We start from the raw sequence: 282,829 nt of genomic DNA, 5'->3' as shown, positions 1-282,829 counted from the left end.
GTATTCGCGGGGGATTGGGATCGGGTCAGTCGGCGAATAGCATAAATACGCTTATATGTGAAGCTCATTGAAATAAGTAGTGGAAAAAAATCAGGTAAAGAAAAATAAATAATAAAATAAACAAATAAATGTTGATAAATATTAAATGTGCGTTTTCCACACCATAAAATTATATATAAAAACTATATAAATTTATTTATTTATCTATTTATTAAAAAAAATTCAAAGGGAGGGAAAAAATGCATACTTGCGGGCAGGGAGTAGTAATTCAGACATAAGGTGAGATTTTCAACACATGACAAGTTTAGGTCAATTGACAATGGGTTAATGCACACTAGCTAATGTGAGTGAGCGGTAAACTTCAGCAAGACATAAGTGCATCAAAATGATTTGATTGTGTTGTTGAGGTATTTTGACTGAGATTTGGTACCACAAGCAAAAATCAACTAAGGGCCCTTGAACCCAGCATCTTAAGGCAGTTCTTATTGGAAACCCAAGAGATACACCTAAATCCTCAAGTCGCTTGGCAAACGAACGGCAATACAAGATTAAACTGAGAAGAAACAGGAGGCGCTAAACACAGCACCATTACCTAAATACCAGCAAATATCAGGTGCCCTGAATTTGTCTTCCAGTTCAACACTTTGATAAATGATGGCCTAAATGGGCCGGTTATGAAACACTCCGAAGGAGGTCACGTCAACAAGGACCGTGAACAAGATGCGGCTGCGGAGAATTTATAAACATCTTCCTGCGCGCCTTGCTAAAATTAGCTCACGCATTTGAAGCATAAATAGACCTGTGGCTGTTACCTAGACATTTACAGAAAGTATACAGTGCTGTCGCTGACAAATAGAAGCATCTGGCTAACAGCTGTTTCTCTTATTTGACGAGACCTTCAGAATTTACATGCCACAACAATGCCGTGCAGAAAACGTTTTGCCATCCAGTACTAGATTGAACAGGGCACATTTTTAATGAAGCATCATTATATAATTTGTGGAATAACAATAAACATGCAATTGAAATGATAAAGCCCTCCCCTGAATAAATAAACATCACATGTACTAGCATGTTGCTAAATATAGTTTTAAAAAATGCATTCTTGCTTTAAATACATTAATCAAGTAAACAGAAAATTTAAAAAAAATACACACCTCAATCATAAAAAAATTATATTAAGACAGTTTCACAAGAATGTGTCTTTTGAATTAGTGTAGTGTCTTTAGTGTTTTGTTGTTCTGGAGTTTCCAGTCTTTAATTTTTGCTTTGTTATGAAGATCATCCGAATCCTCTGCAGGCTTCAAATCACTGATAGCACAGGTAACTGATAATAAGCTTTGGGATCTGGAGTTGAGCAACAACCTTCAGAGCCCTGGTGCCCAACTTCTGTCTCACAGCCAACCTGCTGAGTTGCTGCAGGCTCATTGGAATGACTGCAGGAAAGAACAGCGACATAAACATGGTAAAAATACTTTGTTAGCTCAACAAAAAAACAATCAACTGTTTGAAATCACATTCATTTTTGTACACCGTTGCTTGTGGATACTGCGTCAAAAACTATCCTTGTGCGCCATCACGTGGCCACTCTACGCCACTACATGATTTCTGATGCATTTCGGTCATACCCTCGTAAGAGCGCAGGAAGGCTTCGGCCGGAGAGCCCGGCGAGGCGTAGTCGACGGGTTTTTTATTGTGTTTATCCTGGGCGTAAATGTTGGCACCGAACTCCACGAGGGTCTCGATCATTTCCACTTGCGCGCTCTTTGCGGCGTGGTGCAGCGCCGTCTGGTGCAACCGGGCAGCGTTCACTTTGGCACCTGCATGCAGTGAGATTTTTAGAAAAATCAGTAAAAGTCATTTATAATCCCTCAAAGTAGATTAATTCAATCTACCCTATGTTGTATTATTATAATCTCGTTGCACACTTGAGTACAATGACAATAAAGGGATTTCTAATTTCTAATAATAAGAATGAAATAATAATAATAATTATTATTATTATTATTACTATTATCATTATTATTATTATTTTAGTTAAATAAATTTGGGATAATTTTCTGTGTTTCAAGTGAAAATTTTAAATTATTACCTTGGAGGTATTTTATTTTCAAATTACATGTGCCATCTAGTGGACATAAAAGGAAATACAGTATAGCGCCCATTGTCAGGATATATTTTTTTATTTTCATAGGTAAAGTAAAAAAAAAAGTTTTATAAATTTATATTTTTAGCCAATTAATTGAAAGAAAATCAACAGATTAATTGCTTAGGAAAATAATCAGTAGTTTCAGCCCTAATTCTAATATTTCCTTTATGACAGGGTGTGAAAAGTGTCCCGTGTGAAGCTCACCAGCATTGAGGAGCTCTTTCACACATTGTGTGTGTTGGTTAGCACAGGCGACATGCAGCGGGGTCCCGTAGTAAAGGTCGTACGCCTCCAGACAGGCACCCTCAGCAATTAACAACTTCACACAGTCTGAGTTTCCTGCAAAGAAAATGTTATTCAATATTGTAAGAGTCGCTTATTATAGTGGAGCCCAAAATTCTCAGACGGCAGTACAGCGGAAGCACTTGCCTCCCATGCAGGCCTCGTGGAGGGGCGAGGCAGTGCGAGAGGTGAGGGCAGGGTTGGCTTTGGCACCTCGTTCCAGCAAGAGCCTCACACACTCCAAACTGCCCGCAGAGCAGGCTTCACACAGTGGTGTGCTGCCATCCACGTTCCTCGCATCCACCTAACATCCATCAGAGGACGTAAGAACGAACATGGCTGCTCTTTTACCTGCTCCACTGAAACTTGCAGTCACCTGCGCTCCGGCGTCCAGAAGCAGCCGGACGCACTGGGCCTGCCCGCGGACGCAGGCCTCATGCAGGGGTGTGATGGAGTCCACCGCCACAATGTTGACAGATGCGCCACATTCAATGAGGTGCTGCAGAAGGGAAGCCTGACCAAGTGCTGCCGCCTTGTGCACCTCAGTTCTCTCAGACCAGCAGCCTGTAGGAAACAGATCCAAATATGAAAGATAAAAATTTGATTGAGCTTTTTTATTTTACTTAAAAAAAACATGACTACTTTCTCACCGATACTATAAGCTTTTCTTGAAAGTATTCCCCCCTTTAATTAACATTAAACAACTTTGCGGTTGAAACGTACTCTTTCGTGTATAATGACTGCAATTGGATCTATGAAAATTAAAAAAAAAAAAAAAATCAAGGGTTTCCTTTAAAGAGCATTTTCGAGCGGCAATTATGTAACCTTTATTATTTATAGTATGTTATTAAATTCACGGTTACTAACATCACGTCATCAAATGAGAAATTCCTGCAACGTAAATCTACACTGACCTATGCAGAAACGTTAGCTTCTCCTTGACACATTTTACCGATATTCCACAAAGCAGGAACAAAACTACAGTGTTCTCTTTTATACCCACTGATGTCTCCGAAGTAATACGGTTGCATGTTTTCCAAGTCCATTATCTGCAAATGCCTGCGGTGAAACACGCCGAAGACATACGCTGTTTGTAAACAAGACGATTCTTCTTCGGTGGTTTTATGGCAAACCAGCAGTTTGAGTGCGTTACTGCAACCTGGCGGTTGGAGTAAACAATGCACCTTCACGCGAGTAAACACACGTGGGGGAAACACGTGTAGGCTGTGGTGGGAAGTGACAAAGTAGATTTTTTTTTTCGCTAAAGTACTTAATTATATTTTCAGGTAATACTTTAATTCCGTATTGTTTTACATTTTCCCCAGGATTATTTTGATGCAATGTATTCAAATCCCGATAGGTGGCAGTGGTGCACATTGAGCGTCTGACTCTGACCTCCCGTATAAAGAAAGAATAAGACGAAAACGTCAACAACAGAAAGGCGCGCGGTGTTGATTCTCTTGTTATCGCGGCGATGGTTCGCGTGTGTTGTGTCCTGGGATGCTCCAACAAGTCACACGACGGCCGCGGCAGGAAACTCGACAACGGGTTGAGATTTTTCTCCTTCCCGACTTGGAAGAAAACCTACGGGCCGCAGATCGGGGAGCCCTCCAAAAGGCGTCGTTCAAATGGGTCGCCGCTGTCAGACGCAAAAACATCACATTTGACAAGATAGCTACCTTCATGTTCGTTTGCTGACGACATTTCCATAAAGGTAATGTAATATCTAATCTACTATTATGGACATTTTAGTAATCCTCTTTAAATAACTATGAGGGAATTGGAGATGAAGGAAATGACCAACGAGGTACTGTCCTGGGGGACAAAAGGCTTGATCGGTATTTATCGCAGGCCAGGGGGCTTGCTGAGGTCAGTGACCTTTCAGGATGTGAAGAGCACTCGAGGTGATAATAGCAGACTGGATGACACCAGAAGGCCACTTCAAAGAGCAACCATATCTGGATGACAATGCATATGTAACAAGGTAAAATTAGATATTCATGTCCTGTGTGGTCATTCCCTAGAAGAAGGGAAGGCAGGGAGAGAGGACACACCTTTCCCTTTTTGGGGAGACTTCTTTGCACATCAGCATGTGACGAGAATAAAATCTCTTTCTAACCAAATTGGCTGTGTCAGAGAAGTTTTTTCCATCACCACAGAAAATAGTGGAAGCTAATTAACATTCGAATATACGAACAAACGGTACTGTCTACAAATGTTTCTCTCTCTCTCGCTCTCTCTTAATTCATTTTAATTTGTAATTACATTTTAATTAATGGCACACTGGTTTATTTAATTAATAAATGACACTTAACGGTGCATTTATTTATCTAATTCCTTATTTAAGGAGTGAATGAAACAATTCACTTATGAATGACAATTATATTTAAACATTTCAATTTCGGCACTTTCAGTCCTCCATAAAGAAGATGTTCATGTTGCGCGTGGCTTTGGTTTGAATCGGTCAATGGTCGGGACAATTCCCAAGAGAAAGGAGCGCATAATGAAACATGTGAAGAGTGCTGTGCTGTTGACTGCTCACATTTTTTAAATCAAATCCGCACAGATTGAAGCATTCGGATCGATATTCCGAACCGAACAAGCGCCTCACCATGCCGAAGACGCAGCGTACCGCCTACGTTGCGGCCTTCAAGCTGAAGGCGATCGACCTGGCAATCGAAAAGGGCAATCGATCGGCTGCGCATGAGCTTGGAATTAACGAATCCATGATCCGACGTTGGAGGAAGCAGCATGGAGAACTTTCCCGCTGCAAGAAGACGACTAAGGCCTTCAGAGGCAAGAAGTGCAGTTTAGTGCCGTTTCCGTTCTTTTTATTTGCCACAGTACTTTTGGAAGTTTTTCTTTTTCCCCGATTAAGATTTTTGTCAAATTTATTGGGTGTGGTTTAAATACCGAAGCGCTCAATGAACAAAATTTTATTTCAACTCATTTAATCCCAGAAATTTTCATTAGAGGAAACCCCTTAATTCCAGCGTTTTTCTTGATTGTAACTGATTTTGCGAGGCCAAAAGAATATTGTGTTCTCGTGCTATAAAAACACAGAGTAATGGTGCAAAAAAAAAAAAAAGGCTAAGACGTATAAATACGTCTTTGGGAGGCGGGGACTGAGTTTTTGAAAACGTATATGTATGTCTCATGGATTGAATGAAAAGGTCTTGAAAGCGGTTGGAAAAGACGCCAAGTATAGCGATAAAATCACTAAGATGGCAACAATCTGTTTTAAACGAGCTCCTCTATTCATAGCCGTGTTTGCTAGCCATGCGCCACAAAAACCACCTAAAAAAATGTTTAAAAAAATTGTCCCGACAAATAAACAAATTCACGGATAAAATCTATTAAATCGCCCAGCCTAACCATCGACGTATTTCGAAGACGTCAAGCTTGCATTGACGGGACACAGCCAATCCATGTTTACGTTTAAATCTTAAATTAAATTTCAAAAAGGCCTAAAACATCTGGTTCCATGTTTTTTTTTTTTTTTTAATGTATGTAATCATGTCACTTGAGAGGAGAAAAAAAACATCTTGAGTCAAGTGTTTTTTTTTTTAACATCCTCAACTCACTAAGTACAGTTCAGCTGAATTTAAATTCTGTTATATTTAAGATTTATTTATTTTTTTAATATATCTTCAGGTACAATTTTAATTTTCATTTCATTTTTGTTTGACCGCAGGGAAGCCAGCATACGAAATGATGGAGAACGACCCAGACCGGGCGCCGTCCTTGCATATGGGCCATGCAGAGAACCAACGCAGCGACGCCCCGCGTTCAGCCGAAAGAAGCAAGGCGGCTCGACGAAGAGAGCACATCCAGGAGCGGGCGGAGTCAACTGTGGAAGAACCGACGCGATGCGAGGAAGCGGTAACGTGGAATGTCAAACAGGAGGAGAAACCCTGTGAAATACTCAATTGGGAGAACACGGAAAGCGGAGATTGCTGTGCGATCGGTACAAATGAAGTCAAGCAAGAAGAGAAGCTGGTGGTCAAGCAGGAAGACGGGCAGACAGAATGCAACTTTTGCATCCAAAGAGCTGCGGAAGTCACTCGCCTGGTTGAGGAGAACGAACGGCTCAGGCGTGAGCTCGACGCGTTCAAGATGCCCGACGGCTTTTTCGGGGACGACGACAACAAAGTGGAATATTACACCGGTATGCCAAATGTGGGCTCTTTCATGGCCTTTTTCGTTTTTTTGTTACCGCTCATGCCAGCCCAGAAGAGCAAACTCAGCCATTTTCAAATCCTCCTGCTGACTTTCATGCGCCTCCGGCTGGATTTGCCCACCCGGCACCTCGCCCACATTTTCAGCATCTCCGCAAGCGCAGTGGAAACGACGTTTCAGGACACCGTTTCGTTTCTGTACACAAATCTCAAGGCTTCCATTACGTGGCCCGATAGAAATACGATGCAAAAGACGATGCCTCGCCACTTTGTCGAGGCCTTCGGTCGCAAAGCCGTTGCCATCGTCGACTGTTTTAAAGTGTTTGCCCGAAAACCGTCGCATCTCAAAGAACACCAAAGCACTCATGCAGTTCAGTATTTGATTGCCGTCACACCAAGCGGATTTGTTGGTTTCCTATCAAAAGGATGCGATGGATTAATGGCCGCCAAAAACATGTTGGAGAAAAGCGGCTTTCTAAGTATGATGTCGCCGGGCGACATCATCTTGGAGAAAGGTTTTGACGCGGACGAAAGCGGCGTCTTGTTTTACGCCGAGGTCGACGGGCCGACTTTCGTCCGAGCCGACTGTCGTCTCGTTGAGAAGAACGCGAGAGGGATAACGCACCTGAGAGCGGACGTTGAAACGGTCCTGGGAAATATGCACCGCAAGTATAAAATCTTAAAAGCGGCTCTGCCCGTGGACATCGTGCAAGTGTGTGACGGTGAAGAAGTCACGTTTTTGGATAAGATGGTCACAGTCTGTTACGCGCTGGAGAACCGTTGCCTAACTGCAGTTTAACAGCGACATTTTACAGCGTTTTGATCACTCAATAAAAATGGGAAACAGATGTGCTTCATATTTTGTTATAATTTAGATGATTGTCATGATTTATTAATTATTTTCTCATGCATATCGTAAAACGGTCAACATTTGTGCATCGCCAGTTCGCCATTTGGATTTAAAACGGGTTGAGGGGCTTCGTTTGAACAAAAGTAGTCCTTTGCTGCCATCTTGTGGCCGCTATAAGCAATCACGGTACATGATAAAGCTTTTTAGGGGGATGTCAATTATTTGTGCTGAAAACTCACAAAACGTGGCGGTTAACTGAACATTAACGGAGTAAATCAAACATCCATGTGGAGCTCGAGTGATATGGGGTGATCACAAAACTGGAGGTAACTTCGAATGCGACGTGCTACGTTCAGCAGATTTATGGCCTCGGAGGCCGAGGTACCAAGAGCCCTCCTCGTGGTGATTCTACAAAGATGCTGAAGGCTCAGAGGGTTTCCTGTAGCCAAACACACAGATGCGATTCATTTATGAATTGTCACTTTCACAGACAAGCCGAGTGAAATGGTGCCGACGCACTTTCGTAAAACCTGAGACGGGCATGGCACAGCGACGCGGGTGGCGAGTAGTCGCCGGGTTTTCGTCCCCATTTGTCGACGGAGTACACGTTGGCTCCGAACTCCACCAGCAGCTCCAACACGTCCGGCGTGTCGAGCCGAGCAGCATGGTGCAAGGCCGTCTCGTGAACCGTGCGCGAATTCACGTTGGCGCCTGCAGGACGTTCACGACATTCGCAAGGGAAATACTTAATGAAAACATGCAGTACGACCCAAATAATTAGAACGTAATGAATTAAACCGCTTGTGCATTGTTGAATTCAATGAATGTACCTTTTTAAATCTTGGACGTGGCATTTGGAAAGGGTGTCTAAACTTTTTTTTTTTATATGCACTTTACAATACTGTCTGACCTGCAAGCAAAAGCTCCCTGACACATTCCACACGTGCTTTTGCACAGGCGACGTGCAGCGGTGGGCCAAAGTGGACATCATACGCCTCCAGCTGGGCACCACTGGCTATCAGGATCTTTACAATCTCAGGATTTCCTGAGGAGCAAAGGTAGCGTTATATTAGATTTTCATCACCAGGAAGCCAGTGTGCTGCGTGATTGCCTTGGATGCAGGCTTCATGGAGGGGGGATGACGTCAAAGCGTTGAGTGACGGGTTGACTTGGGCACCGTATTGCAAGAGCAACTTGATGCAGTCCAAGCAGCCGGAAGAGCAGGCGTTGCAGAGGGGAGTGCTGCCAAGCATAGTCCTCACATTCACCTGAAAGGGAGGAAAAAAAAGAAAGCCATCCATTTTCTAAAATGCTCATCTTCATCAGGCAATTTAGAGTCTCATCAAACTGTACAAAGTAACAAAAACAGACTATTAGGTTGTTATTTACCTGCGTGTAATTTAATTTGCATACTTTGCTAAGCCAAATTCAAATAGTGTCCAATATTAGCAGAACATCTTTGGCACATCGTCTCAGAACAAAACACCGTGCTCATTTTTTGTTGTTGTTGTTGTAAGTAACTACTTTTTGGAGACTAAAATGCATAAGTACAACACCTCCGTCAATCGTGCGAATTTGAATACCAATTCAAAGAAGTGACTCACTGCCATAAAGAACTCAAATAAATCCGAGGCAGACATTCACATCGATTGCATGAGCACAACCTGGGCACCAGCTTCCAGCAGCAGCCGGGCACAGTGCGGGTGAGCTTGAAGGCAGGCTTCGTGCAGCGGCGTGATGTAGTCCGTGGTCACTATGTTGACTGAAGCTCCACTCTCTATCAAATGTATTAGCTGTAAAGCTCTGCCGTGAGATGCGGCTTCGTGGAGGGCCGTCCGGTCCGCCCACAAACCTTATTCAAAAGGGAAATACCACAAAAATTGAGATAAGGAGACGATAACTATTTGTGAAGTACAAGAAACTAGCTTGAAATGCTAGTCAATATGTTTACGATTTAGCATTGCTGGGCAAATTAAAGGCGAGGGCACACACTACCGGAACGTTACACGTCCTTATAAACAGTTGCAGATTTAATGAAGTCAAACTAAAGTGGAAAATATTAACCTAAATCGTGCAAAGCTGAAATTCGCGCCGGTGTCACTGCCATGTTGTTTACCATCAGTCAAGCACTAGTCGGCGTAATTGGAGGAGTGGCGCGTTGAATCATGGGATTTGGGTGCATGTGAAATTCATTTTAAATCTTGACTAAAATTGACGTTTGTTTGTGTTGTCCGGGCCCGTGGATTTAAAAAACACATTAAATTGAGTGTATAAAATAATTTTCATTATTGGAATATTAATTTAACCAAGTAGTGTACTAGTCGACATAACTTTTTTAATTTATAGTGAACGTAATTTAAATCGAGCGGCGCGACATGGTGACGTCATCGTATGGGGGTGAGCGGTAAAAATAAAACGCGAACTATTTGAGGTTCGATGTACGTCTGAATTGACAAACTTTATTCATGTGCCCCACTGGTGTGGTGAAAGCATCATTCCTGCAATTCTAGATCAAATTATGAGCCATTAAAGTATTAGCTGATTTTCATGCTTAACCAACGCTGAGAAATAACGAATCCAAGTCATTTATTGATAAACTTTTTTTTTTTTTTTACTTTTTACCTCGCAGTACAGAAATCAGTGGAGCCCAAGTTGCTCATTTTTGTTGTTTCAAAGAGAAGATGACATCACGGAGCTCTCAATTCAAAACTGTCACAGCACACATTTGGTCCTTCTTAAGCGGTTCTTGCTTCAGTTTGCACAAAACAGGAACATCTTACAAGCTCTTGAGAACAGGTCCAGGTAGTTTTCTGGTTTATGGTAGTGTGTGCCTGCAGTGGGTAATACACGAAAACAAACCTTAAAGCCAAATGTTGTCATGTCTATTTGTTTTCACAACCAAACCAACATGATGTGACTAAATACCTGAAACTATTTCAAATACAATCTAAGACAAGTCAACCCCCCTGCCTACAAACAAAATATGATATACTGGATCTTAGTTTGGCATCTTTGGACTCTTTTGACATAAAACCGCAGGATATCATTGAATTTTAGTAACCACTGTTCAGTGCATCAGCCATCTGAGTGATTATTTTGGAGAAAAAAAATTACAAGCATAGCTCCCTCCTTGAACTTAATCCAACAATACTATTTTCGGAATTCTAGATCAACTTCCCACATATTCCTGCAATGTGAACATTTTATTCCTTTTTTTTTTGGAGTAATTATTCTTTCTACATAACGTGAGATTTCAGTTATGGACATCGTTCGTCTTTGATAATGAGGAGTGTGTTGCCGCGGCGGCGGGCTCTACTCGGCAGCGTCGCCGTAGATGTCCTTCTTCCTGCGCTCCATCTCGGCAAAGTCAAAGTCCGAGCCCGTCATCCTCCGGTAGATGTTCTTGATGTCGTCGCAGGTGGTCTCGAAGTGGGTGGTGGCGTCGTATGAACGGGAGATGAAGATCTACGTGGGGAGAAAAGAGGATTTGGCAAAAAAATATATTATATGCCAGGTGTATTTTCCACATTTTTAATGAGCAGTGTATCAGGGAAGATTCCTTTGCCATCCATGTTGAAATGACTCATCTCATAAAACTTGTGTTTATGGTGTCTAAAGAGATGTGTATTTCGTATGATAATTTAGCGACATCAAACAAATGTATCAAAAGTTTACCTGGCTTTCTTGGCCCAGGTCAGTCGGAGCATACTGGTCACTGACGCTGACAAACTTCTGCTCGATGGGCTCCAGGAGGTCCAGCGCGGGCTTGATCTCTAACTCGGGTTTGTCCGTTTCCACCGTGGTGCTGGCGATGGCGATGTATTTGCCCGCCGCTGCCACGTTGTGAGCAAAGGAGATCATACAAACGTAGATGTCTGGAAGCAGAGAGAGCCAAAAAAAAAAAAAAAAAATAAAAGTTTCAAGGCACCTGCTTGCCTTTGATTATCGATTGATGGCGTGTTCAACTGCGGAAGTACACACCGTGCTTCCTGTTGACCTGGTTCTGAGGGATGATGATCTGGCAAGAGTTGACGTTGCTCGTGTTGAAGATGGGATGACTCAGGATGCAAATGGCCCTGATCACCCGGCCCACTTTTTGAGTATGACTCATTAAGTAGCTGGGGTCACAAATCAGCTGCTTGCACCTGGCGATCTACAGGCAAACACAGAAATGGAAATTCAGGGCAGGATTTGGGAATGTAGTTTTATTTATTTTTTTTTTAAATAAAAATGATGCACTATTAGCCTTTAATTAAAAGCGAAGAGTAGTGAAACTAATTCATGCAAAATGAAAACACTGGTAAGAAACTTATGTTGGAAATGGTCACTCGCAACGCAACATCACAAGATCGACGTGTGTTAACGACTTAAATACACACAAACACACACACACACACAAAAAAAAAAAAAGAAAAACCTGAAGAATGAAGCATGCTTACCTCCCCCTCCGACTTGACTCCAACCACCTTTCCGTTCTCCATCACTATCTCCTCGATGGGCTTGTTCAACATATACGTCCCACCGTGGATGGCGCTCAGCCTGGAATAGTAAACAAGTCACAGCCAAAAATCAACAAATGAGACAAATAATGAACATCTTCTGAATGGAACTTTGTTTTATCATAGCAAGTGTTTTTTTTTTTTATCGTTTCATAATTATTGGTGGCGCTCACACCTGGCAAAGCCTTGTGGCAGCTCTCCCAAGCCATACAAGGGGTAGAGGTATGGACTCTTGCCGTATCTAGCGAGGGACTCGCTGTAGAGCTTTATCCTGTTTATGGTTTCAAGGCAGGGCCCATTCAGGTAACTGAACAGGGGAGACAAGAGTGGCAGTGAGGAAAGTAGTCTTTCAAAAATGATATTCTGCTACTAAAGAATATAGCAAGTTTTATGTTTTCAAAAAGGTGTAACATGAATGCAAGTAGACGTTAATGAGTCGCAAAAATGTGTCGGCGTGTACAACTGCAAAGACTACTGACTCGTCTGTCCGGTAGAGAGCGAGGGAGTGGCCAGTGAAGTCGATGACATCATCACCCAAGTTGAACTTCTGAAAAATAGCCTTCATGGTCGTCTTGTGGGGGTCGATGCCTTCCATGGTTTTGGGGTCGTTTTCGTCAAAGTTGGCGATGTAGACCAGGAATTTCTTGAAGCGTCGTTTCTCGAATAACCCCATCAGACCTTGACAGATTGACATAGCTGAGGCATGAACAGCGAAAAGTGCTGACGACGCCGTCGGCGCTCCGCGGCGACATACTGGAAGACAGAGCCTCCGACTCTGTGGAGGGGACTTTGTAGATTTTGCCAGACTTGTACACATAGCTCCCCTCCACCACTTTGAAATCCAGGTAGCGGGTCACCTGGGTGAGCAGCAGCATCCGGACCAGTTGACCTGAGAAAAGTAGGCATCACTCAGGCTATATTCATATCGGGTCAGATTGATACCTTAGCATGAAAAGCAACCTTATGTATGTTTGCATGCTTGAAGTCCAGTGAACTACATTGAAGTGAAGGAAGGGGCTTCTTTTGAACAAAAGTAGTGCTTTGCCATTTTGTGGCATATCCACACAATTGTGAAACTTTTAAGTTATTCGTGCCAGGGCTCAGTGCCCGGCCAACACTGTATTTGACAATCCAATGTCCAAACAAACATGCAGTGGAGGAAGGCATACCATTAGCCATCAGGAATTTAGGAACCAGGTCCACGTTCCAATCGCGACCTTTTCCCATGGACTCGGGAGGTTTGCCGGAAAGGTTGAAGCGTGCATAGAGCTGGCAGGACACAGAACCAAAAGCAGTTCAATACATTATTCTTGAGGTCTCAAACAAAGTCTTACATAAAAAAATAAAAACATACATCCTCCAAAGGCGTGATGGAGGCACTCTCAGCGCCGTAATAAGAGTTGCGGTCCATGTGCAGCACCTTCTTCCCCTTCACCGACATGATTCCAGATAAGATGCATTCCTGTTAGAGGGGAAAAACAAGAAAAAGACATGATTTACGGGGCCCCTCAGTTTACAGCAGAGTACTGCTCCTATGGTGCTGACGTAACCCGAAATTGCTTTGAGAGCATCTTAAACATGCAAATGAGAAACTCTAAGTCCAACATTTACTGAGCATGTTGAGGTTCTTTTAACATTTGAATGTTTTCAGACTCAAGTATTCTGATTATCCCATTAATTAATCAGATAAAAAAAATATTTTTGAATTATTAAAAACAAAAATGAGGCGCACGTGTTATTTTTCTCCACTAAAGGTTGCCGCCAGCATACCACGTTGTACTATTACATGACTGGGTGCGCATGACTTTAAAAGACGGGGCCGTGGTGAGTGACGTGGGCGTCGGCAAATGAGAGTGGAGAGTTGGTCTGCGCATGGAAAGGAAGACCTTGCTCTGCATTGGGGCTGGCTTGGTGAGCAGCAGCTACATTGCATGACAGGCTAATTTCAGTCAGATTTGGAAAAACAAGATGACAAGTGTTCGAGAATTCTCGGTCCGTGGGGTAGTTTGACAGACACCAGGAAACAGCTTGGAATTGTTTAAAAAAAAAAAAAAAAGCATACTTTTTCCTTGATAACTAAACAAAAAAAGTATTTCTTCTTCGTGCCATTTTGATACCATGACTGGCTTCAGTGGAAACATTTGACACCACAGGATAGGTTCAATTTCACCCATTAGACCAATAAACCGACAGCAAACTGTCCGCGAGGCAGCTGCTCTCCAATAAAAACCACATGACGGCACCGTGAAACTCACGCTCAATGACCTATGTCCCTTTGAATTTACTTTAGTTGTCACTTGCTTGGCATCACAATTAATTCAGCCACACCTGAAGCATTGTCGTGAGGGAGGAAGAGCGGCGTGCTTTCACTTCCTTTCCATAACGCTTCGGACATGCTTAGGAAAGCTAAAATCGCTGAGAGTACTTCCTGACTCGAAGTAGCAAGCAGCAGATTTTTTTGAGAGCCATTTCAAATGATAGCTTGTGGTGTGCTGTTTTTACCGCCCCCCCCTCCAGATTATTCAATGCGTTATCTAATGCAAGTTTCAATAAGATCTTTTGTTGACCACAATCTACACTGCAAACCATGAAAATGGAACCACAATTGTGGCATGTTCAGATCTCAGCCGGCAAACATCCGCGTTGCAATTGGTTCTTATAGGGCTCATCTTCAGACAGAATTTGCCAGAAACTGCAGCTTTCCAACTGAAAGCCGCCCCGCTCAAGACCTCTCCGGTCCCACGGTCATCACGGGATTAGCCCTGTCATGTGTCAGCCATTAACAGCGAAACCAAGCGATTTCATTTGTAGATTATAGCCTACTGTTATTGTAGTTATTTCAACCCTTTGCATAGAAACTGACTCGAGTTTCTGAATGGCAACAATGTGCAGTGCATTATTGCACACATTTACCTGATCATTAATGATTCACGGCGGGCAATTAAACGTGAAATGTCACTCATCTGCTCCATTATGAGTGTAGCACTTGGGTGGCGACTACACGGTTAAATAAAAATACTTTTTGGAATTATATTCTAGTCTATTGGTTGTCATTAATCATTTTGAATGAACTGACACTTGAAACACAAGTGAACACCCAAAATATAATAATCGTTGGGATATGGTGGGCATTCAAATATAAAATAGCAAATCTGCCGCATTTTTGTCATCAGTCTATTTAATTGGCATTTATCAATTTGCATGATTTGTCAGTTCAAAAAAATTAACAACCAAGTAAAATAATAATTAGGAAATAGAGATCAAACTTGAAATTTAACTTAACTGCTGTCAGTCAATTGATACAAACTGACACTTGAAACACAAATTATAATACCTGAACCTAAAAATAATTGGATTGCCTAAATAATTATGTAATTGGGTATTTCACATTACCTCATCTAAGTATACTAATGGAATAGTGATGACGTGTTTACATAAAATATGACAATTTTGTAGCGATATTTAAACTAAAAGTGACACTGGAAAAAATAGGTCATCGCACAAATTTTAAGACTCCTTTAAGACCACAAGCACTAAAGCAGGCAGTATTTTTCTTTCGGTCATGTCAGCCAACAGCGGGGTTATACAATTTGGTTTTACCAACGACTGAGAACTGACGTGAGCCACAATGTATTATTTAAAAAAAATAAATAAATATGAAGAAACCTGCATATTCTGTAGGAAGACCATTTCAGAAATATACAGCACTACAACGAACTTTGCCCGATACTTGCAGATGCACCACAAAAAGTGAACTGTTTTGTTGTTTATCTGCACACCGCGTGTTTAATGAAGCAAAAGGTTCCATGCCATCGAAGAAGTGTTAAGCATTATGAAATTTATCTAACTTTGTGGTTGTGAAAATAGTATTTTTCAGTCTTAAGATTTACTATTGATCTTTCAATTTTGTGACTCGGACTTGAACTCAAAAGATGTGGACTTGACTAGAGCCCAGTTGTTTACAATAGTGACTGTAGTTAAACAGTACTTTAATTCCATTTTAATGGCTGTCATTCATTAATTTTGATTAAATGACCCTCGAAAGATAAGACAAAACACTAATTATAGGTCAATTCTAGTCTAAGAGAATGTGAGCAATTTAACATGAAATGTCACGTTTTATATAGCGGTTAAATGTTCAGATTAAAAACAGCAACATTTAAAGTTAAACACTATGACATTAGCTAACATTTATCAGCCTGAATTATATCTCACCAGAAAAACTACTTGACTCCTAAAAACATTTCGTCATCCGAGGCCTCTTAAACTTGAAATTTCACTTACCTGCTTCCTCTTAAGAACTGCTCAGTAGCCACGTTTTTAAAACAGCCGCCGCCTTTTGTGGTTGTATTCCATTTTATTGGCTGTCATTTATGAATGAACAAACTGTCACTTAAAACAAGTTATATGAACAAGAGAATTTCAAATGGACATTTAGTCGTCGTCGTCGTTACCTTAAATTAGATTGGCTAATGTTAGCACGCCAATAATCTACGATTAATCTTCTCCCGACTAAGTGCTAGGCGTTAGACTGCCAACTAACCGGTTTCTTGTTCCACTTTCAAGTCTTACAACAACGGCCTAATTTAAAACACTTTTAATAGGTTCACGTTCGAGGACATTGATGACGATTGAGTTAGGCAGTTACTAATTTTAAGCTAGTTACTTAGCGCTAGCCGAAGCTAATTAGGCCCAGTTAGCCTTAAGCTAACCGCTGGGTTAACAGGTTGGAAAGCGCTCGCTTCCGAAGCGAAGCGCGCGAACTTGTTGAAGAATTTCCTCACCGTCAGTCCGGTGCCGAGGACAATAACGTCGTAGTCGTCGTTCATTTCGAATAAGCCTTTGAGTTCTGGTAGCAGAGCTCCTTGGTAGGGAAAAAAAGAAAATGGAGATCTGGCTGGGTTGAGTAGGAAGGGGAAGGAGGAGGGGGGGGGGGGGGGGGCTCGACGGCGTCAGGCGACCGCGGGGTGGGGCGTGGTCTGCTGCCTGTCAATCACTTGTTGACGACAAGTTAGCAAAGTTAGCACATGGGCTAATATTAGTCTGGTAAACATAAAGAGTCAGCGCAGGGAGTATAAAGAACTTTTCTGCTTTACAGTTTTAGCTACCTTATGATTTAGAAATGTGGTTTACTACTAAAGATGGAAAAAACAAGAAAAACATTGATGTTTATCCCTCTATTATAGGAGAATTACAATGCCTTTAAGCACATTTTATTAACTGCAATCAAAAACTTGCATTATGTCATTTCTTTTGGCAAGATGCCGTGCCGTCGTGCCAGATGCATCCTGGGAATCTTGGAGCCCGAGTTGCAGTAACGTCCTGGCGGCTTCCGCATGCTGTCCGATGGAAGCCATGTGGAGAGCTTGTGGGAGACCAACAAAATAATAAAAAAATATTTTAAAAAAATAGAACAGACAGCAAGTATCAAGGATAGTTAGACAAAGTACAAAAAAATGTTTGCAAGGAAACATTCTGGCAAATTTTCATCATAATGTTAGCAATTTGCAATATTTTTCATATTAATCATATTGTAATGAGCAGTTGGAGTCTGATAATGGCCAGCACGGTAGCCTCGTGGCTAGAATGTCTACCACATGTTTCTGATGTTTTGGTTTCAGATCACACGCTGGCCTTTCTGTGTGAGGACAAGTGCAATTGGATGCTTGTGGGGAGAGAGTCAAATAACCTGTTCGGCCCTTATTGTCCCGAGCGTGAAGATCTGCTCCCAAATCTAGCAGAGTCTTTATAGTGGAAACGTGACCTTCCTAAATACACACACGGAAACACACACACGGTGCAATATTTGAATATTTGCATCAGAGCAATCGGAGGTTCTCAAAGTATGGTGTGCAGGATCCCACTGGTCGTACGTGAAAGTATCACGACCCAAGAACAGTTCAGTTGTATTTAACTTTGGAGTTCCATTTTAGAGAAGTGAAAATAAGAGCATAAAATATCTCGCTTTTTGGACCAACTACAAATGGGAACAAAACTATAATCCTACCTTGGCAGCGTAATGCAAGGAGGTGAGCTTTAAGCCAGTGGCCCGCTGGTTGACATCAACATGGAGCTCCCTTACTAGGAACCGCAGCGCCTCGTCCTGGCCAGTGACGGAAACCTGGTGCACTGGCTGAACCCCGAGTACGTCAGTTGCAGTCGGAGATGCCTACAGTACAATACATAGGCACACACAAATTGTCTCAAACATAAAAATGTGATATACGCCAATCAGTATATGTCAACTAACAACTTCCTCGTAATGATCCAACCTGGTGTTTTTCCAAAAGAAGCCTGGCCAATGAGATGTGTCCATTCCTCACCGCATCCATGAAAGGTGTGACCCCGCAGCTGTCTTTGTCGTCTGGGGTGTAGTCGCATCTGGACAACACATTAACCTCCAAATGACACTGTGACAGCATTGTGGCCGTTGCATTTCAAGTCAGTGATATTTTGAAATATTTAGTTTCCATTTTTTTAATAAATACATGAAGAATAAAAATCACCAACCAGACACAACATAACAACCACATAAACACATTATATTAATTCCTCTCTGACCATAGCACAATATTGTCAATTTCACTTCTGCAACTGGTAAATGTAACATAAAAACCTCATTAAAGATGCTACAGTCGTAGGATCTTGGATTGCGCTCATCTTACCTCTCAAGCAAGATGCCAACAACCTCCTCACAGCCATGCATGGCTAAACGACAAGCACATAAATCAAATAATGAAATACTTATGCAATCCATCTTGATGAGGTACATGAGAAAAGCTCACCCGCCGTGTGCAGAGGTGTCCTGCGCGTCTTACTTTCACTTCTCCACACCTCCGGAGCGACGTCGAGGAGGTAACAGACCACCAGGGGATCGCCTTCCCTGCAGGCAATGTGGAAGGCGTTCCAGCCATCTTTATTTCTTATGAGCGGGTCCGCGGAATGCGCCATCAGCTCTCTGATCACATCCAGGTTCCTGCGAGTGCAGGCCATCATCAAAGGGGTCCTGGGAGTGAGAATTGTAGAAGACAAGGCTTAGAATTTAGGATCCTTCAAAAGTTACTAAAATACATCATATATTACAAAGAAAATAGTCACAACAGTTCAGTGAACTCTTGAAATATTAGTTATTTGTGTCTTAGTCGTAAACAAGCTGACATGTAGATTTGGTTAAATACACTGCATGTAATCATTTGTTTTAAGTTTGGTTTTACCGTAAACTTCAACTGGGATTGGCAATAAACATCTTAGAAGTATGCACTTCAGCGCTTTTTTTTTTATTTTACAGGATAACCCTAGAATTTTATGTGTTAAAGAAATAGTAACTTATTTACTTGTAGAGCTCCCTGTGAATTTGATTTGTTTTACAATAGCTTCCATAAAATGTGATTAAACTGCCTGATTCTAAGTCATGTGTATTGTCTTATACTAAATCTAGTATTTTTTTAACTAATATTGTATCACAGTATTAATTATATATTAATGTGAATTATGTTTTTAAAATAGAAAACGATTTGCTCCTTCGACAGAGGGTAAAAAAAAAATACTCCTTCGAGCCGGATTCGAACCAGCGACCTAAGGATATCAGCATATGCCCCTACAGTCCTCCGGTCTACCAACTGAGCTATCGAAGGGAGTTGCCAACGATCACTTTATGTTAAACTTTATAGATTCTAAATAAAATACGTAAATCCTAATGCCAAATACACAAATTGCGGTAGAACGGAAGTCTCACCAATCCGCTTTCTTTAAACTATCCACTTTTGCTCCCTCTTGCAGCAAATAGCTGACACATGCTAGCTGGCCCATGGAAGCAGCTTCGTGCAGCGGCCGCTTGTAGTCGTTGTTATAAACTTCAACGTCGGTGCCGACTTCTTTTATGAGAAAGTCTAAAATGTCCAAGTGTCCGTGCCGGGCGGCGTAGTGCGCAAGAGTATCTCCGGACCGACCGAAGTGTTTGTCTCGGGCAGCCTCAATTAGCCCGCATGTCATCATGTGTTTTCTCAGAGAGCTTAACTGTCCATCCTGGGCTAGTTTCACCAGCATTTTCAGGCCGTCCTCGTCCATACTGATTGTAGAGCAGTCAACAAACTATCAAATATATATTTTGAAGGAATACAAAGTCTATTTTGAACAATATGAAGACATTTTGTTACGCTTCACGCATGGGGGCGCCAACCATGAACTGACAGACTGTTTAAACATCGATTCCAGTGATTAGGTTAGGGTTATTTCTAGCGTATGTATTAAGAAATATGTAAGTAACAATAAATTTTATTACGTTACTAGCAAATACAGTCAAACATTTAGGAGGATCAAACGTTTTGCAGAAAAACATAAACCAGACATTTAAACAGGAAGTTGGAAAAGGATAATCGAGGCCCGATGCATTGTGGGTAATGTAGTTGTTCGGACTGTTTCCGGTGTCGCCGCCCAACCCATCCTTTTCGTCATTAAATGCACAAATCGTCGAACTAAAAACCTAAAAAAAAGTACGTAGCGCTCCAACGGCCTAAAAAAATTGCAAAGAATAAAAGTAACGCAGTAGGAAACGTAGTAGGCCTTGAGGTGTTCATCATTTTTTTTTTTATTGTAAGTTATTGTGAAATTATGTAGTTTAAACATTAACACTGCGCACTTCTATTGGGAAAGAAAGAAAAAACGCACGCATTAATTCAATTCCCATGCTTTGCAGATAAAGGTTACATACAATTCACTTAATTGTTACTACTAAGGTAAATATAACTGAACTGTACTTGAAAATTAAATGAAAAAAAGGTATAGAACAGCTTTCTTTTTTTTTTAAAGTTTAAACAGGATGTATGCTGTAAATTTTGTTTGATTGTATTTAACTCAGTGATTTGTACCTTTAGAAAAAGCCCATGCATGTCTCACCAGTGGTACTTTTGCCACATTTTGATACTTAATTTATTTGATATAACAAAGCAAACACGAGTGAAATGCTAGCAGCATGTTTTTATGCCTCAAAATGTGGCTGTATTTCAAGGTTTTAACGCAAACAACACACCAGTCCTGAGAGAAAATAATACTTCAATTAAATAAAGACAGCTAATCCATCTTCTGGCAAAAATGGGAGCAAATAATGAGAATCTTGGCGAATGAGAGTGAGACCAGTTCCATTGAGGGGGAAAGAGGGAGGAATATCTGTAAAGAAAGTGGGACGGGTTTGTGGGACTGGGTAGTTTCATTCCTTGACATGGACCTTGAGCACCATGTAGGACCCCTTTCCTTCTGGCAAGTATCCTTAAACATACATCATAGAGTGAAAATCCTAGTTTATATTGTTGTATGTTTTTGTTTTTGTTTCTGTGTCAGCGAGGGATCAAATGTGCTACCTCAGTAAAATGAAAGAAAAAGTCAGCAAATATTTAGCATGATCCTAGGTTATATGCATGGAATTGTGTATTTTTTGCAAGTTGATGTGTACGTCAACTTGCATGTTTTCATATAAAATGTTATTTTTTTAATTTTTACACAGTCATTGATATATTATATATGTATTGTAAATGCAATCACAATGATTTATTTTTTTGTGTGTAAAGAAAGCTGTTTGGAAAGCTGTAGTTTAAAATGTCTAATTGTCCTTACTGAAAAAAGGTGTAAAGAACAAAGACTAGTTCACATTAATTTAATTATTAATTAATTGTTTAATATGATTTAGATAATAGAGATCTACCCGTGTAAATTATGGGGAAAACAATGCATGAATATGTTCCAAAAGTAATTGTTCCTTTGCTGGCTGGTTCTGGAAGTTTTTTGAAGGAGGGAGTGCTTCACAACGTAACCAGTTCCAGATGTTTTTGGCAGCTTAAAACAATGACAAACAAACCAGATACACATGAAGCAAGAGTAAGCGTCCTGCTGACTGTCAGGAGTTTCATTTGACTCTGCAAAATTCTGTAAAGTCTTTAAAAAAAATAATAATGAAATGAAACATGATCATCAATTGAACATCACGTGATAAAGTCGGATCATTAGCGTTTGTGTTTTATTTGTTTCCTGTCGCAGGGAAGTGGTAGAGCCCTTTAGGAAGAAAAAAAACATCTGGTTTTGGTTTTCCCCTACCAACCAGCTGACCCCTCCCCTGACACTCCAAATGTCAACAATTTCCCCCATAAACCCGCTAATACACACCACACATATTTATTAGATAGATAGATAACTTTGTGTTTTTTTTCTATTTTACAGATTTCTGCACTTGACCTATAACGCAACCATGAACTATGGCTCTTCTGAGAAAGAGTGAGAATAAAATACGTTCTGTTAATATGTTTTGCGAAAACAGTGTTTGGCCGGCAACAAAAACAAACGTAGCAATTATTATTATTAATAAAAATTATTTATAAAATTATTATTATTATTATTATTTAATTCGTTTTGTTTATTTATTTTTATTTTTATTTTTATTTAAATTTTAATTTTAATTTTAATTTTAATTTTAATTTTAATTTTTAATTTTTAATTTTAATTTTAATTTTAATTTTAATTTTAATTTTAATTTTAATTTTAATTTTAATTTTAATTTTAATTTTAATTTTAATTTTTTATTTTTATTTTTATTTTTATTTTTATTTTTATTTTTATTTTTATTTATCATACATAAAACTAAGCAGTGATTGAAGCTGGCTGCTTTCTTCAAGCTGTCTTTTGTCACTCCCATCTGAAGTTTGTAGTAAAACTGACTCATGAAACAAAACAGACATTGTATGAAACAATGTATATTTAGCCAACCAAAATGTTCAACCAAATCATAGACAAACAACATTTTAGCTGCAAAAAACTTTGTTTCTTTGTTGACTTTGTTAGAAATGAAAAAAACCACTATGACTCCTAGAACTCAATTTAACATGAGTTTGAATGTGAATAGTTCATTCTAAACACAGCCACATCCCCAGTTACAAGAGGGGGTGCACACTTATGCAAACATCATTGCTTACCCTCTCAAAGGGGTTTCCAACAACTACAACACAAAACCTGTCATTTCAACAGGGGTGTGTAAACTTTTTATCTCGTCTGTTTTCATCTCCGCAAGTCAATCAGGTTCTGCTGGTGCTGCTGGTGCTGATGCTGTACTTGCTCCTGCACAGCTCGCTACTCGGAGCCTCCAGTCGCCACCAAATGTCAGGTAAATGCAAGTTACTGACACTCTTTTCCCGACAAATATCTAGAAATAGCTGCGCCTTTTCCACAGGTCACTGGACGAAACTCGGTGGTAGCGTTCCAAAAGAAATGGATCACGTCATCCCCGTCGTCATCTGCGCATCTGAGGAGCGAATGGGCGCAACCATGGCAACCATCAACAGCATCCGTAGCAACACGGATGCTAATGTGTTCTTCTATATTGTTACGCTACGGGACGCTGTTACAATGACCAAGTATGAGCTTCTTATCAATATTATTCATATTATCAACTATATTGAAGGATTCTCTACAATATTTTCTTTTGTGATACTATTTTTTTTTTTTTTAATTTACTGTGTTTACATCCTGCACAATTTATCACACTCCTTTCAGACGTTACATCGAAGAAACTCCACTAAAAGGCATTAAATACAAGATCCTGGAGTTTAATCCAATGGTTCTGAAAGGGAAAGTGAAGCCGGACTCCTCCAGACCGGATTTATTACATCCAGTAAGTCTGTTGAAAAAAAATATTTAAGTGCAATGGCAATATGTTGTCTCTTTTGTTTTGCAGCTTAACTTTGTGCGCTTCTACCTACCACTGCTTGAGATGAACCATGAGAGGGTGATATATTTAGACGATGACATCATCGTACAGGGTACAGATGCAAAAAAGAAATTCATTTGACAAAATCATTTTATTTTTATTTTATTTATTATTTTTTAAACGTGCCTACAAAAGGGACTTAATTCATTTGACAAAATAATTGTATTACTTTTTTTTTTTTCTTCTTTTTTGCTCAGGTGACATTCAGGATCTGTTCGAAATCAACCTAAAGCCGCAACACGCCGCTGCTTTCGCCAGCGACTGTGATCTACCCTCCACTCACGAGATGGTGCGCAGCGTGGGCATGCAGGTGGGCGTGGTCAATGCACATCGGAATCAGCATCCGTTTCCGCAAATGAAGCACAACCTTGACATCTACACCGCCCGGTGCCTCAGAAGGGCTCTCAACATCGTCAATGACAATACCCACCCAAACTCACACCTGTTCGACCTGTTGCCCTCTGGCAGGCGCTACAGATGCATCAAATCAAGGACCAATAGACTGAGAAACAGTTTCTTTCCGAGAGCCATCTCCATACTGAACTCTCACACACACACGAGACCACCCTAACCTCGCAAAACAGCATTGTGATGTGTTTCTATATGCCCTATTCAGTACTGAATTCCATTGCACTGTCTTCTTTATTTATCTAATTTATATATTTGTCTGTATTATTGTTGTATTGCACTGGAGAGGGGAGCCCTCTAATCTCGTTGCACACTTGAGTACAATGACAATAAAGGGATTTCTATTCTATTTCTATTCTATTCTATTCTTCCCTTTAAGTGTATAGACAACCTACATGGGCTTCCTGGACTACAGAAAACAACAAGTGAAAGACCTCGGCATCAATCCCAATGATTGCTCCTTCAACCCTGGTGTGTTTGTGGCGGATATGCGTGAATGGAAAAAGCAGAGGATCACCAAGCAGCTGCAGAAGTGCATGGAAGACAATGTCAAGTATGATTAAAAGTCTTCTTTTGTCATTATTGTAACTAGATCAACCTCATTTTATATGCAACACTTCATTTATTTCTCGAAATGAGCCATGAAGACGAATGTCATTTTTAGCAAAAAGTCTAAAAGGTCTCAAGTCAATTTTGATTTGAATATATTTTTTTTTCTTTTCTATCAGGCTAAACACATACAGCAGTGCAATGGCAGGCAGTGTGGCCACTCCACCCATGCTCATTGTTTTTCATGACAAATACACGGCGCTGGATCCGATCTGGCACGTCAGACATCTCGGTAAGATGAACCACATGATTGCGAAATTAACAAGAACCATGAAAAAAAAAATTTGCTTTTGTCGTACGTGTTAAGGTTGGAGTCCAGATTCTGGCTATCCCGAGAGTTTCCTGGAGAAGGCGCAGTTGCTGCACTGGAACGGACCGTTCAAACCGTGGGGCTACGGCGCTGTTCACACGGAACGCTGGGAGAAATGGTTTGTCCCTGATCCGACTGGGAAGTTCTCCTTGATGAGGCCCGAGAGTAATAATTAATTATTATACTATTTATATCTATAAAATATATAATACGAGTCTACTATGTGAATAGAATGATGATTAAATATGAATATTTAAATTTTGTTCAATTTTATTTCTCCTGCTGTAACACCCGGATTTTCCTTCTGGGGATCAATAAAGGATGTCTAATCTTATATTATATCCATTATATTATTATGACACATTCCTGTTTTTGTTTATGATTTAGAAAGCGCCTTTAGTGTTGACTAGTCTGCGTTTGACAATTAGCCCGAAGGAACGACAAATCCACCTGTATTGAAATGTCAAAGGATTTACTGTCTATGGATGAGATCATAATTTTTTTGCGGTCATCTTGAGGACACACTATAGTCAACAAAAAATGAAACATGTTTTTTAGTGCCTATAAAAAATGATCATGAGCAGTATAGTACAATATATTCCAATTTCTTTTCCTCCCCGCTCCCTTTTATTCCATATTTTATTTAGCTTTTTTTAACTAACTAAAATATGGTCAGGCATAGCCCAAAACGGGTTTACAAAAGGGGACCCTGGACCGAGTACAGGACTGGTTGAGGTTGTCATGACGACAGGAACAACAATCCCAATTTGGAGGGTGGCTGGTACGTGTTAGTTGTCATCTTTCAACTGCAATTGCCAATTTCCCCTCGAGGCTCTACAAGTGTTACCAAATCCACTTGCATTCAAACCTCAAAGGACTACTGTTCGGGGATGAGTTCATATTTTACATTCCGGTGGGTGAGGAACACACGTCAACAAAGAAAGCAATGTTAAAAATTGTAACTTATAATGTTAATAGTTTAAGTCAATATTTCTACAACCAGCACAGGAAGCGCCCAGGTCTTAAAATTGAATTGTAATTGTTCTCCAAAGGCTACAATACTTGACGTTTGTGCGGACTCCCATTCACATTACTTTCAATGTGACTGGTTCATTCTGAACACACGCCGTCATAAGAGGCCATATTTTATATTTTAATATTTTATAATATTTTTGTTCAATTCACATATAGGTCAAATTGTGGTTGCAAAAGGTTTGGGAACATTTATCTTTAATTTTTTTTTTACATCATCAAAAAAAGCAAAAGTCTTTTTATATTTGCACCCATAGTCACATCTATGAACAATTTTGAGTCATCAATGAAGCTAATATGCATGTTTTTGGGATGAAAAGTCAAAATCTCAACTCGGAGATGCTAACCAGCCCAGGATTTTTTTCCCAATTCATTATTTTTTTTATTTAAATATTAATCATGCAACCTGGGTGAAAATGGGCCAAATAAATGATCACAGGCCAGGCTATCAAACCACCAGAGGGGGTAAGAGAGCTGGATGTGAAACCTGATCGTCTTCAGTTTGCAGTAAATGGTTTAAATTAGAATAAACTTGAAATTTGCTCAATTAAATACTAAAGCTACATCTTGGTTTTAGTGTGAGTTAAGTTTAGGGTTAGTGTGTTAGTTAAGGTTGAAGCCTAAAAAATGCACAGATATTCTAGAATCACACAACTGGGGTATAAACAATAAATACAACTTTGATGCATTTTAGAAACAACACTTGACATATTCATTTTAAATTGTATTGTATTCCAAATCTAAATAAAAAAAATATATAAATCAGTTATCAGTTCTTGTTCAAAGGAGCCTTAAGCGTTGGCCCAAACATGCTACAAACTTGGTAACCTTTGCGTTAAAAAACGGTTTTATCCCTTACTGGTTTGCCTGTTGAACTAAGGAATATTCCTTAATCGTATTAATAAGTTTGTTTTAACAAAATGGAGACTCTACCAAGAAGAAAATTATTCTTGTAGACTGTAGAAATTCCCTATCTGAACCAAACACATTCGTTAGCCTAGCTAACATACTTTCGCGTTTTAGCCTAGCATACGCTTTAGCTTAGCATAGCTCAAGCGACATGGCCTAGTCCATGACAGAAGCACTTTCATCGAATATTCTTAGTGCCCCAGAGAGGCATTTATTGGCTAACTACACTCAAGCCCCCGATTACTTCATCCTGTGTTGGTGTTTGTGTGTTTGAGTAGCTAGATGAGAGTATCCCAACTCCATCCCTCTTGGAATTTGATGTTTGTTTATTCAACTTTGCCCGCTGACTTTGAACACGTCTTTGGACTGCCGGACGAACGTCATCGTGATGTCAAGTTGGGGTTGTTTTGAAGTGGACGGATGGACAACTCCGGTACGCACTTTATGAGAACCAACCAAAGGACGTCACTACAATGTCAACTTTGGTTCTATGACTTACGCTTGTTATTGAGCACGCGCAAAAGTCAGATAGAGTACATGTTGATGGGTTGATAGAATCAATTGGTTAAATTATAAAAGCCCTAATATGGTTTTCGTGATATGGACCTTCACTGCTAATTCTGAAGGCCCTGGGAAGATTGTGTTGACGTCAACACATAGCAGCAGACATCCTAGTGGTGAAAAAAAAAACGTACTAATGCGATGAAATTTGAAAAAAATAGACTGCTGGGAATACATACTTACATTTTCATAGTACAAATCTTTGAATTTGGGTTGTAAATGTAGGTCAGACGGATTTGCTGGGCCTTGACCTGGTTACTTAAGAAACTGAGAACTTGAGTGAGCAAACTCCAATTTTGTCTTTTTGCGGGAGGGCCAGTCGAAGTTTTATGGCCGCAATAAAACCTGGTGGATTTATATCTTGGTGATTTATATCACAATGAGTAGTGCTTCTTTCTTGATGCTTTATTTCGAACAGCAGTCATTTCTGTAAAAGGTCCGTGACAAAAAATGGAGTCGGCCCACTTTAGGTCTCATGGCTCATTTGGGCTTTCCAGTTTATAATTTTAACTGAAAATGATTATTATATACGTCATTTTGGCATCCATAGCGACATGTAAACTTTAGGGAATGTTGACGTGAAAAGGCTAAGTGTTGCTGTACCCAAAATATTCGGGTGATATTTCCAATTTTGTTTCACTGGCCTGAAGGGGAAAAAAGATGCGTGCTACCAAAGAGAGGATGCCAATTTTCCACTCCAGTGTGAGAAATGGGTTGTGGCTTTATGTAAAAAGGGCTGCGTGTTTTTTTTAATCTGCACGTACGCAGCCCAGCAAATGTGTGCATGGGTGTGGTTTGGTCACATTTATCTTTTGTGTTCCCAAACGTGCACTGAGCAGATTTCGACTCGTGCACCCAGTTAACCTCCGGGCACCGAGTATTTCCAAATCAACCTGCGTTCAAATCACAAAGGAGCTACTGTAAAAAGGATGAACTCATTATTTTTCATTATGTCATCTTAACACATAGGTCAACTACAAAGCAATTTGTTTATTTAAAAGTCAGGGTACTCGCTGGGCTGATCGCAAGCCAATCGCAGCGATCAGTCGTAATACAATTTAATCCTTCAAAATACTACATATTTTATTTAATGCACCCGTTTTTAATTTATTTCTCTTCATCTGTAAAATTACCTTGACAATTATGAAATACACTATGAAAATAATTACAATGTATTTAAACGTTATATAATTAAAATAACAATTATATAATAATTATATATTAGATAATAATTTTATATTTCATAGCATTATATTCTTGAAATTCACTCAATTCACATTTTATTAAAATCTCTTGGTCATATTGCCCCTTCTGGAAAATCCGAGTTATTGGCTGTGTATAAGTCTAGCTACCACCTTGGCCAATAACTTAACATGCTAATGCTAACATGCTAATGCTAACATGCTGATGCTAACATGCTAATGTTATGACTTCAACTCCTGCTCAAGAATGTCTGACGTTTACACCACGCGTCACTTTTGAAACCACATTTTTACATCAACCTTTAAATAAAAAGGGCCTAAGGATAAGGTGAGAGATAAAAATACAGAAAAAAAACTTAGTAGCGATAATCTTAAGCTTTTAACACTTCATTGTTGAAAATGGGAAAATGGAGGGAAAAAAAAAAGATTAGGGACACCACAGACGGTCTTTATTGAGTAAATTGAACACACGCTGTTGTTTAGAATTTTCCACATTGTTAGTTGTATTTTCGTCTCGGAACTTTGCACTTGATGTAACACGCTAATGCTAACAATAGTAAATTTCCCCATTGTGGGACTAATAAAGGACATCTTTATCTTTATCTTTTAATGACCGCGTGGCTTCAAAACGCCACAAATTAGCACCCTTATCTTACGGTAGTTTATATCAACATGTGCTGCGGCCAATTATCTTATTACCACGTGGCCTTTAAATGCGCTGACCCAACTTAAGACTGCAGAAAAACCTTCAAATGACTCGACTGAGTGTGTCTCATCATAATTAAATAATAAAGATTTGATTGTATTTTTAGAATACAGCCCAAAAAAGGCCAGACAACCAAGGCGTTGCCATGGCAACATTGAACTATTCCCAATATAACATATCTCAACGGGAAATTCAAACCGCATTGAATGTTCGACCAGCGAACTGTCGTAACATACCGAACAGGTCACATTTACTTGACCTCAACGGTCAGCCCTCACTTTGTAGCGCAGGACCAGATAAGTGGCGACCCTGATGACCGTGAAGAAAATCCCCAGGACCAGGAAATCCACGTAGAGCTTTGCCTCCTCCACATCCAGCAAGCGCAAGACTTGCATTGGGTCCTTGAAGGTGCATGGTATCTTCTCACACGCCAGATCTGTACGGTTCATCCCGTAGATGGAGAGGATCACTCCCTCGAAGCCGTACCTGAAAGCAACAAGTGCATCATTTTGTACCGTCTGTGGATGGTGGGCTCTACACAGACTGACTGCGAAGGTGTCATTTTCACCCCTTCCGATCAAAAACCGAAGATTCCTGATCTGACATCTCTCTAAAGATTATCCTGGCAGATTATCTTAAGTGTGGGCTGCATACAAGAGATTTTTCCGGGAGGGCCACACATACCGACACATTTCCGAATAAAGTCAGCAAAGGTCCGATTGTCGAATGTCTCTGTCACGATTATCGTGACAGATTATTATGGTGTGGAAAATAGTATTTTTTTTCTCTCCCTTGACCATGTGAGGTACAGACAACAAAATTTGGGCCCAATTTGAGCATTTTTAACAGCCCGATTATTGGATGTCTACAAATATTACCTTGACCGATTTTACAATGATGCGAGGTGTGTTTTAGTTTTGGTGTCTCAATTAACCCATTCAATCCATAAGACGTATATATACACGTTTTTCAAAATTACAGTCCCCGCCTCCCATAGACGTATTTATACGTCTTTTTTTTTTGCATCTTTAGAACACACATCTGTAGGCCTCGTGAAAACGACTGGGATTAAATGAGTTAATTTATATAATAAAATAGTTTTACATATTCAATCGTTCTCATTAGTTATCAAATCCATTCTGAATACAATCTCAAACTGATTTTACCGATACCTGGTACGGCAGCTGCACTGAGGCAGAAAGAGAGTGGACAGTCAAAACAGTGTAGAGGATTATTGGCTGCCACATGAAATATTTCACAAACATCAGAATACAGCTGAAGTTACCTGACGTAGGAGACATAAGAGGTCCACTGTAGGTAATAAGGAATAGTGCGGAAATTCACGAAGAAGCCAGAGAAGAGGACGATCGGGATGGCTGTGATCGGTCCGATGAAGGTGGCAACCTGCGGGTTATTATTCCGGTACATTTGTAAGAAGGAAAAACCTCATTTGAGTTTAAAGACAAACCTACCTGTGGTGACGGGGATGCCGCCCCAATGAGGAGGCCCAAGGACTGCGCAACTAGTGCAACGGACGTGGTCAGGCTTACGAAGAGAATAAAGCGAAGAGCTTCTGCAGGCTGACCTGTCATCCAGTACGCTATACTACAGTACAGGACTGGACAGATCATCTGGAAAAGCAAAATATTCATGTTTTGATGGTCGAAATTGTCCCTGCACAGGTTTTGCTCTCAGGATTTGGCAAATGTATTACAACGGTGGTTCTTTCGTATACGACTAAAGGGTACCCGTATATAACGAGTTCTAGTAGCGCACTTTTGGGTGAAATACTGAAAATAAAAATCACGTAAGCTTACCTGGAATGGTATGTCTGCACATGTTTTGGCAAAGTAGTAGGCATGTAGGCTGTACCAGGAGTTTAAATGCTCCCTCACAAATACTGCCATTTCTAGAGGAACTGTGGGGAACAAAGGCGAATGATAAGAACCGGGTCATTTCCACCTTAAACAGAACAGTCCGTTTATTTCTTACAGGTGAGAACGGTGGGCATCAGGGCGGCGAACATGATGAACAGCATGGAGAAGAAGAGGAATCCGGTGTTGTTGAACGCACTCAGCGCATCGTTTCCGATGTTGAGGTAAAGCAGTCCAATCAGGAGGCCGATCACGATGTGGGAGATCACTCTCAGGTGGGTCAGCATCTTTGCAACGCGGCAAAATGTTCTTTCGAAAATCCGTTGATTTCCTTCGGAAAATGTGCTTTACTTACGGCATCTCTGCAAATGGCTGTGAGGTTTCTTTTAAAGAGGATGAAGAACTGTTTGAAAATACTTGTGGCAAAGTAATGTCTCTCGAGAGGTGGCAGTTCCTGTTGAAATAAAACAGCTGTTCAAAACGTTCCAGACAAAATCCGCCGAACCGTGAATGCACTTTTATAGTGGCTCATTTACGGGTAGTTGCTCGCCGGTGGAAGAATGCCCATCTTCGCCCGCGATCTTCTTGTTCTCATCGCAGCACTGACTGCCTTGCGCGGCTTCAAACAACACCGCCTGCATATCCCCGTGCGTACCCGTCGCCACCTCGATGACTGACGGGATAAGGGATGATGCCGGGCAGGTATTCTTAAGAAAAATTGTAACGCGTTCGGTACTCACTAAAGTCCGCCGGGTTGTGATACTTCGGGCAATGGAGGTTGAGGTTGGTCAAGTGAGGGATGAGGTGGGCGACTGTGCCGCTGTAGATGCATTGGCCTTGACTGAGGATGTACAGCTAAATGAAAAGAGTGGGGGTAAACAAACCTTTCCTCCCAAAAGGGGTACAATGTACCAAATTTCAGCCCAGACCAAGTTAATTAATTGGGAAGTCGTTTTTGGCGTGGAGTGACCTTGGTGATATGCAGACCCAGTCTTATTAGTCCCATCATATCTGCTGCGTTCACTCCCGTACCATCCCACAGATAGAAAAAAATCCTACATCATAAAAAATAAATAAATAAATAAATCCTGTCCTGTCCTGTCCCCGTAAAAGCGACTCCCAACCTGTCCTGCTCCAGTGCAGAATGACTCCCATTCACGTACTGCTCCCAGTTTGGAGGTCACTTACATAAATTTGTCGCCCCCTCTTCCTCTTCCTCCTCATGAACTATTTTATCCTGTGCCATCCCAATCCTGTGCTTAAAGATAAAAGTTGACTCCCGAAAGAAATGTCAGCCTCTAGGTTTGATCTTCACTGATCTGACAAAGATTAATCTCAAATATTACAAATCCCATTATTTCAAATCCATTCTGCTATCGTAGGCACCGGAATTTACCTTGTCAAACATCTGAAAGAGGTTCCCACTGGGCTGATGAATGGTGCAGATGATTGTCCGCCCTCCATTCGCAAGACACTTCAGAAGCGAGATAACCTGGATGGATGTTGCACTGTCCAAACCACTACGATGTGGTTGTGGGTGAAAATAAAACAAATGGAATTGGGATCTTGCTTTAAATGCTGTTGATTTTCCATTTCAGCACGGTATGCATGTATGCTTATATAAAATATGGCCATAATCCAGGATTGACATAAAAATTAGCAGCATCCAGCCTCTTTGTGGACTCAAAATGGAAAGCAGGATTTGATACGGAAATAAAATGAAACTGATATCACGGGATTCTGAGCGTTTTGGTCCTCTTTGTCCCCACATCACCTATAAAACAGGTATATTTTTGTTTATAGAGCACTTCTTGGTCTTCTGCCTTCCTGCCCACTGACCTTCATCAGTCGCAGGAACTCTGGAATCCATTATCTTTGTTCTCATGAGATTGTTTTACTGCCCATTCCGAGGGTCAGAAATGAACTTGGGTTTGCTGCTCCCTTTTCCGAGAACAATTTCCAAAAAGGTTTAAAACTTCATGAGTTGGGCTCATTTAAGGCTTTTAAGACGTTGTAGAATTACTTGGAGGCAGCCACATCACTTTGGAGATGTTCTGATTTTTGGAGTTTTATGGTTTTGGTCAAATTTGGATAGAAATGCGCTAAATTAAAAATGGTTTTGTTTTCCGGTGTGGAGGGCTGTTGGGAGGTCGTCTGATTTGCCGGTCACAGAAAGTTCTCGGGACTGAAATTCCCTATTGAACTATAGGTAACAAAAACTGACTAAACAAAAATCATGAATAAAAATGCTTTTTTTTTAAAAAAAGTATATATATATATATATATATATATATATATATATATATATATATATATATATATATATATATATATATATATATATATGAAGCTACATCTTACGTTTATAAAACTAACAAACTAAATCTAATAACAAAAATCTCTTGTTTTTGTCTTGTTCAAAATCATGTCATTTAAAATATATTTATTTTGGTATTGCCACCAATTTTTCTTGATTTACCTGGTGCATCTAAAAATCCATTTTGGCTTTTGTTTCCCTTTTAGAAGAATGCGAGGAAAATTCCGCCCAAGTGTGAGGTCATACCTGATAGGCTCATCAAAAAACATGACGGGAGGATTGTTGACCAGCTCAAGAGCAATGGCCAGTCTCTTCGACTGGCCACCTGAGAGGTTGTTGGTACGCGTTTTAGCGCAGCCCAGAAGACCTAAAGCAGTCAAGACCTCTGTGACCTGTGACACAGTAATGACATCATAAACCCTCCATAACAGCTGATATTAAATCTATAAATGTATCGACTCAAGGGGGGGTTTACAATCCTCTTTTTGACCGCCATGGATTCATTGAGTTTAAGATTGGCAGCCACCTAAAATGCCAAGAATATAACAAGTTATCAAGGATTTTTTATTTTATTTTTTTTTTTCAAATTAAATGAGTTTACCATCAGGGCCTCCCTTGTCGAGAGGTGAGGCATCAGAACATCACTCTGCATGATGTAGCACGACATCTTCTGGAATTTTTCCAAATCCCTTGGGCGACCGTTCACAAGGACTTTGCCCTTCATGCCCGTCTCCCTGTAATCCAAATTATTGTGTAAGGCGATTTTTTTTTTTACTGGGAATTTTTTGTATTTTCTTTACCTGTATCCCGCCAAGACGTTCATCATGGTGGACTTCCCAGCACCAGAGGGTCCCATGATGCCCGTAAGCTCTTTACTGTTAAATTGTCCATAGAGACTATTTAACAGTGTTTTGAAACCTGATAAGAAACATTTTCTTGGTAGTTATGATGAACATGTTGATTGACTTTTTTCATTTGGGACAATTTTTAACTCTCCCCAAAAATGCTCGGAGTACTTCTGTTGTTGTCAAGGACAATCTCGGATTATTTTGATGCAGATACATATGGGACCGTTTTGGGGAAAATTCTACTTCACTCATTCACTACCATTGACGGCTAAAGACGTCAAAGATTTTTTTTTTTTTTTTTACCGAGTTAATTGATGTGAATTCTTTGGTAATTATGATGGACATTCATGTTTGAAATTAATGTTGGTTTGAAGTTTCTCTTGATTGTGACTATTCTCTTGCGAAATTATGAACATTGTCTTGTAGTTATGATGAACATCCTCTGGTTGTTCTCATGGGACAGTAATTATTTTATCAATCAGAATTGTTTGATTAGGATAGCGTCCTATTCGGTCAGCGTTCCTCAAGAGCCCGCATTACCTGACTTCCTACAACAGGGCCCCTCCTTGATGATATAAGACAGATCGCTGAACTCCAAGTTGACAGCAGCCTGGCGCGGGAGTTGCGTGAGACACTGGGTGTCGGTGTTGTCCACTTTCTTCATGTTAGAGAGTGAGAACAGGTTGATTCGGGGCCGCGCCTGGCCTACTGATTTGGTTTCCTCCATTTGGATGCTGCAGGCGCCCTGATTCTGCACCTTCTGGAACATGCTAGAACAGGCACAGAAGAGACCACAGGTCCAGAATCCACAGTCGTGGACGTCATTTGGATTATTATCGTCACCATATCTTGACGTCACAGGATCAATATGGAGGACAAACCCCAGAATACCTTTTAAAGTAAAGTTCGCCCCAAGTTTTAATGTTGTAAATCCAGGTTATATAGTTTTTTTGCAACGTTACATTGTGATCATTTAAAGGCCTGTAAATGTTCACATTTTTAACCCTTTCACTCTCGAATTATAATATATTTTATGTGCAGTGTATGTTCTTTTCGCAATTTTAGTAAGCTGTCGTATTGTTTTAAATGCTTGTATCTGTTGAACCTTTACTGCACACTAAGTTACCTCGTGTATGAAATGTGCTACATAAAGCTAAAACTCGCCTTATGGCACACTGCCTAAAATAGTTTATGACCACCACATGCAATTGACTATACAAATCCTCACAGTATCAAAATGACTAATGGGCCCATTATTCACTTTGTATGACTCTTATCCTGTTCATTGGATAGCTTTGTAGTTTATATCTAATATGGTTTTCGTGGCGCTTTATGAAACCAGCTGGGATTGTCTCCAAAGGCTAAACCGTAATGATGCAATAAGGCACAATGAAAGATCATGGCAGTTTTAAGGCATCTCAAATGCCTTTTAAGAGCTATTTATTTTATTTCTCTTGCAACTGGTCTCCCATATATTTCATGGTTTACTTTACTTTATTACCTCTATCATGTCTATCCTAGCTTACTTTTGGATCAGAGAAAGCGTCCATTAACTCATCCACTGCCGATGACGGCTATAGAAGCCAAAAAGTGCATTCATTTTACCTGGGCTGTAAAAAAGAATGAATGACGTGTTTATCCGTCAATGGCAATGAATGAGTTAAATGGAGTGGTTGCCAGACAATTGCAGGTACACAGACAAACCTGCACTCATTTTCACACCAATGGACCCCATTTAAAGTCTTGAATGAACCCAACATGCAAGCTCTCGGAATCCAGAAAGAAGTCAGGAGTGCAATTTCGAAATTTGACTGCCAAGACAATTGTGCCAACCACGAGTTCCCCAATCCCAAAACATTCCTTCGTGAAGATGTCTTGTTCTGTCTTGTCTTCTCATCCTAAACTGAATCACCCGAAATCTATTGCTTTCGGTTTACAAATACACACTTTACAGCTTAATTATGCATTTAAAAAAAAAAGGCAATTCAGTTCAGAGAATTTCTCACGGTTATCGTAACCTGCAATGTGTCTTATTGTGCATTACATCGTGTATAATTACGACATTGAACTCCTGTATATAAGCTTTATGATGTAAATAAAAACAACTATGCGCATTTGACACAGATAAAAGTACGTTATACATACTTGTTTTGGAGTGTGTTGAAAATAAAAGGCGCGAAGATCTCCCTTCCTTCTCTTGATGGGAGACGAACCCAAAAGTCTCCAGTCAACGGGGGAGCTTGAACGCAACCAACTATCAATAATTAAGACATGTTACAAAATGCTTACAACGTATCCAAACAAATAAGTCCCTACTTTTTGTGTGCGTGTGCGTGTGCGTGTGCGTGTGTACGTTTCCTATAAATTTGCCCCACCCTCGTCAGGTTACTAGACGTCGCACTCTTTGATCATTCAATGCGAGCACCTTTGTAGATTATAACAAAAGCGCACGTTACTTTAGATTAAAGATGGTGTTTGATGGTTGCATCTTTGTTCGTGTCCGTCACCATCGATCACCCTTGAAATCATTTTGATGAAGGAAAGATGAAAATTTAATTGATCTCGTTTTTTTTTCTTCAAGTCGTCCGATTTTATTGAATGCAACACGTACCGACTTAATCGAAAAACTAGTTATAAAATTATTACACTGGGTCCTTTTTTTGTTTGTTTTGTTTTGTTTTAGAGTACAGTGCAAAATGGCGTCCATTATGGCCTCCATTATTTTTATTTTGTTTATTTTAATGACTCCCATTAGAACCCTACACCAAATCATAATGACACCCATCTGTTCATAATTTGTGAGCCTGGTATTAGCCTCCTGATAAAATTCACAATAATCATAATAGTTTATCACTCGTTAACTTTTTGGGCCTTGACTACTTTTTATTCAAACAATTACAAAATTACTTTGTAACCGTAAAAGTTGGAACATCATAACTAGTTAGTTGATGCTATGAGCTGCATACGTAGAAACAATAAGAAAAAAGTCAGATGCTAATAGCATAAAATCAGATATTATTGAGAAAAATTGAAGATAAAAAAAATATATAGTACATAATATAATATGCATGTGTAATCTTGTAACCTGCACTTCTGTAACCAAAGTCATCAAACTATCCACAGTGTGGGTTTGATGAAATAAAGCACAATTACATAAAAATCTACAAAAAAAAACAACTTCAAAAAACGTGACTGTGGACGGCCAATAAATTCTCGACCATGTTATCCGCTTGCTAAAAATAATGATTTGGATTCCGATTGACTGTACGAATCAAGCGTTCTCTATTGACGACATAATCTTTTACACTTTCATTTCGATCAATTGTAGGCTTAGTTTTGAAAAATGCAATGACTTGTTGCAGAGTATCACGGGGTCGAAGCGCCCTGCAGCCATGTGGAAATGGGAGAAAAGTCATACATGTCAAAATCTTTCCCTCCATACGGGGGGGTGGCCATGGGATTGACCAGAGAATGACAAGGGGACGTCACTACTGGCCACCATGTAGCACCGCCCTTGCGCATGAACCCAAATCCATTTATTTTCTGTCGCATTTGTCATCTTTAGGGTGTGGGTAAATCCAGGCTAACATGTACCCTGCACTGCTTGTCAGCCAATCACAAACAACCATTCATGCACCTGTCGTCTCTTCTGGTGGACGAAAAATCGCAGCCTCCCTTTCAAAATGTGTTGCGGTCGATATTTGAACTTGTACTCTTGTTGACTAAAGCCGCTGTCACTCATTAACTCTTCCAAGTCATACAGCCCTTACAAAAAAACGTGGCTGCAGTCAGCTGATATCTTGTGATCTGACGTTTCACTGAAATTCACCCCATTCAGTAAACAGTTATGGATTAATAGTCTTATCAATTACAGATTCACACTGATAAATGTTAAAGATTCGAAATTTTTGCAGTACTCCAATGTGGGATGTTATGATTGATTTTATTTTGGGTCCCCAAATGACTGAATGTGTATCGCAGAGTACTACAGATAAAATCTGCTTAACTCATTTAATCCCAGAAATTTTCACAAGAGAAAACCGCTCATTTCCAGCGTTTTACTGGATTTTGACTGATTTTGCAAGGCCGACAAAATATTGTGTTCTAATGTTATAAAAACAGGGAGCTCTGATGCAAAAAAAAAAAAAAAAAGCTAAGACGTACAAATACGTCTTTGGGAGGCAGGGACTACGTTTTTGAAAGCGTATATGTATGTTTTATGGATTGAATGAGTTTAAGTACATTAATAAAGTATTAATACATGCAAATCATACACTATACATTTTATGCAGTACAATATAGCTCTTTATTTTACATATCATAGTGGAGAACATGAACATTTATACATTTATACCATTGTGTCATTTTTTTTAAGAATACACAAAAAAAAGTCTTTGGCGACATACACGTATTAACATATAAATATAACTTAAATACATCCATTTATTTTATTTAAATAGCTCATCTGAAGGCATCTATTTACACACAGCATTCACAGTCGACCCCGCCGCCACTTGGACATGTTTCAAAAAATTTGAAATGTGACATTTACAAAAAAAGAAAAAAAAATTACATTTGTGATAAGGCGTTCACAATCCAGATGCTTTCTTCTGTGTGTATTTGCAAAATAGAGTCCCGTGAAAAGGAGGAGGAGGAGGAGGAGGCGGTGGTGTGGGCCCCAGACGTGACGCTGTCGCCAACGTCACAAAAGCCCCCCCCCCCTCAAAAAAAATCCTCTCACAATGATCTGTGACGGTAATCAAACATACGATAAGAGAGAACGCCAATACACACACACGCTGCGCAACAGCTTCCAGAGATTCACCAAAGGCTTGTCGCAGTTCCAAAAGCCATTTTAATAACAATCTATCATGAGACATCGATTTGCTCAAATTCACCAGACAGAGTGGCGTGTTTCACCTTAGCAAGCCTTTGAACAGATTAGACTTAAAACAAGTCAACCGCTGAGTATTACCCTGTGTCCCCATGATGCCAAAGACAACCTTGGGAAATATATCCAGATTAAAAAGTTTGGGGAAACACAAAGGGGGCATGGGGGCCATACTAAAAAAGGGAGGGGGCAGTATTGTTGTAATGTTATGAAGTTAAGTGCATATTTGTAGGTTAAAAAAAAGTTTCAACATTATGAGAATAACATGGCCGTAAATCGAGGCTCCAAATTCCTACACCGGCGAACGCAACAGTTTGAGTTTAAAAAAAACGATACAAGTTTTTCCGGTAATTTTCAGACTCTTCTGAGATCAAAGGCATATTTTGGAGTGAAAAAGTCTTAATGGTGACAAATTGTGTGATCTTGGGAGAATATAAAGTCACGAGAGTGAATCGAAATCCCTAAATCAACAAATGCAGCAGTTTAAGATAAAAAAAAAATGGCTGCCTTATTCTCTCAATATTTTTTTTTTTTTCCGCTCATGACATGATTTCATTTTTCTTCTCAGCGTGACTCCTCGGTCAAAAAAGAATCAAAGGGGCAATAACAAGAATAGGAAAAAGCACATACTGTACAGTAAATCCCTCCGTTTGTCAAGTATTGCCAGGTGATTTTTGAAACATTATATTCAAATTTAAACCTTATGTGAACGTGTGTGGCTGGCGCACTCACGCTCAGCTCGTATTTGTTTTGAAAGTGTAGACTGTGGAAACAAATCCGTCCCTGCTGTTGCCTCATATGACTGCGAAGATTAGGTCAGACTTAATAAAGCGCCATCAACAACAAAGTCCTGACTGGCGGGGGAGAACTTCTAAATCACGTGCACGGGTCTAATAATTCCACATCGTGCTACGTATGGAATATTGCACTCGGAATACAAATTTTTGCAAGCCTTTTTTTGTTTTGATTCATCTGAGATTCACTATGACCAGAATTATTCAGGAAATCCTAATCAGGTTATTCATTTTTTTTTTGTTGTCTTTAATTGAATTTTCCAGATTAATTTTGCGCACTCTTAATTTCTTGCTGTTTACCCACTCATCCACTTTTTTCCAATGCTCACTACCGCCATCTAGGTCACTGGAGTGGCATTACATCTACTGTAACTTCAATTTCCAACAGAAACAAAATCCGCTTGAGCATCCTGCACTAGTACACTATTTGTCGTGGCTGGCAAGACAATTCAGTGCACTAGTAGTCAAACAATGTCGAACTAGTAACATTTTTCCACTTCCTTTTGGTCTAGTCGCAATTAAAGCTGACTAATGTGCTGCACTAGTAACCCTACTAGAAGCCTCTGGAGCCAACTAGTGACTCCAAAATGCTCACTAGTAGTTTATTAGTTCTATTAGTGAAGAGAGAAAACATGCTAGCACAAATTTATGTGATAATAGTTGGTCAAAAATGGCGCTAGCAGTGGAAAAAAATATTACTAATAGGACACGGTTCTTCTAGTAGTGCGTACTGAATTACTAGTGAGGACAAAGAGCATATTAGGACACGGATCCTAAGCTGGATAACGAGGATATCTAATAAATGCTCCACCTTTTTTCAGTTTTCTTTTTATTACAAGTCCACATTCTCGGAAAGAGTGTTCCCTGGATTGACCTACCGCGACTCGGCCTTGGCTGAGATCGACCGAATGCTCTTTGTTATATCTTAAAAGGTGTCCAAATGTGATCTGACTTAACTCTGGCACTGGGTGCAACGTGAAGGATGAATCATGAATTTGGGGTGTTTGATCAGCGAGGCACAGTCCAGAACTGTAGACAAGCTTTCGTCCTTACATGAACAGGATTAAAGAGTCCGACTGAGGTTGCTTAGGTTTTCCGTTTGTGAAAAAAAAGGCAAACGTTGTCAGGGGTGGTGCTAAATTGAACAATTAGCCCGAAAAGTAAAGAGGCACAGCAGTGAACCATGTGATGTGTACTGAAATTGCAGACTAATACATTAACAGATGAACACCCAAAGATATAAATTTTTTTGGGTGAGGGGGGGGGGGCTCATCCATAACTATGGGGGCTCCTGGGATTAATAGGCGACGAGTCTTCTCTCCCGCTCTGGCCGATAAGCTGATAAAGCCTGTGACTGAGGTTCTGTACTTGGCAGGTTCCCAGTACACATCCCACTCGCATCAGCTGGACGTGGTGTGGGTAGTGGTGAGCCCCGCGGAAGCCGGGGTGGGCGTGGCGCCGGGCCCTCGGCGGCCTCCCATAGACCCCCAAACGATCGACAGGCCTGGCCCAGGCCAAGCTGGGGTTGCTTCTTCTCGTTTTAGAGACCTGCTGGTGTCTGAGGGGCCATTTCACCGACGGACTGGCGTTGTTGGTTTGGGTCCCGGGAACTGATGATGGATCCTCTTCGGAGTCCACTAGCTTGTTGAGATGGTCCAAGCTGTGGAGAGAAGGCGAATGAAGTATTTATAGCGCAAGATATTAAAAGGGTTCAACAACCCAACTTTTCCCAAAGTTCTAATAATATTTGGACATACTGTACAGTAGGCTACTTGATCTATATAATTCCTATGAAAATCAATCTCCATGTCATCGCTGTCCAGTAAAAAACACGTATGTCCAATTTTCTACATATATTGTTTTAATTTTCACGTTAATGGGATGTATGTAAAGCAGAAACCTAATTTACGTAAAAATAACAAATCAGAAAAAAAATGGACATAAGTGGTTTTCACAGGATAGCGACGATATTTGGTAATTTTGTAAAAAAATAAATAAATGGAAAAAAAAACATTAGGGTTCTTTTTTGGGAATCATAATGTTTTCACTTCATCTTTATTGGTCAGACAAAAAAAAAACAAATATCTCCACTTTTTATAAATCCAAAACATTACACATTTGTTTAGTTATATGCTAATATTATATATATATTTTTAAAGAAATATCTAATATTGTTTTTCAGACAGAGTTTTGTTGCACCAATTAAAAAAAAAGTTTCTCCAGGTCTTTGCTTTTTTTTTTTTTTGCATCATGATAAAAAAAGTTCAGACAAAAAAAACATGAATATTAAAAAAAATCAAATACATTCCAAAATATTTTTTTTTACATATATTTACAATGCTGTAGCATATTTTAACCAATTTAGAAAGATAATAATAACGAAGTAGTTATGTTTGGATTTTTTTCATAAAATATGGACATACTTGATTTTGTTGATCAAACTAAAAGCAGGTATCTCCAAACTGTTTTTATTTTTTTCTTTAATACATAAAAATACAAAAATAACAAGAATAATAATAATAAAATAAAGAAATAAATAAAATTTGGACGTGATACTCTACTTTTGCCAGAGCAATAAAAATCAATTATCTCTGTATGGTTGGTATTTTTGTTGTTTTCGTAATCTAATTGAATAGGACGGGCAACAAAAAGAAAATAATTCCAGGCAATGCTCTGTTTTTGTTATGTTGTGCTTCCAATGGCTTTAATGAGGATGTTTTTTTTTTCAGTCTTCCAATAAAAGCAATTCCCAGAGATTTCTTGAAAATGAACAGGCTTGACTGGAATATTTTTCTGGGAAATATGACATGCGGGGCTCTTAGGGGCTTTTGTCGATTGCGCATCAGGCTAATTAACCTGTTCCAGTGTTCGGCATTGCGGCGTACAAGATGACATCCAGTTCTGCAAACAAGGCCCAACCATCTGTTTGGTGTTTGACAAACACAGTGGAAGCGTTTCAATTTTTTTCTGTCCCTCTTCTATGTTTGTGCAGCACAGTGGGACCAGTAGATCCAGCAGTGTGCCGTTGCCTGGCAGCCAATGGGAGATGAGGAAAAAAATATCGAAATAGTAAGGAATCCTAAAAAAACAAAAAAAAAAAATGTGTGTTCTCAGAGAAGGAAACCATCCTTGATCGTATTAAAAAGCTGGAAAAAAATCCACTTTGGAAGACGTGAGCAACTTCACGTGCCTGCAGCAACCCTGTGGATTCCACACTGAACTGACAGACTGAACAAATAATTGTGGCATCTTGAGCGCAACATTTCCAAGACAGAGCTGGAGAGCCATAACCGCATCACCGCATGCTACACTTCAAATGGAAAATGGATCTATTCTAAAGCCTTTCATTGCCGATACTTTGGGATACTTCATGTAATATTTCTTCTTTAAGCAGTCATAAAAGCAAAGGAATACATTATGGAAGGAAATGCAGTAATTACAAAAATTATGACAAAATACAGTTATTTCATTATATATATATATATATATATATATATATATATATATATATATATATATATATATATATATATATATTATGTAGTGGGTCAAACTGACCCACTGATAACTGTTAGATCATAGGTTAAATTGACCCGTTATTAGCATTTAACCCTTCTATTGCATTTTGGGTCAAATTGACCTTATTTTGGATTACAGGTCAAATTATATATATATATATATATATATATAGAGAGAGAGAGAGAGAGAGAGAGAGAGAAAGAGCGTGCGAGAGAGAGAGAAAGTGCGAGAGAGAGAGACAGATACAGCGAGAGAGACAGAAAGAGAAAGAGAGAGCGAAAGAGAGAGAGAGAGAGAGTGTGTGAGAGAGAGAGACAGAGAGAGCGAGAGAGACAGAAAGAGAAAGAGAGAGCGAAAGAGAGAGTGCGAGAGAGAGAGAGAGAGCGAAAGCGCCTCCCTCACACATCTAAATTTTACCAGCAGTATTTTGTATAGCAGTTCTTGATTCCAATTGTCTGAATATTAACAAAGGTTCGCATTAATTTGTAATCCCCGACTGCGGGGAAACAGTAGTGAGCTTGTTGTCAGCACGGAACGCCAGAAATAAGGGAGAGGTTATTTATTTTGAAACAAATCGTCTTAATGAGTGGCCTTGCTTTCATAACCACATAGGCGGCGTGAGATTTATTTTGTACAAGTCTTGTGTGTGTATTTTTATGTATATACACTAAAATATTGTAGTTATTTTATCAATTTTGGAAAGTACCAGGCATATATTGGGGGTTGTTTTATAAATCTTACTAATGACGTTTATCGTTATGTTTGGAGGTGTCAGATGTGATATCAAAGGTAATTACTGCACCAGACAGATGTGTTTGTTTAATAGAACACTACCTCAACCATTTATTTTGAATTTTTGTTCATGTGTTTTTTTTCTTCTTTATCATTTTTTTTTTTTTTTTGCATAACGCTGCTTACTGTATGTGTACTTAGCTTTCTGTGTTGAGCGGAAATCTGCTCTTTCAGGATCTTTGCAAAGTGAGGGGATTTAGATCTCAGCCATTAATCCACATTGGAATTCTCCCACCTGTTTTTTCACAGTTTTTTTTTTCCACCTCGATTTTAAGCCTGGGTGCAGTTTGATGGCTCCCACAAAGCCATTCATACGTTTATGCTACAAATTTAGCCCCCCCCCCGCCCAAAAAAAGTTATTTTCTCAACCGGTCAGAACACAAATAAAACTGAAGGGGAATAAACGCACGTGCCGACTGGGTCGATTGCGACACACAATTTCAACAAGTTAGTCTGTGTCATTCATTTATCCTGTTCCTCGGGTAAATATTTAGTCAAGGGTATCCTGTCAGCTCGTGCGAAGCTCGCACTGTTCCAAATGCTGTATGCAAAATATTAATAGTCCCCAAAAATCTTTAGCGTGTCTGTCAACTTTTACACGTCTTCTCTTTTGAAACCGTTGGACTTCAGGAACTTCAACTTGAGGAATTTAACCTGTAAAGCTTGATTTTCATTAAAGCCATATTTAACTTTAGCAGCTTAACCTGCCTTTTCTCTTCCACATTATGCAAAAGTGACATTGCTATTTCTCCTAATGCCCCTCACCCCCCCCCCAAAAGCCTTTTTTTTTTTGCCTCGTGACCTTATCAGTCCAAACTCAGTACAACGTGGACACAAAGAAGCTCAGACGTCCGACCTTAGGCATGCTTAGTATCTGTGCGCTGTGTTAAAAAAAAAAAAAAAAAGGATGAAGCCATCCCTTGTCATGATCAGTCAGCGTTTGAACAGAACAGAATGCGCTTCGTGGGATAATGTGCTATCCTAATGAAAGCCAGGCGAGACATTACGAGAGGTGGGGGAGTGACGGTAATTATATTCGGTGCTAAGGCTTCATAAAAATGATGGCGAACCCGACCTCGATGAATGGAACTATGTGGATGTGAATCATAAAAAATACCAAATATTGACATTTTAAATATGATTAATTTTGTCTATTTTGTATAACTTCAGGAAATGTTCCTTAAAATCAGTGTATATTTTTATTGCTAAACGTCAAAACAGGTCCGAAAAGATAACGAGACACGAGCCATTCCCAAATTCTCCGCTAGGGGGCAGTCACACACTGAATCATCAGCATTCCTTCCTGCAACATCACGCGAAAGTTGCAGTTTCCATTCTGCGTGTGCGCGTGCGTGTGTTCAAACGACGTTACCGATGGAAAAGTACAAGTACATGAGTCGCCCGGGACATGTCAGTAGCACAATAATTCCCTGCTGGTATGCTCCCATGAAGACAAACTGGTTTTCCTTGAATGTTTTTGTTATGTTTTGGGATTATGGGAGATTAAATGACATTAATTAAAACACAATCAAGCAGCATCTATATCAACATTATGTATACAAGCTTGTCACTCTAAAAATCATATAAACCAGTCTCATTTCAGTTCTGGTAAGTGTTGCTTGCATGTACTTCTGTTATCCACCGAACCAGGGCAGACACCACCCTGGATTGGTCGCCGGTCAGTCACATGATTCAGATTAATTTGTAATCACGTTCACATATAATAACGTAGAGTCTTAAATTAACCTAACATGCACGTTTTGGGGGGTTGTGGGAGAAAGGTTGGCATCATAACCCTGGGAGGTGAGGCTTTACACGAGGACGAAACGCAGGTGTCTTTCCCGTCTGCTCTTTTATTATTTTGCTTTTATCACTCCACACGAAATTCGCACATGAACCTCTTGACTGTGCGGTAGCCATTGCAACCACTTACAATGCTGAACTATAACTTAATTTAGTTTTTCAGTTTTAATTTATCACGCTTTTGGATGAAATTAGCAACCCTTTTTTTTTTACCCATTTTTAGCAGATAGAATGTTTTTGGATTTGACCTTGCAGTCCCGGCTATCTGTAAGTACAGTATCTGCTCCATTGCACAAAAGAACGATAAAACATTGACTTTGCGAGCTTGAGGCACGCCAGTTAAAATGTTAAAACAAAATAAGAGGTCAGGACACACAGTAATCGAATATGTGGTCATGAATTTTAGCACCGGTCGGAAAAAAAGCCAAGGATCTATTTGTTGAGGCTAAATTAACAAGCGCTCGGCGCATTAATACAGAAAATGTGATAGGTTGTAAAACGTTTAACCTGAAGGTTTTAAGTGGCGTTTCTCCACCAATGAGAAGCCAAGGAAGTCGGAAAGTCTTCTTACCTGAAGAGTTCCTCCGCCAAAAGCTGTTGGAAGCACACCAGGCAGACGCAATAGATCGTAAACTGGAGAAAGGAGCGCATCTCCGAGCCCAAATTGCCGCTTCACCCGCTCTGGTGAAGACGGAGGCAGAGTGAAGGTAGGTTGGGTGACACCGCACCGGTTGGGTGACGTTTATATCCCCCCAAAAAGAAAAAAAAGTGCGATAAAGTGCAAAAGAAATCAAATTTTAAAAGAAGTTGATGACTGGTTGAACTGTCCAAGGCTTGGTAGGGAAAAGTGCAAATCTTTGAGGGGGAGGGAAAAAAAGATGATTAGTCAAGGGGGAAAAAAAAGTGCATACAACTTCCTAAATGAAATTCAATGTTAGCTCATGTGTAAAATCCCATTCAAAGTCTTACCTTCTCCGAGTATGACTCCGGTGCTGCTGCTGTTGAATTCAAAGTGGTCAAGATCAAGTTCTCTGAGCGCCTTTCGGTGACATTGCAGGTTTAAAAAGGGAGTGGGCGGAGTTGAGTGCCAGGGACGTGCAGAGTGGGTGGGGGCTATGGGTGCCTGTGCACCTGCTCTTTTACCCTCATGATGTCCAACGTGCCCTTTTGTCAAGTTTTGATTTTATTCTATTGTTTGTTTGTATATTCATAAGATTGGTATGTGACCTTTTAACAGTAAAATGTTGCCTAACTCTGCTCTGATGGACGCTTTTCCCATAAGAAGATCTCCGTGAATATTCTGTTTTTCTTAAAACAGAAAGCAAATTTGTTTGCTTTTTTTGATTGACAAAGGAAACTAATTTTACTCACAGTGTTTAACTGATGACTGATTCAAATTATATATATAATTACTAGCTAAATTAATTTAGGTTAATAAAATTCTCACTTATTTATAAATTTTAATTTTAATTTTAATTTTAATTTTAATTTTAATTTTAATTTTAATTTTAATTTTAATTTTAAGTATTTATTTATTTATTTATTTATTATTTATTCATTTATTTATTTATTTTTTTTTATTTAAAGAGCCATTTACTCTTTTTGATCCATTGCATTACAAATAAAGCAATAACACATTAATAAATTGCATTGCCTTTGAATCGTGTTGTTGTTTTTTTGGTACAGTTCCAAACTATCTTACTTGAATGCTGCTTTGGTCTTCCAGTGGATTTGTAATCTATTAGTAATCTTAGTTTCATTAAATAAAATAACATATAAAAGGAATTTTATCTCACCCGAGGTACAGATACTGAATCATATTTTCCTCACGCGTTACCGTACTGTCCTCCCGTAATCATAATACGTGCCGTTGCTATGGAAAGACTTCGATTCACAAGCTAAAACAACCTCCAAATATTATCGTTGTATTATTCCAAACGGGCACGGTGCTTTTAAGGTACCTTGTAAAAATTTTGTAATTCCCTTAAAAGGTTGCGCTAAAATAGTAATTGGGTGCCTTTGGAAATCATGTCTGAGAATGATATCAATGCAGACGTTTTCCATAAAACCGCCCAATATAACCCACATTTCTCCCAAAGTATGTACCCCAGGCTAATCCCCACCCTTATTTATCGTTTACAGCAAGTCGAGTGGTCCAGACACACCTACATTCCCGCCACGTAGCATCACTGATGAACTGGACTTTTTTATTTCGACAGTATCGGCAACAGATGTAAACTCTGAGCACTCCTCCGTCTGGGTTGGGAGGACATTTTCTAAACAAGTAACCAGCGTGACCGAATCCACTTCACAATTTGAGGATTTGCTCAGATCGTGCGGTGCCTTGATTGCGCAACGTGTTCACTCTTTTTTTTTTTTTCCTGGTACTGGGATGACATTCGACTTTGCGTCCACGTGTAAAACAATAACAGACTTGTGAGTGGGGTGTGGGGTGGGGGGGGGGGGGGCATCACGAGGAATTTAAGGGTGCAAAGTTTGTAAACAGACTTTGAGGGAAGTACAAAAAAATGTCAACAAGAAACAGCAGTGTGTGTGATGTCATGTCTGTTTTTAACGAGTTATTTCGTCTGGTATGCGAGCTAATGCGATCGATGAGCCTCATGTGAAGCTGCTTGAGTTGAATAATTCTGAATAATTTTGTCATTTATGTAACATGAGGTCATGATTGTGTACATGCTAGAAGCATGGTGTTGACTCTGTTTTAAATCTTTGCTAGCATCTTGTGGCATCCATTTGCAATTGAACTAATGTGAGTTAGTCTTGGATTTTCACTGTTCGCGAATATGCCCCAAAAATGCCCATTTGGTAAAAAAAAATAAATAATAATAATCAAAGTAATAATTTGGGTGCTGGCAGCTCAGGATTGGCTTTGATTATTTAATGCTTTGTATTATCGCCTTACAGCTTACTCTCTGGAATTCTTTTTATCACCTTGAATATTTTCCAATGCTTCTTCTTCTTGACATGCTAATCCGAGGTTTGGCTGCAATAAAAAGATTTGGATTTATAATCGAAGCTTTCATGTCATCTCAGCTTCCATTCCTGGCGTCGATGTTCGTCATGCTTGCCATTTTAATAAACGTGGAATTGAAGTTTGCTTCAAAGGTTAAAAAATAATATTTCATTTTCCTTGATATTCTCAAGATGTTTCACCTCCCTGAGTTCCCCCCCAGAGGCGATACCTCAATGTTGTAATATTTGTGGTCGTCTCTTCTCAAAAAATCAATTTGGCTATTAACACGATTAAGGAAGGAATTAAGGAAGGAAGGAAGGAAGGAAGGAAATTAGTTAAGCAGATTTTAACATTTTTTTTTCTTATTTTTCTCAAATTAATCCATCTTTTTGAAGTCCTCTGGTGCCCCCTAGAGGAGGTACACCTCACACTTGTGCAGTAGGCCGGTCGTCATGTATCGTTGCAGCTCTGCTTACTTTTTGACTTTAACATGTATTACTGATCTTCACACTGCACTATTTCCTATTGATTGGTGGACGGATTGGTTGACTCGTCTACGTGGAATCGGGTCACTTTTTTTAGACCCGGCTCTGACCCATTTATGTAAGAGTGCCCTTGGCATGGGTGAGTCGGGGCCCGATCACAGAGAGCTTCCCGCCCCTGTTTGATCTCTCAGTCGTGCGCCGGTTCGACTTTTTTTGTGTCCGGCGGCAATTAGCGCACATTAGAAGAAGGGGGGACTTCTGTGGAGCCGACGCACAAAAAGGTTCTGATGGCGCCGCCTCTTGCCGCGCTATGTTTTAAATCTAACTGAAATGGAGAGATCAAAGCGGAACATTTATGCTCTCTCTCTTTTTTTGACTGAGTCATGCTGGGGCAAGCTTTTTAATGTTGCGTAAATAGCACAACGATCTGTTGTCTCAATTCCCCCCCCCCCCCCCAACTTTGTTTATTTAATGAATTTGTGTTATTTTATAAATTTTTAAAGGGCTGGATGGGAGACTCTTTCTATGAATGTTCTGAACTCCCTTTTTGATGCCATTGTCATATTGAGCAGAATAATGCTGGTGTTGCCAACTTCCCATGGTTCTGACTTCATTCGACTGGAAATGTTGAGATTGAATCAACAACGCTAATGAGACTGATGCATGAAACAAGCGGAAAATATATTTAAATAAATAAATAAAACAGTTGTCTGATACATGAATGGACCGGTGCATTTTTTTGGTTCAGTTAGAATTAGCCGTGCACATTTTGACATGACAACTGTTGCAAGGATTTAAACTGGAGGGGACCACTCAGCTTGGAGTGTCATCTGCAGGTTTGACCTGAGATATAAAGTGACTGGAAGACTCACAGAAAGGTAGTGGACAAATTGTTGACATTGACAGGAATGAAAGAAGAAGATAAGGAAGAAAGACATGGAAGGGTATGAATAAGCATGTATGAAATGAAGGAAGGAAGGAATGAAGGAAGGAAGAAAGGGTGGAAAGAAGGAAAGCCGATAGGAAGGAAGGAAGGAAGGACAGATGGACGGACGGATCATAGGAAGGAAGGATGGAAGGAAGGAAAGAAGGACGAAAGGATGGAAGGAAGGAAGGACGGCAAGCAGGCAGACAGAAAAGAAGGAAGGAATGACGGATGGACGGAAGGTAGGAAGGAAGGACGGATGGACGGAAGGTAGGAAGGAAGGAAAGAAGGACGAAAGGATGGAAGGAAGGAAGGAAGAAAGGACGGCAGGCAGGAAGGAAGGAAAGAAGGAAGGAAGGAAGGAATGACAGATGGAAGGAAGGTAGGAAGGAAGGAAGGAAGGACGGATGGACGGAAGGTAGGAAGGAAGGAAAGAAGGATGAAAAGATGGAAGGAAGGAAGGACGGCAGGCAGGAAGGAAGGAAAGAAGGAAGGAAGGAAGGAATGACAGATGGAAGGAAGGTAGGAAGGAAGGAAGGAAGGACGGATGGACGGAAGGTAGGAAGGAAGGAAAGAAGGACGAAAAGATGGAAGGAAGGAAGGACGGCAGGCAGGAAGGAAGGAATGACGGATGGACGGAAGGTAGGAAGGAAGGAAGGAAGGACGGATGGACGGAAGGTAGGAAGGAAGGAAAGAAGGATGAAAAGATGGAAGGAAGGAAGGACGGCAGGCAGGCAGGCAGGAAGGAAGGAAGGAAGATACAAACAAAGGACAGACAGATGGATGGATGTACAGACGGAAGGACGATAATAGAATGCACAAAAGGAAAGGACAGTCGGTTACGAGTAAGGACGGTAGGATGAAAAAATGGTACACAAGGCAAGAAGGATGCAGCAAGTAAGGTAGGAGGATGGAAGGCAAAAAAAAAGGGAGAGCGCATCAATGGTAAGGAAGGAAACAAACCAAGGAAGAAAATGACTCCACAAAAAAAATTAACAAAATTCGACCTGGCGTACAATTTGTTGTTCACCGTCTCAATCGTCTATGTTGGTAAATATCATCAACCACCTTTACTGGAATCATTTGAGAGCGATTATGCAATATTTGCACAATCCAATTTTTATCTGCGTGTTGAACTGGAATCAGTGTTGTAATACAGTGAGGGGGATTTTTCAAGTGAGATAAATAGCCGCTTAGTTCTGAAGTATCCCGTCTCTGCTCTGCATACAAACAAATCGCTGATCTGAAGTGGCTGCGCCGAAGGGGCCGCGTATACAAACGCGCAACACCTGCGGCTTCGAGTGGGACTTGGGCTTTTTCCGTCTGTTTTTGTTAAGAAAAGCACGCATGTGAGGGCTGCAAACGAAGGCTTGTCCCGTGAGCGTGTTTTGCTTCCTCACCGCACCTGCAGACACTGACACGTTTACTACTGTTTGCAAAGAAGATGGCGAGCGCTGTCATTTTAGGTCATTAGCCTCATAAATATCAAATTCCTTTTGCATTCTGCAGTGAAAATTTGCAGATGCGTGAAAGGGGCCAAACGAACAAGTATACTTTGTCGAGAGTTATGTAATATGGCTCGCATTCATTCCGTTATGTTTTTTCCGAAAATGGATTTGTCAAAATGATCGCTCTTGTTGTTGTTGTTTATCATATCGTATTTGTTAAGTCTGGGATTCTTTTTTTGAATTTTTCTTTTTTTTTAACACAGTACAATGCACATTTTCACTTTTCATGGCTAGTAAATTGAATTCAGTTGTATTTAACTTTAGTACAGCAACTTTTGTATTTACTCTTCTAAATGGTTTGTTTATAAATCATATAATAAAAATAATTTGTAGTTAATTATTTATATTAATATAAATATGATTCAGTTATATTTAACTTTTTAGTTAATTTTTTTACATTTAATCTTAAAAAAAATAAGAACTGTTTGTTTTTAGATGCTAATAAATGTTGCTTTTTTTTAAATTTACCTTTTACATGCAATACATTGAATCATTGTTTGGATAATTTTATAAACAAATTATTTTATTTTCTTATATTTTAGCACATTGTTAATGTGCAAATTATGTAGAAAGGTGCAGTGACTTACAAAATATATTTTTTAGGAAAAAAATATTTTTAATGAACGCTTAGGCCTACTACACTACAATATTTTTAACACTTGCCCCAAGGTTTTTTTTTTAATGTGGTGTCGGTGTAAAACGTTAGTGAAACACTTGGTTAAATTATTTATTGTACATAATAAAATAAAAATAAATTGGAATATACATTTTTAATGCATTTTATGAAAAAAAAAATTCAATGAATTTTTAAAAAAAATAATATAAGTAAAAATTACTATAAATGCCCAGGTCCTCATGGTGGTTTTAGAACTTTCGAGACACTTGAGCACAAAGATTTGCTCACAAGCTTCAGGGATTTCATCTTGTTTGTTAAACTAAAAATTGCTGCCCCCTAGTGAACATTGTTACTTCAACAGTCCTCGAAACTAAACTGCCATCTTCCCATCAGGCTGACTCCTAAAATAAAAAAATAAATGCTTTTGCATTGTAATAAAAAATCCGTTATGTGAAGTCATGACTAGTTTTGTTTTGTTTTGATTTTAATCCGTGTGATGCGATGAGTTTATTTAGTGACGGTGTGAATGTGAGTTCAAATGTTTCGCAGGCGCCACATGGTTACATTTCCCAGCCTTTCTACTCTTTTTGGTGTTACTTAAAGGGGAAGTCAACCCCAGTAAAAAAAAAAAATGGAATAAAATGTTCTGTGCACCTACTCGTCTAAAAATGGCATTCTGATCAACATTGCGTTTGCGGAATATGAGTTAAGCAGCAAAATGTCATGCCATGTTTCAACAAATTGGCCCGCTTATTTTTGGGTTGACTTCCCCTTTAATACACCAATCTGCCTAAACAAGATACAAGTAACTATCTTATCGATATAAACATTTAAAATTTAAGAATATTAACTTCTTTAAGACTTAATGTGAATATTTTTTCCTGAAAGTTAAATACAACTGAATTGCACTGAGGCCGTAATTTTGTCGCTTACCACAAGAGGGAGCCCATATTTTGAGATGATATAATAATGTAGCCAAACCTCCCAAATAATGCCAAACTCGAACAAGATGTGTATTAAAAAAATAATAATAATAATAATAAAATAAAATAAAAAAAAAAAATTAAAAAAAAATATATATATATATATATATATAATAAAAAATATATATATAAAAAAGTAATTTTCAGACCATTTATGAAATATGAATCATTTTCTCCTGGTTGTCACAAATTAATACTTCCAGATTCATATTTCAAAAACAAAGCCGGAGATTCCTTCCCCAGCATGTTTACGGTACAAACAGACATTGTCACATTTCAAGTTTACTGTACACACACACCGACTAAATATTACGCCGCTCTCGTTTCATCATTCAGCGTAAAGTGCATTTAGTCACGAGGCGCCAATGTATGTATTTGGTTTATGCAATATGCGTCACCTCGGGTTGAAATGCGATGCACGGTGTACTCGAGCCCTCTGAACCACATCCCGTCTATTTGTTAGTGCGCAGGAAGTCGCAAGTTTGTTGCATCCTGCAGAGCACAGCACTGTGGCCCGAGTTGGAGCACTCAACGTTTGAAGGATTATTTCTATTTATATGTCGGAATAGATGACACTCAACTGTATTTCTACACTGACATGGTTGCATATTGATTTTTAAGTCAGGCCAAGATGCTGAAGTGAAACTACAGCACCTAGAATTAAAAAAAAAAAAATCTGCAGTTTTTCACATGCACATTAAAATGCAAACGTTTAGTGACATTGTAAAACAATAAATTGTAATGAGAGTCAATGGGATTTGAACTATTCTCATGTTACATTCGAGCAAATTATAAACTCCATTACTCACGGTTTCAATTGATATTTTGTGAATTAGCTTGCATCTGCTTTTACATCCATACATGGTTATACATTTCTAAAATATTGCACAATATTTTGTTTATTTCTTCTTTTTTTTTTAAATGTTATTTTATAAGTGATTTTTATTTGGAGTGACATATTTCTATTTTAATTATTTTTTTTAATGAATTATTTTTGTTTTATACAGCATTTACACATTTTTCACTCCCTTTAAATGTGATATGTGAATCAATAAAATAAAGTTATTATTATGATTAGCTGTAATATAAATCAACATGATAAATCTCTTTTGTTATGACTTAGAATCAAGAGGATTTTTTTATTTGTTCAACACACACACACAAATAACACCATAAATACATGACAGTTAAGTACTAATCAATTTCCAATCAATTTAAATTCCAGGGAAGCTGACTCTCGCTTAAGTGTAAATGGAAATCACGTTAAAAGTTGTAGATCCAATGACATTATTCCCGAATATTTTTTTTTTATAAAGCAGGGACGTGAAGAATTCAAATTGGTGTGCAGTAAACTCGACCTGGGGGAGTCTTTGCTGCTCTCATCTTTCTCACCCTTTTTATGTCTCTGGCAATTACTCAAGTGCGGCTCAAGGTTGAGATAAAGTGCAAATATCACAAACCCAGTCTGACCTCCCTGAAAATAGAATTCACCGCCACTATCTCCCGATAGCGTCCTTTTCGCTCAACTGTCAGGCAACTTGTGTGAGAAACTCTTTGGAGAGCGTGAAGAAAATGAAAAAAATGCACCATGTCATGCGTGAGCCTGTTTTAACAAGAGGGTGATAAGGACTTTGGGTCACAGGTGATAACGCAGGAAGTGTTGGAATTCTCGTGAGCGTGCGGCGGCACTAACAGCCGAGGACGCGCCACGCGGATGTGGACCATCGGGCCTTCCGCTCGTTCCATTGACATGTTATCCGCCGAGCTACGACAACATGACATGATCGGGGTCAAGGTTTCCTCTCCTATCTTACTTTGCATAATTCAGGTCTTCATTGCGAACGGGTCAGTGTGTTGTCATGGGAAAAAAAATACCAAACAAAAGGATTTGGCGCCATCATGTGGTCTCTTGGGGCCAAAGAACTAAGTTGAAGTGAGTTGAGGGGCAAAAGTAGTGCTTTGCTGCCCTTCTGTGGCTCTGTGAACTTCAGCTTCAATTTCTGTGTGTCAGGTCTGCATGCTAATTGACAAGTGCAATTTGGCAGCTTGGTGATGAATTTTCCCACAAGGGAAAAATATAATCCATGCCACTTCAAGTTGTCATGGTAACAAAATCTTTACTTGACGCGGTGATAAGCTCTTCGAAACAAAACAACTTGTAAAAGATAAAAACAACTGTAAATGTACTGCAATTGATCATTTGGATATTTTGAAAAAATAATGACACATAAATGGTATTATGGCACCTTAAAACTGCTTTTCATTTCTGACAAATTTACATGAAGTGCCTTTTCGAAAAGGTTCATAAAGCTAATATGTAGCCACCTAGCATTGGGACCACAATCAAATCCATTTTGTCTTTTTAGGGAGCTCGTCAGCTTGCCATTGGCCGGGAATAATAGGCTCATTTGCATGAGACAGGACCGCCCCCTCAAAACCGGCTAGTTTCAGCAATACTAAATCAGATTTATGGACAGTACCGATTGATTTTATTGATCAAGCGTTCCAAAGGCGTGTTAAATAGATGGGAACTGTTTTAAAATGGTGTGTGTGGAGGGGCAGTGGGGCACATAAAAGGTTTTTTTTTTAAATAAATTGTGAACATTGTTAGCGAAAGCGGCCCCTCCCTGGAAGTGTGCACTGCGCAGACTCGCGGCTCTTGGCTGTCAGGGCAAGGCAGACTTGACAGTATGGCGGCGGGGTACAGCTGGAAGGATGCTACCGTTGCCAGCGGTGTGTCCGTCGCCGGCAGGACGTAAATGGACTGTTGACGGCGCCGAGAGAAGAGGAATAAACGCGAGAGGCTCGTCGCCGTGAACACCCGCCATGGCCAGGCTCGCCGACTACTTTGTGGTGGTCGGTTACGACCTCGACAAGCGAGGTGGGTGCTGCTGTTAGCCGCCTAGCATCTACGGCCTATTATTAGCTTCGGGGGGGAAGAGTAGGCGGGGATGGGCCGGGCCGCCAATCACAGCTCACCGGCTTCGGCGGCTGTCGTTCGGCCTCTCGCGACAACTTTACACCGAGGATTCACTGGCAGCTCGGGATTAGGGTGCTCAGGTTCGAGCCAGCTAGACAGTGTCGCTTCGGCATTTTTGGAAGTGACACGTTTAAAATTCGCCTCTCAACGCCTAGCTGTTAGCAATGAACACAATTCTAAGGTGAAGCTCTTTGCTAATGTTGACAGTAAAGTTCACGCTAAGGAGGAGCTAATGTTAGCCGGGCACTGGTGTCGGTTCGGCTGCGACCCAAAACGAATTTATTCACCTGTTTTAATGCATCTGCATCGTGCCAACGTGTTGCATTTTACCCATTAATTGAATTGGCACTGTTTTGTTGGCGGGGCTCCAAGCACCCTGTCCCTCTAGAAAAAGCTCCCCCAGATTTGTGCAAACTGCAAATCGATGTTTTTCCTCTTGGCTGCGTGGCTGATTGTTGTGTGTTTTGTGTGGATTAACCCAGATGGATTTGCACCCCCCCCCCCCCCTCAGCACCACCATCCTGCCTGCTCCCTTGTGTTGTTGGGGACCTTGTTTGGACCGTTATCTGAACCCCCCCTCCCCCCTCCCCTTCACCCTGAGCTCTGGCCTAGATCTGTGCAGTATAATGGCTCGTTTAATCATGAAATATTCAACCCGCCTATCCACTGGAAGCATGCAGCTTGCAACGTGGTTACACACCATTGCGCCTTTCATTTATTCCCAGTAGGCAAATTGCAATTGCTGTACTCAAAAGCTGCATGTCGATCTTGAGAGTGCAGTTTTCCGCTCGCCTGGCTGCACCTATTTAGAATCTCGCGTTCGAGCCGTGAAGTTAAGTTCGGTTGCAGGATGTCATTACGTGGACAATGCGAACGCTGCAGAAACTCCCCTTCCTGTTCCCGGCGAGCCCGAAACGCAACGGCGAACAGTGAATCAGGCCATTTAAAATCATCTGGAAGCCAGACATGCTCAGGTTTTAATGAATCACAACAGCCTGCGCGTTGGTAAGCCAAACAGTTCCAGTGCCAGGATGACCGGTGATTGATTGCTGCTGTCGAGGCTCCTTTGTGAGGTTGATGCGGAAGAAAGCGTGGGGGTAAACATCTCAACGTGACGCAGAGAAAGATTTGGATTGCTGTTGGCAGTGGTTGAAGTTAACAGCTGATCAAAGCGTCAATAGTGATATGTGATGGAAAGATGAGTCAAAAGTGTAATAAAATGTCTAATAGGAAAGTAGTAGTTTTTTTTTAAACCAGCATCCTTGCACTTGGGTGCATTAGAAAAATAATGAGTAAGAGATTTATTTTTAGATATCATCTTTCAAGAAGTGTTCTACATGATACTGAAGTGTTTTAGAATATTGAATTAGAGTTTACATGATTAATATCGGCAAATATTTAAAAAGATTTGAGGAGGAGTGTCTACTTGAATAATTAAAATAAATTCTTCATCTCAGGACAGAGGCCATACTGCTCATTTATGGATGTAAAATAATGCATTTTAAAATACTTGGGAATACATTTTATTGTATTACAATAAATACAAAAAAAAATCAGATAAAAATATTGCCTATATGAGGCCTGCCTTCCGTCAAATGAGAAAATACATTACGCTAACATATTTACTTTCGTATTTACAAGCGTGCCAATGGAATGTTGGCTTGTTGTCCTATTTGATGTGGTTAAGTTCTCTCGTTCCCCACGTGTGTCGAAATAGCATCAAACCTAGAACGAAGCAGTCCTCGATCATAAGAATACCAGGAATTCCGCGTTTCCTCTGGAGTCTAAATATTTCACGCATCCTGCCTGCCTCTGCGTGCGTGCATGTGCGCTTTATGTGTGTGTGTGTGTGTGTGTGTCACCCGCCTGGAGGAATGTTTTGCAGGCCCGGGCAAAGTGACAGGTAGTCTGGGAGGGGTCTTACGTCATTGCTGCTCACGCGACCGACTCGCACCAAAATCTTCACCGTGGGGCTGATTTTTGTGCCGAGATGGTGCCTGCGTGGAGGCGAGTGTCCCGTCCTTGCCGGGGTGTGGTTCTCATCGCAGGAGGGGTCCCTGGAGGAACAGCATTGTGTTTTGACGGCGGAGGCTGCAGCCAATCGCGCGTGAGGTCCGAGACCCAAACAGGAAATGGGGAGAAAACCTCAGAGACGTTTTGGTTTAAATGGAAGAATCCACATTGTCCCCGTTTTAGCACGTTTATGTTCACTTATTTCTGTGGGGAGGATGTTGATAAGAAATATATAAATAATGTATGTGCACAGCTACCTTACAGTACGTGATAGAGCGACTAGAACAGGTGTGGGTAAAGCATGATCCGCGGGTCACTTACGGGCCACTCGGCAATTTAATCCGGCCACCCGTTGTGTTTTTTCTTTTTTCATTCATTTAAATGCTTTTTTTTTTTTTTTTTTAATTGGTTCATTCAAAATACATAGAAAAATAAGCAGTTTTCCAAGCACATCTGAAAATATGTTTTAAAATTTAAATGAACAATTGGTTAACTACAATTAATGATACATTATTCAAAAATGGTCACAAAATTTCCACACTAACAGTGCGACCTATAGCGTATGTTTTGGAAAAAAAAAAAAAAAAGAGAAATCTATTCAAACAGCTGAACTTTATTTTGATAGGTGTGTGCCAGCTCGAGTTTGAATGCGATTGGCTAATTTTGAACAGTGCACTTTTAAAACCATGTGCACACTTCTACAACGTAGTAATTCAACTTAATAACTTAGTTATTTATTTTTTTTAATTGAACAGGGGTGTGTAGACTTTTTGCTCGTCCATTTTGGAATTAAAATGCGGCCTGTGAGCACTCCTGATGGTTCCATGCAGTTCTGCACATTTTGTTTGACACTTGAATGGACTGAATTGAGATTTCACGCAAATAGCCCCCCCCTCCTAAATTGTATGAAGTTGGAAAAAAAAAAAAAAAGCCGACAGCCGTGCTTAAGTGGTAAGAGTAGGACTGTATGAATTATGTAATATATCTCAAGTCATGTTCCTCATTGAAATATGCTGTAATGTTAAATTAAGCTTGATCGCAATGGGATGTCCTTCTAACCGGAACACATTTCCTCCATTTTGGATGCTGGGGGGTTACAACTCTGTGATGTCCAATTTTTTTTTTTTTTTTTTATTTATTACATTTTTAATTTTTAATATTTTTAGGAGGGAGATTCTGTGTCTGAAGTCACTGTATTATTATTATTTTTTTAATATTTTTTTATTTTTAAAATTTTTTTTTTTAGGTTCGCTCTTTGCTTTTCCCCTCGATGCCGATTTGGGGGTCGTTGTTCCATTATTGATAGGTTACAGTGAACTTTGCAGCACGATGACTAATTTAGGTCATGCTCACAAGCGTGAAATAACATGCAAAGATCTACAACATGGGGTGAATTCGGAGGGGAACAGGCCAGAATGTTTTCATTTTTTTGGGGGGGGGGGGGGTTTGTGATTGTGATATATCAGTAATACAGAATTTAAATGCTTGTCAGGAACCGGGTAGCGTAATTGGACATGTTATTTTTAACTTGCCTTCACAATATAAATAACAAGTCCCAATTCGCTTGCTTAAAATGCTGATTTATTCACCTGTTGGCCATTAATTTTCGTAATATCGCGTTAATAGTATCATTTCCCAAGCGTCGTGCGAGGCCCCGTGTGTAAAAGGAGGCGTCTGACGCTGCCAACAGTGCCTGCCTGTGGGCAGCCACTTCCTCCAGTGCCTCCAGAGCAGGGTTGCAGCCTTTCAAGCCCTCCTGAAATAACCCCCACAATCTGCCTTTCATAGGGGGGGGGTGCAAGAGGGACTGTGGTCCACTCGACGTTTGTGTGTGTTGGCTGCTCACCCGTCGGCTACTCGAATGGCTTTGTGTTTGGTCGGTTACTGTGGTAACGTTAACCCAGTTTAGGGCTGCGGGTTTGCGATGAGTGCTCGCTGCATACTGACCAGCCAGGCCTGGATATTTATGATAAAGCGTTTTTTTTTTTTTTTTTTGTATTGGTGCATCATGATTTCTTGCATTAATTCAATTGGTATAGTGTGTGTATACTTCCTTTACGATACTTTTCGAACTCGTGATAAAACAATGAAAACCAGCATAATTAAGCTTGAATGATATTAGTTGTTCTTCGCAGAGGATAAAAAATTCATGCCTGTGACTATTGGTTTTGTCTGCCCGCTTATGTTGCTATCATTTTTGTTGCGATAAATCATGCTAGTTAGGTTAGCTAGCCTATGGCGTTAGCCATTATGTTGTAGATTATTAATGACACGTGTTATAAGCTATCATTTTAAATGGAATCATGTTGCGTCACCGCAATTCATTAAAATAAATATTCCTATCGTGGATAATTGTTTTTTTATTTACTGAGAGATCTGTTAATTTGATAAGGTGAACACTTTTTTTTTGTTTGTAAACATCACATTGCACCTCCATTTTCAGTGTGCGTTATAAGCAAACCGTCTGCTCGTTTCAAAGCTTGTTTTCAACGTCGTTGACGAAGCCCCCCGGGCCCAACGCTTGCCCTCATTCCTACAACGAGGGGGCCGAGTTTGTTTTCCGGGGGCGATCATTACACACACAGGAAACTCTTGCACGACGTCTTCACTGAAGAACCTGCGGCTTGTAAGACCTTCTGACGCATATTATGCAAATTAGCAGCAAAGCTTGTGTTGGCGCATGTGTGGGTAGAGCAAAGAAAACAATTTGTTTGGATTTTGAAAACATACGCCAGATTTCGGGGTTCCAAGCAATCAAAAATTGTGGATTGTGAAAGTGTTTGTTTTAGTTCACATTTTTATCACATTTAATGGAATTTAACCGAAAAACGTAAACGCAATTTATAAAAGCGTAATTTGTGATCAGGATTTTTTTTAAATTTAGCTTTATATACGATTTGGTTTTAACAGGGTGCTAATTTAATTTAGCTTTATATATAAATGCATTTTCTCCTCGTTAGATTTGGTCCGTCTTCTTAGCACTGACGATGTTTTGTACTCCATAGTTGTGAGGAGCGTAAAAATACGCTAAACATAGGGTGTAATTCTGCTCGAGGGATGTTGTCGGGGATGCCCCCCCCCACCTCCTCTGGTGTTGATGGCTTCCCTGGAATGTGAAGAATTTCTCCAAGTCCTCATCAGACAAAGGCTGAGTCAGTACTGCCCTGGTTAAGTCTTCTGGCGCTCGAGGGAGCAATCGTTTGAGTCCCCAAGGGACGAATTTGGCGCGTCCAGGGTGGTTTTTTTTTCGATTTGAAGATTGAAAAGGGGGGGTTGTCAGACTATGTTCCGGCCAACCTTATGGTCTTGGTTAAAAATGACCGCCCCTCCCATTTGTTTGAATCCGCCCAGTGCTGTGATGCTCTGGGGAGTCAGCGTAGAGGCATGCAGGGAAAGCAAATTGCCTGGTGAAAAATTTGAGCAATTTTGGAACGCGACGTTACGTTCTTTAGAGGACTTTGGAAATTCGTCCCCGGTTTTTACAAAGAACATTTAATGACTAATTATGGTCAAAGTTCAGAATTGTCATTCTATTATGGACTAAATTGACTTCTCCTCGGGATGTAACGATTTACTCAAGCTCCGATTAAATTTAAATTTTCAGTTTACGATTTGATTTTTTTTTTTTTTTGATTTGTTCATTTAATGACCAAAAGATTTATTTTATTTTAACATCTGCTTTTTGTCCTTGTTACAAAACGTAACTTTTTATATAACTTTGCAAAAAACGTACAAATTTTGACCGTTTAAATAAATTTCTGTCTTTTGAGGGTTTTGTTGGTTCCAGAATTAAACATGAAGAACTAAAAATTTCCATATCGATTCTTTTATTTTGTCTTTACATCTTTCTTGCAGTTCAAATCGCTTTTAAATCGATTTTCGATTAATTGCTGCTTCTATTTTTGTATTACTTATTGTATTTCTGCAGTTTACAGTTTTGGCTTTTTTTTTTTTTTGTTGATTTTCTTCAACTCTGAGATCCTGCAAAATTGGCGCACTAGAATCAAAACAGAAGATCCGGCGTCTGTTCAACTTTAAACGCATCCACCGGATTACGACTTTGTAATTACCGCTGTACTATGTTTCCGTTTTGATCCATAGCCTTCAGCTAATTGGAGCAAAGATACTCTTTCTCAAATTGTCTCAAGACTCATTTAGCTGATTCAGGTTTTCGATTGCTCTGACCCATTTTCCATTCTTAATGTATTTAGTTGCAGGACTTCCGTTCACGTGGTTGGTCCGTGGATTTATTCACTTATCTAGCAGAAGATTAAAGATTGCACATTTAAGATGGCCTCCACATCGAATCTGTCTCCCAGTCCCCCGCTGGGTTGGTTCTAATCTCAAGTAAGTCCTGCGACCGGTTTGAATGAACTGATCCAACCTTGCTCGTTGGTTCGAGTTAGACGCCATTGTGCTGTGTTTAGAATCATCATAATCATTAGTTTCCTTTCTCTTCCTCCACGACGACTTCAATAGATTCTGAAAGGTTATTCAGATGCAATCGTAAGCGTTCGATATTGCGAAGTCCGAGAAAAATGATCGCAATGTGATGCAAGGCTAGTTGGTGTCCTTTGCAGAATTTCGGCTGTGCGGCTGTTTTTTTTTAAAGCTCTTGGTCTGTCTTTTTCTCAAGGACCGGGTTGAATTAAGCCAAAGTTTCCCGTCGTTCCGTTTGAATAAGCGCTTATCTAAATCTTCCTCTGCCATCCATCAGGGAGCACTTCGCAACGTCCTCCGTTAGAATGGAAAGACGCTCTCAGAGAGCCACACTCGTGTTATTAATAATCCGGCCGTGGTAGCTCGCACGCTGATGTCTGTTTCAATCAAACTGTATTTTGTTTTTCCCCATTAGTCTGGAGAATAGTGTCCAGTGCGAAAGCGAGAGAGTGGGGGGGCGGGGCTCGTTTTTTAGGAAGGATGTGCTGAAGTGCTTTTGCACAAAATAACATGTTCGACATTGTCTCATAGATGTTGTCAGATGGAGATTATTTTTATTTTTTATTTTTTTGCTGCTACAACTGCCATCTGTTTGGTTTTTAAATGTCAGCCGTGTTTACACGCAGACGATATCGAGGATGGAGGTTTACCGCTGCGGCACTGCTTGCCACTGTCACACATTAGCAAAAAAAAAAAAAAAGGATGCTTATCAGGTGTCCTAAGCGTTGTCTTTGGTCACCCAAGTATGCCTTCGTGTTTTCCTTTTCGTCTGCTTACTACAAAATGCAAGCCGGACTAGTGATAGGGCCGATACCGATTGTTTGAAGCCGATATTTATTGGTTGAAAAAAAGTAATAAAATGGTGTGAAAATGTTGAAAAATAAAAACTCCAAAACTTGATTTAGTTAAAATTTCTTTAATGTTTATGGAACAAGTTTTTGATCTTAGAAAATCGACAACTTGGTTTTAAAAGTCAGACAAAAAGTTCACGGAGCTCCCAGGCTGAGCTGCATGTTTTCTATTTCAATGAAAACAAACAGGCAGCTTTCTGCTGATTGGCTGCTACAAGGGTCCAATCAGATGATGCTGTGGGCGGGCCAATGTGCTTCTGCAGGCAGGGCCACCAGCACAACAGCGAGAGAGAGAAGTGTGCTGCAGCGAGCCGAAATAAACCAGCATTCAATTTATCGGCCTCGAAGTTAAAAAAATAAAGGCTGCAACATGCCAAATATCGGCCACAATAATCGGCCCGGCCGATAATCGTTCTTTATTTTTACTCGACGTGCCACATGTGTCAAACCTCGAAAACTCGCTACGTGATAGACGGCTCACGGGACGGCCGCCTCTGTCGTCGTTCCAGCACGCCATAATCAGTCAGTTTAAAATGTTGATCTCAAAGTCTCCACAAAGCTGGCATCGGTGTCATCGTATGTCGGATTTGGCCGAGTACTACCGTCCGTTTGAATTATTTTTGCATGGATGTCGCTCAGCTTCCGAGCGGCGACGCCACATTCTTCCTCTTTGGACTTCCAAGCGTTCCACATTTGCTTCCAGTTAGGCTTTCCACCTCATTTTGTGCCCAATTTCACATCCCTGCACGCATCCAACATGCAACCCTCAAGCGAGTCGCCATGGAAACTGCCTATTGTTGTGTCGCTGTGGTTTCGAAGCCCTTGAAAGCAGAAGTTGCGGTCTGGGTTCAAACACGCGCGTTCCAAAGAATGAGCCGCACGATCCTTTGAACTGACTCCTATTGCTCCGCGATCACATGACCCGTCTTTATCCTGTGTCATAGTTTGACGACTATTTGTCCTGTGCACACACACACACACACACAGTCCTGCAGTCGAAACTTTTAACTTGACCAGTTTCATTGATTAATTTTGCGTTCAAAGTGAAGTTGCGAGCGGCGGTTGAGTTACGTCACAATTTGTGGATGCTCGGGCTAACGTTTGCAAAAAGCCGCCATCGATTCTGAGGAGCCTCGCAGCAACAAGACTGACTCTGACTCTGACAAGAGTGAACCGGGCGTCAATAAAGTACAACCGAACTCAGTTTCGCTCCCGCCGGGTTTCGCCGTCCGTCCGGGAAAATACGGTGATGATACCGCCGTTTGTTGTGTATCCTGACCGGAAGTTCACGTGCCACTGAGCACCGAATGCAAAAAGTGCTGCGTGCGTAGCGTTCGCCTCTCGCTCATTGGCTCGCTGGCGTGCTGCCACTGTGTCTCGGCCATTAATGGGAAACGCCACAGCTCCCGTTTACCAGCAGTGTTTGTTTGATTTTTTTTTTTTTTTTTTCGTATTATGTGCACTGCAAGTCCGCTTCCATCAAATGGTCTAAATATAGATTGGATTTTCACCCAACAGTGACCTGAGAATGATCTTGTTGATTTAATTTGACAGTTGACATGAAATGCATATTACCGCCATCAAGAGGATTTCATTGGAGCAGTTCTCTTCCGAACAAGCGGCATGCGAGTGTGCTATCTTAAATTTATAGACTGACCCGCCAAATCCAACCAACGAAGGGCAAACAAAATACAACCGGGCACTTTTTTTTTTTTTATCAGATCAGAACGTGGTGTTCGCTAAATTGGGATCTGCGGGGAAACGACGCAGTTCTCAGTGTTTACATTGCGAGACAATGATTGAGCTGAGCGACGAGGCACACATTTCGCTGTTCCCTGCTATTGTTTCTGTTTTATATCACGAGAGAAAAGGGAAACTGAGCGCTTGCGGGGTCTAAATCGGCGGAAAGTCATTGAGTTTCCTTCCCCTAACTTGTTTGTTGCTAGCGTTCTGAAAAGAAATAAACATCGCGATCGATTATTTTGATCAATCTTTAAATGTCATGCATCTGAGATTGCGTGTTGGTGATTTTGTGTCGACGATTCCGTGACCCTTTCGTTGTTAAGTACGGCTTGTGATTTGACGGTCATTGTTTCTGATAACACTCGCTCGCTTTTTAATAGTTGACTTGGGAGCGAGGATGACTTGAGGAGTGCGTTGTGTGTTTTGGTGGCCGGCCCGCTTTGTGGATTGTCAGTTGCTCTGTTGTAGTTCTCGCTAGCGGGCCCACAGGCGCCGTTGGTTTTTGAAACATCGTAATTTCTTGGAACATTGGGTGGCCTGTTGCACGCTTTTCTGCGCGTTGCATCGGAGGGGGATGAAGTCGATCCTTCACGCGGATGAATGCGGCTACTGTATTTAGACGCATGCCGGGTTTCCGATAGAACTAAGCTGAAAGACCGGCTTGTGGCGGTTACATAAGTTGGCCTGTTTTGTGCCATTGTGCGGCCAAACCAAAGCATGACCTCATTAACCAGGAGGCATAAATGCAAATTTTGCATATTGATACTATGCTCTGATATCCAGTAGCCTCTTGATTTATTAGTAGAATCTGTTCCGAGACCACACAAGACAAATTTCTCCTATTTCAATTTAACATTCCCCATTGAAATTACTTTTATTTTTTTATTTAATTTATGTCGCCATTCTTTAGGGATGCGACTCTATGGGTAGCTCACGACTCGATTCCGATTCAGAGACCCACAATTCTATCCGATTCTGTTTCAGAGCCCCTCGATTCGATTCGGATGGCTACAATTAGATTCGATTCCGATTCAGAGCCCCTCGATTCGATTCGGATGGCTACAGTTGGATTCGATTCCAATCCAGAGCCCCTCGATTCGATTTGGATGGCTACAATTAGATTCGATTCCGATTCAGAGCCCCTCGATTCGATTCGGATGGCCACGATTCGATTGGATTCAGATTCAGAGCCCCTCAATTCGATTCAGATGGCTACAATTAGATTCAATTCCGATTCAGAAACCCTCGATTCGGATGGCTACGATTCGATTGGATTCCGATTCAGAGCCCCTCAATTCGATTCAGATGGCTACAATTAGATTCGATTCCGATTCAGAGACCGTTGATTCAATTCCGATTCGGAGGCCTACGTTTCGATTCGGATGGCTACGATTCGATTTGATTCCAATTCAGAGCCCCTCGTTTCAATTATGATTCAGAGCCCCTACGTTTTGATTCTGATTCGGTGGCCCACAATTCGATTCAGATTCCGATGCATTCCATTTTATAGTCCATGTAAAATACTAGTTTGTTTTTCTCAGGGAAGACAAGGAATTATATTTCACACTTTGACTTTTATTAAAGTGGCAAGGCAACCCGGTTTCCAATCATGTGTCAGCACAAATTCCAAAAAGTGCTAACGCCGGAAGTAAATTTTCCTATAACAGAAGATTTATGAAAAAATCCCCCTACCATTTTTGTTCACAAGTCATACATGTTGCTTTTATTTCAATTCTAATTTAAAAACAGTTGAATTTAAACATTTTGGCCCATGAGTTGATAAATCAAAACAAAGCGATGTCAAATGTTCGCCCGAACAAGGAGTGACCTCTGTATCTCTTCCTCTTCTTTCCTCCGTAGTGGAAGGCGAAGGTGAGGGTCAAGGTCGCATTCTACAGCGGTTTCCTGAGAAAGACTGGGAGGACAGCCCGTTCCCACAAGGCGTAGAGCTGGTGAGTGAACGTCTGAAGACGCACATTCCTCTTGTGGAATACGGCCAGAACAGGAAGGAGACTCAAGTCCGTCAATGTCTGCGGCCACGACAAATCATTTGTATGATAGAGGAAATAATGTAAAGTGAATCATATGATGTCTGCTTAGATGTCATTCCCTAGTTGGTCTAGCATGACAAAGAATTTTTTTTTTTCTAAATTAATGCCCACTTTTCGACAAGTGAGGACGTTTTTTTTTTTTTTTTTTCCTTCACCCCTTTTCCTCTTCACGCAGTTTTGCCAACCCAGCGGTTGGCAGCTGGTCCCCGAGCGTCAGCCCGCCTCCTTCTTCGTCGCAGTTTTGACCGACATCAACTCCGAGCGTCACTACTGCGCCTGCTTCACTTTCTGGGAGGGCCAGGACAACCCTCAGGTGAGATCATGATCAGGAGCGTGTGAGCCAATTTAATATTTTATTTATTGATTTGTTAATATATCCGTTCCCTCTGTGTTTAGTTGCAGAAGACGCGGGTCGGCGACGTGGATGAGGTGGACGAGGAGCCAACTATCATCCAGCCAGGTCAAGTCTTTGCCCCCAAGAGTCTGGTGCTGGTGTCTCGGTTGGACTACACGGATGTTTTCAGGGTAGGATGCCTTTAATCAGATCTGGGGAGAAAAAAAAATCATTTTTTTTTGTCCTGTACTATTTCTTTGAGCAACTTCTGTAACTTCCCCTGAGCAGAACTGCCTGGCGTTGGTCTACACCGTCCACGTAGATGGCCTGACTGTCCCCTTAGAGACGGTCATTGGAAATCTGCTCACATACATCATCCCCATCGCTGGAGGCTCCCAGGTAGCTGCTGACGCTTTTGTTTTACAAATAACTGTTTTTTTTTTGTTTTTTTTTAAGTCAAATATGTCACCATGTTCGATCAATGATGTTGTCCGCTGTGGTTTTTTTATTTTTTTGTTATGCGCTGGAAAGCCCGCATTTGCTTTTCCTTGTAATCGGCGTTATCGTACTTAACAGACATTTCATCTTTTTTTTTTTTTTTTTTGCTGGCAATTGCTCTTATTTTGCAACCTTTTGTGTTTTTCGCAAAAAATTAAAGTTAAAAAAATTAAATAAAAAAACAAAATAAATTTAAAAAAAAATAATTTAACTTCTTTGGTTGGCTATTTTTACTGCACTCTAATTTCAGCTCGAGGAATTTATTGTTTATATCTCTTTTGTTATAACCCATTATTCTGGTATGTTTCAATTATATCAAGGTAAAGTAAAGACAGAAACTCTACTGGACTTTTAAGGCGAAATGCAGATAAACAAATATGTTGCGGACAACAGCATCGATGAACTGATACAATAAATAATGATGGAATTAAAAAAAAAAATCTATAATAAAAAACTGATATGATTACAGCTCATTAACACTCGAACTACAAGAGCAGTCATTTTGACGGTTTCCAAACTTGGATGTGTTATTGCTCTCGTTATTACTTTAACTACGGCGTGACGGGCAATTTGACAGCTCTAGTCAATCCTATGCACGTCGCGCCGGGTTTCCATAGCAACCAGTGGCTGCGTTGAGAAGCGCCGCGAAGCCCGATTCACTTCCTGTTTTTCCAAGTGAAGTGCAATCCGCCGGGTCTCGTAGCTCTTAGTTTCAAAATCATGGTCGTCCAATTGTTTCGACTTTCGGGACCACAAATGGGCGTATGGAGCGTGTCAGAATGACGGCGGCGATCGAATATCAGAATCGGTAAATGTGTCATCTCTCTGCGCCTCCCAACTGTACACTGGTTCCTCTGTGTTACAGATAATTGAGTCCCCAGTTTGTAGTTTAGACAAGTTTCCTCAGGTCCCGGCCTGTGACTGGCTGCTGGCCTGTCTCCAGGTAACGTCGTCGATCGACAAAGCTGCCTCCCAATCAAAGAGCCGGCGCCATGTTGATTCCGTTCAAATCACACACTTTCTCGCTGTCATTTCAAATTGCGTGTGAATAATGGCACTTTATTTATTTCGTGTGTGTGTGTGTGTGTGGTCAAATAGTGTCTGCGGTATGTTGATCATTCTCATGTATGCTGCCTTTCTCATGATTTTGACAAATAGCATTGTGTAATAACACATTCGTGCACCGTATATGTTTCGCGCTCTAACCTTAGCTGGGCCGGTCGTCGTTTAGTTGCTAGGTGACCATATGGGATGGCAGATGGCTTCCTACGGGGTAGTCTGAATGGAAGAATCGCATGTAATCAGTCTTAACGCACCGAATGCATAAACGTAAACATACGGCTGCCTCGACTCCTTACGTGAAGTTGATTCGTGGAAAAGGTCGCTATAGGTGCCTCGAATGTGCGCGCTACTCAAATCATCTCCTTTTGTTTCCACCTTATCATTGAATTAGCTTATCTGCTTTTTTGATTTGCAAGCATCATTGTCATATTCCTCCCGGTTTGAGCTAATTCTCTGACCACGTGGTTGGTTCTACGGGTTACTTTTTGTGTGCTTGTCTCCCTCTCTCTCTCTCTCTCTCTCTCCCTCTCTCTCTCTCTCTCTCTCTTTCTGGTGGGTGCGTGTGTAGCCGGGCCAGGAGGCGAGAGTGGAGAGTTTGGTACGCCGGCTTGTCTTTATTCTCCTGGAAGTCTCCTTTTTCTCCACCATTTTTTATTTCCTGCGCAAATCAGGCCCACATGTGACTCCTTGGCAACGGTCGATATGTGATCATCAGCTGATCATTTGTCATTGCTTTTAATTCTTGTTGCTCGTACATTAAGATGGCAAGATTTATTCAAGTCATTTATTGATCAATTTGGTCTACAAGTCCAGATGGATTTTTTTTTTTTTTTTATCCCCTCCCTGAATTATTTCAGGTAATATCAAAGCCAGATCAGATGAAGAGACTGCTCCATTTTTCATCTGGAATAAAATTGGGCTTTTCTTACGACACAAACGCAGGCCAAACGCATATTGCAGCAGGGATGCTTTTTCCATCGTTTACTTGCCATTCCTAAAAGAAAAAAAAAATTCGATGGAAGCGCAGTTAGTGACTCCGGTTCAATATACACGTGATCAGCTGTTCGATTGCATGATTGCGTTGCTTGCCTGTTAATGTCGAAGCTGTGGCTGCTTCTGCATCGTGGTTTAATTGTTGCTTCTTCAGAAATCGCGCCACTTAATACAAATTCTCCTCCCAACATCATTTACCTTATTCACCCCAAAAAAAAAAAAAATCAGTTTTGATTTTTCTACACACACAAACTGTTGTTATCCAGTTGTTATTAACAACGGGAAACGGCCCGAGCATCACACTTTCCACATCTGCCTTTAAGATGCATCGATACGGTGGCCCCCGGTGTGGATTAACTGTCAGGCTCAGCGTCGGACTCCTGTCCACCGCCATCAGATGGAATGGCTTGTTTGTCACGTAGCTACTAAGCTTCTGGAATTCTCCGTCTCGAATGTGCTGATTCACGCTTCTTCTCTGGAACCTGCGCCACATTGCTCTTTCTAAGAAATGACATGTGGCTTGTTTTTTTTTTTTTTTTCCCCCTAAATCTCCCTTCCCGTGCCCCTCCATCCCCATTTTAAATGGCTCCTGTTTCTTCTTGCCTCACCTTTTGTCTGTAGCGGACCATCACATTAGGCGCCGGAGACCGGCAAGTTATCCAGACTCCCATCAATGACTCCCTACCCGTGAGCGGCAGCAGCGTGGCGCAGCTGTTCAGGCAGCTCGGTAGGCACAATTGTAACACGGCAACACTACAACACCGACATTTCCTGATTTTTATCTCGGGGCTTTGGTACAGCTGCTTGGGATTATCAGGCGCTGTTTCTCCCGCCATTACTGTATTATTTACAGCGCTGCCTTGATTTAAAGCTAAATTGAGTGAAGCGATGATCGCCGGTGCACTGCTGTGTACCAAAGACGCAGAAATACGTTAATTGCGTTAATTACTTGCGTGGTCACGGATTGTATTGTCCAAATAAGCATATGGACAATTTCAAAAGTGCTTTCAGTAACGAAACAACAGTGCAAAAATCATGATGACAAAATGCCCAAAAATAATTATTTCACTTTATCCATCTTCATTCCGAATGACGCTTGTCTCCTGCTCTCCAACAGGGATAGTCAATGTGCTGTACCTGTTCTGCGCTGCCCTGACGGAGCACAAGATCCTGTTCCTGTCTAGCAGTTACCAACGGCTAACAGACGCCTGCCGAGGATTGCTGGCGATCATGTTCCCCCTCAAATACAGGTGCGTCACCACACTTTGCTCGCCGTCGGTCGCGCGGGTCGTGTATCGTATTCCAACGCTGCGCAATATTTGTGTCCCCGCGCAGCTTCACTTACGTTCCCATCCTGCCTGGTAAACTCCTGGAGGTCCTGAGCACTCCCACTCCTTTTATAATCGGCGTCAACTCGTTTTTCCGCTCCGAGACACAAGAACTGGTGGGTCCTCGTCATTTGGAAAATATCATAATCAATCGACCCAAATTAGTCGTCTTTTTACGACCAAGACTAAATTCAGTGTGATTTGAAACATTCTTTTCTTTTTTGTTCTGTACGTTGCAGTTGGACGTCATCATCGCCGACCTGGACGGTGGCACGGTCACCATCCCGGAGTGTGTTCACATCTCGCTGCTGCCCGAGCCGCTCCTCCAGCAGACTCAGACTGCACTCTCCATGGTAAGGGAACATGCGGAACGGTGGGGGAAAACGGACTTGTCAATTCTCGGGCGGATTTTCAGTGATGGTATTTTAAGGGCGAAGGCGAGTCGTCTGTGTCGAAAGTGGGCGTCGGCTGCTTGTGCATTTTTTGAAAGACGCAGAAAAGAAATGGCATCCAGAAAGAACATAAGAAAGATGTCTTATCATTTTGCAAAGTTATTTATTTTTTTTTGCTTGTAGAAGTCAGAATGACTTTCTTAAGCAATGAAGGATAGTGACTATGTTTCACTGCGGTCATGTTACGGCTCATTGTAGCCACAAAAAAAAAAAGTCCTTCTCCCACATGAGGCTATTTCCGATCTCTCCACCTTGTCATTACACGACATTAGGCAATTTGAAAAGGCCACAACTTCATCTGGATCATCAACTCGTACAACAAACGGCCGCGTTTTGTTTTAGGAATTCCCATTTGGATGACATTTTACGTAGCACTCCATTTCTCGTTCTGAATAATAACGTCGCGTGACAATCGGGTGACTCACTTTCACAAACTATGTCCGAGAAAATCTGTGACATTTGAGCTTTGCTCTGTGAAGTATTTTTAGCAAGAAATATTTGTGGACAAGGTTCAGTCATCTTTATTTTTTTAACAAGAGACTCAACCCTGACCCAGAATTTTATAATGACGGGATTATAGTCATGTGACTAACTAGACTAGATAAATGGATGCTAGATTCAATTTGAAAGGATTTACATTTCAGACGATTTCCCTTTGACATTTTATTCCAACTATATGAGCATTAGTGTTAATAAAGTAGCCGATCATATCTCCCTTCAATCGCTCCCATTTTTTTTTTCTTTTCTTTTGAAAATCAACATAATATAAGCAAACGCTAACGTAAGAGGCCTTACATCCCCGACACAAAAACATAATTACGAAACAGGAAATGCGATGCTCATGTCTCTGATAGGCAGCTTAAATTTATTAGCTTGTCGGTAAAGTTTTCTTGGAAAAGATAGAATCTGGTGAGCGGGATGCATGCAGGCGTCATGATGCTATAGATTGTTGGTAGGCAACCCTAAAGCTGGGCTTACCTGCATCCAGGAAGAGAGACGGGGCCCATCATGCTCGGGATCTCCTGGCGCCATTGTTGCGTGAACACAGTCTAAAATATTTGTGACTTCAGACCGAAACGTTGATAATATTAATGTGTGTTTTTTTTTTAAGAGGGATTATTGAAACCCGCTTCCAAGTATTGCTAAAAAAAAAGGCATTGGCATTTTGGTATGTTTTTTAAACTTCAGTTTCAATGTCATGCAAAATTGTTTTTTTTTTTAATTAAAAAAAAAAATTAATTAAAAAAATTCCCTATTAGATATCACCACTGTAATAGATATGTAATAGAACTGTAATAACGAAAATAAAAATCTCTTAATAAAAATGTAATGATTACCATAAATACATTTACTTGATTTGGCATGATCATAAAGGTTCAAGTTCTGTGAATTTCCCAGTTGGTGAAATTGATTGATTGAGATTCTTGTTTGCAGGTTTTAGATCCTGAGCTGGAAATTGCGGATCAGGCCTTCCCACCTCAGTCGTCGCTACCTTCAGCACCCAAGATCCAGGTGAAAATCTGTAATGCTACTGCATGTACTTGTGTGACCTTTGATTTTTTTTTTTGACCAGCAACTTTTTGTCTGGAATTGATGGAGCTCAGTTCTGAATATCGATTATACTGCGTTGACTTGATTCTGTTGTGTGCATGTTGGGACCTAAGATCGATTGTGACGTGTGTGTCTTAGGATAAGGAGATCCGAGCTATCTTCCTGTGGCTGTTTGCTCAGCTTTTCCAGGGTTATCGCTGGTGTTTACATATCATCCGCATTCACCCCGAACCAGTTATCCGTTTTCATAAGGTAATGATGGAGGCCCGTCTATCCAAAATCAGGAATTGTTGCACAAAAATGGACTTTAGAAATGAGGATTTTGTCTTTTTTTTTTTATCCTCAGGCCGCCTTCCTCGGCCAACGAGCGCTGACGGAGGACGACTTCCTCATGAAGGTGTTGGACGGCATGGCGTTTGCAGGGTTCGTGTCGGAGAGGGGGCCTCCCTACAGAGCAACGGATATGTTTGATGATGTGAGTTTGCGAATCCGACCGAATTGATTTCGCTTGAATCCTGATTCATTAAATTTAATTAATTTTATTACCATTAAGCTACTTTTTTTTAAAATAGAGACTTTAGTTTATAAAAAAAAAAAAAAGAAAAGCCAATTATAACATAATTACATGCTCAGTGATCCTCGCAAATTCGTAGTATTTTATTCATTTTTTGGAACCTAGCCACCATTATTCGCTGAAAAACTTACCATCCGCCATCTGGTGGCAACCTGGTGTCAAGGAACCAAGTTGGAGTGTGGTAAGGAGTTTCATCCAGATCAGGGGTGGGGAAAAAATTTTGATTGGCGGGCCACAATGGGTTCTAAAATTTGACAGAGGGGCCGGACCAGGAGCAGTTGAATGGAGTGTTTTGGTCACCTCACCTCATCGGAGAAAAAAAACAAAAAAAACATTTAATTTAAACCACAGTATTTAGAAAATAAAACATAAACAAGGTTTATTCATTTAATTTTTTTTCCAAGTTCGGCGGGCCGGATTAAAACGTTTAATGGGCCACATGTGGCCCCCGGGCCGTAGTTTGCCCACACCTGATCTAGATATTCGTATAATTCTGATTCTGTGTATAGGTAATTACATACGTTAGGTGATGTAAATTCTGAATCAGAATCTTTAAGGGAAATCTCAACTCTTTTTTTGTTCCCGCAGCTGGTAGCCAATGAGGTGGAGAGGATACGACAAGAAGAGGCCTCGCCACACAAAGTCATGAATCACATCAAGGAGTTAGCTGAGCAGCTATTTAAAAATGTATGACTTAAGATAAAATGCCTCTTTTTTTCCCCACAAGATTTGTGCGTAACTGCTCTGTGTTGCTTTCTCTCTCCAGGAGAATCCCTACCCCGCAGTGAGCATGCATAAAGTCCAGGGACTGTCGGAAAACGGCCAGAAAGCCACTCTGAGTCAGAGCCGCTTCCCTGGGCTGGATGAGGTTACGGTACAGCTTTTCATCGACCACGCCACTGCCAAGCTCAAGACGGCGCCGCCGGTCGTAAAGGCGGATGTCAAGAGCATGGTGCCGTCCGGACCCCTGTTGGGTGAGTTGAGTTTCAAATGGATAATGATGTGAACAGGCACCTGACAGTGTTTAGTTGATGGATTTAATTTGATTTATAGCATGCTTTGCTGAAATCAGCTCATTGGATGCACAGTACTCTTAACTCATTCACCATCAGCCGAGTGAAAAAAATGCATCTTTGACGTATTTATCCGTCAATGGCAGTGAATGAGTTAAGACTCTGACTGTTTGCGTCATATTCTCTCAATATATGGCCCTCAGAGGATTTAATTGACTTAAATGGAAAAAAGACTCCCCACCCCCTTCTTTTAAAGTTCTTAGAAGTGTAAGTTATTCATCAGCACTTCCTGCCGCCAACTCCGCCCCCCTCCCCCCCGCCTGTGTCAGCGTGTGTTTAATGGGCTTCATTTTGAAGTGCCACGGTGATAAATGAGCCTCACGTGTGCCCCACTTCCGCAGGAGACATGGTGGACCGGAACAGCAACGTGATGGCCAACAGTGCCCGTCGGCTGGAGGTTGTCCGGAACTGCATCACATACATCTTTGAGAACAAAATGCTGGAGGCCAAGAAGGTACGAATGAGTCATTGGCAAAAGTGAACTTTTTCAGTTTGGGGAATTGTGCGAAGCGGCTTTGCAGTGTGCCTTGTTCTATTTTGATCTAGAAAACTGAAAATCAAGTGAAGTCTTTGTCTTTGTGCCTTCCTTTTGCAGCTGATGCCAGCTGTACTTCGGGCTTTGAAGGGTCGGGCAGCTCGGGTGTGTTTGACCCAGGAGCTCAATCAGCATGTCTTACAGAACCGGGCTGTGCTGGATGACCAGCAGTTTGACTACGTTGTCCGAATGATGAACTGCACCTTACAGGTGTGCGACTAATTTTGTTAAAAGAATATTTATAAATGGCCAGCATTCACCATTACGCATATCGCAAGCATCATATTCTCTTCACCGTAGGACTGCTCGCATATGGATGAACATGGCATAGCGGCGGCCCTTCTCCCGTTGGTCACGGCTTTTTGCAGGGTAACACATTATCGTTATTATTAACTCATTCACTACATGAATAAAAATGGATCTGTGACGTCTTTAGCCGTCAATGGCAGTCAATGCGTTAACTGACCAAAGCCTCACACCATCTCATGTGGATTGTCCCTGTGGTGTCTTTGTCGGCCTGACAGAAATTAGGGGCAGGCATCACTCAGTTTGCGTACAGCTGCGTCCAGGAGCACACGGTGTGGACCAACATGCAGTTCTGGGAGGCCATGTTCTACAGCGACGTCCAGAACCACATAAGGGCACTTTACCTGGAGACAGAGGACGGAGAGCATCACAACCACACTGTGAGTATGATCGTTAATCGCCAATTAACGGCTCGTTCACGATCTTATAATGACGCATCATTCATGCCATTTATTCTCAGGAGCAGCCGGAGGGATCAGCGGGCGGGCGGGAAATCAGCGCCCTGGAGCTGGCGTCGGAGCAGAGCCGCCTGTGGCCGACGCTCGGCAAGGACATGCAGACGGAGCGCATGCAGAAGGAGGAGAGCACCGTGTTCAGTCAGGCCATTCATTACGCCAACAGGATGAGCTACCTGCTGCTGCCGCTGGACACCAGCAAGAACCGCCTGCTCAGGAGCACCGGGCTCGGGGACGTGGAGAGCGTCAGCAACAGCTACGTCACCAACAGGTAGGAATGGCATCAATGCCTTTCACACGTTCATTGCCATTGACGGATATAGACGTCAGAAAGTTGCATTCTTTTCATCTGGGCTGGTCGTGAAGGAGTTAACGATTCACAGTCATACTTGTGGCATGCATTTGTTGTTTTTTTTTTTCTTTTTTTTTTTCCCCCTAACATAAGTTTCTTGTTTATTTTAAGGGTTTTAATCAAATTTTAAATATTGGTATGTAAAATGGACCTGCAATTAAAATTGTAATACTCCCTATTGGAGCTGCACGATATTGGAGAAAACTGACATTGCGATTTTTGGGGGGATTGCGATGTACATTGCGATATTGAAACTAGAAAAAAAAATTCACCAGATGACTCAAATAGCTCTGTTTGGGAAGAATTTGGTTAACTCACCATGACACCTTTGGATTCATATAATAATTCAGATATTTAACGTTGTATTTCCCACTTCATGCACTTCATTATTTTAAGCAAAAAATAAATAAAAGAGCAGGTGCACTCGTCCCTTGACTCCTTTACAAAAACAGAAGAAAATAAAAAACCTCGAAAGCAGCAACGGTTATAAACATCTTTAAACTAAAATATAAAATGCTAAACAATTCAATAATAAATAATAAAACAATCTAAAAATAAAAAAAAAAAACATAAAAAATAATTTACTATAATTATAAATATAAAAACATTTTTGTATTAGCCGAATCATTGCTAATCAACGCCTCTTTGTTTTCGTCTCGCAGTATTGCAGGGAGCATGGCCGAGAGTTACGACACCGAGAGCGGCTTCGAGGATGCCGAGAGCTCCGACGTGGCCAACTCGGTGGTGCGTTTCATCAACCGCTTCGTGGACAAAGTGTGCAATGAGAGCGGCGTGACCAACGAGCACCTGAAGGCACTTCACACCATGATACCGGGTATCATTCTCCCCATTGAATAACTTGTGTTACAAATGTGTCATTTTCCATGCTGATGTTTCTGCCGTTTAATTGCAGATATCGTTCAGATGCACATCGAGACGTTAGACGCAGTCCATCGCGAGAGTAAACGACTGCCGCCGATCCAAAAGGTAACCAATTCCTATTTTTACGCCCCACTGGAGAAAGCCCACGCGGAGCGAGCCCGGCCAGCCCCGCCTACTTCCCTCTCCGCCAATCCCTACCGCTCAGACCCGCGGTGTCACACCAGGTATGTCTGTGACTCACAAAGGGCGACTGAGCAAAGCATGCTTGGGTGATGTTTGCTCGCCCCTGGTGTGCCGTTTTCCGTGTCTTGAGCTAACGTGCGTGCCTTCATTTCGAAGGGTGCCGTCAGTTGGTGTGATGGAGAGGGATGGGGGCGGAGCTCCGTGTTAGCCAAATTTATGTAAAAAAAAAAAAATGGATGTGATCATAATATCGAACATACACTTATTAGTCATTTCTTGCATATTTGTAGCTAAGAATTGACAACAAAAATTGGATGGATAATGCCAGGAGTGGCACAATGCATGATTGCTTTTCTGTCATCCGTTGCCCTCATTCATGTTCTTCCTGCTTCAGCGTCATTAATCGCCCTTGTCTCGCTCCCTCTCTGTTCTCTCCACCCAGCCCAAGCTGCTGAGGCCGACCCTTTTGGCAGGCGAGGAGCTGGTGATGGACGGCATGCGCGTTTACCTCATCCCCGACGGGCGCGAGGAGGCCACGGGGATGATGGGAGGCCCGCCCCTGCTCCCCGCGGAGGGCGCCATCTTCCTCACCACCTACCGGCTCATCTTCAAGGGCACGCCCACCGACCCGCTGGGTGAGGGACGACACTGTACACGTGCGCTGTGCAAATCGGACTCGTTTTGTTCATAGTTACGGTTGCTGTGTGCGTGGCAAATGAGCGGCTTTTTTAAATGTTACTTTCCTGCAGTGGGCGAGCAGGTGGTGACTCGTTCCTTCCCCATCGCGTCATTGACCAAGGAGAAGAGGATTTCTGTCACTTTACCCATGGAGCAGTTTGTTCAGGAGGGGTTGCAGTTACGGTCGTGCACTTTCCAGGTAACGTTGAACCACAGTTCACTTTCCTTCTGAAGGTTCACGTTGAGCCTGAGTTGACTTTTAACACTTGCCCATTTTTAGCTAATGAAGATCGTGTTCGACGACGAGGTGGCGGCTGACCTGGCCGAGGTGTTCAGGAAGCACATGCACAAGCTGCGCTACCCTCAGCACGTGCAGGGAACGTTCGCCTTCACCGTCGGTCAGAGCGGCAAGTTGGTGGTGGAGCACAAGACCAAGGACAAGAACCAGTCACTCAAGTATGTGCTTCTGTTTTGCGTTCTTTGCAAAAGAACGATGGTGTTTTCACTCAAGGACGACGTTTCTGCAAACGGGGCGGAAGGCCCTTGAGCTGCTCACGTCATATAATCAGGCGTATTCATACTGACTAAATCAGCGCTGTATTTTTTTGGGGGCTGTCCTGCATCGTGAATATCAAATTTGAATCAAATATACTCACAATTATGTCATCTCAATTTGTGGGATTTATCACACCCCTTGCTAGCTACAACAAAATTCTAGCGGTTTTAACCCTCTAAGGCAAGTGTGGGCAAAATGCGGCCCGGGGGCCACATGCGGCCCGTTAAACGTTTTAATCCGGCCCGCCGAGCTTGAAAAAAATCAAATGAATAAACCTTGTTAATGTTTGATTTTCTAAATACTCTGGCGTGTCAAACACAGATATTTTGTTGTAATGCTTTTGTTCACTTTCATTTCAAATTAAATGTATTTTTTTTTCTCCAATGAGGTGACCTTACCAAAACACTCCATCCATCGGCTCCTGGTCCGCCCCCTCTGACAAATTTTAGAACCCATTGTGGCCCGCCAATCAAAAAGTTTGCCAACCCTTGCGCTAAAGGAATATTGTCCATCTAATTCCTTTTGCGCTGCTTTATATGATCTATGGATGGATATATTTCAACTTTTATCATTTTGAAATAACTTCAAAATTTTAAATATACATTTTAAATTGCTTCATGTGTTCTTCCACAGATTCTCAGAAATAAAAGCACTTTGCAAATAGTAATTCCTATTAATGATTTATTTATTTTTGTAAAAATCGCCACGTTGTGGAAGGTCTGTGGTTAAACAGTGGTAAAAAGTGGTAGAGAACTGTGAGCCGGTCATGACTCATCGACCGAAACCGAAATTTAAAGACATCTTTCCTTGTCTCAGGACACTTTCCAAAAACTTGGTAAAGAGCGCCAAGCGGACCATCAACCGGCAGTATGTGACGAAGAAGAAATACTCTCCGCCGACCTGGGAGAACAGGAGCAGCTTCCAGTCGGAGCTGGATGAGGATGAAATTTCAGGTATGCCTCAGTTCGATCCTCATTAACTCATTCACTGCCAGCCCAGGTAAAATGAAAGTACGTCTATATCCGTCAATGGTAGCGAATGAGTAATTCAATTTTGTAACCGCCTTGTAATTTCCTATAGAAAGTCTCCATCATTGAAAATGTCTGTAATTTTCTAACCTTTGTTGTTTGGGCATAGTTTCGGAGGAGGTGGAGCAGAGCTCCCTTACGCTGTCCTCCACCATGCGCTCTTCAGACAGACAGACCATGAGCAACGTGGTGGAGCGCGCGTGCTGCCGCGACTACCAGCGCATGGGCCTGGGCACGCTAAGCAACAGCTTGACCCGCTCCAAGAACGAGCCCTTCCGAATCTCCACCGTCAACCGCATGTACACGGTGTGCAGGAGGTATGTGCACCGCAACGCACCGAGGTTTCACGTGCGCACGGAAGTGTTTGAGCAAGTGTGCTTGCGTCGTAGCTATCCCGGCCTGCTCATCGTCCCGCAGAGCATCCCGGATTCCACCATCCAGAGAATCTGCCGCTGCTACCGGCAGAACCGCTTCCCGGTGGTTTGCTGGCGGAACTCCCGGACCAAAGCCGTCCTCCTGCGATCGGCGGGCCTCCATGCAAAAGGCGTGGTGGGCTTTTTTAAATCTCCCAATGCCCCAACTTCAGGTAATTCTTTTAGGAAACGGGATGAATGGCTTGAGTGAGGATTTTTTTTTTCCTCCTTCTTTGCTGCCATAGTTGTCCAAAAAAGATGTTAGCAAATTGCTTTATTCAGTTTTGTGTTTTTGCATGCAGTGCCCTCCCAGGCGGACTCCACCAGTCTGGAGCAGGAGAAATACCTGCACGCCATTATCAGTTCCATGCCCTCTTACAGCGAGAGCAGCGGCAGGAACACGCTCAGCGGCTTCACCTCCACCCACATGAGCGCTTCAGGTAGGTGCGACTCAAAATGAGATTCCATGAGCCACTCACTCCCAGAGCTGACCGTTGGCTTGTCTCCGCAGATTCGTCGGATAAGCTGCGGCAGCCGAAGATCGGCGCTCTGATGAAGCAAGTGATGGGTGCCAAGGAGGACGTGCCCGGAACGTTCAGCAGAGGAGGTAGGCGCGTGCGTTTTTTTGCCGCAAGTTTACTGCCGATCCAGTCTGTTATAACTAAGGCTTGATTTACGCTGTGTGGCTCAAGTGACACAATTTCGATTTTGTATTTATTTTGGCTTTCAAATGATACAATTTGAGTAATCGGAAAAATATTAGCATGTGATATGTATGAGAATGCCGTGAAAAATACACACATCTGACATACAGTGGTGCCTTGACTAAAGATTTTTTTTTTCCGTCATCACCTGTGTCTCAATAAATGGAATAAATGCGAATGCATTTAATTCATTCACGTGTCCCAGAAACATCCAACAACAAATTTTGCCCATCCTTTAAAAAAAACATGGTCGTCTTAAGCATTATAGTTAACATGATTTAATGCTTCAATTCATTGTTACTGCTTCTGTTGTGCCCGTCTTGACCACTGGGGGCAGTATAATGCACTCATTCAGAAACAAATGAGAGTTTCAGAGGACGTTTTGTGGTATTTTCTGTCTATGTGTGTCTCTTGTGTTCAAATATTTGTTGCTCAAGGGGTTTAACACCATTCTCGACATTCCTTATCTCCCAAACTGTTGCTTCTTGTGAAGTGAAGTCAGGTCACTCGTATCGAAAGGCACCACTGTATACGCGTTAAATCGGAATCAGGAACTTGGACCTGCGGTGTGTAAAGAGTTTGAGACTGCACCACAAGGAGGCTCAATGGTCTTTTTTTTTTTTTTTTTTTTACTTTTGTCATTTGACCTCAGCTCTTGGTCAAAGGGCCAAAGTCATCTCCCTCTCTCAGCCCAAAGTGTCTGGCAAGGCCAGGAACTCTACCAGAGGTACAGTAGGGCACGCCCACCACTACCTCCCGTCCAACTAATCAAATCTCTTGAACAGAATCGCCCGTGTGTCTGGCGTCGTCCCTGGTAGTGTTGTGTAACTCTGGACTAATGGTCTCTTCGTTACTTTTTGTGTCAATCAGAGTTCTGCTGCTGTGAATGCGTGTGTGTGTGTGTGTGTGTGTGTGCACGCGCATGCTGCCACTGCAGCTCTACTGTCCAGCGTCCTCGTTGTCGTTTCACTTTTGATTCTTCTGTTTGTCCAACGGCAAGCGCTGCATCAAGCTACATGTAGCAAACTGGTTTTCGGGTAGTTCTCGTTCAACTTCTCCCTTTTTTTAGCAGCATGGCTATTAGGTTGAACGACTGCGTGCCTGACTGAAATCAAAGGGTTCCTGATTCTATGTAAGAGTCTGCTTTCGTGTTGCAATTTTCTTGTTTGCCTGTGCCAGGGAAATGGGGGAGCATCCGAGGCAGCGGGCGTCTTAGCGCCTACAACCCGGACGTGGGGACGCGCCTCGCCGGGAAAGAGTCGCCGCAGCCCAACGGCGGGCCGAGCGAGGCGTTGTTCCTGCGCCAGCACAGGGCCTACCTCTACATCATTGGCGACAAGGCCCAGCTCAAGGTGACAAGTCGTGGTTAAAGACAAGAAAAAGTCCATTTGTACATCCTATACGAAGCAGTTTTGCTTTATTGAAACTCATTATGCGTGTTTTGGATTTCAGGGCGGGAAGCAGGACTCTTTTCAGCAATGGGAGGTGGTGCCCATCGAGGTATGCGACGTGCGGCAGGTGAAGAACAGCTTCAAGAAGCTGATGAAGGCTTGCGTGCCAAGCTCCGCCTCTTCGGATTCCAGCACTAACTTCCTGCGCTGCCTGGAAGAGTCGGAATGGATGGCGCTGGTATGTTCTAGCCTGGAGAACTTGCACGATTGTGACACTGGAACCTCAGAAGTTGGAAACAAATTGAATTTCTGTATTACAAAAATATGAATTTGGCTTGTTTTAAACAGAAATGCTAATGGGGGGAAAAAATTGATTTTGGAAGCGCCACGTTTAGGAGGTTGTGCTGATTTAAAAATGTTTGGCGATACAAATCCCAAGCTTAAAGAATAAAATGTGCGTTTGTGTGCCTGCGTGGGTAGCTGCACAGGGTGCTGCAGGTGTCCGTCCTGGTGGTGGAACTGCTGGACACGGGATCATCCGTCATGGTCAGCCTGGAGGACGGCTGGGACGTCACCACCCAGGTTTGGAAGTTCTGTAAACGAACCCGTCACGACCTTTGCAAGCTCACGCATGAACGACGCGTTGGCTCTTCAGGTGGTGTCCTTGGTGCAGCTGCTGTCCGACCCTTACTACCGGACGTTCGACGGCTTCCGGCTGCTGGTGGAGAAGGAGTGGCTGTCGTTTGGCCACCGGTTCAGCCACCGCGGCGCGCAGACGCTAGGCAGTCAGAGCAGCGGGTTCACACCCGTCTTCCTGCAGTTCCTTGACTGTGTGCATCAAGTGCGTATTTTAGCAAAATGTTTTCATCCATGCTCGGGTGAGCTGGAGCCTATCGGACTTGCTGTGCCCTGCTTTAATCTGTTGTTGCATCCCTCCTTCCTCAGATCCACCTGCAGTTCCCCATGGAGTTCGAGTTCAGCCAGTACTACTTGAAGTTCTTGGCCTATCACTACGTGTCCAACCGTTTCCGAACCTTCCTGCTTGACTCGGACTACGAGCGCATTGAACTCGGTAGCATCTTCAGTCATGGCTAATAGCAGGTTTTCATTGGCTCCTTTCTCGTTTGACTTAAGTTTGACGCTGTTTGCAGGGGTCCTCTATGAGGAAAAAGGTGAGAGGAGAAGTCCTCAGGTGTGCAAGTCCGTGTGGGACTACATCGACCGGCTCAACAAGAAGACGCCCATCTTTTTCAACTACATGTTCGCGCCGGAGGATTATGAGGTTGGCGCACTTCTCTTACCTTTACATATAAGGCCACAGCTATGAAATATTTTTCCATTTGATTATCCTGCCGATTATCGATTGATTGAGTAATTTAGTCAAAATATTTTTGGATACTTTAGGCAAAAAACTCAGTAATGATAAATCGGATTATGACAATAGTCCAAAGTAAACGTTTCATGAAATCATGATCTGCGAATGTGGACTGTGGAATGTGGAAATACAATACAATGTAATTTTGTTCACATTCTGAATAAAAATAAAATCTAGCAACTGATCGAAATGAAGCGTGAGTTTTTTCATTTTTTATTTTTTTTAATTCCTGCCTTTACGATTAGAAAATTGGATTCCACGTCATTGCAATGTCAATTTGAATTTGATTAATTGTTCATCCCTATTTTTCATTATTAAACAAAATGGTGAAACTTTTATTGTTGTCACTTGGAGTTGCCATTGTCATTTTCCAAGTGTATTTTTTTTTTTATAGCTTGCATAGCTTGATGGGTCAAATTTGCCTCGCAAAGAATGTGAGGGTTGCGTGAGAGAAACTGATGCATCATGAGTGGTGTTCATGTTGTGCACAGGTGCTTCGGCCGTACACCTTTATCTCCAACCTGAAAGTGTGGGACTACTACATGGAGGAAACGCTCTCAGAGGGGCCGTCGTACGACTGGGAGCTGCGGGGTCGCCAGGAGAGGACAGCGTCTGAGGAGGCGCCCGACAAGCCCGACAGCGGCGCCCCCAAGTCGCGCCGACGCGCCGTGTGGCCGTGCTACGACAGCCTGAGCAAGACGTTGCCGGACGCCATCACCAAGCTGCTGCAGGACCTGCAGGCGCTGGAGGGCGAGCTCGGCCAGGCGTCGGAGAAGTGGAAGGACACGTGGGATAAGGTCAAGGCTGCTCAGAGGAACGAGACCAAATTGGAGAGCAAGGTGAGAGAAATTTTTTTGTAATTGCCAATTTATTGAGAATGTCGAAACCATTGAATATGAATGTCAATTCATCCATCAACAGTCGTGATAATAGCCCTTGACTTTTCTCCCATATTTTCTTTTTACAGCCTTAATCCAAATTGGATTCAATGGTTTTATTTTCCTCAAAGTTCTGCACACTACCCATCGTGGCAAAGTCCAAAAACGTTTTGGAAATTTCTGCTAATTTATTAAAACTAAATTAAAAGAATTTATTTTTATGTATTATATTATTATTTCTTTTTTATTAAAACTAAATTAATAGATTTTATTTTTGTGTATTATATTATTATTTCTTTTTTTATTAAAAATAAATTAATAGAATTTATTTTTTATTATTATGTATTATTATTTATTTTTTATTAAAAATAAATTAATAGAATTTATTTTTAAAGGCTCTGCCTTGCATCGATATTCAGATTTTTCTTGCTTGTTTTCTTCTTGAAATCATATCAATATGTTTACTCCATTTTCCTGCTCCTCTCTTAGCCGTCATTTTCCAGCTCCCTGCTCATGTCCTCCAACCTGAGCCACCAGCGGCGTTCCCAGGGTGTCTATCTGCAGGAGAGCGGTGTGGGCTCCTCCATCAACTTGGGCCTGGACTGCGAGGCCAGCGCCACCTCCACACCTGTGGCGGGTCGCCCAAACACCAGCACGCTCTACAGCCAGTTCCAGAGTACAGAGAGCGAGAACAGGTGTGTATGCGTATAAATGCTGCAAAAAATGCAGAGCGGTCACATCTCAAATCCTCTTTCCCCAATGAAATGAATGGAAATGCCATTAATCTGTTCCACCGCCCTTAAAACCACTGATATTAATGTGTTTTTAATAAGAAATACAACATTCTGTAGTATTATACTTTATAAAAGCATACTGTAATAATTAAATAGTTAAAAAAAAAAGTTTGTTTAACATGACCTAAATGCCCATTGAAATTGTGGTCCTGAGCAGTTGTGGCTTTACATGTGTTGTTACTGTGTCACGTTAGAAGTTTCGAAGGCATTTTATTCAAGAAAGGCGCTTTGCTGAAGCCATGGAAACCACGGTGGTTTGTGCTGGACAAGACAAAACATCAGGTAGGAATGGAACAAATAATTCAACAATAGAGTTGAGTCATTGCAGTCCTGAGTAAGTCTGTTCTTTTATGGACTCATTTTGCGGTAATGTGCTTTTTTTTTTTTTTTTTCTTCTTCTTTTTCGTGTAACGCAGCTGCGATATTATGAGAGCAGGCAGGACAAAGAGTGCAAAGGCGTCATCGAGTTGGCCGACGTGGAGTCTGTCATTCTGGGGACGCCCACCATGGGAGCGCCCAAAAACATTGAGGAGAAAGCCTTCTTCGATGTGAGTCCCGCCTGCATGTGACGGCAAACCAAGTTTGCTAATTACTGTTGTCAAATGAAAAATAAATAAATATATATATATATAAATATATATATAATAATATTTTTTTAATTGGGAACAAAAGAACAAAATTTATTTTCTAAAATGTTATGGTACATGCATTTTACTGGAAAAATAATCAGGATATTTTAAAATTAAGAAACACTTTTTATTCCGTAGTATATTAAAAAATAATATACTATATATATACACAAACAGTAATAACATCATTAAATAGAATTTAAATAATCAAATTATTTACTGTTTTAATTTAATACATTATGTGGCTCTTTCTGGTGTGCATGTCTTGGCCACTAGGGGGCGTTATTATATACAATATACATATTACTTATCCCTGCTCAGTAATTTCCAGTACTACTAGTACTTTTTAAGACGATAATGAATATATGCTGTGAGTTTTGTTATATATTCAATATTATTTCATTTGTAACCAACTTCCAATTTTTTTGAAGTCTTAAAACTCAAATAAAATATTCAAATCCCGATCTTTGTCCGCCCGTCCTCCACCACCCCCAGCTCAAGACCACCAAACGAGTATACAACTTCTGCGCCCAGGACAGCCACAACGCTCAGCTGTGGATGGACAGTGTTCAGAGCTGCCTGTCAGACGCCTAGACGGGAGGCGACCCAGACTCATGAACTGCAATATCTCAGTGTTTTTGGTAGAAAAGAAGAAAATGGGGAGAGGAAAAAAAAAAACGGCCGCTGTCTGACCACACGGAACCATTCCACGTCCGGCATGAAGATTTCTTCCTGACTCTCCTTACTAACCCTAGTCCCCCTCCTCTAATTCCAGATTTTACTTAGAAAAAAAACTCAGGGGGAGGAATGACGGAGGAGCTGCCGGATCCCGTTTTGGGACCACCCATAACTGTTCATGAAGGATTTTTAATCTTTTTTTTTTTTTTTTTTGTCTATGTCACCACAATCTCAAGAAAGATATACTGTGAAAGCCCATCAGAATCTCCTCGCGAGTGTTTACAAAGTGGACAAAAGCTCCCTTCCCTTTACACTAACCACTATAAACAAACGTGTAAAGGACATCGAAGTGATATTACGGGATGGAAAAGACAGACAGCTGCGTTATGGAACTTACCTCCCCTGACATATTTTGACTGAAACTCCAGAGTTCCCACAAAAGATGCAACACCCTGAAAGCAACTCAGGCAAAATTGAATGCGTTTGGTTGGTGGTCCCACCACATCTCTTGTTTGAACAGTTAAGACGATTTGAGCTTTCCTCAGGATGCGGACTATGTAGTGGCCTTGCTCTGAGGCTCTGGGTTCGAATCCGGGCTTCCTGTGTTGAGTGCATGTTCTTCAGCTTCCCTCCACATTCCAAAAAAAAGACGTATTTTAGGTCAATTGAAGATTGTAAATTGTCCATAGACATGAATGAGAGTGAGAATGTTTGTTTGTCGTTGCCTCATGCACCAAGTCAGCTAGCTGTCTTCGGCTTCAGCTCACCCCACAAATCTAATGAGGATGTGAAGATATTCAAAATGATGATGATGAAAATTGAGAGGGCCTAGGATGGAACCTTGTGGGACATCTTGAGTGAGAAACTGAATTATTGATGGTGTGGTTTATAAGGCCTTATTTTTTAAATGAAATTCAGATCAGCTTTGAAACTTGCAAAAATTGAGTGAAATATTTGTTTAAACGCTATTTAAGTGGCGATATTCCTCAGGATGTGGGCAGCACGATGGCCTCACGTTTCTGGGTTCGAATCCGGACTTCCCATGTTGAGTTAGCAGCTCCCCTCCCATGCTCGGGTGGGTTTTCCTTCCTGCCATATTCTCAAAACATGCATGCGAGGTCCGTCAAAGACTTAAATTTGTGATTTCCCATGAAAATGAAGCACCCTGAAGGCAACGCAGGTGTAAAAAATGAACATATTTGGCTGGCTTTCTGATCAAATCTTGAGTGATACGTAACTGTATGGATTTTAACAAATTCTTTTCGTCACGAGTATAATCCCTGAAACTCATCACCCGTTCGTTCATCTGTGTTGTTCCTTTGCACACACACACTCACACACGCACACACGCGCGTTAAAACATCTTCCCCACTTTGTAATATATACTGCTGTCGTTGTTGAACCTGTCTTTTTTTTTTTTTTATTGTAGATTTTTCATTTTTTGGGGGGGGTGTTTACCCCCTTTTTTGTACATACTACTTCAGATTTGTATGTAACGTTTATAGTAGTAATTTATTTAACTTCTCCCTTTGCAAAATTTCCTCAAGCACCCGTTTTAAAATCTAGGAATTCAATGTGCCATTGGTTTATTTCTGTATTAATGTGACTGTTTTTTTTTTTTTTTACTGTATAAGTAAACCCCCTTTTTTTTTTAAACACAGTTGTCCTTATTCAGTTTCCACCATTGATGCAAAAGTGGAAATGTGTGTTGTGAAAGCCAGTGGGCTACTTTTTTTTTTTTAATGGCTGATTGGATCAAACCGTTGCTAGAATGCAGATGAAATAAATGTCTGACACATGAAGCCCGAGGAGGCCTTTATCCGTCGATATTTGTGATGCGTAAAAGTGTTGCAAGTGGGAAATCACACAAGTCTTTAGTTAGCTCCAGAAATGTGGTTGCTTGGTTATGAATTCCTTCCATGTTGATCATGCAATTGAATCTCTCGGGGTGCTCACACTTGGTTTCTCCGTGAAGTTGAAGTTCATTGATCTAAAAGTTAGAATTTGTTGGCATCTTGGACAAAAGCGGTGCTTTGCTGCCATCTTTGTGCCAAGGAATTATATTCACTTAAATTGAGAAGTTTTGCTTTGCCATCATCTTGTTGCATATACAGGCAATTACAAACCTTTTGGGGAACCACTCAGGCTGGCATTTTTTTCCATTACCACTTGAAACTCGGTTGAGTTATGCAAGTTATATTCCACAAAATTCTATAGCATTAATTCTGCCCATCCCTTGAAAAATGACGCTTTTTTTTCTCTTTAGTGCTAATCGCGTTTTATTTGTGACATTCAGTTAAAAGCAATAACTGCCAAAACATAGGCAAAGTCACGTTTCTAACAACCTTGGCACAAAAGCCCAACGGGACAAAAAAAACAAAAAAACTCAACATATGAATGAAAAATGATTTTGAAAACTTACGGTTCAAACAGTTTAATTCTGAAGATCAAGATCAGGTGGGATTTGAACGTTAAAATGTCATTGATAAAGTATGAGGCTATATGGATCAGCTGATGTACGACATACAGAAAAAAAATACTTTAAGCATATTTTTTTTTAATTAAAAAAAAGTGGGAGTGGGGGGTTTCTGCTCTCTCCCAGGTCTATTGTCTGCTCAACACAAAAGCAAGTTACTAAAATGTGCGCCACAAACTCTCAAGTGGCAGTTTTATCAAAATACCTACTTTGACAGTGCAACCCTGAGGTTTACCATCACATTTGTTTTCATACAAGTGGTGCAGCCCAGTGCGGTCGCAAAATTCTGGACAATTTTTTTTTAAGTTGGAAGGTTTCCATGGGAAATAATGGAAAAAATTCTGAAACCGAAGGGTAGTTTGAAACAGTGAACGTAAATTGAATTCTTTGACTTATTTACTTTTTTCCTCTTTGTGTTGCAAGCCACATTTTGACTTGTGTACTTTGATGCCCTTGCACGTGGGCAAGGAGAGACCTCTATTTTGCATGGATGTCTGCTTTTGACAAAAAGTGTTTATGCTCGGATATGATACATTTCATACCCATGGAACGTCTCCAATTTGGAATATTTCCCCAAATTAAATTCCCATGGAAATTTTCCAAGCCTACAGCCCAGTCATTGACATGGCAATTTACTGATAATAAGGTCGGTAGCGGCCCTGGTCCGGGTGGTGGGGCCCGGGCACAGGAGGGGGCCCCTGCATCCGTGGAGGGGGCGGCCCCCTGGGAGCGGGCCACATTCCGGGACTGAGACCTCCCGGTTGGTTGAACGGAGGGCTGAGGGTGCCCTGGTCTTCGGGGAACTGCTGCATCGAGTTGGGATTGTAGTGATGAGGAGGGGGCGCATTTACCGGGGGTCCGGTGTGTTGCGGTGGAGGTCCCGGGGGCGGGTGGTTCATGTAGGGTGGCATTTGGCCCAGGATGTGCCCCGGCGGTGGGGTGATGGGAGGCGGAGCGGTAGACATGGGGGGCGGGGCCTGGTTGTACACCATGTGGGGCGTCCCAGATCCCTGGGGAGGGTGCTGCATGGGATGGCTGATGGGTGGCGGTGGGGGCGGCGGCCCGAAGTGCGGCTGTGGCGGCGGCGGCGCCATCATGTGGCGGGCGTGTGGTACCACGGGGGGCTGGCCGGGATAGTCCCCGGGGCGGTGGTGGTGGGGGGGCTGGCCCGGGCCTGACGACGAGTCATCGTGGATGGGCACGGTGATGAGGTTGCTGTGTTTGCGCGTGGTCACCGTGGCGATGCGGTATGTCTCAGGGGGCCCGTCGTGAGGTCCGGGGGGTGGCGGCTGCCCATACGGGTCGTGGCCGCCGTGCGGGTGTGGGTTGGGCATGTGCACGTGGTTCTTGGTCATGTGGGGCGGGGGCACGCGGAATCGTTCGGGGACGTCGGATGCCGGGGGCAGGTGCACGGGCTCCTGGCGGGCTGACGACGACTTGGCCGACCTCAAGTGGCGGTGGTTGACGTGGGCCTGGAGGTCCCGCTGAGACAGGTAGGTGCGCTTGCAGCCCGACACCACGCTGCACATGTACAGCGAGCCGCGTTGGCATTGCTCAATGCGCTGCACTGGGTCTGTGCAGCTGTACATGGTCAGACTAAACACAGATCAGAAAAATCATTTAGAACAAATATTTTAAAACATGAAATACATTCAAACATGTTCGAACAAGGTATACCATTAAAACTTGTTTAACAGGATAGTACTGTTTTCGGTTCAATTCATTCACATTTAATTTGGAAGAAATGTTTAATTTTATACAATAGTAAAATATATTAGACTAAATAGTTGAAAATGTTTTAGTGCGTCTTAAGTTCTGCATCCATTCATTGTCTTTTGCGACAATTCTTGATCCTTGGGGTATTTTTGACACATTAAGCCACCTAGAATGACTTTAAATTGTGGGCAAAGTGGACACATCTTGAAATCTCACCCAGGGCACAGCTTCTCTCCTTTCTTCTCATGCAGCAAAGCACATTCGTAGCAGAAGACGTGTTTACAGGGAATCTGGTGGGAGTAATGAAGGTCTAAGTTAACAGCAAACTTTTTTTGCTTTTTGTTAGGAATAATTCCTAAAATGCACGTACCATGCGTCCGTACAGCTGAATAGGAAGCCCACATTTGTCACAGAAGTGAATTGGGACTTCATCCCTTTCGCCGACGAGATGCAACTGTTGCCAGGAGTAAGAAAGGTGAGAATACACTTGACAAATACACTTGCACACTCACAAAACAGCATTTTTAAATTATAAAATACCTTATAATCCCAAAACAGTGGCTGTGGGTACCTCCTCTGACCAGCAAAAACATCTCCCGCTTTACCCCCACAGTCAAACTTCTCTTGCTTGAAGCCAAAGTTATCTATGACACACAAACCAAAAGAATTAACCCAAAAAATACTTTACGTGAGGTGCTTGGTGGTGGTCGAAAAAGCATGTACCGTCTTTATCCGCAGTTTCATTTTTCAGCGGAGGCCTATTGACGGGTCTCTGGACGCGGGGTGGAGGTTTTATCCTCAGGGGCTGCTTGGAGATGAGCTTGATGGGGATGCGCCTGCGAACGTCCGGACCACCCAGGCTCCCCGAGCCATCACTTCCTTGGAGATCGTTGTCTGTGGAGGAAAAACACATCACAATGAGAAAACTTTTTACCTGAGGTATGTGCGTCCAAGCCATAAAAAGGAAGCAGAAATGCTGGAAAAGGGAGAAAAACTGCATGTCATCGTAAATAATCATTTTAAAAATACAGAGTCTAATTTTCTTTTTTACTGTGGGGCCTCTCAGAATCCAGAACTTAAAAAAAAAAAAAAAGACAAATATGGAGAGCCCAGTCTTGACTTATGAAATCATAGTTTACGTTTATTATTAGCGCTTGGAGCATCGATGCTAACTGCGTTAGCATTCCGATAGGCTTCTTACCGCCACAATAAGATCAAGCAGCAGCTCTACAGTTTGAATATTCACTCATTCTTAGTTAAAATCACCGTTATTACCATTATAACCCGGATTAAATGTTTGCGTCGTGGTCTTTTTGTCAACTTTTATCGACTGCTGGGAGGGCTCAGTGGCTAGTTGACGCTAACCTGGCCCATGCTAAACGGAACGTTAGCTTCTGAACGCTAACGACGCGATTCAGCAACTTCAATGCATCTTCGGGGATTAATGTTGTTGCACTCCGAGGCGATTTTTTTCCCCACATAAATTAAATGACAAAATAGCATCGCCTCGCGGTGGGGGGAGTGAAGAAATAACACTTACCGCTTTGGTCCATGATCCGAGTAAGGCGGCGCGGTGCATTGTGGGATTAAAGAGAGAGCGAGGGACGGAGGAAGGAAGAATGGAGGAAGGAAGGAAGGAAGGAAGGAGGCCAAGTCATGACTCATAATAAACGTTTTGACGTAGACAGTACCAGTTTTCTTTGTAAATGAATCCGCGAGTAATCTAGTTGGTTGGGCAAATGCAGTACATTCGTGTAAACGTGCATTCATTCAGCAATGGGAGAAGGAATGCGTAATAATGGCCCCACAAAAAAAAAGAAACTGTACTTTTTCATTTTCATGTATTTAATCTTTTTTTAATGTGATTCTGTTTCCGAACATGTTTTAACATTTTGGAACTATGGACCTATGCTGGGGGGAAAAGGGTAGGACATATATGTATATAAATTATCTGCAGACATAATTGAAATGTAGAATCTGAAGTTCGTATGCTTTGACTCTGTAAAGACAAGGGAAAGGAGATAAATCTATAAAACATGTCTTAATTTTCGAATTGCGTTGTGAAATTTGGCAATACGCTGAATGGGTATAACCGTTTGAAGTTGAAATGCTTCAAATCGCTCAAGACGTGGGTTGATATGTTTAATGTATTCCCTCGATAGTCTTTATGAATTGTTGTACTAAACAATGGTTTTTAAGTCGTCATAATAATAATAATAATTATAATCACTTAAAATAGATTTCGTTCTGATTTCCTGCACTATTCAACATGCGCGCTCCCGCGCGGCACTAGTGCGCGTCCCCGTTACCCCGCGTCGCCATTTTGATTCGAAAAAATATGACTGAGTTTTTCCTGCTTTGCATGCTAAACTTAGCTCCGCGTTTGAATTTCGTCCGAATCAAACGCGCTCCGTCCGAAAGAACAAATACCGGGATCATCGATGCCCGACAAGCGGCCCGCGACCCGGTAACTGCCTCTCGGGTTGGATTTTAAAGCCACGTTTTGGACTTAACGTCGGGGGCTAACTTGAAGCTAACAGACAGCCTCCTGCCTGCTTGTTCGAACGATCGCAGGCTGACCCAGACTCTTTTTCAAAACAAATCACTAGACGCGGCTCATGCAGTGAAGCTAACGCAGCTAATTGTGAGCTGGGGGGGGAGCTAGTGAGTAAGGGATCGAGCTGGGGGGGAGAGAAAAAAAAGTCCTGTAACGGTCTAACGCAGACAAGAAAGAAGAAGAAGCACACGGGGGATATTCAAAGGTAAGTTTATCGGGTGGTTAATTTAACGTGATTACTGATCTCAGTTCAGCTACAAAGTTTAAACTAAAGTTGTGTGTGTGTATGTGTCGGGGAAGGGGTTGCTAACTTCGCTTCGTGTTAACCGTAGCGGCTAATTAGCTTCCGTGCTAACCTCAACGTAAAAGGAGGAACTAAAGCTAAAGCTGGCTAACTTGCGCGAGTAAGTTGCTACTTACAAGCTAACGTTAGCACAGCCAACCAACCGACTAACTTAGCGGAATTGTTCAGTTGGATGACCCCTTAAGGGCAGCGAACGTAACCTCGGCGCCATTGTAAATCGGGTGCCTGTTTAGTGAACGCCGTGTTATTTATTTAAAAAAAAAAAAAGCCCTATTTTGCACCCACATTTTCGTAAAACGGGTGCTATTTTACCGAGCGTTATGTTGTAAAAGAGGCCGTTCGGAGTCGGTGGAGGCCAGCGGCTGCCGAGCCATGTGGTGTTAACGATAAATTCTCGTCAACTCGAGTCACTCGATCCCATTTCACGGCGTTTATGGGTGGAAATATTAAACTGCATATGCAGTAAAATGCTGTTCAAATCGAGAGAGTCTCACTGTGTTCCTTATGCTACCGTTAGGGTTCAAGTAAACAGAAATCCGACCCCCCAGGTCAGTTGCCTTTGAAGCCAAGATTTCCTTTTCTTACAATATTACATATAAATATGCATCTGTGAGGCGTTATAATCTTTTACATTCCTCAATTCCTGGGGAGGGGCCACATTTTTCATAATAAAGTGCACACCAATTGACTATTTCGTTGGCCTAATAGTAGAATTTCCCCAAGTCATTTTTGAGCGTTTAAGAAAAAAATGCCTAAGCAAATGAAACAATACAGTGCAGTTACTTTGCACATAACCTACACGGTTGCACATTTTTTGGGGAGCAAGCACATTTTAAGTTTTATTAATATTGTGACAGTAAAAAAAAAAAATGGGCAGTACTATCAGACTAGCGATATGTAACTATACCACACTATAAAGGTCAAAGCATATTCTAAATAAATGTTCCCATGGTAAATAATGGAAATTGGATTACTAGAGGGGGGGGGGGGCTCGGTTTACGGCAGTGACTAAGTAATCCAAATTTGTACATAGTGCAGACATAAAAAAGCAAAAATACAATTTGGATACATGAGGTGTTATTGATATTGTTCGTAAACTCTTAACAACCCACACATTTAACCGATAAAAATAAGATGCATGAACATGAAAACAATCACAGTCAACCTCTTTTAACACGTCCATTAAGGGTTCAAGTAAACAGAAATCCGACCCACCATTCGGTTATCAGTGGCATTTGTGGCTAAGCTTAAAAAGCAGCTATATTTTTTTTCGTCCAAACTTTTATTTACCGCTCTAGTTTCTGGACAGGATTACCTAGCCTTTCCCCACAATATTACAAATCTGCATCTATGTGGTGTGCTCACAGTCGGATACATTCTTTTCCATGTAATCCACCCCAAAGTGGAACTATAAATAAACATTCGAACAAAATACTATCAATGAACATAACAAAAGACTAAGCAAATTCTATTTTCTCCACACTAAATAATGTAAAATTAATGACTTCAAAGGTCATCTTTGTAGCTAATTTGGAACCTGTGCTAATTCAGTCGTAAAGTTAGTCGCAGTAGGTCGTAAATATAAACCAATCAAATGAACAACGTGAAGTATGGTGGTAATTGAAGGTGCCTTCTTCCAATGTATACATTCGTAAAGACGACATTTGTCAAGACCGTTGTAAACAAAAGACATCCGATATATTAAATTAATAAACTTAACAGGTTTTGTTTTATGTAACATTGTAATAGTTATCGAACCTTCCATTTTTCTCAGCCGCTTATTCTCACTCGGGCCACGTCAAAAAGGCATGCATCTCATTTTTCGAGAAGAAAAGCTCTGCTATTACAATGACAATACTTATCGGTAAACACATTTGACTTAAGCTGGCAGCTGACTGCAAATAATGCTCTGCAAAACGGAGACGCGAACTGAGGCTAGTGAAATGCGTGCCACGACTGTGAGAACAACTTGAAATTTGAGATTTTTGCTCTTTTGAATCCGGCAATACGCACTCGCATAACCATGTCCCGTGTGTTTTACAAAGGAGCAATAGGGCCACGCTGATAAAGAAAAAAAAAAAAATATATATATAGATAGAATTTAAAGGACAAAAGTTGCAATTTACAGGACTACGGTCGTCATTTTACAACATTAAAGTCTCATGGTATGCATAAATGTAAAAAGTGCGTTACAATGAGGACTGCTGATGATGCAAATCTTCAGAGCGACTGCGACCGCTGTTCTCACACTTTTATGTTTAGGTTTGCGTGGGTGTTTGGACAATTAGCTTCGGTTGGCAATTCCGTTGTACGCTTAGAACTTTACTCTCACAGCTTTAGTGGCTTTACGCAGTTTTGACATTCAACCAGGGGGGCAGAAGTTAGTGCAATGTTGTCTAAATCATTTCATCTCGTCCAACTCCACACTTTGTTGTTTATTCACAACAACACGCATCTTTACTATTGTTCCTCTTTTCCTCAACCGTCCCGTGCGCTTTGCCAATTGTTGTTGCTGCGGTTGCCTCTCGCGGGTTCTATTTTGGATGTAAAAGTCAAGCGTCCGCCGTCCCAGCTCGCCATCCACGGGGAGCACTCGCGAGGTTATTATTGCACTTGTGTACTCTGTAAATGTATGCCAGATGGACACGGCTCCTGCTGCTGTTGCATGTGCAGGGGAGGGGAAAATGAGGGCGAGGAGAGCGTTTGAAACCCCTCCATCAGTTTCACCTTCTGCAAGCAACAGTTGGGTCCAGCTTTTGTATTTTGGCTCCACTTTTGAGTTGGGTGAAGTCTGTTTGCCTCCATGGTAACCGCTCGAGGAAAACAAATGCGAAAGTGCGCCACTTTGCACCAGCGCAACTCTGAAAAGTTGTATAATTATAGAGGCCTTTGTCACGCGCTATAGCGTTCGAGCCCAGCAGTTTAAACGCGCCTGTCGGTCCTGAGATGTTTGACTAAAATCAGTCGTCTTGATTCAGGGTGATGAGCTGCTTTACACCAACAGTGACACGCTTCGATTGTCTCCGTAACATCTTTCACACAAAGCCGTTAAACGAATCCACCTTCGTTCTTTTTTTTTTATTGAACCCAGCAGAAGTAATTAAACTAAATTACATCCGGGATGACATCATGTGGTACATAACAATAATCAGGCTTTTGTTTTCAGGCGTGCTAGAAAAGTGAGTGTCACACTTGTGTCTTGCCTTTCTGGCTTTCCCTGGTACACAAGCAGCGTTCCTCCGATAATACCTCCGAAGGCAGGAAATTGGCCGCTTGCTGTCGTCTGCCATTCAGGACTGACATTCCTAACCGGCTGAATAAAAAAATGACATCCTTGAACAGGTCGATGGTTAAAAATTAAAACCAAAAAGCAAACCGCAGGAGGTGCCGTCAGTATTTTTATTTTTTCATGTTTTGGCCTTTTTGAGGCCCGGAATAGTAATATCAAACTGTGTCGCATGCAAACTGTAGTAGTTTTGTTCTCGCATTAACACGCTACTCACAAAAAGTTCTGAATATTTGGCTTACGGGTGAAATTTCATAATGAACCTAAAAAGTAAGAACCCTTTTCATGTGAACTTTAATTGACCTCCAAACTTTTGAATGCACTTGCTCTCGTGTTTGCGCAACTTTTTCGAGCAAGGTGTTGAACGTTAAAATTCACAACGATGGACTATCACATTTACTGGTTGGATTAAAAGTGGTATTTTAAACGGACTGGAAGAGTCATGGCTTTGACGCCTCTTTGTAAAAGTTTGCAGGTCAATTACGTTCTCCCGTAATTATCTTTTTTTATAACCCAGGAGTCGATGAACATTAAATAAGAAGCGTTAAATTGGAAAACGACTAAATTATTTACTAATTGAATTCATAAGATTAAAATAAATTGTGACTCAATGCTACCGTCTTGAACAATGCTTTCCTTCTTTTTTTGTTTGATTGCCCTGTGCAGGTTATGGTGAGCCTCCCAGCATCCCATCTCCTAAAGAGGCCTGCGTTTTAAAAGGAGACCCATGCTGATAAATGCCAGGCCTCGCCACGCTTTCTGTCGTCTGCACGAACACCAATGCCTGCCTGCCCGCGGGGGAGGTCTGATTTAAGATATCCGCATTTCATTCACTGGTATGTACCTCGGTAGCCCCCTCGTAACGGCCCCACGTGGCAGATACAAAATGGGTTTCGCAGATGGGTGATAAAGTCGGAGTACTGTATAAAATCTGTTCAGGTTCTCTCGCTTCATTGAGTTTTTGGGCATCTGGCGTTGTACTTGATCCTTGTACCTGTCCGGTGTGTCTTTCCCCAGGGCTGCGTTCCCCACCCCGGCGGCCACCATGTTTTGGAAGTTCGACCTGCACACCACCTCCCACATCGACCAGCTGCTGGATCGGGAGGACGTGACGCTGCGCGAGCTGATGGAGGAGGACGACGTGCTGCAGGAGTGCAAGGCCCAGAACCGCCGCCTGCTGCTCTTCCTCTCCCAGGACCACTGCATGCAGGATTTGGTCGGCCTCATCACCACAGAGCCACCCGCAGACTTGGAAGAGAGGAGCCGCTTTAAGTGAGTAACGGCGTTCGCTAATGAAGATGAGCGACGTAAATACGGAGGCTGCGTAACTTTAATTACATCAGCACGTGTTGTACTACCACAATAGTCGAAAGTCATTTTTGCTCAGGATATTTTTTTTATTGACTTTTCTTGCAGTCATGATTCAATATAGTGGACATCACTGCGAATTATTTTCTTGTGGCCAATAGACTTTTTTTCTCCACTGTGAAAACATTTGATCCACTATTGCGGATGGATCCAGGATTATGACAAATCCAAATGAACGATAAGAGATTTGCGATTTAGCTTTATATGGTCCCTCCCAGGGATTTGCTTTATTTCTCTTGGTATTAAACAAGTTTTTAAAGTTTACCCCCCCCCCCCCCAGCGTTTGATTGCAGCACGTTTCATAGATATAATTATTGAAAAGAAATATCTTTACAGATAAAATGAAATTAATTTCTCCAAGAAAACTAGTTATACAGGTGAGGCAAGGCCAGCTTGGCAAAATATTTGTGACTTGGAAGCACATATCTCGGGTCAAAGGTTTCCAACATGTTGATAAATCACTGCTTTTGCAACATTTTTAATGGGCACCGCTGCTCGATGCGTTGACTTTGTGAGTGCCATCCACCAGGCTCTTTTATTGTCATATGGAAACCAGGTGAAAATTATTTTGCATGTTACCTGCTTTCTCTTTTTTTGTGTGGGATTTACAAGATCTGCTATGTTAGAAAAGACATTGGCCACTTTTGTAAATGTGCTCCTCTCTTTTCACAGCCAAGTTGTTAGCACACGTAGTCACGAGTAAAGAAACGATTAAAATAGCAGTGGGGGGGAAAAAAATCGATGAACTTATCCTTCTTCCTTGGTGGTCTCTCTAAATGTCCTTTTCCTCTCCAAAGGCTTCCCAACATTGCGTGCGAGCTTCTGACCTCAGACGTATCCATCATAAATGACAAGCTGGGAGGAGAAGAATCTCTCCTGGAGATGCTGTACCACTTCCTGGAGCAGGACCCGCCCCTCAACCCGCTGCTCGCCAGCTTCTTCAGCAAAACCATCGGCAATCTCATTGCCAGGAAAACCGAGGAGGTAGAACTCCGTTTGCGGTGTGCGTAGAAGTGCCATGGATGCTCACCATTTCGGGATTTGGAACCTTCCACTCTCAGGTGATCACCTTTCTCAAGAAGAAGGAAGGCTTCATTGGTCTGGTGCTGAAACACATAGATGCGTCCGCGATGATGGACTTGCTGCTTCGCCTCATCAGTTGTGTGGAGCCTGCCCCCCTGAGGCAGGAGGTCCTCCATGTAAGCTCTCCAATATGAAATTCCCAATCACTTGTATATCGTAAAAAAAAACCATGAATGATTGCTTGAGTTTCCCATTCGATAACCAACATTTTCATGTCCCCTAAGTGGCTGAATGAAGAGAAGCTCGTTCAAAGACTCATAGAGCTTATCCATACTGGTAAAGATGAGGAGGTAAGTCTCTGGAGACCATTTGAACGCTTCCTTGTAGACATTTTCTGACTGCCTGGTTTCCTTCCTAATTTGTCAGAGACAATCAAACGCGTCCCAAACACTTTGTGACATAATTCGCCTTAGCCGAGACCAGGCCAATCAGATGCAGGAGAACATGGAGGCGGACCCGCTATTGGCTGTGCTAGAGTCGTAAGTTGCTGATACTTGCGATTAATTGAAGAACTACTCGTGTATTATTTGTCAACAAAAGAAAATGGCTTCTTCCAGACAAGAAACCGTAGCAGGACTCCTCAAGAACATGTTTGAGGGTGAGAGGAACGAGGCTTCCATCGTGAACGGAACTCAAGTGCTACTTACCTTACTGGAGACCAGGAGGTCTGGGTGAGTGTGCGAGTGACGTGCCAATGAAGCACGATTACACTTGGGCAGTTTGATCAAACAGGCATTCTCAAACGATTTACCTGGAAGTAGAATTGGAAACGCTAACGTCACGACCGCAAAATGGTGGCCGTTCAAGGCTGATCGTACGTTGTCTCTCCTCCTCCCCCAGGTTGGAAGGGCTGATGGATCTGTATTCTCAGGGTTATGAAAGGTCTTACACTGTCAACAGCAGTATTTTAAATGCCATTGAGCCCCATTTAAAGGATTTCCAGCAGCTTCTTCTGGATCCCCCAAAGGTAAACGACACGCAGTTGATTTCCAGTGAGCCCCCGTATATCCGAATACGCTCCAAATGTCGCTGAAATGCAAATGTGCGAGGGTCGTCGCGTTCCTACGGTCCTGCTCTCACTCACGCTTGCACAGTCAATCCTCCAAATAAAAAGCAAGGGGTGCTTCCTTCAAATTGTTTATTTTTCGCGCCCAGTTAAAGTTGACTGTAAAAGTGACACGTTAAACAAAAGGGAAACAAACAACAGTATGTTTGGGCACAGCATGGTGCCACACTGAGGGCACGACTAGCCTGTATTTGTACTAGACAATGAAGCCGTGGTTTAGTGTATATATTAAAGTCCATTACACGGTTTACTAATTTAAACTTTTAGAAACATACACATTTGGTGGACATTTAGGACAACATAACAACACTGCATTTATGCATTGTGAATTGATTTTAAATAACACTTGAACTTGTCAACTTCAATACCCAGCACCATGGAATTTATTATTATTATTATTATTTTTAAATTCATCTCTTTTCCTCTTGTCCCATCAGAAAGGTGCAATACTGACCACCGTTGGCGTTCTAGATCAGCCACTGGGGAACGCCCGCCTTCACGTGGCCCGACTGGTGGCTGCCCTCCTGCAGACCACCTCCCCCAGTATCTGCCAGGAGCTCTGCGACCTCGGCACCATGGACCTACTACTGGTAGAACGCCCCTCGATTCAGACCCAAGCTCACCGCCATACTAAGTCGTGCCTTTGTCTCGCTGCGCAGGATCTGTTCTTCAAATACTCGTGGAATAACTTTTTGCACTTCCAAGTGGAGCTCTGCGTAGCGGCCATCCTGAACCACCCCTCCTCGGAGGAGCGGCCCAACCCGGGTCTCCAGAACCACAACGGGCAACAGGCGGCACCGGCCGCCGAAACTCACGTCGAGGCGGTGGAGTCGGGCGGGACCAGTGACCCACAGACCTCCCTCCACAATACCCTTGTGGCGCATGTAAGTGCAGCTAGATGGCGCCACTGTGCTGGTGGGCTGACGTCCAGCTGATGTTCGCCTTTATCTTTTGCCAAAGTTTCCACATAGTTGTGAGAAAATGTCGTCCACAAACGTGATGATAGTTTCCTTCCCAGTCATTAAAGTGTCTTCTACGCTCTGTGCAGCTATTTGCGACCTCCACTCTATTTAACTTGTTCATCCACAGGTTACACTGCATTATTTTTCGTTTTTTTTTAATTTGATACGGGGTGGGGGCATTACTTATTTGGGTGCATCTGATGGTACAACCTCAAATACAGCAAGTTTTTGTCATTGTTTCCTAGTCAGTGGTCGTAATCAATTTTTGCCACTCGGAAGTACCCATTGTTTACAAACGTTATGATATATTTCACCTTCATTACCTTTTTTTTTTTTGTGTCAAATATATAGCTTTTCCAGAAGTGCCGATTGGTGCAAAAGATCCTTGACGCCTGGGAGGAGAACGATAAAATACAGTGAGTGTTTTCTTTTTTTTTTTTTTTTTTTTAATTTTTTTTATTTATTTATTTTTTTTTACAAATTTGATCAGCCGGGTTAAATATGGATTCTCCAGTTGCAATAATGGGCCTGTAACTTCCGCAGGGGTGAGGGTGGCACAAGGAGAGGCAACATGGGTCACCTCACCCGAATTTCCAACATGGTGGTCCAGAACCTGGAGAAGGGACCGGTACAGGCCCAGATCGCTGACCTCATCAAAGGTAAACGAGGACAGTTGTTGATGCAGCCGCCGTTTAAACTGAACATTTTTCACAAGCGCTCTGTCATTATTAACTGAAGTTTCTTTCGCAGAGCTGCCAGAGGACTGCAGAGGTCGCTGGGAGAGCTTCGTGGACGAGACGCTGCGAGAAACGAACAGAAGGAACACAGTAGAGCTGGTGAGGAATCACCATCTGGTGTGGATTTTTCTCGGTGTCTTCTCCCATCGTAACTTCGAAAGGCCAATTTTTCTTTTTTGTTTTTTTTTTCTTGTAAATTGTTTGTCATTAATTCTCGTAAAACCATTTACAAATTATTAAATTAATTTAATTAATAAAAATTAAAATAAAAAAAAGCAGTCTATAATATGGCCAAATATTTTATAACTTTAAATCATCCCCAAATTATCATATAGCTGTACTTATTTCCATGGATACCTTCTTATTTTTTTCCCTCTTTTGCAGCATTGCAAGAAACTGACTTGTTTGTTTTTGATTTGTTGAAGAAATAGTTTGATGCATGATGCTCTTGGCATGTGCTGTGTGTTCTCCAGGTGAGCACGCACAACATGCACTCGTCCAGCGAGGACGACGACATGGAGAGCCCCTTCCCCAATGACATGTCCCTCCAACAGGTAGGGTCCACACTCCGGGAAAACGCCAACGGCGTAGCAAGCAAACGCAGTGGTGTCACCCTAAAAGGTGTCCCTCTGACCTTCCCAGGCTTTCTCTGACTATCAGATCCAGCAGATGACCGCCAACTTTGTGGATCAGTTTGGCTTCAACGACGAGGAGTTCAGTGAGCACGACGAAAATATCAAGTGAGTTGGAACAGTCCAGCCTCGCGGATATTTTGTCCACTCACGCTGTATTGTAACTTTGTTTTCTTTCGTCCTCCGCCCCCCAGCGCCACATTTGACAGAACTGCTGAAATAAACTTCAATTTAGATTCTGATGACAACAGTGTAAGTATTCAACACGTGGTCTTCAGTCGGGTTCTAAAAGGGTCGAAAATTCCAGTTAAATTTCCATGTGGAGTTAAGATGGGAGAATTTGGGTGGATGCGGTTTGTTAGTTAGAATTCTGTGAATTTAGTTCCCTATTCAGAGCCAACATTTGCCTTGAGTTATCATCTCATGTCGACTCCCAACACAGGCCAGTGCAGCTGCTTTCGAGGCCTGTTGTAAAGAGAGGATACATCAGTTTGATGATGCTGATGAGGAAGAGGACATTTGGGAGGAAAAGGAGATCAACTATGCAACACAAGCTAAATCCAGAACACGGTAAATGTTCTTCTTCAACCCTGCAAAAAAAAAAAAAAAAGACAGTCCCACAAGTTCTCACTCAACATGATGGCTCTTTACCAGGTTTGGCGTGTCCCAAACATCAGAAGGAAGCTCCCGGAGCAGCTTGGAAAATGGCGGACAGGAGCAAGACTGCGGCTCGGAATCTGAGGAGGAGGAAGACTTTGAGCAGAACACATCAGACACAGGTGAGGTGTCGAGATGAAGGCAAAAAAAAAAGGGGGGCGGGGATTATACCACCTAAATTTATATCAACATGATTTTGAATGTGTTGTCTTCCCCTAAAAAATAAATGGCTTATTTAATAATTGAATTAAACCCAAAATCCACTGGCAACTCAGCCTCCTCTGACATAAAAAGCCTCTCTCATCACTTCAACGTAACTTCCTTGAGACCAATTCCTTTTTAAATGAACTTTACCTGACCCAAACCTTGCGGCTTCACAATAGCGTTACAGACTGCACAGAAAAACATTGAAATAGGTGAGGTTGTCAGAGAATAATAGACAAATAGCTGGTCATGTTAAATTTGTCTGAAAGCTGGAAAAAAAAATATTGAGGCAGTGAGTTGTTAGTGCTTCGAGTTAGCCGTTTACTCACTAACTTTCCGAGGGTCAGTGTTTTCCTAAATATGTCTCTTACAAGGTGATCACAAAAATTTAACATCATCTTCCCTCCAGGTCCAGGCTGGACCGCAAATTTCAGGGACTCTGATGGGATCACGGCATCCCAGACTCCATCGGGGTGGGATGCGCTTCCCGCCGGCGGTGGAAACGAGACCCAGGAAACAGGCTGGGCCAATTTCACGGCGTTCCAGCCATTCTCCAGGTATGCCTGGTTGACACGCGTCTCATCAACTTGGAAATATTACAGAGCCATTCTGGAATTTGCTTTTAAAACTGTCAGTTTATTAAATTAAATGAATCACCCAGCGATATTGTTGTTTCCTCCCCTCCAGCACAGAGACGGAGCCCAGGTGCAGCTCCCCCGTGGATGCTGGAGGCAGTGATGCAGACAAACAAGCCAAACAAAACCACGAGAAGGGCGGTGAGTTCAGCTGGCTCGACCAGATTCTATCGCTTCATTACACCCGACTCAACTTCCTTTGCGCGCACGCGCGTGCGAGCAGACGCCGTCGCCTCTCCCTGCGTGGGGCCTTCGGGGGACGAGGTGAAGGCTCCTGCCGCCGCCTCGGACGGCAGCTCGCCCGGAGGCTCCGACGGCGAGGAAATCGCCGCCTCGGCTGCAACTATCGTCTCCAAAGCCGCCGCCGGCTGCAAGCCAGCCGACCTCACAAGGTCCGAAATCCCCTTCTCCATGAAGTACTTGTGTAGAACTATAACTGAAGCACACCACATTGATGTAAATATAGGCTGAACTGCAAATTACTGGGCACTTCTTTGCAACTTGAGCTTAAATACAAGTTTGCGTGTTGACAGAGGACTTTTCCACCGGTACTGTTTCTCCCTGTAGCTCCGAGGCAAAGCGGGTAACTAATAAGGGAGTGTGATGAATTAACTGTGAAGCTTGAACCTGGTTGTGCTTGTGTGTGCGTGCAGCGAGGAGAGTCCTGTGTCCCTGGAGAAGCTCTCTCTGTCAGATCCTCCGGAAGCCTCGGAGCAACAGCCGCCCGCCGAGGAATCGCCCGTAACCGCACAGACTGACAGGAAGTAAGTTCGCACCCCGCCAACGCCCAGTTGCGAAAACTACGGTCACCCCAAAATCCTCAATCGGCTCCCATCGCCTTCCACAGGAATCGATGTAGCAGGTTTTGACAGTGCAATTTTTAAAACTTTTTTTTTTAAATGTGACTCAAGTAAAGGAAGCGTGTTCCAACCCACCCCTGGCTGGTGTGTGTTGGCTAATACAATTAATGCCTCATGTGTAGGTGGTTTGTTTGTGTTGAGTAATTTAATTAGCGGTTATTTATGCAGCACGGATTCATGGTTGCCACAATGCGAGGAGCATTGTATTGATTTGTTTTGGCGCTCTCTGCTTTCCGTGCTTTGACAGCGCCATCTTGTGGCGCTTTTACGTAAGTACAGACCACGTTTGGGGACGGGTAATATTCTTATCCATGCCGGAATGTTAAAAAAAAGGGGGGGCGGGGGGCAGTCAGTAAAGAAATTGGGCTATTTTAAAAGAGCTAATATCAACCAATGTATTGGTCAGGCCCTCATTTAAAGTGGATTTTTTTTTTTTTTTCAATTATCTTAAATTTTGATGGATTCCCCTTGTAATATGAATTGCGCCCCAAATCGCAAAACCACTTACTTGGGCACCCGTATGTTGGGAGTGGCTCGGTTGTAGGCGTGTCATGTTCTGAACTGCGTCCCTGTGCCCCCCAGAGAGGAGACGCCAGCGCCCCAAGAAGTGGCCGTCAACGGGCCGGTGTGAGCGCAGGCAGGAGTGGCCGGGATCCCAACAGCCAGCTGTTAGCCTCCTCCCAGAGTGACTCCTTTCAAAATAAACCTCAGTGCGACTCCAGTGTTTTTAACTGAATCACTCTGCCATGTTATTGGACCTGGACACTGCCAATCGACACCAGTAACGAGGCGGCGGATCATGTACAAAAAAAATAATTATATATATATATATATATAAATATATATATAGCAGAAAAAGGAGGACAAAAACAGAAGAGCGTGTAGATCTTGAAAGCCTTTTTTCCCCTTGTTGCACATGAATACGTGCGGTTTTAATGTAGCAGCAATCTATGATTGAGGGGGGGTAACATCATCATTATTTTTTTATGTCCGAAACGATTTCTCTCTTACTGGTTGAACCTGACATTTTGGCTTTTAACATTGTTGCACCATGTCGGAATAGCACAGGCTACTTTTTACCGTCTTTTTTTTTTAATTTTTTTTTTTTTAAATGCACCTCAATAACAATAAGCTTGTTTTTTTCCTTTTCTTTTTTTTGACAGAGCACTTGTTCAGCCATTTCCTGTCTTTTCTAGCACAATATCAGTGTTTTACCTTCAGCTCTTGCAGGCTGTCTTTCCACTCTATTGCATCGCCGGTTCACTCTTGCTGGAATTTCCCGCCCAAAATTGTTTCTCTTTTTTTTTGTTTTGTTTTGGTTGCCGTTAAAGGAACCTTCTTCGCCAGGTGTCTGAATGTGTCACGCAGGACGAGGAGGAGGGTCAATGAACAGAGATGTAATAGTATTACTGTCTTTAGCTCATTTAGGTCATTTTATAAGCAATCTTAATCATGATGGTAGTCTGTTTCTCTTTCCACTTAGCACACGTGATTTGAGTGGCATCTGGAAGGAGTGACAATGTATTGTTTTTTTTCCCTTTGTTTCTTTTCTTTTTTCTTTCTAATGTTAATTTTATTTGATCCACAAGTTGCAGGATTATGGAAAAAATAAAGAGGGCAGGTGCTGGGTTCAAGCAGAGCACCGGCCTCTTGGTGTACTTACTTAAAAATCACTTGACAGCGATCAGGTTCTATGATTCATTGCTCAAACAAATTAAAAAGTGTCTGGTTGACCACATTAATACCAAAGCGATGGCTGTGTTTGTCTAGTTATTGGGACAGTTTGGGTTTCGGTTAAAACTACTTTTAACAGGAGGAAGTGCTCACTGATCCTGGAGGCAGGCATAGAAGTTGATGTCCTTGGGGAAAAAAATAGACGTAATAAATAAATATGCAAATTTTGAGTAGAGACTTATGTACTGTATTCTCACGAGCAGTACAGCATCTAAGTATAATTTGAAGTCAGTGCAAAGTGACTTTTTTTGTTTATGTTCGGTACCATTAATTCCAAAACCAGAAGTAAAACATTCAGCAAAGTCAGGACATTGTTTAGCAAGCTTCCCAGAAGAAGCTCCGAAGATGAATGCAGTCGATGAATATCTTCATGATAAAATCGGGCACAGGACGATAGCAACATGCAATGTTTGCAAGTCGGAGATGACAGACGCCTGTTAGCTAGTTGTGTGAACTGCGAAGCCAAAGTGGGATACTTTGACAGTTTGGTGAACAACAGTTGGAATATTTCACGTTAGGTATGTATTTAATTGAGAAGACAACATATAAACTATACCACAAAAACGATGGTTATTTAAGCATAGGATTGAATACGTAAACTTCACTTTGAATTCTTTGACACCCGTGAGCGTGTCCGCCATATTTGGTGTGGCAGACGCTGCGCGACCTTATGCGAGAACCAAGTTAATACTCATTCACCGATTTACATACTCTCACACAAATAGATTGGGACCACAAATTGACATTACAAACCAGGTATGCTTTTATTTATTATTATTATTTTTTAATCTGATAAGTAAACCATAGTCCATCCATCCATCTCCCATCCATCTGTTACCTGAGCTGAGCTCAGTGATGCTTCGGCTTCTCCTGGTGGACATGAGCAGAAAGATTTATTTTTTGGGGAAAATGTTCAAATGTTTATCTAACGTTGACGTCAAACAAACAAACAAAAACATAATAATAATAATAAAAATAATAATAGTAATAATCACAATAATAATAATAAAAATGATAAAACAATTGACCCGCTTATTTAACAAACCAAATTTACTGTGCTGCACAAGTGTTTAATAGATTCATACATTTCCAATGCTTGAATCGTGTGCATTTTAAAATTTATTAAATAAATGTATCATGTTTGTACATTTCAAATAATTTAGCTAGTAAGATGTTAGCGCGCCATTAGCTCAATTAGTCGAGTTTTAAAAAGGTTTCCGGTGATGACGTGTAAGTATTTTTATCCCCTTCTAAAACATACGTGTGAAATTCAAAACCTGTAACACCTCAGTACGACAGAGATTTTTTTATTCTTTATATTTAAATTAATAAAAGGGCTATCAATTTGATTCACACGTCGGAAAAAATATGACTTTTTGGACTTTCAACCTTTCAATTTCTGCGCATGCGCAGAATAGCCTTAACATTTTTTGGTTGTTTAGTGGTGGGCGACGAGTAAATACAGTTTTTAAATCACTGTATGTGCATTTTAACAGTTTGTCCTCATAGTTTGTTCATCACTCCTCAGTGTTTTTTATTTTTATCGCTATTTATTGCGTTGCTGCAACCCGGAAGTTAAATCCACCGGAAAAGGAAATTAGCAATTGTTTCTTTGGTGTTTTGTTTGCTAATGTTACTTTGTGGAATTCGAACACATGCGCTAAGTTTGTTAAGCTACATTAACGCAAAATAGTCTATTTTTTTTTTTTTATAGTTTACATGTGCAAAGACGTCCACGATGCAGGAATACTCTCTCTACGTCGTCTGTGCAAAAGTGCCGACGTATTGTGCAAAGGTAACGCATGCTCAACTTTTCCACGTTTTCACCACCTTGCTCCTCTAAAAGTCGATTTTTCTTTAAAGTAGAAATAATGTTCTATTCAGCGTGTCGCTGTGGTGGCTCGATTTGTTTTAATCCAAACATTAGGTGCATTTTTAATTGTAATGCTATTTTCTAATGTAAAATTAGTTTTTGTTACCATTTGCGATATCTTAAAGTACAAATATATGTATTGTAGGTTTAAAATGCATTTAAAGCTCACACTGACCAAAACGTTTGTAAGTTTCTTTCAATTAAAAAATGGACAGCCTATCATAAAAACAAATGTTACATTTAATTATTAGCGGCATAAACATTCAAGAGTATTTAATACTTTGCAGTCATTGGCTGGCAAGCCACGTTTTTTTCTTTATGCAAATCGCACATATGCAAATTAGGGCATATGCAAATGAGCTCACTCAATGTTTACGTTTTTGTTTATTTTTACAGGATGGAGGATGTTTTGGACACCAAACAACTTACAGATTCATAGTTCTGGACATCTGGACTCGTCTGCACTCCAAAGACAGCAACTTTTTTTGGGACAGGTATGTGTTCTGTTTCACGGCAAGGAACTCCATGCTCTGTGCTTAAGGGGATGGCATGCCAAATCACTCCAAAAAATTAATTTTGCCGATTTTCCTTTTAATGAAAGTTGGTGTGCTTGGTAGTGATGGCGTAACATTAAATCTAAAATTTGAGGTCAATTAGAGTAGTTTTTAGGTGCTACAAACCCACGCATATTAATGAGTTTGGCCAAAAGGGGCGTGGCCACCTTACTTTAAGCCCTTTTTTTTCAGGAACGACTTTGTCAATCTTCACAAAACACACATTTTTGGAATGGGAACTTAACAAGGAATTCAAATCTGCAATCATTTAGCAGATCAGTGCATATTTTTTTAACAGCTGAGCGAATTAATATTCGGGTGGCTGTAACTCCAAAATCGATGTTCTGATTGACCTCAAATTTCAGATTTAGTGTTGTGCAATCACTCTCAACAAGTACAGCAAGTTTCATTCAAATCAAAATCGGCTTGGTTTTAAACCCTTTGAGTGATTTGGCATTGAATGACCCCTTGAGGAGGTGAGTGTGATGCCACTTAGTCATTTTTCAGTGCGCCTTGACCTCCGCTTCATCGACTGCACACACACAAGCTCATCATTCAATGCCTTTTGAACATTTGTTTTTTCTAAATTGTTTAAAAATAATTTGTTTTATTAATAAGTTGCCAAAATATCACCAACTTGTTGGTTTTTTAAAATATTTTTTAAATTAAAAAATACAAATATTTTGCGTCCTGAAGAAAAATAATAGTTTTAAAAAAAAAATCCTTAAGCACATGTTCAAAAGCATTGAATGATGTTCTTGTGTTTGCAAGTGTTGTGCAGTACTTGAAGCTTTGGCCTGTTGTGCTGACGTGACATCACACACACTTCCTCAAGCACACATTGTGGCGTCCTCTGCTGCTGCTTCCATGTTGAGCCGGTCGGCCAGTGTTTGTGTTTAACTTCAGTCGAAGTTCATTGCTAAAATGGTGTCAAAAAAGCATGTTTGTGTAGTATATTGTTCAACTGTAATTAGAATGTTTGTTTTATTGCTAACTGCACCGTGACTGAGTTAAAAAAAATAATTTAAAAATTAATTAATTTTCTTCAAAATTGTGGTTATCCAAGATTTGTTTTTGTCATGTTCTCATTTGTTGAATGGATAGCAACTAGACTGTTTGAGATTTTTGTTTGGTCTCTGATCCAAGCAGGCTTCTTGGGTTCAAGCTCAAGGCCAGATGGTGAGCTGTCTCGTCTGGCCTTGAGCATGAACCCAAGAAGCCTGCTTGGATCAGAGACCAAACAAAAATCTCAAACAGTTCAGTTGCTATCCATTCAACAAATGAGAACATGACAAAAACAAATTGTGGATAACAACGGTTTTTTTAAAGAAAATGTAAATACATTTTTCAAATTTTTAATTAAAAAAACATACAAACTCAATCAGGGTGCAGTTAGCAATCCAAACACTCACATTCCAATTACAGCTGAGCAATTTACTGTACAAAAATTTTCTTTTTTCCCAATTTGACACCATTACAGCAATGTTGATGTGTGACTAAAGTTAAACACTGGATGACAGGCTGTCCATGAAAGCAGAGGCAGACGTGAGTGAAGTCCGTCATGTCAGTTCGCTTTAACCTCTGCTTGATGTATGACATATGGTGTAGAATGATGTATTTAAGAAAAAAAACTGCTTCTCTTTAAAATATATTGTTGAACTGTAAATGGAGTCTCCGTGTTTTCTTGCTCACTACACCCTCACTGAGTTTCAAATGACCTCGTTATGGATGCCAAGTGGACTGTTCAGGTTGTGCTGGAAAACGTTTGGCCTCGGCTCCGAGCAGGCTTGTTGGTTTCGTGCTCAAACAGCAGATGGCGAGCTGTCCTTGCTGGCGTTTGAGCATGAACACGAGAAGCCTGCTCGGACCAGAGGCCAAAAGTCTTCCGGCGCGACTTGAGCAGTCCGGTTGCCGTCCAATCACGGCCCGGAAAAAGCATGCGCGTAGCCACACCCACTTTGCAAATCTGGATTTGTCATGCGAAAATTTTTTCCACAACTCCGCCCACCTCTTGAAATGACCAATCAGATCCTTTCATGCAAAACAATTTCCCTAACTCCACCCACTCTGTGAAATTGACAAATCGGTTTGCCGGTATGCAAATAAATTTGCATAGCCACGCCCACTTTTGGCCAAAAATCGCCGATTTTGGGAATAATTTGCATTTCCACACCCCTTTATGCTAATCATAGCATTGTATGCTAATTTCTTTGCTTAACTCCACCCCCGTGCACGACCAACCAATCAGATCCCTTGCTGCTTCCTAATTTGCATAACCACACCCCCTTTCTACCTAACTAACCAATCAGATTGGTGCCTGCTCTGCATTTGCATAATGCCCCACCCACTTTCCTTCACTCCACTGTCCTTGAGAATTAGTTTTTGTTTCATTTATTTTTTTTTTATTAAAGATGTTACAAGAATGTATGACAAGATTTTATTTATTTGCAAAGTACATGGTGAATGGCAAAAAAACAAACAAAAAAATCCACAAAACTATGTACCACAAAAAAAACCCTTACAAGTTGGAGTCAGACAGGTGTCTCCTTGCCGCTGCTTGGTGAAGCCGTCAGCCAGCGGGCCCAACAAAACGACAGCGAGTCCAAAGTCACGGATGCCAGTCACTACCTGGAGAAAGGGGGACATGCGAGTTAGAGAACATTTCATGTGCAGTCAACAGTTGACTAAATTAAACCTACCAGGGATGAAGAGTTTGCATGGATGCACTCACAGGAAGCCAACTCTGAAAGAGAAAAAAAAAAACAAAACATTTTGTTGAAGTTGTCAAGTGCAGTCAGAGCACGCATGTACACACGAGTGGTGCAACCGTCTCAAACTTGTCTTTCACTTCTTGGCAGGCTGCTCCCAAGTTGGCTTCAACACCTTCTTGATGCCGTCCTCCAGCTGACGCCGACAACGACGCAGAGTAAGCAAAGAGCCCAAAGTCAAAAAAACAAGCTTACACAACCAAGTTTTGTTGAAATGACCATTTATTTTGCTTGCAGATTAGAATTCAAGTTGCACACCATGGAAGAGAAAAAAAGTTGCAGACCGAGGACAGTTTGGACCAGTGTGTCGTGACTTCTGGGAAACAAAAAGACATTGTGAGTCAAAACATTTAAACAACTTTGTTTGAGATGAAACGCAAGATCACAAACCTGTCAAAATTCCACTTGAGGCATTTTGTGATGCTGGAACCTTCTGTTTGATGACGAACAGTTGCCAGTTCTGCAAAGAGACAAAATGAGCAGCAGTCACATACAAGCCATCAAAAACCAACCGAGCACTTCCTTGTTTGGCCTCACCTTGATGTCCTCTGTGCTGGGGCCAACTTTGATTTCTGGAGGTAAACGGCCCAACATCCAGCAGAAGTGACCGCAGAAAACCCGCCATCATGTCAAGCTGCTTCTGTCAAACGACAAACAGAAATATTTAATTGACTTTAAGTCACGAGTAGTGGCTCAATCACGTTCTGTAGGGCCAAGATGTGCTTTGGCGCCACCTGGTGGACACAAGCAGGAAGAAAACCAACATGTGAGTATTGGCACAGAATGGCAAACGTACTTTTGTGAAGCGCATCTCAGTGCAGCATTGGGAACTACAAAAGAGAAATTGGTTAAAAAAAAATGTTCATGTCGGCCATTTTGTTTTGCAGCGTGATCAAACCTTCCATGTAGCTCATCTTCATGTTCTGAAACAAATTAAAACATGATATCATATTTGTATGCATTTGAGTGTTTTTATCTCACCAGTGACGAGAGCAGAGCTGAGCAGGACATCTCGGCAATGACCTGGAGCACGAAAAGGGCTGAAAGACACAATGACATAGTTGGCAACATGGCATTTGGTAAGCGCATTTAAATGCAGGTGAAAAAAAAAAAAAAAAAAGAGAGTGACGCCATTTTAGAGTAAATTTGGCCATTCGCTGCAGGATGCAAGCCTGTGGACAAAAATTAAAACTAAAACAGAGCAATTGTTGATTTTCATTTGAATTGTGAACATAAAAACACTGGCAACCTACCTTGTGCCAAACGCGGCTCTTTTGCTGCAATGCAAAAAATAAAAGTGCGTTAGTTTAAAAAGTTAACAGCGTTTACTTACCGCTTTAAATCTCAGGCGTTTGTATCATTTTTGCGTTTGGGATAATTAAACACTTGAGCTGCAAGATAGAAAAGTTATTGCATGCCGAAAACATGAATTAATGGTCAAAGTTCTAATGACGAGGCTAAAAAAAATAAACTTTAAACACTCACTTTGACAAACCTTTCGGTCATCTTGTCGAGGCGTCGACGTAAAGCTGTCAGCTCGGTGGAGAAAGAGAACGCTGGTTTGAAATTGTCGCAGCTTAAATAGATTTTCGCTAACGACGTGGTCACGTGCTTCTTTTTTTTCCTAAAAAGCTTTATTTAAACAAGAACACAAAAAAATGAAAGACGAAACTGACAGAAAAACAAGTGAAAAGAGAGCTAGACGGGATTCGAAACGACGCCGCTCACAGTTGCCTGCACCGTAATACCTGTCTTTAACCATTCGGCTAATTGCGCCACGACACTTCCGGGAATTTTTTCCCTTATATTTAATCCATGTTCATCGTCAGCCACTGAATTTTATATACTTAATCTATAAATCCAAACCAAACGCCCGTACCCGATAAACCAGAATTAGTCGAGTGGTTTTCGACTTTACATTTGGCTTGGATGTACTCGCGTTCGAATCCCGTATTCTGTTTATGTGCATTTATTTGCAACGGTGGTGCAGAGAGCGAGACTCGAACCCGAGTCACCTGAACCGGACGCAAAGTTTTAGACCAGTCAACCAACATGGATGAAAATCCACGCATTTTTTTGGTTGTATTTCTTTCTCATGTAGTTATGTTTCTCTGCAATAATTTTCTAGTCTGGTGTGATCTAAGCCAACAATTTCGGCTACCGCTGACCTAGTTCGTGTCCTGTTCTTTTCCTCATTTCTATGTATGTTGAAAAAGTTAGCCAAGAGCAAGATTCGAACAAAGTCAGCGCGGTAACGGAATCCTTTCCTTACACCATGAGCCAACCAGCCGTGTCGATCCGGCCCCAAAAACATGAAAGTCATGAGTACGCACACTGTTTTCTTATTTTTTTCAAATCAAAATCGGGTGCTGGTTTTCTCCTTCCTCCACATCATCCACTGAACTTCGAATCCAAGGACGGCCATTCTTTTGCATCACAACCAAGTCAACCCTGAATGCAGTTACTCCAGTTATCCACAGGAGGGCAGTATTGCATCACATCGAGTGCTCCGGCTGTTTCCTCGAAATTTATGTCTTGGTTTGCCTGCGCACACTTTTGGGTTTATGCGTAACTCATTGGAACATAAAGAACATGCAAAGATTGGACTGGGTTATGTCAGCTTTATTTGGGGAAACACAATATGACAAAGACATTTCACTTAAGGAATTTTAATTTGTTTTTTTTTAAACAACCATTCTGCTTTAGTATAGTGCAGAACTTAAACTGGGCTCAGAAGTGACCAGCAAAAATCTATGAATAATTTGTGCTCCCCTAACAGCAATCATAACTGCCTTAATAGTTCAAACCGTAAAAATATCACAAACTATGATCCCAAAACATTTGGAAAGAGGTTCGCAAAATGTGAACCATTAATCTTTACTTCCTAAAAGCATGTAGTCATAGAATGTAAATAAGTGAACAGTTTGCACGTCATATTTAATTGTGGGTACCAGTGTGTACCGTGCATGGCTTGTGCGTCAGGTGAAGCGAGGCTAAGAACACCTGAGATTAATGTAAAAATGTACACTCTTGATATTTTTCCCCTGTGCAGTCCCGATGGACTTAGACAGCTGAGAATGGAGATGGTTAAAAGCGAGCAAATGTTGCGCCTCTGCAGTCCCTCAATAATGACACTTGACCTTTTCCATCAGTCTTGTAAACTTGGCTTGACTTCACTTCCTCCGCGTGTCCACCAGGTGGTAGTCAATTGTCTACTGACCTTGATGAGCGTCTTTTTATTTTATTTTATTTTTTATGTCGATGTAATAAACTTAACTTAAACTGAGTGTGGCTGGTCCGTTTTTTAATTTTGTTTTCAGGTTTCCATCTTGGAGAAGTCTGACAGGAATGTTTCGATCTAATAATCGAGTCATATGGGCAACATGTAAAATCGAAGTCAATGTTCCCTTTGTAATCGAAATGTACTTTTGGAAGAGCATGCAGAATAAATGTGTTAAAGTTGAGCATGTGTTACCTGCGCACAAAATGTTCACAGTTAATGTGGACGCAACAGCAGCTTCATTGTGGGAACCTCTGCTCGTACAAACGATCAAAAACTCGTCACGTGGAAGGTAACTAAAATAGCCACGCGTTTAAAGAAACAAAACAAAGTTTACATAAACACGCCGATCAATCCAAACACTTTCTTGTTTTCGTTCCAACGGGCTTTTCACTTCCGGATTATAAATGTCATTTCCCTCCACAAAAAACTTTATTTGCCAGTCTGTCAATAAACATTAACACACGGGAGATAGAAAAAAAGAAACCACCCAATAACAAAACAAATATATCGACCGAGTCTAGTGGCTTCCTATAGTCTCGCCAACAATAATAAGACATTAGGACCGACTTGGGAGAGTCTTCCGTTTTTGGCATTCCACAACAGTACAACACTTTTTCATGACGTGTTTGAACATGCACCTGTTATCAGTTATACACCACCTGTATGTAGTTACAGTGATTCACCGCAAGACGGAAGCATATGTTGTGTTTTGCCCATTTCCCCTCTTAAAGTTCGCATCTTCACTATGACGTGATTTGACCATGCAATCGTCAAGATTTTTTTCAAACGACAAAATCTTTGGTCGTGTTCATCACCTCCTCCTGCACATACATAAAACCAAAAGTTTCTCCCAAGAATATTCTTTTTTACATCGTACAACAATCTGTTACAACTTAACTTGACAAAACAGTTTGGCACGTAGTGACCGTAGTTGTAGTTAAGTCAATTTACCACGGGAGGGCGATATTCCAATGCAATCAGTGTTTGGGACATTATAAGTGAAGTTTTTTTTTTCCAGTGACGAAATATTTGATCGTGTTTATGTCACCTCCTCCTGCAAATACATAAAACCAAAAGTTTCTCCTAAGAAAATTATTTTTTAGATCGTACAATATACTGTTACAATTGAACTAGACGAAACAGTTTTGTATATTATGTGCATTTATTTATCGCCGTACACCTTAAATGAATGTATTATTTTTGCACATTGCAAACATTTTAGCTAGTAAGACGTTAGCACGCAAAAAAAAGATGTTAGCACGCCATTAGCTCAATTCGTCGCGTCGAGAAAAGGTGGCCGGTTATGACGTCACACATGTTTTTTCTTCAAAAACGTACAGAGAATTTCAAAAAGCCACAATACGACAGCAATTTTTTTATTTTTGATTTTTAAATGAAGCCAGGTGCCACCAGTTTGATACCCGCCTGAAATACCAAATTTTCTAATTACATTTTGACTTTCAATGTTCCAATTTTTGCGCATGCGCAGGACAGCCTTGACATTTTTTTTTTCTTTCGGTGGGGGACGAATACATCTTTTAAACTCTGTATGTGCCGTTTTACACTCTGTCATTTTAGTTTGTTAATCGCTTTGTCAATATTTTTTTTATTTTTATTTTAGCGTCGCTGCGACCCGGAAGTTAAATCTACCGGAAAAGGAAATGAGCAATTGTTTGTTTGGGTGGTTCGTTTGCTAATGTTGTTTTGTGGAATTCGAACAAATGCGCTAAGTTTGTTAAGCTACCTCAGCTCAAAATAGTCTCTTTTTTATAGTTTACATGTGCAAAGACGTCCACGATGCAGGAATATATTCTCCACGTCGGCTGTACAAAAGTCCCGACGTATTTTGCAAAGGTAACGCATTCTCATCTTTTCCACGTTTTCACTGCTTGCTCCTCTAAAAATTGACTTTTCTTTAAAAAACAACCATACTATTTGGCGTGCCACACAGGTGAATTGTTTTGTTTTAATCAAAACATTAGGTGCATTTGCAACTGTAATGCTTTTTTTAATGTAAAAATCGTTTCTTTGCGATATCTTAAAATATAAAGATATGTATTGTATGTTTTAAATGCATGTAAATATCACACTGACCTTAACGAGTGCATTCCTGCTTTCGATTAGAAAAATGGACAGCCCGTCATCAAAACAAATGTTACATTTACTTATTAGCGGCATAAACATTTAAGAGTATTTTGATACTTCGCAGCTATTGGCTGGCAAATCACGTTTTTGCCTTTATGCAAATTGACGCATATGCAAATTAGACCATATGCAAATGAGCTGACTCAATGTTTATGTTTTTGTCTATTTTTCATGGATGGAGGATATTTTGGACACCAAAGAACCGACAGATTCAGAGTTCTGGACATCTGGACTCGTCTGCACCTCAAAGACGGCAACTTTTTTTGGGACAGGTATGTGTTCTGTTTCACGGCAAGGAAGTCCATGCTGTGTGCTTAAGGGGATGGCATGCCAAATCACTCCAAAAAATTAATTTTGCCGATTTTCATTTTAATGAAACTTGATGCGCTTGGGAGTGATGGCATAAGATTAAATCTGAAATTTGAGGTCAATTAGAGCAGTTTTTAGGGACTACAAACCTGCGCATATTAATGAGTTTGGCAAAAAGGGGCGTGGTCACCTTACTTTAAGCCGTTCTTTTTCAGGAACGACTTTGTTAGTCTTCACAAAACACATATTTTTGGAATGTGAACTTAACAAGGAATCCAAATCTGCAATCATTTAGCAGATCAGCGCATATTTTTTTAACAGCTGAGCTAATTAATATTCGGGTGGCTGTAACTCCAAAATCGATGTTCTGATTGACCTCAAATTTCAGATTTAGTGTAGTGCAATCACTCTCAACAAGTACAGCAAGTTTCATTCAAATCAAAATCGGCTTGGTTTTAAACCCTTTGAGTGATTTGGCATTGAATGACCCCTTGAGGAGGTGAGTGTGATGCCACTTAGTCATTTTTCAGTGCGCCTTGACCTCCGCTTCATCGACTGCACACACACAAGCTCATCATTCAAAGCTTTTGAACATTTGCTTTTTTTCTAAATTGTTTAAAAAATAATTTCTTTTATTAATGAGTGTCCAAAATAACACTGACTTGTTTTTAAAAAATATTTTTTAAATAAAAAAATATAAATATTTTGGCTGGCTCAGAAAAATAATAGTTTTTTTTTTTTTTTTTTAAGTCCTTAAGCACACGTTCAGAAGCATTGAATGATGTTCTTATTGTGTTTGCAAGTGTTGCACAGTACTTGAAGCTTTGGCCTGTTGTGCTGATGTGACATCACACACACTCTTCCTCAAGCACACATTGTGGCGTCCTCTGCTGCTGCTTCCATGTTGAGCCGGTCGGCCAGTGTTTGTGTTTAACTTTAGTCAAACTTCATTGCTGAAATGGTGTCAAATTGTTAAAAAGAGTGTTTTTGTAGTATATTGTTTAACTGTAATTCGAATGTTTTATTGCTAATTGCACCCAGACTGAATTTTTAAAAAATTAATAGATTTTTTTTTTATTTAAAAATTAAAAACTGTATCGATTTCTTTAAAGTGTTGTTTTGCACAATTTGTTTTTGTCATATTCTCATTTTTTGAATGGATGCAACTGGACTGTTTGAGATTTTGTTTGGTCTCTGATGCGAGCAAAACCCAAACAGTCCTGTTGCCATCCATTCAAAAAATGAGAACATAACAAAAACAAATTGTGGATAACAACGCCTTAAAAAAAAATAATTACAGTTTTTAATTTTTAAATTAAAAAAAAAACTCAGTCAGGTTGGTTTAGCAATCAAAACACTCAGATTCCGATTACAGCTGAGCAATTTATTGGACAAAAACTGCTTTTTTTTTAACAGTTTGACACCATTTCAGCAATGTTGATGTGTGACTAAAGTGAAACACTGGATGACAGGCTGTACATGAAAGCAGCAGCAGAGATCGCCACCATGCGTGCTCGAGTCCGTCATGTCAGTTCGCTTTAACCTCTGCTTGATGTATGACATATGGTGTAAAATGTATTTGACAAAAAAACTGCTTCTCTTTAAAATATATTGGTGAACTGTAAATGGAGTCTGCGTGTTTTCTTGCTCACTACACCCTCACTGAGTTTCAAATGACCTCGTTATGGATGCCAAGTGGACTGTTCAGGTTGTGCTGGAAAACGTTTGGCCTCGGCTCCGAGCAGGCTTGTTGGTTTCGTGCTCAAACAGCAGATGGCGAGCTGTCCTTGCTGGCGTTTGAGCATGAACACGAGAAGCCTGCTCGGACGAGAGGCCAAAAGTCTTCCGGAGCGACTTGAGCAGTCCGGTTGCCGTCCAATCACGGCCCGGGAAAAGCATGCGCGTAGCCACACCCACTTTGCAAATCTGGATTTGTCATGCGAAAAATTTTTCCACAACTCCGCCCACCTCTTGAAAAGGCCAATCAGGAACCGCCATGCAAAATAATTTGCCTAACTCCACCCACTCTCCTCAATTGACCAATCAGCTTGCCTATATGCAAATAAATTTGCATAACCACGCCCACTTTCTGCTGAGAAACAGTGGATATTGGCACTGATTTGCATATCCACACCCCTATATGCTAATATTGGCATTTCATGCAAATTTTTCTCATAACTCCACCCCTCTTCAAGCTCAACCAATCAGATCACTCGCCGGTACCTAATTTGCATAGCCACACCCACTTTCTTACCAACGCAACCAATCAGATGGCTGCCTGATCCTCATTTGCATAATGCCCCACCCACTATTCCTCACTCGACGGTCTTTGAGAATTAGGAATTTGTTTTATTTATTTATTTATTTTTATTAAAGATGTTACAAGAATGCATGACAAGTAAGATTTTATTTGCAAAGTACATGGTGAATGGCAAAAAAAAAAAGAATAAAAAAGTTAACAAAAAACTATGTACAAAAAAAATAACCCTTACAAGTGCGAGTCATTGGCAGGTAAAGTTGTCAGCCAGCGGGACCAAAGCATGGCGGGCTCAACAAAACGATATCCAGTCCAAAGTCACGGATGCCAGTCACTACCTGGAGAAAGGGGGACATGCGAGTTAGAGAACATTTCATGTGCAGTCAACAGTTGACTAAATTAAACCTACCAGGGATGAAGAGTTTGCATGGATGCACTCACAGGAAGCCAACTCTGAAAGAGAAAAAAAAAAAAACATTTTGTTGAAGTTGTCAAGTGCAGTCAGAGCACGCATGTACACACGAGTGGTGCAACCGTCTCAAACTTGTCTTCCACTTCTTGGCAGGCTGCTCCCAAGTTGGCTTCAACACCTTGATGCCGTCCTCCAGCTGACGCCGACAACGACGCAGAGTAAGCAAAGAGCCCAAAGTCAAAAAAACAAGTTTACACAACCAAGTTTTGTTGAAATGACCATTTATTTTACTTGCAGATTAAAAGTCAAGTTGCACACCATGGAAGGGGGGGAATAAAAAGTTGCAGACCGAGGACAGCTTGGACCAGTGTGTCGTGACTTCTGGGGAAACAAAAAAACATTGTGAGTCAAAACACTTTTGTGTTGATGAAACGCACGACCACAAGCTTGTCGAAATTCCGCGTCGGACATTTTGTGATGCTGGACCCTTCTGCTTGATGACGAACAGTTGCCAGTTCTGCAAACGTCGCCATCACGTCAAACTGCTTCTGAGGGCTCCACAGTGGACAAACCTAAACGGGAGGTGAGCACGAGATAAGTCCAGCTTCAATTTTTTAAAAGTTTATCAACATGAAAGATTTAAGGTTCATTGACATACTTGTAGAAATTCTTCATCCTGCAGATGCAAAATGTTGGTGGCCAGCGTGCAAAGTCCATGACGGCACCTTCACTCGAAGCTCCTGCACACAGTCCAAAAAAAGAAAAAAGTCCACACTCCTAAAATTTGTCAAGCTTGGGTCATCTCACAGAATGTTGATCATGGCGCCATGTTTCCCCCAGCCCTACAACAAACAAAAAAAATATTTCTTTGACTTTATTTAAATCAGAGTAGTTGCTGGTTCAGGTTCTCCAGGGCCAAGATGTGCTTTGGCGCCACCTGGTGGACACAAGCAGGAAGCGAACCAACATGTGAGTATTGGCACAGAATGGCAAATGTACCTTTGTGAAGGGCTTGACTGAAGCGCATCTCATTGCAGCTTTGGGGGAACTGCAAAAGAGAAATTTGTTAAAAGAAATGTTCTCGTCAGCCATTTTGTTTCGCAGAGTGATCAAACGTTCCACGTTGTAGCTCATCTTCACCACGTGCTGAAACAAATTAAAACATGACATCATATTTGTATGCATTTGAGTGTTTTTATCTCACCAGTGACGAGCGCAGAGCTGAGCAGGACATCTCGGCAATGACCTGGAGCACGAAAAGGGCTGTAAGACACAATGACATAGTTAGCAACAGGGCATTTGGTAAGCGCATTTAAATGGAGGTGAAAAAAAAAAAAAAGAGAGAGACGCCATTTTAGAGTCATTTTGGCCATTCGCTGCAGGATGCAAGCCTGTGGACAGAAATTAAAACAATTAAAATAAAGCAATAGTTGATTCGCGTTTGAATTGTGAACATAAAAACGCTGGCAACCTACCTTCTGCCAAACGCGGTTCTTTTGCTACAATACAAAAAAAAAGTGCGTTAGTTAAAAGGTTCACAGCGTTTACTTACCGCTTTAAATCTCAAGCGTTTGTGTCATTTTATCCCGCGTTTGGGATCATTAAACACTTGAGCTGCAAGATAGAAAAGTTATTGCATGCCGAAAACGTGAATTAATGGTCAAAGTTACAATGACGAGTCTAAAAGAAGAAACTTTGACAAACCTTTTGGTCATCTTGTCGAGACGTCGGCGTGAAGTTGTCAGCTCGGTGGAGAAAGAGAACGCTCGTTCAAATTGTCGCAGCTTAAATAGATTTTCGCTAATGACGTCGTCACGTGCTTCTTTTTTTTCCTCAAAAGCTTTATTTAAACAAGGGAACAAAAAATAAATAAAAGACTCAACTTTGCCGGAAAAACTAGAGATAATACGTGAAAGCAAGCCTGGCGGGGATCGAACCAGCGCCGTTCGAACGCGGTCGCACCGAAATGCTTGTCGTTGACCACTCGGCTGTTATCGCCATGTCACTTCCGGTGTTTTTGTCTTTTATATTGTACTCATTCACATTGTCAGCTACTGAATTCTATATACTTTAAACTATGAATCCAAACCAAACAGCGGAGTTCAATAAGCAAGAATTAGTCGAGTGGTTTTCGCCTTTGCGTTTGGTTTAGATGTATCCGTGTTCGAATCCCGTTTTCTGCTTATCTGCAATTATGTGTAATGATGGTGCAGAGAGCGAGACTCGAACCTGGGTCACCTGAACCGGACGCAAAGTTTTAGACCAGTCAACCAACATAGATGAAAGTTTTCGCATTTTTTTGGTCGTATTTCTCTTATATTTATTCCTGTTAGAGTGGCTTTGCCTGTCTGGTGTGGTCCAGTGTACCAAGCCAACGATTTCGGCGACCGCGGACAAAATTCGTTTCCCATTCTTTTCCTCATTTCTATGTCTGTTGAAAAAGGTTGCAAAGATCAGGGTTCGAACTTCCTCACTGCGGTACCGGAATCCTTTCCTAATACCATGGGCCAACCAGCCGTGTCGTTGCCACCTAAAAAAATGAAGGTCATGAGTTCCCATCCTGGTTTTTATATTGAAAGTTAGTGCTGGGTTTCCCCCCCACCCACGCCCCCTCCTGGGAGTCAACTACATCATCCACTGAACTTCGAAAACAAGGACGGACATTCTTGTGTATCGCTTGCAGGTCAAACCTGGGTACAGTTACTCAAATTATCCACAGGAGGGCAGTACTACATCACATCGAGTGCTTATCACTATTGGGTTTATGTGTGACTCATTTGAACATAAAGAACATGCAAAGCGTGTACTTGGTTATGTCAGTTTTATTTGGAGAAACACAAGATGACAAAGACATTTCAAACCAGGAAGTCCTATTTGAATTATTTTTTATTTAACGACCATTCTGCGTTCGTATCGTGCAGAACCTAAACTGGACCCAAAAGTGAATAGCAAAAAATATGAATGTTATGCTCCCCTAAAAACGATCATAGCTGCCTTAATAGTTCTCTGTACCTTATAAAAACGTGCAGCCATAGCAAATGTAATGTAAAGAAGGGAACAGTTTATGCGTCAAAATTAATCGTGGGTCCCAGTAGCATGAAGCTGAGGTACGAGATGGAGAAAAGTGAGCAAATGTTGCTCTTCTGCAGTCCCTCAATAATGACAATTGATCTTTGATAGAAGACAATGGTCCCTTTGCAAAACGAAATATACTTTTGGATGAGCAGGCAGAGAAAATGTGTTGTAGTTGAGCACGTGTTACCTGTGCACAAAATGTTCACAGTTCATGTGGACGCAACAGCAGCCGACGTGAAGTAATTATTTCATCGTGGGAACCGCTGCTCATGCAAACAATCAAAATGTCTTACTTAGCGTTTAAGCAACTTAACTAACTTAGCCGACGCGTTTAAAGACACAAACAACGTTTACGCGAACGCGCCGGTCAATCCAAACACTTCCTTGTTGTTCAAGTCGGGCTTTTCACTTCCGGGTTATATTCACGTCATGCCTGATTTATTTTTTTGGTTTGGGCGGGGTTCTTATCATGTGTGTTGGTAATGTATGTTAGTTCTTCACAGATTGGAAAATAACGTTTTTTTTAAGGTTGACGTTTATATAACCCGGAAGTGAAAAGCCCTTGAACCGAAAACAAGGAAAGATTTAAATTGACCGGCGCGTTTGCGTAAACGTTGTTTTGTGTCTTTAAACGCGTGAGCTAAGTTAGTTAAGTTGCTTAAACGCGAAGTAAGGCATTTTGATTGTTTGCATGAGCAGCGGTTCCCACAATGAAATAATTACTTCACGTCGGCTGCTGTTGCGTCCACATTAACTGTGAACATTTTGTGCACAGGTAACACGTGCTCAACTCCAACACATTTTCTCTGCCTGCTCATCCAAAAGTATATTTCGTTTTGCAAAGGGACCATTGTCTTTTATCAAAGATCAATTGTCATTATTGAGGGACTGCAGAAGAGCAACATTCGCTCACTTTTCTCCATCTCGTACCTCAGCCAAATGCTATTGAGACCCACGATTAATTTTGACACATAAACTGTTCCATTCTTTACATTCCATTTGCTATGGCTGCACGTTTTTATAAGTTACAGAGAACTATTAAGGCAGCTATGATCGTTTTTAGGGGAGCATAACATTCATATTTTTTGCTATTCACTTTTGGGCCCACTTTAGGTTCTGCACGATACGAAAGCAGAATGGTCGTTAAAAATAAAAAAAATTAAATAGAACTTCCTGATGTGAAATGTCTTTGTCATCTTGTGTTTCTCCAAATAAAACTGACATAACCAAGTATACGCTTTGCATGTTCTTTATGTTCAAATGAGTCACACATAAACCCAATAGTGATAAGCACTCGATGTGATGTAGTACTGCCCTCCTGTGGATAATTTGAGTAACTGTACCCAGATTTGACCTGCAAGCGATACACAAGAATGTCCGTCCTTGTTTTCGAAGTTCAGTGGATGATGTAGTTGACTCCCGGGAGGGGGCGTGGGTGGGGGGGAAACCCAGCACTAATTTTCAATATAAAAACCAGAATAGGAACTCATGACCTTCATTTTTTTAGACGGCAACGACACAGCTGGTTGGCCCATGGTATTAGGAAAGGATTCCGGTACCGCAGTGATAAAGTTCGAACCCTGATCTTTGCAACCTTTTTCAACAGACATAGAAATGAGGAAAAGAATGGGAAACGAATTTTGTCCGCAGTAGCCGAAATCGTTGGCTTGGTACACTGGACCACACCAGAGAGGCAAAGCCACTCTAACAGGAATAAATACAAGAGAAATACGACCAAAAAAATGCGAAAACTTTCATCTATGTTGGTTGACTGGTCTAAAACTTTGCGTCCGGTTCAGGTGACCCAGGTTCGAGTCTCGCTCTCTGCACCATCATTACACATAATTGCAGATAAGCAGAAAACGGGATTCGAACACGGATACATCTAAACCAAACGCAAAGTCGAAAACCACTCGACTAAGTCTAGCTTATCGATCACTGGTGTTTGGTTTGAATCTATAGAATAAAGTACATAGAATTCGGTCGCTAAAAATTTGAAAGACTATATTATAAAGGATGAAAACACCGGAAATGCCATGGCGATAACAGCCGAATGGTCAACGACAAGGCTTTCGGTGCGACATCGTACGAACGGCGCTGGTTCGATCCCCCCACTTGCATGTTTCACGTATTTTCTCTAGTTTTTCCGGCAAAGTTTAATCTTTTACTTATTTTTTTGTTCCCATGTTTAAATAAAGCTTTTGAGGAAAAAAAGAAGCACGTGACGACGTCATTAGCGAAAATCTATTTAAGCTGCGACAAATTGAACGGGCGTTCTCTTTCTCCACCGAGCTGACAACTTCACGCCAACGTCTCGACAAGATGACCAAAAGGTTTGTCAAAGTTTCTTTTTTTTAGACTCCTCATTGTAACTTTGACCATTAATTCACGTTTTCGGCGTGCAATAACTTTTCTATCTTGCAGCTCAAGTGTTTAATAATCCCAAACGCGGGATAAAATGACACAAACGCTTGAGATTTAAAGCGGTAAGTAAACGCTGTTAACTTTTTAAACTAACGCACTTTTATTTTTTGCATTACAGAAAAAGAGCCGCGTTTGGCAGAAGGTAGGTTGCCAGCGTTTTTATGTTCACAATTCAAACGCGAATCAACTATTGCTTTATTTTAATTGTTTTAATTTCTGTCCACAGGCTTGCATCCTGCAGCGAATGGCCAAATTGACTCTAAAATGGCGTCTCTCTCTCTTTTTTTTTTTTCACCTGCATTTAAATGCGCTTACCAAATGCCATGTTGCTAACTATGTCATTGTGTCTTACAGCTCTTTTCGTGCTCCAGGTCATTGCCGAGATGTCCTGCTCAGCTCTGCTCTCGTCACTGGTGAGATAAAAACACTCCAATGCATACAAATATGATGTCATGTTTTAATTTGTTTCAGCACGTGGTGAAGATGAGCTACAACGTGGAACGTTTGATCACTCTGCGAAACAAAATGGCTGATGAGAACATTTCTTTTAACAAATTTCTCTTTTGCAGTTCCCCCAAAGCTGCAATGAGATGCGCTTCAGTCAAGCCCTTCACAAAGGTACATTTGCCATTCTGTGCCAATACTCACATGTTGGTTCGCTTCCTGCTTGTGTCCACCAGGTGGCGCCAAAGCACATCTTGGCCCTGGAGAACCTGAACCAGCAACTACTCTGATTTAAATAAAGTCAATTAAATATTTTTTTTTGTTTGTTGTAGGGCTGGGGGAAACATGGCGCCATGATCAACGTTCTGTGAGATGACCCAAGCTTGACAAATTTCAGGAGTGTGGACTTTTTTCTTTTTTTGGACTGTGTGCAGAAGCTTCGAGTGAAGGTGCCGTCATGGACTTTGCACGCTGGCCACCAACATTTTGCATCTGCAGGATGAAGAATTTCTACAAGTATGTCATCAATGAACCTTGAATCTTTTATGTGAATAAACTATTAAAAATTCAAAGCTGGACTTATCTAGTGCTTACCTCCCGTTTATGTTTGTCCACTGTGGAGCCCTCAGAAGCAGTTTGACGTGATGGCGACAGTTTGCAGAACTGGCAACTGTTCGTCATCAAGCAGAAGGGTCCAGCATCACAAAATGTCCGAAGCGGAATTTTGACAAGCTTGTGGTCGTGCGTTTCATCAACACAAAGGTGTTTAAATGTTTTGACTCACAATGTTTTTTTTTTCCCCAGAAGTCACAACACACTGGTCCAAGCTGTCCTCGCGCTGCGACTTGACTTTTAATCTGCAAGTAAAATAAATGGTCATTTCAACAAAACTTGGTTGTGCAAACTTATTTCTTGACTGTGGGCTCTTTGCTTACTCTGCATGGTTGCGTCGGCTCGGTCAGCTGGAGGACCACAACAAGGTGCTGAAGCCAACATGGGAGCAGCCAGCCAAGAAGTGGAAGACGACTTTGAGACGGTTGCACCACTCGTGCACTTGACAACTTCAACAAATTGTTTTTCCTCTTTCAGAGTTGGCCTCCTGTAAATGCAGCCGTGCAAACTCCTCGATCCTCTTGGTCACTGGTAGGTTTGAGTTTGTCAAATGTTGACCGCACAAGAAATGTTCTCTAACTCACGTGTCCCCCTTTCTCCAGGTCGTGACTGGCATCCGTGACTTTAGACTTGCTGTAGTTTTGTTGGGCCCTCCACACTTTGGTCCCGCTGTCTGACGGCTTCACTAAACGGCGGCAAGAAGACACCTGTCAATGATTCCAACTTGTAAAGGGTTTTTTATCTTGCATAGTTTATTGTAAACTTTTTTATTTTATTTTAACATGTATTTTTCATGTAAATAAAAGCTTAAGGTCATGAATTATTGCTACATCTTTTTTAATAAAAAGAAAACCAAAAAAAGAAAAAAAAGGGTGGGGCATTATGCAAATGAAAGAATAGGCTGGCATCTGATTGGTGGTTTGGGTGCACAGTGGGTGTGGCTATGCAAATTGGGAAAAAGCTCATGATCCGATTGGGTGAGCTAGCAAGGGGGTGGAGTTATGCAAAGAAATTAGCATGCAATGCTCTCATTAGCATAAAGGGGTGTTGATATGCAAATATGTGCCAAAATCCAGTGTTTTCTGGCATAAAATGGGCGTGGTTATGCAAATTTATTTGCATATAGGCAAGCTGATTGGTCAATTCAGGAGAGTGGGCGGAGTTAGGTAAATTAGTTTGCATGAAAGGATCTGATTGGTCATTTCAAGAGGTGGGCGGAGTTGCGAAAAATTTTTCGCATGACAAATCCAGATTTGCAGTGGGTGTGGCTACAAACATGCTTTTTCCGGGCCGTGATTGGACGGCAACCGGACTGCTCAAGTCGCGCCGGAAGACTTTTGGCCTCTCGTCCGAGCAGGCTTCTCGTGTTCATGCTCAAACGCCAGCAAGGACAGCTCGCCATCTGCTGTTTGAGCACGAAACCAACAAGCCTGCTCGGAGCCGAGGCCAAACGTTTTCCAGCACAACCTGAACAGTCCACTTGGCATCCATAACGAGGCCATTTGAAACTCAGTGAGGGTGTAGTGAGCAAGAAAACACGGAGACTCAAATTACATTTGACACAATATATTTTAAAGAGAAGCCGTTTTTTTTCTTAAATACATCATTTTACACCTTACGACGTACATCAAGCAGAGGTTAAAGCGAACTGACATGACGGACTCGAGCACGCATGGTGGCGATCTCTGCCTCTGCTTTCATGGACAGCCTGTCGTCCAGTGTTTAACTTTAGTCACACATCAACATTGCTGAAATGGTGTCAAATTGGGAAAAAAAAGTTTTTGTACAGTAAATTGCACAGCTGTAATTGGAATGTGAGTGTTTGGATTGCTAACTGCACCCTGATTGAGTTTGTATGTTTTTTTAATTAAAAAATTAAAAAAATGTCATTAAATTTTCTTTAATAGAGCATTGTCATCCACAACTTGTTTTTGTCATGTTCTCATTTGTTGAATGGATAGCAACTGAACTGTTTGAGATTTTTGTTTGGTCTCTGGTGCAAGCAGGCTTCTTGGGTTCAAGCTCAAGGCCAGATGGGACAGCTCACCGTCTGGCCTTGAGCATGAACCCAAGAAGCCTGCTCGCATCAGATACCAAACAAAAATCTCAAACAGTTCAGTTGCTATCCATTCAACAAATGAGAACATGACAAAAACAAATCTTGGATAACCACAATTTTGAAGAAAATTAATTAATTTTTAAATTATTTTTTTTAACTCAGTCACGGTGCAGTTAGCAATAAAACAAACATTCTAATTACAGTTGAACAATATACTACACAAACATGCTTTTTTGACACCATTTTAGCAATGAACTTCGACTAAAGTTAAACACAAACACTGGCCGACCGGCTCAACATGGAAGCAACAGCAGAGGACGCCACAATGTGTGCTTGAGGAAGAGTGTGTGTGATGTCACATCAGCACAACAGGCCAAAGCTTCAAGTACTGCACAACACTTGCAAACACAACAAGAACATCATTCAATGCTTATGAACATGTGCTTAAGGATTTTTTTTTAAAAACTATTATTTTTCTTAAGGAGGCAAAATATTTGTATTTTTTAATTTAAAAAATATTTTTTAAAAAACAAGTCGGTGATATTTTGGCAACTTATTAATAAAACAAATTCTTTTTAAACCATTTAGAAAAAAAAGAAATGTTCAAAAGCATCGAATGATGTGCTTGTGTGTGTGCAGTCGATGAAGCAGAGGTCAAGGCGCACTGAAAAATGACTAAGTGGCATCACACTCACCTCCTCAAGGGGTCATTCAATGCCAAATCACTCAAAGGGTTTAAAACCAAGCCGATTTTGATTTTAATGAAACTTGCTGGACTTGTTGAGAGTGATTGCACAACACTAAATATGAAATTTGAGGTCAATCAGAGCGAAGATTTTGGAGTTACAGCCACCCGAATATTAATGAGCTCAGCTTTTAAAAGAAATATGCACTGATCTGCTAAATGATTGCAGATTTGAATTCCTTGTTAAGTTCCCATTCTAAAAATGTGTGTTTGGTGAAGATTGACAAAGTCGTTCCTGAAAAAAAAAGGGCTTAAAGTAAGGTGACCACGCCCCTTTTTGCCAAACTCATTAATATGCGTGGGTTTGTAGCACCTAAAAACTGCTCTAATTGACCTCAAATTTCAGATTTAATCTTATGCCATCACTCCCAAGCACATCAACTTTCATTAAAAGGAAAATCGGCAAAATTAATTTTTTGGAGTGATTTGGCATGCCATCCCCTTAAGCACAGAGCATGGAGTTCCTTGCCGTGAAACAGAACACTCACCTGTCCCAAAAAAAGTTGCCGTCTTTGGAGTGCAGACGAGTCAAGATGTCCTGAACTCTGAATCTGTCTGTTGTTTGGTGTCCAAAACATCCTCCAGCCTGTAAAAATAAACAAAAACGTAAACATTGAGTGAGCTCATTTGCATATGGCCAAATTTGCATATGAGCGATTTGCATAAAGAAAAAAAACGTGGCTCGCCAGCCAATAACTACTCAGTATTAAAATACTCTAAAATGTTTGTGCCGCTAATGATTAAATGAAACATTTGTTTTTATGATAGGCTGTCCATTTTTTAATCGAAAGCAACTTACAAACGTTATGGTCAGTGTGAGCTTTAAATGCATTTAAAACTAAGAAACTAATTTTACATTCGAAAACAGCATTACAATTAAAAATGCACCTAATGTTTGGATTAAAACAAATCGAGTCACCAGAGCGACACGCAAAATAGATCATTGTTTCTACTTTAAAGAAAAATTTACTTTTAGAGGAGCAAGCGGTGAAAACGTAGAAAAGTTGAGCATGCGTTACCTTTGCACAATACGTCGGCACTTTTGCACAGACGACGTGGAGAGAGTATTCCTGCATCGTGGATGCCTTTGCACATGTAAACTATAAAAAAAGAGACTATTTTGCGCTAACGTAGCTTAACAAACTTAGCGCATGTGTTCGAATTCCACAATATAACATTAGCAAACAAAACACCAAAGAAACAATTGCTAATTTCCTTTTCCGGTGGAATTAAATTCCGGGTTGCAGCGACGCTATAAATATCAATAAAAATAAAAAACATTCAGGGGGCGATTAATAAACTATGAGGACAAACTGTCAAAATGCACATACAGTGATTTAAAAACTATTTACTCGTCGCCCACCAAAAAAAACCCTCAAACATTTTCAAGGCTATTCTGCGCATGCGCAAAAATAGAAACGTTTAATTTTTTTTCAGACGTGTGAATCAAACTGGTAGCCCTTTTATTAATTTAAATATAAAGAATTTAAAAAATCTTTGTCGTACTGCCGCGTTACAGGTTTTGAAATTCACATGTATGTTTTAGAAGGGGAAAAAATACTTATGACGTCATCACCGGAATCCTTTTTAAGACGCGACTAATTTAGCTAATGGCGCGCTAACATCTTACTCGCTAAATTATTTGAAATGTACAAACATGATACATTTATTTCATGTAATCGTGATAAATAAATGCACACGATTTAGTCATTGGAAATGCAGCACAGACAAATATGTTTGTTAAACTAAGGGGGACAATTATTTGTTATTATTATTATTGTTATTATTATTTTATTTTTTGTTTGTTCGACGTGAACGTTAGATAAACATTAACATTTGCCCCAAAAATAAATCAGAAGGGTTTCTTTCTGCTCATGTCCACCAGGTGGAGCCAAAGTAACACTTAGCCCCGGAGAATCAAATAAAGGCCTTCACAAAAAGTCTTTTGTGATTACATTTGAGTCAGGTGAAACGCAGCAATTAAAAAAAGCTAATTTGCGTGGCGTTTTGAATTTGTCAATGAGGCCATATCAGAGCTACAGAATTCAACAAAGCATCTTTATTAGAACAGTACAGCGGATGGAAAAAGGTCCCTGAAGCAAACATGAATGATGCGCTTGAGTATGTGCAGTAGATGAAGCAGAGGTCAAAGCGCACTGACAAATGGCTAAGTGGCATCACACACAATTTCTCACGGGGCCATCCTATGCCACATCACCCAGCGGGTTGAAACGACCCGATTTTGATTTTAATGAAACGTCATGTACTTGTTCAAAGTGATGTCACAACACTAAATCTAAAATTTGAAGTCAATCGGCGCAGAGATTTGGGAGATACAGCCACCTGAATATTAATTAGTTTGGCAGTAACATTTGGTAAAAATTGAGATTTAGCATTGTCAAGCACAGCAGGTTTCATTAGAATCCAATTCTGATGGGTTGGATTTTTCAGATTTTTGAGGGTGATTTGGCATGGTATGACCCTCAGCACACATCATGGAGTCCATTGCCTTGAAACGGAACACGCACCTGGCCAAAATAAAGTTGCCGTCATTGGAGTGCAGACGTCCAAAACTCTTGAGTCTGTTGACTTGCATGTTCGCCCAAAACCTCCTCGACCCTGTCAGGCAAACAAAAACACAAGTTCGTTTTTACGACACACTGCCCATTTTTAATTTGAAAGCAACGGAGAAATACAATTGTTCACGTCAGTGTGATCCTTAAATATATTTAAAACATACAACATATATTTATACTTCTAGATATCGCAAATGTTTTATCATATTTGGCAGGTAGAGTAAAAAAAAAAGTAATTTTAGAATCGAAAATAGCATTACTATTGTGTCTCTTTACATTGCGTTGACGCAGGTGTTTTGAGTGGAATAAATCGAGTCACCTGACCGACACGCTAGAATACAATGTTGTTGTCGTTTTATTTTAACAAAAAATATTTGTTTGGAGGAGCAAGCAGTGAAAACGTGGACAACTTGAGCATTGCGTTACCTTTGCATAACACCTTGTCACTTTTATCACATGCGACGTGAAGACAATATTCCTTCATTGTGGACGTCTCTGCTTATCCATCGATCCAGGAACTGAACTGCTTCTCCTCACGTGTAGTGTAAACAACAAAAAATGAGTTACACAGCGCTAACATAGCTTAACTAATTTACCTCACGTGCCTGACTCACAAAAAAAAAAACAAGCGCAAAGAAAACCCGAGTCAAATAATTCTCATTTCCTTTTCCGGTCATTTAACTTCCGGGTCGCAACGAAGCTAAAAAAAAAATAAAAAACATCAACGTAACAATTAACAAATTATTCGGGCAAAATATCGTTATTATGCATCAAAGTTCACATACAGAGTTTAAAAAAAATACTTGTCCCCCTCCGCACCCCCCCCCCCAACAAGTATATGTCCGCGCATGCGCAAACACTTTCAAAAGTGTAGGAGCATGTTATTTGGTTATTTTTTTTAAAAGTAAGAAAGATTACAGTGAAAAAATATTTCCGATGAATGTGCTAATTATGTTAACGAAATTTGTAAATGTACTCAGTAAAATGACTCTTAATTTTTAACTTCAACAGAGAAGTTCCGACGTCTGTGACGTCAGTGATGGCCACTTCATTAGGTACATCATAGCCACGAGTGGCCAGTTAAGGACACTTCATTAGGTAAACTACATGGCTAATTTTTATCTTCAACAGAGAAGCGCAGACGTATGATTGGCTATGACGTCACTCGTGACCTATTTATTAGGTACATGGTGTAACTAGTGATGCGTCCACTCGACCAAACGTGATTTATTTCGGCATTTATTGAATGCATGTGTACAGGCCGTAGAAGTACAACCACTTACGACGTAAATGCAAGCAACAGAGATTAAAATTGAAAGTTTTGAGCAGGGTTGATCTAATCAATTGCCCACATTTGGACGCACTTCCGTCAGGTCACCACAAGAGGGTAGTATTGCATCGTAATCTTGTGTCATCCTCCTTTCCCAGTTAATTCTCATTTGAAGAAAATTAAGAGTTAAAAAAATACAAACACACACCTTACCATGAACATGCATCATATTAATGTATTGCGTTATCAGGAGACCAAAAATAGACACTTTATTTTAAGCAAATACATTTATTTAGACAATAGCATGCAAGCCATAAAGAATTGTGTTACAGGAGCTGGGCTCAATTCTCGTGTTCCAAGTGAAAAGTGTGTTTACGTGTGCTTTCGGTCTACGTTTTTAATGTCGTGACGTCGAGCGCGCCCGTGAAGACAGAGCCAAGTCAGTTTCATCCAATACAAGATCTAATGGAGACTTAAAAAAAAGAAAAATGCATTTTAAATGATTTTTTTTCTTCAAAAATACCTTTTTTTTTTTTAAAAAAACACTCTTCCATCCATGTTTTGTTTCACGTTTTTATACCTCACTATACACAGTCACTTTCCCCCCCAAAAAACTCACACACGGTTGTTTTTTTCAAATAATTGAATATAATGGTTGTTTTTCTTTTTTTTTTTCAAATGTTCTACCATACACAGGATTTTCTTTTTGCCCATCGTTTTTAAACGTCTTGCTATACATGGCGTTTTTTTTTTATCAATTTATTTTAGAACACCTTTGTATCAATGTTTTCTTCAAAATGCCTCATTACACAAGTACACAAAATGATGTGGTGGGCCATATTTGGCCCCCCCGCCCTGGGTTTAACACCTGCGCAATACATGATAGATCGCTATAAAAACTGTACAGTGTTTTTAATTCTCATAAAAAATGCTTCACATTCTATTTTTTTTTAACACTTTACCATTATGTGTCCTAAAAAATAATTTGTTGACGGTTGCGCATAGATGCGTCTCATACATTTTATGACACAATGTAGAGGAACGTGTACATTTTCTTTTAAACATGTCAGGATATACATTTTTTTATTTTCAAAGGATGAAGACGAATGTCGAAGACTCCTACAGTTTGGTTTTCATGACCTGAAACAAGAAAAGAAACATAAATCCAAAACCCCCCACCCCACTCAGACGGGCTGCATTGCGATTATTGCATTTGTCTTACCGAACAGTCGGCTGTGGTGTCCAAATTTTGTTTGGCCGTCACGTGCAGCACGGCGTCGTGGATGCTCGGGAAGAACATGGACGTCCGAATGTCGTCGTCAAAGAACAGGCAGCTCTGGAGTTTCTCCAGGATGCACGCTGGCAACACATCAATGGTGTAAAAAGATTCAGACAATGCACCTCAACTGAGAGACGCGGATGAATCTCACCATCGCATGACGCAATGTAAACGGCCACATCAACCCGAATGAACTCTTTGAGAGCCTGTATGAGGAGTTAATCACGCAGCGTGAACATAAACGACTAAATGCGACTTTCAAAATTTGTCCTATTCAAATGAGCATCGTACTGTTTTGAGTCCCTTGAGAGCGGAGATATCCAGGAAGGAGACGGCAGAGAAGTCCAAAATGAGGCTGTGGAGATCCACGTGGGGAGGCAGCACGTCGCACGGCGGCTTGCAAAACTCCACATCCTTCCCGGCTTTCTGGGTGGCACGCAACGGGAAATGGCTTTTAGTGAACCAGCTCCTTTTCTTAATACTTCCCGTCACGCTTTTGTCACAACCTCCTTTATGGGCTCTTCTTGCTGCTGCTTCAGCTTTTTCATAGCCTTGGTCCTCTTCCGCAGAAGGCGGAGAGGGTTAAAGCCAACCTGGGGCGACGAAGCGTCGATTGGATGAAGGCAGAAGGTTGTCGAATCAAAAGTACGCCAGTGCATACTTACGGCCTCGGTAAGTTTGCCCCGCAAAAAGTCAATATTGGCGAAGAAGATGGGTGAGGGGATCCGGAAGATTTTCACTTCTTTGGGTTCAAGTATCTGAACACACACAAAATCCAAAAGAGACAAAGATTGACGTCATCCAATGGAGAGTTATTACATAATAACGCCATGGTGGTGAAGCAAAATGTCGCATCTTTTTTAGTTATTAATTAGCAAGTGACTGTAAGCAATTATATTTTTATGACGTTTGCTTTCTGCAATTTCTCCTCTATTATTTCTTTATTTTTTTAAACTGACATAAAAAAAAAAAGCAGATTTCGTGGTACTTACATGCAGGTAATCCTTACGATCCTTGTAGATGTCGGTTCCGGGGATGTTCGCCAAGACGGAGCAGCGTGGGCTGAAGAGACATTTTTCACGAGACTAAGATATTTTCAGATCATTTCATGCGTAACGACGACGACGTTTTATGTTCTCAAATGCGGTGGGAACACAAACAGTTCTCGGGACACAAATGCGTGACTTGGACTCTTAAACCACGTCGCATCTTACAACTGAGTCCGGAAGACCACCGTGAGGAGCTCCACGCCCAAGCCGACCGCTAGTCCGAGATCCAGTCCCAGCAGGATGGCGCTCACGCACGTGACCACCCACACCACCTGCGCACGTGCGTGTGCACACGTGAGGCTGACTCGCAAGTAACGTGAGCGAGAAGAAAAGGGTCCGTCGTCGAGACACTCACACATTCATGTTTATCTCGTCTCCACAGGTAGGGGACCTCTCGGAATTGCATCAGCATGCCCTTCAGGTTCACCAGTACCAACGCCCCCAGGACAGACTACACAAGGAAGAGACACAAAAATAATACTTATTAAAAAAAAAATAATAATAAATAAGCTGTTGTCTTTTTATTTTTTATTTATTTATTTTTTTTTAAAGAAAATTAAAACTAATAATAATAGCACATTACTGTTCGTTGTGAAAAATAAAAAAAATATATGATCTAAAAGTAATGAAATAAAAAAATACTAAAACCACTTTTAGTGTGATTTTAGTCAAATAAGTATAGGTAATAATAAATATATAATCTGAAGTGTAAAAAAAAAAAAAGAAAATATACATATTTAATTTTTTAAATTAAAAACAATGCAAAATATCAAACAAAATATATAATACATGCATTTTAAATACCTGAAGCGTAAATAAAAATCAGAAAATTAAAAAAAAAAAAAAAAAACAGCAACTATATTAATGTGTCCGAAAGCCTATTTTTGACACTGATTTAAAATCATTTTCTTTTTGCTAAAATCAAGTTTTTTAGATATTTTAGAAAAAAAATCTACCTGTTGCTAAAAATAAGCCCCAATTAAAAAAGCTACATTAGAATATTGCACATTGTAGTATAATATCATTGTTATGACAAAAATGTAACGAACTAGAGAAAAAAAACAAGAGTACATTCAGAATCTTCTAAAAAATATATCTAGGAAAGTTTGCTTGCATCTCTGATTTAAAAAAAAGGAAAAAATGACCAATGTAAGGAAATAATATGATAAAATAAAATCTCTATATATTTGTTACTAAAATGAATACAACTTAAAGACAATACAACATATTTGACGCGTGTAACCTTGGGAAGCGGCTCCAGCAGGAAGCCAAGCGCCACTGTAACAATCATCGTCATCATGGCTGAGATGAGCCCCGCAATCTGCATTGGTGCACATCAGTCAATCAATAAATAAAGTTTTTGTCAACCGAGGGTCTCGCTCTCCCAAAGTGCGGCTACCTGCGTTCGGCCTCCCGAGCTCTCCTGCACAGCCGTCCTGGAGAGAGCCGTGCTGGCGGCAAACGAGCGGAAGGTGGCGCCGAACATGTTGCTGGCGCCAAACGCAATCAGCTCCTAATCGCACAAAAAAATTCATTTTCACGACTGACAATTCATTTATTGATTTTTTTTTTGCATTGACATAAAACTGGAGTCCAAAGATGATATCCGGGACTGGCCTGGTTGCCGTCGATGGTGTAATCATGTTTGATGGCGTAAACTTTGGCCACGGAAAAGGCCACAGCAAAGCCCACGATGGCGATGGGGAACGCCTCCACCGCGCTCTCCTGGAAGACCTCCAAACTGGGGGCCATCGGGGACTCATACCTGAAGATCACCCAAAGGTAAAGCTAAAACGCCTTATCTCATCACGGTAATGTAGACAAACATTGGCGCAGTAGTGACAAAAAGGTACTTACCCAATAATCATTTCACCCACAACGTCAACCCCAAATCTGGTTTCAAAGGTGAAACCATACGACACCCCGCACGCAATGATTGTCTGTGCGCAGAAAACAAAACAAACAAAAATAACCACTTCTTTTTCAGTGACTTGAATAAAATGTGTACGTTGAGGAAAAATCACGCAATATTTGTTGAACAATGTCACCACCTACAGGTCGCACATGGAACAGTAGGTGGCCCACACTTGCTTAAAAGTCACTGAGGTGGCTCAGTGCTGTTTTTTTTTTCATATTGACGACTGGTTTTACGTGTGGAAGGAAGAGTATTTTTACGAGAAAAAAAAAATATAGTTTCAAATTTTTTTAAGTTTTTATGTTCAACATTGACAAACGTACATTGTTTTTAAAAGCGTGTTTGATATTGATGAGAGAGAGAGCAATAGAGAGAGAGAGAGACAGGGAGGGAGAGAGAGAGAGAGAGAGATAGACAGAGACTGAGAGAGAGAGAGAAAGAGACAGAGACAAAGAGAGAGAGAGAGAGAGAGACAGAGACAAAGAGAGAGAGAGAGACGGAGACAGAGAGACAGAGAGAGAGACAGAGACGGAGAGAGAGACAGAGAGAGAGAAAGAGACGGAGAGAGAGACAGAGAGAGAGAGAGAGAGAGAGAGAGAGAGACAGAGAGACAGAGAGAGGGAGAGAGAGATAGAGAGAGAGAGAGAGACAGAGAGTGAGAGAGAGAGACAGAGAGAGGGAGAGAGAGAGACGGAGAGAGAGACAGAGAGAGAGACAGAGAGAGAGACAGAGAGAGAGAGAGAGAGAGAGAGACAGAGAGAGAGACAGAGAGAGAGACAGAGACAGAGAGAGAGACAGAGAGAGAGACAGAGAGAGAGACAGAGAGAGAGAGAGACAGAGAGAGAGACAGAGAGAGAGAGAGACAGAGAGAGAGAGAGAGAGAGACAGAGAGAGAGACGGAGAGAGAGACAGAGACAGAGAGAGACAGAGAGAGAGAGACAGAGACAGAGAGAGAGACAGAGAGAGAGAGAGACGGAGAGAGAGACAGAGAGAGACAGAGAGAGAGAGAGAGAGAGAGAGAGAGAGAGAGAGAGACGAAGAGAGAGACAGAGAGAGAGACAGAGAGAGAGAGACAGAGAGAGAGACAGAGAGAGAGAGATGGAGAGAGAGACAGAGAGAGAGACAGAGAGACAGAGAGAGAGAGACAGAGAGAGAGACAGAGAGAGAGAGACAGAGAGAGAGAGACAGAGAGAGAGACAGAGAGAGAGAGACGGAGAGAGAGACAGAGAGAGAGACAGAGAGACAGAGAGAGAGAGACAGAGACAGAGAGAGAGACAGAGACAGAGAGAGAGACAGAGAGAGAGAGAGACGGAGAGAGAGACAGAGAGAGAGACAGAGAGAGAGAGAGAGAGACAGAGAGAGAGAGAGAGACGGAGAGAGAGACAGAGAGACGGAGAGAGAGACAGAGACAGAGAGAGAGAGAGAGACAGAGAGACGGAGAGAGAGAGAGAGAGAATTTTTATAGGCCAAAATGATTTTTTTTCCAGGTTGCCAAAATGAGCCCGTGCGTAACCCACCACGATGACTTCGATGGGAACGGGCACAGGCAGCTTGGCTTTGTATCGCTCGTTCAGCTCCTTGACGACGAACACCACCAGCATGATGACCACCGACATCACCACGTCGCACACGTTGCTGGACGTGATCTGGACGAAGATGTTCTCCAGCGTCTGCTCGCAACAAGCAACACGGACGGACTCACGTCGGCAGAATCCCAAATGAGCAAATGAGATAACTCCCGTGACGACTTGGACTTACATAGATGATAGAAAGCGGCCCGTTGATGCCGGGCACAGTCAGGCCCAACACAAACTTGAGCTGGGACACCACAATGTGGACTGCAGCCGCTGTGGTGAACCCGGACACCAACGTGTCGGACAGGTACACCACCACAAAGCCCGCCTGCAGAACCCCCATGGCCAGCTGCGAGCAAAAAAAAAATTCAAGATATGGTTTCACATTGACCAGTCAGTCTTGTATGTGGGCTCCCTCTAGTGGTGTGCAAAAGAATCACAATTAAATGTTTACTGTATCCCAATACAATGCCTTCGATTTCTTTTTAAATGCATTACATAAAAGTTAAATACAACCGAACTGTGCAATAAATGTCAAGTACGCGTTTAATTGTTGCTACATAAGAAGAATCACGTCTACCTGGAAGAGCCCCATGAGAAAAGTCACAGAGGAGGCCACCAGAACCCTCTGGTGGTCCTGCGTTAGCCCTTCAAAGTCTGTGATGTTGGCGGCCGGTCCGTCTTCCGGGACCAGGCGGGTCACCACGGCGCCCACCATCAAACTGAGCACCGGGAACGAGCCTGCGTGGAGTGAACATCATCATGCTCGTCTTTTTATTACACTGCAACATTAGTTTTTTTTAAATCAGAGAGGTTTTCAATCATATTTTTGAAAGGGTTAGGATCCGGAATATAAATTATAACGCATGACAGGTACTAAATGTTTAAAATTGACATCTAATTAAATAAAGACCTTACCAACAGATATGTGCCTGGACGTTCCGAGGAAGAAGTAGATGAGCATGGGGAAGAAAGCGGTGTAGAGGCCGTAGCTGGGAGGAAGCGAGGCCAGCAAAGAGAAAGCGAGTCCTGACGGAGAGCACGACATTCTCTTAGAAGAACACAACAAAAAACTGCCGACGATGGATTTTGCCGCTCTTCACCTTGCATGACGGCCACCATGCCCGTACTGACGCCGGACACCACATCCCCCAGCAGCCACTCTCGGATTCGGTATGTTCGCAGCCAGCTGACGATGGGGAAAAGGGAGAGCGCCACGTTCTTGGCCCGCTTTGCGTCGCATCTGCAAGTCGACACAACACAAGTCAGGGCGTCAAAGAGGAGGATAAAGCACGGATGACTTACGTCAGGTAGTCTCTAAGATGGCCCGCTGGGGTTTTGTGCAAGCGCGGGATTTTCTGATGCTCTTCTGCAAAGCTGTCCTCGGAATATGCCGGCCTGGCCACCACGTAGGCTTTCCTCGAAGTCAACATCATGAAGCTTCAATAGAAAAGTTGCGCACGATGAGAACCTTTGGCCGTCAAGAGTGTTTGTGTATCTAATCTGGGATCTTCAGATCCATCACATCACTTTTTCTATGTGCTGTTTAATCATTGACAAAAGAAGATACCTTTATGATTCATTGATCTATTGTTTGGGGCTTGGCTCATTCAACCACATAAACTTTAAAAGTGCTTTACTTTTATCCACGTTTAGATAAGACAGATAGATAGCATTTGGATCCGAATATGTCACCAGTGCAGAACATTACTCATAGGAATTTTGGGGCAATTAGGCCCGTTATTTTTTTACATCAGAATAAGCGAAATAAAATAATTATTGGCAAAATAAACGAAGCACTTCCTTATTTCGCTCTTATTGTTATGACCAAGTGCACCACTTCCGGTAATGGATTGCTGCGAGCTTACCGTTCGATAAAACGACAACTTTCCATAAATTAAAGTCGCAAAACATACAATTATGATACATTTGACTACATCTGACCAACAGCACAGCAGCAGAGCAGTTGGAAAAGAACACGGAAAGAAATTTTGAGCGAACGACAGTATTTTATTTGCTAATGTGAGACGTTGATGACGCTTACTTGGTTGCTCATTAATTTCCAAACTCGCTTCTTCCAACGACGTTGCGCCAGCATTACAAAAGAGAACGATAACATTTCATACATTTAATACTCACCATTTTATTGACGCTGAGAGTTAATGTAAACTTTGCTTGCAGGAAACAATGTCCACCGACTAAAAAGCACAGCTGGTTTTCTGCCAGCACATCACCGAGGTGTTCAGCGAAAATAGGCGGGGGGGAAGCAAACAAACATTTTTAATTTAATATCACCATTATTTCCCGAATAAAAGTCACAACAATTAAGAAAAAATAAATGAACAAATAAATATTTTTTTTGCATCCTGGGGCGTGTCTTGGCGAGAAGGATCACCGGAGGCCACGCCCCCAAAGATTAAAAAAAAAGAACGATGGCTAAAGTAAGTCTTAACGAACTTAAACAGATTAATTTTCTATTTTACACTAGTTTATTAGGTACATTTTTTTTACTTCTCATGTGTAGTAATTTTTTTCTGTACAGCTATGTAGTATTTAATACATTGGAATTTAATAAAAAAATGATACATGTTTAAGTAGAATTTATGTGAACCACATTAATTGAATAATTAATTGAATAATTATTTCAGTACACACCTTGTTCCCATTTTTTTTTTGTTTTCCTATATTTTTAAGCACAGTGTTACAATAAAATTCCAAATATGCATGTTACGGTGCCTTATAATACTCAATATACCTTTTATGTAAAATCTAGTAATTCTTTTATTACTTTGTTATATATTTATTTAACATCCATCCATCCGTATTCTACATGACTTATTTTGTTTCAGGTCACAGAACGTTTGGGCAAGAGGCGGTGTGCACTTTAGAGCATCACAATTTCAAAACAAGGTGTTCCAAAAACTTAATTTATTCTCATCATCCTGAAAATATAGAACTATAAAGCACATGAAAATCCATTGCAACGTGTCCACAAATTGCTATGTACAATATGAAAACAGCAAATTACCTCTTTGCATACATTTAAAAGATACATACAGATTGTCAAGTCAAGTCAAAAAAAGCATTACATACAGTATAAGTGCACTGTGCTCTGATGAGCTGATCTGGCCCAAAAAAAAAATTGAAAATAAAATAAAATAACTTGTCCTTTGGTGTTGGAGATTTAAAAAAAAAAAAAAAATCAGCAATCACTCAGAAGTTAAAACCTGGTTTCTGGATCCAGTGCCTGTGGACAAAAAAGCTTGTGTGTCATTTTTTAAGTAAACCAATACATATGTTTTGTACTCTTATTCATATGGAATACACTGTAAGCATATTTATATTTTTTTAATGTGCGGATATGTACTGTTTATTTTATGGCAATAATATGAACTTCAAAAATTCAATGTGGTTAGAATATTTATGGATTAATATGACAATGTATGACAATAATAGAGTACGGCATATTAATTAAGAATATCACAATTTCTACTGTAATTTAAATTGTATAATTAAAAAAAATACATTTATTGTGAAATCTTTTTTTTATGGTCTTATACAGAAGTTCAATGTTCCAGATAAATTCTGGGACAATTATATTTATTTGTTTACTTTCTAGCGGTCATGGTGGATGGTTGCTATGGCAACAGATAAAAAAAAAAAAAGTAGTTGCGTATGCCAACTCAACTCTGAACAATATTAATATGTGACTGAAGTGTGGTTAAGAATCATTTTTGTTTTTGTTGGCTGCCTCATTCATTAGTTTGCTGAATGATGAGGACGCTTTTGACAACGCGTGACGCGAGCGTGTGCAATACATACATTCCGATCTCTGCTCCTGAGACCTCCTGCGGGATGGTGGACCGTGACGGTTGTCTTAATCTGCGAGGAAACAATCCATCCACGTACTCATGAACAACATTAAAATGCAGTGGTGTAGTAGGCCTAAGTGTTCGTCCTCAAATATGTTAAAAAAAAAAATGCTCACAATAATTCAGAAATGCAATGCGTGCAATAAAGCGAGTGTCGAAAACAACAAGGCACTCCTTAATACCTTGTCGCAGCTGGACTTGTTTTGGGAGCTCTCGGGATGTTTATCGAGGATGTGCAGCATGGCGTCGTGCAGCGTCAGGAAGAACATGGACGGCCGCACTTCATCGTCAAAAAAGCTGCACTGGTGCAATTTGTCCAGGATGTAAGCTACAATCACACGCACACAAAAAAAAAAAGTCATTACAACTGATTGAAACATTGCCCCCAATTTTACTTTTTGAATTATTGTTATTATGCATGATAATTCTTTTCTTGTTAGTCTTTCAAAATTCCCTCATGACCCATAAAAGACCCAAAAGTGTATGTTTCTGTGGGAAACTGTACAAATGTGGAGGGGGCTCACAGACAATTCTAGGGCTCTCTCATCAAAATTCACAGATTTATCACGTCTTGGTAAATATAGGACGGAATTATATTAATAGTGTTCACAGCTGACTTTGAAACAGTCCTGAGAACTGTCTGTGTTCCCCATCACATTTACACAAAAAAATGGCATAAAAATGGACACAAAAAGGGGCAAAAAAAAAAATAAAAAATTTAAATTAATTTTAGAAGACGTGGGTGACATTGGACCCTCTCGTATCATTGTACAAAACAATGAGACTTTTAAAAATTAATTTTTTTGTGTTTTATGAAGTTTGGAAGAAATACAATTAGGCTTGTTGTAAATGTCAAAATGGGCCATTATGGACATTTTGTAAGAGTAAAAAAAAATAAAATAAAATGCAGGAAGTTATCACTTACGATCACAGGCAACAATGTAGACATCCACTTCAACGCGGACAAATTCTTTCAGAGCCTGCAACAAATGAGAGGACAACCTAGTGAGGATACACGATCAAATCGGATTAGAATCCGAAACTGACCGCTTTAAGACCCTTGAGAGCCGAGACGTCCAGGAAGGAGACGGCCGCAAAGTCCAACACCAGACTGTGCAGGTCCACTCGGGGAACAATGATGTTGGCGGGAAGCTCGGCGTTCCAATCCACGCGGGCGGGCAGGTCCTTGAAGTCGGTGGGCAGGACCAGTTCCTCCGCGTTGCTTTCAAGCTCAACCGACTCCTTGATGGGGCCGCATGCGGTGTTCAGGAAGCCGTTCTGGAATGGGAAACGCGACACTTTTCCACATGTTTTTGCTTTCGACTCGCAGGCACAACAAAGAGGCATGGAAAATGTCGCTTCTACAAAAGATAATGTTATTACACTGTTATTACAATAATACAATGCAGTCACCCTGTCAATTGTTGAGCTTCACTGACAAATTATTATAAAAGATTTTTGTTTGTTACCTTTGTAAATCAACTTTGAATACAAATCTAATAAATTATCATAATTTTGATTTGTACTTTAATAAATCCAATATCACAATCCGGATTATACACACACACACGTGCACATGCACACGCGCACACGAGTGCTGAGTCTGGCTACTTTCAAACGATTATCTAATCTTCATTGCGCTAAACATTTATGACGTTTTGTGCCGTAGTATTTATGACACTGGAAAGACAATTTAGATTGTTTTTGTTACGCCCAGCAAGGTGTGATAAAAGTATTTAAATGACACCACTGGGCAATGTATCTTGGGAAAACAAATTGAACGTTAGACAGAAATCTTGGATATTATTATAATATATTAATAGATATTAATATTATAATATATTGAAGCTTAGCGGCATACTAAACACACAATTTTTTTGCAAAAAAAAAAAGTTTGGTGATAAATAAAAAAATATAAAATTGTTAAAATATGTTTGAAAGAGAATTATTTCCCTTTTTAGCACAGTGAAGCAAAATTCAAAACGAAATCAAGTTAAAAAATAATCAGTTTCCTTTAATTTAGTGACATTTATTACATATCTGTAAATTGACTAATAATAAAAATAATGCACAAAAAAAGTTATTTCCAAGATTAAAGTTTGAAAATTAATCTAGAAAAAAAATTGGGTGAAGAATAGTTGAAGTTTAAATTTTACCAATTTAATTTAATTACAAGGAGACAGAGTAAATTAAATCACATGTAAAACATTTACTTCCGTTTTTATGATTTAGTAAATTTCTTTTTTATCTAAAATTTTCACCCAAATATTTGGTGCGCATATGACTTCATTTGATAATTAAAAATACATGTGGAAATTTCTACAGAGCTCACCGGGATTAATCACATGAAAACACACTTTTATCACAATGCTTTTTATATGCGAGCAGTTTATCACTTACTGATGTCCACCTGAGATAGCCTTTCTTTAGAAGTTTCCGAATCAATCGCAGCGCCTTATTTCGCTTCCTGAGCACCCTCAGTGGATTAAATCCAACCTGTGGGACATTTGAAGAACTTGTCATTTAAATGACACAAAATGACAATTAAATCGAGTTATCCAATAAACTTACGGCTTCCACCAGTTTGCCTCGAAAGAACTCGATATTGGCGAAGAAAATCGGCGATGGGATTCGAAAGATTTTCACCCCTTCTGGCTCGTGTATCTGAACAAGAAATACATTTGGATTTTAGTAGAGCAAGTGTTAAAAACGGTCAACGGTGCCATCGCAAACTCACATCAACGTAGTCCTTTCTGTCCTTGTAGATATCAGTGCCGCGAATGTTGGCCAGCACGCTGCAGCGGGGGCTGGAATACAAAAGAGGGAAGATCATTTTTGTAAAAACAGGAACCCAGAAGACGTAATTTTATCGCAACCATAACTTTTAAAACCGCTCTCCTGCAAAATAATAAAATCTAGCTGATAGTGGCGTGTATGAACTCTGCCTAGCAACAAGAAAAAATAAATAAATTAAATTAAAAAAAAAAAAAAAAAAAAAAAAGATACATACAACTGAGCCCTGAGGACAACGCTGAGTAGTTCCACACCGAGACCTGCGGCCAGACCAAGATCCAACCCCAGTAAGATGGCGGCGATACATGTGCCCAACCACACCACCTGCACATATTTAAAAAAAAAAAAAAAAAAAAAACATTCAATATGATTTTACTCCATGTGACATGCGCATATGAACCCCACTTACACAGTCCGGCTTGTCCCGCCTCCACAGATACGGGACCTCTCGAAACTGCATGAGCATTCCTTTCAGATTGACGATGACCACCGCGCCCAGCACGGACTGTCGGGAACACGGGTCAACGGAAGTGTAAACAAACAAGCGGGACCGGACGAGAGGAAGCCCACCTTCGGGAGGGGGTCCAGGAGAAAGCCGATGGCCAGGGTGACGATCATCACGATGATTGCGGAGAGCAAACCGGCCACCTGAGTTTTTCCACCAGTACTTTCCTGCACCGCACTCCTGGACAGGGCTGTGCTGGCCGCGAAAGACTTGAAGGAGGCACCGAAAATGTTGCTGACTCCAAAAGCGATCAGCTCCTGGAGGGGAATAAAAGATGTCATCTTGCACTTTTTCATTTCATGTGGTCCCCCCAAAAAAAAAAAATATAAAATAAAAAAAAAATATATATATATATATATATATAATAAATAAATACATTAATAAAAGACATTGTTTTATTCACCTGGTTTCCATCTATGGTGTAGTCGTGCTTCACAGAATACACTTTAGCCACAGAGAAGGCAACAGCAAAACCGACGACGGCCATCGGGAACGCTTCCATGGCCGTGTCTTGGAAAATAAGCAGGTTCGGCGCCATCGGGGGCTCGTACCTGACAAGGAGCATTAAAGTCTTCAGTCGGGATGGATTCCGCTTCCCTTGCAAGGTCTCCCAATGTAAATATCATCATTGTCTGATATATTTCGAAAAGCGACTAAATTCAATGTTCAATCAAAACATCACTGAGTGTTCCTTTTCAGAGATTACTGCTGATGTCGGTACCGTACCCCTTCGGAATATGCCCGACGACATCGATGCCATATATGGTCCTGAAGTCAAACGCGTACGAAACGCCACAAGCGATGACAGTCTGGGGAACACATTAGCGCTTGTTGTTACGGAATGACTTGGAAATGAGAGATCACGCCATCAAGGAATCACCACGCAGGACAAGTGTTCACGTTTTTAGGTAGAAATGGGGTCCCTCACCACGATCACCTCTATGGGGATGGGAACGGGCAACTTGGCTTTGAATCGGTCGTTGAGCTCCTTCACGACGGACACCACCACCATGATCACCAACGAGATGACCACGTCGCACACGTTGGTGGACTGAATTTTGTTGAAGATGACCTCTAAGGTCTGTCAAGAAAATAAATAAAATAAAAACACACACTGCTCTAAAGCACATCACAAATTTCTTTTCTGGTCTTACATATATAATAGAGAGCGGGCCGCTTATTCCAGGGACTTGCAGGCCCAGTACAAACTTGAGCTGGGACACCAGGATGTGAATGGCGGCTGCAGTGGTGAAGCCGGATACCAGAGTGTCTGACAGGTACATGACCACGAAGCCCACCTGCAGGACGCCCATCGCCAACTGCCACACACACATTTGTCACTATTAATAAGTTAAAAAAATGCTTTTGAAGGACCTCTGGACCTGGACAAATGGACCATAAAACAACGAGTAGGGGACTCAAGATGGAGCCCTGGGGCACACCTATAGCGACTTGGGAAGGGTCGGATGAGAAAAACTTTAGCTGGGTGACCTACGAGCGTTTTTCTGAGGTATGAACGGAACTTAAGTGACCTGCAAGAGCGAAGCTTTTGAAAATGGGTGTCTTTTCAAGATAGGCTTTGACATTAAAACTGGTTTCCAGGGTTGAAAAATCCCCAAATCAATTTCAATCGCAAGACACCTGCATGATTCCCACGAGGAATGTCACAGAGGAGGCCACCAGCACTCTCTGCTCATCCTTGGTGAGACCTTCAAAACCCGTGATGTTCGCAGGCGGGCCTTCGTCCGGGACCAGCCTGGTGACCACCGATCCGATCATCAGGCACAGCACCGGGAAAGGACCTTCGGAAAAGCGAGAGGACTCTCACGACATGAGACGCATCGGGAAACGTGGCCTCGAAAGGAGAACGGCCTTACCCACGGAGATGTGCCGGGAGGTTCCGAGGATAAAGTAGATGACGACAGGGAAGAAAGCCGAGAAGAGGCCATACCAGGGTGGAAGCGAAGCCAGGAGACAGTAGGCCAAACCTAAAAGAAATCAAAACCACATTATTATCAAAATAAAATGAAAGTCAAGAATCACGCATTTGGTTTAGAGGCACAGCGTGCGTGCTTCAAGCTGTGATTTGTTTTTTTTTTCACTCAATAAAATACTCAACAGTTGACGCAAACCTTGCAGAACCGCGACAAGTCCGGTACTGACTCCAGACACAATATCACTCAGCAACCACTCTTTAATCCTGTAGATCTTAATCCAGCCGATGATTGGCAGGAGAGACAAAACGGCATTTTTGGCACGTTTGGCGTCACACCTGCAATGACATTAAGTGTCCAAAAAAAAAAAAAAAAAATCCATTAGAACTGATAAGATAAACACTTTAAATTATCTACGAACAACCTTGGAAAATCACAAACACTTGAATGAAAGCAAAGTCTTTAAAAACATTTTAAAAATTGCTCAAACAGCAACTACAAAATTTAAAATCTTAATTTGAATTTGAAGCAATTTTTTTTTTTTGGTCTCCTGAAAGTCGATAACATTCGAGCACCTTATCTATCACTGTTTCAAAGTGTACTGCAGTGCGTGTTGCGCCTCACGTGAAGTACTGCTTGACGTGTTCCAGCGTGGTTTTGCGGTGCCGGTAGACCTTCTCGTGCTCCTCGGCGAACGACTCCTCCGAGTACAGGGAGCGCGTCACCACGTACTGGTTGGCCCCCGCTTGCATCACGGCCGCTTGTGGTACCTCCGACGACCCGCCGCCGCCACCGGTGCTGCTTCTGCTGCTGCTGAGGATCCATTTAAACAAATTAGCGAGCGTGAGGTCACCTTTGACGGCGCTAACAACAAAGGTCCAGATGGCAAACGGCGCATGAGGTCTGGATCACTTGTCAGATTTGCAAAATCGTGAGCGATGCCAGAGAATGTTGCTGTTGATGTCATTCCAAAATAATCTTTGAATCAGGTTCTTTTTTTTTTTGGGTGAGATAAGATGAAACATTCTATTTTATCAGACACTTTTTTTTAAAAGGTTATGTTCCGAAGTTGTGTCTCTATTAAGAAAAAAAAAAACTTGCCACTGTGTCAAGATCAGGGGTGGGCAAATTGCGGCCCGGGGGCCACATGCGGCCCGCTAAATGTTTTAATCCGGCCCGCCGAATTAAAAAAAAAAATTTAAATGAATAAACCTCATTAATGTTTTATTTTCCAAATACGCTGGTGTGTCAAAGATGTATGTTTTGTTGTAATGCTTTTGTTCATTTTCATTTCAAATCATTTTTTTCTCAGATGAGGTGAGGTGACCAAAACACTCCATCCATCGGCTCCTGGTCGGGCCCCTCTGTCAAATTTTATAACCCATTGTGGCCCGCCAATCAAAAAGTTTGCACACCCCAGATTTAAATGCTTATGTTTGTCATATCAGAAGAAAATATGTTTTTCATTTTGTTATCCAGTATTGTTTGTAAGTGTGTCAGTAGCATGGCAGCTAACACTGCTAGCATGTGTGCTAGCAAAAATGCAAACAAGCATCAATATGTCACATGTACTATCAAAAGTTTTTTTTTTTTTTTTAAATTATAGTCTACAGCTAAGTTTTTTGTTGAGCAGTTTGGATAACAGCAAACAAAATTGGAATTTAGTTTGAATAAAAACTAACAACAGTTACGATAAAAAAAAAAATTGATAATCAAATATTTTTTTTATTCTTATTCTTTTTGTTTTATTTATATTTTTATTTTATTTGGTTAAATTAACTTATTCGGCATGCTAAGATGGTTTATTAGCTGGTATTCTTAAAACATAAAAAAAAAAAATTCAGATTAATTTCTCCAAAATGATATTCACCAATTTTCCTCTAACCCAAGTCGAATCTTTTTGCGTCGTCACCTACCTGATCGAGTGCTACAAAAAATCCAAACTTTCCACTGTCCGTTCGTCCTCCTCCAGCATTTGGATCGCAACTGCGACGGCCGGCTGTTCAGCCATCAATAAATTACGCCGCAGTCGCAACTCTCGACTGTAATTATTAACAGTAATGACGATGGGATCCCTCGAGTTTGGATGCCTGCCTTATCCTTGACCATTGTTCTCACTGATATCTGTCTTCGAAACTTTTCAGCAGCGGCGGCTTTTCCGCCCCTGGAGGAGGGACGGGACAGGACAGGCCATTGTTAGGAGGTGGAAATCAAGGAGCTTTTTAAGCAGGGTGGGGTGTGGGGGGGGGCGGAATGCTGCCAAAGGTCAACAACAGCACTGTGTTTGGATATTTTCTGAGATTTACGACATGGAAACACTGCAGAAAGGGCCTCCGAAACATCGATCAGATGGTAAATAAAGTATTATCGATCAGATCAAGAGGAGGATAGGTAACCAAAAAACAGACATCGCGGATGTCTCCTGTGAATATAAAACTTATTTAAAATCAATTTGGAGTCGTTCCAAAACTCGTATCAGCATTTGTGAAGTGGATCGAGGACAGAGCCCTGTGGGACTCCATGACTCAATTTTGGACACACAGTAAAGCCTATAAATCACCTTCAACACAATCATTTATTTAGCCTTTCTAAAATGACCAAAACATGCTGAATCTTTTTATTTTTTTTTGCCTTTGATGATAATGTGCCGAGTGTGTCTGTGGGCGTGTGTGTGGGAGGCTGCCGTTGACGAGTTTCAGTGAATTTGAGCTGGAATGTAAACACGCACAGCAAATTGTGCGAATGACCTTACTGAGATGTCTGCTCGGAATCAAGGCAGGTTAGGCCAATGATTCATCTGTTTGAGCATGACCCAAAAAAAAAAAAAAAAAAAGGGCCAACGCAACACAAGGAGAGTTTAAATAGCCAGACTTTAAATTACTTGGGATGTGAATATTTTTCCGGGAATGTTATTCAAGTTCAGCAGGCAAAAGCAAAACTGCATTGGGGCAGTGCCTCGCTGATGCAGCAGATGGCGCTGTTTTTTTTTTTTTTCAGTGTAACAATATTTGGAGTTAGTTTAATAAAAATTTTTTTTTTTCAGTTTTACTAATAACTGTTTATTTTTTAATTGATGCACTTTAGTCGATCCATTGTTTGACAAAATCCCTAAACATGTCGGCCTGGTGTCAAAATTTCAATTCAAAGTCTTATTGGTATTTCGCCCTCCCCATTTAATAAGATAAAATAAACGCAAGAGGCGAAGGCCAGCTTTTGTTGGCCAATTAATGACAGCGGCGTGACTCATATCTGATAAACGCTGGCACGATCCTCTCGCGCTTGACTGCGCCAAGGCCAACATTTTTTTCCAACGCGCCGCTTATTGGCTTCGATGATTATTATTATTAGAAATATTCAAATTGAAAGAACAAAGCGGCTCCGTCTGGCAAGCCTTCCAAGAGTAAACTCCAAATGTTATCTTACGAGTGGATGACAAAGAGGTGAGACTGCACAGGAGGTGGCTAAGATTGGCTGCATCCGCACATTTATTCCGGGCACTCGGCAAATTCCAATTGCAACAATAACCCTTAATATTATGAATAGGTTTGGTTATGTCTAATTTCTAACGATTTTTATTTTATTTTATACGAGCAGGGCAACGTGCCACTAAAAGAAGAGACTGGTTATCATTTGACAGTGATCATAAAGATTTGATGTTGGATTTCACCGACGGGCAGTAACAGTCTGTGACCAGTTGGCTATTAAACAATAACGTTCATTTATTCTTTGGGTGACAAAAGTGTAGCAATTAATGATGGGTGGCTCAAGGTTTTTGCGATGCTCAAGATAGTGAGTGATACAGAGAATTTTTTTGAAAAGTAACTTTTAAAAAAAAAATAAGCCAAATGATGGTGAGGTATTATTCGTGATGTGGAAATTTAATATCGTTTAATTCACTAGACAGAAGATATGCATTCACATTGCATGCAAGTTATGGTTCTTATTGATTTGAAACCATGTTTTTCTTCTGTAGAAGTTTTTTTTTTTTATTTTAAATATTTATTATTTCTTTTAAATTTTTAATTTATTTTTACCTGTGCTTTTTTTTTTATAGTTTTTTTTTTTTTTACAAAACATTTTTTATTTTTATGTTTTTAAAATGAATAAAAATATCTGAAAATAACTGAACTGAAAATATTTTTTTTTACAAAATAATATTTTGTATTTTTAGACATTTTTTCAGTTTGACATTTTTTTATTTTTTTAAATCATAACAATAACAACTCTAAATGGTGATTGTCAGTTGAGTACGACTACTACTAATGAAAAAAAAGACAGTTTTCCCACTGTCGTGCAATAATAATAATCATCATGGTAATAATCCAAAAAATAACAACTGATGAGCTTCCATTATGATGTACGACTGCACAAAAACTATCATGAAACTCTGAGTGAAAAAAAAGAGCATTAATAATATTAGGATGGATTATTTTTAAATTCAACGACTTCCCCATTCTTTGGTGTTTTTCCGTCCCGCGATACGTGTGAGCGCCTTGAACGTCACGTAAAGCGGCATTCGGCGATGACTGGATTGCGCAATAGTGCAACGTTATCACGGCGGACGGCGCAACGTGTGATGAGCCCGTTTCAACATACTGCACAAGATAATGAACGTCACCTCGAGGATCACGACTCGGCTTTGTATAAATTCAAACTTTCATTCATTCATTTCACTGACACGTGACTCCCCCCCCAAAAATAAATAAAGGGGCAATAAATAGCGCCATGGAGATAATGACGAGTAACACGACATTGTACATGAGCGTCTGTTTAGAAAGATAACATTTACTGGCCTGATAAAGGAGATATTTAGTAGATACAATACGGGTTAAGATTCCACGCTCCACAGGAGGTTAATAAATTCACAAGATTTTTCGTAGTAGCAGCACTTAAAATGTCACTTACTGATTTGGAAAGGTCAGCCAGCTCATGTTTAATCGGAATAAATGCCTTCAGCGTTCATCTGTGCCAACATAATTGCGAAACGTGCTCGTAAGCACCTGAATAGCAAAAAATTATTTTCCTGCGGTAACGGTAGGAGAAAAAGGCCAGCATGTCGGAGCGGGTGACGAGCGTTAAGTGCCACCCGAGGGCCGCTGGGGGTTCTCGTTCGGTGGGTGCGGCGCTCACGTTTCAGAACAGAGTAAACATTGTTTCGGGCGGCGCGTGGAACGCTGGTGACGCGCACGCTTTGAGAGATTTCCAGGCCTGACCTCGGGGTCAAAGTGGACGTGTGCGCCGCAGATCAATAAGGACGATGAGAGAGATATGGTGGACATTCGACAAAATAGCACAGACTTGGGTGGATTTAGATATTCATGATTATTATAATATTCGCAATTTTGAGCTACTTAATACTAACATATTGCACATGTGAATTTTGTGCGCAAAAAAAAAAATATATATATGTAATAGTCTACCAAGGCCTCCAAAGGACCACTTTCTCCTCATAAACAATATTTATTATTATAAATATTAATATTGCATTCATATTAGTAGTAACCTAGTTATTACGATCACTAATAAAGTTTTATCCTATTATACAGTAGTAACATCGTTATTACTATTACTAATATTTTATCCTATTATAAATCAATACAAACTCAAATCAAAATGCATTGTCATAATACTTCTAACATTATTGATAACAAGAGATGTCAATTGATAATCGCAAAAATTGACAATTGATCTTGATTAATCGTCATTTTCAAAAATATTTTTTTAGCATGGAACCGATTTACTTGAGTAAAATCTTGGAATTAAAGTGGGGAAAAAATGTTCGAATAGCTTCCTTTGATTTTTAAATATTCTTTTCCTGTGAAATACAGGAAAAACCAAAGACTGATATGGTATTTGAATTTGGCGACGCAAAGTGTGCAAATTATTTTGGATTCCACCAATGAGCTGTCAATTTTTAAAGTAAAACTAACTAAAGTTTGACTGCACAGTGAGCAGAGTTTAGCTGCTTCAACTGAGTTAATTATTTTAGTGCATTATAAAATTCTAATTAATCTCCATATTAATGCTTTAACTTTGACAGCATTGTCAGGAAAAAATTTTTATTAACATATTTTTATTATCAAGGCGTACACATTCTATCTTAATAAATCATTTAAAAAAAAATGCTCTGCCGTGCTTTATGGTAGTGATGTGTGTGTACTTTGAGATTACGTCCCGTTTGGCTCAGTTTATCAGATTGTGAGCATGGTTAAGCAATTTGCCTGCTTTGCGCAAATCTCGCGCCACTCTTTAAGTGCACAAAGGGTGCGTTTTATTTCAGGTGCTGTCAGCGTTTCGGACCGTTTGTCGACTACACTCAACTGAATTCAGAAATAGCTGCAGGAGTGGAATACATCTCAATCAGAAGATTTATTTGCTGTGCATTGCAAACATTTCTCATTTTTGGTTTGTCGAAGTCAAAATGGAGCATTGGGGGATGGGGCGTGAGAATAAATGAAATTCACCCCCCAGAATTAGCTAACGAAATCCACAGTGATTAATGTTTGATGAGCGACTTCAAACCGCAGCTGGCCTGAGGCAGAGATGACGAGGGGGGGGGGGGGACTAGGGCCACCAGAGACCACCACATTTAACATCTAAGCAGACGTGTCTTTAGCTTGGACATGTGACAAATGAGGTGTCTTTTGTAGTGCTTCACGAGACGCACTTTTAAACATTAAATTCTGATAAGACGACTTACTTGTGGTCCAGGCTCGAGTTGCTCTCGAATGCGGATTTTCCTGACAATGCACTAAAAACAAAAAAAACAAAAAACTGAGACACCTTCCGAAACATTTGGGACAATTCTATAGACATGCATTGCAGGAATTTAAGGTTTTAAGAAATTGGATGGTGGAACCCCCGCCTTGACCTTACAGACGTGCTTGTGGATGAGCAAACAACAACTGCCGCACTTTCTCTGTGACTTTCGAAGCTTCTGTGTAAAAAGATAACAGCTACATTAGCACAAAAAAAAAAAAAAAAAAAAAAGAGAATCGAGGAGAAAAAAAAAGGGGTCAAAGAACAGTGATAAGATAAAAGTTTCAAGGCAGGAAAATCAAGAGAGCAGCGGTCAAAATACATTGTGTGAGGCAGGTTGAAAACAAATGTTTGTTTATTTTTTTTTCCATTTTATTTATTTAAATCCTGCTGGACTGTCAACATCTCGAGCAAAAGTTCCCTTTCAAAGCAGCTGAGCCAAGTCTGAAAGTACACCCAAAAATGACCCAAAAAAACAAAACAAAATGGGGCCTGAGGGCATTGTAAATTTCTAGGAATGTTGCATAAATGATCATTAGAAAGTGAAATAAAAAAAAAAAAAAAAAAAAAAAAAAAAAAAAATCAACTCACAAATTATCATAAGACGAAAAAGTTCCCAACACTTGGCTTCCCTTTAAGAGACCGAGAAAAGAAGAGCGTTCTGAGACTTACATTAAAAGAAGTTACAGTAAGGGATCGCCCTTGTGGGGACTCGGCGGCACCAACTGGGCTGGATTCTAAATATAATGTTCTGATATCGGGGGTGGACTTTGAGGGTCGCAAATTAATCTCTGAAACCGAACTACAAAGGGATGACAAAGTGGGTCGAAAAGAGATAGAATTGCCTTAAGCGGCACTGCAATTTTGCAGAAGACAATAAAACAACATTTCCCATGATGCAACAGCACGACTTGATAAAATGCACAATTGGGTGAGCGGATTTCCATGACAACGGTAAGAAAAAGCCCAAGGCAAGCGAGGGTTCGACACTTTTACTTTTATTCAGGTAGCAGCATCAGTCAGTCCTCCCCTCCACGTCGCACACACCCCAGTTCCAAGATCTCTCGCACGCACACACACACACACACACACAACATACTGTACATATATACACACACACACTGCATGACGGCTCTTCTGCATCTTTCTTTTCTGGTGAATGAAGAAAAAAAAAAAAAAAAGTGGGACACTGGCCTCTAATTTAACAACAGTAAAAATATAATTAAAAGCAAGATCAAATAAAATCTACAAAATAAATTTAAAAAAACAAAAAACAAATCAGAAATGCTCCGAGCACAAGAATAAACATTATTAAATTAATATTGATACTAATTAAAAGTGAGGCCAATCCATCTCGAGGCTCTTCGCATTCGATGGTGGCCAAATGTAAAGCTCATTATTTCATCTAGCGCGGGCACATTAAAAAAAAAAAAAAAAATTCAGGAGTAAGAAGGAGAAAAAAAAAAAAAAAGGCATCGGTAACATCAAAGTAGAGGCAAGGGCGAAACAGCGGAAGCAGAAAATACTCACACACGCTTACACTCGCCGACCATTTTCTTTCCCCGTTCCAATGAGGAGGATGGATTGTGATTTGTACCCGCAGCTGATTGGCCGGCCGGCTGCTGGCTTGACTGGCCTCGATCCTTAACCGATTTGTCTCACCGACGTCCGTTGAGAGGAGGGAAATGCTTTTTGACGCAAGACGCACGCACACACATGCATCCGTCGCTTATTCCACAACCGAGCGGAGGGGACTATTTCCCGGATCCTGCAACAAAAGCGCCGATCCGAGCGCGCCGCACTTCAGGTTTTGAGGAAGGTCCGAGTCAGGTCCGCCGGCCGCCTTTTGCCCCGTGCCTCGTACCCTCGCGCCCCCCCCCCAATCGCTTACCGAGTCACCGCCTGGTGGGGGTGGCGAGGGCCCGCAGTGGCTAGCTGTTGTTCTCGGCAGTCATGTACTTAAGGGCGGCGAAGCCGTAGCGTCGCGACATGTTCTGCTGGAACTCCTCCTTGAGGGTCTTGAGGCAGACCCGGTACTGTTTGTTGGAGCGGAACTTGGTGATATCGAAGCTGGGCGCGTGCGGCATGTGGATCATGTACGCGTTGGGTAGGACCACAAATTCGTATTCCTGTAGCGAGAGGGGAGGGGAGGGGGCGTGGGAGGGGGGGAGGGGGGGTAAGAACAAGGTTTCAAGTTCTTATTAGGCTGCTCAAGTCTGGCCATGCATTTTCTAGAAGGTGCGTCCTCATTAGGCTTGCGGCTGAGCTGGAATTGACCCGTGCTTGCTTCAGGAGAGAGGTGGGGGACATCCTGGACTGGGAAAACATGCATGTTTTCGAAAAATGGGAGGAAGCAAGTGGAACTGGACTCTGCTTTAGAAAAAAACACGCTTTGCACGACTTGGGGACTTGAGCGAGTAGAGAAATTGAAACAAAAAAATTAGCAAGCACATTATTTATTTATTTATTATATATTATTTATTATTAATTTATTTTTAATTTTTTATTATTTTATTTTTTAATATTTATTATTCATTATTTATTGTTTATTATTTGTTTATTTATTTTGTATTTATTTTTTATTTAGTTATTTTTAATTCATTTATTTATTGATATGAAAATGACGTGCTTCCAAGGCTGTTAAAGTCATAACGTGGATATGTCTGATGTTTTTACTCACTCTGCAGAATTCTAACCACGAATTCAGACAATTTTCCTGATCAGTTGTTGAAAATATTTTTCATGACCTACGTCCTAAAAAAATTTCAGTCAGTTATGTTTGAAACTTTTTCTAATTTCAAATCCCATTTCACGCAGTTTGCGCAACTAAATTGTCATTTGTTCTTCCAAGAACGTGATTGACATGCATGAAAACCATCCCGAAACCGCAAACGATCGCGCACGTCGCTGTGTGAAGAAGTCGTCATTCTCCACCGATTACATAAGTGGTATGTCACGCAACAGGAAGCCGACCTCTCCCGAGGCCAAACTGTAAACAAAAGCTGTCCCGCGTAAATCGTAAATTGTGGGATTTGTTCGGAAGGTGGCAGGTTATTTCCTGGTGCCTGTCGGATAGGACGGATGGGTGTCGACATGTTGCCGTTATGATTTTATGGGGGGGGGGTGGACTGCTTCTGCACTTTTACCTTTTTTTTTTTTTTTTTAATTAAGTCGTTGGTCATTGAGGAATTCATTTAATTACAGCCGGTTACAATTTACCACTCACTTTATACCGGTATTTTTGATATAATATTAATATTTTTTATTGTTTGTTAAATTAGCATCCATTAACTCATTCACTACCATTGACGGATAAAGACGTTAAAGATTAATTTTTTTACTTGGCTGGTAGTGAATGATTTATTAAAAAAAAAAAAAAAAGAAAAGAGGCCTCGAAAGGAATTTAGCAGATTTTACCTGCGCGTCCAGCTCCATGATGTGCGCCACTTTGTTCCAGCCGAAGCCCACGAATCGACGGTCGTACTCGGGGCTGTCCCGCCTCACCATGACGTACGGCTCAAAGTCGGCCTCCCACTCCACCCTGTAGGGCGTGGTGGCCGTCCGCCATTTGGCAAAGTTAGTGGGGGCGTGGCCTTTGGTCCACACGTGGTACCTGGACAGTGCGGAATAACGAAAAGAAGAATTTCTCAATCCGAGAGGCATTGGAAGAATTTTATGATGACGCATCCTTGACGACGCTCCAGCCGATGTTACCTGAAGGTAAAAAGCGTCCCCATGTCCAGCTGAGAAAGCAGCTCGGCTTTGGATTTTGGGTAGGAGAGGCGATAGCGCAGCGTCTCAAACGCCGGCACCACAAGTGCTTTCTTGGTGTTGGCCATGTCAAGTTGCACGACTGACTTCCTGCAAATACACAAAACGGGTGATCAAACTGACAGCACCGGCCGCAAATCCCGCAAACTCTTACCTGAGATACTCGTAGAGGCCATACATGGGCAAGAAATCGATATCGGAGAGGAACATGTAAGGGGTGTTGACGTGGCGCATGGCAACGTTTCGCAACAGGTTGACCGGGTAGAACTGTCCTTCTTTGTAGACGATGTGGTAGCCGACGTTCCCTCGGCTCATGAGCACCTCCGAGCCCTGAGCGTAGCGCAGGAACTGCTGCGCCTCGGCGTCGGACAGGTACAGGGCCAAGCTGATGGGGCCTTCCCAGTGCTTGCTGATGGCCTCCAACATCTGAAGTCTAAGCGGCAAGAAGACAAAGATTGTTAAGTAAAACATTCAGAGAATTGCGAACAGGAAAAAGTTAATTTGATTCTGCACGGTCAATTCATATTCTGACATTGTGTGTTTTTTTTTTTGTTTTTTTTTTTGATACCTTCAGCTGAGTATGCAACACTGTTTTTTTTTGGTCAATACTTTCCTCAACCTGCGCAACCAAAAGCCCAATTAAAACACAGGTGACAGTTTTGTGATTTACTGATGGGTTGTTCTTCAAACTTTCAAGCGGAATCAGAATCATTTGAGGGGAAATGAGCACTACAGTTAGCAAAAAAAAAAAAAAAGAAAAATAAAAAAAAAAAAAGAAAGAAAATAATAAAATAAAACAAAAACAAATAACACAAAATAAAATAAAATAATATAAAATAAAATAAATTTAAATAAAATAAATTAAAATAAAATAAATAAAATAAATAAAATAAATAAATAAAATAAATCTAAATGATGTGCAAAAGGATGTTTAAGATTATAGTAAGACATTGAAACATTTCGCACAATTATAAAAATGCTTTTTAACAGTTTAATGCAGAAATATTAAATTAGTAGAGTAGAACTAAATGTACTAAAAAAAAGTGATTCCTTCACATACCACCAGAGGGCCCTACCGAGAACATTTCTTTTCTTTCCTGTTTTTTTTTTTTTTTAAATTGAGTGTGCCACAGATTAACAAGATGCACGAAAACAGCACCTGTCCATGGAGAGCTGCGCCACTAACGTGACGTCCGCGTTGTCGGCGGTGACTTCGTACTCGTAGTGGAGGAAGTAGAGGTGCGTTCGGTGGACGGTGAATCGCTCGCGGCGGAACTCGTAGCACGGGTCGTCTTCGTCCAGCTCGGAGAGCGTCTTCTGCAGCTGCAAGGGGGGAGGGAGGAAAAAAAAATGTTTACACTTGAAGCTGTGATTTAAAATAAAGGGCTAATAAAAATGACTAATTGACAAAGTTGTCCCTCCATGTCACCTGAAAACTAATTTTCTTTTTTTTTTTTTAATTGGACTGCTTTCCTGTAAATACTTCGCTTGCAGTGTTACCACGGTAACAATTGACCTTGTAAAAGGCTTACATCTGTCACTTTTTTTTTTTTTTTTGCACCACACAGCCTCTTAATATTGTCCATAAAGCAGCAAGGTGGAATAATTTATGCTCATCTACGCAATATTTAAATTTCATTTGTGAACATGATTCATGAGGCTGCGGTTTCTTCGCTTTCTGAACAAATCTACAGGTTAACAAATGCTTGCTCACAGTGCAGATACTTACGAATGGAGTAGCTCGAGAAGCAAATTTACCGACTGCAGGGACGACATTTGAATGATTTCAATTTAGTTTCTGAGCTGTGTCCAAACCCAATAAAAAATTAAAAAAAAGGCAAAATGGCTCATTTCTGTGCTGGTCGACGACGACTTCACCCATGATAAAATCCGGTTTTGATCACGTTTTGCATTTCACGCAGGTGCACGTAGGTTTTTAGTTGTTTAATTTGGCTTATTTGCAGGGCTCAGTCTGTGGAACTTCACTGTATCATTCTACAACCATTTAAAAAAAAAAAAAAAAAAAAAAAAAAATTTCAGCTGTGGAGCTAAAAAAAAAATATACAAAAAAAAAAAAAACAAAAAAAAAAAACCCAACACTTTTCATCCCAGGAGCTAAAAAAAATAATTAAATAAATAAAATTAAAAAAAATGATGAATATAAGACAATCATAGTGACAAAGGAGCCGTCCCTCCATACAAAAGAGATGATTACCGCCATGTGTTTAGTCCCTAATCAACCGTCCTCATAAGCAACAAACCCTTGAGCGTCTCAAACATGAATCTGATCGCCGACTTATGCATAAAAACATGACATGTACTACATAGTGACCCAGCTCCCTTTTTTTTTCCTCTTCTCTCCCTCTCCCCTCCACTAAGACATTCATGAATTCAAGCCGCTCCACTCGCGCAGCGGCAACAATAAAACGGCTGCATTTCAATGCGATGTTCATGACGCCGTTACTCACATTCTCGCTGTTGTGATCGGCCTCGCTGGGACAGCCGAACAGCTCCCGCCGCAGCAGGTTGCCGTCGTACTCCAGGAAGGTTAGGTAGAGATTACGGAAGAACTCCACGTGCTTGTTTTTGACTCTGAGTTTCTTCGGGGAGTTCCAGTGGATGACCTGGTTCGAAAAAAAAAAAAAAACAAGGGAAGAAAGTTGTAGCGTGTCGTATGGGATAGAGGAAAATTATTTTTTGTTTATTTTTACATGGGATGATTAAAAAAAAAAAAGAAAAAAAAAAAACGTACAGTAAATGAGATCCCGGCAGTGATTTGTGATTTTCTTTTCCGGACTGACCCATTAGAAAGCGACTTTATACAAATATTGAGTCGTTCATGCCGCAAGGCATTATTAACATTTTGAGCCACGCGGAGGTGTCAGGGCACGTTCGATTTGTGTTTCATAACGTGGAAAATATGAAAAATGGGATGATCAGCCAGGTGAGGCTATTTTCACATTATTTATTTATTTATTTTTTTTTAAATACTATATTCGGGCGCACTTTTATGCTTGAACATCACGTGAGGACTTGAAGCACGCAATTTTTTTGGCCTTAAAGTGGAAAGATTTTTGATTGAAAAATAAAATCAATCAATCAATAAAAAGCGATGACCAGATATCTAACTTGCTCAAAAACCAAACCTCGATTGTCATCGATTTTGATCATCTCACCTTGAGGTCCGACACGTCTTTGTAGCACTTCTCAGAGCGGGTGTGGTCGGACAGCTGAACGTTCCAGAAGCAGGGCAGCTGGTGAACCAGGAACGGGTTCTGTTTGATCACAGCATTGAAGATATCCTGGACACACATAGACGGCCACACACTTGAATTTCGATGAGCTACCCCCCCCAAAACCCCCCGCCCCCCCACCACGCTTGTTATCGCAAAGGCTACCCTGACCTTGCGGCCAGTTGTGATTAATGATAATGACACGGGAGGCTGGGTTTTAATTCTTCATTTTTTTGCCAAGACATTTTGGACAATTATATGCTTCCAGCTTTGAGGGAACGGTTTGTCTCTTCCAGTTCACAAATAAAAAAAAAAAAATGCATCTGAAATCTGAAACACAGCCCGCTACGTAACCAGACTTTAATTTTCTTAATTATAAATGGACTGTGATGCCTTTTTGGGTCCAAAATATTGCAACTTTGATGTATTCCTAAATGCTTTGTATCTGCACCCTTAACAAAAACAGCATGCACGAATAAATGAAATTTCCAGCAGGGGGCGCTCCAGTCCAATTTTGAGCGCAAACGCATAAAAAGCTAATGTTGACAATTTAAACAAGAATACTAAACTACAAAAATTAAAGGCTTGTGCAGCTTGTACTTAATGTCAAGCATGTGCTTGTTAATAAGGTCCAAAGTCTAACGTTTAGGGACTATGCATGCTTTATTTTTCCACAATTAGTGGAGCCAGCTTTAATATTGATACAATTCTGATTAGTTATTTATTTCCCTGGATAGCAAATTACGGTAAAATGGATCTGCGAATGGATGGAAGGAACTCACATTGGTTTGAAAGACCACATATAGAATTATTCAGGTTCCGCCCCAGGCTCACATATTTATTAAAATTCCATCTCGGAAGATTTACAAAGCATTTTCAATTTCAGTATGGGTGAATAATTTAGCCACAACTCATGTAGTATAGAAATCTATAATATATATAATCACGTAGGAGTATCGAGCGGCGGAGTTTAGAATAAAAAATAATTTTTGCTATATTAATTAAAGAAATCAAAATACTGCAGTCTTGTGAGTCCAAATAAAGTTATCATGACGATCCAACTGAAGCGCAATTAAATGCTTAAGATCTCCCCGCTCACATGGCAACAGTCGTCGACAGCCACCGCGACCGTCTAATGGGAGACATAAAAGCTCAATAACGGCGTAATAAATGGCGCGATAAAGACGGCTTGACAGACCATCGGAGTAGCTCACACGTTGGAAGGCAGATGGAATGCTGAAATGATTCCGGAAGCCCCCCCCGTTCATTTTCCAAACTGCATACCTTGCGGGACTTGACTTAATGAAGGTTTAATTAAAATCTCATAAACGTACCACTCATCGAGATGAGCGCGGGATGGCTCGCGGATAATGGGGTGTTCCTTGGCCAAGGTCTCCGTGAAATGCCCTGACAATATATGCATCATGGGATGGCGCTGCGTGGCTGCAGGCTGGCCAGTCGGGGGGGAAAAAAAAAAGCCATAAATGCTAAATGGGCCACGTTTACCGTGACAGTGACGCCTCATTTCGATGCGATAATGGTTTAAAAGAAAGCATCAAAGTCTGATTTATTACATTTTGACCCCTTTACACCTAACCCAATGATTACCCAAGTGTACTATGCAGGCTCCCTCTAGTGGCACCCAAAAGAATCACAGTCATTAAATGTTAAAAAAAAAAAAAAAAAAAAATCAGCCAATACAGTGCATTTGTCGATTACAGTTCAGTTGTATTTAAAAATCTTGCACTGTTCATTTAAAAAAAAAAAAAATGACACGCCGGAGCAAAGCAGATAGCTTGTTGGGAGCACATAATTTATTTTTTTTGCTTCACAAGGCTTTGCTAAAACAAAAATGCAACATGTTTGACAATTTTTTACCTTCCGAGAACATTGCTGGAGGGGATGGACAGGCCATTCTCAACGATTCGTTTTGATTGGCCACCTGAATTTCTGCCCTCAGCACGTCGCGCGCGCACGTCGAGTTTTGCACCTCGTGTGGTGAAACATATCAAACATGTTGGATATTCGTCTCAAGGCCTCGTGAGGCAGAAAACTCGCCGCCAATTACGCGCCCACAGCGAGCTACCTGCTGAGCGAGTCTCCGATGACTTTTTGCTCAGCAGCGAGCTCCTTTCAAAACCTTTCAAAAGGTTGACAATATAATTATTATATAATTATTTTTTGGGCGGAATAAAACCTCTGTCTCATTTTCAATGCCCACTCGGGCCTCCTAACAAACGTTTGACTCATTCAATCCATAAGACATACAAATACGTTTTCAAAAAACATAGTCCCCGCCTCCCGAAGACGTATTTATACGTCTTTGCCTTTTTTTTTTTTTTTGCACCATAACTCCGTGTTTTTATAGCATTATAACACAATATTCTGTTGAAATGAGGGGTTTCTTCTAGTGTAAATTTCTGGGATTAAATGAGTTAATAAGATAGAACGAAAGCATCAAAAGCTTCCTTTAAAACAACTACAGGTACCTTAACACGAGGCCCTGAGGGACTCCAATATCCAAATAAGAAATAAAATGCAAGCAAGTCAAAACAGAAACCAACAAAAGGCTATTTAAGACCACATATTTAGGCGCATCACTAATTAACCTCGCCCAGCTCGTTCCTCCATTGTCACCATTAGGCTACAGTTCCTCTTTGTTGAATTTCTTGGCAGCTAACATTGCGTCCCTGCGTTTATGATGTCACACCGTTTCCCGCCCACACGCGCTTTTCAGCGAGACCAGGGTCGACTATTGTGCGCGGCGCCGAGGCAACTGACGTGATTGTTCGCGAGTGGGAAAGCGGGGAGTTGTCACAGTGTGGCAACATGTCACTTCTGTTGGCCAGATGTCACGGCAGTTGTCGCAAAGGCGTCGTCCAGCGTGTTCTGGCCCCGCTCCAGTAAGCGTCCATACGGAGCGCGTCTTCAACTGTTCAACTGTTGTTAAATGAAATGTAAATCCGTCTGGCAGAGAGCAGCTTTTCTCAGCCAAAATGTCACAACACAAAAAGCCTTTTAGTGCTCAGTTTTCTCCATGTCGTGTAAAGGAAAGCTGTCGTTAAGCGAGGCGCACACAAAGGAAGCGGATGAACAGCGGAAAATATTACTTGGGCTTGGAGGAAAAGTTCAATTTTATTCTGGTAAATTGAATTGGGCGGGGGGGAGGGCGGGAGACTGCCTTCATGTTGCATTGGCATTGCAGCAGGTCAGAATTTCAGGACGAAGAATTAATTAACAAATTTTCATGCTGCTGTGACTCTAAAGGTCGTTTAATTTTTTTTTTGTCGATTACAGTGGAAGATGCACACACTAAAAGTGTCTCAAAAATAAAACAAAAAAAATGGGAGGAGTCAGGAAATTTTTGGAGTGTTTATTTTACACGTAGTACCGTTTGAATTCATTAATTTAGTTAAAGTGATACTTGTGGGGCAATATTTTTTTTCACCGAAGAAATGACTCATCGGAAGTTTCTCTGCAATTCAAGTGATTATTTGGAGGACTTTTTCATTTGGATGAATCATTAATCTAAACTACCAGTACTCGTCTTGAGTACTTCTTTTATTTTGGGCTACCCCCCCACTGCCCCCCCCACACCTGTGAAAGAGAGCAAGATATGAAGGAAGAGGATAAAGTGCTTAAGTTGACAGAACGGCCTACTTGAAATTTATGAGTTGGAGCGTTGTGAATGGTAGCTTGAAATCAGCTTATAATTGCACTTAAAAATTTTTTTATGGAAAATAAGCATTATTTATTTATTTATTTAATTTGAACACTGTAAAATTAAAAGGTGCTATTAATGGAAAATGGGTAAATAAGTGTGACTTAATTAACTCGTTCACTAACAGCCGAGTAAAAAAAAAATAAAAAAATTGATCTTTGACGTCTTTAGCCGTCAATGGCAGTAAATGCGTTCAAATGGAAATTTTAATTTGCAAAAGTCAACCAGCGTCACACAACCGACTGCACTTGACTCGCAACGGGCCGCCGCCGCCGCCGTATCCAAATGTAAAGTGAAGCGGCGATGTTTGCACTTTACCTGGTCTGCCAGCGAAGTCGACAGCATGCTCATTAATTCCCGCTCCGCAGTCAGCCTCCACATCTGCTCCCAACGCAGCTTTCGCAGTCGATCGAGGAGCAGCAAAATCACCCCTGAAAGGTACACACGCGACACCTTGATACGGCATCTTAGGAAACAGAGAGATTCATATCACAGCCCCCCCGCCCCCGCCCCGGTTAAAGTGATAAAGTCCCATTCATGAGGCTCGGCTTCACATGCGTTGTGTTTACCGAGATAAAGCTGTAGACTATAAGCCGGCAAACAGACTGGCGGTAGATACAGAAAATGTGCTCAAATCGGTCCTGAAAAAGAAATCATTCAGGGAAACTTTGTCCCAAAACAAATAGGGAACACTTGGAGGAAGCAGGGGAGAGGCGGCCTGGGTTTGTACTCACTAAATCGTTCTGTCAGCTCCAAATAAAATTTGGCCTCCGATTTGCAGGGGGCGGGGTAAGATTGGAGCAAAGCAAGCATTCTTCATGTCCCGCTGTGCTCCATCTGTTGCTATGGCCGCAGCCGCGCAGCAGAGCGACCACAGCTGGACTGGAGTCTTTGAGTCGCTTTGCGATGTTTTACAAACAGCCGCTTGGCGTCCAAAGTCCCTGTGGCAGGAAGTTGAACAACTCCGAAAGGTTAATAGAAAGATGAGCCAGTCATGAAGAGCCACTGAATTGGAAGGAAAGCTGGTGGGCGACTGCACAATTGTCGCTCGTGGGATATCGTTTTTTGTTTGTTTTTTTGGGCGGGGGGATGTGTGACTTCATCTTCATAGATGGCCGAGTGGTCTAAGGCGCCGCGTTCAGGACCCAGTCTCCCCAGGAGGCCTGGGTTCGAATCTCGAATTTCCCCATTGTGGGACTAATAAAGGGAATATTATTATTATTATTATTATAAGAAATTACTGTACATTACCTGCTATAGCAAAAAGATGAAAAAAATAAAATAAAAAAATCAAGCACTCTAATTTAGTTTTTTTTTTATGTGCGACTTCACAAGAAATTACTACACATCACCTGCTATACCAAAAATAAATAAAAAAATAAAAAATCGGGCACTCTAATTTAGTTTTTTTGATGTGCGACTTCACAAGAAATTACTACACGTCACCTGCTATACCAAAAATAAAAAAATAAAAAAATAATTAAAAAAATAAATCTAAAAAAAAATTAGATCATAATCGAGCACTCAAATTTTGTTTTGTTTGATGTGCGACTTCATAAGAAATTACTACATATCACCTGCTATACCCCATATAAATAAATACAATAAAAAAATACATAAATAAAATGAAAAAAATAAAAAATTCGAGCACTCTTATGATCTAACTACCAAAATTTGAGACGAAGGCCATTTTGGATGACTTAAATGCGTGCAGCCTGGGTGAAAATGCACAAGGAACCACAATTATGGACGTTTTTAATCAAATAAACGTTTCGAACTGTGATTCACAAAGTCGCGGCGTATGCGAGAGTCACTGCCCAAGAACAGATCAGTTCCATTAAGTGTTTAAATTCCATTTGCATTCAATCGCTAAGAGAGGTTATAGAAAAGCTCTTTTGAAGCGGTACTTTGAAGACGACTCATTTCGAATAGACGCAAAGAATATGTCAAGGGTAAAGAATCATTCCAGACTAACTTTTATTTCACATTCTCTTAATTCTTTCGCCACTTTCTCTACCTCTAAAGATACACATCCACTAAATAATTCATTTAAAAACTTTATGAATAATTCTTGGTTGAACTACGCATGAAAAAAAAAAAATAACATGAAAAGCTTTTCAATTTAAAAAAAATAAATAAAATAAAGCAAAATAAGGTGCCCTTGGTCTAACCTTGCAACGGCTTTGAAATGACATTTTCAGTGCGGCTTTTATGAAGCGCGTTGCGGCGTGACTCATCATCTCTGCTCTCTGTGGGCTTTTGTACTTGCACAAGAAGCTCTCTAAAGGTACTAGAAAGTATTCCAGTTTGAGCATAACGGTGCTTAATTTTACACCCCCCCCCTTTATTTATTTATTTTTAGAAAACACTTCTTTGCCGGACCACTAAAAGCCGAAACACAGCTTCCCGCCATTGCGTTTTTTTGACATAAATGCATTGTAGCACAGCGGTTGTGAATGCTAATCCCAAACTCCAAAGATAAAGCAGGAAATAGATTAGTTGTGAACTCCTGATATCCGCCGGTTTAATTATTCCATCGCGTAGTTTCACTATACAGCATGATGGTATTAAATCTATAATTAGAGGAGACATTTTATTTTATTTTTAAAGAGGCGACCAGTCGTGGTAGCATTCTATTTTTATTTACAAAGCTCCCCAAAACAAACAACTTTTTTTTTTTTTTTTTTGGTTCCGTTCCACTTGGCGCTCTTTATAGAACGCTTTGCTGTAGCTCGCTTTTATGCCGCTTATTTTAAACAAGAGTTGACTGCGCCAAGGGGGAAACAAAAAGTTATCCAGGGAGGATGTGGTCAAAATCAATGTTGACTATTCAAGGTTGGATCTCATAACAGGCTTTCATACAAACAGTTACGTTACAAATTAAATTGATGTATTGTTGTTATTTAACTCATTCACGACCGGCCAAGTAAAAAAAATAAAAAATAATAAAAAATAATAAAACAAAACAAAAAAAAAATAAGGTCTTTGACGTCTTTAACCGTCAATGGCAGTGAATGAGTACATTTTGCTCAAAACATTCTATCATCAGTCCTTCGCAAAATAAGGAGGGAGTGTCTCTGTTTTTGTTACAAGGCTATAAAAAAAAAAAAAAGAACATTGGCCTTTAGGTAATCAACAGAAAGCGACAAAATCAAGAGACCACAAGAGTTAAAAATGTTCTCAGATAAAAGGTTCAGCGATGGGTTTTGCACACTTCACGTTTTGACGGCGAAAATTTGCACGGCTCAAGTGGCACACTTCTGGATCATTTATTTGATTATTTTTTGCTCTCACGGCAACGGGAATAGGAAACTTGAATTTGGATTTCATTTCATCGGAATTGCACTTGCAGTGCAAACCAAAGCCAACTTGGAACTCACCCGTGTTGAAGCCTCGACCCAGGGCAGGCCACGGCCGGTGATTCTTCCACAGGTTGCCAAGGTACCAGTCACTCTGGTTCTCCACCAGGCCCAGAACCTGCTGGCCTGAAAGAAGCAAAAAGTGTCAAGTGTTACTCTGACATATAGTCCGAAATAGAAACTTGGAAGAAGTCCAACCTGAAGAAAGTCACTAGCACCCCCTATTGGCAGAAATGTTTGGACGCTATAATGCCGATTTCCTTCGAACCGTGAACCACAGAGTACTCTTGTCCTGTGCATTTCCGTTTCGGCAAAAAAGGGTCAAGTGCCGTTAAAGTGCTCGAAAAATAAAGTGAAGTCGAGTTAAACTCCCTTCAATGGCATCAAGAAGCCACAAGATGGCGGCAAAAGATGAAAACATGAATCTTGTCAACAATTTCAACAAATTACCGCCGCACAATTGCGACAAAGAACAATATGAAGCTCCTGACCTCACAAAGATGGCGTGAAAGCAAAACAAACTCCCAACGGAATGCGAGTCAACTGCGGCTCTTTCATGTTCATTATAAGAGTTTGTGTGTCGTGTCATTTTCATTTTGCAGAAATGCATCGTTGCACTCTAATCACACAAATTACTAAAAGATGTGATCCAAAGTGAGGGATATAAAACGTGTTTTTTTTAAGAGAAAATGGGGGAGAATATATATATTTTTTTAAGCACATTTCATATTGTCTGCATACAGGGATCAGCGGCCAAGACTTCAGGGGCACCTTAATCCCCTCATAAAGCTGGCTTTTATGTCTGAGTCAACGGCAAACTGAGGCGGTGGGGTTGCGAGGTGGTGGTGGTGGTGGTGGGGGGGTGTTAACCGCCATCCGACACTGCCATGACAAAAAGTGATTCGGGGAGCGCCGTAATTAGCTCACATGAATCGAAAGATTTAGAGCTATGGATGGCATCGACGGCAGAAGGAGGGTAAAAGGAGGCGGGGCTTAACAAAGGGAGGAAATCCAGCTGCTAAAGCCAAGAGAGGGAAGGATGGGTTGAATGTGGGCTTAAGGGTGCAAGATTAGCAAAGCAGGCAAGGCCAGACGGATGGAAAGGTCAAGGAGACGGACGGCAGACGTGGATGTAGGAGGGCCAGCTTCAATAAAGCCCCCCCGAGGAGGATAATCAGGAAACTGTTTGAGCAGGCAGACGAGATCACGCAGAGAAATGATTAGAAGCAAAAAAAAAAAAAAAAAAAAAAAAAGGTAATTGAATAAAACTTTGTGGTTCTTTTTAAATTGAGCTGCTCCCCAAACATCCCCGATATTTATTTAAGCAGTGTTCGAATATACATTAGCATCATGACTTGTTTAAATGACTTGCGATGAGGAATTTCCAACAAATAATAAATGCGGTTACAAGCGACAAAAAGGCTGCACTATTCGGGAACAGTGAAAAACCTTTTTTAAACATTTTTTTTCAAACCTTTGGACCGTCTTCGTCATTCAATATGTTATGAAGTAAAAAAAAAAAAAAAAAAAGCGATAAATAAAATATCGACATTTAAGACATCGCAATTTTATTAGAAAAAAACAAAAAAACAAGCACACTGTATATTGATCAGAGGACGAAATTAATAGAGACTCTTTTTTTTTTTCATATTTTACTGTGAACTGCCAAGGGGGCCAAAAAAATATAATCCACAACTTCTTTGTATGTCACATCTGAGAGGTGGCTGGATTATCTCGGCAAAAAAAACAAACTAATAAAAACATCTATCCAGTTCTTGATTTGTGACAATAAACCCTGAAAAAAAATAAATTGGCATCATAAATTTAGATATTAATCATTAATATAAGACGCTCTTAGAGAATACATTTACGTCACAAATTGTGCTTAACCATAGTGAATAAAAAAAAAAGAACGGAATGTAAAAAAAAAACAAAAAAAACAACCACGGCAGCGTTTTAATGTCGACGCTAAAAGTTAACTAGCTTGTCGTCAATCATGTTTAGTGCTGGAACAGTTAGGTATTGCACACATTTGGTAGTAGATTAATTCCTTCTTAGTACCAAACTGTTAATTACTGAGCCCTTTAAATTGCTCAGCGTCCCGCTGTTCTTCAAGGCAATCATCTGAGAATTGCAGGAAAAAAAAAATGAAGAGGAAAACATGACGGAAAGGATTGAAATGGGGGGGGGGGGCATTAACACAGTAACCTTGTTAAATTAGAACACAATTAAATACTTTTAATTGGGGAAAACAGTGGAGCTGGCAGCCTTCGCTAGCTGTCAAATTTCAAGAAAAAAAAAAAAGACTTGGCAGACCAAAAAAAAAATAAAAAAATCAAGCAAGGACACAATCAAATGCCCCTTTTGAAATAAATTCAAAGAAATAAATGCCACAGAAGCAAGTCGCTCACACCGGCGTGTGGATTCAAACAGAGTGCTCAGCTGTCAGCAAAAAGCCACCGAATCAGCATTTTTTTATTTTATCTTGTAATTCTTCAAAGCAGAAAAATGCACATTCTTCAAGTTAGATGCGATTGATTTAGTAAACCAACAAAAGATTCTCAAGCCCCGGCGGAACCCCAATGAATGCATCGCTTAACATATGATTAGATGCATGTCATAATTAATTGGGGGAGGGGCTACGGATTGACCCGTTAGGCCATCGACAATCGAGGCGGTGACCGAGGTGAAACTGGTTAAAACGGCCGCTAAAAGAAGCGCTTTCATGGTTGGGTCACCATTGCCGTTAAAGTGATGGCACTATAAAATAAATCATGCTTTCACAAAAGTGGGGAAGCGGCAGCACTATTTGCGCCAGCGAGCCGACTGAAAACGTCGTCGTTACGGAAAAGCAGCAAAGCAGACGAGCAGTCGTAATCCCTTGACAATTAAGTCGCGGCGTTAAAAAGAAAAACGCTACCAAGATGATTATTAGACACAGAAGCAGGAAGTAGTCCTAGTTTCGATATGACGAAAACCAGAGCTGGGCACTTGACCCTTTTTTGACGGTTTTCCCTCGCCCTCCGGTCGCGATCTGGCTAGCCTTCCAACTTCGTCAAACCGAAGTGGGTAAACCGTTTGACTTTCCCCTCTTTCTGTGGTATTGCTAAACCGGGGGTGAGAAAGCTTTTTGATTGGCGGGCCACAATGGGTTCTAAAATTTGACAGAGGATGGAGTGTTTTGGTCACCTCACCAACATTTAATTTGAAATGAAAGTGAACAAAATATGTCTTTGAAAAACCACAGTATTTAGAAAATAAAACATGAACAAGGTTTTTTCCATTTCATTTTTTTTTTTTAAATTAAGCGGGCCGGATTAATAGGTTTAACGGACCACATGTGGCCCCCGCGCCGTAGTTTGCCCACCGCTGTGCTAGACGCACGCTGTTGGTGCCCTCTTCTAGCAACACTACCCAATTACAAAAAAAAAAAAATCATTTGGACTGTGCGAGAGTTATTTCCAGATTTCCACGACTCACTAGATCATTTAACGACATTGTTTGCACAATTAATACGGGAGTTCCGCAATTAGAATTGATTCCGACAGGAACGATTTGAAATGAGCCCAAATTGGAAGTTGACCAACAAATAACTACAGCCAAATGACAAAAGGCTACCGAATTGTAAAAAGGGATATATGGATGTTTAATGTTTTTTTTTTTTTTTTGGCAGTCTTATTCCAAAAGGGGAGGACGGAAGTGAAGGGCAAAGCGTTGGCTACAATAGACGTGGGCAGTAAACAACAAGTTCTGTTGAGAGCACAGTGCTCCGTATTATGCCACAATTGCCCTGGCAAGGTTTCCGCCGCGTTTCTTTGTGCACTTCAAACAGTCCCAGCTGAAGATGAACAGATGGAGTTGCAGCTAATAAATGTTGAATATTTACTAGTATTACTGCAATGCAGCAAAGCGGGCGCACCAAAAAAAAAAGAAAAAGGGAGGAGATGTTGTGGAAACGAGCACGTGGAAGAAATGTGACACCACAAAGCGGATTTTTATTGGAACCAACGGCACCGAGACAAATAAAGTGTAGCAAAAACACGGCGTTAAAATTGCGAGCTGGCAGGGCGAGGCAATTGATTGTCACCGGGACATCATCTTTGTCCCGGCGCCCTTGAACACCAACTGATCAGCTAAAGAGCCTTTTTGACGCACGGGGTTTTAAAGTGCTGAATGAGATCGGAATGAGGCGTCCGGCACTTAGGAAACAGCAATACACTAAGTGCTTCTAATTCAAGGGCAGCTAGTTGGCTAGGTAACACTCCCCGAGCATCACCTGCAATTAGTTCCGTTGTTCTAACGGCGGCGGGGCTCGAGGGATGAGGCTTGACGTCATGGTGGAGGAAAATTAGCTTCTGATGGCGGCTAATTATCAGTTGCCTCCATGTTGGCCATTATGTGACTCGTTAGTGACACATTTGGATTTTTTTATTATTATTAGTTTTTTTTCCTTATTTTTTTTCCACATAGTAAGTAGGGAAAATGCCCCATGTTTTGTAAAAATACTTATTTTACTACAATATGAAATTTACAGCGCTTGTCGAAAAATGCATATTTAGAGATTTCAAAATTATGTTAGTTTACCATGTCCCATTTTTAAACTAAATCAGAATTGGGTCAAAGTGAGAAATTGTCACATTTCTAAATGGGTGTTTTTTTTTAACCAATACCCGCACAAATTTGAGTAATCATGGATAAGGTGGACCGATACCTCTCATACTTTCAATACATCCAATTTTATCTAACACAAAAAAAAAAAAAAGTCTCGATAATGAGTCGCAGATGTGTCAAACTGCCACAGTACAGCGCCACCTACTGCTGAGGAGGACTCACTTCATGGCAGATTTTTTCCCCCTTCTTAAGTATCAGTGGCTGGTATCAGCAGCCTCTATAATTACTCGATACCTTAAAATATGCCGACATGCTGATACTGGTATCGATATTCAAATATGTAAATTCTAGCACCACCATGAAGTGAAAATCTAAAAACAAGGCTCGACATAACGCGGATTTATTATTCTTTTTTTTTTTTTTTTAAGTATTTACCAGGCTTAAAGTAGGTAAAAATATTCCAAATGTGCAAGATGGTGCCCATACCCTCAAGTAACACTCTATAATGAGGTCTAATCAAGAATATCTTTCATCATCATCATGGTTCATGTCCTTTTTCGTCTCTCTCATCTCTGCTCCTCATGCATTTTAACGCCATCAACTGACCATATGCACACGATCGGTTTTGCTTGGCTCGCAATCAGAGCCGTGATTGTCATGCATTTCCTAGAAGTATATCATTAGTCCGCCAAAAAAAAAAAAAAAAAAATCCCCTTGATTCCATTTGAGTGTCAACACAAATAGATGAAAGGTAGATGGAAGATTAAACAGACGACAGCGCAAACGGATGGAATAGCGCAATCTTGAACACAACTGTAATAACGGCATAATACATTTATGGCACTGTGTGATTACAGGGGCACGTTTGACAACAGAGGTGGCTGGCGGTCTTTTACGCCTGTGCTCCGTGCTGATGAGGGCCACCACGCTCCGGTGAGTACGGAATGGCGAGCGGAAATGAGAAGACTTTTTTTTTTTTTCCAATGGTCACATTACATGTCTTGTAACGTATCGATTCCCTTCAATGAGCGCTGCCGTGTTTTGCTGACCTTTTTGAGCAATGCGGAAACATGTCAGGGAGTGACGCAGACGATGCTAGCAAACTTTGCTGGATGGATTTTGCCGTTTCCACGAGAGGACACAACTCAATCACAGTGTTTTTTTGGAGCTATGACGCAAAAGACGTGTAAATACGTCTTTGGGAGGCAGGGACTACAATTTTGAAAACGTATATATACACGTCTTATGGATTGAATTATTATTATTTTTTTCTGGATTTTGACTGATTTTGCAAGGCCGACAGAATATTGTGTTCTGAAGACATGGAGCTATGACGCAAAAGACGTATAAATACGTCTTTGGGAGGCAGTGAGTACAATTGTGAAAACGTATATATACGTCTTATGGATTCAATGAGTTAATTTCAAATACAAAACATTTCATTTCAAGTCCCATACATTTGAATTCCCGAGTCCAAAAAAAATATCTTTCTGAAGAAGTACAAGGTGTAATATGGCAACAAGAAGGAAAAGGGGGGACCACAATCTATTAACATCTCTTGGACATGCACTGTACATCATGTTCATAAATGGGAAGTCGGAACACACCCACTGAAGAGAAATGGACTCCGACTTCCACGGCGCTCCTGAGAGATGTTGAAGAATTAATGAGTTCAAAGGCATTACAACACACTGCGCAATCCCCCTGCGCACCTCTCTACATTAAACACCTGACCTCAACCCCGCCTGCCCTCCGCTGCTTGATACACACCGTTGCGGGTCTCTCAAATTCATCAACGTGGCAAGGGTCACGGACTGCACTTTGTGGAGGCCACGGGATATGAGAATAAAGGTAAAATGAAATACGGGGTCCCTGAGAGCTACTTTTAATTTCTCCGGAGCTTTTACCCAACCTTAGAATATCTGCTGATTAGAAATGAAGGAGGGGGATTCCAGGAAACTGGCAGGGATTTCTGACACTTGATGGATAAACGATGTACATCACTCTTGTTTTTTTTTCTTTTTTTTCTTAAGAACCCATCAGCAAGTCAGCATTTAAGGCGGCAAAAAGCGGACACCAAAACAGAAAAGACACGCAGGCAAGCGGGGAAAATTAAATCCGCTGATGGACACGGCACTTAATTGACAAAATGTCAAAGCCAACAGGAAACACGGGATCCGGTATATCCACAATTATGCAGGATGGAAGGAAAATATCCTTCAGAGCGGATTTAAAATACCAAACAATACGAGGAGGGAGAAGTCAGATCAATGAAAAGAACACTGAAAGAAACATCCGAGTGCATCACGAGCGCTCACTACGCACCGAGGCCCAATAAACGTGCTTATAAAACAGCTGCTTGGTTTCAAAGCAGAGTTCATATTGAAGCACAACTTTTATAAATGCGAATTATTGATTGTAGAATGCCGCACTTTCGGAACAGAGGCCAACAACAATGAGTGTAAAAGGAACAAAATGACCAAACGATGTACTTTGGTGGTTTGGTTTTTTGTGATGTTAAAAATTGGATTACATGAGTAGAAATTTGATTACAAAATAAAACAAAAAAAAAAAATCCCCAGAAGAGCGCTTGTGCAAATAGTAATGCACCCGAATGAGACGACCTGCTTCGCCGTGGTGAGTAGGACTTTCGGTAATTTAGAGTGCCGTCGATAATTTGTTTTGCGCACAACACCAAAACATTTAAAATAAATAAAGAAATAAATAACAAAACACCTTCTCAGTTATCTGAGCGCCACACATCCCAGTTTACAATTTATTGCTTCATTCATGTGAAACATGACTTCGCAACCTCTCTCTCTCTCTCTCCCCCTCTCCCTCTCTCTCTCTCTCTCTCTTTCTCTCCCTCTCTCTCCCTCCCTCCCTCTCCCTCTCTCCCTCTCCCCCTCCCTCTCCCTCTCCCTCCCTCTCTCTCTCTCTCTCTCCCTCTCTCTCTCTTTCTCTCCCTCTCTCTCCCTCCCTCCCTCTCCCTCTCCCTCTCTCCCTCTCCCTAAAATAAAAAAAAAAAATAAATAAATAAAAAAACATCTATCTATCTATATCTATATATACACATATATAAATAAATAAAATAAAAATTGGATGATCATATGAAAAGACTTTCATTAAAAAAAAAAAGGCACAACAGTATTTCATGTTACCTTTGAACTTGTGGAAGACGGCCCATAGCTCGGCGATGTCCGTGGCAAACGTGATGTCCGTGTCGAGGACGATGACTTTTTGGAGATCCGGCGGAAGCGTCTTGGTGAGCACCAGCTTCATCAGACCGTAGATTCCGGAGTAATGCTTGTTGGGGATCCACGACACCTCAGACTGGATTATTAGCGCATCAAGACAACAAAACAACAATCACTCACTGGTTTGGCGAAACAAATATTATTAGCATATCAGGTACTTGGATAAATATTTACTATTTTATTTCTTACTACAGTTTGGCTCTAGCTGGCTTTAAAGGGTGGGGCCTAAAGTGGTGAGTGACGTGGGTGTCAGTGATTAGAATGGTAAATTATTTGTATTTATTATGGCTATTCATTTATTTTTAAATGCGGTTCCACTGGATATGGACAAGTTGGATATTAAAACAGGGCACTTTTTTGGGTGGACATTCCGCTTCCAGCTATGTACTACTCCTAACAGTTTGTGTGTGAAAAAAAAAAAGTGCCCTGAATACACATTTAAGCATTTATTTTCACTGAGCGTCATCATGTGTAGGACTCAATGTTGAGACACACGGGCGCAATGCACGAGCGGCACCGCTTGCTCCCTGCTGTCCGTGTGCAAAAGGGAAGCTGTTTGCATAACACTGTTTGAATAGAGTTAACATTACATCCAATCAAAGGCAGGGCATGCGCTCCGTTACTGCAAAACTAACATGCGGCACTATTTAGTATGTTAGTTCAATCACAAATGCTGGCATCAAAGTACTCGTTAATAACAGTGTAACAACAGCATCTATGAATTTAGAACCTGTTTTTGTTTTTTTTTTATTTGCCAAGACGTCATTTCTAATTATTTATTTATTTATTTTTTAACTTGAAGAGACAGCTTGAATCACCTTCAGCTCATCGGCGTCATAGAAGTCGACCCGGACGGCAGGGACCATCCAGGTGTGGAACAGAGACGACAAAATTTGCTGAGCTATGGAGTCGGTGATGAAATGGAAATGCAGCGGGTTCCGCCTGTGGACACGAACACACGCGCGCAAGCTTAAATATATTTTATGCACTTTCACAGAAACTTCAAAGCATTCGATAACTTCAAAATATGCCGGAATGATGAACTTTAAAAAGTATTGTCAAACCAGCGTGGGGCGGGGGAAAAAAAAAAAAAAAAAAAAAATCGACTTTGAAGAATATTTCACAACAAACGCACTTGTCACACCTATCAAAGCAATTATGCTGTTATGCTCACCATTTGAGGGCGTAATCGTTTTTTTTTTTTTTTTGGTAAAACATCCATCAAATCGACCGACTAAGCCTGTGGTGGGCAAACTTTTTGATTGGCGGGCCACAATGGCTTCTAAAATTTGACAGAGGGGCCGGACCAGGAGCAGATGGGATGGAGTGTTTTGGTAACCTCACCTCATCGGAGAAAAAAACCCAAAACATTTAATTTTAAATGAAAATGAACAAAACATTACAGCAAGAAAAAACTGTGATGGACACATCAAAGTATTTCGAAAATAAAACATTAACAAGGTTTATTCATTTAATTTTTGTCAAATTTGGCGGGCCGGATTAAAAGGTTTAACGGACCATATGTGACCCCCGGGCCACAGTTTGCCCACACCTGATCTACGCAGCTTTCCTCAGCTAAACCACATCTGCTGATGAAGACCGTGATATGCATGAAACCTCCGGAGCAAGCAACTCTGTCCACCATTAGCGGGAGTTTGTTTTTGCCAATCTAAATATCGTTTGGACGGCACGTGCGTCGCCGCCTCGGGGAGACGCAACGCCATGGAGATGATTCATCAGACAGGACGACCGAGGCTTATACAGAAGAGACAATGACGTCTGACCCAGGAGGAACTGCATCTTTTATCCTGGGACTCCTTTGAAATTAGATGAGACAGCTTAAAGGGATTTATGCTGCTAAATGCATTTCACCAAACACCGGCGCGTGTGCGTGTTCGGGGGGGGGGCACGCACCCAGTAGGTGTTCAGGAATCTAAATCAGGTCAAGAATTAGAGAAACTTCAGCACAGGCTGAATGACTTTGGGAATCAATTTGTCGCTCGAGGACGTCCGCGAGCCTCACAACGGAGATGCAAGCTCCGCCTCCGTGCAAAAAAAACGCCCTCGACATCCTTCTGACAAACGACATCATTCATTTTCCTGAATGTTTGGGGACAAAAAAAAAAAAAAAAGGGAACGAGAATCAGGATCATAACTTTTCACGAGCGAATCGAGAATTCTATTTCGAAAGAATGAAGCTTCCCCTTCACATATTGAACCCAAAAAATCCTGACCTGCCCGTGGGCGCCACGCCGCCGCTAGAAAATCTCGCCGCAAATACACGAGATGACTCTCAATGCGATCGTTCATCTGCGCATGTTAATTGCTAGAAAGTGGCTCTGGATCTTTGCCCTGCCTACCCGCCAAGTCATGAGCAGAGAAACACCAAAACATTTACAGAGGAGGGAAAAAAAAAAAAAAAAACGGTTTCCAAGGTTGTTTAATTTCACACTTGACGGGCGGGTAGACAGTCCAGCGAGGCAACTATTTGTGTACGAGCAATTAAAAAGTCAATCTTGTTCACCTCCTTGATAGCAAATCAAACATGTGCAGTAAGCAACACTAAAAGGTGGCCCGTGAAATCATTAAGACGGTGACATTAGAGAACAATAATTAAAAGCAATATTGACCGCAATCTCGACGATTTAATCGTTTCACGGAAGATGAGGAGACAAAGTATAATTTGAGCTCAGCGACAGAAAACAATAGATTTTTTTTTCCCCCCCAATTCTCAACGAAGAATTTATCATCGGATTGACTATTACGCAGGCAGTCCGGCAGGAGAGACGATTTGCTAAATGCTGCAGGTCCTATAATGACGGGGGCCCGCCGTGTTTGGCAATCAATGACCCATCTCATCCAATCCGTTGGCTTTCAGCACAGCGTTGCCCGCGATTAGAGGACAGGCTAACATGGCTGATCTCGCAGGGCGCTGTCGGCTCAAATGCTTGTCACTCAGTGGCAAAACAACAGTGAGTCAACATTTAAAGCCCTCATTTGATTCAACATTGCCTCGGGGTGTTGGAATATTAGCCGCGCCGTGACCGCTCTGTCGCTTAAGAAAAAAAAAAAAAAAAAAAAAAAAAGGTCATCCCGGTCCAAATCCAAACTCATCATCTGCTTTGAGCGCAGAATATTTCTGTTTACCCTGCCAAAGTCACCTCCCATTAGCTTCAAGTCAGCGTACCCTTTTTAAGGTCTAAATCATATCAACGCGTCCAAAGCCGGGCATCAATAACAATCTGTCGCGACCTTGCCTCGGTTTAACTCAACGGACAGAGAGCACCTTCAGTCAGGCATCTGAACGTCATAAACCCCGCCCCCCCCCGCACGGCATGACGACAACGTAAGGCACAGGTGTCAAACTCAAGGCCCGGGGGCCAGATGTGGCCCGCGACCTCATTTCATGTGGCCCGCTTCAACTTCCTGTTTCGAGCACATTTTCCTTACTTTTAACAACATCAAGATATGAGATTTTGCCGTTTATTTGTGACCAAACCACCCCTTTTAAAATAAATGGAAAATTATCGAACAAAAAAAAAACGGACTGATTTCAAAACTGGCTTTCTATCAATGTGATAACGTAAGGTGATCAAAAAAAAGAATTAGTTTGACACACTTGACGTAATGCAACCATGGTTACGGTTTAAAAAAAATATATATATAAAAATCACACGTGATTATTTCCCGTACAACAGCCCACTGATGACGGCCCTCGCAAGCGTCGACTTACAGGAGTGAATTAATCAAAAGACTAATGGAAGGAAATGCCGAGGACATTTGCTCTGATTATGAAAAGTGCTCGACCCAATCACTAAAATGCGCACAGAAGCGCGCCCCCGCCCTGAACCCTGCCTAGTCAACCCCTCAATGTTTTAGCCACACCTGAGTGGTCATTCTCGCTCTAAAACAACCCCTGAGTGGTGGACTATAATGCACTCCATCCGGCAGTATGAGCACACCGATCCATTAATAGTGACTACAAATTCAATGAACCGAACGCTAAGAAGATACTCCATCATCCATCACTTCAGAGCCTTACTGTACATGCATACAGTACCTAAGAAGCAGAAATGCGCTTACACACCGCACTCAACAGCGGCAACATGACATAAGCTTGCCCGCATTCGGTTCTGGTTGCAAAGTGACCGAACAGGAAGTAGCCTGGACATCAGTGTCCATTGCTGCCAAAAAACCTCACGCTATTTTTTTCCCTCTGAAATGACTCCGCCATCGTAGATATTAAATAGTTTGGATGATAGCGCACTGCACAGCGCTAAGTGCAGTGTGAAATGGATAAACTGCATCCCACAACTTGTATCGCTGCCTTCAATTTTGTAGACAAATTCAATGAGACATTCCACAGAATTAACGGATTAAATTTGACAAACAGGCTTTATATTCCTTATACCATCACCAACACCTCTGCCAAATGGTTATTCAAACTCATTCACTACCAGCCCAGTAAAAAAAAAAAATGGATTTTGACGTATTTAGCCGTCAATGGTATTGAATGAGTTGATGAGTAACCAATCACGAGAAATTGTAAAAAGCATACCTGTGGAATAGAACGGATTTAACCAGGGTCACCACATCTCGGCTGGCATTGTAACCAGCGCAAACGATGGCGACGTGGATTGTCTGTGGAGGCAAAAAAAAAGACAAGGAATCGATTTTGAAGACGTCAAGAACGTTCCAGAGACGTTCGCCTTCCTTTCGTCCTTTCCCTATGCGAACCCTCACGTTTCAAAGAGTGTCACTGTGCTATTTCTTCGAAGGCAAAGCTTGTTTATTTTTCATCAGCTTCGGTGAAGGAATGACATTTGATACACCCTCACCCGCCGATTTGGACTCAGAATTCGTGATGCCTTTTGTGCGTATGGAAATGAAAGCTATTGAAAGGATTTGAGCTTCACTCACTTTTTAAACATTATTATTCCAGAGGCTGCTGTATTAAATGTGTTGCTGTGTGTTTTAGCGTCATATAAACTGTTGACGCTTCAAAAAAAAAAAAAAACAGTTTTTACATTTCTGCTCTGAAATATTACACATTTATTACACACATATTACACTTTTGCAGGCTTTGTTGCCCAGGGAAAAGGCTCCAATTTTAACTCCGAGTGACATCTTGACACGTCAAAACTCGGTGCGCATTTTCTTTTCCACCCTCAGAGTGTCCACTGTAATCTCGCCTCAAGGGTCAGGACAGCCTGGCGAAGCCTTCAAGTGAGCAAGGGGTCGCGCGTGGACCGGGGGTCGGAGTCACACTGCCCTCTTTCGATTTTACCCGCAGTCCGGAAGGAGTTCTGCCTTCTGTTTGCTTTAGAAAAGTACTCCCCCCCCCCCCAAAAAAAAAAAAAAAAAAAAAAAATGGCTGACACCATCTAAGGACACTGCACACACCCACGAGTGAGAAAGTACAAGACGTGCGAATCCTTAAAAACACGGAGGAGGGACATCAGCTGTTAACCTTCAGTTAGCAAAAGCTTAAGACCCCTTTAAATTATTTATTCTTCTGCTTCTCATTTCCATTATACGTGGTTATCATCAACCTCGACAATGTGAGCTTTCATACGAATAGTTAGCGCATGCCGAAGTTTCTGAACGGCTGATCAACTTAATTAATATACTGACAAAAAGGTACTAGTACGACCACATTTGCAATTAAATGCAAGATGAATCCAGCCTGTTTTTTTAATTTAATTGTTAAGATGATGAGAAGCCTTTTGGTCACACTGACTTTTCGTGGCATTTTATTCTTGATAGGAACTGAAAACTTGCAAAGCTCTAACTCATGAATTCAGGTTGGCTGTACTGAAGCTTTTTTTCGCGCGCAAAAAAATAAATAAAAAAATGCTGTTAAATTTTAACATTTTAGTGGGATTCAATAAGTCGTCTCGATTTTCAAGCTAATCTTGCTCGTAGCGTAACGTTTGGCGGTAATGTTAGCGCTCGCGTTGCATTCGTACAATGCTACATTCTTCTCCATGTTTTTTCATCGGGTAGTTTTTTTTTTTTGTTTTTTTTTTGCCTAATGTTAGCTGGCACGATAACATCATTGAATCTTTGCCCGCCAGTTTCGGTCCCAAACATGAAGAAATTCCACAGACCAATGCGTTTCATTTCAAATCCAAACATTACAGGATAACCTCTCAAATCCTTTCCCGACAAGTTGTAAAAATGAAAAGCCTTCGGACGTCCGTTTGACTCCCCAAAATTCTTTGGAGTTTTTTTTTCTTTTTTTTAATTGAGCTAGTGCTGAGATACACTATCTTCATTCTGGTCATCCTCCCACTGAGCTAAAATGCGCTGCGCCGCTGCGGGAGCACTATCAGATCACAGCACGGCAATGCCGCACTCCTCACACCATACCAGCCGTCTGATCCGTTTCCCGACGTCAGAGATTAAACTAATGAGAGCATCAAAAATCTCAACCTGATCTCAAAACTCCCCACTTCAAATTCATCTACCAGTGACGATGAAGTCCAAAAGGCCTCACCTCACATTTATCCACGACCGGCTGCTGGACACAGTCTGAGCTGTTCCCCACTGCAGCAGCTTTCTGGCCCTCATTATCACCGGTGCCCTCCTCTGAATGGGCTCTGCTTTGGTTGCCATGGTGACCGCCGTACGGAAGGCGTGACGAGGGGCTCCTGGGTGGTCGGCTGAGCTCGCGGCGCAGCGCCCGGTTCTCCTCCTCCACCGCTCGCACCCGCGACTCCAACGCTTGCCGCTCGCCCGCTCCTCCGGCGGGCGTGGACGACTGGGTCTCCAACGGTGACAGGGGGAGGGGCTTCACTGGGGGCGTTAAGAGCAGAACTTCAATCAGATTACCTGATATGCCCATTTTTTTTTTTTTAATATGACACAAGCAAAAACAAAACAGTAAATCATTTACGGGAGCCCTGTAAGGCAAGAAAACCAAATCCATCCATTTTCCATCGCTTGGCATTTGGTATGAAAGGCGGGATACAGAATTTCAAAATATCCACTCCCTCTTTCATCAGTACCGATTTCCTAGCTTTGTGGCATTTGGCTTGTTCGTTGATAATCATGCCATGATTTTGTGGTTCAATAAAAAAATAATTAGGTACAAATATTTACTGTACGTGGAGGGCTGTCAAAATTAAAGTGTTAACTCAAGTTAATATTTTTTTTAAAAATTGACGCAATTAAATATTTTAACTCAGTTAACTCAGTTGTATTTTTTTCAAACATTAATTTGCATAATTTGGAAAGCCAAATTCAAAATTAGCTGTACATCCATAGCACATAATCTCAGAACAAAAAACCCTGCTTAAGTTACCACTGGGCCTTGCAAAGCAACACTGCTGGAGTGTGGTGCTTACAACTAAATGTACTGGATAAGTTTTGAGAATTGTTTCGAAAAATAAATAAATAAATAAATAAAATAAAAAAAATAATAAATCCCGGAAAGATGACTCCGTTTAGATGGCATTGAAGGATCATACACTTCATATCTGTTAAAAGCCTCACAAAAAATAGCAGTAGAAAAGTTTTAATTTCAATGAATCGCAATTAATTGCGATTCATTAGTTAAAAACGTAATCGATTGACAGCACTAAATAAATAAAAAAATAAATAAATACAAAATAAAAATAAATACAAAAAAAAAAAAAAAAAAAAAAAATATATATATATATATATATATATATATATATATATATATACACACGTGTGTAAAAAAATGTTTAGAGAAAAAAAAAAAAAAAAGGAATCCCAAACTGTCAAAGCTTCGGCTTAACTTGCATGTGAAATGCCTCGTGACTTCCTGAAATCAATTTTTCTGTGTTTGCCATGTTACGCAATCCCACAGCCAGATCGTCATACCGGTTAATCCCGAGAATGTTCCTTTCCATCAAAAACAACATTGATCCAAGTACAGATCCCACAAAGGAATGCAGATGCCTTACAATCAACTTCCCTCTCCCTGTTAGGTAAGACCACCCAATGTGTTTTCAATCCAAATCAGCAGCAATTCCTCACCCTTCTCTTTTGAAATGTTCAAATGGAAGCGAGCAGCCCCGAATAGTCAAAGATGACGCTTTTTTGGAGGGATGAACTTCTCGCTCCAGTATATCTTTGAAACAGAAGCCCCCTGAGGGGAGTGACAGACTCAGGTTGAGGTTCATTAAAAGAATACAATAGGTCTCTCCATTCTGACGTCTCACCTGGGTAAAAAAGCACCGGAGAGCTTCGCATATTACAAAAACGGCAAGGAGGCTTTATAGCTGACTGTATTGATCTGCGTTGGCAAATTTATGGGATGAATCCATCTGTCATTTGCTTTCGCCGGTACGGCCTCGGTGGCCATTTGTCTCCGGCTGTTGAATAAATAATGGTCGTCCTGAACACACCACCAGGGAATATGCAAATGAACTCCATTTGAAAGTTGACATTTTTCTCTATGTATCCACTTTAAATGAATCAACGGCATGAAAATTCCAAGCCGGTCGCTTGTTTGTTGCTGATAATGGAATTTATTTTATTTTTTTTGTTTCCCCTCAATGATTTATAGTCTCCTGTGTTTGCAAGATATAAAGGCAGACGGTAACTGAAGGTGGCTAATTTGGTAGGCCTAATCCTGTAGAAGGAAGAAAAAAAAAAAATCCAAAATATGGTAAAAAAAAAAAATAACCGGATCAAAGTGTTTCCAGCTCAGTCAGCAGGAAAAAAAAGTCAATAACGCATACACCACTTTCTTTCATAACACGATTGACTGGAATCAAACGGTCCTGAGCAAAGCATTAGCGTGATTTCCGGTAGCATGACTTATAAATGGATACATTACAACACGATTTGGTATGCAACAACCAACCAGCAAAAAAAAAAAAATCACGCCTCAATGCCGCCCCACGTCTATCGAGGCGATGTCTTATTTCGATTATCAAAAATCCCAGATTCATTCTGGCCGTGCTCAAATTTCAAACCCATTTCCAGAGGCAAAAAAAAACTAAACAAAACAAAAAAACACGTTAGCTTACCACAGGTGATTACTTAGTCTATATTTCACAAAATAATTCACCCAAGAGTTAACACTGCGGCTACAGGCTTTTTTAATAACGGTTATTTAATTACGACTCACAATCGAGACGGCGTCTAACAACCATTCAATTGTTCCAATATGCGCAACCCGCACGCGCTGGCCTATCGAGAAAAAAAACAGGGATGGAATTAATGTTATCAATTATACCTGTGTTGACTGAAATTAAATGTCATAACGGCCACGGTGAAAGGGTCCATTGTTGTCACTGCGAACGGAAAGGCGATAGCGAGTGAGTCATGCACAGATGTACTCGATGGGGGGGGGGGGGGGGGGGGGGGGGGGGCTGCGGTTTGATGCGAAGAAAAATAACTCGCACACGCTGAAAAGGGGAATGAATGTTCCGTCGTGCTTATTCAAAAGGCATAATTCCGTTCTCATGTCTGTTGTTCAATTTAGCAAAGAATGCGTCTGTGGAATAAGAGTTTCTTGAGCAAAATTGGGCAATTTTTTATTTTTTTTTTTAAAGAAAACTAACCAATTTTTTTTGCTTCATCCCCGTTGTTACGGTCCCCCTTATAAGTGCTCAAATGACTTAAAGAGGAGGTCAGGTAAGTTGGATCTTCGTGAAGACCGCTTTGATTAATTATGCTCAAAGTGGGAGGAATCTTGCAGTTCAAGCAAGAGAGCCGCTCATCATCCCAAAGATGACGCAGCGCTAAATCAAGTTTCAGGGACCTGAAACTGTCATGTTCCGTTGGAATCAAACTGCAGCGCTGTGCGGTGCGCTACACCTTCCAACATGGAGATTAAATTAGGGGAGAACTAGGACGAGGAAAGATGTGATTGTATTTGCAAGAGCCTGGAATAAAAAGAGGTAAACTTAAAGTTATGAGACTTTGATATTGCCATGACGATATCTTTGGCGACGTAATCTTCAAGTGCCTTCAAATGAAGTCTTACCGAAGCTCCATCTAAGGAACATCAATCAAGGAAATTTGGCCTTAGTTACCAATGTTGACCTGGCGATGGATTAATCGGCGAAGGAAATTGAATTGTTGGCCACCTCGGATGCGGGTGAGAACTGAACAAACGCAGAAAATCTCCCAAAGTCTTTGGCCGCCCCATTTAACAAGGATTGGCAGCTTTTTGAGGTGCTTCGGCTCGGCCCAAAGACGGTATCAGCCGCTGAATTGGGACACAGCCAATACCTAATTTTCCATTCCACTCAGGGTCCGGCGGGAAGCAGGCTCAGCACGGAATCCTGCAGGACCTCGTCCCTGGACACCTTTTGTAGTTCCACCAGAGGGACGCCAAGCTAGCTGCGAGATATAATCCCGCCAAGTGGATTGTCGAGACCTCCAACCGATTGTCCGCGCCCGGAACATCTCACCCAGGAGGCTTACGTAATATATGCAATTGAATACACCGAGATGCGTCAGAAAAGTTCCAGGACTGCTGGAATAAAATGCTTATTTCAAAGCCAAAGTAAAAACGAGCAATTTTCACCAGGAATGTAACGCAGAATCGTCACGCCATTTATTTTCTATGCCGCTTATCCTCATTTGAGTCAAAACTAGTTCATAGTTAACATTTGAAATACTTTCGTCTTGGAACTATTCCGACATACTCCATCTGCAAAAGTAGCAACATCACCGTAAACCACACTCGAACGAATAAGACGACAAGAAGACACTTTGCCAATTTAAATTTTTTTCCCCCCCGCAAAAGAAAATATTCAGAGTAATACATCAAGTAATAAACGTCCTATTACAAGTTTCGAAGGCTATCGCAGGGCCACAAAGTGTCAAGGTCGTGTTTCCCCGACACAGCATTACGTCTTAAAGCATATTACCATTTAAATGAGCCTTGTAAATATACTCACGGCGATTACCAAGCGATCCACTTCATAATTTGCTCGAAGGGATACGACTTTCCTCGTGCCGACAAGCCAGCTATGGTGTATATAGATCTTGGTCATTTGAAAGAACGACCAACACTAATTTCCACTTGGAGGGAACAGGAGAGTGGCACATTAAGCTTAAATAGGTTCCTTTGGGTCGGCATCATTTTTTTTTTTTGTGTTAAATTATTATCCATCTGAAAAAAAAAAAAACAAGCCTCTTAAGGTTTATTTTAAAAGGATACTTACATGGAAATGAGGTCTGCGAAGTTCAAACAAGGAAGTAATTAACAGGCACTTAAAAAAAAAAAAAAAAAAAAAGTCAAAGCTGATTATTATTGAGTTGAAAACATCCCGAATTAAATGTCTTTGTGTTGACGAAAAAAAAAAAGAAATTAAATTAATAGCAGCTGATGTTTGGATAGTCATTCTTATCTTCAATTATGGCAACGACTCACTCAGACTTTTTTTTTTTTTATTAATTTACTAATTTAAATTGCTGCTTAATGCACGACACCGAGCAGCCTCGAATGAATCCGTTTGACGCCACAGCAAATGACAAACGTTTACGTGATTGCCGTTTACGTTAAGATTACTAATTTCTTTTAAAGTAAATTCTAACAACAGGCTCAACATGTTTCGTCATTAATTAAAATCAACATAAAAGGCGTGAAACCACTTTTCCAAAACAAATACCCACGCTCTCTTTGATGATTTCGCAGGTGCGGGTAAACACGTTCCGAGTCTCGACTGCCGCCGATCACGCATTCAAAAACTCGTCATTCAATTATGCGAATTATTCCGAAACGTGCGAGCATGACACCGCCGCCGCCGCCGGATAGCTTCACATGATCCGACAGTTTACCTCAATTCCGAGGAGCTTTTGACCAAATACGATGTGAATACCTCGCCGCTTCCAATTTCAACTCTGAACGTTTCATTTGGGCTTCGTATTTGTTCGTTGCAGTGTTTTAATTAGCGTCGCGTTCCAAATGCCTCATGCCAAATCATTTGTCTTCCTATTAATAGGGGAGCAGAAATTGATCAATAAGGTAATCGTAGCGGGCCTTTCATTAGCTCAAACTCGCCTCTGGGTTTGTGGTCTCTCAAATGGCAAACATCTCTCGGGGCAGATTGTATTAACTATTGCTAATTAAACTTAATTACAAATCAGTGTAGCTGCCTGATGAATGTGTTCTCAGACAATGCCTCAACAAAGATGATTTGTGCGAGACGAAGAAATATCGGCCTGACATGGACTCGGCACCATTTTACTACTTTTAAAATAAACACAATTATGTGGATTCTTCCAGTGATGCCAATAAACATGGAAATGATCTATTTTCAGCAGGAGGGAGAAGTGAAAATAACACCCGATGATCGGACGACGTTAAAATGACTGACAGGTGAATTAAAAAGCATTTCAATGACAGCGACGCAGTGACGGGAACAAATCACGCTTTAAAGCGAGAAAAGGAGGGGCTCACATTTGAGAAAATTCATGATGACAGTGCCAAAGTGTCGACAAATGATACGTTTCATTGGCAATTTAGCAAAGGAGGCGAGCTGGAGAAATCACGAGGTAGCATAACCGAGCAAACAGGAACGCGTTCCTAACGGAACGTGAGTCGTGACGCGAGATGTCAGCAAATGAGACTCCAGCTCGCTGAGCAGCGAAAGGATTAAATCGACAAGTGTTTTGATTTTTTTTTTTTTGGGGGGGGCATCAGAACCAGTGACTGCGAAGAGGAAAAACCATTTGGCCGCTCAGTACAATATGGGCTTTTCATTATTTATGGATTATGTTCACAAATTTATTTTTTCAAGCAGATCCTGACAAACGTTTCAAAAAGCATAATGGGTAATAACCAACGTGAATTATTATTATTTATTTTTTTATTTTTTTTGACGCCATCGGCTTCTCACATAATCAGAATGGATAAACATTGTCGAACGTATTTTGGTCTATATTGTCACTAATTTTCACGTAAGGGACGGAAAACCTTGAAGCAAGGCCACGCTTCAATATTTTAGGATGTCTTGCTGATACTCGTTTGAAAATAAATAAATGCGCAAATTCCCCGAGGTTATCAATAAACAACTTTCGTTTCTCCGTAAAACTGATTGCATACACGTTCGGGCGGCTTTCAAAAGTCCTTTTGCTGCGTTTTCACCTCAGGCAAACATGATTTTGCTTTGATTGCCAATTAAGTTTAAAAAAAAAAAAAAAGGCCAAGGTGATGTTCTTTCTTGTATGTTTCAACGATTTGGGGTTTTCATTTGTTTTTGTTTTATTATTATTATTATTATTTTAGTTTGTGAAGAGCTGACTCATTTTAAGAACATGAACTTAATTTTTGCATGACATTTTGCCTTTGTTGCAATCAAATTTTGTCAAAAGTTGCGACTGCGAACGTGCGCCGGAATAGTTTGGAAGTTGCCGCGACCGTATAATGAGCACAAGCACGAAAGAAAAACTGATGGACAGGTTTGAACCTCCAGGGTAGACCTTCAAAATCCCCCTTGCAGTCCGATATAATCCGGCCCAAGAACCAGACCAAAAAGGAGGGCATTGAAGTAAAAAAAAAAAAAAATGCGGCGGCTGGTGCAGGTTATTGTCTTCTCCATCTGCGCAACATTTTATCTGCGAGTTTTATGTGCAAGCTCATCCAGACAAAGCACATAGGAACCCCCAGGGAGACGCAATCCTTCTAACTCTGTAAGACGAATAAACAAGAGAGACGAGAGAGAGAGAGAGCAAAATAATGGAGACAGACGAAGAGAGCGCGAGGTCGGTGTGAAAGGGAAGCGCATACGAGCGTGCTTTTGGAAGCACAATGGTCCTAATTGGCGCCGTCGCGCCTTACCTCAAGCTGACCTGTAGCCGGGGCCTTTTTAGAAAAGACATTTTAACTAAATGGAGTAATTAGTTTGCAGGGGGGGGGGGGGGGGGGGGTTACGACTGCATTATTGGAGCATATTCAAACATATTCTCGAGTGAATGCAACCCTGAGTGAAAATTGTCATTTTAATCATAATTAATAATGGCGCCACTGCAATATTTCAATCCTGTGAGGCGCAGCCATTAAATGGCTTCGAGAACTCGCCTTGGCCTGTGTCGTCGGCATGAGGTAATCAACTTTGGACAGGCTTCAGTGGTTCATTAACACCCCCCCCCCATGGAGTAAAAAAAAAAATAAAATAGGAGGAAGGGCGACTTGGGCGACAGGAAATTTGTTTCCGCAGATTGTGGATTAATTTTGGTGGCGGGCCGCTGTCTCATGCTGCTTTAGTCATGTTACCGTTTTTTGGCCATTCCGTTAGGACGTGTATGTTGAAGCAGTGGTCCCCAAACACCGGTCCGCGGGCCACTTTGGACCGGACAGATGAGGGGAAAAAAAAAAATAACTCATTCACTACCAGCCGAGCAAAAAAAAATAATAAATAATAAAAAAAATAAATCTTTGACGTCTTTAGCCGTCAATGGCAGTAAATGAGTTAATAACAGCACAATGCTAATCGTCTCATTACGCTAACATGAAGCGAAATGAGTAAAAAGCTCACCACGAATGTTAAAACACATGTGTTGACTTGGATTATTTGGATTTCACCAAGCTCTCTTATCGTGCGCAGCCTCTCGGAAGCTCTTTGAAACAAACAAGACCTGGCGGAAATTCTATAAAAGACTGGAGAGGAAACAGATTCTGCACTTTTGAGACAAAAAAGTTGCTTGAAGAAAATCAACACGTTGCACTGTATCGGTTGAACCAAAGGAGGAGGTGGAGCGCAAGTTTCAGTTTGTTCAGATTTGGAATTCATTTTCTTGAGCTTGAAATATTGGGGAAAAAAAAAAAAAAAAAAAAGAATTCGGCTGTCATCCATCCATTGGTGCATAGTTCAATGTGATTAGGGGCCCCTGAGCACCAGGTGGTGTGAAAGCTCTCTTGGAATCACGAATGAATGAATTGCCTCAACATGCCCGGAAAGCAAGAGCACGATAAAATATGTATCGGGCAAGCTTTTATAGGTCAAACTAAGAAAGAAACAAACAAACAAAAGAATTCTTCAAAACTTGATGTGCTAGAAGAGATCAAAATGAAATCGGCAGCAGAAATAGGTAATATCTTAACGAGAAGAAAAAAAAAAACGGGGATAATTTTCTTTTTTTTTTTTTAAGCAACAAATATGACAGAAATAATTTGAGAAAATAAACGCATCTTACCCAGGGTAACAGATTTTTGTTATGTGTTATATATTTTTTGTCTTTAATTTACTTAAAAGATAGTTAAAGTTCACACTGCAAAATGACATGATCCAGTGGATCAAAAAGCTCCCCTTATTTTCTATTAATTTGAAAATCCGAGTCTTATCACATGAAAACTTGTCCCCCCCCCCCCCCCCCCCCCAAATGTTCAAATTATTATTCGGATTTTTTTTAAACTCAAACATAAATACATAAAAAAATAAATAAATAAAAAATGTTTTTGTATGTCAGATTTTTACTCCAAGGTTGCACAATTTGAAAGCGCATGCGCAATAAAATCCCGGCAAATTGCTTGGACACCCTTTCCGAGAAATGTACTTCGGTGCTACCGATTGAAATGGAGTCAAGATTCGGAATTCGACGTACTCCTCGAGGTGACCACGGCGACTTGAAAAACAAGCGAATGGTGCATCTTATGTGGGGGTGTACGTTAGGTTTTTCTTCCCCACTGACATCAGCAGTTCTGTTTGGCGCATTGCATAGATAGCCTGACATCATGCGAGAGGTGCAAACACTTGGAAAAAAAAAAAAAAGCCTCGAGCGATAAAAGCAATCACCATACTGGCGACTCAAGCAACAATTTCCATACAAATGTACACTAATGCCGAAAGGCGCGTAGAAAAAAAAAACAAAAAAACAAAAGTGATGCTGTTGTTTGACCGCACACCAATTAACAGACAAAGTTTAAACAATTTAATTGATCAAAAATATCACTTCAGTCTTATTTTTGTTAAATTGTGATTTTCCCCACAAAATGAAAATTTTGACACCCAAAACGGCGGCTTTATTTTTTAATTCTATTTTTCCCTTCACATAATTTTAACTTTAGTGTTGCATGAGGACTTTTTCAGAAAATTTGATTATTTTTCCAATAGTACAACTTTCTTTCTTGGAAACTGAAAATTACTTTTAGAATATTAACATTCGGCTTAGACATTAATTTGCAACTCTTTTTCGCACCAGCACAAAATTACAGCTTTATTTTCATTATTTTTTTTTTCTTCTGAAATTAAAACTTTTTCAAAATGCGCGATTTATCATTTTATTTCGATGCGTTATACAATATTACTACTTCTTCAAAAATTGTAATTTATTTCTCACATTTTGGCTTTCAGTAATGGATTTTTTTTCCCCTTTAAAAGTATTACCGCATCATTGTTGTAAACATGTCAAGTTATTCTCATATGTTTTACGGCAAAATATTCTATGTAATCGGGGCTGCAACTAACAATTATTGATGAATCTATTTTGTCGATTAATCGGATTAAAAACATACTACATTACTTATTGAAAAAGGGGCTCTTATTTTAAATTGACAGTGCACAAAATCCACCAAAATAAATACTGATACCGTTTCAAGGCAGAAAACGGGCAAACATGTTGAACATTTTGTTGTTTTTTTTTTTTTTTTTTTTTTTTTACAAAGTAAAAACAGATCTCCCTCTGTTTTTTTTTTAAATTCAAAACAAAGTCTGCTTTCATGAAGGAATATTGACCATTTAAAATCTGAAATTCCGAGGGCAATTTTAAGTTAAAAACTGCAATGAAAAGATTTATTGATCATTAAAAATAATTAACGATTAACTTCAGTAATAAATTTTCGGAATGCTGACTTTATTTCATTTTTTTTTTTTTTTTAGCTGCAAAAAGACAACCCCTCGGTCCCACGTTATTGCTGCTTCCTGACGACTTCCACAAAAATAAATATTTGGTAATCTTGATTCCCATATTATGATGACTCATTCAACACCGCCCCCCCCCCTTTTTTTTTTTTTTTTTGACAGTCCATGGTTACTTAAGACTATGCTTGCTACAGCACAGTTACACGAGAGCATCCTTTTATCAGTTGCAATAATCGGGATTACCTTGAAAGCTGCCGACCGACAGGTAGAGCCAAGTGAGCGCTGGGATGAAAAGCAGGGCGAGGGAGGCCGCCAGGAACTTCCTGCGTCCGCGACACATTCCCAGCATCCTCTGGAGCGAATCGAATGGAAAGAGAGGTGGGGTGACCTCTATGTGGGGAGCAGCTGTTGCCCGCGATGATTCATGGCACTGAAAGAGGTGAGACCGACATAAACTGGGTTAAAGTACAAAGCGGCACTTTGACAAAAGTGACAATGCTGTCCTTTTTATGACATTTTTATGGAATGAGTGTATGGTAGGACGCATATTTTCTGCGAGAATTTCAGCACATTTAACCGACAACCCAAATACTGGTTTCATCTGAATGATGTCACTGAAGTGTTATTTATTGCATGTTTTTAACCAAAAAAAAAAAATCCCAAAAGGATAAACAATGTGTAGAAGCTAAAAAAAAAAAAAAACAAGTGAGAAAATATTTAGAAGCAAAACTAAATCTCAAATTGACTTGGTTATGCCCCGATTGTGATCTTGAGCAGGCGCGGCGGCAGAAAACAGCTCTCTAAAATCCACGTTTGAAGCAGGAAGTCTAACGTGTCCGTTTAAAGTGGCCACTTTGTGGTCATTTTGGTCATTTTCGGGGGAAGATTTTTGTGAGATTGCTCCCAAATTTGAACTACGTAACCAGACAATTGCCGCGTGTGGGCAGAGCAGGGCAGCACGACCCCGCTGTAAAATACAAAACTTAACTCGGAGACGGCAGATTAAGATGATTTTTTTTTTTTTTTACCCCTTTGAAAGAAGAAAAAAACCCCAAACTTTTGTTCTGCTGTTTTCTTCCACCTAAATTCCAAAATCAGAATTAATCAGTTGCTTGTTTCATTTTTTCCATTTCGGGGTGCAAAACAGACGCGCCATTATTTAATATTAATCTGCTCCAACCAATGACTAATTAATCAGTCGACCTCCGATAACTTTTAATCCTCAACTAGGAAAGGAGTTAGCCATAATACCTCATCTGGAACTTTCACGCCAGTTATATAATAAGCATAATGTCGCGCGGTGAAGCGCGAAAGCGCAGGAGGAACAAGAGGAATATTTCCTGTAACCCCCCCCCCCCCCGCCCCCCATCTGCCCTTGACAAACTTCTTTTATAGCGCCCGAATGGAGGTTAAAAGAGGTCGGAGGAGATTAAACAAGTCAGTCAAGGAAGACAAACGTTTCTTCGATAGGCCAACGATTAATCATTTGGGGTAGCTCCTTGATCTTTAACCCCCGTGTGATATGAGCGCTCGGCTGGATGCCGTGATTTACATGGCAATCGCGACGCTGAAGACGTTCATTATCATATGCAAGACAAAATGTCAGCTCAGAGACATCAATTGGGGAGATGGAGGCAGAGCTCACTTGTTTTTTGTTTTTTTTTCGGCTTACGTTCCTTTATTCGTACGTACTGTCAAAAGTATTATTTACGACGGTATTGCTGATTTGTGTCGTCAGGGGGGAGAAAAAAAAAAAAATGGATCAACGCTGCAGACTGGAGGCAAGTGCCGTATTCGCCATCCTCACATTCTACTACAGTCACTCATTTTTAACGCGCGGGGTTCGGTGAGTGACGTGGGTGTCGGTTAAATTCCAACGTAAATTTGGCTTGCCTGTAAACCGGCTAACGCAAGCTAGCATTAATGTCAGCTCGCGTTTGAATGCGTGTAGCACATTTTTAGTTTTACCGTTTGTTCGATGAAGCGATTGATAGGGGGCGTTCGCAAATATTCTAATCAGCCACCAGGACACTAACTTCGTCAACAGTCGCGTCTGTTCCAGGTATTTTTGTTACATTTGATGTGTTTATCTGGGCAAAGCACAGTCACGTGACTTTGTTTGTTCTTCAATATGTTAAACCCGTTTTGTATTCGGGCTTGATACGCAGACCGTTATCTGTTCACCTAAGCGGACGCCTGCGCTCTACCGAGTTCCTTTTCACGTTCTTATCGAACCCTAATGCAACTTTTTGAGCGTAATCTTATCATCTTGATGGCTGAGATGAAAAGTATTTCGAGCATTCCCCACAGCACCAGAACAATAGACCGAAAGGAAAGAAAAGCGTTCCGATAAGATGGCGTGTTACAATCGTTAATTTATGCAAACCTCTCAGTCAAACAACGGAAAGAAGCAAGACAACAAGCGGCATTTGATTCACCTTATTCTCATTCCCGAGTTAAACTTAAATCACTCGGGTAAGAAAAGCCAAGTCCTCCCAAGATGTTGCAAACTCCGGAAAATGCGATGCCTTGTTAAAATTGTGACGTGCACACTTTCCCTTCCATCTGAGTTCAATTTAACTCAATTTAAATTCAAGGCAATAATGGCTTCTGAAAGCTAAAGCGTGTTTCAATTATCTACAGTGCTTTTACATAGCTGCTGTCTTTAATCATTTATAATACGGATGAGGGAAAAGTAACAATGAGGGAATCATGTGGGAATGCACTCAGGTAGAGAAACTGCTGTTTGTTGTGGTTTTGTTCCAGAGACGAGTGAATCTATAATTCGCGTATGCTGACTGTTTGCGGGTACACGCTCGGCTCTGTCACATCACGCGGAGAGGACAAAAATATGACTTTTAATAAAGTCCAGCGGGAAAGAGCTGCAGGTCTGGAAAGATAAACATGGCCATACAGTGGTTCTTCAGCAACCTTTGAGAAGGGACACTATTACAGCGCGACGGTACTCCACAATATCAGAACAAGACAATGACTCCCCCCATAGCGCCGTTTAGCATTCGGATTGGTCTAGAGTTCTTGTGCGAGGCTATAAACAAAAGCGCCGAGCAGACAGTTGAGTTTGCTTCAGCACTTTGACATGCTCTTGATAGAAGTCCTAGAAATTCTTGTCTGTTGAGAACAAAAAAAAAAATACATATGTATGTGGTCATGTCGTTGGACATGACAACATTGTCAAGGCAGTGCTTCGAAAGAAGAGGTCACGGAAGAGTCAGCACTAACTGCACGCCCAGACTGAAGACCTCAAAGGCTTGGCGTGTATGAATTCCAAGACAGACCGTCAGGGTGTGTGTGTGACAAAAAGGTTTCAGCGATAATAAACTAATGAAAAAAGTAACGAGGACTTCTCACCAAAAAAACGTGACTTAAAAAGGTAATTCTCTCATGAAACGGTCCGTTAGAGATCTGAAGGTCCAGCGTACATGAAAAGCACTTGGCTGTCATGTACTTTCAGCTTTATTTACAACCGGATCATCCCCTGTTTCGGCACAGCAGCTTTGCATCACTGTCAGCTGCCGCAGCAGACGCTCGAGTTCTGTCTTACCAAACAGAAAGGGGCTGAGTCTCTCGTAGGGCGGCGGGGTAAAAGTTTTACTTTGTCGGCAAGTCACAATATTATGAGAGCTTTTACTCTCCGCTTCTGTATGGAGTGGCAAGTTTTATATAATCCTCCAGTGGCTGGCGGGCACTCAAACTTCAGCCGACACAACTGTAAAGCAGCAAGGCGCTTCTCTTGCGTTTTGACTGTGAAAAGATGACCCCACGCCCACCCCACCCCCCCGCGGGCGTTGCGGCAGTATTTTCGATGTCATAGTTTATTCCTTGTACGGAAGAAAAGTTGCAGAAACAAAGAACAAGATACACAAGGTCTCAGGATGCCAGTTGCTCGCTTACCGTATTTTCCGGCTTATAAGTCGCGAGACATTTCATCTTGGAAGGCAAGTTATAACATCAATAAAAGAATCGATAACAGGCTGAGGTATGCTAACATGATGAAGCTTATTTAGCGACACAAACCAAAAAAAAAATCTGTCCGTGCTCTGATAGAGAGGCAGTTACGTTGCATGAATGTCCTCCCACAAAGCCCTTTATATTTTTTTTATCATCGCCTTGGCAACGACCAGAGGCGGGAGAGATACCATAACTGCACCGTTGACAGTTTGCAGCTGCAAATTTCACACCTTGCAGCGTGTCGTGTCGTCTCTTTTCGTGGGCATTTGTTCAAGGTTGTCTTTGTAAGGAGTCGAGGATAGTGGTGTTTAAGTCTAGCGTGCCCTCTTGTGGCTGTCTTTTTTTGGTATAAGTAGAGTATAAGTCACAGGACCAGCCAACCTATGAAAAAAGTCCAACTTATATTTGTGAAAATACGGTAAATATTAAACAGACACTGGTATAATATCTCAATATTCAAGAAGAAGAACTCCAGATTAGCAGCTGCCAACAGTGCCTCGTTGGTCTAAAGTCAACTATCCGAGTACATTGAGTCTCTCTCCTCCAATTGTCAGGCAGAGTCGTAAGAGTGCACAAATACATCCGCAGTTGACCGAGTTCATCTATTTTCGATGACAGTTTTCTCTCATTTGGCTCAGTTCATAGGCGGTCAGCGTCAGTATATTTGATCCTGTCGGATAGATTACGGCAAGTCGTTCAGTAAGTAAACAGTCGGTCAGCGGGTGCCAAAACGTACAACAGGTCATTTCCCAGTGGTTGCTGTCAGATGATTAGCCATAAACAGTGTTGGAGAGACGCTCGGCTGGTATTTGTACACCGGCTAAGATGAGATAAAAGATGCTGTTCCTTCATTTTCCGCACACAAAATGATATACATTACACATACTTTTAGTCACGACTACTTAGCTGGCTAACGACGAGAGGGCTGCAATTATCAATAATCACTCTACAAAGACACTTGTATACTCTTCGGCTCGTTTACGTGGCATATCAGCTTGAAAGATGCGCGACTTTCAAAATGGCACTTTAGACTTGACAGCAGAGCACAATTTAGTGCTGTGACGCCTTCGAGTGATTTGATCAGGGACTCTTGAGTGCGGGTATTAACACTTAATATGAATAACAAGCAGCTCGGCGGTTTGCAGGTAGCACTCCGAGCTGATCAGAGAGCACGGGAACGGAAGAGTTGAGACAACAAGCAAGGTTTGAGACGAAGACGCAACATGTACGGGCAAAAGGCGATTTGGAGATTACGCATCAAATTACCTAAATGAAAGCTGATGAAGAGGCTTCGCATTCCCCCCCCCCTCTCTCTATTCTTTTATGCCGTCGCAGTTAAAATTAAACTTTTACCGACAGATCTGAGAGCTCAAGGTGACACCCTGTTTTACACAAAAGAGATAACAGTCAGATCAACCGCAATTTAATACAGCGGCGGCTTTTGAAACCGATCAAATGAGCGGAAATATTAACAATTCCGTTTAGAGTTGTGTGGAAGAAGATATCGTGGTTTGATTCCCTATCCGTTAACACAAATGAGGGGAGGCTTTTGGTGGCAGCTTTTGGGCCAGAGACGAAAATTCTGAAATATTCTCTGTGACGGGCAGTCTCTCGCTCAAACGCATTTATGAATAAAACAAAGTTTATGCATTCTTTCGAGCGCTTTTGCCCGTTTCCCCTCATATCAATCAATGGCCCAATAGTCTCGGTCCACAACCCGGTTGTTTTTTCTTTTGTTTTTTTTAGCCGAGAGGTTGGCCTTCTTTGGTTTTGAATTGCAAAGCAGTCTTCACCATTTACACAGAGCGAAACTTTAAAAATCACATAATTAATCATGTAGCAGAATATGAATGAGTCGTGCACGACGTATTCTCGCACACAGAATCGTGACATGTAGCTCCGTCTCAATTCAGAGGCCGCATCTTTCGGAGGCTGCATTTGACGGCGGATGACATCAGGCTGCGATAATTCAAAGGCTCTTTCCAATTCAAATGTTTTTTTTTTTAATTGTGTATTTCCCAACCCCAGAATGCATGGCCGCTATCCATTGCAGCTTCCTTCTAAAACATGCCGTAAAAATCGTCGCATACGGGTAAGGATGGCAACGTGACAAAGCCAGGAAATCTTCCAGAGGCTAAAAAAGACGTGGACCTCCAAAGGGTGCAATTTCGGATTGTACAGGGTAATTAATATGTAATTACTGACGGAAGTAAGAATTCTAGGTTGGACCACCTTCGACACCCTTTCTGTATAGTTGTCTTCCGGTGTTCTTGTTTGCAAGCCCCCCCTGAGATAAACGTACGCTGAATTTCTAGATACTGACACATGATCTCAAGTCGCCTACCCACGCAGAGAACGGAAAATGTGGAGGACGCATTTTCTCTCTATATGGTTTATACTCAAGTACCTTTACCTTAGCTGTGTCACAAGACGCAGAACGTGCCCTTCAACATTACCAAGTAAGCCGAGAGATTCACGAGAAGAAATAACCTGAGTACCCTTTCATTTGCAGAACTGAATAGAACTGAAAGTCCACCCACAATCCGGGATGAATATCCAAGGCAAAAGAGAGTCTACGGCTGCCGCCTACCCAGGCAGCAGTACAACGGTGAGCTGTTTCTCTTCCGCAGAAGCCAAAGAGACGACACTCTCTCGCGACATGATAATCAAGAGTGGCCACGGGTCAAAACAATCAACACTCTGCGGAAAGGAGTACAGAGCATAGTGTGGACTAAATGACTTCTGCCACACTGACAGTGGAGGAAAATATATCGATTGTGCAGGCGGGGCTGTCCTCATTTCATTAAGCTTGTATACTCATTAGTATTCTGTTATGGTAGGGAGGGACGTGTGCGGCGCCGTACAAAGGCAGCTCTAACATTATGGATGTCACTGGAGCTGGGGAAGTGCAGAAAGGCATTTGGAGGTGAAAATGCACACAAATCTTCCGCGGCCGAGAGCGGGGCAACGCAAATCAGCATCCTGTGTCGAGGAGGTCGACGACGGAGGCGCCGCTAATGCCGTTTCACATCTCCTCAAAAGCCATTTTCAATCACGTGTCATTCAACCCGATTGGTGTTTGTGGCACCGTGAGCTGTTTTTGCAAAATTGAAATAGGATGAGTCAGTCAGATGACAACTTTCATATCAACAGCCTTGTTCTGGTCGGTGACATCAGGGTGTTAATTATTCAAATGTGGAAACGCCTAATTAGTCCGTGTTCCAAGTCCAAATATTCGGGTCACGTTGAAAAGTTGTAATTGGAATACTGTTGTAAAACAACGAATCAAACGGGGTTACTTGCCAAGTTCGACACTGTGTGTTAATTATACTTTTTAAAACCTCATTGATCCTTTGCCGAGGATGGAGACATGGTGGAAATGTGCTGCATACATTCCTAAATTGGAGACTGTGCTACCCTATTCTCTTGATTGTGTAGATTTGCGATTAATGAGTCAATGATATGCTAACAAACTGGTGCGATGCCCCCTAGTGGCACGAAAAAAAATAAACAAAAAACAATTAATGCACAAGCATCATGTCTTTCCTCTACGTGCGTTCCCATCCTACACCATATTGAACCGATGGCGACACTTGACGTCACCGCATGTGTATGCACTGTGCGTCCCCACAAGGTATGTCGTGCACACACACACAATGCGAATCATAACCTTTAAGTAGGTGGTCTGCATCCCCCAGTTGCCGCTCTCCTTTCCAACTTTCCCTCCCTTTTCTAGTTTCTATAACTGTAGCAAAGCCAAATTGTACTCGTTTGGGCTTTGCTTGCCGTTTTAAGAGGGCTTGCCAGCTTGCAGGTGTTATGCTCCACCACAGGAGTGGCTGGCGATTCGCTCACATTTCGCAGGAGAGGAGTGAAATATGCACACGCACGCTCAACCCGAAAAGACCAAGGTGGCTCGGCCGAATGTGTCTGCGAGCGTAATCGACAGGATGGCCTCCCAGGAGTGCATTTAAAAACTGGGATCAGAGTGGGCGGGAAGGCGTATGGTGTGCATTTTAAATGTCTTCATTAAGGTCGAATATGTAAGGAAAGGACGAAGGATGATGGTCTGTCGGGCCAAAGGTGTGATTTTAATCAAAACAGTGGGTGGTTATCAGTGAAGGTGGTCGGCGAGTGAACATTTATTAAAGTTTTTTTTTTTTTTGGGCCTACAAACTATAAATTGTGTCACATTTGTCAAAATGGTTTAACTTCATTTCATACAATCCATGAGACATGCATATACGTTTTCAAAAATGTAGTCCCCGCCTCCCAAAGACTTATTTATACGTCTTTTTTTGCGTCATAGCTCCTTGTTTTTATAGTATTAGAACACAATATCCTGTAGGCCTCACAAAATCAGTAAAAATCCAGAAAAACGCTGGAATTGAGGGGTTTTCTCGAGTGAACATTTCTGGGATTAAATGAGTTAATAGATAACCACATCTTGTATTTGCGGATTATATTTCGAATGACCGGTATAAAAAAGAAAAAAAAGTCATTACATTTAGTACTGCACTTATTCTTTGCTAGCAGCCCCGTGGTCCCGCTTCCATGAATATTTTTAGGCTAGCACCGATGGGACTAGCCAAATCTACCAAGGTTAACTACTATCCTCATCTAGCAACATCCTATTTTTTGTGCTCACACCTGCATCACAATAAACAATACTTTTATGATCTTTTTGAACCTGGATTGAACTCTACTTCCATTATTTCCTTTGGGTCACTTCAAGCTACAACATAGCAAAATAGCAGCAGAAGAAGACTTAGTCACCGGCGTGTCCCGACACGGGGTGAACTCAACGCACGACATTTCGACAGCACTCAGAGCCAAAAAATCCAATCACAGTAGTTGAGTGCACCGAATGGAATGAAACAGACTTGAAGTGCAAAAGGCTACACTTGTATGAGGAAAATGCGAGGCGATTTGTGGTCCGGGCGGTGCTGATGTAAACCGACAGTCTTCAGAGGTAAGATTCAGTTGAAATCATCGTCACTTTATCTCACTTTTTTCCCTCCCCAGTTTGGATAGCATGGCATGTTTCTGAGAGGATTTCCACTATTTCCCATCGTATCACATTTGTATTTTGTTTCTTATCTCGTTGAACAACCTAGTTTGCCCTTTGCAACGTTAAGCAACCTCTTCTAATTGTTATCCTACCGAGGCGTTTAGATACAAAATGATCAAGTGTGGCATTCACGCCAGCTGCGAATCAAACACTGAAGTTCCAAAAATATGGAAATTGTCTTCTGCTCTGAAGATGCCAGGTTGCTTCCTGCCGAATTCCTCCAGGGCGTGACACCATTTGCACAGCCCCCTCACTCCATCGCGCGTTTATTGCATACCACACGATCCGATTGTTCATGTTTCTAATTGTATGTGATTAAAAAAAAAAAAAAAAAATACAAGGCGTAGATTGAATCACCCCCCCCCCCTCCTCTGAGAAATAAGGGATTGTTCACCCCCCCCCACGATCGTTGGCTGTCAGGAAAATCATTTTGTTAATGGTTACATCCGGCAGTCTAACGGAGGATCTGCCACACTCCTCAAATGAGGGCGTCGCTCTTCACGTAATGATTCATAAAATGATTGATGTTTGTTTGTTGTGCCTCGTCTGGATGATGAGAAGCGCATCCAGACAGCACAGGATCAATGCATTCATTTTTTTTTTTTTTAAACATTGGATGCTGCATCCTGTGTTGTAACTGTCACTCTCTACTCTAGCATCCCAGAGACCGAATGCGGAAGACACATTTCTGTTTTTAGTCTCATGCCCTACTTTACCCCCTTGTGCTAAGTGTTGTGGCCTGGATTGGGTGGTGGTGGTGGGGGGGAGGCGCCGGCGGTGTCGTGCCAGCACGCTACCCACAACATCACTTAAACTGAAATCATTTGTTTTAGTCGTACTCATTAGCTAAGGATGCAGATGTCACGTTGAAGCTCCGGCAAAGAGATGCATCTTTGCAACATAATGAGCAACGCAGACGAGTTTCCGAAGAGTGGTCGAAGTGCAATGATAGCACAGCATACATTGTTTTTTCCCACTAAGCAGAAGGATGCATAATAGTATTTGGTTGAGTGGTTTGCATTAAACATCAGTTGAGTGGTTCGCATTAAAGCAAGATCTCCGGACAGTGACCTTCTCCCGGGTACTTTGGCGAGCGAAACATACGATACATATTTTCGTATCGTATGCTTAGCAATTATAGACTCAAACTTGCCTGAAGATGGGACGACGTGGGCGGTTGTTTGTCTCTCTCAATGTGTTAACCTTGTGACTCGCGATCTTTTCAGAGTGCCTTCAACAACTGGAATTCAGTCAGTCAGTTAAAAAAAAAAAATATAGTGTGCTTTCGCACTTTTATTTGGAGTTGGCCACTGTGAAGTAAATTTCATGCATGCTGATTTGTGCATTTTCCAGTTGGATGGGATTCAAGCGGGGACCACGATTTCACATGAAGCAAGCTCATTTTGTTCTGGAATTGTACCAGACTTATCGATCGCGTTCCCACGCGTTTGATTACTGCGCTCACGCTTGACCAAATCAACTTGCATCGGGGGGGGGGGGGGTCCTCCTAAGGTTCAATCAAGGAAATTGGACTTCTCTTGTTTGTCTAAAATGTTTCACCAATAATCTAGAGAGCTTCTTCAATCCTAAAAATTTCAGACATTCTCCGAAGGCCGCATGAAACGCGAGTTCACCATCCAAGTGATACAAAGGTTGTTTCAAAGTTTTGCGACAAGTTCCGCTTTAATTATCACAAACGACTCATGAACCCTCAGATGACTACAAACCTGGCACCACATTGGGTGTCTGCGGTACGACTGCCGATTACCCTTCTGTCCAAATTCCAAATGAGCTCGTTGTGTTTATCCACCATGTGGCGCGCTGACCCTCTGATCTAAGCGCAGCTTGCTATCTGACAAACTTCATTTCATCCGCCCCTTCAAACCGCACTCATCATACTGCTAAAATATCGGCCTTCATCAACAGACGGCCGTTTTACTGGAGCCCGCCTGGGAAACAATTTCTGCCACGAGCTAGCCTCGCTGTTACAGTTTGTCTTCTAAAGAAAAAACAAAAAAAGCGCGACATTTTGATGAGATCCTTTCTACTTGGCAGTCTTGCAGAGCAGACGTATTGGATCACGGGCACCGCGGACAGATGAGCGCGCAGAAAATGAACATCTATTTGAGACAGACGTAAACAAGTTACTCAAAGCGAATAACTTGTTTGTGAGATTAAGCGGGAGATGGAAGCTGTTCTCGGACAATGCCGGGAATTCAACGCACCCATTGCTTGGCGAGGGGGGTGTTCGACGAATAAATACTGGCTTTATTGTAATTCCAAAGTTAACCAATTCAAATATGGGGTCGTTATAATAAACGTTGTCGATGTTGAGCAGAGCAGAACAAAGCCAGCACGTCTGTGTGACTTGAGTGAAAAACTGATGAGCAGGGCGATGCTGCTCCATTCCAGTAGCGTCGGTCGTAATAATTTGCGTTACAAAGGCGGCGCCAACCCCCGAAACAAAAGAGGCATTTGTTTTTATCATAGCATCAGACACTGGAACAAGTGGGTCACGTTTCCACTCGGCCCCAAGGCAAGCGGACTGTAACAGACCTAGTGTTTCGAAATAAAATTCCTCAATTTGCATCTTATCGCCTTTGGGAGCTTGATCGAGATAACCTTCACAGACGTGATGGACTGAGTTGGTTGAAATCGGCAACGTGTCGTTAGTGACCGATCTCTCGCGCTTTGAAGTCCGAGGATCGGGACCGCAGCCTGTTGTCATGTTGGTTTGCCGGGGAACTAAAATGAAAACAAGCCCTGAGCATTTCTGAGCTGATTCATATTGGACAGCTGGTCTTATGAGAGAGATGGAAGCCAAAACCGGCTCGGTAACCAGTCGCTGACCAGAATGACCACGGAACAAGAGGCCGTTTATTTTGTGAAATACCGTATTTGGTATTTGATACATATTCCAACGTTTGGGGGACAAGTGAAGCATTACAAGTCCAGTTGACGTCTCATGATACTCACCAGATATTACACAGAAAAACGTTGTAATGACAAACTGCAGACAACAGGCCAAGATCAGCCATCCATCAAAATCAAATCGTTATCTACCAAATGTGACTTCCATATCTCGACAAGTTTGCCAATTTTGACACATTTGTCTAATTCCACATTTGGCTATGAAGAGAACCGAGATAATCCCGGGATCATCGACTCAAAGCTAAAGGTTAATGGGAAAGCCGCCACAATAGAGGATAGCTGAAATAATACCGGCCGTAATGGTTACTGCGATGCACGCTCAAATCATTAAAACGACTGCAGCGAGCGCTCTCGGCTCACCTGCGTTCGGCGCAGTGTTCGATGGCCCGCTTTATATACCGATACTTGGCTCCAAGAAATGCTGCATGCACACGATCACTACGAGTTGGGGCTTTAGTTCAACTCCTCGGAGGATTTACTCGGTGTTCTCGCGATAGAATAGAAATCCGTAACATTAACCCGCTTACTGCCATTGACGGGTAAAGACGTCAAAAATTAATTCTTGTTTACTCGGCTGGTAGTGAATGAGTTTTAATGTAAATATTAAATATTAATAAATTCAAAATAAAAGGTTTGACTGCACTTGTCGTCACAACGCTATCACGGTTAAAGCAGTTTGTGGGCTAACAAGGTATCGTCAGGTCTACAGCTAATATCTTTAGGGCCATAGAAGCCACTTCAACTTTATAGAGAATTCAAAATGGAATGCTCGCAAATTATATAGACAATATTGGTAATTGTTTGATCGCAAGATGATATGACAAACCTAATCGAATTAAAACCATCTTACGAATAAGGAGGTGAAGCCCAACGCCTGACCTCGACAGATGAGCAGAATCATCCATTAGTGCAACGATTGATTCAGAATTCTGTCAATTGCATGGAATTGAATGTTGATTCCCCCTGTAATGGAAGAAGTGATTTTGCTACATCCGTCGACCACAAAGACCATTGATATCGCACACACCCAGCAAAATAGGAGTTCAGAACATTTTGGGGGATTCCCCAAACCGATCGTCGGTTCTTACCTGGGCGATTATTTCACTGCTCATTAATTTGCGCTACAATTTGCTGGAGATATATCAAATCGCTTCCCTTTCTTGTAATGGTATGCCCCAGTAGCAGGGGGGAGGCACAGGTTACGTGATTCGTGGGCTGGACTAAAATCTACCGGCGGCCTTCGTTAATTTTTCAAATTTGTCACCCCTGACCCCTACCGCAAAAATGGGCGTTTGGCCGGACAGTTCTGCCCAGCTTTGGCACTCATTAACCAATATTAACATAATTAGTCATTAGTAACTACAATAGCGATATTTTATCCCATCTATATTTGAATTACTGTATCGTGATGAGCATTTTGTTTTTTATCCTGCAATGTGATGAGTTTGCTCAGAGGTACGATGGGTGGTGGTGGGGGGGGGCGGTCCTTTGCACATAATATTGCAGTGATGATGAGATATGTTCCCGACGCCTGGTCGGATGTCTCCAGCTCCGGGCTATGGAACGCACTCAAAATCCTTCTTCTATCAGACAACGCAATCCGTTTAAATTAGAATCGTCTGGCTGTCACAACAGATAACGGATCTCTGAACTTTGATGTGGACAGCGAGGCACGTGGCAATAACCTTGTCTTGCGAGACATGCAAAAAAAATAAAATAAAATATTAAACCCAAATGCTTGGATGCAAACGCCGTTCTATTTTCTGTACTGGAGTCTCCGGTGATAGAGATAGAAATCTGGTAGGTGCGATAAATCCAGTGAGGGACATGCTATCATGCAGTTCCAATTAACTCTGGTAAATGACTTGTTTATCATCCCAACGCTCACTCCAGTCGCACTGAACCAGCAAATCGTCGGAAAGGACAACGCGGTGAGAGAAGACATACCGTTTGCATATTTTACATAGCCGCTCCTTCCAAAGTTATACAACAAGAATGTCAGACCCGCAGGGAATACCTCAAGCCCAAAATAAGCATCCGAGAGTGACAATAATTAGGGCTAACCGTCTAATATAACAGCGAGCGGTGACGTGAGGGCTTTGGGAGAGGTCAAAGTGCCGCATCAGCTTCGTTTTCAGATGCGTCTCCAGCAGGGCCACATTAAGTTGCGAGCCATCCACAGTGATTACATGGTGATGAGTGCATCACTTGAAATGTGCCTGTTTAAGGCCGCCGGGCATGAACAGGGAAATCAATGAAGCAGTGGACAGAACAGGGTTGTTTGCTGTTCGCCCATACATCCCCACGAGAGTTGGTATACACGCTCATTAATGGAGACAAACAGAAATAATATGGACAAGCAATACAGTCAGACGACAAAGTCGGGATGGAGGGGAGGGCGACTCGCTTCTGATTACCGCAAGGTGACTGACCCACTCGGAGCAAGTGAGCAATAATTTACTAAGGTTTGGGGGGGGGGGGGGGGGGGACTATTTGCAATATACAGGATGCATCGTCAAAAAGTAGCTGGACACCAAATAGAAACTGATTACGGGAAAATGCATTAAGCATAAAAGTCGTACAAAAACTACGTTAGCAAGCCATCGAATGGCTAACAGACGAACTGCCGCGGGTCACAAAAAGAGTGTTTGTTCGCGACGTGACTGCCATAATGCAATAAAGTGAATTTAGAGTGTTTAGTGTGGTTAAAATCCACCCCCCCCGCCCCAAAAAAAAAATAATTTAAAAAAATAAATAAAAACAATTAAAAAATTACAACCTACTAAGACTTAAATTAAATAATTTATTATTAAGCAAGATCTCAAAGCTAAATACTCCAAATAAGTATAAAAAAAATCTATTAAAAATATTACTAATTAAAGTTGGATAATATTGCAGCTAGCAAGCTTCTGATTGGCTAACTTCCAAATCTATCACACACAAGGTCGAGTTTTATTTTTCCGCAAACCTACTTTCATAATTAAAGTTAAGAGAGTGTTTAAAGACTCTTAATGTTTTAGCATAAAATAAAAACCCTAACACCCTATATATCGTAAAAAAAAGAAAAATTGCATTTTTTTTTATTAACAGAAACCTTTTCCAAATAATGACACAATGTTCAGTCAACAAAACTAAATAACGCTGTGCCGAGTCCCTTCTGTCCTATAATACAAAAACAATTATGTGCGCCAAATCAATACATAATGTGCTGACCCATAAACCAAATTACCCGGTGGTCAGTCAATTTCTTTATCTCCGAAGATGACCAGCTCCAAACTCGTGAGCAACACATAACCGAGAAACTACAAATCACTTTTCATCGCTGCAATGTCATCGTTTCACTCAATAAATCACATGACCGCCGAAACAATAACCGGCGATTATCGTTTTAATTATGAAATGTGCTTTCCAGTTGCTCCCCGGGTCAGTCTGGAGAATTAGGCGGCATTGCCATAAAGAATATTCATTTCAACCAAGGCACATTAATCAGCACGGCGCAGAAACGCAACGGTTTTCTTTTCGAACGAACAACCGCAAGGCCTATTTGACGCTGCCAAGAAATTGTAAAAAAAAAAAAAATTACAGTAGCCACCTAATCGGAACTAAATTAAGATGCATTGTGTTGGTATGAGAACAACAGACAAACACCTTGCGATCATCACAGTAGATAATGAAATTGACATTTTTATTATTATTATCATCATCATCTGCGGGCTGTGGCTCCCCACCACATAACAATGAGGTGCGAGTTCCCATTACGAATATTAAAAACAACACCGCACAACAAAATAGTCATACGAGATGTCACGTGAATGGAAATAATCATTATATAAAAAATATATAATAAATATCAGCACTGGATTGAAAGAGACCATGAAGTCAAATTTTTTAAATCGTTCTCAATACGTTAAAAATGACAGAAAATAAGCTGAGGTTAGCACGTTCGCTTGGCCCTCGGCAAGCGTTCCAGTTTCTCATGTGGCTCCTTTGCAAAATTAATGACCCCCCACATGTTTAGTGTGGTAGGTACAGCTACTATTTGAATATAAACAATGGCATACTTGTTTGCTTTGACTTGCGAGCAACCATTTGAGATGCGAACGCCAGATGGTGGCAACAAGCAAGATTTTGGCAGATAATGAACACTTCGATTAAAGCAACTACTTGAACTGCAGCTTACCACGTCATTTAGCTGTGAAACTCTTCTTCGCTTGTGTCTGTACATCTGTATTACCCTACCTGGGGAGATTTCTTTCTTTTAGACTGATACAGTACGAAGATTCATTTTGAGTATTCACAGACAACAAATACGGATACCTAAAGTCAGAGGTGGGCAGTCTGTCGACAATTTTTATGAATAAATCCAGGAGGTCGAGGCCGGAAACGTAAAGAGATAGCGGCCGGAGGGCGGGGACTAGCCGGCAGAAAAGGGTCAAGTGCCCAGCTCTGCCTTAAAGTACTCTCCATACATACAAAGTTACTTAATGACAATAAGAATTTTTTTTTTTTTTGCCGAAATTATTATTCGAACGGCAGCAGTGTAATGCCAACTACTGCAGAGAAGAATTTAATTACAGATTATTTTTTTGTGGCTCACGTATCGACGGCAGGTATCGGGCCGATACTGATACCTGATATTAGAACAGTATAATGGCATTTCCATTCATTCCAATGGGTAGAGATGGTTTGAAATAAGTCAAGGCACCACTGTATTCGGACATAAATTACAACACTCATTTTCCACGCCACCTTTAAAAAGATACATTAGATTTTACTTTTTCTATTGATATATTAACATTTTATCTGACAGGATAATGACAATCATATGATGCTTATTGGTTTAAGTGACAGCATCATGATCAAATATAACGCTAATAACTTTTGTCAAAATACGTTTCTATACGTTTTAAGCAGATCCCAAAGCAGCGGCACGAAAAATATCGAAATTAACATTTGCGCGTTCTGTATCGCTGTGCCACTTGTTAGCTACACGTTTTACATCAACTGGTAATCCCTCAACCCCCCCTTGAAAAAAAAAAGAGCTCGAGACATAAAATGCACACGTTTATAGTATACTGTTTGGATGCTTTTGAATGACGTGCAGTATGGATGAATGAATGAATGCATTCGGAATGGGACAGCTGGCTAAACCCGTTTTGTGGTTAATCCCCTCACCCTGTTCTATTTACTGCTTTGTGGAGGTTTGCTTAACACAAAGCCAAAAAAGGACATGCATGTTTTCTTTTCTCCCCCCCACCCCTGCGCCTGAACAACATGACTCTGGAAGTAGAACAGAAGCACAGCCCAAAATAACGCAGGGTGAGCGGTTTAAAAGGGTGCTGGTGAGGTAAGGTCACTGAGCTAATGGCTCGCGAAAAACTGCGGATTTGAACTCACCTGATGCGGAGAGCCGTCGAAGACGCTTGAGTCCGATAAAAGACAGCCTTCAGTGATCTTTAAAAAAAAAAAAAAAGCGTTCAAAAAACCCACGCTGCTTCTGCTGCTGCTCCTCACGAATATCTCACGGTTCCTTCATCACAGTTGCCGTGCAAGAGTTTTTTTGTTGTTGTTGTTGAGCCAGTGACAGCCGGCCAGCCTCAGCTCGCAGTAAAGCGGAGGAGCAGCTATGTGTCCTCCATGGAAAGATTTAAATCTCAAGACAGGGCACATTCAGTCTCATTAAGAGTAGCGGGACTTGATTACAGCGACGCACGCGCAATCGCGGCCACAGACGGAGCTGGTAAAATCAGAACTAACTCGACTCCATGTGAACACAATAAAAAAAAAAAAACATCCCCCTTGACGTCTCCTGTTGAGTGTCCGTACATGCGATGGTCCACGGAGGTATTTTGTTGTCGTCCCTCCCTTCCAGATTGTGCCCGAGTTTTCGGCCTCAACACAGCAGCTCTTTCTTCCTGCCAGGCAGCCAGCAGCCAATCACAGCGCGGCGTTGGGAAGGGGGCGGTCGCAAGTACAGGAGTGGATTTTCGAGGACAGGAATGGAGCATTTGGAATAGCGCCTGTTCATCTTTATTCATTTTATTTGTTTATTTTTTTTCTGCTGTTCATCCTGGGGCGGTAGAAAGTAGTCTACTGTATACGATCCTCCCTCGACGTAAATGGAAATAAAAGACAGCTGTTGTGCCGGTACTAGATGTGAGATTGTTTTTTATGTATAAAATCAGGTGTCAAAATTTAAGCGTTAACTCTGGAGATTAATCTAAAAATTGTTTAACTCAGTTAAATATTGGAACTCAGTTAACGGCAAAAATAATTTGCATATTTTCCCTCCGACGGGACATCTTGTAACGACACCGGCAACACATAACATTACATTTATCTCTTATAATCGCCACGCCTGAGCAAATAATCGACCCGCGATAATGCTAATAGAGTCCAATAGAGCTGCACTGTCAAAAAAAAAACCGATAACATGCAAGTAAATATTGATTCAATTTCCAGTGGCTGGAGATAAACTTGCAACATCGCCCAGTTGTTGTCAGGAATGCCACATGAGGTATTTTATTCACGCATCGTCTGAGTCAGCATCTCGCAAATGGAAAGTTTGATCCCCCGCAATCATTATGTAATCAAACACACCTGAGTAAGACACCACCCCCCCCCCTTCCACTCCCAAGAGATTCCTCATGCTGCACCATCAGTGAATGAATCAGAACCGGATTTGTTTCCATGGCAGCGTATACACGCTTATGACTGTGTTAATACATAAACGAAGAGGCAGCGTTGTAAAAGCTCCTGTGATTACCTTGAAGGTAGAACACATTGTATCAACGCGCTCCACTTATTGAAATGGGGCCCAGATGAAAGATTCGGGAAGCAGTCCATTTCAAAGGTGACGTAAAGCATTTTGGAAAAAATAACATTTCCATTCCAAGTCTTCTTGAAAGCAGGATGTGCAGATGAGAGGTGTTTCTTGGTTGCAAATTGTTTTTTCATCATCAAAAAGAAAATGCGCCATGATGCAGAACTTCTTTGATCTGATTCTACTTTAATATAATATAAAATCAAACCATTTCCACCTTCTTGCAACCTCTATCGCCATCGCTTTCAAATTGCATATTGATTTTTAGGATTCCTTCTCATATTCATTTATTATTTTTGTCTATTCATTGACGTCGAGGTGAGTTTGGCCGACAGTCTTCCAGGAATTTGAATAATCCACGTCCAGACCAATGAGGTCATTCATTTTGATGCGGCAGCCTGATCTGGGAAATTTCCAGTTCATTTCCATGAACTGCACAACCCTGCGCGTGGCAATCTTTTGTCAGATCTTTCTCACCTAAGATGAAAAGCATGTTCACATTTAGACTTTATACTCGCCATTGATATGATAAAAGCATCATATTAGAGACATTAGATAGGGGGGGGGGACTGATGCGTGACGCTCCAGCCAAATGTATTTGAAACGCGATTACAGCGCCGTGCACACAATTAGCCAACACACAAAGGACGCTGAAATGTGACCCAGAGTGTTAAGACACTGATATGAGTGCATGCATGGATTCATTTATGCTTTCATCATCGTATTCTGTCATCAGTTCTGCTAAAGGCACTGAGGCTTAATTATACATTACCCCCCCACCCCTCCTCCGCAAAATACATCTGCTAAAATACATGCCAAATGTGTGAGGAATATTGGTTATTATTAAGTAATTACATAATGTTTCAAATATCTCAAGTTGGGGTAAGTTGGGTTTAGTACAGGTTTGTGGAAGGTGAGTGTGAAGCGGCGCACCCGATGTTCGCTTTATTTTGCCACCATCACAGGCGCTTATGTTGAATGTAATTATCTAAATGCGTGAAGTCGCAAGAGCTGTGTGAATGCAGGGAAAGAGGAAACGGATACGTTCGACCAGTGAGTCCCGAAACTAAACTAAACTACTCCCTCTAGTGGTATGTGAAAGAATCACCAAGTACAGTTCAGTTGTCTTTCACTTTTGAGTTTGACATTTTGAATTGTTTTAATAACTATTTGTTCTAAAACATTTATTTAGCATTTTTATTATAAGCTTCTAAGTGGAGTCCATTTGAATTAATTTAATGAAATGTATTTAATATTTTTTGTTTTGTTTAAGAACTACAACTCCGTACTTAGGTGGGATTACGAAACCAGCTATACTCAATCCAAATCTACGACAAGCATTTATCAACCTCAAAAATGATCATTGTAGGATTTAAATGTCGCTCCTGAAGTCGTGTGAAGTCTACGTGCAGTGTTCAAGCGTCGCATTTCTCCCAGCCATGATTTTATTCCCACCTTTGATCAACATGATCCGTTTCCGAATTCTCTCGGGATCACATGTAACTTCACTTAGGCAAGGTTAAAAGAAACGCCGGGTTACCGTGGGAAATCCACTATTTCTAGAAGACTTCATAGAGCGTGAGAGGGGTTTCCGCATCCTCTGTGTGTGTGGGGCAATGACCTCGAAGCGCTAGCGAGAGGATCAGTGCTAACTGGCTGCAGAGCCTTCCTTAAAAGCTGCAAAGTTGGCTAACAAGAGCTCAGCTTTTATTTTTTTATTTTTTTTACTGTGCAGTCACCTAGAAACAGAAAGGCATTTTTTATAGGATCGGATTAAAAAGAACCTGGCGTGGTATTACGGTCCATTCGTCCATTTGCCCTTTTAAGAAATCCTGAATTTTGGCCTGTTTTACTGCCGCTTCACCAATCCGACAGATTTTTTTTATTTGCCGACCAAAATGACTAAAAATCTTCGTAATGCGTTTATTCCTTAGTCAGCACTCCATAGCTCCCCATTTGTGATATCATTCACACGGGCGACATGGCTTCATTAACCCATCAAGGCCCCCCGTGGTGAGGCTCCTGCTGAGCTACTACAATGTTGAACACGGTTTCATCAGCTTATCATCTATCGTTTCAATTTCTTTTACCCTCTGACGGCATTTTCGTGGTACGTTGACATACGACGTTGGACACAAACGAACAAACATTTTTTTGGGCGACACACTGGACGAAGTCACAGCTGTAACGCCGAGCTGAGGGACGCGCAAAACGAGATGGCTTGATAGAAGCTAATTCTATTAGTGTTCATTATCAGGGAACACAATGAGTGGGGACACACAGGTGATATATTACCGTAAACTAATGAGGCATCACCGGATGGCTGCAATGAGTATGATTATTTTGGGGATCAAGCAGAGTCAGAAACGTGACAAACCCTAACCTGCTTCGTAGAGGTTGCCGCACATGCTTCGGTAGCTAATATATTATTTTTTTTTCTTGGGGGGGGGCTCCTTCACGCAGGGGTTCGATGAGCGCTGCAAGTACACGACACACAGGGGAGCTGTGTGTATAGCGCTAAAGCTGCCTCTCACTGGAATCCTAAGTGCCATCCAGTGAGTTTGCCTGATGGCGGACTAAAATACTAACCCGGTGGTGATGTAAATCGGGTAAACAGATTACTCTGCGACGAAGCTAGGCGTAAAAAAAATATACATATGAGGGGTTATTATGGACCAGTGGATTTTTAGGATAGACGGGCTGAAGCCGTGCCAGAGAGTAAAGAGGAGGAAGAAGAAGGCCCAACTAGAAAAAGGGAAATGATAACGTGCCAGATCGTACCAGAGGGGGTTGACTGAACAAGCTGGCATTGTTTTGGAGTGAAGGTGCTGCCGGATGATAAGTGATGGCAGACTGTCAGGAGGAAGCAGGGCAGGTTTTGTGGGAGTAAAACAGACTCTGATGGATGATCGTAGAATTGTATCATCAGCTCTTGTGGTGGGCCGTGCTTCCTTCGTGTAAAGAAAGTGCTGAGAGCTCCGAGATTGCGGTTCCCAGAAACGTTGCGGTCGTCCCGGGTAATACGCAGTATTGGTAATGGTTGAATCTGGATGTGGGCAATGAAAAGCTATCGTCGAGGATCTTGAGAAGTGAAGTGGGGACAGGACGCATCTCTGGGGTGCGCCTCGGTTTTCTGCCTCTCAGGAAGCTGGTAATGCGCTAGCAACACTGAACCAAGGGATGATTAGCACTAGGATGTTCGCTTGTTCCTTAGGTACTGTAGATCCTTGCACTGTCAAGGTGTTTTCAGATGTCGTGCGGGTTGTATAACCCACCCCATCAACACATAACAGAGGTCAGGAAAACTGACAATTGGAATGCACACCCATTCAGAAAATGGAAAACTTGATGATGGGATGGTTTAACCGTGTTTACCGGAATACCCAGGGTTTATGTTTAGTATAAGGGTGAAAGTAGTAATAAAGTAGTAATAATAATGCAGTAATAAAATAGTAAAGTATGTTTGTGGGGAAGACCTTGAGGACTGTACAACTCTTGCCCCTCCTCCAAGGATTAAATGACAGAAAGAAACATTTGGTGTCTTTCAGTATTCACTACATTATTACAAAAATATTGCCATGGTAATTGACAATAAGCCTCTGACTTACAACAGTTTGGTGCATCAGAAGAAAAGAAAATCAAATACTGCAATTGTCTGCAATAAGTGCATCAGACTCCCGCGATCATCTTGACAAAACATTTCTGCGTATCATGTTTGCACGTTCTGCAGCAAGTTTGATTAAGTAAGAACCTAAATTTCAATTTCCATGGGTAAGCTAAAACGCAAACTGATATGTAAACAACGCTACACTCTGTAAATAAAATACTAAGATGTGATTGGTCAATTTTCAGGAAGCATATAATGTATATCAGGGGTAGGCAAAATTTTTGATTCGCGGGCCACAATGGGTTCTAAGATTTGCCTGAGGGGCCGAACCAGGAGCAGATGGATGGAGTGTTTTGGTCACCTCACCTCATCGTAGAAAAAAAAACACATTTAATTTGAAATGAAAGTGAACACAACTTTGAAAAACCACAGTATTTAGAAAATAAAACATTCACAAGGTTTATTCATTTCATTTTTTCCAAGTTCGGCGGGCCGGATTCAAACGTTTAACGGGGCCGCAAGTGGCCCCCGGGCCGTAGTTTGCCCACACCTAATGTATATGAAGCTGCTAGCCCATAATTCTGACTGATGTTCATTCGGAGTAAAAACATTTACTAAGGCTTTTATGTCGGCGTAAGTTGATGCCGTGGTCACGCATATATGCTCTCTTTAAAGACTCCCTCTGATCCGCCAGAAGTCAACAAGGACAGAGGTGCCTACGACAGAGCCCACTTTAGTCTCGGCAGTATACGCAGAACTCTCCACAGTTCTCAGCATGCTCTGCCTCTAAAGCCGAGACAAGGCTACTTGAAAGGCGAGCTTTCGTCGAGTGGGCTAACGCAGTGCCATGCCAGCGCGACAGCGATAGAAGGACGTTGCGTCAGTGTCTTGGCTCTCACTCCAAGTGTCAGTCGTCTCGGAGTGTCTGCGACGAACGTCTCCGGAGTAAGCGACATTAGTCAAGTCGAAGCGGGGACAATCACCTCGGATATTGCCAGAACACCGGAGTACTAGGAGTTAAATTGCCTGAGATCAATCAATGTCTGGGTAGCCTGTGTATTTATATTATGTCCATAAAAGGCAAACTGTGCTACAACAACACGTAACACGGAACCGTTGATCAATTTGTGTCAGTATGGAAGAACCATTATGGTAAATCCCCGAGGGGAAACTCCGCTTCCACGTGCTGTGTCAGTTCGAAACGCTCAAGCATGATGTGGTCTCTATGTGCTGAGTATACACAAATTTAAAGGGGAAGTCAACACCCCCAAAAACAAATATTTGCAATAGATTTTCCTTCTCAAGTCTAAACATGGATTTCTGATTCATATTTAGTTTGTGGAAATGCGTTAGGAAGCGCTATCCAATCGTTTTTAGCCATCTAAGAGGGGCGGCCATTTTCTTTCCTCTATCACCTCAAAATGACATCACAGTTGCTCAGGTTCATCTGTTTTCTGACGATGAGCCCATGATTGGTCGTTATTCGAATCCTGAGCGACCATGATGTCATTTTTAGTCAACGGTGACAAAATGGCCGCCCCCTGCGATGGCTAAAAACGGATGGATTATGCTGCTTAACTCATATTCCACAAACGCAATATCAAAGTTTCAACTTGTGTTCCTGCTTAGAACATATTTTTGTAAAGACAATTTGGGGGATGGCTTCCCCTTTAAGAGTAACCCGACTGAGGATTTCTTTGTAAAAAAAGAAAAAAAACTACTGTAGATGCAGTTCAGTTTAGTCATCTAGAACCTACAGCGCTGAAATTCCCCAAACGTAGTTGGATGTTGTCAAGATTAACAAGTTAATTCAGCCGTAGTAAAATATCAATTGATAGAAATACCTTTCAAAAATCGAAACCGCTAACTGAATCTATCGCTAATTGAAGGTCCACCATGTGCTAGTCCAAAATGTCCGCCCTGCCATTGCCCACCGTTTTTTCAGTGAGCCGTTTGCGTGTACATTGCCCTGCTCGCGTGTAGTTTATTTATAAAAAGCGTGGGAGTATTGACTCAGCTAGCAATCCGGCGTGAGTAATGGTGCGCGGGGGCTCCAGTCAGAGCCCGCTGCGTTGGATGAGTCAAGTTGTTGAGCAGATGTATAGCGAGGGTCCTCCGGGAGTTTGGTTGTTGGGTGTCAGTTGACCCTGAGTGGATGATTTTGCCGGTGTTTTGCTGCTAGCCTAGAGCTAGCGACTAGCCCCTACGGCTAGCCGCTTTAGCGGCGATTCTGGAAAAGGTTCAAGGAGCTAACTAGCTTGACTGCTAGTGTAACAAGCACTGTGTATTGGTACAATTAATCTTTTCCAAATGGATGGTGATTACGCTTTATAACACCAGATTATTTAATTGCATTCTCTATTATTCACTGCCAGCATAGGTAAATTTAATGGACTTTTTGACGTATATACCCGTCAATGGGAGTGAATGAGTTCCGTTTTGTGCTATATACATTGAAATATGTTTTTTGGAAGGATCGAACGGAATAATTAAGGTATTTAATTTTATGATCATTTTGTTTTAAAATCATTTCTAGAAATGTATATGCTTGCATGTGAGGACATTTTTATTACCATTGACGGATAAAGACGTCAATTATTATTTATTTTTTTTAGATTTTTTTTTTACTGGGCTGTTAGTGAATGAGTTAACGTTGCTGCGGCGAGAACAGAATGTACAATATGTGTCTTGAATGAATAAATGCAAAAGCAATTATGATTACATTTTCCAGATGCTGTTGATAGATGGTGGGAGGATGAAATGCCCATCGGGTAACATATTGCCACACAAACGAGAAACGTGCCGGTATAACATTGCTGACTGTTGGTTAAACATATGTCTCTTGAACAAATGTGATCTAATGAGCACGGAGGGGATTTTGAACCGAGTGCCCCGTTTTTTTGCTCTTTAGCTTCTGGGCCAAAGTTGTCGAAAAGTTGATGATGAGGAGAAAGTCATGTTCATTCACGCTGAGTGTGAACGCCAAAAATGTGGCGTTGGTAATTGAGGGCGAGGGAGGACAAGGGACAGCTGGGTCAGTACAATGGGAGGGTTTCATATTTATTAGCCAATGTTCGTTTCAGGGCGGCGAAAGGTGAGGCGGTCCAGTTGCGGTCAAAAAGTTGAGGGTCCCCGACATCATCGTCTTTGAATGGATCCACGCCAACTCAACATAAATAAAATAGCAACACCGGTTTTAAATCTGGATGTTGATAGTTGTTGTCAGATTATGAAAGGTGTACACAGTGCGGTACTTGAGGCTTGTTGGGGTGTGGAAAGCCTCAACGGGTCTGTTTGGAGCGATAACAGCTGAGCCAATGCGGTTCTCCGTGTCAGATAAAAGGTTTAGGGAGCTGTTCGAGTGATGCACGCCCATAAGACACAGTATATTCAGTTTATCTCTGATTAATTCCAAAGTCTTCATCGAGGTTGTGGATGCTGACTTCTTTTGATCACATATTACGTTTCTCCACATACCTGCGGTCTCATTTTGTATTTTTTTTTTTTGCCGTACTTATTATGTGCATGTAAATGGAAATGCAGATAAATTCCAGGAAGGCCAGCACAGGACAATTAAAAAAAAAACTAGCAGAGTAATATATTTTTGCACACGAGTGGAAGTGAAATGATTCATATCATTCGTTGGCAAATGAAAAGGACGTGAATAACAATGTCACAGTGTGGCGAATGGCAGAAATTAGGCAGAAATAACTAAGATGGAACTGCTTCCATGATGGCACGTCATGCGATATGATCTTTGTTGGTTTGCTCTTGAATGGGTTTACTGAAAAGCTGAGAGAGAGAGAGAGAGAGAGACAGAGAGAGAGAGAGAGAGAGAGACAGAGAGAGAGAGAAAGAGAGAGAGAGAGACAGAGAGAGTGAGAGAGAGCGAAAGAGACAGAGAGAGAGAGAAAGAGCGAGAGAGAGAGTGAGAGAGAGCGAAAGAGACAGAGAGAGACAGAGAGAGAGAGAAAGAGCGAGCGAGAGAGTGAGAGAGAGCGAGAGAGACAAAGAGAGGCAGAAAGAGAGACAGAGAGAGAGAGAGACAGAGAGAGAGCGAGACAGAGAGAGAGCGAGACAGAGAGAGAGCGAGACAGAGAGAGAGCGAGACAGAGAGAGTGCAAGAGAGAGAGAGAGATTTTTAGGGATATGAATTCATATCTTGATACATTGGGCACGATACGATTCAAGAACGATACAATTTGTAGTGGATCAATCCAATTCGATTCAGCGAAATTGCGATTCTATTTGATTTGCTAAGGCCTCAGCTTCTGCCCTGTTTATTACCATGTAACGCTCTCTAATCTCAAACACTTACGTTAATTAAATTCAAAGGAGCAACAAAATCTTGAGCAACATCAAACCGATATTTACCGATTCACAGGCTTCTCTCATTAAAGATTTTCCGATACACGATTCAAGGATGGTACACTTTAAAAACATAAATCAATTTGAGAGTTTTCGTTCCATATGTCAATGATACTATTCCAAAATACCTCGCCCATAAATTTGCCACCGCTTTGCAACACCCACACACGCAATGTACTTTAAATGCTATTCAAAAGTTGGTGTGAATTAATTTCAGGATTTTCCGTCTAACTTCTCAAACAGCAGGGGCGCTCCCTTGTGTGGAAACTCGCGCTCATGCTCGTGTTTGCCTCATATTAAAGCAAATAAAATGTGCCAAACTGTGAAATCCCCATCGGGGTTGATAGCAAGGAGAAGGAAGAGTTTGCTCGGGTGTTCTCTGGATGATGAAAACAGATGCTCGTTTCCCTCCCCACTGAGCACGCTCTGTTTCACCCGTCTCCAGAGGGGCGCGGCGGACGGGGGGGGGGGGGGGGTGGGGGGAATCGGGATCGGGGTGATCCGAGCAGCCCTGCAGGACAACCGCTCGGACCGACTGGTGCATTGGCTTCTGCTCTCATATGGTGTAAATGAAAATGTACCTTGCATCAGATTTAAAAAAATAATAATTTAAAAAAAAAATCCTACTGTCTTAAAAGGATTGGGAAAGAATCCAGAGGAATAATGGTGCACTCTAGCTCCGGTGCAAACGGTTCTGCAAATAAATCAATTAGCCCTAATGAGACCTCAAGGGAAGCAATCGTGCGCAATTACTATTTTTTTTTTTTTGGGGAGGAGAGCTTCCACTGCTTGTTGTAATTTTTGCTGATGTTGTTGTTTTTTTTTTTTTTTAATTTATTACATTTTTTATGAGGATTCAAAAGCAATCCCAGATAAGAATTAGCATTCACGTGAATATTATGCGACTATTTCAAGCGGAGCTGTTGAACAAAAAATTTCCTGCGGCCACCTTTGGAGTTCAAAGGCCTGCATGGCGAACGTTACAAATTCACCGCAGGTCGCAGTGGCACAGCACTTCATCGCTAAATGGATGACATGGCAACCATCAGTTTTGAGCTTCAAATCTATATATGAGTATGCTTCTATGAGGGGCGGAGCTAGGGAATGCAGGAATCAGTGTCGCCAACTTTTTTTTACCCCTATTGCTTTAAAAAATAAATAAATAAATAAAAAATAATAAAAAAAAGGAAATTGTCACGCCTTCGTAATGTGTTAGTCTTCACAGAGGATAAAGAATATACGTGCGCCTGTAAGCATATTATCTGTCGGTTTCAAATATCCATTGCTTAAATCCTTCTAATGCTGCGGCGTGGATGCAATTTAATAATAATAATAATAATAATAATAATAATAATAATAATAATATGAATAAGAATAAGAATAAGAATAAGAATAAGAATATGAATAAGAATATGAATAAGAATATTATTATTATTATTATTATTAATATTAATAATATTTATTATTATTATTATTATTATTATTATCAATAATAACAATAATAATAATAATAATAATAATAATAAATTAGATTTGTCTATGGCATTTTGTACTGTTTGCAACTATTTAGCTTCAAGTTTACTTTTAAAAAAAAGTGGCAATAGGTTGAAATAAAGAAAGACAAATCAGAGACATGACAAAAATGTTAAAACCTACAAAGAAAATAAAAAATAAATTCTCCGTCTGGTTCTGTTTGCCCTGTGGACCTTTCAGAATTCAGATCTCTCTAACGATGTTGAAATATGTATATAGTTTTTCACCATATTAATAAAATACACCACCGCACATAAAATCATCTTGACGATTGGTAAACAACTCCAGCCAAAAGTAGTTTAAGCCCCAAGGCAGCACAGGCGAAAAAGTAGTATTAAGGGAGTGGAAGTCCCTCAGGCATCGCACATTTACAAATAAGTTTATTTGCTGTTATTTTTTTTCCCCTCCAAACAGACAGTGCCTGTTGCTTATTCTTTCAGTATTGATTGTTTTTTGTTTTTTTTGTTGTTGTTTTTAAATCGCACATTTAAGAGGAAAAGATCACAATTTTGACACATCATGAATAATGCAGGCTTGAGTTCATTCAACGCTCTGTTGCAGGATTTTAAATTCCTGGAAGAATGCATCTGTTTAAAAAGAGCTCCTCAATTACTTGAACACTTTAACGATGACAACACATGCACGGCTTGTGAAAACTTTCACACTCAGTGCAGCTCTGCTCACCTATTTGGCTTGGACATGACGCCCGCCTCCGAGGGGGGCGTTCCTCTGAATCCTCCCCTAGCTCGCTTACAAACGTTTTTTTTCCCCCCCGAAACGGGCAGATAAAAGATTTACGTGCTTGTTTAATTTCACACTTTGGTGAGCAGGCACTCCGGGGAAACTCGTATTTGTACACAAGGACTTAAAAAGTCAATTTTCCATAATATGTCCCCTTTAAGGCTATTTTATACTAGCTTGTCGTTGGATGATAACACCAAGCATCACCGAGGACATAAAGTGAGGGGGACTTTTAAGACTTTCCAGCATAAAGCTCGGATATAAACCGCGCTGTTGGAGAAAATAGCGAAAAGCACCCTGGGCGTTTTTTTTTTTTTTTCCAATTTGAATTTTGGAATCACCAAAACGGCGATCAATCATTGTCAGTCGTGATGAACGAGAGAGTCATCAAATCGGGTTGCGATTACCTTCAGCGCTACGGATAAGATAGGGGAAAGTTTTGCTCCAGTCCGCGAGTCGATACGCCCTGACTTGCCCTCCACTGCACCGCTGGATCCTTTTTTCATTTCCTTAAGAGGCTTGTTACACATTTACAATCAGCCCATTTTCGTGCGCACTCGAGTTTTCTCCTTTAAATTCAACGCAAACTACACCTCGACTGAGAAAAAGAATAATAATGACCACCTGAGGTTTTGGAGAATGTGACGGCGGCTACAGTGAGTCTGCAAATGACGCTCAGACTGCGCCCGATAATTGGATGGGAATTTTTACTCACCTATTAACAACACATTTAACTCATTTAATCCCTTAAATGTTCAATTAGAGGAAACCCCTCAATTCCAGCATTTTTCTGGATTTTGATTTATTTTGTGAGGCCAACAGAATATTGGGTTTTAGGGCTATAAAAACACGGAGCTATGACGCAAAAAAAAAAAAAAAATGGCAAAGACGTATAAATGCGTCTTTGGGAGGCAGGGACTACATTTTTGAAAACGTATATGTATGTCTTATGGATTGTATGATCATCAAAGACTGCTGCACTCTTGACATAGACGTCTTCTACTTACGGGCGTGGGGGGGGGATCCAACTCGAGTGGGGCACTTTTTGAACATGCATACTGGAACAAGTTTTCACGCTATCTGATTGTGCACGGGTGCAAATGAAGTCAAGCCAGCCATCTGAAAAAAAAAAAATTCTCATCTGACGAACACAGCAGTTTACTAAACGTCGAACCGCCGTGATCGCAATTTGGAAACCGAGCACAGAAATAACCGCGGGTAACGCGCCACATGCTGCTTCGCCATGTTTAAAGACGAGGATTATTTGATGCCTTGTTGTCATTCTGGTAAATTTCCATTTTCTAAAGCGCGAAACTTTTCAAACAATCACGACTGACAGGCGCACATGAGTTGCTTTTTTTTTTTTTTTTTTTTTTAGATTTTATGAACCTTTTCTCCTATTTTTGCCATTCTGAATTATTAATAAGCGAGACATTTTAGAAAACACTACTTATCCTTGCACTTTTTGTCATTCTACCGCGCTCTCATTACCGGCCTGCGCTTCCAAGACCGCCTTCATGCCTTCCACCGAGAACGCAACCAAGCCACAAGGCTGATTTCTTCAACACAACATTTCTGTGAATTTGTATTCCCCTTACAGAGTGTCACTCAGATCAACTTTCAAATCTTCCCATCCAATCATACGAAGATAATACCACCTCAAATGTGTCTTTTGTTGACGCGACGAGCCGCCCAAAGAGACAGCGGGAAGGGACGCATTTTATTTGGGTGATGTCATTTGGACATTGATTTGTTTTAGATGTCTTTCCTCGTTGGTGACAAGCGAAATAAACATCCGCCGCCAGTGAAACGGAGACGACGGTTCCGTTGGCGGGAATAATCTTCACAAAGTCACCTTGGCCGAGGCCTGCTATAAATACGCGGCGGTAAAACGGTGTTTGTTGACTGATTGTCAGGTAACGCTCTCGTTGGAGATGATAGAGGACGCGAGATAATGGACGTTATTGCGCAGCGCCGGACGTGCTTTCATGTGCATCATTAAAGAATGACATGAAGCAAAATTACAATTTAAAAATCGGATAGTGACAATTAAATTTGTTTTTTTTTTATCAGCCAAGTAAAAAAATGGATCTTTGACGTCTTTAACCGTCAATGGCAGTGAATGAGTTCATAACATTACAATTCATGACTTCAAGTCTTTAAAACTACTGGACGTTCTCCATTTTTATTTATTTTTTAGCCAAGATCAAGCTGGTGCGTGATTGGTTGACTGAGAAAAAGGGGCGGAGCTGACAAAGCCAGGAAAGATCATTTGATATTGCAAAAAAATAAACTGAAAAAATATTTAGCGTTATAGAATAGACATACTTCTAATTTTTTTAAATGTTGCAATAATTAATGTTTAAAGCAATGTTCATTATTTGTTAATTTCAATCAAGAATTAACAATACAATTAATTTATTTTATTTTATTAAAATCTATTGTAATGAACTACTAGAACTGGTTTGGTGATATATTAAATAAAACTTATAATACTTCATCAAAATATTAATATATTATATGAGAGTACATTGCATCTATTTTAGTTACATGATATTTGGTGTCTGCTCTCTGTGCAGGGCAACACTGCTTTCATTTTTTGCTTTTGTCGTTGTTATTATTCCGGAATTTCAATCGCCCACTTTACTGCATGTTCTTCGGCAGCTGTCAAACATTGTCGTTATTGTTTGAGCCAAATGTTGCAATGACGCAAAGGCGCGCTGTCCTCTTGTGGGCCTGTCATTAGCGGCGTTTTACCCGGGTAAAGCAGAACAGCTCAGCGACGGTCTTCATTTTGCGAGTTTTCTAAATAGCTTGATTTAATTTGCATTAACTGTGACCCTCTTAAGTCTGGACTGAAAATCAATACAGGAGCGATGGCAACACGCACAGGCGTAGTGGCCCGGCCAAATTTAGATTTGTTTGCAGAAGACTTTTTGTCCTCCTTTGTAAATTGTTCCTAAAACGCGATTTTTTTTTTTTTAGAAATGAGATATATCCTGACTGTGCTTTTGCACTAAGCTGTCGTTTTTTTAGGTACAGCAGTAAGTATTCGAAAGGGGTCATTTGCAACTAATCTTATTAGTACTATTTATTCTGGATGAAAAAATAATAATTAAAGAAAATAAAATAAATAAATATATATATATATATATATATATATATATATATATATATATATATATATATATATATATGTATATATATATATAAATAAATCTATATGTATATAAATAAATAAATAAATAAATCTCTATAAAAATAAATAAATAAATAAATCTATATATATATATATATATATATATGTGTGTATTTATTTATATATATATATATATATATATATATATATATATGAATATATATATATAAATAAATATATATATAATATTTAAATAGATATTGAGGTGTATGAAGTGCTGCATCCACCAGTGAAAATTTTTGCAATTGTTTCATAGACAGTAGGCAAGAGTCCATTTGCTTGCAGTCGTTTGTTTTTGTACGTGCAATACAAGTAATAGTAATTCAGAAATAATGACGCAATCGGGTGGAATCTTGCACATTGCAGGATGAAATATAAAATAGTTTCTTCACACCCCCCTCAAAAAAAATAAAGACAAGTGAATCTAGTGGGGAGCTCTCAGTATCCCCTCGTCACCGCCACAGCTTTCACATTATTGCGGTGTCACAAAATCAATTATCTTGCATCATCTGGCCCTCCGAAAGTCGCGGCACCTTAGGAGCCGAGCGAGGGGAACAAGAGCGCAGTAGAAGATGGATGGTGCGTCGCGGCGCCGCATGCGCAAGCGGTGACATTCACACAAAAACCCCCGACCGGCAAACAGATCAATTCGAACATCCCCTGTTCAGCTTGTTGATATTTCACCGCTGGCCGGAACCTTCTGTGCTTTTATGATGCCAAACAAACAAGCGCACAAAGGCAGGTCGTGTTTAGAACGGGACAAAGCTACCGACTTTGCGACCTAATCTGGCATAGCCTATTTTGCATTAGCATATTTTAGCCTAGCCTAGGCTAACCTATTTTCACAGTCTACCCCAGTGATGCCCAACCACCGTGCTTCGGTAAATATTTCTTACGACAAATAATATGTTTGTTATAAATCAATCTATGCCAGCGACATATAGTGAGCAAATAAATTATTTAATACTACAAGGCAAAAAGTACAATTAATCTCTGTATTGACCTATTGCTGATTATACCACAGAATAATATTGAATTTCACACGGAGTAAGTAAATTTCTTGTACATTGAGACAAAATTTACAATATATTAAATGTGTCTTTCTGGGACAACACTGAAAAAAATGACGTAAAGCAGTCAGGTTGCAGCTTGTATATTTCTTGTGCCTAAAAAAAATAATTCTAAAAACGTCGGCAACAAAGGTGAGTCCACCCCCAGGTGAAAATCTCCAACAAGGGCCTAGTAAATCATTTTCAAATTCCAGTGGCAAACTGGGAAGCTCTGGTGCACGTCATGGCGACACAATTTGGACTTTTTCACTTGAGTGTGTACACTTTTTTTGTTGCCATCGGTTTCGACATTAAAATAGTGCGAGACGCTTCACTCTGAGGTTTTTCCAACGTCCAAAATGTGCTCGACACCGCCACAGGGGATGTGAGACGCGGACCCCGCAGCTCATGTTGAACATTACCGCGTGTCCGTCTTGTATCTGCTCATTAACTCCGACCCGTATGCCATGAATTTCACCGCTAATATGGCACTGAGTGCACTTTGCAAACAACTGTAGGGCCGCTTTTCATTTCTCCATTAACACATGACGGCCATATATTCTTGTCACATTATAGCACGCCGTGGAATTGAATTGAAAATGTTGTCGCAAATACTGTTCTCCTCCGGCAGACAGACTTTCATATTAATATATCAAATCCCTCCCAGGTCTGCTACCTACCAACCTGCGCTAGTAATATACGTGATATATGCCGCCTCGCCGTAATAACACTGGCATTAGATGCATGTGAGCGGCTCACTGATGCTTGTCACTCTGCTTTATTTTGCTCATGCCTCGCTTGGAATATCAAGAGATGGAAAAACAAACAAAGGCCAGATTGACACAGGAGGCCAAAGTGGCCTGTTCAAGATTTGTCTATTTACAGTATGCGTAATACTCAAATATACCAAGAACGCAACGACAGTGAGCCAACGCTATTATCGGGGTATATATTCTTTATCCTCTGCGTGGAATGAGTAATATCGCAGCAGGTTACTGAGTCATTCACAACAGTTGTGAAACTCTTCAAATTACTTTGATTATTTAGGAATTATTATTTATTATTATAATTATTGTATTATTATCATGTTATTACTATAAGAAGCTTTTATTATGACAGGGTTTGCCAACCACCAGTCAGCAGGCCATTCTGGCGAGGCTAAAAGGGAGAGCGCATTGCTGCTGTTTTGGTTAGCAACCAAGTTCAAGAGTCAATGAAAAAAAAAAAAAGACTTTTTTTTTGTTCTAATGAGGAAAAAAAACAAGGTCTTTGTTTTGGTCGAGGCAAGTTGATTTGGGCCAATTTCAAGGAAAGCTTCTAAAGCGACGCTGTATAAAAGTATCAATCGAGCCATTGATCAAATGGAATTGCCTTGGAATAAATATCAGCTCCAGCCTGCTGAACAGGCATCTAATCCAAACACTCCCCCTCAGTCCCTCCCCCCGCCATTTTCCTACTTTACCAGCTCTTTACCTAAACGACGTTGATTAAAAGGCTGTTGTCAAACATTTACGTCCACCCGGCAGGGTGTGATGCAAGACAAGGACGCCCACAAGCTCTCCATAAGCGCTGGGAAGTACGGGTTTGCGACTCCATCAGCTCACCACACAATCACCGCTTTGACCCGCCGGCACGCAGCGCCTCGAATGGAAATGAACTCGCTGATGAAGTGATGGTGAGCTTGAAAGCGTGTGTGTGGGATACAGTGGTGGCCTGCGCCCACGTGTGTGTGTGTGTGTGTGTGTCAGAACCTGTAATGCGTCTCGACAATGAGGAAGCACTTTTTTGACAGGGAGCTCTTTTCTGAGCTTCCTGTCGCTTCGTGAATAGATGTGGGTGTCTCCCTTACCTGACGGCGGTTGAGGGTCACGACATCAGCAGAGGACTTGGCTGTACTCTGCATACATACTAATGTGGCTCACGGCAGCAAGGAATTGTTCGTGTCCAAAGCCGTGATCCCTGCTGGGTACAAAGACGGAAGGCGGTTATTTTCATGAGCAACTCCCTTGGGGTGGCTAAATGCTATGTTACTCGATTTGAGGATATTTTTCTAATCTCAAATCTCACATGTCAACATAACCATTCAAAAGTGCTAAAGGTACTTTGACACCACACCAGCTCTTATTGACTTTGGAAAATTGTTAAAAATTGATAGGCGTCATGCCTCGGGAGCAGAAGGAACAGGTCAGCCATGAAGATCATTTGTGTACAAATTAACTTCCGCCGATTAGACTGTCCGGTCGGGATGGCAGAAGTGATGTGTCCAAAACAATTTAATTTAATTTAATTTAATTTAATTTAATTTTATTTTATTCATTTTTTTATTTTATTAATTAAGCTAAATTAATTAAATATATCATACACCAAATTAGTTACTGAAGATGATTATGGGGAGGGGGTGGGTGGAGCTACAACAGTATACAGGGGTGGGCAAACTTTTTGATTGGCGGGCCACAATGGGTTCTAAAATTTGACACAGGGGGGCTGGACCAGGAGCAGATGAATGGAGTGTTTTGGAAACCTCATCTCATCTGAGAAAAAAAATACGTTTAATTTTGAAAGAAAAGTGAACAAAAGCATTACAACAAAATATGTCTTTGACTCACCGCAGTATTTAGATAAGAAAACATGAACAAGGTTTATTCATTTATCCCCCCCCCCCCCAAGATCGGCGAGCCGGATTAAAACGTTTAACGGGCCGCATATGGACCCCGGGCCATAGTTTGCCCACGCCTGGTCTAAGACATAAGAAATACAAGTAAGCCCAGGTAAAATGAAAGCACTTTTTGGCTTCTATAGCCGTCAATGGCAGTGAATGAGTTAATGCATGTGATTTTTTTTCATTTTCTGGGAAAAAAAACGTGGTTTAGAAATACGAGGATTATATCCCATAGCAACGTTGGTATTTTTCGGCCGACTTTACTCCCTGCATTCGAAGGTTTTCTACTCCATACTCTGTGATAGTAGGAGCAGTATGTATGAGTTAATATATGCACACATTTAAAAAAAAAAAAAAGGACTCAGAACTTTGATAGTTAAAGCTGCGCAAACAAAGCAACAATTAAAATGCAAAAGCAACAATTATGCAAATTGATGATTGAATTTCCAAATTGGCAAAACAACTGTTATTATTTCATTTGCCTAATAGCCTTAAAGTATCCAAATCCAGTATGCATTCATATGCGACTTTTGCATGACAAACAAGCAATACTGAAAAATAATAATAATAATAAAAAAAAGGTTTAAAAAGCTTGCAATTTTTCCTCCTTGGGCTGTTGCACAGACATTTTACAATTTAACATTAATCTCCTCGGCTGCTCCTTAGTCTGTTTCCAGGTTGTTGTAAACCTCCACAGCTGGTGTTTATCCTAGCTTAGCACGACACCGCGTTTGTGCAAGAGACCCCGAGGAAAAGAGAGCTTTTTCCTTTTTTAAAATTAATTAATTTATTTATCTTTTTTTTTTTTTTTTTTTCCAAGCAAACCTAATTCACTGTTGAACACGACATGACTCCTGGAACATTATTTGTGGAATTTCTCTCCCTTTCTTTCCTTATCTCCACGGTAACGGCGCGCGTGCTCTCGTTCATCAGGGACGGAGGAGATAAATGGTTAAACGGGCTCTCCGCAGACTTTCGTGCTCCAGTCTAAATAAATGCGCTATGCGGTTAAACGAGGGCTTTAAATCGAAATCGCTGTGAATGGAAGTGCGAAAGGTTGTCTGTCACGATACATCACGTTGATTGATCAGCCCGAGGGTGTACGCCGACTCGCACTCCGTGTCAGCTTGGATAGGCGGCCCTGCATATGACGAGTGGTATGTACTGAACAGTTTGGTTGAACATGTTTAACAGAGCTGGGCACTTGACCCTTTTTTTCCCCCCCACAGTCAGTCCCCCGCCCTCCGGCTGCCATCTTGGTACAGTTCCGGCCTCGACCCTTCGGCCTTATTCAGCAAAATTGTCGACCCCTGACACTGTTGCTTTTTTTCCATTTGCCCGTTTTGCGAGGGCTGATTAATGGGACGGACTAAAATCAGTTTCTAAGTTTATTTATTTATTAAATCTAATTTAATTAATTTTTTTAAAATATTTTTTTATTATTATTATTATTTTTTTAATTTTAAATATGTCACAGTCCCAACCCCCGCCCCCAAAACGGTCGTTCCGCCCCCCCGAGACAGACTGCCCAGCGCTGCTGTTTAAATCTACAATGTTTAATTGTCTTTTCTTTTATGTGACAGTTTTACAGAACAACTCATTTGGGGGTGACAAACATGGAGAAGTGAGCAGGAATGCTGTGCTATAAAAAAAAAAGTGTGTTTTCATACGTCTTAAAGTGCGGCATTGGGAAAAACTTCAAATTTGTATTTTTTTTATACATTTTTTTTAATGTTATTTTACGCGGATTTTCACCAAGCGCAGGTAGTTCTTGTATCCAGTGCGATAAATGGGAGTTCACTATATAGTGCATGCGGATGCACGGATAGCGCGCCTTGATCCATGTGCATCAAAAGGTGCACGAAGAAAAAGCTGCTGCTTTCAAGCACCAGTGCTCCTCAGCCCTCTCCTTTTGTTTTTGCTTTGAAAAAAAAAAAAAAAGCCCCCTAAAAAAACAAAACAAAAAAAAACAACCACATAAAGGCCTACTCTGCCCTCTGTGCTTGAGCGAGATAAAGGCTTTATTGCCGTGAGGTCGTATTGCACTCGGTGCCGGTGCGAGCGGCTCCTCTAAAGCTGTGCAACAAAAAAATATTTGTTTAACTAAAAAAATATATATATATCTATATATATAAATAAAGACTAAAACCCACACACATTCCGCTTTGACCTTATCAACGCTTCCACGGACGAGTGCTTTAGTTTGGCTTGAGGGAATATATTTAGCGACGTGGGCGTAGCTGGTTCAGTATATTGTTAAATGTACTGTGTAGGCTCGTTCAATGAGGGATGATTAAACGAGCAACTTATACGGCAGGGATACGCGCGCAAAGGCGTTGTAGGGTAGCCGCAATGCCAATACAATAATTGTCGGCCTAGTTCCATCGGAACCATGTGAGTAAAAAAAAAAAATATATGCAGCAAGTTGAAAATGTGGATCTGTTTGGCTGCATTATTTAAATAGATCGGTAAAATACATCAAATCAAATCTGACTTCATAACGAAAGTGAATTGAGTTCAGGTAGCAGTCGTGGATTTATTGGAGCTTCCTGATTGAAAAGAAATTCCACCGGCCTTCTGCTGCGTAGCGTCTTGCCAAAATAATGCGGGGGTAGTTTATCTCGTCTGCCGGCTCTCTCCGATGCACGGAATGAATCAAGCGGAAGCCGCTTACGCGACGCTTTTTGCGGGCATCCAACAACACTTTGCTATTGTCTTATTGTCTATAAAAGTGCTCTGAAATGTCTGCGATGCCTTTCGTATTATAATCGGAGGCTTCCCTCGGAACGCCAAATACAGCTTGACGTGCAAATTTGCAAAAAGTGACTTTCCTGATTGTCGCGGACATTAAAGTTAATAACTCAGCAGCTTACCGTGAGCCGTCTCATTTAAATGCATATGATGCCACATTTTCTATAAGTTTGGAATAAGGAGAGTTATGGGAGGGGGGCGGGGTCTTATAAGTACCACTTTGATACATGCAAACATGTAAGATTGTTACGTGGTAAAGGCAGAATCGGGAAAAAAAAAAAAAACTCGAAAGGCACACTCACGCTACAGAAAACATACCACACTCAAGCACAGTTGTATAAAATAATCCACGTTATTTGGCTTCTAAAATTTTTCAGAGCGGCCGGACCAGGAGCAGATGGATAGAGTGTTTTGGTAACCTCACCTCAAAAAAGAGAAAAAAAAAAATATTTAATTGTAAATGAAAGTAAACAAAAGCATTACAACAATATATATGTTGTTGAAAAACCACAATATTTAGATTTAGTTATGATTATTTAGTTAAGAAAACATTTACAAGGTTTATTCATTTCATTATTTTTCAAGTTCGGCGGGCCGGATTAAAAGATTTAATGGGCCACATGTGGCCCCCGGGCCGTAGTTTGCCCACGCCTGGGGAAATTTGAACAAGGTCGCGTGATGACTTCGCACCACCGCCGGCTTGTCAGCGATGAAAGCGTTCGTCTTGGTAACAGACAGGCAAACGGTGCAACGAGGCGATTAGCTTCTCGGAGACAAAATGGCGACATTTTATAGTCGGTGCTTAGCACTAAAATCCTTTATGACCCAGCGCTCAGTTTGCTGGATTGATCTTAATCCCGCAAGCTGCCACAAATGCTTGCTTTCGAAGATAAATTCCAAATATGGGTTTTCTTTGTGTCAATGACAATCAGGGCACTTCAAAATTATTAGTAAGTCATCCATCGACAGGTAAATGACAGTCTAAAACATTTTACATTTTTAACGTAACACCTGTGGCGCATGGTGCTGTTTAAACACCCACTCATATCCCAGTGATAGGAAATAACACCCATAATTTTTCACGGCTGTTATGGCAAATGTTCTTATTTTAAAATGACAGGAATCCTAAACTTATATTCTCATTATATTCTATAAGGAGGCTAATTTAAAGTAAATGAATGTAAAGTGAATAATAGTGGATTCAGGATAGAGCCTTGTGGCACACCGTATTACAATTCTCGAATGTTATTTTATGCAATGTTTTATTTTTTTTAATTTAATATTATATATTATATTTATTGGTTACATTTTGACACAGAAAAATAAAATACGGTATAATGTGAATTTTGTCCCATTTTTATTTATTTATTTTTTATTTTCATCATGCATTTGCCTCTTTAAATTTTGATTTGTCTTACGGTTGGTAGACCCTGAATGCACCATCCTGGGGTAGAAGCACAATTCCCGACTCCCAAACTCATTTAGTCACCTCAGCCTCCATAATGGCTCACAGTCATGTTTTGGCTATTTGTTTTCCGCATGCCCTTGCCTGAAGGTTGCGAGATTTATTTTGTCCCGTCTGAATAATGTCTATGAAGTCAAGCAACACATCCTCATACCTTAAACTTCTAATAATCTCCTCTGCCACTATTAATACCCCATCTGTCCTTGCATTTAGTCACAGACACTCGATATTTATTTAATTAGTGGGGCACTTTGCAAAACCGAGATTTTCTCTTGCACACGGACCTTGGAAAGATTATGTGTGGGTATAACCTTGTGAGGCAGAATTGCAAAAATGTCATTCGGGAAATTGTCAGTCTGATTTATATACATGAGGATAGCGTGGAATGATGACACATCACACAACACATATTTTGGTTATTTGGCTCCTCGTGGGGATGTTACTCGCTCATTAAGAGAACTGTTTATTAATCTCACAAGAAAATTGCATCCAAGGGGAAACAGGATGAACAGCAAATCTCCCTTATATACATTTTGGTTTCCTTTTTTTTTCTTTTTTACATGGTCCTTCCTTAATGATACTGGCAGTGATTAAAACACGCCGTCAAGCGGAACTATTTCACTCAATTGGTACCCATCTAATTAGTTTCTCGCCTTCTTCTCGGAGTATACGTTATTACATTATTTGATCTTATACAGTTTAAAAAGTATCATTTGAGATTCACGCATCAGATCTCGCCAGGGTAATTTAGATAGTCTGCGAATTTATGGGCTGTGTCGAGGATGCCACCACTGTGGATGTGTCATTTAATTCCAAAGTTAAAAGTTGTAATGCCAGCGGAACTAGTAAGGCGGGAAACTGCTGTGATGTGCATATCAACGCAAGAGATTCCAAAAATTATCTTTATTCATTCAAGAGTGAAAATGTCTTCATTAAGATGCAGTGCATGATATGGAGGCTTATGAAATAAGGAAACGCTAATCACGCTGAAATCGGAAGAAAACACCTGGAACCGATCTGAGAGGCTGTTGAAAATAACGCGTTAGAGCAGGTGTGCGGTGAACGACCATGCTGCGGTACGTTTTGCTTTAACGACAATCGGTTACTCAACCCCAGTAAATTTTCATGTAGTTGTCTAAACTAAATTTGACATGGAAACACATTACATTTTGCATATTTTGGCTGTTTACTTCTCAGAAAGAGTGACAAAAAGGTGAAAGGTAAAAGTGATACATTCACACAAGCGGAGTGATTTTACGTTGATACCGGTTGAAATGTGGTCAAACGCCAACCAACCACCCAACTGCAGCAAACTTATTTACCTTCGAAATCCAACCAACCTGCCAACCAGCGACAACAAACCTACCAACTGGCTAATTCCAACCAATCGACCAACCAACTCCAGCGAATCTTCCAACTGGCTAACTCAAACCATCCAACTGCAACAAAACTACCAACTAGATAATTAGAACCAACCAACCAACACCCACGAACCAACTAACTTGCTAACTTCAACCAACCAACTCTAGCAAACCTACTAACTAGCTAACTTCAACCTACCAACCAACCAACCAACTCCAGCAACCTACTAACTAGCTAACTTCAATCTACCAACCAACCAACTAACTCCAGCGAATTTACTAACTAGCTAATTTCAAACCACCAACCAACCACCTCCAGCGAACCTACTAACTAGCTAATTTCAACCAAACAACCAACCGACCAACCAACGCCAGGAAACCTACCAACTAACTAAGCCCAACCAACCAACCAACCAACCAACCAACCAACTCCAACAAAACTACCAACTGGTTAATCCCAAACGACTAACCAGCCAACCAACTAACTCCTGTAAACCTACTAAATAGCAAATAGTAAATGGTGTCCACTTGTATGGCACTTTTCCTACACCATATGGTGCCCAAAGCGCCTTACAAATCCAACCAACAAACTAATTCCAGCAAACCTACCCAGTGGCTAACTGCAACCACCCATTCGACCAAACACCCAACCCCAGCAAACATACCAACTAACCAACCGAAAACAGACTTTTCACTTGAGATCAAACAAACCCACCAACCAAAGAAAAATCACTCTCCAGCACTTCACCTGAGCTCTTGACTCTTTTGAGCATCCCCGCAAATGAAACAATGATGTCCCAGCAGGGGCTGTTTATTCATTTCTTATGTCAGAAAAGCTAGTGGTTGCAAAAGAGGACCGGAGCGTCAAGAACAGCCAAGGGAGGGAAGGGACAATAAATCATGCAGAAGAAGCACTGCCTGAGGGCCCGGAGTACGGTGGATGGAATATCTAGCGAGGGGAGGGGAGAAGGTGAACGGTGGCTGCCTTTGAGTACACAACCCAGATAAAGAGAGGTGTGTCGGGCATAAATAAAGAGGCGAGAAGGTGAGAAGTGAGAAGCTGTACATGACAACAGGGGACGGCGAGTCAGCAGCAGGTACAGTTCAGTTTCGGATAAAACCAAGCCCCTTGTTTTCATTTTAATAAATGGAGCAAACCGTGCCGTGGAGTTCATTTGAATGGTTGCATTATCAATTTATTTGTTAAGTGGGCTTCAGTTGTGGCATAGTAGTTAAAGGCGAGTACCGTTTCCGGACTAGAAGCCGCGACAAAAAAATAAAATAAAAATAATAATAAAAAATAAACTAAAACATTAAATAAATAAATAAATAAATAAATAAATAAAAATAAAACTATGATTAAATAAATACATCTTTAAATAAATTAAAAAACGATATACTAGCCGCACTAGGCTATAAGACGCAGTTTTCTATGTTGAAATTTTTTTTTTTTTTACTGCCTTTTCAGAATGATTTTGTACTGTGAATGCACATGTACATAAACTAATTCTTAAAACAGTGCCTTTCAACACGGCAACAACTTTGCTAATTAAAACAGAACAGACCCAAGACAGAACAAAAAAAAAATTATTTTGTGTATTTATTTTAACTATAGAGCGCCCCTACTGGTGAAAAAAATAATTCCACAGAAAAGCCGCACTGTCGTATTAGCCGCGTGGTTCAAAATCGAGGGAAAAAAGTAGCGGCTTATAGTCCGGAAAATACGGTAATCAAATCTAAGTCCTTGTACTCTTGGAGCGCCCATAGTTAATACCAATTTAGATGTCGTAAAAAATCTAAAACTATACGACAAAAAAATGGCAACTGTTGAACACGGGGAAAACCAAGGCGAGCATAAGGTCGAGCACACACGGCTGCGACGAAAACGATGGCGACAAACTAACGGCAGCACAGCGGCTCGCACATCCTCATTTGTGGACAAGCAATCAAAGAAAACCTCAACAGCGCTAATTTGAGCATCCCCGTTCCCCGCAGGAGCATAAGGGCAGCTCTTCTGCGCTCTGCCCTCGCCCGCGTCCCCGCGGCGCTCTTCGCTTAAGAGCATGTGATGATGTGTGAGAGGAAAAGGCTGTCTCATTACAGGCCGTCGATGCGGCGGCCCGTAATTGTCCGCATCTCAGTGGAGCTCCGCGACCTCGGCCTCGCTCCCGCTACGCGAGACGTGCAGTCGGCATGCCTCGAATGGGAATACCGCCGCCATTCACTCGGAATGCCGTGCGCTACATGCTAGCTTTCGGTGGGGTTCGCCGTTTTGAATCTGTCGGTCGTCAACGGCCAGGACCGAAAGCTATTCTTTCCCCGTCATTGCAAAAAGGTTCTCCTGTTCTGCTCGCCGCACATTGGCAGTCGGGTCTGATTCAAGCTTGGAACATCTATCAAGTCTTTGTAGACTGAAATAATGAGCGGCTTTTCCATGCACACTTTAGAGGTTGCTCGGCAACCTTATTTCTAAAAAAAAAAAAAAAAAAAAAAAAAAAAAAAAAAAAAAAAAATGGTTTACCACTTTCGATCCAGACACTAAATTTCGTCATCTGATCAATAGACAGCAGTCTAGTAGTAAGGTTGGATCTCATCATTGATATTTTCAAATGTTTAGTTCAGAGGAGGCCAGTTCGTATTCGTGGGGGATGAAATCTGGGTCAGAGAGTTAAAAGTCACACATGATAGACGAAAGCTAAAAAAAAAAAAAAGGTACTGAACTGTGTCCTGTGTATTAAAATTAATACGAAGACCGTTCCTGCAGGATAGCTGTAAATTCCGCCGGATTACTTTCTATTTCGGGTTGAGGCGCTTTTGATGAGACACTTTGTACAGGAAGTGCCTCACGAGACCGAATATATTGTGGAGACCGGTCCACTGGGATTAATCAGTAGTGAAAATGGCTGCGGGAAGAGAGGTGCTATGAATCGGAGGAAGGTGCGAGGTGAGCAAGCAGCCGAGTGAAATGTTTCTGGGACAGTAAATGCCACCAGGACTGCGAAGTTCATCGGGGCACCGCTGAGAGGAAAGGAAATTGGTTGGCGTAACAAATCAATGTTACGCCGGAGATACAATTTAAGAATAGCGTGTCACCTGCTAGAATGGGACTACGTAGAATGTAGACCGCCGCCAAGGCCAAACTGCACGCAAAATCCATATTCCTTTTGTTGAAATGAAATAGGTTTGGGGGGGGGGAAACCAAAAGGAGGACGCTCATTATTTTATTTATAAAAAAACTAACCTATGCCATCATCTATTAAAATTACAGCGCCTAAATTTGGTGAAATAAAAATTACAGAGACGCTACTGAAAAAGCTTCCTAGCTCACAACATCCCGCTCTGACATACTTAAAGCAGAGCACATGAGATACTTATTTTCCGGGAAATATTTTCAGACCGATAAAAGCCCATGCCATATCTAATGATGTATGATGACCTTTTTTGTCTCCTTAAGTCAGGGGTGGGCAAATTTTCATTCATGAGCCACAATGGGTTCTAAAATATGACAGAAGGGAGCAGGTGGATGGAGTGTTTCGGTCATTTCACCTCGTCGGAGAAAAAAAAATAAATACAGTTAATATATCGAGAAAACAGGCTTTAATTTTAAATGAAAATGAATAATAGCACAACACCAACATTTTTGTCTTAGAGTGTGCCTCCTAGTGGGGACACATCAGAATTACAGGGAAAATAAAACATTACCAAGGTTTTTTTCATTTATTTTTTTTTTCAAGTTCGGCGGGCCGGATTAAAACATTTAATGGGCCGCATGTGGCCCCCGGGCCGTAGTTTGCCCATTCCCTCCAGATAATTCAACACACACCCATTAAAACCATTAAAAAAAAGGAATGCATTTTTTTGGCGGCAATACCCGTCAATGGCAGTGAATGAGTTCATGTAAAGCAAGAAAAAGGCAACAAAAGTCAGCACACCCCTAAGTGAAACTGTCCATTTTGAGCCCAGTTGGCAATTTTCCATCCCCGGTGTAGTGTGATGTTAAAAAAAAAAAAAAATGTTGATAAAGCATATAGTGGAACGGAACTCGAAGAGAATCTTCCTTTACAGTTCCCGTGTTTATTCTGGCGCGTTATCAGCGCTTGCTTACCGGTGGATAATATATAGCTTTTCCGACGCGCCCACAAAGCCGCGGCCGAAACAAATGAATTCACTTTACGTTATTTCCTCCGGGAAAAAAACTGGATTTCTTATTATTACTTGTCCCATGAATCTCAAAAGGGAGAAGGTTTTATGACGGCGATCCAGAGATTCACCACAGCGCAACGTCAATTTTAGCATCCTAATGCATGACTGTAAAAACCCTAAAGAGGGACGAATGTGATTTTCAACGGTAAAAACAATCGTTCGATAGGGTTGCCCGCTACAAATCCCTTCTCTCATCTGATTTCTGGCATCTGGGCGGCGGGGGAAACACTGTTTGCAGAAATTTAATGAGTAAATTACAGTGAATGTGATGAGTAAGGAGGACATCCTGCCTCCCCGTCTCATCCCCCTTGTGGAAACGCCACTAAATTTGCCCGAACGGCCATGACGCGCAAACAAAATGGTGTTCGGCGGTAAATAAAGTGGAGGTAAGCAGAACGGCGTGGCGAAAATAAATGAAGTTAAGTGAGGGGGGGGGGCGGGGGGGGGTATAGCGGATGTGCGAAAGGAGGGTAGCAGCGCATTGGCGGCAGCTTTAATGAAGGCTGTGAGGATGATTAATGAGCGCGTGATGGTGCGAGAGGCAAAGGGCGCCTCCTCCAAGAAATGATGCTCAAAGGAGGCGATGACAAAGCGAGGTCAAAAACAACACAGATGCGACAGAAGTGAGCGACCGATCCCGACTTAACCTCCAAGATCAAACCCGCTGATTCAATAAGCAATCAATAATTGGCTACAACGGTGATCAGTGGGAATTTGTTTGAAAAACTCTCACCGAATGTTTAGATTGCATTTTGCATCCCGATATTTTCATCTTGACTTTACGCGTCATTATTTCAATATTCGGAATGAAGCCTGTTGTTAGGGGGTGTGCCTATCCAATGGTGAGTAAGGGTTTTGTTACCATGACGACCGAGCCGGAAGTAGAGGTCGAACAAGGTGAGCGGTTCCTACTAGAGTGTGTGTGAGTGCCTGTAAAGAAAGTTATTTTCATTATTGGAGGAAACCCTTCATTTGACTTTGGGTGTCTTTTTTTTGGGTTATGTGAGTGTAAAGTTATTTTCGAGTGTGTGAGAGGTTGTGTGGTGTGTATGAAAGGGATTTTTCTTGTATTTGTCATGCGAGATATTATTTGTGGTGTAAGAGGATTTTTGTTGGACCTAAAAGAAGGTTTTGACGTGTACGACTTAAGCATCATTTGTTATGTGAGAGTTTAAAGGTGAGTGACTTTTGGGTGTTATTTTTTTTTTAGCTGTGGGGGGGATATTTATAGTTGAGAGTGAGTGTGGTTTTGACCCATGTGAGATTTTTGTTGAGAGTTTTGATTTGCTGATAGTGATTTTTTTTTGGGTGTGAGTTTTGTGTGAGAGTGAGTGATTTTTTTTTCCAATACAATTTTATTTATAAAGCACATTCCGCAACTGACAGTATAACAAAAAATAGCAATAATACAACAAGAAATACAGCGAAAGCAATAAAATGTGTGAGAGTTTTATGCTAGAGTTTTTGTGCCTTTTTTGATTATTTTTTTGTGAGTGGGAAGTTTTTGCTGAGTGTTAGTGGGGTTTTGTGGTGAATATGAGAGTTACTCTGGGTGGGGAAAGAGTTTTATAAAGAAAAACAATTCTAATGTGAGATACGATTTTGGACCGTTTCATGTGAGAGAGGTTGTGTTTTATGTGATAGTTTTGGGATGGGAGACAGAGGGGTGTTTTGGTGCATATGATTTTTTTTTTGTAGTTTGTTTTGTGAGTGGGAGGTTTGTGGCAAGTTTTAGTGGGGTTTTGCGGTGAATGTGTGAGTTTTCTGGGTTTCGAATGAGTTATATGAGATTTTTCAAATTGTGAGAGATAATGTATTTCTGTGTCTTGTGGTGAGTCTAATAGTTTTTTGTTTTGTTTTAGGGGGTTCACGAGTTTTTGGGGCTTGTCGGGAGTTTGTTAGTGTCAGAGAGAGTTCTTTGCTTTGTTTTATGAGAGGTCTATTATGTGCGAGAGTTTTTTGTAGCCTGTGAATGTTATTTTTGGTCAAAAGGTCTTTCCATAAACATAAAAACAGTCTCAGTGGGTAAATCTAAACCGATCTGGGTTTTTCCATCCTACTTGAGCAGTATGAAATGAGGTGGAAATTTAAAAGCCAGCAAGTACAGAACACGTGATATTTGTTTTGACTGATTTGGGTGAGGTCCTTTTCTCAGTTAGGCCTTGTTTGACTGCATTACTGTTGATGTAACAAAACCGGACAAAGGCGACGCTTTTACACTCGCGTGATTCTCAATGAGCCGCGCAGTCCGAGGAAATGACATTTTCTTCTTCAGTACGTCTCGGTGTGAAGAAAAACAAGGTGGCGCTTGAGTCAGGAAATGATTCCTAATCCTTCCGCTAAATCAGATTTACCTTTGGAAATAACTAAAAATAATATTTAATAAAAAAAAAAAAAGAGATAACACAAATTTTCTCTCTCTCTCTCTCTCTCTCTCTCTCTCTCTCTCTCTCTCTCTCACAAACTCTCTCTCTCACAAACTCTCTCTCTCACTCTCTCTCTCACTCTCTCTCTCACAAACTCTCTCTCTCACAAACTCTCTCTCTCTCACACACTCACACACACTCTCTCTCTCATCTACCAATCTATCTACCATAGAGATGATTCATCCAAATGCTTTGCCTCAACACACCCCACGTCTATTTCAGCTCTCGTCGGATGGATTTTTCGATTCTATTTTTTTTTCGTGCGCTCTCAGTCGATCAGGAAGCACATCCTGTCCATTATCGCCGCTAATGATAGTGTCAGGCTACATTCACGGCGCCGTGCTCCGTACAACAAATGTCCTATCAGGAGAGTCTGATTATGATATTCGACACCCGAGATTGCTGGCGGCTTTCTAAAATAAAATAAATAAAATAAGTATGAGGGCTGGGCTGGACATTTCTGAGCAAAAGGTTGCTGAGTGAACAAGCACATCTGCTTCACAGTTCAGAGGTCTCGCGTTTGAGACTGGGCCTGGCACGCGCGTGTATATGGAGTATACATCCTCATATAGATCGCCGCTCCCTCTCGACTCGCTTGTTTGTGACGGACAGCTTTCAAGCGGCAGACGACAAGCAACCACCGCGGCGGTGAGCACGACCTCCGCCTCTCGTTGACCATTATCTTGTCAAAAGGTCATTGTGGTATGACTCATCCACCTGCTGTGTGTGTGATGGGAATAAATTAAGGCGGGGGCGAGGCACAAAGCATCGCGGGGGAAAATGGCAGTTGCAAGGCGACGGATGGGTGAGCGTGAGGAGCAGATGTCGATGCTTGGACGTTTGCCTGCGCTCGTATGGCTTTGACATACAAATAACCGAAGCGCTGATACATAGTCATAACACAAGTTCGCCATGGGAATGGGCAAATCCATTCAATCTTGAGGACATAACTTTTTAAAGTTAAATACAACCGAATACTATTTAAATGTTATGATGGACGGATCCAATAAAAATATGCATGAATAATCAAAGTCATGACCCCGCCCCCTCCACAAAAGCAGACGATATAATTAGATGGCGCTAAAGCGGACGTCGATTTGCACCTGTTTACTTAAACAATCGCCTCTCCCGGGCTGCCGTGCTCACAATGAGTCCGCAGTTGATTTGAAATATGCTAATCAGGCCACCGCTTCAAAGACAATGCAAAGATGGCGGTAAGAAGATGATGAATTCATGCCCTCCGAGGCATGGCGGAAAATGCGAAGACGCGCGGGTGAGGGCCGGAGAAGGCAGATGCTTCTGTTCGCCAAAGGGTTAGCCATGCTGAGATTTAGCGTTAAATCCTGAAAATAGCAATAGAGAAGAGGATTTATGCTCACCACAGGTCATTAATTGTTGCGATCGTAAATCTCCCCCCCGGAGATGATTTCACACTCACCTCAAGTCGCTCCCACTTTCATTTTATTTGGTATTATAACAGAAAATCAAACCTAAGTGCAGTAAACATTTCACTTATTATTTCCCACATAATTCCGCATGAGCAAAGTAATCCGTCATAAGGTTCTTATTGCCGCGCGGTGACGCCGTTATTCTCCGAACATTAGCGAGTCGGCGTCAGATGAGACGCAATGGAGAGCAGGCGTCTGCTTAACTCATTCACTCCCATTGACGGCTAAAGACGTCAAAGATGCATTTTTTTTTTTTATTCGGCTGGTAGTGAATAAGTTAAAGAGGAAGTCTGATGGAATTTATGAGAAATATGAAGTCGGCGACAGTATGCAATTCCGCCGACGGCCCGTTGTAGTTCAACGGAGCCGACAAAAGTAAGACGCCACAAGACTGTTCACCCAATCGGCAACGAGGTGACTCAAAGCTAAAAAAGAAGATTGTAGAACATTCTCTATCCCAGGCTTTAGTCCTACTTGCAGAAATAAGTAGACTACATCGAATAAGCAACTAATCTCTTGTCCTGACATTTGGATTTTGGGCTGTTTTAGTGCCGCTTCTCCTTATACCCGGAGTCAGTTTGAAACGTCACATATTTTGGAGAAATCATTTTTACACTTTGAAAGTCAATCAATGAATATAACTGGGAGAAAACAGTCTTGTATTTCTGAGGGCTGACGTCTAAATTTTTCATTTTCGAATTTTGCACCACCGGAATGAATCACCTCCTTGACCATAATGCCAGCTCAAAGAAAAATGAGAGCCCGAGACACATTTGTCATCCTCACCGCTGCCTTATATTTGCACAAGCTTACATTTACCTCCCCTAAGGCGGTGATGTATTTGCACACTGCAAATTGTTTGTTTGCTCTCTTTCTACTATCCTCATTCATGGGTCAGTTTCCAACAAATATAGGAGGAAGATTCAATTCAAAGGCATATTTTCTTTCACTAACCCCCCTACCCCCCCCCCCCCCACTCCGAAAAAATATTGCGCTTTCTGAAGTAGGTTGTCCAGCGATGTGGACGTAGTCAAGCAATTTTTTAATTGTTTTTTTTTTTTTAATGCAGCATACGCCACCATCATCGTGTGAATGAAGTTATAGAGCAAAAGCACTTTGGGAGGTGCTTTAAAAACGAAACGCATTTAGGGAAGCCTGAGGCAAAAAAAAAAAAATTAATTAAAAAAAAAAAAAAAAGCTCCATTATCCCTTTATGGTACGATATAATTATAAATAAAATAATAATTATATATATATATATATATATATATATATATATATATATATATATATATATATATATATATAAATAATGGCAAGAATGGATTTCAAGTGGTGCTGGTTCCAAGAAAACGACAAAAACTAAGCATATTTTCCCTCATGGCAGCAGTACTTCATCCTCAAGACTTGGGTGCCCGTTTGAGACGAGGACGACATTTATGCTAACGGCTAGAAACAGACAGTTGTTCAATGATTGGCTGACGGATAATTATTACGAATTAAGCTGTGTCGTCTGTCATGATCGGACTGTGCCATGAATGGTCAATTTTTCAGTCAATGTTTTATCAAGTCAAATAGACAACAATGGTCTCAAGTGGCATGAAAATCAACATTCCTCCGAGAAGCCAAACAGAAAGCCGTGACACGGAGGTTAAGGCTCCAACTTCCTCCCTTTCTGATACGAGGCGTATAAAACACCGTTAACTAACACTCACTCCCCTCCGAGCATCGCAGTTAACCGAGAATCAACACCAACTGTCAGTCAACCGCAGTCTGCCAGAGTCCGGTGCGTCTCGTTCTCATTTATGACGCACGTCAAAACTGGGCTTGAAAATGTGCTTACGATGGCGACCGTTATACAAGAGCATCGATCCGCTTCGGTTTGAGTGAGACGGTACAGCGGGAAAGTGAGGAGGTCTTATAGCTTCTATTACTAGTATTGATCAGAGGTGGCTTTCCACGATGATTCCATCGGTCACTTTCAGCGGCACCACCGCCGAAGGTGAGCGTCGCCTCGGGACAAGAGCGATGTCGGCTGTCATGCAAATGGCGGCGAGGGAGGAGGAACAAGCATACGTACAATAGGAGCATTTTTTTTTTTTTTTTTGCGTCTTGCAGAACAAGTGAATGGCCCCATCAAGAAAGCACCATTGAAAGCAGTCATTTTTTTTTTTTTTGCATTAAATTTCCTGTTGGATCATTGCCTCGAAATGACTTATACATGCTGTAACTGCTTCTCACTTACAGCACAAAAGCACATTGAAATTGTAATGACTCTCTCTAAACACTTTGTTCCGTTCAAAGTCACCAATTAATCCTGGTACCGGATATACGTTTATGATGCTGTAATGGAAACGTCGAAGTATCTTGAGCAAAATACTCAACGTCCACTAATGGCAATGCATCTAATTAAATTGTCTGAGAGTGTCGAAGCACTTTGAGCACCGTGAATGTACAGAAGCGCTATACAAAGAGGGTCCGGCGAGAGAAAATTAATTGTGAGATTAATTACAAATTGCATATTCGGGAAAAAAAAAAAAAAAGAAAAAACACATAAGTCCACTAGCCTAATGCTGACATGTTATTGGCAACATAAATAGGCTGACAGTTTGGTGTTGTAGTGTTTTTATTTAAAAAAAAAAAAGATTTATATATAAAATTAATATTAGTATGACACCTAAGTGCAGATACAATTTACAATATTTATTTATGTATTTATTTGTGAATTTATTATTTATTATTTATTTATTTAATTTTTTTTTAAATTTTAAATTTTTTACATTTTAAATTTTTTTAAATGTTTTTTATTTTTTTCAATTTTTTTAATTTAAAAAAAATTTTTTTTCAATTTTTTGTTTTTTAGGAAAGAGCTGTTGCTCACTTTTTTTTTCCCGGTGCATTGTGCCAGTAGAAAAGACGGCAGAACACGTCGCCAATTTGCTTCCACTAAAGTCAGTCAAAATATCGATCGCTTACTCCCATATAGACAGCCATCGCAATATAGTTTATTGATCACCCCCACCGCTACCGCCCTGTCATTTCCGACCTCGATACCTCTTTATACATCGAGTTTATGAATAAACGAGCAGAAGGCCTCGGTCATAAAATGACAACTGTTCCCTGATGTTATCATTCTCTGTTGACTGCTTCGGGTAATGAAAGTTGTGTTGGATTTGTTACACTTGGGAGCCACGACTGACACCCAGCCAAAGTCAGCGCCGAGGCTTAATAACTGTCGGAGCGCCTGAAATAATGCGAATATCTATGCAATGATTATGGTTCAGAGATGCCAAAGTGTCACGATGTCACCTTATCAATTAAAGTCGCATTCCCCCCGCCCCCCTCGGCTATAAGAGGTACATTTTAGAGAAGTCAATCACAGCTAATTAGTCTCAAAAGCACTTAGCCGGTCTGGCTATATTCGTCTTGATAACATTATTGTATTCTATTATTAAAGAAATTGAAGGACACGCTTAGTGAATTGAATGCAAGTTCATCCACACATTGTTTAGCGAAACATATCGAGGGCATGTTAGATTTTCAACTTGAAAATTAAATCAGCAATTTGTGGGGCATTTGGATGGAGCGTGTAAAGTGTAGACGATTAAATAAAAAAAATTAAAAATGGACCAATTATAATTGAAGTATGAAACCAAGGCTGAGGCTGCCATCCTGTTTTTAATGTTATTCATAAATATTCTAAATATTTTAGTTTGGAGTTTGCTTCCAATTAGGGCCCCTTTGACATCACAGTGCAGATTAATTTTTTACTAAAAGAAAAAAAGGGGGAAAAAACAAAACGGTGCTTCCCAATTTCCACTAACCAATTACCAAGTGGAACTTAAAATACTTGGCATCAAAATTAGCGTCAAACTTGACCCACTAGAGGCGTGGTCCTCAATCCTGTTCCTCGGGGTCCGGCTTCCTGCCTGCAAGGTCTGCAGAAGCTAGACAACAATCTTGATTATTTGAATCAGGTATGTTGCAGAAGGTAGAGATGGAAAGCAGGCAGGACACCGGCCCTTGAGGAACAGGATTGGAAACCCTCTGCACGAGAGCATCGGTCCTCAATCCTGTTCCTCGAGGGCCGGTTTCCTATTTGAATCAAGTGTGTTGCAGAAGGTAGAGATGGAAAGCAGGCAGGACACCGGCCCTCGAGGAACAGGATCGAACACCCCCTGCACTAGAGCATCGGTCCTCAATCCTGTTCCTCGATGGCCGATGTCCTGCCCGTTTTCCATCAGTTAATCAGCAAGATCTGCTGAAGCTACATAGCGATCCTGATTATTTGGATCAGGTGTGCTGCAGCAGGGAGAGATGGGAAAACAGGAATGGCTCTCGAGGAACAGGATTGAAGACCTCTTAGTGTCCTGCCTGTTTTTCATCAGATAATCAGCAAGATCTGCAGAAGCTACATACCAATCCTGATTATTTGAATCAGGTGTGTTGCAGCAGGGAGAGATGGGAAAACAGGAGTGGGCCTCGAGGAACAGGATTGAAAACCTCTTGCAGTAGTGGAAGGCCAGACTGAGCGCAATATGCTCCCTTTTACGTGTTCCATGTTACGCGTTTAAAAAAAACTAAATGTTTCCAGCAATTAAGTTGCGCTGTTTGTTGTCACTCCGATTGAGATGAATTGGGCACAAGACAGAGTGTTGCAATTTGCGCCCCTAACCGAGGATGTGATATATGTCGCGAACAACACGCGGTTCAATTAGTAGCGCGTCTCGTACAGTTGAGGCACGCGCTAAAGACAAACTCGAGTGCAATCCGACATTCCCGCAACGAGGCATTTCCTCATTGGGACTTGATTTCAATTGGAGTTGGTATCGGTTTGATTTGATTTGCGCCTCCGGCTGTTGCGCGAGAGCCACCCTATATGAAAGGAGGCATCTGCCTGAGCCGAAAAACACTCGAGCATCCGTCTGGAGCATCTGCTGTGCTGACAGGTGGAATAAATCACTTGCTCCACTGCAGTCTTTGCAGCACACAGAAGTCGACGCTGGTGTGGACTGCAGCAGCTTTCGGCCGTGGGCATTGTGCCCTGCAGAATACTGGCGAGGTAGCTCGGAGATGCATTGTTTAGAAAAGCGCCATTAGTCTTGCTGAGAAAGCACCCATCAAACTTTTTCATCCCCCCCCCCCCCCCTACGCCTCGGGTGTTGATACGATGATGATGCAACTATGTTAAGGCTTTTCATCTGAACAGAAATATGTTATTGATTTAAAAACAATACTGTGCACTGCTTAATCGTTTTCAAAACATACTGGAATAATTAAATTAGGAGGCATTAAACAAGTAAAACGAGAAACAGTCGCAATAAGTGCTAAAGTATTGTACTTTAAAGTTAAATACAACTGAACTGTACTTAATTGTAATGTACAAGTTTAAAAAAAAAAAAAAGTGATGGCAAATGGGAAAAATTTAATGACCAAATGGAGCTTTTGACTTTCATACTAAAAAAAAAAAAAAAAAAAAAAAAAAAAAAAAAAAAAAGAAAAAAATTAAATATCAATTAAAAGCGCCAGTATTTTTTTCCAAACAGATGCAGAAATTAGTTTCTTTCACTTTCTCACACGTCCTCACAGGGCTAGACCGTGTACACATTCATATTTTTAACCAGCATCGGTGGTGTATATCATTTTTTTTAATGAACTACAGACAGATTTTCAACTGCGCTTGATTATGTTCGCGCCACATTCAACTCAGACTCCTCCCACTATCCCATCTAAGAAAATCAGAGCCTATTAAAAATATTACCTTCCGCAGGCGGGAGAGTGACGCGCATCTGCCCGCCCGATTGACATGCACTTCCCAAAATTGAATTTCTGTACTGCAGCATGCCATGCATTACACCACAAGAGAATTGCGCCGTTCATGCGGTCCAGTCAAAGTCCATCTAACAGTCGGGTCACTTCGGTTTATTTCCAGAGGGTCGCTTGGGATTTATACACTCTGGCTATTTACTGTGCGCTTACTTCTTCCAGGCAGGGAGGCCCAGTCGTGGCTCTAAATGGAGGCTCGCCAGGGGGGGGATATCGGCGTGACAGATGACAGCCTGCGAGCTCGCTGTAAGCGCATCCGACAGCAGCGGGGGTGAGGGGGGCGGGGGGGATGGATAGATGGATAGAACATCTCAGGGCTACGCCCCCTTACATGTCATAGCTAGTTGAACCCAGAGCTCTGACCTCTGACCCCTGATAACATGTCAATTCGATGCCAAGGTCAAAATGTTTCGACCAATCTGGTTTCTCGGTCGCGTTCCTAAAACGAGAGCCGACCGACGCATGGTGACTCTCTCAACAAAATATTACGAACACTCATCGTCCACGGTGGGTCGGTGGAGTGCTGTGGAGTTTGTCGTTGGAAATTGGGGTGATGAGCGGCGGTCAATCCAATCTGCACACGCCGAGGAATTGGGACAACTCGCGCACAAGCCATTTGGAGAATACAACAAGTTGACTCGATAGGCGCAGAATTGGAACGCTCCGAGCAATTTCCTGTGGCTGGCACGACGGCTCCACTGGATGGCCGCGGAATAGACCAGACGATGTCTATCTGTCTTTTCAAGTGTTTGGCTTCATATACACTCAACTGCTAAGTGTCGCTCGTGTTGACTCGGGATATTAAATATGGATTTTTATAATAAAGCACACTTGACAAGCCGACGTGATAACATACTCGGAGCGGACACTCTATTAGGTACAGCGGCGCAGTCAAATCGGATCTAATCTTTCACCAGGATTTGACTCTGGAATTAATAAATCCACTTTAGATTATTTTTTAGGGAAATTCAAGCGAATTATGAACAGTTCTAAATATATTCAAGGATTGCATGCCAGGAAAGCCGGCTACTTTCATTGTGGATAATCAGACGGAATTTAATTTAATTTCTGAACACAGCCACCTACCGAGTGATAGAAAGGTGTGCACACTTATGCAACCACATTTTATCAGTTTACTTTTACAAGAACACGTCATAACAATGGTGGATTTTTTTTTTTTAATTATCTTGCTTCATTTTATTTATTTATTTATTTAATTTATTTATTTATATATTTATATATATTTTTTTAAATCAAATCACACAAATCCAAAAAGTCAACGACCATTCTCAAAACGTCTCCGTGTCTGGTGCACGATCAGACACACAACACAATGAATTCATCTGAGCTGCGCATTTTATTCGCCGTTTGTCTCGGGACCTCGTATCCTGAATTTGTGCGCTGTGTCCAATCTCTCTCGGCAAGAAATAAACTCCAAAGACAACACTTGGAGTGCCGCATTGTTTATGAACGTAATATCGAAGCTATATGCCATGGCATTGTTTCTGGACGAGGCGGGCTTGGACACGAGCACACTCGTGCTGTTGTTTGTCACGGGTCTCCCACTTTCATCATTTTTAATATCCGCAAACTGATGAGGGAGACAACCTCGCTAATGCTCAGTCAGATTAGTCATAAATCACCTGCCAATCACGCTGCAGCCAACGAGCAGCCGGAGAGCGCGGCGGCTAGCCGAGGCTACGGGGTTTTAATCTTTTATTTGGAAAAGTTGCTTGACACTTAATTAGCTGCTTGAGATCAGACAGGCCCCTTTTGGAATTTCACAAAGCCTTTTGCAACTTGAAATAAGTTTTGTTCGTGCGAGAGGCCTTTCGGTAGCCGACTTAACTGTTACGAACGACACTTAAAAGTGCGTGACGGTAAACGCAATCATTTTACGTTAGATACTTAATAATCAGTCATAATCCATTTACGACATAGTAATAACATATTTAAAGAATACCACATGCGTACCAATGGCGGCTGACACTAAATAGTCTGATTGGCTGTTAGCTAGCAAATCAGCGCATAAGATACAAGTTGACTGAGGTAGAAGACGAAAGCAAAGCTACCGTGTTACGGTTTCAGGAATGGCCCACACACAGTGCAAATATCAAATTGTCACGAGCTTAAAACGGTCTCATCTTTCAATATTAAGTTTTAAACCAGACATCGCTTTTAATTATTTGATGACGTGTGAATTCTGCGATTGAACCCACCCCCCCCGCCTTCACCCTCGCCTCGTTTTCCGTCTGACTCGGTTCGTATCAGCAAGCCAGCATACCGGAGTCATTCATGCAGCCCCGGCCATGTCTAATGCATTATTGCACAGATGTTAAGGTGTTGTTGGAGGATGACTCTGTCACGTTGGATCAGCTGATGAGAGTGAATCAGAGCGTGAATCAGTCCCGCCCTTTTTAACTCCAGACTCAAAATGACTTTTGGATTTCAAATTATTCATCGGGCCATTTTTAATTTACTCGTGAATTATTGACATTGCGTTAGACGCTTGTATGTTAATCACCCTAAGTGGGCCGGTTGGTACAGTCCAATTGCATTAGGCCCAAATGGGCAAGTCACTTCTCGTCACCAGATGGTTCGGCAATGTAGGAAAGAAATGAGCTCGCTATGTGTCGGAAATTGGCACGTTGTGTTTTTTTTTAGCGGATTCACGTCAGGCGGACACGTTTAAGGATTAGTATCCCTCGATGGAGGGCGACGCGTCCAAATGTGCCATTGTAAAAGTTTTACGGGGCATTTTTAACATTCATCATTTGCATATTGTCAGTCATTTGTAAATGAAATTCAACGTGATTACATTCGTCTCCGATAGCGACGCCCACAGTCTACAAATCTTTTATAGGATGTGTTTACGTATGAAATTGCAAATAAGCCAATCACAGTGTCCTCGAACCATCCCGTTTAAATATTTCGGAATATTCCCATATCAACACGAACATGCTAAAAAAAAAAAAAAAAAAAAAAAAAGAGACATTTCAACATACATGTTCAGAACAGTTACAAGACTTGTTGCATTTGTTCGAACTCGCTTAAGTGTGACGGCCAACATACTGCTGCCACCCACAACGGCGTGAGCGCCCGAGCATTCGTTTTAGTCGATGCCGAACAATCTGTCACACTCGGTTGTCTCCTGCCTTGAAAACTGGGACAGTTCCTTTGAATTGCGCTGTAATTGGATTCTTTTTGCCCCCCCCCCTCCGAAAAGAATGGTTGCCACTTAGAGGGCCTGTTTCTAAATATAAAATAAAATAAAATAAATATTAAAATAAAATAAAAATGATAAAAATAAAATATAAAAAAATATTAAATTAAATTATGCTAAATTAAAATAAAATAAAATAAAATAAAAAATAAAATAAAACAAAATAAAAAATAAATAAAATAAAATAAAAAATAAAATATAAAAATAAAAAGAAATTAAATTAAATTATATTAAAATAAAATACAAAAATTTCTTATATTAAATTATGCTAAAACAAAATAAAAAAATAAAAATAGTGGATTGTCAGTCACTGCAAACGCAAAGCTTGACGGTTGGATGAATGTGTTTTGGCTTTCAGGAGAAGAAGGCTTACGTTTGAGTTTTAAGTGACCACTGTAGGTTCCATATCCCAGAAATTGCGCTAAATCCTGACACATCCCTCTAGCAGAATAAACAACTAATTTCTTTTTGAAATCCAACAGGGAGAAGCCATGGACCGCCTGTATCACCCACGCAGCTAACCGCCATCGCTCGTTTGCCGTTTACGCACGACCGCATCCGATGAGACAATGCGATCGAACATCTGTGTGGTTAGGACTTTTCTCGCCAAGGAGCCGTTGGGATGTTGTTGCGAACGCATGAATTTGTAATGGCGGGCGTCTGAGGTCGACACATTTGGTAGACGCGATTTTTATTTTTTTTTTTCCCTTATCGCTCAGCTCTCGGTGGATTCGTTTAGAGCAGCTGTCTCACACGTTGGCCTCTCTTTAGCGGCTATCCCAAGTCGCCGGGTTGGCCCCGTGCTAACTGCGGAGCATCTAGTATAAAAACAGACATGACCTGCTTATTCGGGCCAAATAAAGTTGGGCCGGTGGAGAACATCTGTCACTGAGGATATGGCGCAATTAAAAAGATGGGTCAAGGAGTAAAAAAAAAAAAAATATGATGGGGAATAACGGCTCGTGTTCATGTGTGTAGATAAGAAAGTGCAGCTCTGCTTACCTTTTGGATTTGTCATGGCAGTCACGTTGGAACTCCAATTTGAAGTCTATGGAGCAGAAAAAAAAATAAATAAATAAAAGTTTGTCAATACGTAAAATAGACAGCCTCCACTGTAGGCATTTAACAAAATATTTTTTTATATAAAAGAAAAAAAAATGAAGGAATGAACTTCAATTTTGTGGAAAGAATAAGGTAATCGCTATAAACATTAAGTCAATAATATTTGAAACCAGCATTTAGAGTCGCTCATAAACGATGTGGCAAATGAGTTTAAATACAACAATATCCAATGTGTCCCTGCTCCATTTTAACGACCCGGTTGGTTTTTCAATCGCACCGCTGGGCAGAAAAGAAACGATATAAACAGAAATATTGGGTTTTTTTTTTAAACTTTCTAATTATGTCAAGCACGTTGCTCCTTGAAATGATGACGTACACGCACCTAGAATAAATCCTTGAGTCTCTCCAGTGAAGTTGCCCCCCACCCCCCCCCCCTTTTTTTTTTTTCGATTGCATGTGATGAGCTAGACCTATTCGGTAAAAAGTTGTTCCGGGGGATGTGTGAAGTCCCTCTCTGAGGACGGCGCGATTATTAAGTCGGCGCACCTCCGCGATAGACGCTGAAACACGAGCCGGCAACAAAAGGCTTCCTCAAGGTTGCGCTGGTTGAACGTCTAATACCCCCTTCAGCAAAACAGGAGAATGGCCTTTAATTAAAAGAGCGTGCTTTAGTTGTATTGATTAACCCGGTGGAATAACAAGGCAGAGGTAATCCCGTGTAGCCGGCACATCATCAGGAATTCAACCTTTATGAAATGCAATATGAGCCTCTCTGATCTGTCGACAGAATGCGATTATTTGATCAAACGGGGAAACCGATGTCTGGGACCCGCCGCAGAGCTGAATAGGACTCATGTGAACAAATCAAGAATAAAAAAAAATAAATAAAGGCAAGTGACCCTTGCACACATAACCGTTGTTGTAGAAAAGTGCAAATCTTGATTTGTTTTTCTTCGTATTTTACTTTTATATATATTTTTTTTTTAACTGAACCACACTGCTATGTATATTTTAAAATACTAAAATAGGAAACCCTGTCAAGAAATAAGGAAACAATATATTAAAAAAAAAAATAATAAATGAAAAAATATAAAGGAGATAGAGAGAGAAAAAAGAGAGAGAGAAATGCAAATGTCATTTTTGTTGCGAGCGCTCACACATTTCCGCAACAGAGACTCTGCACGCTTCGCTTTTGAATTGTTATCAAGGCAACTCGCAACGCAGTTCATCCACAATTCGAATTGCAAACGGCCGCATGACTAGACGGTCGGCATTTAATGAAAACTGACAGCTTCACTTATGTATGGCGCCCATACAGTCCAGCGATGACTTCTTTCCTTTCCTGCACCGCTCGACCTCACTAAGCAGCCGCCGCATTTAAACATGAACGGGGGAAGCAAACTGACGCACATTCGGCTGCTTTTATTATTTTTTTTTTTTTTTTACTACGGGAAGACCAGACTACGAGCGAATGAATTCCGCAGTGGCTTTCTCATAAAATAGCTTTTGCAGTTAAAATGAAATAGCCAGAAGGCAAACATATGCCCTAAAGTGAGGAAAAGCCCACCGTAGTTTGACGTGGAGTGAAAAAGTGGAAGAATGCTCAAATGATTTGCAAGCTTTTTAAACGTTCATGCAGGGGGAAAGTGATCAAACCATAAACCGAGACTGACTGAAGTATTTTATCATTTTTAATAATTTTTTTTTTTTCAAGTATCAGCTAGTCTGTAAAGACAAGTAATGCATAGTCATAGCAAATATAATTTATTATTAAACCACAAAAGATCATAATTCGCCCGCAAACTGCCCCTCGGATGATCTATAGTATATGCGCAAATAATCTACAGCGCATTTGCCGGGCCAACCCAATTCAACTCCACTCCCATGTTGCCCGGAGTCATAACACCGGCCTCATCTTTCATGGTTTTTGCAATCCAGAGCGTCTCCCGGGAGATCCAGCATCCTGCCCTTTAGCCCAGATGACATTAAAGGCGATTTTTGGCCAAGTTCCGACTGACAGTCTCCACTTGCTCTTCAAATTGCTTTTAAAAGTGACCTATATCAGATTTGTTGCCATGTGGAGACATTGAATAAATTTTTTGGGCTATTATCTAAACAAATAAAAGATCCGCATGTTAAAATCCAACCGTAAAAGTCTAGATTCCATTCAGTCTGCAAGAAACCAATTACAGTCAAGCTGCTTAGAAATACCTCAATGTGTCCCTTAACCACTATTGTCCTGGGCCTTCCGGTGAGAAACTCATCAAAGTTCAATTCCCATCAAGATCTCGTCAGAACCACTCACCACTTTTAGTCTGTCATAAGTCGAAAGCACATTTCAGCAAACCCTTTCATCACGACAATTTTATTACCAGGTATCCCCGTCTATGAAGGGAACGCAGCCATTCTGACGCCCGTCGATCACTTCCCGAAATGACTCGTTTCTTCCCTTTAGTCGAAATTGCCCCGCTTACAAAATTGATGACATTGTCAATCGGTTCCATCCGAGACATCATTTCGGGCCGCAATTTATGTCTCACTTCTGGGAAGTTCTTTTTTTCCCAAATGGCCGTCTCGGGTGAATTAAAAGTGTCGTCTGAAGCAAACGCAGCATCAGCAAAAATAATTAACATGCAGCGGTGCCTTGACTTACGAGTTTAATTTGTGTATAATTTGTGTTTTTAAAAAATAAAAACGAGTACTCTTGAGCAGGGGTGGGCAAAATCTTTGATTGGCGGGCCACAATGGGTTCTAAAATTTGACAGAGGGGCCGGAACAGGAGCAGATGGATGGAGTGTATTGGTAACCTCACCCCATCAGAGAAAAAAAAACAAAAAAACATTTGATTTTAAATGAAAATTAACAAAAGCATTCCAAATAAATATTTGACACACCACAATATTTAGAAAATAAAACACGAACAAAGTTTACTCATTTAATTTTCTTCAAGTTTGGAGGGCCGGATTAAAACGTTTAACGGGCCGCAAGTGGCCCCCGGGCCATAGTTTGCCCACACCTGTTCTAGAGTATTATTTATAAAAACATACAGCATTAATAATAATTTCATAAAACGTAACAATGCATATAAAATGCCCATTGACATTGCACTCCTGGTGTACGCACCTCAGCCACCAGGGGGCAGTATAATACAAACATACATAAAACACAAAGAAGAGTTTTATAGTAAAAACACCAAGTAGTAATATATTTTTATTTTTTTGCAGATCTCAGTACTTTATATTTTCCCAATGTTTTACAATGCTATTTTTTGAAAGAACAAAAATGTTACAAAGACTAAAATAAACTCAAGCAAAATGTAATCTATGTTTGTGTGCTTTCGAGGCTTTTCTGCGTTTCCCTTCAGATTGCGCCACATCAAAAATCATCAACGAAAGTCTGACTCTGCAGTGGCCGTCTCAGTAGCCTGATGAGGCAGCGGAGTCGCCGTGTGGATTTTTGCCTTCATTTGGCTCTCCTCGCTCGCCGGTGCCGAGACTGAGATCAGCACTGACAACACTTGAGTAATAGCACCCCGCTTTGGACGGGAATCTCATAAAGCTTCCGATAGGGCCTTCTATCTCGCCGTAACTAGGATGGATATCTCCCCTAGTGGAATTTAGACAGTTTATTTAGGCTCAAAGGAAAACACGATGCTTCTGCCCATCGACGCCGCAAAAGAGAATGTTTTAATCCAGACTCGGATTCACTGCTTTGCAACTTCAAGGGAATGAACAAATAACCGAACCTTCCTTATGACTAGAGACGTACGGTGCAGTATAAAGTAAGCTGCAGAGTTTTGCTTTTTTTTCACCGTACATTGATAACCGTAAAAAGCAGATTGTTATTTTTGGACATTTAACTCCTTTACTGCCATTGACGGCTAAAAACGTCAAAGATTTTTTTTTTTTTTTTTTTCCCCCTAAATCGGCTGGTAGTGAATGAGTTAAATATTAGCGAGAAATTCCTCTTTGATTTTTCAAAGAGGAATTGCTCCCGAATTGCTCTTTGAGTTTTCAAAGAGGAATTGCTCCCGCTTTGGACGTGCCGCAGTCCGTAGAATATTAATTTACAATTCCTAAATAATTTAGTTTGATGCCCGCTGTAGAATCATGTAGAATAACAACTGAATTGGAATCTTCCTGAAAAGTTTCTAATAAGGTTTAGTAACATATGAGCCACATTTGAAGTGATGCATGAACGATCATGCCCTAATTCAGAGACTCATTAGCCGCTACCCCATTGCCGATTGGAAACCTTCGAAAGTCCGTGAAGAGCCGTTTCTCTTGTTAGTTACCGCAGAAATGCCAACGACTCGCGATTTGCGCGCGTCCACATGTCCGGTCGGAAAGTTTAAATGTCAGCCCTGTTCCAACGTGTCCATCATTGGCTCGTTCTCGCAAGTGCACATACCTTGCAAAAGTGGTGAAATGTTTTCTAATTGCGGATGGCATTCAGTAAATGTCACATAAACAGTGAAGTTATGGAATGTTTTTGTTCACAAGGGGGCGGGAAGGCGGCGCGCAAACCGATAGCAATGATGTGCTATTGCTTAGAAGTGAATTAAATGCGGCGCTACGCAGTCAAGTCTGCTGACCTATCCACTCGGAGCTTTATTTGCTTTTTAATTAATCTCCGGCCTTTAATTAGCCTCTATTTTAATGGTGTCACTGTAAAGTATTAAAAAAAAATAAAAAATCTCTTTGCTTAGAGGGACCCGTGAAAAAAATATATAAGAGCGACTATAAAAATCCAAGGCTGCGGATTTCTACAATAGCCGAGGAGAGAGGGTCGAAATCAAGAATCTAGAAAATAAAAATAAAAAATGGTGGTCAAAATGTGGTCCTGGGTTTTTGTACAGAAAAAAAAAAAAAATCCCGGTGTGACTTGGTCATTCATTTCCCGCGATGGATACGCGTTTACCCGAAGGTGTTTCCTAAATTGAACAAATGCAAAACAGACATTTGCGTAAGACATTCTGTCAAAAGGCAGACCTTCAAAATAAAAGGATGCAGTTTGAGAACCGTTTCACCACATTTTCTTATGTCACTTGGTGGTTTATTTAACTATTAAAAAAACTAAAAAAAAAAAAAGAAAAAAAATAGCTTAGATGTGGGTGTTAAATAAGCCAACAAATTCTTTTATTTTGAAGGGCTGATTTTTGACAGGATGTTATGGCATTTTTTGCAAATAATGCAACATATTTTGTGAACATTTTGGGGGTGTTTTAAAATTGATTAATTGGATTTACATTCTTTGATTTGGGAAATATTGCTTGGGTTTTTGTGCAATTTGGCTTTAGTTAGACTTCCTGGGACGGATTAATCACGAGAACTGAGGTTCCATTGCACTTGTACTAAAATACGGTAATCTTGCCGATGTATCTTTGTCACATTTACAATACGGCATGTACTTTCCATTGTCACATTGTAATTCTTCTGTTACCCTTTCGAGCGTGATCTTTCAGCAGTCACAAGGGAGCGTCACCGCCGTTGTCAGCATGAGAGCAATGCGGCGAAATTAATCGTGCAAGACTCTGGCAAAGGCATTAATTTATCATGTAAAGGTATAAATTACAGGGAAAAAAACCCCCCAAAAAACAGAGGCACATTAATCTTCATAGGGCAAAAAAGCCAAATCGGCAGAAAATGAACACGCCAGACTATGATTTGCTCAGCTATGAGCTTTTCAAATTTCTGCATGAAAACTCTGAGTTTAATAAGAATTAAAATGTACGTTATCAAAAAAAAAATTTAAAAAAAAAAAAAAAAAAAAATTATATATATATATATATTCATTATTATTATTATTATTTTTTTTTTTTTTTAAATATATCATAGGGTTGATCTTCCACCATCGTCATTTGTTGCTAGGCAGAATTGGGAATCAAAAGTGATTATTAGACACAATGAATTTAAGTGTCGATTACTTTCAAAAGTGCGCCGCGGGTGTAAAAATTTGACATTCCAGTCCGCGTGAAGGGACAAACACAACTCAATGAGATTTGGATAAAACGGGTATGACTTCATGATATCAAATTTTGCTAGTTTGTCACTATGATGAAGTGCAATGGCACAAAAAAAAAAAAAAAAAAAAAAAGACCGGCAAATGGAAACAAAGGCTTTTGCGCTCTGGGAAAAATTCCATCTTCATTGCAATCACCTGCCTCACAAAAACTTTGGTTGATGAAAGCAATTACTCATAATGAAGATAAAATCCACTTTCCACAGCCAAACATCTATTAAAGATTAAGATTAAGTTATATCACAAACTAACGCCACGGTTGTCAAAAAGTTTGAAAGTTGTCGCCGGCTTATTCCTGTGAGAGGCAAAACAGAGCTCCTTTTTCATCTACCGGTATTTTTAAAGGCATACCGAGTGAAATGCTTCGTTAGATAAGAAGGGCAGGAGTCAGAAAAATCAATACATTTCTTATTATCTCACTTCTACAGGACGAGGCGGGGAGGGGTTGGGGGGGGAGTGAAAGCCCCCAAAGCTGCTTTTAGCTGGAAATGACCAACGGCAATTAAATGCATAATGAATTGCGTCATGTCTTCTTTAAAGCTGTTCATTTTCCTTTTCCTCAGCACGCCTAATTAACTTGATTAGTTCCTTTTGGGGTGTATCGATCCGTGGCTCAGGGACCGTTTTAGTCGGAGGCGTTTACGCCCCAAAACAGGTCCGTTACAACTATATGGATTCATTTGCCACATAAAAAGACAAAAGGAGGACTTTTAGTTCATCTTTTGGCGTTAGATGTAAAATCAAAAAAATGGGACAAAGAAAAATGGGGGGGGGGGGGGGGGCATTGGTGGGTCAATTAATTATGCTCAGGAAATTCTGTCCAAAAAGCGAAATTAAAAAAAATAAAAAAACAATTCTTATGGCAACCCGTCTAGGCGGCAAACATGATGGCCAAAATTAATTGTGCACCTAAAAAGTAGCCAAGTCGTCAGAATTGAGCTAATAGCTCACTGAAAAAAAAAAATGCTCTGAAGAGAAACGTGCAATCGGTTTCGTCAGCAGCCCGTTTAGGCCGGAATAAAAATCCAAATTTAATTTTGCCCCTCAATGCCGAAATCCCCAAATTCACCTTGAAATTTGCTGTCCAAAAGAGAGCTGAAAATATCACATTTCTAGTTTCGACATAATTCACGCCGCATTTCATTTTTATTTCCTCAAAATTATTTGACTTTTTAGTCTCAGTCTTAATTTTTCTTTTAATCTTGCCTTTCTCATTTCATTTGACTTGCAAACATTACAAGCATATTCATGCTAAACCCAAAAATATTTCCCAGAATATTTTTACAATTCATCATCAGTTTATGAATACTTTAAGTGTAGCATTTTTACTTGACAAAAAAAAAAAAAAAAAAAAAAAAATTGTCAATTTAACTCAAATCAAAGCCCGTGTAAATCTTTCCACAAAGCGACAAAAGTAGCGTCATGCAAGAAGTGCTTCTTCCGGTTAACCTGCGGAATATGAAAGCATTCCGCCAGTGTAGATTTACGACCGTTCCCTTGGCTGTCTGTATTTCACTGAAGTGAAACTGACAAAAGTGGACTGGGGGGGGGGGGTGCGTCTATCTCTGGTGAACGTGCGGCGCGCACTTCTTTATTGAATAATGCAGCAGAGCCTTTAGCTCAGCAGTCCTCCCTAATGTAGCCAACACTAATTCTCCAGGAACATCGCAAGCTGACTGCACAGCGTGAATGTCTGCTTGTCTCTGCCTGATATAAAGACATAGAAATCATTCATGTTCACTCAGCCGTTGAATTGACTCTCACTTTTTTTTTTTGCAAGGGATTTATCGACGTACAGTGACGGACAAGGTTGCTTTCAGCTTGTTGGAAATCGGAATATCCACTCATTTTGGTCTCACTGAAGCATGGACGTCTAAATCTTTGAATGGGGCAGAAAAAAAAAAAAAATGGTGGTTTTATTGAGTTTCACATAAACAGAGGTGGCTCTATACACCTCTCATCATCTGAAAACTGCATTCTGTTAATTAACGCTCGTCTGATTTGGCCACGGAGACCCAAGATGAGTTGTGACACCATGGCGATTGCGATTTATCAAGAGTTGTAAAGTGATCGGTTCCTTCTGAAGCTCCAAAAATATTTCCCCCCCCCCGACGTTTAAGGTCGCATGAACAGGGGTGTGTAGACTTTTCACATCCGCTGTACATGGCATGAGAATTCAAAGGGTTTTATTTGAGGGTCGTTCTCAAATTGTAAAAATAAATAAATAAATAAATATCGCAACTGGTCTTCGTTGAACAAATTCCGCACCAGAGAGATCCATTTGTTTTTAAACACCCCCCAGAAAAAATAACAAGGGAAGCAAAAGCGACTCACGCGGGGATCACACCGTGCGCAAGAATGGCAAATTATGACGGGATTTGAGCTCCACATGCCCGTGGGGCACCAAGCTGCGTGTTGATGGCCCATCAACACGTCGCCGTCAAATACACAAAGAAGGGGGGTATCGATTTTGGGGGAAGAACTGAGAAATGTTCGACTTTGGAGTATCTTGCTTGTGTGTGTGCAATTGCCTCCAAAGTTCAGTTCACACATCCATTCAAGCAAACTTTAAAAAAAAAAAAAAATAATTTGCGTCGACTAACTCCCATTTCCAGACCACCGTTGGTGTATCAAAGCGCTAAAAGTAAAAGGTTGCTGTGTTTATTCTCACGGTGGGTCCTTTCTGTCAGCTCGACCGCAGGTAAGTGGCCGCCGTCCAAAAACATCCGACTGTAATGCCCTTTGGCTGCAGTTCACCGCTCGCGGTAATGGCCACTGGCTGCGGACGAAGTTGCCACTTTTTTTTTTTTTTTTTACGTGCACTGGCCTCTATACAGCTGTGCATGTGCCAATCGCGCAAATGCCAACGAACAAGCGTGCTAAGATTCTCGCTGGGCGCGTCTGCTGTGGGCTTGGCCTCCAGAATCCACAGTTCATCGTTGCAAGCATTGGAGGCTGATAATGGAAACAAGAGAAAGTGGGAAGTGGATGTTAAGATGTGAAGACACAGCATCTGCTAATTTAAGGCTGTCAGACCCTGGCGCTCATGCAATGGAATATTCTAGCTCAGCTCGGTGCAGAGCAGAACATGCGTTTGGGAACTTCAAGTGTCTCTTCACAAAACTTTGAACTGGCTATATTTTCAAAAGCATCAGGTGCAAACAACACTGCTCATCATCACAAGAACACCATCCCTACAGTGAAGAAAGGTGGAGGCTGTTTTGAACTGAATTTCATTTGGGGATCATCAGAGGCCCTCTAAAATGCCTGGATATTAATTCTGAAGGAGGGGGGGGTGCACACTTGTGCAAAAACGCTTTCAGTTTATTTCACTTGCCTTAAAGAAAAAGTGGTTTTAATTATTTGAGTTGTACACATTAAAGGTGACGGTGGCGGACTAAGTTTGGAAATGATTTATCTTGGGCTATTTTTTCCCCACATTTAAAAAAAAAATAAAAAATAATAAAAAAAAAAAATCGGAATTTTGACAGGGGTGTGTAGACTTTTTATCCACTGAAACTGCAGTATGTCGATAGTATTTTCCCTACTGTCAAATTCTTCCTGTGGCTAACTCAACCCCCCCATAGAGGGGCCAGTTCGGGCCCCCCGGGCCTTATATTTGAGACCTCTCTCTAATTGCTGCAGTCACAAGGGTAAGACTAAAACATTTAGCTTATTTTCGCACTTATCTACCTTTAAAAAACATCAGCCCCTCCGCAGTTTAAAAAAAAAAAAAAATGACTCAACATTCCATTCTAATTGCATTTTGATGGCATTATATGAAACGCGGACGTCATCTTTTTTTAGGAAGTGACCTGACATATGGTAGTTATGGCATGGTTTTGTGATCACTCAGCCCTCATCTCGGCGTTGGCTTTTAATGCATTTCCCAGCGTGGCATAACGTGACAAGACGGCGCTGCCATGCATTTTCATGTCTTATTTAACGCACACTTCCGGCTTCTATATGGCCTTTATCAATTATTTAGGGGCACTCTTCAAATGCCCGTGTGGTAATTAATTTCAAACGCAGCTGACAGCACCCTTTGCAATTCCATTTGTCTTTACAATAAACCGCAAGCCGCCATTATTGTTTTATTTTGTATTTTTTTTCGTACGTTCATAAACGTCGCGGGGGGGGAAATAAAAAAATGACGTGATTGTGTTTATTGTTTTATGTTAATTTAATGATGACTGTTGTAGTGCCCATTGTTCTCCCATCCTTCCTTCAAGTCCTCCCTTTGCAGTAAAACTTTCACGATTCCGACCGGATTGTGTTAAGCTCAGACCGACCCGAATGAGGGCAAGCGCTGATTAAAAAAAAAAAAAAAAAAAAAAAAAAAAGGGAAAGGAACATATCATTTAACAAAACGAGCGATAACATGCGCAGAATCGGAATACGATCAAGTGCAAATACCAATTGTGCGCCATCGCGACGGTCAGCGCGTGAGATAGAAGACCACCCGAAGAAGAATGGGAGTCAATGATTTGGAGGGAATTAATATTAATGAGTTAACAAATGGGGTTTTCAAAATGCCAAGCTCAAAGGGCAAAGAGGCAAAAGGGAACAGAGACCCGAGAAAATGATGTTAAATGGAAAGGCAAAAGTGCAATTCGGGGCTTCCGGAGAATCATTTACGACATTCCGAGAATGGGTGGCAGAATGGAATTGTCTTTTTTTATTTTTTTTTTTTTAATTTATTTATTTTTTTGGGGGGGGGGGGGGACGGCTGATGAGATAGAGAAATGTATTATCTATGAAAAGTAATCCACCGAAAAGGGAATTGTCATTACGACGAGGAATGCTTTGGTGCTAAAAGTATTTCGAACCAAGTGGGAAATGCAATCTTATAAGAAAAGGCCCTCAAAAAAAAAAAAAAAAAAAAAAAAAAAAAAAACAAGCCAACAGATGGTGAGTTAATTTAACACTTGAATATTGGCTGCAGCCACGCTATCCACGCATAATTAAAAATACTGCTGTGATACGATTGGATCGCCTAATTTAACTCCCAAATGTGTTATTTCCCACCTCAAAATCACAGTCCAGTGTTAAATACTTTTAGTACCGTTTTCCCATAAATCTCCAAACGGCAGGCAACAAAAGCGAGTGCACAACGACATGAAACTTATCTCGAGGTTGGGGAAAAAAAAAAACTCCATTGGTGCTAAAAACGGAAAAAATATTTACACACTCGTAGTTTGGCAATGAGCGTTGCATCAAAAACCTTCTCAGATGAAGACATTTTTCACCGATTTACCCGCCGTACCATGCGTTTAAATCTTTTGATCCGAGCGGTGATTAGACGATCCAAAGCTAGCGAGGCTAACCGCTGCGTAAATCGAAATCCCAACGGACAACGGCTGATAGGAAGATGAGACGTCCGTATTTTTGCACTCTCCTCGTCTCAGCGTGGCATCGAGCAAAGAGTAAATTAGAATGCTCGCAAATGGCTTTCTTTTTACCGATTCCATTTGTCACGCATGACGGAATCACCCGCTGCTAAGACACCTTAGGAAAGTCAATTTTTTTTTTTTTTTTTTTTTTTCGGGCCGACCGACAGTTGCCATTCCTCGCTTAGAGTCTTTTCCTTCACGCGACCCGCACCCAGCCGTGACGACCATAATAATCCCGCCCGAATATTGCTTTTGCCTCAGGTTTCATCCTAATTTGCTTAACATGATCAAGCCAGTCTCCGTGGTGACCCATTTGGAAGATGATCATTTAGTATTTCTTAGAGGTGTGAGTTGAGGCCTATTTAACACACACGCACACACACACACACACACGCGCGCGCGTGCTAAAAAAATATTTTAGGAAGCTCATTTGCCTCTTGACATAAATCCACACACCCTGACATGTTTAAAACATTTGGCCAATCTCCCCGCAGGCAGGAATGATTTTCATAGAAATACATATTGTTTGTGCATATAAACGTGATCGTTCATAAATGAGCGTTTAAAAATCAATTTAGCGCATAGCTCGGTTTGGGCCATCTGCATTTCGTTTCGCATGTGGAGTTGGGCAGGTGAGGCAAGGCGACCTCGGCAAAGTATTTGCAAACATTATGTATCACCAATGTCTTTGCAAAAGCCAAATAAAACGATAAATAGACCCGCGAATGAGTCCGCGAGATCATTTTTAAGTTTAAGATGGGCTGGCTGATTTTAGCTTGAATTCAAAGTTGATTGACAGTCGTTACCATGGTAACCAGGATGAAATCAAATAGATAAATAAATAATAGATATAATAAATATATATATATATATATATATATATATATATATATAAAAAAATAGCACTCTTTACGAAGAGTAAATTCACTCATTTACTGCCATTGACGGCTAAAGACGTCAAAGATTTCCTTTTACTCGTCTGGTAGTGAATTTAATAGAATGAAATATTTCCTCCGCGCCTATGCTTTCAAGACGCCCCAAACGCTTTCCGACAAATGTAACGTTTCCCCCGCTCAACCGAAAAAGCACTGACAACAACAACAACATGTAAAACCATGCCGAGGAATCCTCAATAATAAGGGTGAGCGGGCGCAAGTACTTCCAAAGCAGACTGAGTGCAGCCCTTGGAGTGCCGGACGAAATATAGAAATAAGTCGTTCCATGCCGTCATCACGTCGATTTTTGACAACTTAGCGCAATATGTTTTCGAACAAAATTCTCACGCAAATTGGGAAATATAAGACTATAATTTCGGAGTTATGGAAATGGCGCCGCGTGATTGACATGCCATCCAAATAGGGCATTGGAAAAAATAAACAACAAAGTTTCATTTGAATTCAAGTTGATTTGATTACTTCTGTCCAAACATACTGTACATATACGACAACACACTGATTACATTTGTAGTTTAATTTCCCGTGCGCTCCCATTAATGAGCGCCTTAGGCCTCTTTTCTCTAAAGACGAGCGGCAGCTGAATAACATTCTTGACATGCCCCCTCCGGTACAAACACACCGCCAGTTTATTATTTAAAAACATGTGTAGCAGAAAAATGCGGCTTTTTTTTTTTTTTTTGTGCTGACTCTGCTCGTGTTAAAGGTTTTCCAGACGTGGAAAAAGATACACACCGTCGTGCCCACACAAGTCCCCCGAGCCTCAACGCAAGCATTGAAAATAACCCTGAAATGTATTTCATGTTTCGCACGCTTTTTTAAAGGAGATGAGTCAAATAAGCAAAAAATGGAATTTAAGTGTTGCGGTCGGTAAATTACAGCTTTTTGCACACCAAAAAACAGCTTCGGTTGTTTCCTGCTCACGATAGACTGCAAAAAAAAATTACAAAAAATTAATAAATAAATAATAAAATCTCATCGTTCATGTTTTTAACACGCGTTGAAAAGGATCCGGTTTTGATTTTGCATGAAATAGCAAATAGTACTTTGTTGGTTTGTTTCCATGGTAACATTTCAGGAGTCAGATCTTATAATTAGTTGTGAGTCGCAGGTGCAGGCCAGTGAATATTTAAATATCAAATATTTCTTTTCCAGTCATAAAATAACATTAAATGTTTTATTCACTTATTATACCAACTGTGTATGAAAAAAAAAAAAAAAAAAAATCTGAGCGTATGTTTGTATGTTTATGTGTACTCAAATGTGAAAAGCCCTTTCTGCTCTCGTCAGGATGTCATTTTCTGTGCTGATGAGCAATTTGATAAGCGAAAAGGAGGTCAGGATTTAAAAAAAAAATTCTGTCGGTACTTCTTGAGCGTGCCATTTAAAACGGTTGTGTGCTCAACTGGCAATTTAAAATCCAAGGCGAAACGACGACGGGATTGGCTAAAGTTTGTATTTGCAAGCGGCACACACCTCGAAGCAATTTTGGAACGCTAATGGCAGCCCTTTTGCGGCCAATTTAAGTTTTGTTCGCTTAATTAAAATGAAATGGTCCTACAGTATATCCGGGCGCACTTTAAACCACCTGACTTGGATTGCTTAAACGGCGCATTGGTTCGATAATAAGCGGACGGAAAGGGGGATCGTTTTGAAGCGCCGGCCCCTCGTTTGCGCTCATGAATATGCATGCAAATGAGGCGGTAATAAACGAACCACTAAATATGCCAAGGGAACAGTAAACAAGGGCACATTTTAAGGAAACCAATAAAGCAATTGGGATTAAATATCATAATCAGAGACTATTTTGTTTATCAAAGCACTGTAATCTGTGCACATACGTAACCATTTTGCTTGCCTTTAAATCATCCCCCGTTTTTTCTTTGTTTTGACACATTTCTCACTTCCACAACGGCTTTATAATGATTAAAAAAAAGAAATGATGAATTATTGATTTTGAGTCTAGCTGATGGATGCGTAGAAAACTGAGCCAGAATTGGCTCACGCATCCTTATAACCCAAAAGTTAATTTTAAAATAGAAATATATACAACAGAGATGTCTGAATCCTCTCTCTCTCTCTCTCTCTTCCCCTCTCTCTCTCCCCCTCTCTCTCTCTCTCTCTCCCCCTCTCTCATTGCTACTAGCCTAGTTAGCCTAAGTGGCTAATATACCCAGCACCACAGAGAATAACTAAAACTCGCAAATTAAAAAAAAAAAAAAAATTCAATAACCCGGTAATGTTGTCCGCCATTATAAAAAAAAAAAAAAAAAAAAAAAAAAAAAAAAAAAAAAGAAATGGTCCAGATCATGGTTAGCTTAGGTTGTTAACCCTCCGAGCACCACAGACAAGTGGCTTCATTTTATTGGATTATTTTAGCTATTTAAAAAAATTTTTTTAAAAGACATGTAACAACCAAGTTTCATGCATTGTTAAGATTTCCGCTTGTAATTCTACATATCCGACCTCGCTTGCGTATGACCGGCTGATTTCTGATTCATTCAAACACCTACGCACATGACGATTCAGTCAGCGGTCAGAATGCTTAAAAGATGTGATCATTTCAAGAACAATTTGTCCAATTTTCCCCCCAGCACTGTTCTCCATTGCCTCGGTTGTGCTGTCAATCATAAGGAAAGGGTATAAACAACACTTCTGCCGACCCACTTGAGTGTGACCGCATCTCGGCACCAACGCCACATGCAGTGCTGAAACTGCTGGCCTATTTCAATCACTTGCGGCTTACCTTCACTGACATGGGTGACAAAACTCAGCAGGCTTGCAGAAGGGGACAAAACACACCATAATAGATTCACTACACTCACCTCGCGGACAGCTGTGATAAATACCGGGTGGCCCCCCGAATGCAGCGTGCGGCGGGATACAGCTCATTCCACACAGCCCAAAGATGGATACTAGGAAATGACTCGCATTGTATATCTCACTGAATGGCTAATGACACGCTGCACACACTGCGGCCTCAGTGGGAAGTAAAACTAATACAGGCTCGGAGAGGAGATTCAAAATACTTGTGTATAACCCTCTCGGCGGAGGTGTTATGAAAATCCAGGCATCAAAATACGCCTACATATACTGCATGTGGCGAGCCCGGCTAAAGATAAATGCCGCCCTGAAGTAGTCACATCCTTAATGTCTCAGTTTTTACATTCTATTTATCACTGATAGACATGCCAAAATATTTAATTTTTTCCTTTCACGTGTTATTGAGTTCGCCTATTATCGGGAACCCCCAGGGATCTTGCCTTGGACCCTTTCTGTTCACTCATTCTGCATGCATTTATTTTGGATACATATCTATTACACATTTACTACATTGTTATCAACTCATTTAATCCCAGCCGCTTTCACGAGAGGAAAAAAACCTCAATCAAAGCGTTTTTTTCTGGATTTTCACTAATTTTTTGCAAGGCCCACAGATATGGAGCTATGACACGAAAAAAAAAAAAAAAAGGCTAAGACGTATAAATACGTCTTCGGGAGACGGGGACTGCAATTTTGAAAACGTGTGTAAATATATATATATATATATATATATATATATATATATATATACACACACAATATATATATATACACACACACACACACACACGTCTTATGGATTGAATGAGTTAACGACAATTACAGTATGTCGCTAATCCGCTTGATGATCGTGACTGTGTTAAAGTACCGATAGAATCAATAGCTGGATTAGCCGAAAGCCCCCATTCCATTGAAAAAAGAGACAAAGTGGATTAGCGTCATAAGCACCTTGTTTCACAAGCTGTGAAAAACAAAAGAGCCCAAGTTTGTAATCTTTTTCCGCACAAACACACCTTGATATCACCTTCATCTACCAGACGGATATCAGCGCGATCACCAAAACGGCATAAATCACCGATAATACCCCATCACCAACCGTGATGATCCATTCCATGCTGCTGAATATCAGACATGGACCAAAGTGAGCATTTTTCCCGACACAGATGCTTAAATCACCTCCAACAGACTTGGCGCAATATCATTTTATGGTCCCCCACCAAACTGAGTGTGCGCGTGCATGCGCAGGCACCACAGAGCGGAGTCGTCGTGAGAGTCTCCGTGACCCGCTATGTATCCCATGGTAACGCGCAAGAATGAAAAGCTTTCTTCCCGGCCTGCTCAGATCCTGACAACCAGGAAGCATCCAATCCATGTACATACAGCGCCTCCCCGTCAGCCTCGCTGCAGGCTGTCGCCAAAACCTGGCATCACCATCTCACGGGAACAGGAACGAACATCTTTGCAATGTATTTGGAACTAGCGCTAACGCCATCATTATTAAAAAAAAAATTTAAAAAATGAGCTAAATGACATCATGCTAATTATTCGCGCGAGATTGCCTTTGATGATTACGCAAACGACCACGCAGACTTTTCATTTATCAGCTTTTCATTTATTTACGCAGTAGCCGTTTCCCAACCCGGGGTTGGCGGTTTGACCCGTGGCCATTGCGGGCTCGTCAATGTCAATGAGGTAACAGTGTGAAGGTAACAAAAACGCTATTCAAGTGAGGGTATAGTGACGATTGAGGTTAGAAAAATTACCCAAAAAAAAAGACAAATATATATATATATAAATATATATATATAATAAAAAATAAGAAATAAAATAAAATTAAAAAAAAAATCTGAATACTTAAATGCGCACTTTGATTGGTCAATCTACATTTTGGGGGCGTGGCCTAAACATATTGTGCCGAATCTATGTACAAAATACAATGCAAAAAAAAAAAAATCCTTGCAGTTGACTTGAGCCCAAGTAGAAGTGTTACGTTGGAGGGCATCTTCTATTCAAGGAGCACCTCTCGAGTACATCCTTTTGGATAAATGGACGTGCCACTTGAAGCTCACATCATTTTTAATTCGAAAGAATAAATCACCCCCCCCCCCCCACCCCCCATTGCACTTGAACAGTGCGGCGGTGGGAGAGGATTGAGTAAGTGGATGAGACACGACGAGACAGAGATAAGGCCTTCTTAATAATAGCAGAGAGTTCAAACGGGGGTCAACGCCAGTAGCGGCTGCTTAAACGAGGAGAACTAGGGCGAGCGTTGTTAATTGTCACAAGCAGTCAAGCCCGTTCATGTCATGTTTGGGCTTTCCGAGTGCAAATACCTGCTGTTCCCTGCTCCTGTTTGCTTGACTGCCTTATTTGGAGGTTAACTTCCAGATGTCAGCATTTTTGCCCCTACAGTGCTTTTGACCTGTTGGATTTTATTTGGAATATTTCATCATTTTTTTTAAGCAGGTGTGTTTTTTTTATTTTATTTTTTTAATTAATTAAAAAAAATATACAGTGCTTGTTTTTGATTGAGCAAAATTATTTTAAGGCTGAGAGAAGGGGGGAGAAAAAAAAAAAAAAAACATTGAGAAAATATTTGGATGAGAAGAAACGCCTCACCTCCACCAATATATGCCATATAATATTTTAACTTTCTGTGGTGCATGACCAACAAAAATTCCCCATCGGGAGATCTCGGCCGGCTTTAATGTTCATTCCCATTCATCCGCAGCTCCTAGATCTATGTGCGATGCGTTTGACTCGCTCCGCTGACTCACTTCCTCCTTCCCTGCCTGCTCCAATTACCGTGAGAGGGGAACATCTGCTGCAGTTTTCGCCGGCATTTGCGACTGTAATGGCAGCATAGGTACAATTCATGTTCGCTCATTAAAATCCACACCAAAAAAATCAATAAAAAAAAAGTTCACAGTCAACAGGAGAGGGTTTCAAGATTTATGGATAAGGCAATATGAGGAGAGAATTTTAAGAGGTAAAAATTGATCCATTTTATGGACTCATTGCGGGGCATATATACTAGACAAAATATTTGCATTTCTGTTCATGTACAATTTGGAGTCTTCAATATTTTTGTCTATTACATGACGTCAATGCGCAAGAAGCATATTTTGCGACAAAGTTCAGTCTTATTTTTAGTGGGGCATGTCCGATATATATATATATATATATATATATATATATTTTTATGATGATTACCATATTTGGCTGGATTAAATTTTGATACCCGATTAATTAAATTTTTTTGGGGGGGGGTTTCTTTGATGCCAACAACAATAATCGTACATTTAACTGTTTTTCAGTACTTTGTCCTAATTCTTTTGTTTAACTCATTCATTGCCAATGATGGGTATAAAAAAAAAAAAATCATTCATTTTATCTGGGCTGTCAACTGTATAAAAAGAGAGAGAAAAAATATGAGAATTTATTTATTTATTTATTTTTATACAATATTTGGGGGCAATGTTTGATGGCATATTTGCATTATTTTGTGAAGTGGTTTTAAAAATAAATTAAAAAATAAATAAAATTAAAAAAAAAAAAAAAAAGCTAATATCATCCAATTAAATTGTTTTGCCAATTAAGTTGGTGCACGCCCCTTCTTTCTTGCCGCTTGCCTAAATATTTGAAAGAGGTTCACCGCTATCTTCTGAACTCCCGTTTATGGATTTATTGTTCTCTGTCCCTGTCAGACAACATGCTCGGGGTAAGCACTATTTTTTTCCCACTCGTTGGTCATCGTAAGCAAAAGACAGGCTGGCAGCAGACTCCATTACGCATTTGTTTCCATGAACCTTTGCCCATGTTGGCATTCAACCCGCCATTTTTTTTTTTTCTTCTCAGGAGCTTACCTCCATCTGTTTCCATCTTGTGCGTCATTAGTTTGATGAGAGCGAGTTTCCACTTGGAAACTTTTATTGCGAGGTAGCGGCGCATCGGTTTTTGTGCCTTTTGCCCGCTTTCTTCTTTTATGTTGGCAGGTTTCAGCTTTATTAGGAGCATTTCCTGAATAGATAAGAGAAAAAAAAAAACTAAGGTATTTTATGACATTCTGATAACGGTTTTCTATTTTTAGTTAATATCGAAAGTATGGCTGTTTTGGGGCTAAAATTAAATATGGAGTGACGTCAAATGTGGTTGGATTCATTAAAAATGTATTCAGGCAATTTAAAGCATTATAAGGAATCTTTTTTTTTTTTTAATGGAATTTAAATTTGGCATTTCATGTCACTATTTCATGACGGTAAATGCTATTTATTCAAATTTAAATATGATGTGAATCAATGAGTTAAGATTAATTAAAGCAATAACAAATAATAACTTACATCTTGTTTTAATTATATCTGAATTATAACTAATTAAAAAGTAAATTAATTAAGTCTCATCAGCCTTTTATTAAACTTTTATTTATCGGCAAACCAATAAGATCACGGCTTCGAAAAAATAATTACAAAGCAAGGCAATTAATTTCAACAGGAATTTCTGATGAACGTGTCCATTCGATAATGAAATGTTAATGAAAATGTCACATTGTTAATTAATTTGAAGGTAAAATACGATCTGAAAGCATCGACATGCTTATTTTAGTTTCGGTTGGTTTTATTTCGTTTTAGATGACAGCAGATGAGACCAAGTCTTTGAGTTGGACTGGTCACCGGGAGGCAGGCGCACAAGCCACGAGTCACCGTGCTTGCCAAGGAAATAATGTATGAGTGGATAATAAATATGCCACACTTGATTTCAAAAACATGAAGGGGGGGAGAAAAAAAAAAGCAGGCCAGGCATCAGGGGATGGCGAACGAGAGGCCAGACGAAGTTCAATCACATTTATAGATTTTTTTTTTTTTTCCCCCTCGGAAAGTGTATTCTTGATCAGTGATTTGCGCGATGGGCTCCCTCTAGTGGTCAAGTGCCATTTTACGACAAAACGCATGTCACTTAAGGACAAATTAATGGATTTTCCTTCCAGAAAACACTTTTTTAGTATTTGGATTTACTTTTATTAAAAAAAAATAAATAAATTTTAAAACGAGCCTTTTTTTTTTGATTTGTTAGTTCCTCACAGAAGATAAAGAATTTATGCCTTTTGTGACATTTTCAATATTAGCATTCGACTGGTATATTGCATCATAAATATGAATTGTTTGGTGACTATCATCTTGAAATGATGTGCGGCGATACAATCATACCCACTTTTTTTTTGGGGGGGGGGCTCGGTCCCATTTTATCTCATCGGTGAACATGACTGGTGTCGCGCGAATGAAATGATAACGCTGCATGTATAGACGTGTTTGTGCGCGCTGATGCGCAGCCGCTCCGACGCTGACAGAAAGGCTGATACCCGAGCGCTGAAGCTCCATCCATCAAAACGGCCCGACTCATCAATCTGCAGCTAAAGCGCCTCCGCTCTTGTCACGTTGCTTTCTTCTGATAACACTCCCACACTCGCTATATCGACACAAGTTGCGCTTTTATGAAGTGATGATCCACCTCAACTTGTTTACAGAGTGTCACAGCAACGATAAATCAGGCAGAAATCGGACGACATTTGGCTTCTTATCCCATCGGCAGTGTGCCATAAAAGAATCCAGTTCAGTGAGGATTATTTTTAGGGAATGGTAACAAATGATTAAATTCGGGGATTCTCAACTGCCCAAGGCAGCTCAGGAACTTTTAAAATATAATTCAGCATTTATTTATTTTTCCATATTTATACAAGTGCCACAAAGGATAACCTTCAACTCGCCCTGCTTTGTGTTCAGCTTGCTAAAGGCTTTTGAACTGCCATCAAAAATAATAAAATAAAATAAAATATATATGTCTTTGATAAAACACAGTATTTTGAAAATAAAACCTTAAAAGGTTTATTCATTTAATTTTTTTCAAGCTCGGCGGGCCGGATGCAAACGTTTAACGGGCCGCATCTGGCCCCCGGGCCGTAGTTTGCCCACGCCTGGACTAAATAGTAGGTGCATTCCATAGAGAAGACAGCAAAGTTACGAGGTGGTGGGCTGACAGATGATAGCCGGGGACGCAGCTAATTTGCAACATGTCAATTATCCAGGGTGCACGGCGAAGACAAAAAACAATTTAACAAGGAGCGCCGTTCGCCTGACTCGTGTCTTGACAGGTTCGAATTCCCGCTGGGACGCGGATCAGTCAGCGAAAACGCACAATGACGACGGCTGATGGAAGCCCGACTCAGCAGTTTGAGCGGAAAGAATAAAAAAAAAAAAATAAATAATAATAATAAAAAAAAAAAAGATAAAGCAGCTCAGGGGAACGGGATTCAAATGCCGCTGTCAAAAAAGAAGTGTTAAATAAGGCCTCATGACTGTACTGTTAATTTTACCTCCATTTAAATCGCCGTCGTAATCCAACACGTCATCGGAGCGGCGTTTAATTTGATCCTGCTTGAAATATGTCATTTTGTCTCATAATTGCATTACTTTTGGATGTTATCGTGCCTGCAGGTGTCACTTACGTATGAAAGGGTGATCAGAGCGCCATGTTGCTTCATTAATTATTATGCCGACAATCATAATTACGTGTCAAATATGGAAATGAAAAATGTGAACGTTGTAAGAAAACAGAGCTTTCCAGGAGCACAGGAAGCCCTCGATGGTGATCCAAATGGGTTTGGGGTGAGTCATCAGAGCAGTGGCGGGTGGATGAATAACAATGAGTTCATCAAGCACAACGCGACAAAAAAATGGCATTTAGGGCCCGCTCAGACGCATGTGGGGATGAATCACATAAGATGATAAACAGAAATAATTCAAGGATTTTGTTATCTAATACAAAAACATACGAACCAAGACATCTAAGAATCTCTACACGGGATATTATTTAACTACCCATAAAATGTGACAAAATATTTTTCATCATCTGCAAATGGCGCCGGTTCATGATTGGACAAATTATCTTGTGTCATAACTTCCCATCTGAGCAGACAAAAATGACATGCGGAGTACCCCTCGGCGCGATCCCGGGGCCTCTTCTATTTAACAGCCTTGGATTACAACACCGTTTAGCCATGAAACGAACAAGACTTCAACCATCATAGACATCAACTTACCTCAGTTGGGCTTTCATTTGCAGCATCTCAGTGTATTTTCCTGTTGCCTTAGGTGTCAAACTCATATTTGTGGACGGGCCACGTCGTACTTATGGTTTCCCTCAGAGGGCCGTTATGACTGTGAACGCATAAATGTATTGAAAGAAAGCCAGTTTTGAAATCAGAATCAGTCAGTAATTGTTTGTTCAACAAATGTTCAATTCATTTTACAAGGGGAGGACTGATCACAAATAAACGGCAATATTCCAGATCTCAATGCTATTAAAAGCAAATAAAATGCGCTAGAAACACGAAATTGACGCACATGATTTGCCCTGCACGGGCCACATGAAATGAGGTCGCGGGTCAGATCTGGCCCCCGGGCCTCGAGTTTGACACCCGTGCCTTAGAAGGACAACCTGAGAAGAGAAGAAGCCTCTTAACTAGGTGTGTTAATGAACAATAAACTAATCCCATGAAAACTTCTATGCAACACTTGCCACGTTTTAAGTGCTTCAAATCAACTTCAGCTGTTCATATTACTTTTTCTTCTTCATGATTGCTAATATTGAAAATAGATTCAATTAAAATGTTATTATCAATGACAAAAAATGTACACTTGTAGGAATGAGTTGGACTTGTTGTTCATCTAACAATGCAAAACAATGAAAGTTTATTTATTTATTTTTTTTAATTATGAAACAAATGCATGATCAGATGACTTTTTTTTTTTTTTTGTGCGTGTCTTTCAGGATAAGATGCCACAGGGAATTCTGAGAGGGGAAAGACTTCTCATGCTCAACCGGAGGTGTGCAACAATTGACCCGGCACCAGCTGTCACATCCCATAATGTCTGTTGTGTTATCCCGGCAACAGCCTCTGACAGGGAGGTGTGGATAGTTGAGAGCGAAAATGTTAACGGGCTGCGCAGTCATAGCCGGCAGAGGCCACATATGGCCCCGTGACTCCCCCGAGGTGTTGTCGCGCGCGGCGAGAACACCAGAATAGCTTCTTTTCCTTTTTGTTGTTTATGCCGCCTTGACTGCGAGGGCCGCCACCGCCGCGTCGCACACCCAATCACAAAGTGTATTACCGAAGCTGGCGCAGTCCCCGCAGAAGCAATTACACGGCCGGTCCTGTTTAATTTCATACAGTCGGGAGTCGGCTTGCCACCGGTCGCTGGCAGGGAACATCAGCCAGTCGGTCAGAAGAGTTTGAGAAATATTGACGTTTTGCTTTGAAAATTGTGCGCACTATGAGATATAGATTTATATTTTTTTTTTTTGGTCACTAGCAACAAACTAAAGTTACTGCTGAACAGACCGACAGACTGCCGTTTCCAATGCGCACATAAGAAACGGATGTGACGTTTACATTTTAAAGATTGATCGAGAGTAGGTGTGGGCAAACTGCGGCCCGGGGGCCACATGCGGCCCGTTCAACGTTTTAATCCGGCCCGCCGAACTTGTGAAAAAATGAAATGAATAAACCTCGTTCGTGTTTTATTTTCTAAATCCTCTGTTATTTCCAAGACATATTTCGTTGTAATGCTTTTGTTCCTGGTCCGGGCCCCTCTGTCAAATTTTAGAACCCATTATGGCCCGCCAATCAAAAATTTAGCCCACCCCTGATCTAGAGAGTTCAACATTCAAATTTGTTGACTCATACAAAGAATACAGTAATGTTCATTTGGATGTGTGACAAAATATAATTCTCCTGTCACATCACATCCTGATACAATCAAACAGTCCCCACCCCCCCCCAACCCCCCCTCCGGTCTTACATACTATATTCATTAAAATAAATGGATAGGATGCAGCCTACTGGGTCGTCTTATTGCGTTTTGATTAAAACGCTGTCAGGGTGCGCGTGGAGGGCTGCGGGGCTCGGCAGTGTAAACTGTCAAAGTGAAGGTGAGGGAGGAGGAGGACGAGGGAGGTTCAAGGAATGTCACCAGCTCCACAAATGAGATCTGAAGAGGTCCTCGCAAAAGAGGAGATGAAGTGACGGGCTCTCCCGCTAAGAGCTTTCGACGAGAACGCAAGCCTTTTGAAATTTGCATTTGACATTTCCAGGAATCTGCTGGTTGGATTCCATGCCGGTCTGGTGAAAAAGGCTGGTAGAAAATCCAGACGTTTTTGGGTTACTTTGGAAAATTACAACAAATAAGTACAACCAAAGAATTGTATGGGATGTAGAACGTAACTAAGAAGATTTTCTGTCCCACAATTCGTACAATCCATATTTTGGACAAACGCTAATGGTTCTCCTATCTGATTCAAAGACTTTGAGCGCAAGATTAGAAAGCGTTCAGCTTCTGCAAAATCTTGCGGTTCAGTGACGAATCTTATGTTTAATCTTCAACAACTGTCCAATTTTGGGAAAAAAAATAAATCCAAGCTAGCAGAAATTCTTGAGCATAAATGACACTCGCTGATGCAGATGTGCCATATCTTGGAAAGACCATTTTTTTCGTCTCTGACGCATCTGGTAATACGACCGTCGTCCGACTCAAACGTATGTACGCCCACACAGCAAAATCAGAGAAACTGATCGTTTTGTAGCCGTCTCTTAATTCCTTTCCCAAAGCGGCAAGTAAAGTCTCATTTTGTTATTGTCGAGAGTGGCAATTAATATTATTTATAATATATTTTAAGCGATATATAATTATATACTATAGAAATATTATAATTATATATAATATATTATAATATAATTTTAATATAATATAAATAATATATCATTTATCACAAAAATAATTATTTCTAACTCCCAACACGTGACACTCTGCTAACAAATGTTCCCAGGACTATGAAACGCTCGAAAGAACATCCTCCGGTTTAAGGGATTAACCACGAATGAGAGGCAACGTAAAAAGTGCTCACAGAGTGAAGGTTAAAGCAGCATTGCTCTCTTGAGATATGAGGGGGGGAAAGAAAAACAAAAAAAAAAAAAAAAAAAAAAAACAATGGAACTAATTAGACTCACAACTAATGAGGGTACAAGACACAGGTGGACAGGCAGCCGATTGGCTGGAACGCAAAGCGAACAAGGAACGGCTGACCACACACACACACACACACACAGGTGGACCAGCAGGGAATTGACTGAGTAATCAGATGTCTCCTCGCCCTGTTTTTTTTTTTTTTTTTTTTTTTTTGTCTGTCCACCTCTGGCACAAGGCCCCTTTTCGACTTGTTTAACAGTGAGGCTTTTCCAGTTGATCTATTCTGCCAGATTGCATTAAAACAAAGTAGATGCAGGTACATTGCTAACAGACAACTATTGCCGCTTTCACGCCGCCGGGAAAAGACGACATTTTCCCCGAAGGAGGGTTCGAAGCCGATTCCGAATTTTTCCAGCTTCAAAAAGAAAGTCTCGCCTAAGAAAATGGGAAGTGTAATTGAAGCTAGGCTATCTTAGCTAGCTAAACTTGCTAATGCGCAGTCGGAAGCATAACGCATGGCGTAAAAATGTTAGCGCTTCTCGGGTCGCATCAGATTCTTGAGAGGGACGAGCCACGATATTAAACAAAATCAAAACGAATGCGGCCGCTATTCATGCCTCACGTTTGGTTTTGGTTAGCTGATCGATTTTTGACAGATTAAATGTGGACAAACATCATTTCAACTGTTATCGCAATACCGCTATGTCACTTATTTTGGAGTAGACAAACTTGAAGTCCTCAAATAACTATATAAATGGGAAAAAATGTTTTGCTATTTTTTTTTGTCAGAAGTCTGATCTATCGATGCTTTATGGAACCGAGCAAAATTGCATGACTTGACGTAAACCCCGTGCTGACTTGCTTAAAATTTAGCGAGGACTTGACTTACTTGATTTAGGCCACTGTAACTCGAAACTTGAAAGTTGAGACCTAATGGTAACGGGCACATACGCACAACTTACTCCTACCCCTGAGCAGTTTTTTGCCTCCTCTGGTAGTATCAGCGCTTTCAACAAGATGTATACACCAGCAAAATCAGAATAAACAACGGTGATCGTAAGCCAACAGTTCAATCAGGACGATGAGAAATCATAGCTGTACATCGCGAGGGATCAATAATCGACACGTCAGACGATAAACTTCCAAGTGTGCCTTGAAGGCGGTTTGCATCCCCGCGACTGATAATCCACAGTGAGATTGACAGCAAGTCTTGCTTGTTTGGTCCTCCGCGAATCTATGCTGAGTGGGCTGGCACACTCGTTACCTCTGCTTGCCAAGAACACAGAGCACGAGGCACCGCTAAGCCTCCACAGTCTTACTGTTATTACGAGTGCAAACCAGCAGCCGGAAGACAGAAACGCTGGTTACAGGTGTCAAAAGCAGCAGGTCTAAAAACACTTGTGCCACGAGTGGCCAGAAATTGGGCAGAAAAAGCACTGACCTTTCCAACACTTATCTTGCTTTCCTCACCGCCCCCCACAAATTCATTTTGGAATTGATGAAGGACGCACAGCTGCTGAAGCGGACCGGCGTCAGGTTGGAACAAATCACCTTGGATTATAAACGCAAGGTTCTGAGCTGGTGATTGACAAGACAAAACGTGATACACACATTCAGGTATTTGGGGCCAAGTTGGCACTTTAACCCGTTCCAATCGAAGCCGGCAGAGGCACGACGATTCTCAGATGTCACAAAAAGATTATCCTGAGGTGTGGGATGTATCCGATACTCTTTCTCAGCTCAGGAATATTTATGATATGCAGTAACAACCTTTCTGATAGTTCTGGCCAACCTTTAAAATTGAAGCTGAAGTGCCACCTTCTGAGAAAGCAAATGCCAGACAGTCGGACATGTCCAAGAGATTACCTTGACCGATTATCCTGTTGTGTTATTTTTCCCTTTCTTATTATCTTAGGGCGACAGAACGGCCAAATTTGAGAATCTCCTACTGCCTTTGTGATCAAAGTCAGGTAAGATCAAAAACATCAGCTGTCTATTACAAAAAACACACCCACACCACAAGATAATTTTTCCTCCCATGATCCGATCAGAAAATCGTGCCCCACATTAAAAGGTATTCCAAAGTAACTATCATAAGTATTAAATCAAAATATTTATTCCGGGGACGTTTGCTGGGGAAGGTGAGAGGAAAAACAAGCAATTGAGACAGATGAAACCAGCTCCAGAGGCGACAGTGGTGGGTGGGCGAGGGAATGGCGGGGTTGTTGGAAGAAGGTCGGGACACCTCATTATGCTGATGGAGTTCACATTATTTCAGTGTCACATCCAGACTGGAGGAATCAGAAAGCGCATTATTTGCCTTGGTCTCCGCTGATCAGCTCCATTCATCAACAGCGGCGAGCTCGCGCATGCATCATTTATTTCAATTATGATCACCCGCGCTCGTGTCATGCCGGTTCATGTCTTCTTGTGCTCCATTTACGAGCTAAAGCACAATAGCATGTTTTGCCCAACCCCCGGAAAAAAAAACATCACTTGTTTTGAACCAAAGCTGTAATATGAACAAATAGATTTATTTTGTTCTTTTTGCACCAGGGCGCCCCCTACTGCAGGGGTGTCAAACTCATTTTTGTGGACAAAATAAATGAGAATCTCTCACATCTCAACATTGTTAAAAATGAAGAAAATGAGGTAGAAACAGGAAGTTGACGCACATGATTCGCCCTTTGCGGGCCACACAAAATGAGCTCGCGGGACAGATCTGGCCCCCGGGCCTCAGGTTTGACACCAGTGTCCTACAGTCAATTAAATTGCCTTTGGGATCATCAAAACTGGGAAGCATACAGAAAAAAAAAAAGCCGTTAAAGTTAAACGGATTCAATG

General features: G+C 41.1%; 15 protein-coding genes, 7 long non-coding RNA genes and 1 other non-coding gene across 49 annotated transcripts in view; 7 read left to right on the top strand and 16 right to left on the bottom strand.

The window, feature by feature from the left end:
• Positions 1-9, bottom strand: part of LOC148341542 (uncharacterized) — a 2,379-nt gene extending 2,370 nt beyond the window's left edge. Inside the window, exon 1 of the long non-coding RNA XR_015839716.1 lies at positions 1-9. This exon is cut by the window's left edge and continues 126 nt beyond it. This is a non-coding gene — a long non-coding RNA (uncharacterized LOC148341542).
• Positions 10-953: 944 nt separating this feature from the next.
• On the bottom strand, positions 954-3,550 carry LOC148341541 (ankyrin repeat and SOCS box protein 13-like). Its single transcript, XM_088282579.1, has 6 exons — positions 3,435-3,550; positions 2,808-2,995; positions 2,579-2,735; positions 2,354-2,488; positions 1,629-1,820; positions 954-1,436 (listed from the first exon to the last, which is right to left on the bottom strand). Exons 1-6 carry the CDS (start codon positions 3,475-3,477, stop codon positions 1,309-1,311), a joined length of 843 nt encoding a protein of 280 aa, XP_088138705.1. The 5' UTR covers positions 3,478-3,550; the 3' UTR covers positions 954-1,308.
• Positions 3,551-3,847: 297 nt separating this feature from the next.
• Positions 3,848-7,439, top strand: LOC148341540 (uncharacterized). 4 transcript variants are annotated; one of them, XM_088282519.1, is made up of 3 exons: positions 3,848-4,145; positions 4,998-5,227; positions 6,126-7,439. In XM_088282519.1, exons 2-3 carry the CDS (start codon positions 5,044-5,046, stop codon positions 7,406-7,408), a joined length of 1,467 nt encoding a protein of 488 aa, XP_088138645.1. In that variant the 5' UTR covers positions 3,848-4,145; positions 4,998-5,043; the 3' UTR covers positions 7,409-7,439. The 4 variants fall into 4 exon arrangements, with proteins under 4 accessions (XP_088138645.1, XP_088138627.1, XP_088138654.1 ...); XM_088282501.1 differs by having other exon boundaries at positions 4,998-5,239; XM_088282528.1 differs by lacking the exon at positions 4,998-5,227.
• A 29-nt stretch (positions 7,440-7,468) lies between these two features.
• On the bottom strand, positions 7,469-9,612 carry LOC148341539 (ankyrin repeat and SOCS box protein 13-like). The gene is made up of 6 exons (XM_088282566.1): positions 9,524-9,612; positions 9,124-9,311; positions 8,571-8,727; positions 8,370-8,504; positions 7,979-8,170; positions 7,469-7,898 (listed from the first exon to the last, which is right to left on the bottom strand). Exons 1-6 carry the CDS (start codon positions 9,576-9,578, stop codon positions 7,735-7,737), a joined length of 891 nt encoding a protein of 296 aa, XP_088138692.1. The 5' UTR covers positions 9,579-9,612; the 3' UTR covers positions 7,469-7,734.
• A 429-nt stretch (positions 9,613-10,041) lies between these two features.
• gdi2 (GDP dissociation inhibitor 2) lies at positions 10,042-16,888 on the bottom strand. The gene is made up of 10 exons (XM_088282541.1): positions 16,743-16,888; positions 13,313-13,420; positions 13,128-13,227; positions 12,713-12,847; positions 12,438-12,636; positions 12,134-12,265; positions 11,899-11,998; positions 11,441-11,612; positions 11,135-11,334; positions 10,042-10,924 (listed from the first exon to the last, which is right to left on the bottom strand). The coding sequence occupies exons 1-10, from the start codon at positions 16,785-16,787 to the stop codon at positions 10,772-10,774; spliced, it is 1,344 nt and encodes a 447-aa protein (XP_088138667.1). The 5' UTR covers positions 16,788-16,888; the 3' UTR covers positions 10,042-10,771.
• Positions 16,889-17,011: 123 nt separating this feature from the next.
• Positions 17,012-20,349, bottom strand: ankrd16 (ankyrin repeat domain 16). The gene is made up of 7 exons (XM_088282552.1): positions 19,694-20,349; positions 18,744-18,964; positions 18,624-18,666; positions 18,231-18,339; positions 17,966-18,127; positions 17,648-17,726; positions 17,012-17,323 (listed from the first exon to the last, which is right to left on the bottom strand). Exons 1-7 carry the CDS (start codon positions 20,023-20,025, stop codon positions 17,175-17,177), a joined length of 1,095 nt encoding a protein of 364 aa, XP_088138678.1. The 5' UTR covers positions 20,026-20,349; the 3' UTR covers positions 17,012-17,174.
• On the bottom strand, positions 19,506-19,592 carry trnay-gua (transfer RNA tyrosine (anticodon GUA)). Its single transcript is given in 2 exon segments — positions 19,506-19,541; positions 19,556-19,592. It is a non-coding gene; the product is annotated as a tRNA-Tyr (tRNA).
• An 826-nt stretch (positions 20,350-21,175) lies between the features above and the next one.
• Positions 21,176-25,313, top strand: glt8d2 (glycosyltransferase 8 domain containing 2). The gene is made up of 10 exons (XM_088288415.1): positions 21,176-21,213; positions 22,168-22,221; positions 23,012-23,104; positions 23,171-23,354; positions 23,494-23,611; positions 23,675-23,759; positions 23,905-24,017; positions 24,502-24,668; positions 24,844-24,956; positions 25,032-25,313. Exons 2-10 carry the CDS (start codon positions 22,203-22,205, stop codon positions 25,208-25,210), a joined length of 1,071 nt encoding a protein of 356 aa, XP_088144541.1. The 5' UTR covers positions 21,176-21,213; positions 22,168-22,202; the 3' UTR covers positions 25,211-25,313.
• Positions 25,314-29,677: 4,364 nt separating this feature from the next.
• Positions 29,678-35,252, bottom strand: LOC148341534 (ATP-binding cassette sub-family G member 4-like). 2 transcript variants are annotated; one of them, XM_088287859.1, is made up of 14 exons: positions 35,024-35,252; positions 34,436-34,553; positions 34,237-34,369; positions 34,111-34,161; positions 33,882-34,027; positions 32,715-32,838; positions 32,059-32,173; positions 31,847-31,991; positions 31,674-31,752; positions 31,437-31,605; positions 31,262-31,362; positions 30,917-31,075; positions 30,730-30,848; positions 29,678-29,930 (listed from the first exon to the last, which is right to left on the bottom strand). In XM_088287859.1, exons 1-14 carry the CDS (start codon positions 35,250-35,252, stop codon positions 29,705-29,707), a joined length of 1,914 nt encoding a protein of 637 aa, XP_088143985.1. In that variant the 3' UTR covers positions 29,678-29,704. The 2 variants fall into 2 exon arrangements, with proteins under 2 accessions (XP_088143985.1, XP_088143984.1); XM_088287858.1 differs by having other exon boundaries at positions 31,674-31,772; positions 31,855-31,991.
• A 3,754-nt stretch (positions 35,253-39,006) lies between these two features.
• On the bottom strand, positions 39,007-47,383 carry adm2a (adrenomedullin 2a). The gene is made up of 3 exons (XM_088289087.1): positions 47,252-47,383; positions 46,854-47,137; positions 39,007-41,828 (listed from the first exon to the last, which is right to left on the bottom strand). The coding sequence occupies exons 2-3, from the start codon at positions 46,931-46,933 to the stop codon at positions 41,438-41,440; spliced, it is 471 nt and encodes a 156-aa protein (XP_088145213.1). The 5' UTR covers positions 46,934-47,137; positions 47,252-47,383; the 3' UTR covers positions 39,007-41,437.
• Positions 47,384-56,421: 9,038 nt separating this feature from the next.
• On the top strand, positions 56,422-89,355 carry sbf1 (SET binding factor 1). 5 transcript variants are annotated; one of them, XM_088288219.1, is made up of 43 exons: positions 56,422-56,654; positions 67,661-67,752; positions 68,027-68,164; positions 68,248-68,376; positions 68,474-68,584; positions 69,549-69,626; positions 70,314-70,343; positions 71,360-71,465; positions 71,856-71,988; positions 72,074-72,182; positions 72,306-72,419; positions 73,953-74,030; positions 74,208-74,321; positions 74,416-74,544; positions 75,232-75,330; positions 75,410-75,617; positions 76,058-76,170; positions 76,312-76,461; positions 76,552-76,620; positions 76,776-76,937; positions 77,018-77,283; positions 78,027-78,199; positions 78,278-78,351; positions 78,872-79,064; positions 79,179-79,306; positions 79,388-79,563; positions 80,480-80,616; positions 80,801-81,008; positions 81,081-81,277; positions 81,407-81,544; positions 81,616-81,711; positions 82,461-82,535; positions 82,988-83,160; positions 83,261-83,437; positions 83,680-83,781; positions 83,855-84,040; positions 84,145-84,271; positions 84,351-84,481; positions 85,066-85,413; positions 85,942-86,147; positions 86,441-86,528; positions 86,663-86,794; positions 87,371-89,355. In XM_088288219.1, the coding sequence occupies exons 1-43, from the start codon at positions 56,600-56,602 to the stop codon at positions 87,467-87,469; spliced, it is 5,847 nt and encodes a 1,948-aa protein (XP_088144345.1). In that variant the 5' UTR covers positions 56,422-56,599; the 3' UTR covers positions 87,470-89,355. The 5 variants fall into 5 exon arrangements, with proteins under 5 accessions (XP_088144345.1, XP_088144349.1, XP_088144347.1 ...); XM_088288223.1 differs by lacking the exon at positions 69,549-69,626; XM_088288221.1 differs by lacking the exon at positions 70,314-70,343.
• Positions 89,356-89,971: 616 nt separating this feature from the next.
• On the bottom strand, positions 89,972-93,378 carry cbll1 (Cbl proto-oncogene-like 1, E3 ubiquitin protein ligase). Of its 2 annotated transcripts, none has more exons than XM_088289035.1 (6): positions 93,286-93,378; positions 92,469-92,639; positions 92,286-92,389; positions 92,116-92,199; positions 91,962-92,035; positions 89,972-91,625 (listed from the first exon to the last, which is right to left on the bottom strand). In XM_088289035.1, exons 1-6 carry the CDS (start codon positions 93,296-93,298, stop codon positions 90,662-90,664), a joined length of 1,410 nt encoding a protein of 469 aa, XP_088145161.1. In that variant the 5' UTR covers positions 93,299-93,378; the 3' UTR covers positions 89,972-90,661. The 2 variants fall into 2 exon arrangements, with proteins under 2 accessions (XP_088145161.1, XP_088145160.1); XM_088289034.1 differs by having other exon boundaries at positions 92,469-92,721; positions 93,286-93,357.
• A 673-nt stretch (positions 93,379-94,051) lies between these two features.
• On the top strand, positions 94,052-107,845 carry ppp6r2a (protein phosphatase 6, regulatory subunit 2a). 2 transcript variants are annotated; one of them, XM_088288756.1, is made up of 24 exons: positions 94,052-94,507; positions 98,559-98,728; positions 98,910-99,164; positions 100,058-100,244; positions 100,322-100,459; positions 100,568-100,633; positions 100,710-100,822; positions 100,901-101,014; positions 101,184-101,310; positions 101,847-101,999; positions 102,069-102,293; positions 102,723-102,787; positions 102,915-103,030; positions 103,122-103,207; positions 103,582-103,662; positions 103,769-103,848; positions 103,935-103,992; positions 104,183-104,310; positions 104,395-104,519; positions 105,011-105,158; positions 105,289-105,377; positions 105,460-105,628; positions 105,890-106,000; positions 106,679-107,845. In XM_088288756.1, the coding sequence occupies exons 2-24, from the start codon at positions 98,673-98,675 to the stop codon at positions 106,725-106,727; spliced, it is 2,739 nt and encodes a 912-aa protein (XP_088144882.1). In that variant the 5' UTR covers positions 94,052-94,507; positions 98,559-98,672; the 3' UTR covers positions 106,728-107,845. The 2 variants fall into 2 exon arrangements, with proteins under 2 accessions (XP_088144882.1, XP_088144881.1); XM_088288755.1 differs by having other exon boundaries at positions 103,751-103,848.
• Positions 107,846-112,586: 4,741 nt separating this feature from the next.
• Positions 112,587-114,767, bottom strand: LOC148341528 (uncharacterized). 4 transcript variants are annotated; one of them, XR_015842195.1, is made up of 9 exons: positions 114,511-114,767; positions 114,359-114,416; positions 113,822-114,065; positions 113,563-113,665; positions 113,416-113,485; positions 113,284-113,341; positions 113,085-113,161; positions 112,957-113,000; positions 112,587-112,885 (listed from the first exon to the last, which is right to left on the bottom strand). XR_015842195.1 is itself a non-coding variant. In XM_088288759.1 (7 exons), exons 3-7 carry the CDS (start codon positions 113,834-113,836, stop codon positions 113,102-113,104), a joined length of 306 nt encoding a protein of 101 aa, XP_088144885.1. In that variant the 5' UTR covers positions 113,837-114,065; positions 114,359-114,416; positions 114,511-114,767; the 3' UTR covers positions 113,073-113,101. The 4 variants fall into 4 exon arrangements, 2 of the variants coding, with proteins under 2 accessions (XP_088144885.1, XP_088144886.1); XR_015842196.1 differs by lacking the exon at positions 114,359-114,416 and adding an exon at positions 114,279-114,302; XM_088288759.1 differs by lacking the exons at positions 112,587-112,885; positions 112,957-113,000 and having other exon boundaries at positions 113,073-113,161.
• On the top strand, positions 112,776-113,976 carry LOC148341529 (uncharacterized). Of its 2 annotated transcripts, XR_015842204.1 has the most exons (4): positions 112,776-112,903; positions 113,116-113,183; positions 113,263-113,361; positions 113,477-113,976. It is a non-coding gene; the product is annotated as an uncharacterized LOC148341529 (long non-coding RNA). The 2 variants fall into 2 exon arrangements; XR_015842203.1 differs by lacking the exon at positions 112,776-112,903 and having other exon boundaries at positions 113,044-113,183.
• Positions 114,768-117,968: 3,201 nt separating the features above from the next.
• Positions 117,969-122,605, top strand: LOC148341527 (uncharacterized). Its single transcript, XR_015842202.1, has 5 exons — positions 117,969-118,725; positions 121,585-121,649; positions 121,729-121,833; positions 121,940-122,014; positions 122,114-122,605. It is a non-coding gene; the product is annotated as an uncharacterized LOC148341527 (long non-coding RNA).
• Positions 121,155-123,347, bottom strand: LOC148341526 (uncharacterized). Of its 5 annotated transcripts, XR_015842199.1 has the most exons (11): positions 123,136-123,347; positions 122,984-123,045; positions 122,636-122,694; positions 122,431-122,479; positions 122,239-122,273; positions 122,090-122,171; positions 121,872-122,003; positions 121,750-121,812; positions 121,554-121,627; positions 121,429-121,472; positions 121,155-121,357 (listed from the first exon to the last, which is right to left on the bottom strand). It is a non-coding gene; the product is annotated as an uncharacterized LOC148341526 (long non-coding RNA). The 5 variants fall into 5 exon arrangements; XR_015842197.1 differs by lacking the exon at positions 122,239-122,273 and having other exon boundaries at positions 123,136-123,328; XR_015842198.1 differs by lacking the exon at positions 122,239-122,273 and having other exon boundaries at positions 121,750-121,809; positions 121,901-122,003; positions 123,136-123,328.
• Positions 123,348-126,597: 3,250 nt separating this feature from the next.
• On the top strand, positions 126,598-127,897 carry LOC148341525 (uncharacterized). The gene is made up of 5 exons (XR_015842026.1): positions 126,598-126,839; positions 126,931-126,992; positions 127,285-127,343; positions 127,500-127,548; positions 127,809-127,897. It is a non-coding gene; the product is annotated as an uncharacterized LOC148341525 (long non-coding RNA).
• A 3,133-nt stretch (positions 127,898-131,030) lies between these two features.
• Positions 131,031-134,014, bottom strand: LOC148341524 (uncharacterized). The gene is made up of 3 exons (XR_015842193.1): positions 133,793-134,014; positions 133,319-133,409; positions 131,031-131,376 (listed from the first exon to the last, which is right to left on the bottom strand). It is a non-coding gene; the product is annotated as an uncharacterized LOC148341524 (long non-coding RNA).
• Positions 134,015-134,917: 903 nt separating this feature from the next.
• Positions 134,918-142,751, bottom strand: LOC148341523 (chloride anion exchanger-like). Of its 4 annotated transcripts, XM_088287787.1 has the most exons (20): positions 142,593-142,751; positions 141,759-141,893; positions 141,557-141,696; positions 141,372-141,482; positions 141,034-141,194; positions 140,638-140,802; positions 140,397-140,549; positions 138,822-138,904; positions 138,582-138,729; positions 138,364-138,477; positions 138,208-138,285; positions 137,320-137,415; positions 137,130-137,236; positions 136,908-136,977; positions 136,581-136,673; positions 136,422-136,508; positions 136,207-136,341; positions 136,067-136,121; positions 135,859-135,995; positions 134,920-135,776 (listed from the first exon to the last, which is right to left on the bottom strand). In XM_088287787.1, exons 2-20 carry the CDS (start codon positions 141,887-141,889, stop codon positions 135,756-135,758), a joined length of 2,085 nt encoding a protein of 694 aa, XP_088143913.1. In that variant the 5' UTR covers positions 141,890-141,893; positions 142,593-142,751; the 3' UTR covers positions 134,920-135,755. The 4 variants fall into 4 exon arrangements, with proteins under 4 accessions (XP_088143914.1, XP_088143912.1, XP_088143915.1 ...); XM_088287786.1 differs by having other exon boundaries at positions 134,919-135,776; positions 136,422-136,673; XM_088287788.1 differs by lacking the exon at positions 136,067-136,121 and having other exon boundaries at positions 134,918-135,776; positions 136,422-136,673.
• A 613-nt stretch (positions 142,752-143,364) lies between these two features.
• LOC148341522 (chloride anion exchanger-like) lies at positions 143,365-156,278 on the bottom strand. 5 transcript variants are annotated; one of them, XM_088287686.1, is made up of 20 exons: positions 156,258-156,278; positions 150,182-150,367; positions 149,756-149,895; positions 149,501-149,611; positions 149,265-149,425; positions 148,778-148,942; positions 148,552-148,704; positions 148,350-148,432; positions 148,027-148,174; positions 147,689-147,880; positions 147,528-147,623; positions 147,336-147,442; positions 147,063-147,132; positions 146,897-146,989; positions 146,726-146,821; positions 145,373-145,603; positions 145,251-145,305; positions 144,508-144,653; positions 144,276-144,335; positions 143,365-143,700 (listed from the first exon to the last, which is right to left on the bottom strand). In XM_088287686.1, exons 2-20 carry the CDS (start codon positions 150,307-150,309, stop codon positions 143,674-143,676), a joined length of 2,262 nt encoding a protein of 753 aa, XP_088143812.1. In that variant the 5' UTR covers positions 150,310-150,367; positions 156,258-156,278; the 3' UTR covers positions 143,365-143,673. The 5 variants fall into 5 exon arrangements, with proteins under 5 accessions (XP_088143812.1, XP_088143809.1, XP_088143816.1 ...); XM_088287683.1 differs by having other exon boundaries at positions 143,365-144,335; XM_088287690.1 differs by lacking the exon at positions 156,258-156,278 and adding an exon at positions 154,463-154,617 and having other exon boundaries at positions 143,365-144,335; positions 150,182-150,370.
• A 1,015-nt stretch (positions 156,279-157,293) lies between these two features.
• On the bottom strand, positions 157,294-212,942 carry large1 (LARGE xylosyl- and glucuronyltransferase 1). Of its 2 annotated transcripts, XR_015842312.1 has the most exons (16): positions 212,430-212,942; positions 195,305-195,491; positions 184,768-185,066; positions 182,827-182,909; positions 179,087-179,210; positions 178,173-178,344; positions 170,422-170,526; positions 167,360-167,472; positions 163,264-163,389; positions 162,556-162,711; positions 161,247-161,410; positions 160,242-160,520; positions 160,031-160,177; positions 159,734-159,929; positions 157,847-158,445; positions 157,294-157,468 (listed from the first exon to the last, which is right to left on the bottom strand). XR_015842312.1 is itself a non-coding variant. In XM_088288854.1 (15 exons), the coding sequence occupies exons 2-15, from the start codon at positions 195,408-195,410 to the stop codon at positions 158,248-158,250; spliced, it is 2,268 nt and encodes a 755-aa protein (XP_088144980.1). In that variant the 5' UTR covers positions 195,411-195,491; positions 212,430-212,942; the 3' UTR covers positions 157,294-158,247. The 2 variants fall into 2 exon arrangements, 1 of the variants encoding a protein (XP_088144980.1); XM_088288854.1 differs by having other exon boundaries at positions 157,294-158,445.
• A 1,183-nt stretch (positions 212,943-214,125) lies between these two features.
• LOC148341520 (uncharacterized) lies at positions 214,126-281,142 on the bottom strand. Its single transcript, XR_015842353.1, has 7 exons — positions 280,875-281,142; positions 277,364-277,457; positions 277,060-277,177; positions 273,833-273,986; positions 254,717-254,762; positions 230,202-230,314; positions 214,126-214,332 (listed from the first exon to the last, which is right to left on the bottom strand). It is a non-coding gene; the product is annotated as an uncharacterized LOC148341520 (long non-coding RNA).
• Between the last annotated feature and the right edge of the window lie 1,687 nt (positions 281,143-282,829).

The sequence above is a fragment of the Idiotropiscis lumnitzeri genome, chromosome 2 (genome assembly GCF_059441095.1).
Source record: "Idiotropiscis lumnitzeri isolate Australia: NSW breed Sydney's pygmy pipehorse chromosome 2, RoL_Ilum_1.0, whole genome shotgun sequence".
Taxonomy (NCBI): Eukaryota; Metazoa; Chordata; class Actinopteri; order Syngnathiformes; family Syngnathidae; genus Idiotropiscis; species Idiotropiscis lumnitzeri.
The sequence above is the reverse complement of the archived record's forward strand: the minus strand, read 5'-3'. Positions and strand labels throughout refer to the sequence as shown.

Excerpts from the sequence above, each read along its gene's own strand:
- cbll1 (XM_088289034.1), bottom strand. The coding sequence starts at position 93,324 with ATGCACCGCGCCGCCTTACTCGGATCATGGACCAAAGCG. Across the intron at positions 92,722-93,285 it reads TCGGATCATGGACCAAAGCG|CATTTCTGCTTCCTTTTTAT; the intron begins GTAAGTGTTATT and ends TCCCTTTTCCAG. Across the intron at positions 92,200-92,285 it reads CACTGTTTTGGGATTATAAG|TTGCATCTCGTCGGCGAAAG; the intron begins GTATTTTATAAT and ends TCCTGGCAACAG.
- ppp6r2a (XM_088288755.1), top strand. The coding sequence starts at position 98,673 with ATGCCTGCCTGCCCGCGGGGGAGGTCTGATTTAAGATATCCGCATTTC. Across the intron at positions 98,729-98,909 it reads TATCCGCATTTCATTCACTG|GGCTGCGTTCCCCACCCCGG; the intron begins GTATGTACCTCG and ends GTCTTTCCCCAG. Across the intron at positions 102,000-102,068 it reads GCACCATGGACCTACTACTG|GATCTGTTCTTCAAATACTC; the intron begins GTAGAACGCCCC and ends CTCGCTGCGCAG.
- LOC148341523 (XM_088287786.1), bottom strand. The coding sequence starts at position 141,889 with ATGATGTTGACTTCGAGGAAAGCCTACGTGGTGGCCAGGCCGGCATAT. Across the intron at positions 137,416-138,207 it reads TGCTGGAGCCGCTTCCCAAG|TCTGTCCTGGGGGCGTTGGT; the intron begins GTTACACGCGTC and ends TTCCTTGTGTAG. Across the intron at positions 135,777-135,858 it reads ACACCACAGCCGACTGTTCG|GTCATGAAAACCAAACTGTA; the intron begins GTAAGACAAATG and ends TTCTTGTTTCAG.
- ankrd16 (XM_088282552.1), bottom strand. The coding sequence starts at position 20,025 with ATGGACGAGGACGGCCTGAAAATGCTGGTGAAACTAGCCCAGGATGGA. Across the intron at positions 18,667-18,743 it reads GACACCTCTGCACACGGCGG|CCATGCATGGCTGTGAGGAG; the intron begins GTGAGCTTTTCT and ends CTTGTCGTTTAG. Across the intron at positions 18,340-18,623 it reads GTTGGCATCTTGCTTGAGAG|ATGCGACTACACCCCAGACG; the intron begins GTAAGATGAGCG and ends TGTGTTGTCCAG.
- LOC148341534 (XM_088287858.1), bottom strand. The coding sequence starts at position 35,252 with ATGTTCCAGAAGGTGCAGAATCAGGGCGCCTGCAGCATCCAAATGGAG. Across the intron at positions 31,773-31,854 it reads CCACCGGCGAGCAACTACCC|GAACTGCCACCTCTCGAGAG; the intron begins GTAAATGAGCCA and ends TTATTTCAACAG. Across the intron at positions 31,363-31,436 it reads GATGCCCACCGTTCTCACCT|TTCCTCTAGAAATGGCAGTA; the intron begins GTAAGAAATAAA and ends TGTTCCCCACAG.
- adm2a (XM_088289087.1), bottom strand. The coding sequence starts at position 46,933 with ATGCGCTCCTTTCTCCAGTTTACGATCTATTGCGTCTGCCTGGTGTGC. Across the intron at positions 41,829-46,853 it reads TTGGCGGAGGAACTCTTCAG|CTTGGACCATCTCAACAAGC; the intron begins GTAAGAAGACTT and ends TTCTCTCCACAG.
- LOC148341540 (XM_088282501.1), top strand. The coding sequence starts at position 5,044 with ATGCCGAAGACGCAGCGTACCGCCTACGTTGCGGCCTTCAAGCTGAAG. Across the intron at positions 5,240-6,125 it reads CTTCAGAGGCAAGAAGTGCA|GGAAGCCAGCATACGAAATG; the intron begins GTTTAGTGCCGT and ends GTTTGACCGCAG.
- LOC148341539 (XM_088282566.1), bottom strand. The coding sequence starts at position 9,578 with ATGGTAAACAACATGGCAGTGACACCGGCGCGAATTTCAGCTTTGCAC. Across the intron at positions 8,505-8,570 it reads CCATGAAGCCTGCATCCAAG|GAAATCCTGAGATTGTAAAG; the intron begins GCAATCACGCAG and ends TTTGCTCCTCAG. Across the intron at positions 8,171-8,369 it reads CAGGGAGCTTTTGCTTGCAG|GCGCCAACGTGAATTCGCGC; the intron begins GTCAGACAGTAT and ends AACGTCCTGCAG.
- large1 (XM_088288854.1), bottom strand. The coding sequence starts at position 195,410 with ATGCTGGGAATGTGTCGCGGACGCAGGAAGTTCCTGGCGGCCTCCCTC. Across the intron at positions 182,910-184,767 it reads CGGTCGTGGATAAATGTGAG|ACAATCCACGTCGCCATCGT; the intron begins GTGAGGCCTTTT and ends TTGCCTCCACAG. Across the intron at positions 160,521-161,246 it reads GCGCAGCTCTCCATGGACAG|ACTTCAGATGTTGGAGGCCA; the intron begins GTGCTGTTTTCG and ends CTTGCCGCTTAG.
- sbf1 (XM_088288219.1), top strand. The coding sequence starts at position 56,600 with ATGGCCAGGCTCGCCGACTACTTTGTGGTGGTCGGTTACGACCTCGAC. Across the intron at positions 76,462-76,551 it reads TGATGAACTGCACCTTACAG|GACTGCTCGCATATGGATGA; the intron begins GTGTGCGACTAA and ends TCTTCACCGTAG. Across the intron at positions 86,148-86,440 it reads AGTACAGAGAGCGAGAACAG|AAGTTTCGAAGGCATTTTAT; the intron begins GTGTGTATGCGT and ends GTGTCACGTTAG.
- glt8d2 (XM_088288415.1), top strand. Across the intron at positions 23,105-23,170 it reads CAGTCGCCACCAAATGTCAG|GTCACTGGACGAAACTCGGT; the intron begins GTAAATGCAAGT and ends CCTTTTCCACAG. Across the intron at positions 23,612-23,674 it reads GACCGGATTTATTACATCCA|CTTAACTTTGTGCGCTTCTA; the intron begins GTAAGTCTGTTG and ends TTTGTTTTGCAG.
- LOC148341522 (XM_088287690.1), bottom strand. The coding sequence starts at position 154,488 with ATGAGCTGGCTGACCTTTCCAAATCA. Across the intron at positions 149,426-149,500 it reads CTCCCGGCACATCTCCGTGG|GTCCTTTCCCGGTGCTGTGC; the intron begins GTAAGGCCGTTC and ends GCTTTTCCGAAG. Across the intron at positions 145,306-145,372 it reads CTCTCAAGGGTCTTAAAGCG|GCTCTGAAAGAATTTGTCCG; the intron begins GTCAGTTTCGGA and ends CATTTGTTGCAG.
- LOC148341528 (XM_088288759.1), bottom strand. Across the intron at positions 113,342-113,415 it reads CTCAAGTGGAATTTTGACAG|AAGTCACGACACACTGGTCC; the intron begins GTTTGTGATCTT and ends TTTGTTTCCCAG. Across the intron at positions 113,162-113,283 it reads AACTTTTTTTCTCTTCCATG|CTGGAGGACGGCATCAAGAA; the intron begins GTGTGCAACTTG and ends TGTCGGCGTCAG.
- gdi2 (XM_088282541.1), bottom strand. The coding sequence starts at position 16,787 with ATGAACGACGACTACGACGTTATTGTCCTCGGCACCGGACTGACG. Across the intron at positions 13,228-13,312 it reads CCATCACGCCTTTGGAGGAT|CTCTATGCACGCTTCAACCT; the intron begins GTATGTTTTTAT and ends GTGTCCTGCCAG. Across the intron at positions 12,848-13,127 it reads TAAATTCCTGATGGCTAATG|GTCAACTGGTCCGGATGCTG; the intron begins GTATGCCTTCCT and ends TACTTTTCTCAG.
- LOC148341541 (XM_088282579.1), bottom strand. The coding sequence starts at position 3,477 with ATGGACTTGGAAAACATGCAACCGTATTACTTCGGAGACATCA. Across the intron at positions 2,996-3,434 it reads GTATTACTTCGGAGACATCA|GCTGCTGGTCTGAGAGAACT; the intron begins GTGGGTATAAAA and ends TGTTTCCTACAG. Across the intron at positions 1,437-1,628 it reads CTTCCTGCGCTCTTACGAGG|TCATTCCAATGAGCCTGCAG; the intron begins GTATGACCGAAA and ends TCTTTCCTGCAG.